Genomic DNA, 283923 nt, shown 5'->3' with positions numbered 1-283923 from the left:
TCTCCTAACAGGGGGTTAGTCACTCTTTGTAAGAGAAAGATTGTTTGTCCTATAAAGTGCAGCTGTAACCTAAATGCACTCGATTTGCAAATTCATCCACAGGAGGCGGCAGAGACAGAAGCAACACATGTACATGGTGCATTTGTGTCTCCTGCGGCCCCCCGCCCCCCGCGAGAACAGAGGTCTCCCGTGAGTCCTGGTTGGGAGGCGCAAATCTGTGCTCCCTCCACCCTCTCAGCCCAGACGCCCCTCCGGCTGGGAGCACTGGTCATCCCGGGTCCTCTGAAGCTTAAATTCATCTATTTCTTCAGCCCTGTGAAAGGAAATAAATACAAGCCAGCGGCTTCATTCTCGGCTTCCCATAGGTACAGACACTCATTTGGAGGGAAATGGGAAAAGCTGGTTTGCATCTTCTGGAGCCCGGAAGAATGGACTATCTAATGCAAAGGCTTTTTTTTGTTTTCTTTTCCCTCTGAAAATGGTCACAGCTGGCAAGCTCCCCACACCGAGCACATACCCCAGATGACGTGTTCAGTGCCCAGCCTACAACTTTGCTCAATGTAGCAAACATCTCCTGAGCCCTTCCTCAGCCCGGTCCCAAGTGTGGATGTGAAGCCTGGGCACGAGGGGCAGGTGAGCCTTCACCTGGTGGCGGGTTGCTACCCAGCCTGGCCCTAGGAATACTGTAGTTGAGAGGTCTCAAACAGGCAGCCTTCGGGCCAAGTCTGGCTGGTCAGCAGCACATGCTATTTTTATTTTTTATTTTTTAAATGTTATTAAAATATAGTTGATTTTACATTGCTGTGCCATTCTCTGCTGTACAGCAAAGTGACCCAGTCATACATATAGAGAGAGCTCATGATATGTGTTTTAAAATTTTTTTTTTGCTTTTTAGAGCCACTCCCGTGGCATATGGAGGTTCCCAGGCTAGGGGTCTAATCAAAGCTACAGCCGCCAGCCACAGCCACAGCAACACCAGATCCGAGCTGCCTCTGTGACCCACACCACAGCTCATAGCAATGCCAGATCCTTAACCCACTGAGCCAGGCTGGCAATCAAACCCACATCCTCATGGATACTGGTAGGATTTGTTTCTCTGAGCCACAATGGGAACTCCATGTTGTTGTTGTTGTTGTTGTTTTAATTTTTTAAAATTTTTGCTATTTTTTAAATGGCTACACCCATAGCACATGGAAGTTCCCAGGCTAGGGGTGGAATTGGAGCCGCAGCTTCTGGCCAATGCCACAGCCACAGCAATGCCAGCTCCCAGCCGTGTCTGCGACCTATACCACAGCTCACGGCAATGCCAGATCCTTAACCTACTGAGCAAGGCCAGGGATCAAGCTCACATCTTCATGGATCCTAGTAGGGTTCATTTCTACTGCGCCACAGCGGGAACTCGCGTGTGTTTAGACATTTGAACTGGAATGTTCATAGGCAGGGCACGTCCCCCCATTTTCATCCCATTCCTCTGCCCCCCACCCTAGGATCGGCTGCTTCTCGCACATGAGCTTCCTGCCGGCTCCGGGTCCTGATCAGGACTGACTGCCCTGAGAAGGGACTGAGTCCCAGCGAGAAGCGGGCCCCACAGGAGGTCGGGGCTGGAGCCCAGGTCTCCCAACTCCCAGGCGGGGGCAGGACTGTTTCCCTTTCCATTTTGCAGCTGCCCCCCTCCACCCCCCAGCTGTGGAGAAGAGAGTCCTACCGGCTCAGGGGGGCACAGGTGAGACGTTATCCACCTGGCAGTGTCACCGTGGGAAGCCTCCCCAGCAGGTGAAGTGAAGACCTGGGCTGACACTGCCCTGGGCTCTCATCGGGTGGAAATTCAAGGATTATATCCTGATCCAGCTCTTCATAGACCTTTGCCCTGTTCCTTCACTTACATTTACTGCTTGGAATTGTTGCTTTGCTTAAACACACACACACACACACACAGTTCCCTTTGTTTCTATGAGGATGTTTTTTGGTGTAAAGGGATCTCATGAGAGCCCATTGTTAAATTTTAGGAATTTTGAGATTATCGAATGCAATAAAAATTAAGTTTATAGGCTTATAATTACATTACAAGGTTGGTGACAAACACTCAAAATATCATTTTCTGGAGTTCCTGTCGTGGCGCAGTGGTTAACGAATCCGACTAGGAACCATGAGGTTGCGGGTTCAGTCCCTGCCCTTGCTCAGTGGGTTAACGATCCGGCGTTGCCGTGAGCTGTGGTGTAGGTTGCAGACGCAGCTCGGATCCCGCGTTGCTGTGGCTCTGGCGTAGGCCGGTGGCTACAGCTCTAATTCGACCCCTAGCCTGGGAACCTCCATATGCCACGGAAGCAGCCCAAAGAAATAGCAAAAAGACAAAAAAAATATATATCATTTTTCTGATTACGTCACATATTTTGCAATGCTCTTGGGCTTGTTTAGTTTATTGTCTCTGTATGGTGAGGTTATTATAACAGGCGTGCTCCTCACATATCTTCCAACTTCCAATTCAGTAAAGTCGCTCCTATTCGTAGCTGGACAGCATCACTGTGGGAGCGTTCACACCATGGCCGTCAGCAAGTGCTAACAACGAGGGTGGAAATTATTGCTTTGTTGATGATCTAGACTAAAGAGAGGGACGGAGAGAAGGTTAAGAATAAAGATTGTTCCATGACGATTTTCCCAAAAAGTTAGACTATTGACTCTCATCCAGATACAAAATAAAAACAAGCCGGGAGTTCCCGTTGTGGCTCAGCGGAAAAGAATCCAACTAGCATCCACGAGGACACAGGTTTGATCCCTGGCCTCGTTCAGTGGGTTAAGGATCCAGCGTCATGGTGAGCTGTGGTGCAGGTCGTAGATACGGCTCCGATCTGGCGTTGCTGTGGCTGCGGTGGAGGCCTGCACCTGCAGCTCTGATTCGACCCCTGGGCCGGGAACCTCCATATGCCACAGATGTGGCCCTAAAAAAAAAAGCAAAATAAAATAAAAAACAAGTCAAAGATTTTACCTAATGCATCAATTAGTGAAGAAGCAGTAAGTTACGATTACTGGTTCAAATGAAGATTTGCCTGATAGTGACTCATATTTTCTACCTGATAAAATTTATTTCCGTAGCCATGGACCTAAAACATTTGCATTACTACCCTTTTTCTACACGTTAACATATCCGCTGACTTGTAAAAGACAAAGACACACAAAGGCACACACCTCTGCGTGATGAGACAATCCTGAATGGTACAGAATTCCATTAAAAGCATATGCAGGAGTTCCCGCTTTGGCTCAGCGGGTTAAGAACTCCACACAGTGTCTGTGACGATGGAGGTGTGATCCCTGGCCTCACTCAGCGGGTTAAGGATTGCGTGGTGCCACAAGCTGGGGCATAGGTTGCAGATGTGGTTGTGGCTGTGGCACAGGCTGACAGCTGCAGCTCCAGATCAACCCCCAGCGTGGGAACCTCCACGTGCCGCAGGTGCCGCCCTAAAGAAAGAAAAAGCAAAAAGAATGTCCAGTCATCTCTTTCCCCATTTAAAAACCTTCCACAATTTTTCCTTAACAGGATTAAATTTAAAAGCATGTTTCACTGGTAGCTAGCAGTGGCATTGCGAACAACAGAGAAAAATTGAGAAGGTGTCCTGGAATCGGAAAACCATCGTCCATGTTCGCCGCAGGCTTACACCACCGACGAATGCGTAGAGTTCTGATGCATCGTCATTGTTTCGTTTCTGTCTCACTAATTAAGGTAAATGAAACTATCAACCAACATTCCTGTCGGAACTCTGCCATTGATGATGTGAGCCCCTTCTTTGCTGAACCGGACAGCAACCAAACCCTTGTTTATGATCTGTTTGGTCCATCAAGACCGAAAGGCAACTGCAGGTTGGTTACAGATACAAAAGTTCAGCCAACACGAACAAAAATATTCCATGGGAATCCACTGGCTGCATGGAATTTACGATAAAGAGTATTATATATTTTCTTATGTGTAAATTGTGTGCTACGCATCCTTTGTATCAGTAAAATGTAAAATACTTGTGTAGGTAAAAATGTAGGAATACTCTTTTTCTTAGAAAGCCAGTTGTTACAAATTTACCAGCATCCTGCTGATGGAGGTCCTCCAGACTTCCATCCAGATGATAGAGTTTTCATTTTACTTAAAACTTATGTACGTAAGTAAGATTCTTTTTTTTTTTTTGATTTTTGCCATTTCCTGGGCCGCTCTTGTGGCATATGGAGGTTCCCAGACTAGGGGTGTAATCGGAGCTGTAGCCACCAGCCTATGCCAGAGCCACAGCTACTTGGGATCCGAGCCGCATCTGCAACCTACACCACAGCTCAAGGCCACACCGGATCCTTAAGGCCAGGGATTGAACCTGCAACCTCATGGTTCCTAGTCAGATTCGTTAACCACTGAGCCATGACGGGAACTCCAGTATGAATATTTTATAGCAGGAACCAACACACACACAGAGTCACACCTAAAACAGCTTATTCTATTCTAATCCATTCCATTACTCACCTCTAGCTCCATCCCCTCCTAATTTCTTTCTTGTTCCCAAATTACGCGCGCGTGCACACACACACACACACACACACACACACATATGCTTGCTTGAATTTTTTTACCCCCTATGGCCACACACCTGCGGCATATGGAAGTTCCCAGAGCTGCAGCTGCCAGCCAACACCACAGCCAAGGCAGTGCTAGAGCTGAGCTGTATCTGTGACCTATGACACACGGCAAGGCCTGATCCTTAACCCAATGAGCAAGGCCAGGGATCGAACCCACATCCTCATGGACCCTATGTTGGGTCCTTAACCTGCTGAGCCACAGCAGGAACTCTGACATCTACTTGAATTTTAAGACCCATCTCTGATGCCTTATTCTCCATCCCTGTTCAGCCTGACTTCTAAGTGATTCGTTTTCTCACCTCCAGTGAGAAAGTTTTCTCACCACCTTCTACCTAAGGGACCATCATGATATTGCACAGGGCTGCAATTCCACGCTCCCCTGTGTCTGGCCCTCCTAACTTAAACTACACAAAGACACAACACCCTCCAACGCACCTTTGGAGCTTCAGCGCCCTGCAAGGAAGAGGCACCTAAGAGCGTGTATAAGGAAGGAAGTATTGGATGAATGACAGGGTCAGGGCAGTCACGTGCTCACCATCCCATCCCACAGAGACGTGTGGAAAGCAGCCAGAAGGATCAGGCCCGTTTTACTGGACCAAAAACCTGAGGCACCGTGGAGGACGGTGACTTGGAAGAGAACATACAGGCAGCCTCATATGGGCGATCCCTTCAGCAGAAGAGAAAGGAAAAAGAGCGATTATGATTATTTTGCAGAAGAAACCAGCAAACTCCTTCCACGCCGGCTGGAAAAGGAAAGAAAGCGGACGGCTGCTTTGTAGCCGTTGGAAATCAAAATGGATCACTTGTAGTGGGATTCTAGAAAGTAGTAAGGTTGAAAGACAAACAAAATAACACACATGCACACACACATTTTGGTTCTTAGGTGAAGGTACCAATAAAACAGATGCTAATCCAAATCACATCTATTATTTCTGCTTCTAACTACCCTGAAGAAAAAGTCCAGCCCACAACGTCCCACGCAGTTGATTAAGCTGACATGGCTCTGGTTGTGGTGCAAATGCTGTTAGATACGGTCGTTTGTATTTTATCCTTATGTGCACTTGCATTTTATTTTATCATCAATAACAAACTATTACTTATTGAGGATCGGCTGTTGTATGGTCTTTGGTAAATCTCGCATCGCCTGTATGAGACGGTTACTTGTGCCTGTTTTCCAGACGAGGAAGCTGGATTCAAAGAGATCATTCAGGGGAGTTCCTATTGTGGCTCAGTGGGTTACACGCTCAACTAGTACCCATGAGAACGTGGGTTCTATCCCCGGCCTCGCTCAGTGGGTTAAAGATCCAGTGTTGCCGTGAGCTGTGCTGTAGGCTGGTGGCTGCAGCTCTGATTCCACCTCTAGCCCGGGAACTTCCATATGCTGCAGGTGCAGCCATAAAAGGAAAAAAGAGATAAAGGTCCTTCTGCAAGAAAGTGGAAAGCTGGGATGTGAAGCCAGTGTTCCCAAACCATGGTTTCTTCCAGGACACAAGCCCTAGAGCAGCAACATGCCTGCTGAACTTAGCAGGAAACGTCCGAGGGGAGTATAGGCAGGAGTTCGCAGTGGCTGCCCCGCCCCACGTGCGCGTACAGAGGTCAAGGGGCAGTACAGTCCCTTGACCTGACCTTCTGCCCACTGTCTGCCCACTAGGATCCCAGGTGGTCAGAATCGAGGGCAGCCCGCCCTGTGGGTGGTGTGATGGGAAAAGCACAGGCTTTGAACGCAAAGAGAACTGGGTCTGAATCCTGACTGTATCATTCACCAGTTATGCAACCTTCAACCTGAGATGGCCTCTCCCTAAACTGCACAGCCCTCTTTATAAAGCTTAAGTCAATGAGACATTCAGTTCAGGTCTATTAGGAGATTAAATGAGACACGATGGGGGAGGGGAGGACAAAGGTGAGGCTGGCGGCCTTCCATACCCCAGCCCGGGCGAGGGGGTCAGCACACAGCGTGGCCCTCCTCCTCAAGACAGAGGACAAGCTGCACAGAGGTCGTCACAGGTGTGTGGTGACGAGGGACCGGGGCTTTCACCTGCCCCGCGCTGCCAGATTTTCATCCCATCTCATCACCCCAAAGGGGACAGGTCACCCTGCCCCTTTGCCTACGAGGAAGCTGAGCCTCCGGCTGTAGGACGAGCATCACACCACCCCTGCCACCTCCCTGGACACGCCACCTCCCTGGACACTCCGTGTGCCACTGTTAACTAAAGACTTTCCTTTAAGTCGACTTGGTGAGTTAACTAAAACTCATCTTCAGAGGAACCTTTACTGCTGTGAAGAGACTTCAGCCATAACAAAGCACCTAAGGACAGGAAGCCCAGCTTATTGTCTTTCAGCCGGATGAGGCCTCGCCTGACGATGGCTCTGGACTTGGGGCCTGTTTGGTCGGGATCTTCACCCAGAGGGAGAGAAGCAAAGGTCAAAGAAGAATTCGGGACAGAGCAGCACCAAGCAGAGACCGTCCTTGTCTCACCCAGAGCTTTGAAAGTGGCCTCAAAAAGGCAACGTTTTGTTTTGTTTTGTTTCTCTGCAGCATGCAGAAGTTCCGGGGCCAGGGGTGGAACTCACACCTGCCTCCGCAGTGACCTGAGCCACCGTGGCGACAACACCGAATGCTTCCCCCACTGCACCATCAAAGAACTCTAGAGAAAAGCTAGTTCATGCTGCGGTCTGGTGTTATTTGAAGCGACAGACAATTCCTGTGCCATCAACATCACCTCCAGGCTTCCAGGATCAGCCCACACTGTGGGAACCACTGACAGATGTGGTGCTACTTCGGACCCGGGATGTTGAGCATCCTGCCAGCGGCGCACAGCAGGGGGGCAGAGAAGCAGCGTACGTGGCCGGCCTCCGAGACGAAGCCCAACTGCTACACACAGGGTCCAGAAACGGGACCAGGGAGGGACGCTCGCCCAGGCATCCTGTTTCTGGTTGTGGCAGATGCAAATTTTCTCTCCCGGCTTCTCCCAGAAGTGGGGGCGATCCAGAGCACTGACCAGCTGAGTCGCTCCTGGCTACTAATTTAGACCAGGGTTTCTCAGCTTCCGCACTGCAGGCATTTGAGACCAGATGGCTCTTTGTTGTTGGGAGGCGGTCTTGGGCACCGCAGGCTGTATAACCGCACCCATGGTCTCACCGGATGCCAGTGGCCTCCCTCCAATTGGGACAGCAGTAAATGCCTCCCACCCCCTTTGAAACACTGCTTTTGGTTGAATGAATTATGGTTTTTCGTTCCTGGGGGGAAATTCCAACATTTAGTGGGATTTTTAAAAAACTATTTAGACGAAGGGTAAGACAGCTGCAAGTAATATTTACTTTTTTAAAATTATTTTTTAAATGGCCGCACCCGCAGCATATGGAGGTTCCCAGGCTAGGGGTCCAATCAGAGCTGTAGCTGTCGGCCTACGCCAGAGCCACAGCAACACAGGATCAGAGCTGCATCTGTGACCTGCACCACAGCTCACGGCAATGCTGGATCCTTAACCCACCGAGCGAGGCCAGGGATTGAACCCACATCCTCATGGATATTAGCAGGGCTCACTACCGCTGAGCCACAAGGGGAACTCCAATATTTACTACAATTTGAAAAATAATTTGCCTAAAGACTGATAAGCACGGGGATGGGGTGGGGGAGGGGAGCTGTTTCTCATTTATGTTGTTGAGGCAAACTTAGAGCTAAGAGGATGGACCAGAGGATAGAGGAGCGAGGGAGGGGACAAGGAGGGAAGGAAAAGAATGAGCTTTTATGGAGCATGGACGGCAAGGCAGGGGCTTGACACACCAGGTCTCCTTTACCTGTGGCGAGAATCCTGCGGGGGGCGGGGGGGATGAGGAAAGGAGATGGGAAGGGTGGGGCAGGTGAGGTGCCAGGCTGGGGGTTCTGGGCAGCCACATTCCTTCCCTGAGTGCAGAGAGGAGAGCATCAGTCTTGGGACTTGGAGGGACTTGGAGGGACTCGGAGCCTGGCTAGTCCGACTTCCCCCAGCTCAGGGCAGTGACAGGACCTCCTGGGAACCATGGGCTGATGTGACCAAAACCCATCCTGTCATCGAGAAATCAGAGAGGGGAGCTCCCATCGTGGCTCAGTGGAAACAAATCTAATATCCACGGGGAAACAGATGGGATGCGCTTGGAACGAGGACACTGGAAGCCAAAACCACTGGATCCCTCGTCTTCTCTCCTGACCCCTTTCAACTCAGCAGCTCACTGGAGCTACAGCTGCCAGCCTACACAGCAACGTGGGATCTGAGTCGCATCTGTGACCTACACCACAGCTCACGGCAACACCAGATCCTTAACCCACTGCGCAAGGCCAGGGATCGACCTTGCGTCCTCTAGCATGCTAGTTGGGTTTGTCACTGCTGAGCCGTGGTGGGAAGGCCAAGATGGCGCTTTGAGACAGGAGTCCACCCTCTTTTTGGTCTGCTGGCTTTCTGAATAAAGTGGATTTTCCTTGCCCCAGAAATCTGTCTCTCCATTTACTGGCCTGTCACATGACCAGCTTGGACTCAGTAATGTCTGCTACATAGTCAGAAAGTCATGGGCATGTTTCAAAAGATAGCTCAGCTAATGGGTGCCAGTTTCTCTCTATTTTGTTCTCGAGAGAAGAGATGTTAGCGTTTTGAACGGAGGTGAACCAAGAAAGGCAGTCCTTGGCAGGATGTCTCTCCTCTGGCTGACACAAAAGGATTCACCCGGGCAAGGGACCAGCTCAGGAAGAACTTTGTGAGCCACTCCTTATCCAGAAGGATCTGTCTAGTGGCCGGTGGAGGTGCCAGCCTGGCCCGGGGCACTCCTTCAGGGGCACTAGCTGTGCCAAGGTGGCAGGGTGCCACCTCCAACTCTGCAGACTGTCCAGTAGGGGGCACGGAGGCCTCCACACTGGCAGAGTTCAAACACCTGCCAGTAGTGTGCGCCTTGCCCCAGGCACTGCCCAGGAGCGGAGGCCCGTCTCCAGCCCTACAGCAGGCTCCGGGAGCTGGTGCTTGCTGCCCGCCCAGGCCAGGCAGCCCTGTGACAACTCCCCCCTGTGTCCTCAGGGATGCCAGCAGTAATCATCATTACAACCGCTGTGTGCTGAGCACCTACTGTATGCAGATACTTTTACTGTGTTACCTCATCCAAACTCCACAGGAAGCTTCTGGATAAGGTCTAATTAGGCCCATTTTGCAGATACAAAAGGCAAGGCTCAGAGGCTACACGGTCAATGAGCAGCAGAACTGGGGTTCTCTCTATCCCAGGTCTGGACTCCCATCCTGTCCTTCCAGCCTGCTTGCCTCTCTCCTGGGGTCCAGGCTTTCCTTGACTGGCTAGGGCGGCCAGTATGCCTTCAACAGTGCCCCCAAATGGAGTCATTTGGATTCTGGGCCCCGGTTGAGAGAGACCTGGTTCTCAGTGGCAGCACAATCTCGGGCAAGTCATGCCCCATCTCTGACTGAGCTTCAAACCTCCTTCTGCAAAAATCATCTCCAAGGGTTTTTGGGAGACCGGGGGGATGGTGTCTAGAAGCCTGGAGGTGGGGCTGGAACTTAGCCTGGAGCATCCCAGCAGCTTCCTGGAGGGGTGATGCCTTACCTGGGACCTCGGGACCCCTTAGGGTCTGGACTGGAGAAGCCACTTGGGGAAGGCCTAAAGAATTTGTTCCTCGTGTGAATGTGTATTGAATAGTTTCCCATCTGAAGATGACATCTCTGTAACCTTGCCACCTGCGGTCCCCGGCAGGGCGTTGGGCACAGGTAGATGCTGTCTTGTCCCCACCTGCTCGGACAGGCAAAGGACAGAGCACCTTCTGCTTTGAGGAATATCTGGCCCTGTCTGGGAACATTCTTGCTTGTCACAAATGGCAGGAGCCAGGGGTGCACAGGGCATCTAGTGCATGGACCTCCTACAAGATGCCTACAAATTCCTGCAAAGCACAGGACAGCCCCCGCCACAGAGAATGTCCTGGCCTTTGTACTTGAACTAAAATGCCCTTCATGCTGAGGGGGAGAAGCCCATTCTAGTCCAGCTCTTCTGTCTCCTAACATTTTTTTTTTTGGTCTTTTTGCCATTTCTTGGGCCACTCCTGTGGCATATGGAGGTTCCCAGGCTAGGGGTCAAATCGGAGCTGTAGCCACCGGCCTACGCCAGAGCCACAGCAACACAGGATCTGAGGCACCACAGCTCACGGCAACACTGAGCAAGGGCAGGGATCAAACCCGCAACCTCATGGTTCCTAGTCAGATTCGTTAACCGCTGCGCCACGATGGGAACTCCTATTTTTTTTTTAATTTTTAAAATTATAGTTGATTTACGATGTTCTGTCATTTTCTGCCATACAGCAAAGTGACCCAGTTATACGTATATGTATAAATACACATTCTTTTTCTTACATTATCTCCTACCATATTCTATCACAAGTGATTGAATAGAGTTCCCTGTGCTATACAGCAGGACTTCATTGCAGTCATATATCATATATACATTCTTTTTCTCACGTTATCCTCCACCATGTTCCATCTCAAGTGACTAGATATAGTTCCCTGGGCTATACAGCAGGAACTCATGGCTTATCTACCGACCAATGCATCTGTTACCCAGACTCCCAGTCCCTTCCACTCCCTCCCCCCGCCCTTGGCAACCACAAGTCTGTTCTCCAAGTCCATGAGTTTCTTTTCTGTGGAGAGTTTCATTTGTGTCATATATTAGATTCCAGATATACATGATATTATGTAGTATTCATCTTTCTCTTTCTGACTTACTTCACTTAGTATGAGAGTCTCTCCATCCATGTTGCTGCAAATGGCATTACTTTGTTATTTTTTATGGCTGAGTAGTATTCCGTTGTGTATATATATCACATCGTCTTCATCCATTCATCTGTTAATGGACATTTAGGTTGTTTCCATATCTTGGCTATTGTGAAGAGTGCTACAGTGAACACAGGGGTGCATGCGTCTTTTTGAATGAAAGTTTTGTCTGGATGCCCAGGAGTGAGATTGCTGAATCATGTGCTAGTTCTATATTCAGTTTTCTGAGGAACCTCCATACAGTTTTCCACCTAACATTTTACCATTGGGGACACTCAAGTCCAGAGGGGGAGATGCCGACCCAGCTACGTTGAGGCCCACATATGCCACAGTTCCGAGGGTCCCCATGGGATCCAGGCAATAGCAATGACAAAACCATGACCAGGCACCCACATGCTTGCCCTGTATATGGGCTGGGCATGTATTACCTCATTTAATCTTCACAAGCAGCTTGCGAGGTAGGTAATATTAGAAACCAAGCACAGAGAGGTTAGACAACTGCCCAGGGTCACACAGCCAGAGCAAACATGGTCAGGATTTGAGCCTAGGAGTGTTGGGATCCAAAGCCTGCATTCTTTCCATCACCTGCCCCAGCTCCCATTCGAAATACAGCAACCGCGTTTTCCAGAACAAACCCAAGGATCCTTCCAGAATCTTCATCATCCTTGCTCCTAGGGTCATCATCACTGCACTCCTGTTGTTGGGGGACTTTCTGGTCCTTCTGAGGATCAGCCACCCTCATGTGGCCTTGGTCAAGCACTGTGGCCTCGCTGAGCCTCAAGTCCCCCAATGAAAACAGATGCCAAGGCCACTGCACTGCAGATCGGGCTCATGGAATCAGATCGCACAGCGTGGTCCTGCCCCCGGCAGAGGCCTGGCCCGCATCTGTCCCCTCTTTCCAGCCCTCCTTCTCCTTGGTAGGCAATTCTGGTTCTGGTTCTGGGGTGACGGGGTAGGTTTCTTTCCACGGCCAGAGTTCGGGAGGCTTTGCATATTTATGTGGGCGGCCACGGCGTTTTCTCCTCAACAAAGAATCCTCACTGAACGACCCTCTCCACCCGCCTCCAGGGTCCTCGGAGCCAGCTCAATGGGGCGCTTGTGGCAGTGCCAGCCGCATTGTGTATTGTCCCAGGTCAGACGCAGTCGCTGAGGGTCTGAGATCAAGGTCACGCCTGGGGCGGGCAGTGTGTGCAAAGTGCAGGCTGGCTCTGCCGCAGCCTCTACCACGGCCTCCACCACGGCCTCCGCCGCAGCCTCGTGACCCCATGGATTGGCCCCAGGCCCTGGGCCGTGGGGACTTCCACAAAGAAAGGCCCCTTTCCACCCCTAATTGAGGCACCCACGGCTGGCTGGCTGCTCTCAGACCTTAGAGAGCAGCCCTGCCCGGGCTCAGGCAAAACCCCACATTCCTTACCGGAGCCTTGAACTGAAATGACCCTGGAGCCCAAAGCGGAATGAGCCCCCAGCTGAGGCCAAATGTTCGTTTTTCACTGAGCTGGAACAGCGCTTGTGCGCACTCCAGAGCCATTCACTCGGAACATCCCTGTATTTGTTTATCCATCAAATAAACACTTACTGGCCATTGTCTTGTGGGTCAGACACCGTTCGAGGCACTGCGGATACATAAGGGCGGAATAAGGCATGACGTCTGCCTCCAGCCGTCATAGCAGCCTAAACAGACAGATGGCATAGTTCAAGACATGGTGGCCACATCCACACTCAGTGCAGGGGGGTAGCCCTGGTACCTGGAGGGACTCGGTGTGTTCCATGGAGAAAAGCAGGTGGAGGATGCTGGGAGAAAGAAACAGACAGAGGCTGACCAGGGGCTAGAGGAACAGAAAGCAGAGGCCCACTCCCAGTCCTGGCAATCTCAGTCTCAAGCAAACCCGCACTTCACCTTCCTGAACTGCAAGAAACCACATAATACAAGAATAATAAGAGAGGTAATTGAGTTTCCAAAGGTCCAGAAAGTATCCTGAACAGAATGCCAGAGGGTTCATTACGTCATCCGTGAATTCACCCATCCTTCTTTCATTCAACCAGTGTTTAGGGAGCACCCACCCTAAGCCAATATCTGGTGAGTCTTAATTCCAAGTCTTAACCCTTTCAGTTTCCATAGCAACACAAAAGCATCTCCTAGGGAAGCCATTCAGACATGGAGGCTCACAGAGCTGGGTTCAAATCTCCCAGCAAGCGACTGGAAGAGGAAACGTAATTGATCTGAGCTTGTTTCCTCACTTGCCTGCCTCACAGCAGGATTGAGAGAGTGCCGTATAAGAAGAACTTGGATCTAGGACTTTCAAGTTTGGCCTGGCACGGTTCCCAAGCTTCGCGATGTTGCCCGGAGATTCCAAGGACTGGTATTTCCAAAGTGATGAGTGAGTCCCATCTGACATCTGGGAGAGACTGAAGATCAAACAGCAAGCACCTGTTAGGTATTTGGGGTGTGTTGTTTCCCAGGGAATGTTCTAGGGGACCACCCTGTGAGATAGATCTTGTTTTCCGAAGATGGTCACAACAGTATCTCCCATTCCACATGCTCTTTTTTTTTTTTTTTCTGGTCTTTTTTTTTTTTTTTTTTTTGCTCTTTCTTTGGGCCACTCCTGAAGCATATGGATGCTCCCAGGCTAGGGGTCGAATCGAAGCTGTAGCCACTGGCCTACGCCAGAGCCACAGCAACGCAGGATCCGAGCCACATCTGCAACCTACACCACAGCTCACAGCAACGCCGGATCCTTAACCCACTGAGCAAGGCCAGGGACCGAACCCGCAACCTCATGGTTCCTAGTTGGATTCATTAACCACTGTGCCACGACGGGAACTCCTCAACATGCTCTTATGTAGTGCAACTTTTCCACTTTTCCATCAGGATATGGAGTCTACTTCCCCTCTCCTTGATTCTAGCCTGGCCTTACCGACTTGCTCAATCAGTGGAATGTGGCTGGGATTTAGGTCATAAGAAGCCATGCAGTATCCACTGGGGTCTCTTGGATTGATCTGGCAATGATCTGTGTCAAGACCCAGCCACCAGGCTGGAAGAAGTCCCCGCAGGAGGAACCCATTTTGGAGTCCCCTCGCTGCTCTCCCAGCTGACAACCAGCATATCATCATGCTGTGAAAGCCATTTTGGACATCTGTGAGGTAAGGTCTGTAGATAACCCCAACCCCAGCCAAATGTGGATATGCAAACAGCATGAAAGGCCCTAAGAAGAACCAACCAGCTGAGCCCAGTCAGATCACCAAATCATGCATCAATATTTTCATCTGCAAAGCTGAGGATGGTTTTTTTATACATAGCAATGGATAACTGGAACACCCAGAGCTGGCTTTCAGGGCTCTTTGCCTAAAGAGAACCAAAGATAAGAAATTAATCAGGGCCCCTCTCCCAGAGCCCCCAGTGGGATCACCATTGGAGCATCCTGAATCCAAGTAATTTGTTTACTTGTCTCTCTCATTAGACTGAGATCCTGGAAGGCAGGCAAGATGTGAGGGTTCTGGGGTTGCTAACAATCGAAATGGATGCTGGCTTCCTTGTACCAAAACAGAGCTGATCAGGAGAATTCGGGAGAGCTTGAAGAATCCCAGTGAAAATCTAAGGCTGGATTCAGAAGGGAGTGAGGACACTCTGGGGAGCAGGGACATATAGAGAGTCTTTTAAGGTGCCAGGGTCATAAATGAACAACAACCCTTTGTCATTGTCACGTTGCTCTGCTCAGTATGCAAATTCCTGGGGAAAACTCTTGGGTCCCAGAAGGACAGCCACGCCAAGGCTATATCTTTGGATAGGTCTATTTCCTAAACAAAAGAAAGATGAGTGGGTACCGGGCAGGCAAAACTGGGTCATCCCATTCACCTTAGCAACCCCAGTGAGTGGCTCAATGTCTGGCACATAATAGGTGAGCGAGAAATACTTGTTTAGTGAGTGAAGCAAAAATTGAATGAATAAATGTCCGTGAATGAATGAATGAAGAAATAAATGAGTGAACCCCTAGATGTGAGTGGGCAGTGTGCCAGCCTTTGAAGACATCTGCCAGGTATTAGAACGTTTGAACTCTTTTCCACCCAGCCAGCCTCTTCTCTTCTCAAGAGAGTTCCCAAGCCTGGATTCAAGAATGCAAAAGATTTGGGATTTCCCGTCATGGCTCAGCAGAAACAAATCTAACTAGCATCCATGACGATGCAGGTGTGATCCCTGGCCTTGTTCAGTGGGTTAAGAATCCAGCATTACTGTGAGCTTTGGTGTAGGTCGCAGATGCGGCTTGGATCCCGGCTTGGATCCCGTGTTGCTGTGGCTTTGGCGTAGGCTGTGAGGGCTGGAAGCTACAGCTCTGATTCAACTCCTAGTCTGGGAACTTCCAATGCCATGGGTGCGGCCCTAAAAACACACACAAAAAACTAGGATATATAGGATTTTAATCCTTTTATCCTATCAGTTTAAGAACATTATGTACTTTGAACAGAGTCTGTAGTAATTCCTGAAAACACTCCAGGAGCAACAACTCCTTAGCCCTGCTTGATTTTCAGTTTAGTTTCCAGGGGAAGGGCGGTGAAGGAGACAGATGTGAGGAAGAGTCAGCTGGGAGGCTGGAAGCTGGGAAGTCTGATGTTTCTTTTGCTGAATCAACCAGCTGGAGGCCACACCTCACCTAGTGCAGGTAAATCATCCACATACGGCCCCAAAGCTGCCCGTAAATCCTGTCAGATCTATTTTATTTTGTTTGGTTTTTTCTATTCTGTTCTATTCTACCCTATTCTATTCCCACAGGTGCATATATGGAACTTCCCAGACCAGGGACTGAATCCAAGCCACAGCTATGACCTGCACTACATCTGTGGCAATACTAGACTAGATCTTTAAACCCTTGCACAGGGCCAGGGATCAACCCTGCACCTCTGCAGCCACCTGAGCTGCTGCAGTTGGATTCTTAACCCCTGGACCATGGTGGGAACTCCGACCCTGCTGCTTCTTTTATTTGGTACTCTCTCAGACACTCATCCTCAGTGTACAATACAAGGTGGACACACAGGGATGATTGTTTGCAGTTCTGCATAGAATCTTTGATGGCTTCAAAAAGTAAATTGGATCAGTATGTATTAATACGTAGAAACATCCTAATTTATTACCTAGAGGTACCTTACACTGACAGCTGTTCTCTACATAAGAGAAAGGTGGATTATAACAGAATACTACTCAGCAATAAAAAGGAATGAATGTGAACACTTGTGATAGGATAGATGAAGTGCAAAATAGTTACACTCTAAGGAAAAATCCAGAAAGGAAAAAAAAAATGCATGCTGCACAATTCCAATATACAAAATTCTAAAAAATTTGAACTCATCTATAGTGACCGAAAGCAGATCAGTAGCTGCCTGGGGATGAAGAGTGAGACTAGGGGATAGATTTCAAAGAAGCATAAAGAGTTTTGGTGGTAATGGGTAAATCCATTATCTTAACTGTGGTGATTTTTTTATGGTGTTACATATGTCAAATCTTCATCAACGTTTACACTTTAAATATGTGTAATTGACTGTATGTCCATTATACATTAGTAAAAATTTATTGAATGAGCTTAAAATGGGATGGACACAGACAAAGAAATGACTGGTGAACTTAAAGAAAACATATTGTTTCTATTAAAGAAACAATAGAAATCATCCAAACTGAGAAACTAACATTGGATAAGCAATGACAAGAGCACCAATGATCAGTGGACAGATCCAGCAGGTTAACATATGTTCAAATAGAGTCTCATAAGAGGAGAGAGATAAGGGGGCAGAAAAAAAAAATTGCTAGAAGAGATAACGGCCACATTTTTTTCTTTCCAAATGTGCAACAAACAGGAGATCCAAAAAAGCTCAACAAACCTCAAGCAGGAAGAACACGCAGAAATCCACATCATGGTCAAACGTCTAAAACCGAAGATGAAGAGGACATCTTAACAGCATGTAGAATAAAAAAGGATACATTCAGCCCAGGGAAATAGCAACAGGAATGACAGATACTTTCTCAGTAGAAACAAGAGGATGGAAAACAATGGGATTACAGCTTTAAAAGTGCAGGAAAAAAATAACTGCCAACCTAGAATTCTATACCCAGTAAAAACTTTATTCAAAAATACAAGGAACTAGGGAGTTCCCTTGGTGGCTCAGAGGTTAACGACCTGACTAGGATCCATGAGGATGAGGATTCGATCTCTGGCCTCACTCAGTGGGTTAAGGAGCTGGCATTGCTGTGACTGTGGTGTAGGTCAGCAGCTGCAGTTCTGATTCAACCCCTAGCCTGGGAACTTCCATAGGCTGTGGGCGTGCCCTTAAAAAGCAAAAAGACAAGGAAATAAAGACTTCTTTTTTTGGGGGGGGGCTATACCTGGGGCATATGGAGGTTCCCAGGCTAGGGGTCTAATTGGAGCTGCAGCCACTGGCCTACACCACAGCCATGGCAACAAAAACACTTCTTATGGGAAAATGCACATCTTTAAATGCTTACATTGTAAAAAAAATAAAAATTTAAAAATCATTGACCTATGTTTTGCGGTTCACAATCTAGGGGGCAAAAGAGCAAATTAAGTTTTAGCTAACAGGAATTTAATTCTAAATATGAGTCAAAACCAATGAAATAGACAGCAAATAAATACTAAAAATCTGCAAAGTCAAAAGTTGTTTCTTTGGAGTTCCTGTCGTGGCTCAGCAGTTAATAAATCTGACTAGCATCTAGGAGGACTCAGGGTTGATCCCTGACCTTACTCAGTGGGTTAAGGATCCAGTGTTGCTGTGAGCCCTGGTGTGAGTCACAGATGCAGATTGGATCCTGCACTGCTGTGGCCCTGGTGTAGGCTGGAAGCCAAAAGTTGTTTCTTTGAAAAAATAATGAAACGTATAAATCCCTAGCTCAATCGATAGAGAAAAGAGAGGAAAAAAACCCATGATTTATCACTATTGAGAATGAAAAGGGAGCATTGTTATAGATGTTACAGATGGGAGTTCCCGTCGTGATGCAGTGGAAATGAGTCCAACTAGGAACCATGAGGTTGGGGGTTTGATCCCTGGCCTCGCTCAGTGGGTTAAGGATCCGGTGTTGCCATGGGCTGTGGTGTAGGTCGAAGACTCGCGGCTCGGATCCTGCAATGCTGTGGCTGTGGCGTAGGCCGGTGGCTACAGCTCTGACTGGACCCCTAGCCTGGGAACCTCCATATGCCGCAGGTGCCACCCTAAAAAGACAAAAGACAAAACAAAAAAACAAACAAAAATGTTAAATGGATAATCATGAATAACTTTATGCTGGTAAATTTGACAACTTAGACGAAATGAATAATTGCTCAAAAAGTGCAACCTATTAGAACTGATCAATAAGAAATAGAAAATCTGAAATTACTTGATTCTGCTCTCACACATAGCTCCCTTTCTCTCTGGCTAACAGGCTTCAGATAACTTCTCCAGACTCTGCACATCTTTTGTCTCTGGGGTCCCTGGCCCCCAGTCCCTCTCTGAGGGATATAGTAGATTAATGTCATTATTGATTACCATGTTTGATTTTATAGCTGTCATCCAGTATAAATTTACTTCCTTACTAATTCAGCAATTCAGCATCTACTGTTAGGCACTATGCTAGCTATTGGAGATACCACAGCTAATTACATTAATTAGTAGTTAACTGAATATGACTATTCATTCTTCTTCTTCTTCTTCTTTTTTGCTTTTTAGAGCTGCACTCGCAGCATATAGAGGTTCCCAAGCTAGGGGTCAAATCAGAGCTACAGCTGCCAGCCTAGACTGCAGCCACAGCAACGCCAGATCCGAGCTGAGTCTGCAACCTACACCACACTCATGGCCACACCGGATCCTTAACCCACTGAGCAAGGCCAGGGATTGAACACCCAACCTCATGCTTCCTAGTTGGATTCATTTCCACTGCGCCATGATGGGAACTCCTCATTCTTCTTTCAACTGCTGCACCTGTGGCATATGGAAGTTCCTGACCAGGGGTCGAATTGGAGCTGCAGCTTCGACCTGCACAGCAGCTTGCAGGAACGCCAAATCCTTAACCCACTGAGCGAGACCAGGGATCAAACCTGCATCTTTGAGGACACTATGTCAGGTTCTTACCTGCTAAGCCACAATGGGAACTCCTGTTCATTCTTATTAAAAGTGAGCCTTGGATCCTTTGTGAGGGACATAGCCCATCATTATGATATCGTGCCTATGAAGAGATCAAATTCAGTTGATGTTATTTCAATGCAGTATCTGCAGTGGAAGTGAAGTTTATTATAAACTCGAGGATTGTCTGTATTCCACTGAGGCAGTAGAGGTGCGTGTGATAGGATTTAGAAAGCTTTTTAACCCAAAAGACTTATAAGGTGGTTTAGGTTTTAAAGGAACTGTCAGTTGTCTGATATAAATACCGGTAGAGGCTGATTCTCGAACAAGATGCTTCTGGATTGCCAGCATCATGGGTCCACTTGCTGGGGTGGTATCCCTGACATCGGGGGCGGGGGGGTGTGAGTGCTGTTGATGCTGGAAAAGTGAGGGTAGAGGAAGGAGCCGGGACCCAAAAGGGTGCGGAATGGAAATCTCTGCTCGGCTACTTAGCAACTGCAAGTGTCTGATCATTCCCCGTGTGTCACCTGCCCCGGGGGGGGGGGGAGGGATGGAGGGAGCTGAAGGTCTCAGCACCACACACAGGGACACCGGTCAGATCAGCCCTGAGCATGGCTCATGCTGACCCAGCCACATCTCTCCCCTGGCCCCTGGGGACCAGGACAGCTAGCCAGGAGGGTCCCAAGAACACCTCCCTCCTTTGCTCTGGTCCCACACCCACATCTGGTGCAGGACCCAGCCACAAACCTGAGAGCCACCATCAACTCTTACGAGGAAGGGACTCCTCCATTTGGAATAATGTCCACATCTTTACTCCACGTGCTCCTCCCCACGAGGAAAGCCCTTCCACCCATCTTCACAACCATCTCCTAAGACCCCGGGGTGAGAACTGCATGCCCACTTCACAGAACGAAAACTGCTTGCTACAGGGAAGTAGACACTTGTCCAAGGACCCACAGGAATGTGCACCACTGGGACTCCAGACCTGCCCCAGTCTTTGTCCCCCAGTCTGGGCGCCTGATGTGCAGGACTGTGGCACATGCCGGAGGCTTAGCTGGGGCTTTGGGCCAAATAAAGGATACTTGTAAATATCCCTGGAGCCAGGTGGGGCCAGTAAAATGTTAAACAAATGAGGGCTATCTCTTGGAATCTATAGGTCATTTCCTGGAGTCCCAGCCAAGCAGGCGTGATGGAGGGGCGGGGTTCCCCCTTCTGCTGTAAAGGAGCACCCAGCAGCCCTCGGGGTGGTGAGCTTCTAGGGATGGGCCTTTCGTTTCCTCTTCAAACCTGTGTAAACATCTAAAGGATGACCTAGGGCAAGAGCGGTGTTTCTCAGGAGGATGCAGCGAGACCAAGAAGGAGCTGGAAGGCAGCTTGTTCCTTGAGGGGGGGATGGTGCTGATGAGAAGCGGGGGTGCTGAGTAGAAGCTCTGAGCCGAGGTTTTCCCACTGTCTCTCCAGTTCCTGCCCCCCGCCCCCTGTTTCCCAGGGGCTCCTGTTGCTAGATGCCTCCTTAATTTCGCTGCTTTTTTTTTTTTCCTCTGAGATTTGATGTTTTCTCATTTTCTCTGCACCTGCATGAAACTTGTTTCTTTTCTGAAAGAGAAATCTGGGCATCTTCCTGCAATCTCTCTTCTCTCCAACCCCACTCCAAGGTAAATTTCCGAGCTTTGTCATCTCCTGAATTCCTCCTAGCACCCCCCCCACACCCCCCGCCCATCCCAAGTGTAAGGTCAGAGTAGCCAGACCCACCCCAGGACGGTGCTCTGCCCTGGGTTTCACCAAGTGGGAGCCCAGAGCCGGCTTTTTGGGGGGCTTTCATTATCTCTACCCCCAGTGGCTACAGGCCTCCTCCCTCCCAAGCCACTCTGCATAGACATCAATCCAGGAGGAAAACGGCCTGCTTATCATGGGAGCAGCTCCAGTACAAGTGTCTCCTCTCTTCCCGTTGCCTAGAGACCCGGCTGTCTGTCTTATATTGAAATCCTGGAGCTGCCACAAGCCCCACCCACCCCCAAACCTCCAATCTCTCCTCTCAAGACCCTGGCACCTCGGCTTCCTCATCTGTAAAATAAGAGTAGGTCCTGCCTCATTGGACATGAAAGGCCTGTAACTGTGCCGTCCCAAGGTCGTAGGTGAAATGACTAAGCGACCCCATCACACCTTCTACAGCCTCCTTCCAACCTGTTCGTGGGGGACTCGTTGCTGCCACTGGATGGAATCTTGGCCAGTTCTCTCGGCTATCTGCTCACTCCTGGATAACAGTCTTGTGATCTCAGTGATCTCCTGGTCTTATTTTGGTAAATATCAAGATCCTTCAGTATAATAATCAAAATTAACTGGAGGAGTTCCCATCGTGGCTCAGTGGGAACCAGACTAGGAACCATGAGGATGTGGGTTCGATCCCTGGCCTCACTCAGTGGGTTAAGGATCTGGCATTGCTATGAGCTGTGGTGTAGGTCACAGATGTGGCTCAGATTTGGCATTGCTGTGGCTGTGGTGTTGGCCAGCAGCTGTAGCTCTGATTTGACCCCTAGCCTGGGAACCTCCATATGCCCTGGGTGGGGCCCTAAAAGGCACACACACAAAAACCCCAAAACTTTTAACTGTATTCAAAGTAAAAGACTCTCCCTCCCTTGGTGAGGGCTGGGGGCATTGTGGTCTCCGGAAAACACCTCTGCATCCTTTGTCCCATAATCAACCCAAGTGCGGTTCTACTGTCCCCTCTTCTGCTGCCAAAGCCACTTCAAGCCGGCTCTCAAAACCCTTGAGATTTTGTAAGGGCGAGTCACACACCAGACCTCTGTGTCTACAACACGCACGCCCGGCTCTCTGAGCGCTCCCTAAAGCCCCGCCCAACGGATGTCAGATGAGAGAAAAGCACCACCTACGCCTCTCTGATTGGAGGAGGGACCAGGAGTGCGGAGGTGGGAGGGGCCTGAGTGCGGAGGTGGGAGGGGGCTCGGTGCCCAGGGACCACCTCCCTGGAGAACTCCTCCCCGCCGGAGTTTTCCTCTTTGTTCTGGGAGCGGAGGAGCATCCAGAGCTCAGAAAATCAGCAGTGGTGGGCTACCTCCTTGGCAAGTTCCTCCTGGGTGGTCTGAAAGCCACTCTAGAACGTGGGAGTCTCTTCACTGGAACCATTATTTCAGGCCCTTGATAAAAACAGAGAATCAAATAGTTCCGCCTAAACACTGCTGGGTACAGTGTTCGCTCCATTCAAAAGCGCTTAGCACACAGCAGTCACCAATAAGTGTTGTTGTTTGACTAAGTGAGTAAGTGGTAGCCAGTATTGTTATTATCAGGAACTCTCGTTACCCGGCCGGGCCCAGTTCTTGCGAGGCTTCTCTCCATCTATGGTCAGAGAGTTCCAAATGCCTTGCAGTTTCTTGCCTGTTCCTATGCTGATGCATCTCCCCCATCCCTCCCTTCCCACTCTGTGTCAGAAGGATTAATCTCTTCCTCCAAGCCCTTGTCCACCCATGGCCACATGGCAGCCTGTTGAACCTCCCCAGAGGAAGCGGCCCCTCTCATTCTTTGTCTTTTTGTTTGGTTTTTGTTTTTGACTTCACCCACGGCATGTGGAAGTTCCCGAGGCCAGGGATGGAAGCCACACCACAGCTGTGGAACCAAGCTATGGCAGTGACAAGGCTGGGTCCTTAACCTGCAGAGCTACCAGGGCATTTTCAGCTCCCATCTCATTCTGATGCATCTTATCTGCTTCCATCCTGCACTAATCCCACCACTGTGTGCCCTCACCTGCTTTCATGGCCCCCATGTGTACACACACACACGGGATTTTGAATCATGACTACTGCATTTACATAGCTCTAGGGGGCCTGTACTAAGCAAGGACTGTCAAATGAATGAGTGATGAGTGAACATAGAGCACTCAATATAGGATACAGGATATATCTACAATATGGAATATAGGATACATCAGGGAATGAAAACCCAACCCATCCATCCATCAGTCAGTGTGCTAGGAGAAGTGAAATTGTCCTCAGTGAATTTCGCCCTAAGTTACCACCCCTACTGAGCATTAGAGTGAGGACTTGGTAGCTAAAATAAAGCTTGGGGATTTTCTCTGCATAAAATTGCTTCTAGATTTCACTACTCATTTACCTAGAAATATAGACCAGATGTGGGAGCAAGAGTGTGGTTCTCTTCAGGTCTTCAAGTGGAGCAGCCCAGTGCCCTGACACTGGCAAGTCTGGGGGTTCTGAGGCTATTCGTTGGTGCTTTAAGTGGTGATGGTTGTTCCTTTACTTTTCATTACAATCTCTAGTTTCAGGATTCGAGAGGCAAGAAGGACCCACTCCCTGTGGAGTACTAGTAGCTGCTTATGAATCCTTATGATTAAGCACATTCATGTACCCAGGCTCACTCAGATCCCAGTCTGCCAAATCCAAGGGTTGATTTTCACCCCCATCTTCCTGGCAGTGTTGAATAAGTTTGATCATGATTTCCTCCTCCTCCAAACGCTTTCTCCCTTCACTTTCTGGGACATCACACTTCCCTGGTTTTCCTCCTACTAAACTGACCTCTCATTCCAGAGTCTGTCCTCCTCTAGTCCTCTCCCTTCTCTCCCCCCCACTTCCCCTCCTCCCCCCTCTTCCCCTTCCCTCTCCTTTCTTCTCTCCGCTCTTTTCCTCTCCTCTTCTTATAACCACTCCCTTAGTGACCTTGTCCATTCTCAAGGCATTAAATAGCTTTTTACAAGGATGACTCTGAAATATTTATCTCCAGCCCTGTCCTCTCTTCTGAGCTTCACAAAGCCAACTGCCCACTTGACATCTCTTTACCTTGGATGTCTCAAGCTTGGACTTTTTTTTTTTTTAACTTTTTTCCCACTTTTTAAACTTTAAAAAAATTAAAGTGTAGTTGGTTTACAGTGTTGTGCCAATTTCTGCTATATAGCAAAGTGACCCAGTTATACATATATATGCATTATTTTTCTCATATGACCACCCATCATGTTCTATTCCAAGAGATTGGACACCGTTCCCTTTGTATACAGCAGGACCCCATTGCCCATCCAGTCTAAATGTAATGGCCAGACTTTCGACTCTTGATTACCACTGCTCTTCTAACCATGTTAAGTCTCCCTAGCCTTGCTCATCTCGGTCAGTGACAGCATTGTTTATCCAAATGTGCAAGCCAAGAACGTACATAGTCACTCTTAGTTTTTTCTTCCTCCTTATACCCACGTTGGCAAATTCTATTGGCGATGTCTTTAAAATATCTCTGACCACTGGTCTCCTGCCTGTTCCAGCCCTGGTCCATGTCACTATCATCTCATGCTGGATTATTGCAAGAGTTTCCTAACTGTCCCCCTTGCTGTCACACACGGCCCTGTTTGTTCTCCACACAGCAGTCAGAGTGCTCTTTCAAAACAATAAATCATATCATGCTTAAACTCTCAGGTGGATGCCCTGGCCAATGCAATAAAGCAAGAAAAAAATAAAGATTTTAAAAGAAGAAGCAAAATCGAGATAGAGTCTGATCGTGAGAAACCTCATGTTGCATTTTGTTGTCATTTCTTTTCAGTCTCCTCTGATCTTAAATGGGTTATTATTCTTTCCTATCTTTCACATCCTCAAGCATTTTGTGGGCTGACTCTCAACCTGGGGCCATCCTATGTGCTTATTGATAGGATATATTATATGTTCAGTCTTAGTAGAAACTGACAAAAAGTTTTCTAAAGTGGTTGCATTTAATATGCATTCCCACCAACAGTTTGCTGCAAGTCCTCATAAACACTTGGTATTTTCTGTTTTAATTTTAGTCATTCTGATGGATGTGTAGTGGAATCTCAGATAGTTTGAATTGACATTTCCCTGATGATTAATGATGTTAAACACCTTTTCATGTGTTTACTGATCATTTGGAAGCCCTCTTTTGTCAAGGTCCTATACAGTAATGTTAATCATTTTAAAAATAGGTTTGTTTGTCTTTTTCTTATTGATTTGTGTGAGTTCATTAAATATTTTCAGTACATTTTAAAAGTTGAAAATAAAACAATAAAGTTTCTAGAAGAAAACATAGAATAACTTTATGATCTTTGTGCAGGCAAAATTTTATCTAAATTGTTTAGGCAAAGTGGTCTTTAAATTAATATATAAAGCACTAACCATAAAGGAAATTGATAATTGGAATTACATTAAACCAAGAACTTCCATTCACTGAAAGATATTTTTGGAAGTCTAATGGCAATTCATAAAATAAAAGAATATACTTGTAATACATATGTCCAATAATGAGTTTTGGCCGTATCTACTATAGTTGATCATACGTATATACATATGAACATACCTAACAGAAATGCTTATTTATGTGTGTCAAAAAAATGAACAAAAATATTATTAGCAGTATTTTTTTTTCTTTTTGGGGCCACACCCACAGCATATGGAGGTTCCCAGGCTAGGGGTCAAATCGGAGCTGTAGCTGCTGGCCTACACCACAGCCACAGTAATGCCAGATCCAAGCTGCATCTGTGACCTACAACCACAGCTCATGACACCACTGGATCCTTAACCAACTGGGTGAGGCCAGGGATTGAACTTGCATCCTCATGGACACTAGTTGGTTTCGTTAACTGCTGAGCCATGACAGGAACTCTGGCAGGATTATTTTTAATAGCTCCAAACTGGAAGCTACCCAAGTGATTAGCAACAATAGAATGGATAAATAAATTAAGGTATAGTTATATAATGGAGAAATATGTGGTTATAGGGGAAGGATTTAATTACTACATGTATGGATGTGGATAAATCTTATAGACATGTTGGTCAAAAGAAGATAGGCACAAAGAAATATGTAATGTATATTTCCATTTATATGAAGTTTAAAAATAGGCAAATCCACCTTTCACTTTATTAAAAAAAAAACTTATCACTACTGTGTATTCTTAACATATGTATACTTCATAGTATATGATATACTTTGATTAAAATTAGAAGAAAACCATCCTCTAGTGACTTCCAATCATGCTCAGAACTCCAAAGTCTTATCAAGGCTGTATATGATGGGCCAGACCGAGGTCACCGACCTCAAATTCTTCCTCTCTCCACCTCATTCACTTCACTCTAGCCATACTGACCTGGTGGCTGATACTCAAACTCACAAAGCTAGTTCCCACTAGTGGTAAATGGCATTACTGTTCCCAATTCTTCACCCTCTCTCTATCCATGCCCTTTGCCATGTGACTTCGCAGTTGCTTCCACTAGAGATAAAGTAGATTTAGTATGTTTCTCTGCCTTGTTGACGTTAACCTTGACCATGCATGTGATGTACTTTGGTCATGGAATATGGGTAGAAGCCACAGTGTGCCAGTTTCAAGCCTTAACCCTAAGAGAACTCACCTCTTCCCACTTGCCCTATTGCTCTCCTGCCTCCAATTTGAGAACATGTCCTCCTTAGCCTCCTGCTCTAAAGAAGATGAGAGACACAGATAGGTGCCTTGGAGCCAAGTTGAGCTGAGGCCACCCTAGATCAGCCAGCTACTAGTTGATCTGCAGAGGTATCATCCAGAATAGATAACTGACTAAGCCACTGAGTCTGGGGATGTTTGTTAGGCAGCCTCATTGTAGCACTAGATGACTAATACAATATTTCAAGGTTATTACCTTCTGCCAGAAAACTTGTTCCCCAAATACTCACATTGTTCACATCCTTATTCTGGTCTTTGTTCAAATGCCATTCTTTCAGAGAAGACTTCCATAACCACTCTACCTAAAATAAACCACTCCATCCCCTCATTCCTCTCCAGCCTCTTGCCCTGCTTCATATTTCTTCCTAGCATTTATTGTTATCCAAAAATTGTTTTCTTTTTAGGGACACACCTGCGGCATACCAAAGTTGCTAGGTTGGGGGTCGAGTCAGAGCTGTAGCTGCCGGCTAGCCCACAGCCACAGCAATGCCAAATCCAAGCTACATCTGCTACCTACACCACAGCTCATGGCAACCCTGGATCCTTACCCCACTGAGCAAGGCCAGGGATCATACCCACATCCTCATGGATACTAGTTGGGTTCGTAACCTGCTGAGCTACAGTGGGAACTCCAGCCCCTCAACATTTTATGAACTGCTTATGCATTTGTTCCTTCAGCCTTCCATAAAAGACTGTAAGTTCCATGAGGACAGCATCTTCATCCCATTCGTTGCTATGTCCCCAGGACCTGGAACCGTGTTCAACTCTTAGTAGGAACTCCGTCAATACGTGTAGCTGGAGCAGAGGAATCTGTGCGCTTTCCCTTATTCCCACCCACAGTGTTTCTAGCATATGGAGAAACTGACTGACCCAAATGCCACTTTCTTTCCTCCACTTACCAAGGGCTGGCACAGACATGCAAAGTGACCAGCCATCAGATTAGGGGAAGAAAAAAAAACTGAAGCAAATATATATATATATATATATATATATATATATATCTTCAAAGTCTGCCCGCTGTCACATCAGCCCTTGGGAAAACTGTTCCATCATGATGGTGATTGTGTGTGAGTGCCCAGAAGACTCCACACTCTCAGCCCATCCTTCCTGGAGCCTGGCCAGGGGACTCGCTGCAAGAGAACACGCCCCAGGCAGGAAACAGAAACTCATCAGTGCAGCATTGTGCATTTCCAAACATCACCCACACACCTGATCTTTCCAGGGTCCAACCACAGGCCACAAAGTGGATCGAGTGCCAACCCTGTGTCCGGCAATGGGCTTTATGACCTAACCCTCCTCAGAACTCATTGGGTACTCATCATTGTGGTTTCTATTGACCAAGGAAACCATAGCCGGGGGGTTAAAAAGCTGGTCCAAGGAAACTGGCCGAACCAGGATTTGAAACCCAGCCCTGCTGAGGCCGAAGCTCATGTGGTTTCCATCGCTGTATCCAGAGCAGGCGGGACTGGATGAGCTCCTAGTTTCACAGCCAGCCCTTTGATTCTCACCTCCTGGTCCTGAGTCTGGGAATTCAATTTTGTGGGAGCATCACCTTGAACTTGCCCTGCTCCCTGGGAATTATTTTTGAGGTCTTAGTTGGCTAATCAGACAATTCTCACTTGTAGCTTCAGATTCCAACCTCCTCTTGAAATGCTTAAGTAAAGGTGGGGGCAGAGCACACGCATACGGCTATAAACGTAGGTGGAGACATAGTTATAAAAATGTACATTTGCAACAAAGACACGAGGAAGTGGCCGTACAAATACTTAGAGGGATTTGACATTGAAGGAAAAGAGAGAATAAAAATTACCTTGGCTTTTACAGGAAACCAGCACTGCAGTTTGCAGAGTTATGTAGGCAGAAGCCCGCAGCAAGAGGAAAAGAAAGATGCAAAAAGTTTCTCGACAAATAACTTTCCCAACTGCAGGGCAAAGGTCTCTGGGTGTGTGCCCAGCACACCTTAACCCGGAGGGCAACAGTGGGCAATGGCGGGGGCGGGGGTGGGGGAAGGACAAACTCATGAGAACAGGGGGTTCAGGTCGTGCTCACCAGCCTGGAAAATGAAGAGGCAGTGAAGAAAGAAATCCTCACATGACCTCTTTGTGGCTCTTCAAGCCTCTCAGGTTGGTGGCTCAGTGTGGGGGCTGAGAATTGGTGCAGGTATGCATTATTGCAGGTAAATAAGAGTTGTCCTTGTGCCGCTCCCAAAGACTCTTCCTGTTTGCCTACGGTTCATTATCTGTCTACCCCGATGGAACATAGGCTGCTTGAGGGTGGAGTGTGAGAAGGTTGAGCCTTGTGCTGTGAGCCGAGAACCTGTCCAGTGCCAGCACATGCGGAAATGCACGAAAGCTTTGGGGACGTGCATATGTGTACTCACACAAGCTGGGGCAGACCCTGTGATGGGATCCACCCTTGTTGGCCACTCTCCAACATGCCGCCCCGAGGGCTCTGCTATCTGCAAGTCATAGCCCCTCGACGGCACCAGAGATAGATTCAGGGTTCAAGGCTTAGCACCAATGACATCTCCTCCAGGAAGGCTCCCCATCCCCACCCCAGCCAGTCCCCCGGCCCCGTGCTTCCAAGGCTTGTGCTGTGGCCATTGTCACTCCCCTGATGGTGGCACTCCTCTTTCATAGATGCCAGGTGTTATGTCAACGACCTCCATGAACCTCCCCCTGGCGGAATGTGGAGCCACAGGACTGTTGGAGCAGAGCACACGGACATCTGAATGAGGTCTTAACCGGATCCATCCAGCTGCCGGGCTGAGCCTAGTCTGCAGCGGGGGAACTAGGACAGATGCGCAGAGGCTGGTCCGGAAGCAGTTGCAATAATCTCAGGGTGAGATGATGGAAGCAGTGAATGTGGGGAGAAATGGTTGGATGATGGAATTTTTTTTTTTTTCCTCTAGGTAGCACCGACAAGGGGTCCTAGGCGCTACCCAGATAGTAACATCTGGAAGGCTGTGGGGGAACCAGTTTGGGAAGAAAAATAAGGAAGTCAGCTTGGGACGTGTGGAGTGTGAGATGGCTGTTAAGCATCAAATGGAAACATCAGGAAGGCAGTTGGATCTATGAGACATAAATGGGGGTGTTTTCAGGGTAGAGTTGATATATTAAAGCCAGGAGCCTACACGAGATCACAGAGAAGAGAGTGTGATGGAAAAAAGAAAACCAGGAGTTGATCCCAGGGCTTGGCGACACTAAGCTGAGCCCAGCTCTGTAAGAGTGGGCGAGTGGGCAGCGGGGGGCGGGGGGGGGGGGCATGGATTTGAATGAGGCCCAGTTTCTGTTCTTAGGGAGCTCATAGCGTGACAGAGCTTACAGACCTAAGGAGCTGTGCAACACGTGGGAAAGAAGTCCAGCTCCAGGCAAACCTGGGCTGGAGCCTCTTCTGGCACCATCCCACCCCCACCTGCCATGTCTCTGTGCTGCTCTACAACTGTTTCCTCCCTACAACTCAGGGATAATTATGAATTCTGGCAGAAAAGATGCTGAGAGATTTAGAGAAAAGAGAGGTGCTGGCACAAGGAGTACTCAGCAACTGTGTTTTTATGATTTACTAGAACATTCTACCCCCAGCCCTAGGCTCTGGAGTCCCGTCTTTGCACATAATATCAGTGGAGTTTCCAGAGGGCCCAGCCCCCAGGAATGGCCCCAGGGACTCCTCTTGCCCACTGCCCCACCTCCTTCCATGGCTGCTGCTGCCTGGGGCAGGCTGGGGACGTCTGGTGGCAAAGTCAAGGCCACACTGCCCCTTGGAATAATTGAAGATGACAATGGTATTTTGTGTCTCATGGAGACTGGTAGAGATCAAAGGCAGCACAGAGGAGCTGCAGCGACAGGCAGGAATTCCCTGGCAAATGCCACCAATTACCCCAAATTGGCTGCAGTTATGGCTATTACAATTAAGGGGCTGCCTGGCTTCCCCCAGACTGATGCTGAAGTGCATTTCTGACAGTGTGAGAGTGTCCCAGCAGGACTGGAGGGAGGGGAGAGAGAATCCCAAGGGCACCCACCTACCACAACTCAGGCTTCCACACAGATTACTGGCCCAGAGACAAGCACAGGGGAGTCTAGAATGTTCTCTGGGCACATAGGAAGTGGGGGGTCCTGGAAAAAGACACAGGGAGAGAAGCTGAGCTCTAATGACTAGCAAAGAAGATAACCATGGGCTCCAGGTTCTGTCTCCATTGCTGTGCCTGCCCCTTGGCAGGGAGGTGGGCATCAGCTCTCTGCCCTCCGGGTCCTGACCAGAGGGTATAGCTGTAAAAGTGGTGCCTGAGGAAGGCCTCGCTTTGGCCTTGAGAACAAAGCAAAGGGGACCTTGACAATGTCCAGGAGCCTGAACAAACTACAGGGCTCTGCTGGTGTCACACAGCGCCCCCCGCCTCCCCGCCCCCTGCCTTCTGATCTTGGCAGTGGCTTTGGGGAGAAGGCCCTGAGGAAGATGGGCAGCCAGAGAGTGACCTCTGGAGTGGGTGGGGTGCCTTTCAGAGTTCCAGAAGGTACCAGGGATGGTGACATAGAACAAGGGCAATTATTCTTTCATGGCTAGATGTAACAGAAAGATCATCATTCTAGCCACGAAACCTCCCTGATCTGACCTCTGCCTCTAAGACTACGAGCTGCCTGGCCTTAAACAAGTTCCCTGTCCTCTCTGGGGCTTGGATTTCATATCTGAGAAGTGATCAAAATAATGCGGAGATCAGAATCATACAAGACGATGCTATAATATGAGTCATGAAATTGTCACCGCTGCCCATAAAAGGTCCAGGCTCACTGCTGCTTTGTGATCTGAGAGGAGTCCTTAGTCTTCAGTGTCAACACAAAACACATACACTTCTGTTTCTTGTGCTATCAGTCAGCTGGGCAATGGAGGTTGAATGCATCACCGTGAGAGTCAAAAATAAAATGGCTTTGTTAGGCTGCTTTGGGCTGCAAGTAACAAGATGACTAAAAACAGTGCAGGTTATTGTTGACAGTGGCTAAAACAATGAAAATGATTGTCGGTTTAACAGCTCAACCAGGATGTTAGTTTCACAGCTCAGCACATCAAGAATCCAGGTCCTTTCTCTCCTTCGTCTCTGCTGCCTCCAAGCTTCAGTCTGAGCCAGTGTCAGCTACATAGTTCGTGGGTTCCAGGACAATGAAAATGCAGGGCTTATTATTTTAAAATCAGAAAAAAAAACCTACTGTAAAAGGTACCAAAATATAAAACATTTTCCTTTCTTCCATACCCTTTTTCATGACCTGTCACGATGTTTTTATTTACTGTTTCATACCTTGCTTTCTCATGAGGGCCCACAGGTGGCAGGGGATCCTGCCGTACAATGGGGCATGCTGGTGGCGGGGTTCCTTTCCTCTGTGGACTGACATTTGGTGACCCAGCTGGGACCCGAAGCAGCAAGAGGTAGGGAGCAGGGAAGGCACTAGGTAGCAAACCAAGGCTCTAACCAAGGCCTCCAGTATATGCTCCATTGTCCTATCAGACTTCACTTACAAGGCACAAACTCAAATATAAAATTATTCAGAATTTTAAGGTCGCAACAAGCGCATGAGACCCCAAGCATGGGGGTCTTTCAGAGTGACAGCACCAAATATAGAATTTGGAAGGCAGCCTTGGCCTGGGCTTTGCCCCTAGCATCTTCACATGATGACACCCACAGCTAAGAAGAAAAGGATTTTTACCCACAGCTTTGCATCTTTTTTTCTGGGAAATAAATATTTCCCTGAAGCCCCCCAGGAGCCAATGAGAAGAAAGAGAGACTTCTGTCATCCCATTGGCCAATCTGGGTCTTGTGACCACTGATAGCTGCAAAGGAGTCTGGAAAAAGGAGTACCTAGAATTTCCAGCTGCTGGAGGAGGAGGTGGGCAAGGAAGAAAAAGGCTGGTGACAGCTGCAGGGTAGACAATCCGCAGTGGAAGCCACAGGCGGGTATGGGGAGCTCCTGTGACCTCCATCTGCCTCAGGCTGGTGGATACATCAGCTGGAAGGAGTTCAGCTTCACCAACCAAAGGGTGGGGCACAGGGGACGGAATGGGCGTCAAGCAAACACCGCAGGTCAGGTTCCTGGGTCCCAGGCATCATTCTCACCCCACTCTACAGGAAGGGAGGTGTGAGTCTCCCTTTCTGCACATCAGAGAGCCGAGACTCACAGCTTCAAGTCAACTGTCTGGCGTCACACAGCAAGCGAATGAAGTGAAAGGGTGAGAATGTGAACATGAATTTCTCTGATTCGGAAGCCTCTGCCACAGCCCTTGGCTGGTCTGCTACATGCGGAGGAAGAGAGGGATGGGCGGGCAGGGCGGGACTCCCAACCTGGAGGCCCGGGAGGGGACATTCTTCAGAATGTCACAGCCTAGTCAATATTGGCCCGCTGTTAAGGAAGGAAACCTGTCTCGGGAAGGTGTCCACGTTTGCTTTGGAAAATACGTAATGACTCAAGGACTTGAATAGCAAACTAGTTTGCTGAGGGGAGCAATAAAGATATTCCATGGAAAAGCAGCAAAAGAGGGTGTGTGGCCACACCACGCATGTGGGGACGGGAGCTTTCGGCCTTCCCAAGTCTGCCTCCACTGGATGTCTTCAATGCTCTGCTTCATCACGTTTCCTCCATGTGGCTCCGTGACAGTGAGGCCATGTGTGCTAAGGTCACCAGCCTTTGCTGACGCTGTTCCACCCACCCCCACTCCCCTCCTCAGGGTCCCCTGAAGGTCAGCCATGGGGCAGAGTGGAAAAAGCACTCGCCTGGCAGCCTGGTGATGTGGGCCCTTGTCTTAACTCTGCCACTCATCCACCACAGGACCCTGGGGAGTCACTTCCTGTGTGAGCCAGAGTTCAGGGGATGCAGGCAACAGAAACCCATGTGGCTAACTCGTGCAGAAAAGGGCAGGCCCAAGAGGGTTTCGGTATTAAAAGGAAAGCGAAGGACCACTCTCTGAAGGCAGGTAAAGGCTGCCCGGGGTCGGGATGGACCTGGGTGGGGCTCTGAGCATCAGGAACCAACGAGAGGGTCTCCTTAGCATTGCCTCACTCTCCTCCCCCAGCCTCAGCAGCCTCAGCCATTTTCGGTGCTTGAGATAGAAACTCCAGGGATTGTGAGAGAGAGAGAGCGTGACTTTGATGGGCTGAGCTGAGCCCTAGACCCACTCCTTGGCCAGAGGATTGGCCACCTTGATTGATGACCTGCCAGCCAGTCCGCCATGGGGTGGAGGCAGTTGCTCCAAGAGAAGTCAGGCTCCCATTATCAGGAGGAGTGGGCAGCGATGTTGGTCAGAGAACAATCCACATGGGCCTGCTACACTCCCCCCTTCTGGAGGCTCAGCTTCCTCATCTGTGAAATGGAGACATTGGTACCCCTCTAGCCAGAAGGCGGTGCTGATTCAGGGTAGCTGAGTGTGCCCTGCGCAGGGTAACCAGCAGCTCTTCGTACCATAGACCCCCGGGGGATGGCAAGATTCGGAGACCCTGACTCATGTGATTCCCAGTTGGATGGGATGGGCTAAGGGCTAGATGGTCACGGCTGCTCCTTAGAGTCCTTCCAGATTTTTCCTTCCAGGAGGAAAGGGGTGAGCCATACAGATATGCCTTCCCATGTAATCCTCAGAGCTGGCCCATTTTCCAGATGGGAACTGAGTCTCAGAGACACCAAATACCTCCCTTGTGGGTGGCCACTGCTGGATCCAACTCAGGTCTGGGTGGCTCCAAAGTGTCAGAGGCTTCGTGGCCCCTCCGGATGGAGGGGCCTGACTCAGGGGCACCTCCCGAAGCCACCACATCCCCCAGGAGGGCCTCGGGTGGAGCTCCTCAATGAGTTTGAGGTCCCTGGGCCCTACAGATGGTTCTGCTCAGCCTCTGAAAGGGTGTTACATGGAGTCACTTGAAGTCATTCTGAAGGTGAACAAGCTTCCAGATGCTGGCATGCGACCGCCCCCTCCCCCTTCCCTGCCAGGTATGAAGCTTGAATTTCGGTTTTTCTTAAAATAATAAGAGCAATAATGGTTCTGGGGGCAAGAGGACACATAAAATCAAAAGGAAATTATAGGCTATGGGCAGACAACTCTCAGTTTCCAGATGCAAGTCAACCAACCACAGGAAACAGGCCCTCCTCAGAGGCAGGGGCTGCCGGAAACCCTTTCCGGCTGCGGAGCCTCGCAGGGGAGAATCAGCAAGAACTCTGCCTTCCCACCGGGCCGTCTCTGTGCTCAGCAGCATTTAGGAAACAATCGCCCCGTCACTGCTGATCTAGTCGGATATCAATTCGAATGCAAAGGTGTGACCACAGTTTGGCCACGTGCTGGCAACATCACCCTCTCCCTCGGGGGTCTCCCCAGTCCTTCCCTTCCCCAAGTGAGGCACAGGTGTGTGGGAAGGAGTCCCATGAAGTGACAGTGGCAGCCTCTGTCACTTCACGGGACCTGCCAGCTTCTTGACAAAGCTACCCAGTGGCCAGAAGGGCCTATTCATCTGTGAAGGGCTGTGGACCGGGAGTGGGGTGACCGACGTGTCTGGTCCTGAGCTGTCCCCTAGAGACTTTGAGAAGTATGATCACCCCTCTGCCAGCCGCTGGGCTCCGCCCTGGGACATTCCCTCAGGAGCTGTTGGCCAATCGTGTGCGTTTCTAATGATCCAATTCCTTAGGGGGCAGGCGAATGGCAACTCGTGCAATGAAAGCGATGTTGGCCATTCGAATGGAGGCCCAGTCCTCTTGGGCTGTAAGGTCTCTGCCGATCTCTTTACCAAAGATTTGCTGAGGCCCGGGGAAGGCGTGGAAGGGTGTTTAGCAAGCGAGGAACGGACAAAGAGAATGGCCTCACCGTGCCCATCAGGCCTGTTTGAGGCCCGTGCAAGGCTTCGCTCACGTGGATCAGATGCACTGGTTATCTTGTCGTGTTTTACAAATGCACAGAGATTTGCTAAGAGTCATTCTATATGCACACGGGATCGCCCATGCTAGTCACGGGGCCAAGGCCTGAGGGTGGATACAGAAATAAGACGCATGCAGGAGATGAGCCTGGATTCATTTCTTCAATCACTCATTCATTCGCTCATCACTGTCACCCATTAGTTGCCCTAACCCCGCTTTTTTTTTTTTTTTTCCGGTGCACGTGGAAGTTCCCAGGCCAGAGATGGAACCCTTGCCACAAGAGTGACCCAAACCACAGTGACAACACCACATCCTTAACCGGCTGAGCCACCAAAGAACTCCCCCACCCAGCTTCTTCTGTTTCTTTTCTGGCTGCCCTGCAGCATATGGAGTTCCCGGGCCCAGGGTCAGATTGGAGCTGCGGTTGCTGTCTATGACAGGCCTGTGGCTGCGCCAGACCCCTTAACCCACTGTGTTGGCTGGGGATGGATGCTGCCTGCTGGTGCTGCAGAGATGCCTCCCATCCCCCTGCGCCACAGCGGGAACTCATCCCCCAAGCAGTTTTAACCTGCCAAGTGCCAGGCAGCATTCTAAGCAGTGGAATCCAGTGATGAACAAGTTAGATGGGATCCCCGCCTGCACCTCCGGGGGTGTGGCACCAGGGGCGCAGAGGAGAGAGAAGGTGAACATACGCAGGAAAATCATGCCAGCTCGTGAGAAGCGCAAACAAAGACCCAGAGCAGTGAGACGGTAATGGGTTTCTTTCTTTTTTGCTTTTTTCTTTTTTTTTAAGGACTGCCCCCACGGCATATGGAAGTTCCCAGGCCAGGGGTCGAATCAGACCTACAGCTGCCGGCCTTCTCCACAGTCACAGCAACACCAGATCCAAGCCGTGTCTGCGACCTACTCCACAGCTCACGGCAACGCTGGATCCTTAACCCACTGAGCAAGGCCAGAGGTGGAACCGGCATCCTCCTGGATGCTAGTCAGGGTCATTACTGCTGAGCCCCAAGGGGAGCTCCAGGAGCAGTTTTCTTATTGCAGGTTAATGCCTGTGGATGTTGCAAGTACAGAGATACATGTGCATAGAGTCCAATTCTTCCAGGGAAATGGGGCAGGACAAGCTTCCTAAAAATAAGTACCATTTTTGGAATACCTATTATGTAGCCAAAGCTATGTCGGGTGTTTGATGTGGGTTTTCTCTGACCCACACAATGACCATGAGGTGAGCATCATTGTCCTACTTTGTAGATTAAAAAACAAACAAACAAAAACAACAACAACAACAAAAACCCCTGAGGTTCAGAGAAGTTAGATCATTTGCCCAAGGTCACACAGCAAAGGGAGGCAAAGCGAGGGAAGACCCCTGGCCAGCCTGTCGCAAAGAGCACAGGCTATCTAGTCTCACTGTTTTGGCGGAGGTAGGGTGGCCTGAGCTAGTATTAACCTACTGGGCTGTGGCTGTGGCTGCTGGGCGGGAGGGCTGCAGAGGGCGAGTCAGGTGAGCAAAGATGATGGATAGAAAAGTGGCTGTTGTGGTCCAGGGAGCAAGCCTGTGAGCTGGGGGGGGGGACGGGAGGAAGGACGGTGAGCCTGGTAAGAGCAGGAGCTGGTCTTCAGCACCAGAGCCATGGGGGGTACGAAGCCAGGGAGGGACACTGGTCTTTTCCAGTCTCAGCCACTTAAGCCTGCGTTTCCATGGGCCTTAGGTTCCCAGCTGGAGGAAGGAGGCTGCCCCAGTGTCATGGTCTGCAGCTCAGGCTGGGCAGATAGACAGCACAGCCAGGGTTCAAATCCCAGCTCCATCCCCTCCTGACTGTGAGCCTTGGGGAAGGGTCTTACCCACTCGTGTCTTGACTTCTTCCTTTGTGACACGGGGAGGGGGTCATAGATCATAGTGAATTGTAGTTTTTAAGAAGACTTTTTTTTTTTTTTTTTGCTTTTTAGGGCCGCATCTATGGCATATGAATTTCCCAAGCCAGGAGTTGAATTGGAGCTGCAGCCACCGGCCTACACCACAGCCAGAGCCAAAGCAACGCAGGATCCAAGCTGCGTCTGCAACCTACACCACAGCTCTGGGCAACACTGGATCCTTAACCCACTGAGTGAGGCCAGGGCTTGAACCCACATCCTCATGGATACTATTCAGATTCCTTTCCACTGAGCCACAACGGGAACTCCTGACTGTATTACTTTTCTTTTTTTTTAAAGCAGTTCTAGATTCCCAGCTAAACAGAGCAGAAAGAACAAAGATTTCCCGTTTGCTTCCTGCCCACCCCTCGGCCCCCCCCATGATCAACAGCCCTCCCCCCAGAGTGGGGTCATTGTTGTAATCAATGAACCCACACGGACCCATCATCATCATCCGAAGAGACTACTTTATATTAGGATTTGCTCTTGGTGTTGCACGTTCTATGGGTTTGCACTGCTGTATAATGGCACGCTTCCATTAGTGCAGTCCTTACAAAGTATTTTGCAGGCCCTAAAAATCTCCTTTGCTCCATCCATGTATCTCTCCCTCTCCCCAGCCCTTGGCAACCACTCTTCTTCCTACGGATTCCATCACCGGCTTTTTCAGAATGTCACCTAGTTGGAATCCCACAGTATGAAGCTGTCTCAGAGGGGCTTCTTTCACTTAGTAATATGCATTTACGTTTCCCCATGTCTATTCACGGCATGATGGTTCATTTCTCAGCGCTGAGTATCATTCCATTGTCTGGATGTACCATGCCTTATTCACTCGCCATGGTGAGTCCCCAACAAAGTAACACAGAAAGCATGGAGAACTGTTCCTGGTACTTCATACGCGCAGAGCGAGGACCACCTGCTGTCCTTTGGGGCATCTGATGAGCCCCCTACAGAGCAGAGTGCCCTTAAGGTAAGTCTGACCCTCTTCTGAAGGCTGGACCCTGAGGGAAGGTGGGGTCCGAGGTTGCCAGTGATCTGAGTTCCCATGCAGCAGGTGATGCGCTCCTCTGAAACTGTCAGGCCCCTGGGCTCACAGGATCCTTGAACTTGGTTCATGCAGAGAGGAAGGGGCCTGTGCTGTGTTGGATCGCCAAACAAATTCCTCGCATACTGATAATTGAGAAAGTGTTTGCAACCCATCCTCTTCTAATTAGCCAAATCCTCTGGTACCAATTCAGCAAACTGTATTGGAGGCTTGCTGTGCAGGGGAGCACGATTCCTCGCTATGGTAATTTGCAGGCTTGTCTCCGGGGTGTAGGGTAAAGTTCGCCAGTGCACCCACACTCATCGACAGGTAGTTTATACCAAAACTCTCTTCTGAAGATGGTCACAGATAGGCAGCAAAAGCTGATGGAATCCATCCCTGGCAATGTCCCTCCACCACTGTCCTCCCTCCTGGGCCTGGGGACCCGGCCCTCTCAGCAAGGGTGCAAACCTGGTGGGTTCGGAGGTGGCTGAGAAGGCAGTCGCAGCTACGGCTCAAATTCGATCCCAGGCCCAGGAACTTCCAAATGCCATGAGTGCAGCCAGAAAAGAAAAAGACTAATAATACCCCCCTCAAAGGGTTGTTAAGAAGATTAAAAGAGAGCCTGCAAGGCGCTCATTCCAATCCTCGGAGAAGAGCGAGTTCGTGGTAAACATTCGCTGCATCGCAGACATGAGATGGACAATCCATTTCTGGAAGTCGATTCGCCTGTTCAGGGACTGTCGGTTCCAGAGGGGCTGGCCCAGGATTGTATTTGCATCAAGTCTGGCCTTTGAAACCCCCCTTCCTGGGACGATCATCAACCAAGTTTGCTTTTGGTTCCAAAATGTTAAAAAAAACCAAGTTTGCTGTATTTCTGCAATGCTGTTGCAAACACCTCATCTGGGGTGCTTATTGGCCCTCACAGCATCCTGTCTCCCCCCACACTTCACATCGCCAGCATCTCACACTTCATGGGGGGGAAAGCTTTTATCATTGGCTTTACTGGAAAATGCATACGCCTTAAATAGCGTTCTAATGCCTGCAAAAAAAAAAAAAAAAATTTAGCAGAGCTGTCTCCAGGGAAGCAGGCTTTGATTATTCAAACCTGGAAGAAATGAGGGGTTTTATTTGTGGAAATTGGGACATCCGGGGCTGTCTACTAAGGGAAGCGGGATTTTTTTTTTTAAACTATCCATCAACACCTCCACATACCAAAAAGTCATAAAATTCCAGAGAATACATTAATATTTTACATTATGGGTAATCTCCCAAACTCAGGGGCAATTTTTCTTCTGAGTGCAGTTCATTTTTATGCCAGAGAAACGATGTGACTCTTACTGACGTATCTCTTCTCTGGAGGCATATCTTTGATCTCACCGCAGTCCTGCCAGGGAGGGACTCCGGGCCCCATTTTACAGATGAAATCCCACAGCCCAGAGAGGTTAAGAACTTGCCCAAGGTCACACAGTAGGAACTTCCACTGTCTGCCCATTGTCCACTACACCACACCTCGTCTGTCCTTTGGCTTGAAGCTGAATTCCTTCTGCTTCTCCGCATCTCTCTCTGGCCACCAGCCTTGGCACCATCTCCTGCAGTTTCCTAGAGGCAGGTGGCAATTAACCGGGAAAATTTAGCAGGAAAAAAATGAGGAGACAGGCAGACACCTGGCATTCCTAAGATATGAAAGGGATCCTGGCTCTCTTGAGGAGTCCAGGGCTCAAAGAGTTTTTAGAGTTACTGTTTGGTGAAGTTAAAGACAATTGATTTATTCATACACACGACTAAGCTTTACTGAGCACCTACTATGTGCCCAGCATGGTATTGGGCTTTGGTGATCCAAAGATAAATTAGGCAGCCCTTCTTGATTGGCATTCTTGAGAAATTCGCAGTAAGGTGGGTTTAAGAGACATGCACAAGTTCGAGAGCAGAAGCACATGGACAGGTGCTGCAAAATCACTCATCGCTCAGCCAGCACCAGGTTTTGTCAATTCCGCTCTATGAACAGCTGCAGAATCCATCTTCGTGGCAGCTGCTCTGGTGTGGGCGGCCCCATCTCACACCTGTGTCACCACGACCAGAAGGGTCTTCCGAGTTCTGATCCCGTCCCACATATAACTAAAGGGACAATCTGACCCATTTTTATCCTGCAAAATCTCCTCTCTGAGCTTATGACAAAGTCAGAACTCCTGAGCCTGGATGCCTCCTCGCAGGTAGATCCTTGGTCTTTTCAGCTGTTGCATCCTCCTACCAAGCCAGGCCATGGGTGGGTATTCAATCCATGTTTGTTAAATGAATGAATGAGGGAGGGAGTTCCCATTGTGGCTCAGTGGGTTAAGAAGCCAACCAGTGTCCATGAGGATGTGAGTTCGATCCCTGGCTTCGCTCAGTGGGTTAAGGACCTGTTGCCGTGAGCTGTGTGGTGTAGGTCACAGATATGGCTCGGATCTGGTGTTGCTGTGGTTGTGGCATAGGCTGGCAGGTACAACTCCAATTCAACCCCTAGCCCGGGAACTTCCCTATGCCACAGAAGCGGCCCCCAAAGAAAGAAAGATAGAATAAAATAAATGAGGGAGTTCCTGCTGTGGTGCAGTGGGTTAAGAATCCAACTATAGCAGCTCGGGTCACTGTGGAGACACGGGTTCGATCCCCAGTCCTGTGCAGTGGGTTAAAGGATTCCGCATTGCTGCAGCTGTGCAGCTATGACTCTGCTTCAGTCCCTCCTGGGACCTTCCATAGGACATGGGTACACCCATTAAAAAAAAAAAAAAAAGAATAACTGAGGTCAGGGGATTTATACCTGGCACAGGGTGTAGGTATATAACCTATATTTATGACATCATAATGCAGATCCCCCTGCCCTGGAGATATTCTTGGTCTATTCTTGGTTAATTCAGCTTGAATCCATCCCAACCTCTTAATTGGACTTAATATGAAATTCCTAACAGTTTTTATATGCTGATGAACGCTATGATTTTAGTGGAGCTAAGATTTTGTAAACGTTATATAAACATGACGATGCACAGGTATCTGGGACTGATGTGGGTGGGCAGTGAGGGCTCTAGGACGAAGTCTGGTTTTGCCTTACTCTGATTTGGGACAGGTTACTAAGCAGTTCTCAGCCTCATCTAAAAAGGATCCTGTCTAGTTGGCCTAACGAGGTCACCGTGAAGTCCAGACCAGCTCCGGCTGAAAAAGGACTGTCCAGACCCTAAAGGGCTGCCACACATACGAGGCCATGGCAGGGACCAGAGGACACAGCTTCCCACCACGGCAAGCCCCCACCACCTGCCTCTCCTGGAAGTGGATGGGAGGGCACTCTGCGGTCATCTTTGTGGCTCCTCTTCGTGGCTCGTGTTCTTTCCCAGTTGGGGGTGGGGGTGGGGGAGGTAACCCATCCTTCCAGATTTTCTGCCTGAAATCATCAATTCCCATAAGCAGAGGCAGGAAGATCCCTGCGCCAGATGTTTCACAGACCTTATGTGGGGAGGGCTCTTGGGTTTGATGACCTCTGAGGTTCAGACCAGGGCTGCTCTGCAATTCTTTTCCTTTCCTTTGGCAGCTCTTTTAAACAGTGACAAGGATTCTAGCAGAATTGGGTAATTTCTAAAAAATCAGTTTCTGGAAACTCCCCGGAAGTCAAGCCTTCGGGCAGAGTATCTTTCCTTCCTAAAAATAAAATGCAAAAGAAAAATAGTACGGGTAATTCATGCAAGAGGGCAGATAACCTAATCCCCCAGGAGGTCACATGTCCCTGCTCCCAGCCAGGACTCTAGATCTGGGAGGCTGGACAGGCCCAAGGAAAGAAGGCACATTCCACAGCTTGGCACTCACCCGGTGCCCAGCAGCATTGCTAATATGGAAACATTTTTTGATTGGCTCCCTAGAAGTTTACTTGGGCCCATTTGGTCCCTGCTTTGTGAGTTCAGGCCTATAATAAGAGGCATTTATTTATCTATCTACTTAATACTGAGATCTGTCTCTGAGCCGGACACTGTGCCGAGTACCCAGATAGAGAGATGAGTGAGACGGCCTTGTTCTCAGGTAGTTCACAGTTAATGGGGGAAGGATCCATCAGCAAACTTATAACGCAACGTGGAAACAGGAGAGCAGATTTCTCGGGCTGTCATGACTCTGTCCTGAATCTGATGCAATTGTATAAGACGGGCACTCAGCTGGGCCTGCGGGTGTTGGAGAAGGTTCTCTTGAAGTGGACATGATGGGGCAGGAGTAAGGCAGGTAAAGGCGAGGGCGGGGAGCAGGGGAGGGAAAGGACTCTTCAAAGGGAACAGAATGAACAAAGGCCTGGAGGTGATGGGTGGGCGTGACCACGACCTGCAGCAGTTTATTCTCACTTGAGCAAAAAGTGTAAAACCGGGAAGGATGGCAGTGGCACAGGGGTCAATCAGGGAGGGCCAGAGCCCAGAGCCCCTGAAGGAAAGAGGGGTGATATCGATACTTAAGTTCAATGAATATTCAAGCACTTTAAAGGCCAGCCCAATGCCTGTGCTGGCTCAGTTTCTTACTCCCTTTTAAAAACCACCTAAAATCCTCTTTCCACTCTGATGCAGAAAGAAGATCTTTGGGCTGGCGATCCAACTTCTGGTAGATGGTTAGTGCTCCATCCACGGGGACTGAGGCTCCTCTCTGCCAGGGAGTTGTCACTGCCTAGGCTGTGGTCCCCAAAGACGCAGCGTCCCAGTCACAGGAACAGATATCTTTGAATCATGAAAAGCAGTCCGTCTCTGCAGCTAACATCCACACTCTTGTTTAAAGCCTTCTATTCCCTGAGATCTTTGTGTGTGTGTGTCTTTTTGTCTCTTCTAGGGCCGCACCTGTAGCATATGGAAGTTCCCAGGCTAGGGGTCTAATCAGAGCTGCAGCTGCCGGCCTACGCCAGAGCCATAGCAAAGCCAGATCCGAGCTGTGTCTGGGACCTACACCACAGCTCACTGCAATGCCGGATCCTGAACCCACTGAGCAAGGCCAGGGATCGAACCCACAACCTCATGGTTCCTAGTAGGATTCATTAACCACTGAGCCACGATGGAAACTCCCTATTCCCTGAGATCTTGATGGAAAAGAAGGCTGATTCTCTGGGCTCTTTGCTTTGGAAAGAAAATGACTTTCACCCCATAAAGATTATGAAAAATAAATTGAAGTGTAAAAACGGGAGCTGACTAGCAGATGGGGCAACATTAGGTGATGCCTGGCTTCTAGCAACCCTGCTTTGCAGGACACAGAAGCAGACCCTGCTCCCTGGAGTGTGAAATGACTGGGCTCTTTCAAATCACATCAGGGAGAAGGCAGCACCAGCCTCAGCCTGGGGGGCACAAGTCAGGACACCCATGCCCCCACCCCCCATGGAGACCTGCAGTCGAGGAGAACTGGGGCAACTCCTGGAAAGGGCCTCAGAGGTTAAAAAAAGAGATTGTTGGTTTTCCGACTGATTGTAAAAATATGTGCTCATGGTGGGAAACTTGGCAAAAGGAGAACAAAGAGAAAGAAAAAGCAAGCTCGCACCCCGCACCCCGAACCCCACAGGTAAATCCCGTCCATCCTCTTCATAAACTTCCCCGAGGCAGTGAGAGCCCACAGGGCAGCCACACCCTGTCCCTGGCTGTGCCACGGGGCCGTCTCCACTGACCTCCCCCCACCCCAACTGCTGTCCCAACGCTGATTCCTTCATCTTCCAGCCTCAGCTCCAAGGTCAGTCTTCAGAGACCTCCCCCATCCCTGTCCGCATCCCAGTTTCTTCCTTTTCTTTGTTTTTGTTTTTGCTTTTTAGGGCTGTACCCGTGGCATATGATGGAGGGTCCCCCGGGCTAGGAGTCACATGGGAGCTGCAGCTGCCCGCCTACACCACAGCCACAAAGGATCTGAGCTGCCTCTGTGACCTACACCACAGCTCATAGCAATGCCTGATCCCTGACCCACGGAGCGAGGCCAGGGATTGAACCGGCATCCTCAAGGATACTAGTTGGATTCGTTTCCACCGTGTCACAACAGGAACTCCCCCCTTTCCAGTTTCTTACCCCAAGGGGACTTTCTCCTCGAACTCACTTCTGTTTGTAACTGTCTTATGTCCTTGTTTGTGGGCTGTCCCCAGTGCCCAGGAATTTACCTGAGCCTAGACTCACCTTAGGGCCCCGCTTCAAGGGCGTAGGGTCTGTCCACCAGTGGGGGCCCTACTGTTAACTGTTAACTAGGGAGCAGCCCATCTGGGTTTCTAGTATTTTAGTTCCATGAACATGGCAACAATCAACATGACCCACATGTACAAATGCTTACTGAGCCCTGCCTGTTTTTTTCTTTCTTAGAATATCTCATATAGGAGTTCCCATCGTGGCGCAGTGGTTAACGAATCCGACTAGGAACCATGAGGTTGCGGGTTTGGTCCCTGCCCTTGCTCAGTGGGTTAACGATCCGGCGTTGCCGTGAGCTGTGGTGTAGGTCGCAGACGTGGCTCGGATCCTGTGTTGCTGTGGTTCTGGCGTAGGCCGGTGGCTACAGCTCCAATTTGACCCCTAGCCTGGGAACCTCCATATGCCGCGACAGCGGCCCAAGAAATAGCAAAAAGACAAAAAAAAAAAAATCTCATATATAAGCCATTTTCCTGCCTGTCTGTGTGTGTGTGTGTGTGTGTGTGTGTGTGTGTGTTGGCCGGACAGGGTCAGAGTACTGAGCTGGGGGCTGGGACCTCAATGGCCCTAACTCATTCCTCAGCCTTGGGCACATTCCAGAACTCCAAAGCCTCCCTTTTCCCGTGTTTGAAAAACCAAGCAAGAACTCTGCCTAAGGTTTGAGTCGTGGGCCCCACACAAGATAAGATCCTGGAACTCTCAAGAGTCAAAAGAAACAATAAACATACACACACACACACAACCTGAAAGGCCCATACTCATCTTTCATTTCCAGTAAAGCCCCAGAGAGAGTCACTTGGAGTTTTGGGGGCCCAGCTGACTCCCCCAGGGTGTCAGCTGCTTTTTCTCTCCTCCCCAGAACTGGGGGTCATCTCCGGACTGGGTCCCCGCCGAACAGGTTCCCAATATCCAAACCCAGGAAAGAAATCTTTCTTGCCATGGGCCCCCAATCTGGAGACAGATAAGAGAAAGCCCCCGACTCCACACATATTAGCTCCCTACCCAGGCCCTCTCCCTTAGGTGTCCTGGGGACTGAAGGACACCGCGGGCCCCTCCCCCTCCGCAGCGGGGTGCCTTCCCCCAGCTGTGCGAACTGTGCGGGGAGAGAGGACCTGGGGTAGAGGGTGTGGTGTGTCTGTCCCATCTGGGACGGGGAGGGGGGCACGGAAGCGCTGGGAGTAAAGGCTGGGAGAGGGCCGGTCCTCTGGGACCAGGTACGGGGGACCCGCGGGCTCAGCCCGGGTTGCGTCACCCGCCCCACCGCCCCCTGAGACATCACAATCTGGGACCTCGCGCCTCATCACCCACCCGCTTGCAACCAAACAATCCAAGCAACAAACACCCCGGAAAAAAAAAAAAAGAAAGCAAAGAAACCGGCCGGAGCCCAGCCTCCCGCCCCGCCCCTCCCCTCCCCTCCCCTCCCCTCGCCCCCCGGGGCCCCCGCCCCCGGATGGGGGAGTGAGCGCGAGCCGGGCGCCCCGCACCCGCCGCCCCGCGCTCTCCCGCTGCCCGCCCGCGGCGGGGGCGGCCCGCCCGCGCGCCCGCCCCGCCCGCGCCCCGCCCGCGCCCGCGCTGCTCCGGCTCCGCGGCGCCCTCGCCGGGTGCGTGCCGCTCGCACGCCCGCCCGCCCGGCTCTCCGCGCCCGCCGCCCGCGCCCGGCCCCGGCGCTCCGGCCCTCCCGCCCGCGCTTCATGGCTGCGCCCGAATGGGACTGGTTCCAGCGCGAGGAGCTCATCGGACAGATCAGCGACATCCGCGTCCAGAACCTGCAAGGTAAGGCGCCCCAGCCTCCCGGGAGAGGAGCGCGGCTCGGGGGGCGCCCGGGGGTCCCCCCCGAGGGCCGCTCCCCCTCCCCCACCGGGCAGCTCCGACCCGCGCCGCCCCCTGCCCGGTCCTGACCCCGTCCTGTCACTTACACGGGGAAGGGGGGGTCGAGACACCCGCCTCCAAACCCGGCGTTGCCGCCCGGGCCGGAGGAACAGTGGCCCAGGGGGTGGGGCGGCACGTGTGTGTGTGTGTGTGTGTGTGTGTGTGTGTGTTGTGGGGGAGGTGAGGGGCGTCCCATTTGCCCTGGGGGGAGGGATCGTCCCGACTCCCCCTCCAGCCACAGCTGCAAGTTTGGAGAAGTTTGTATTTGGACTCTTGGGGGCGGTGGCCCAGGTCAGGGAGGAGAAAGTGCGATTGCGTGTGTGTGTGTGTGTGTGTGTGTGTGTGTGTGTGTGTTCGCACACTTCCTAAGTACCCCTGGGGGCCAGGGGAATTGAATGGGGGGCGGCGCCTCGGGGCGAACGGGGTCAGAGGTGCGGCTCGGGGGTGGGGGGCAGGTGCCAGGCGGCCACTTTGTTCTGGGAGCTGCCCCTGCCCCGGCCCGGGGCTCTCGGGGGGCTGGGGGGCGGGGAGGGCGATAGCCCCGCCCGCCTGGCGCCCATCCGGGACCTGCGTCTACCTTGGGTCAAGGTGAAAGAGAAACTTGGGAGCCAGCACGTCTGGCAAGGGCTGAGGGGGCTCCCACCACTGATGAAGTGCATTCACCTTTCCGAAGAGTTCGTTTATTGTGGAAACTGAGCAAGCACAAAAGTAAAGGAGAAAATTCACCCGCAATCTCCCCATAACCCATGCACCTACCCACCCAAAGAAAGCTACTTTTCGTGGCTGTGTACTTCCAGCCTCTCTCTTTTCATCTGCGGGCAGAAGTGCACAGAGTCCACCTCCACCCTCTCTTCACCCACAGAGACTGGCAGGGACATTTCTTCAGCTGCTTCCCCTGCAGGCTTGGGTTTCTAGAGGTTCCAGGTGGGGGGTGGGCAGCTTAGAGAGAGCTGGGAGGCCTGGACAGAGAGGTGACGGGGCTGTAAGGTCCCCCCTTTCTTCCCAAGCAGGTGCCGTGGCTTCACTTCTGGAGGGCAGCGGGCCCCAGGGGGCAGGGGGCAGTCTTGGGGGATGACCAGGCAGTCCAGTCTAAACTTTACGCCTGATAAAATGTTTCCTGGGAGTCCACATGGCCAGCTCCACCCCTAGGTTGGGCAAGGACAGCGCAGGCAGAGGTGGCATGTGGTGGGGAGGAGGGGGAGCCCAGTGCCCTGGACACAAGAAATGGAGCTTGCGCTGGGCTTGCCTGAACTTTTCTGCTGTGATTTGTGTAAAAAGAAAAGATTGAGCTGGCAATGTTGAAAATGGTCTTTTTGAACTAAGTCTGGAGCCTGGGTCCTATTGCCAGCGAACTGACATCCTCTTTGGGGGCGGGGGGCGTTAGTATCTTTGCTGAGATGGCATCTGGTTTGGGTTGTCAGGGTGTGTGTATGTGTGTGTGTGTGTTTATCGTAGGCAACCATGGGTGTTTAAGAAGCACACACGCACCAATTCTTGGTGCAACAATTTCCTGCACCCCTCAACTCTCAGCGTAAAGATCATCAACTTTTGCGAAGGGCTGTTCAACAATATGAGCAGTTAGTTACACCTGGCACAGTGAGAGACGCCTTCACCAAATAGGGACAATTTGAAATGGGCCTTGAGGGTTGGGTAGAAGTTCACAGAGTGGGTGCTCCCTCAGCTCCCAGTGAACTGTCCTCAATTTTAGGCCATTGCCAATTACAATTTGAGCATTAGTGCGCTTTGCCAATGAAACAATACTTTTAACTTTGTGTATATTATTTATGATTATGTGTATGTATATAAAATGTACAAACCCAGTATATTTACATATGGATACACCTGTGTAACCCCCGCCTAGTACCCACTTTGGATGCCCTGCCTCCTTTCCCACTCACCCCCTTGCAACAAGGCAGCTACTATTTTTATCTCTATTGCTACATTTTGCCTCTAGAAGTCATATAAAATTAAATAGGTATAAGAGTGTGTTTACTCTTTGGAACTGACCTTTTTTTTTGCTCCACATCCTCTTGGCACGAGTCACCCGTGTTCTTGCTTGTGTCAGTAGTTCTTTTTGTTTGTTTGTTTTGCTAAAACCACTTTATTGACATATATTTACATATCATAAAGTTCACCTGTTTTAAGTTTATGACTCAGTCTCTTTTCGTCAATCTGGGGAGTTGGGCCAGCATCCCGACAACGCGGTTGGGCATGCTTTCGCTACCTGGTAAAGCTCCCTAGTCCCTGGCATCTGTGTGTGTCTCGGCTCCCAGCCCTGGATCCAGGCAGTCGGTAGCTCCTTGTTTTCGCCCAGGACTCTGCCATCGTATGGATACACGCGGTTTGTTGATCTGATCTTCAGTGAGGGCCATTGGGTTGTCTGCAGTCCAGGGCTGTTGCAAGTGTTCGGAGCTGTTAGTCCCGGGCGTGGGGGAGAGGCGTGCGGGGGGGGGGGGGTGCACTGTGGACTTGTTGGTTGGTGGCTGTACTGCTGTGCCCAGCATCACTGAGAAGCTGGGAGATGGGAGAGGAGGTGGGGACAGGAATCCAGCTCGTCTCTGCATCTTTCTCTCAGCATCCCTGTCTCCAGGGCTGCCCCATAGACATTTTTCTCGCCTTGTCTCTGTGGGACTCAGGAAGTCCAAGCCAAGGGCCGGGTCCGGAAGGCAGCCTTTGCTTCTATTAGAGCATCTGCCTGAACGAGCTGGTGGGTGTCAGCCAGCCCTGGATGCGTCTGGATGACACACAAGCGGGGGGCCTCATTCATCTGACCTCCGCACAGGGGTAGTCAAGGGAGGCAGGAGTCCAGGCAGAGGGGTTGTTTTCCAAGCTCTGTGCTTCCTTCAGCACCAGGAGGAGCAGTTGTGGTGGTGATGGGACGCCCGGTACAGTGGGATTTCACAAATCTGCCATTACAGGGACAGACGAGGACGCCCAGCCTCCATCAGGCTTTTGTCTGTGGCCCTGAACTGTGGAATTCTGGAATCCATGCAAATGTAATTGTGATGTCACCATCAAATTAACTGTGATGTCTCCAGGCCGAACCCTGGGGAATGTTGGCATGCAGCTTTCCTGACCTGTCCCTGGAGGTCGGGACAAGCTGGGCAGAAAGCACGGCCTCGCTCAGGGGAGGCTGTGACAACTCCCTGTACCTGACACATGGATGCACCAAGTCCTCTAGCTACGCTCATAAAAAGGCTTGTAAATGAAGGACTCTGGCGGAGAGCATGGCTGTCCCTCTGGGCAAAGCTGCCTCTGCCACCCTCACAGGGTCCTTTTGGCAAGGAAACGGGGGCGGCCCAAGCTGCTGACCTTTGCGGAGAGCAGTTGGAATTGCAGGATGTTGGCAGCTGCCACCTGGTGGCCTCTGCATCCTTGGAGCTGCATGGGCTAGAGTTGAGGCTGGAGGCGGCTGGTTAAGGTCTGTGCCCTAGTGCTCTGCCAGCCTGTGGGCAGCAAGGGCACCGGTGCCCTTCCGATGACAAGGCTGCTTTGGCCGCCCCCTCTCCCTCTTGGATGTGACCTCAGGGTCCAGCCAAACGCTCCACCGGCTCTGGGGTCACTCGGACCAATCTGGGGTCACTTGACTCTTGGTCCAGGCATTGGGCCAGGATTTGGAAGATGCTCCCATTTACGTAGGAAGCCTCCGCCGCCCCCAAGCTTCACAGCCCCTATTGTTCAGTTTAGCAGACGTGTGCCAGGCGTAGGGCCTTGTGCAGGCAGCAGGGAATGAAGAGTTGGTTCTTGTCCCTGCCTTTAAGGAGCATGAAGCCATCATGGCACTCAGCCAGATCCTGGCTCGAATTTTCTGCTTCTGGCCGCACAGACGCCCATTCGGGTCGGGGCCATCTCCTGTTGCTCTGGCGCCGGTTGGGTCTGATTCTGTGATCCTTGACGACATTGTTCCGGAGCGACTCGGCTAAGACCTGGCACCCAGAGCTGGAGGTGGATGGAGTTAGGTGAGGCTAGGGAGACATAGGCTTTCTCACTGCACCTCTGGGGGAGCACTGGTGTCCAGTGCTGCCAGCTGGGCCCTGCAGGCTGGGGGTCCCTGAGCAGCACCTGGCCACCCCCCCTGCCCCACCGCCCCCCAGCGTCTCCCTCGTCTCCCTCAGTCAGTCAGCATTTGCTAGGAAGCAGTACTGCCCAGGCTTAGCAGTCAGAACTGCGATTTGGGACCTGACTGTCAAACCCAGGTAGTGACAGCCCAGCTCAGAGCAGCCTGCAGGGCAGGCACAGCGCAAACCTCTTCCCTCAGGGCTTTCCACAAGCCTTTGAGGCTACTTCAGAGGTGGAGAGCTGGAATGACTTGCCCAAGGTCATGGGCTTGTAAATGGAACTGGGATTTGAACCCCACCGAGTCAGACTCAGCCACATTTCCCATTGCGCTGGCTCTGTAAATCTTGGGCCAAGGCTGAACAGGTCAAGGAGCTGAGAGCAGGGAGGGCCTCTGTTGGTAGGGGGCCGGGGCGGGGTGGGGGGAAAGCATTGGAACCAGACCTTGAGAACAGAGCAGAAACTTGACTGCGTGAATTCTGTGTCACACAGCATTGAAGACCCGAAGTCGCCGTCACGGCCTGAAGGCAGGCTGGGGCAGGACTGTGCCCGCGTGGCCCTCCAGATCAGCCTTGCCAGCCAGCCACTTAACTCCTTCCTGCCTCCGGCCCCAGTCCGGGCCTCCGCATGCTTGCCGAGACTCCATAGTGACCTGTTTATGGCTCTGGGCCTTGCATCACCTCCCCAAGCCACCCGTCACCCAGCCATCCGCCACCCGTCCCTGCTGATGCTTTCAGCAGGTCTCCACAGCCAAGCTGTGGGTGCAGGGCAGCTCCGTCCACCCCAGGACACTCAGCATCACGGTCCACGAATGCTGGGATCTGGGGAAGGTTGGGCTGCACCGGCTTACAGGGTCAAGTCCAAGCCCCCTGGCCTGGCGGTGAGCCCTCTGCGGTGGATGCCACACCAGCCTCCCCTCCACTCCTGGTGGCAAGCACCCTCCCCTCTGGTCCTTAGGTTCTTAGCGCCAAACCTCTAGACCCCCTGGAATCAGGGACATGACCTTGGCCAAAGTTCTCCAGCACCCAGAGAAGTCAGGGAACTGAGAGGGACTCTTCCCTGCTTCTGCCTTCTTCCTGCCCTCGGCTCCTGGAGGACACAGCAAGTGTGCTGGGGGTTTCTGCAGAAAAACCAAAGAAAATCAAACTCAGAGGTGTCACATCCTCCCGGAACTTGCTGCCGCAAGGGCCCTGCTCCAGGGCTGTGGGCTTGGCTCTGAAGGATGAGTCAGCCCTCAGAACATTTCTTTCGGCTTCGGGGTAACTCTGGATTTTGCCCACAAAGGGCAGTGTTCCAGCCCGGGCTAAATCCCTCCCTCTGGGTGTGGACCCTTCTCGGAGGGGCCCCTCCAGGCAGAGCATTTGTGTGGCTGGGGAAGCTGCAGCCAGGACCAGGCAGCCAAAGGCCTGCATCTGGGTCCTGGCTGTGTTGCTCACTTACTGTGGGATCCTAGGAAATTTCTTCCCCTACCTGGGCCTCAGTTTCTTCCTCTGCAAAAGGGGAGGATTGAACTCTCAGGGGCTCACGTGGGCACCCCCCCTGCCCCCGCAGGTAGTGTGAGGCGTCGGGGGCCTGGACAGAGCATGCCCACATCAGGCCGTCCCAGTTCTGGGCACACATGGGTGGGTGGCCATTGTGCAGCTCTGGGCGCTGCTGGGCACAGCTGGCTGCGATCCTGAATTCCCTTTCGCTGTCAGGGGCAAGAGACTCATTCCCACTGAGGGTCCCGTGTAGAAAAGTCGTAGCTGGTAAGCTCTGCTGTAAAAGCACGTGTGGGTGGGTGGTGTACATTCTGGGCTTATTCTTTTTTTTTTTTTTTTCCGTTTTGTCTTGTTATGGCTGCACTTGAGGCATGTGGAGGTTCCCAGGCTAGGGATCGAATCAGAGCTACAGCTTCGCCACAGCCCCAGCCACGCCGGATCCGAGCCGCATCTACCACCTACACCGCATCTACCACCTACACCGCAGCTCCCGGCAGCGCCGGATCCTTAACCTACGGAGCAAGGCCAGGGATCAAACCCACATCCTCATGGATACTAGTCGCGTTTGTTAACATGAGCCACAGCGGGAACTCCCACCCAGGCACTTCTGTTCCAAGGCACGGGGGGCGGGGGCGGTGTTCGGGGCCAGGTGAAACCGAAGCCCATCGCAGAGGCGATTGTCAGCAGTGAGCGGGAAGCCCTCTGTCCATTCCAGTTGGCTGCAGACCCAGGAAGAGGTTCCCCCCCGGAATCCTTTGTTCGTGGCCATCGTTGGTGGCGGTTGGCCTTGACTCCATCAGAGCAGTCCTGGGGGTGGGGTGGGGCCTCTGACCCAGATCCAGCGCTCTGGGGAAGCAGCCCTTTGCCCAAGAGGCCTGGATTACATGAGCTGCCCTCCCGGACCCAGGGGCCACTCTGGCATTTCATTTTTGACGGGAACAGCTGAGGCACTGGGCCGAGGCCCGCCCGACAGGCCATAGGTCACGCCTGCCCGGCTTCAGAGGGGCCCGGAGAAAAATGCAGTGATTGTCTTTGTGGTGGTTGAACGGTTTAAAAGTAAACTCCCGGTTCCCATAGAAACCTTTTCTTACTCCCCCCGCCCCCCGCACCTCTTATTTTTTTAAACAGTGGTGGATTGTGTCAGTCACAGAAGGAATTAGAGGCAGCATCAAAAATCCCAAGTGTGGCTTTAAAGAGTCTTCGGCAGTGTTTTCCCTTACTGGTCTGTCTGCTTTTCTTCTATCGATTTTTTTTCTTTTCAGACAGGGATAGACAAGCTATGGTCTGGAGGCCAGATCCAGCCGGCTGCCTGTTTGGGGCAATAGAGTTTTATTGGGACACAGCTGTGCCCGTGTGTATTGTCCATGACTGCTTTTGCCCTTACGGTGGCAGTTGAGGAGTTGTGACAGAGAGGTACCCACAAAACCAAACGTCTTTCCTTTCTGGCCCATTCAGAGTGTGGGATCCTAGAGGGCTTCCCGTGGGGTGGCTGGGGCCTTGTTTTCTAAACCCAGACTCAGGGCACAGAAGAAAGAGATGCTTGCGAAAGGCCGCAGCATGGCTCAGGCCCAGCCTTATCTGCAGAGGGCCGGCGCGCCTGGGGTGGGTCCTGTACCGGCTTTAGAAATGGACCTCTGGAGTTCCCGGGTGGCTCAGTTGGGCTAAGGATCTGGCATTGTCACTGCTGTGGCTCGGGTTGCTGCTGTGGTGCAGGTTCGATCCCTGGCCGGGGAACTTCTGCAGGCCATGGGTGTGGCCAAAAAAAATGGACCCCCCCCCCCGCCCCGGGAAGCTCAGCCATTGGTTTGAGTAGTAGTTACTGAGTCTTCCTGAAATGCTGGGAGCTGGGACAGAGGGATGAACAGGACACTCTGGGAGTCCCAGTATACAAGGGACATGGGCATCATGGGGCTGAGCATTTTAGGACTGAGGGGGTTAGGGTGGGTGCTGCCAGGACTTTGGGGGGGGCCTGATCCAGCCTTAAGCGTGGGAGCCTGGGTTGGGGGGACGGGAAACATCCGTCTTCCCAAAGGCAGGCAGTGTGGACCAGGGAGTAGGGGAGTATAGCGGGAGGTGGGGGGTGGGCTCTCTGGTGGGATTACAGCCGGAGGGTGGGGGGGCCAGTGCAGGAAGGTGGGTCCCAGAGGTAGCTCTTCCTCTTGCCCTTCCTGAGCACCGTGATCCGTTGCTGCTCGGAGGTTATGGGCCAAAACCCAAGGGTGAGGAAAAGCCAGGCAGGATCTGGGGAATTCACAGAGGCCCAGGAGCCCTTCTGGGGTCTCCCAGCAGGACCTGCCATGCCTGCAGCACCGGGGATCTAATTGGAAGGATTTAGGGCTCTGATGACGTCACGCCCCACCCCTGCTTCCCCCTCCTGGGGGGCCCTCCACATAGGCAGGAGCTTTTGCGACACTTATATCCCTTTTTATATCTCTTTTCAACTATTTTTAATCTTCTACAGTATGACATACTTAAAAAGCAGCGATCTGAGGCTGTGTAGCTGGAACTGGGGCGGTGGGGGGGGCATGGACTTGACCTGACGCGTTGGTCCTCCGCGGGCCCCGCCCTGGCCCCTCAGTCCGCCCAGCGCCTGCCTCATCCCCACCTTGCCTTTCTTGCCTGTACTTGGAACTCTTCCTGCCAGGTGCCAGGACCACTGTTTTTCTGCCTCCAGCCCCTCTGGCCCCACTTCCGCCCTGCAGTCCAGAGGTGCTTCCCTCCCACGTTCACCCTCCACCAGGACTCCCCTTTGCCCTTGGGAGGGGACCCTGCTTTGTGCCCGGGGCCCCTCACTTCTGTCCTTTTTGGAATGGACCACTGCACCCGGACATCGTCCTGTTTCTCCCACAGGCCATCTTTTCTGGTCCCTGTGCCTTTGTCGGCATGGCTCCTTCTGCCGGGGATGGCCAGAGCTCATCTAGAGCAGCCTCCCTGAGCTGTGCCTGCCCTGGGGGGGATTCAGAGCTGCCTCGCCCAGACTCCTTGCCACCCTGAGTAGGTCCTCAGAGGAGCATGGGCATCTTTGTCTCACCAGCCCCTTTCTCAGAGTAGGTCCACAGAACTGTTTGCCAGACTGTTGTAGGCTGAAAGATGGACCCCCCCCCATAGGCCCCCCAAACGTGTCCACATCCTAATCCCCAGAACCTGGGAATGTGTTACCTTACCTGGCACAAGGGACTTGGCAGATCTAAGTGCAGGATCTTGCGGAGGTGCGGAGCCGAGCCTGGATTGTCCAGGTGCGTCCAGTTGATCACAGGCATCCTTCTAAGAGGGCACCGGGGGGGTTAGAGGGGAGATGGGTCCATGGATGCCGAGGTCGTGGTGGTGCCGCTGCAGGAAGGGGCCGTGGGCCGAGGATGCAGGCAGCCTCTGGAGCTGGAGAAGAGCGGGAACTGGGTTCCTCCCTGGGGTCTCCAGCAGGAACACAGCCCCGCTGATAACTTAGATGTCAGCCTGTCAAACCCACTGCAGACCTCTGGCCTCCAGAACTGTAAGATAATGAATTTGCGTTGTTTTTAAGCCTCTGAGGATGTGGCAGTTTGTTACAGAAGCAACAGGAAACTCATACACAAATGGGTTACGTGTGGCTTTCCAGGAGTTCCGGCTGTGGTGCCGTGGGTTAAGAACCTGATTGCAGCAGCTCAGGTCGCTGCTGTGGTGTGGGTTTGATCCCAGCCAGGGATCTTCCATGGGCTGAGGGTGTAGCCATTAAAAAACACAAACAAGTGGCTCCCAGGCCTTCCCCTCTTTCCTGGAATAGATGCATCCTGGGCCGTTTGCGCACCTGAATTACCCTGCAGGCTCCGTGGATGTGTGATGGCCCCCAGGGTGGTGGCGCCGAGCCTGAGCTGGGAGCGTGGAGAATGGGGCTCTGGCCACAGGGCTGCCGCCACTTGGCTGTGGCCAAGGGCAGCAGGGCAGGACTTGAGGGGACAGAAGAGGGGACCTGCCTGGGCCTGCTGAGATTCTTTGTCCAAAAGTCTGAATGCAGTGTTGGTGTGATCAGAGATCCATGCAGCACTGTGAATAGCAAGGAGATGATGCCATGGGCCAGCCAGGCCAATGCCCTGTGATCCTGGCTGTGTGGCTGACACAGGCCTCTGGGTACATGCCCTGCTGTGTGGACCCTGGGATTCAGCGGGCTCTGGCAGCAGTGACAGCTCTGTTCTAATCCTTGCGGTCTTATTTTAAATGTAATTTATTTATTATTTTATCGTTACTTTTTAATCTTTTTAGGGCCACATCCTTGGCATGTGGAGGTTCCCAGGCTAGGGTCGAATCGGAGCTATAGCTGCTGGCCTACACCACAACTACAGCAACACCGGGTCCAAGCCGCATCTGTGACCTACACCACAGCTCACGGCAGCGCCGGATCCTTAACCCACTGAGTGAGGAGGCCAGGGATCGAACCTGATCCTTATGGATGCCAGTCAGATGGGTTTGTGCTGAGCCAGGATGGGAACTTGCCTTTAACTTTTATTTTTATTAGCATATAGTTGATTTACAGTGTTGTGTCAATTCCTGCCGTACAGCATAGCTGAATGGTCATAGCTGTGTATCCATTCTTTTTCTCACACTGTCTTCCATCACCTTCTACCCCAAGAGACTGCGTGGAGTCTTCCCTGTGCTGTACAGGGGGACCTCACTGCTTATCCGTTCTAAATGTATAAGCCTTGTGTTCTTGGAGTTCCCGTCATGGCGCAGTGGTTAACGAATCCGACTAGGAACGATGAGGTTGTGGGTTCGATCCCTGGCCTTGCTCAGTGGGTTAAGGATCCGGCGTTGCTGTGAGCTGTGGTGTAGGTCGCAGACGCGGCTTGGATCTGGCATTGCTGTGGCTGTAGTGTAGGCCGGCATCTACAGCTCCCATTTGACCCCTACCCTGTGAACCTCCATATGCCTCGGGAGCAGCCCAAGAAATGGCAAAAAAAAAAAAAAAAAAAAATCCTTGTGTTCTTTTCGAGTTGAGCTGTATGAACTCTGGAAATGCCGATAACCTGAGAGAGTCAAGTCTTGGATATCTTGGATAAACCTTCTTCTCTTTCATGTGAAACAGCAAAGTCTATGTAGAAAAACGGGAGTGCACCATTAGCGGGCTGGCTGGTATGCGTGTCCTGGTTTGGGGCTGTGTTCCATCAAGAAGTCCAAGCCTAAACGTACAATTATGAGGAACAGTAATTAATCCAGAGACGGAGGAAAACTGCTCGTGGTGCCTCACTGTGGAAGCGTGACTGAGTGTCAGCATCCTGGGCTTGATATCATTTCACCTGTTTTCCTGAACTTGCCCGCTCCGCTTGCTTGAAGGTCAACCTGTAACCTGCATTGCTCTGGCTCCACCCTCCCCACTGGGTTAAGTTTATGAAGCCAACAGTGATCACTGATCACAACACTTTCATGTTTTCACAACACTTCTGCTTTTTTTTGGGGGGGGGGGCCCACACTCGAGGTACATGGAAGTTCCCAGGCTAAGGGTCGAATCAGAGCTGTAGCCGCCGGCCTACACCACAGCCACAACCACAGGGGACCCGTGCCACGTCTGCGACCTACACTGCCGCTCATGGCAACGCTGGATCCTTAACCCACTGAGTGAGGCCAGGGATTGAACCCGCAACCTCATGGTTCCTAGTTGGATTTGTTAACCACTGTGCCACAACGGGAACTCCTTCTCTTTATTTTTATAAAAGAAGGATGAATTGCAATCGCATGGTCTAGTAATTTCCCAGACCTTTGGAACCGTGAAGATGGCAGTGGAGCTGAAAAGGCTCCCCTGCGCTGTAGCTTGGCCCCTTCCTTGCCAGGCCGACTTAGCCAAGACCCAGCTTGAGGGACAGAAGCTAATGTGGGGCACGGTTATGGTGAAATGTGTAAGATGGAGTGCAAGCTTTATAAAAATCAGTGAGGTCAGGAGTTGTCTTTATTTATTTATTTTATTTATTTATTTATTTTTATTTTTTGTCTTTTTTGCTATTTCTTGGGCCGCTCCCGTGGCATATGGAGGTTCCCAGGCTAGGGGTCCAGTCGGAGCTGTAGCCACCAGCCTACGCCAGAGCCACAGCAACGCGGGATCCGAGCCGCGTCTGCAACCTACACCACAGCTCACGGCAACGCCGGATCCTTAACCCACTGAGCAAGGGCAGGGACCGAACCCGCAACCTCATGGTTCCTAGTCGAATTCGTTAACCACTGCGCCACGACGGGAACTCCCAGGAGTTGTCTTCATCCGTTAGAAGGCGCTGATGTTGTGATCCTGGGGGACGGGGGGCATGGGGGCTGGACCGCTTGCTGGTCCAAATGCCCTTCCAAATGCCCTTCATGGTGGGCATTAGTAGCTACTCCCCCCCCCAACTAAGGCTGAGCAAGGGTGTCACAGATACCAAGCTATTGGGCTAATAAGTAGTGGAACCAGGAACAGGATCAAGTCTGGGAAGCTGGAATACGTTGGCGGAAGTGGTGAAAAAGGGGAGCCTGATGGGACTTGAACTTGAAGGAGGGGGAGAGGCTTGGTGAGCCCTGGCTCAAGGCCCTGCTGGCTGTGGAGGGGGCAGGTGGTCTAGAACCGAGGAAAGAAGCCGGACCAGGCTGAGGGCTGTTGGGCAGCTGTTAGCCAGCCCTGGGTATTGCTTCTTATCAGAGTGACTCAGCTGTTTAGAGTCACCTCCGTCCCAGCCTCGTCACACTGGGACACAATTAAGTCTAAATTCCTAACCGGTGAATCCTGACTCGTGCTTCCCAGGGGCAGCTCTGAGAGAGTGGGGACCGGATCCCCTTTCCAGAGGCTGGCAAGATGAAATCCCTGTGACCTTGAAGTCTGGCGGGAGTGACTGGAGGCAGCCACGGGAAGCCAGCCTGTCATCCTCGGCCTTGGTTGTCTCATGACGGTGGCAGATGCTGAAGCACAGTTATCTCTCTGATGTCGTGTTAATTCTCCTGGAACCCTCTGAGGCTGGTGTTGTAGCCCCACTCTAGGGATGCAGCCACTGAGGCCCAGAGGAGTTTAGCAGCCTCACCTGGCCCCCTAGCTCATGAGCAGACGTCTGAGATTGACCCTGGCCCTCTGTACCCACCAGTGCTTGCTGTACCCGGTCTGTGCAAGGGGTGCAGTTTCCCTCCATGTGCGGGGGGACTATGTGTGTGTGTGTGCCGCTCTTCCTTGGAGAACTGGTCCAACCTTTGAGCTTGACTCTGACCTAAAACAAAGGAAAAAGTGATAACTTCCAAATCAGAGCTGAGGGCCTTGGACCTGGGTGGCAGTGTGTTGGCAGGCCTGGGTCATGGCCTGTTGAGTTCACGGAAGTATGGTGGCAGGTGCTACATAGTGCCATGTGATGGCTCACTTGGGCGGGGGTGGAGCTGGGGGGACAAGGTGCCATGATCTGCAGGACCCATGCTGGGCCGGCAGGGGGGGAGGCTAAAAGTCAGTCAGACAAGTGCTACCCTTGATAGATTGTGACGGCACAAGGTGGGCACAGCTGCACTTGAATTTGTTGTTGGTGGTGGCTTTTCAACCGTTGGTTTGTCTTGGTAGACCAGAAAGCTCACTGGGTCAGTTCCTGGGGCCTGTCCTGCCCACCACTGGGTCCCAGAGTCTAGCCTCCTGTCCCAGGCTCAGTGTGTACTCACTTCCTGTTTACTGAATGTATGAATGGAGACTCTAAAGGAAAGTGTAGATTCCAGGGTTGTTTTTTGGGTTTTTTTGGTCTTTTTTTGTCTTTTTAGGGCCGCACCTGCAGCATATGGAGGTTCCCAGGCTAGGAGTCGAATCGGAGCTGCAGCCACTGGCCTACACCACAGCCACAGCCACAGCCACAGCCACATCAGATCCGAGCCGCATCTGCGACCTACCACACAGCTCATGGCAACGCTGGATCCTTAACCCACCGAGCGAGCCAGGGATCGAACCTGTGTCCTCGTGGATGCTAGTCGGGTTCATTTCTGCTGAGCCGCAATGGGAACTCCTGGAAGAACTGGGTTTTAAGTTTTAGCCTCTTCTTAGTACTGACTAGCCGTAGACGTCTCTGCCTGACCATATCTTTTTGGCAAAAAGGGCGCTCACCCCAGCTTCTCTTAGTTGTTAGAATATTCAGTGGGTTCGCCTGTCTTTATCAATGTCTGTTTCCCTTTCCATTGTTTTTTCAAGTCGTTTGAAACGGACGTCTCCGAGGTTTATATGAAAAACAGTGGTTTCCCTCTCACTGCCCCCTTCCCCAGAGGCACTTGCATGCAAACCCTTCCAGCTGGTGCTTTTGACGTTTTCTTCACGTCTGTGGAGTCCCTCAGCTTGATTTTTCAGCTCTGACTTCTCACTGTGGAAGGTAAGGATGTAGGTCTTCTCTTTATGTCTTTTCAACCTCAGCTCTTTCCTGTGCTGCCAGCTGCCCAGTGTCTTTTCATCCTACTTCTGGCAAGATCAGGAATTGGGCTTTACACTCACTGTTCCTACGAGGTCCGCACGCTGCAGAACGTGGTCGTGGGGTAAATCACGACCAGCTGCCCTTTGCTGCTGTCCTGGCTGGTTTCCTGGGAGTGAGCAGTTGTCTTTTGTCGTGGGCGTGCGTGTTTCCTCATGCCCCCTCAGACGCTCTGCTCGTGTTCTAGACAGGCCCTCGTGTTGTTGGGAGGCATCGGGAAAATTCTCCCGGCTCCCCCTTCTCGAGCCCTGCAAAGTCCTCCGACCCGTCTCCAGTCTGGACTCACTGCCCTCCATACCTGGGACCTGGCTGCCCCCTGGGCCCTCTGTCCCTTCACCTGTGGTTCCCCTCACCTCTCTCCTGGAACACATCTGCCTCCTGTGGCTTTGTCCCTTGAATACAGGCAGACAGCCTTCCTGAGAAAGAGGGCCTGGGTGGTGAGTTTTCTGCGAACTTGCCCGTGGGAAACTGAGTTTATTCTTCTTGAATTCGTTTTTTTTTTTTTTTAATCGAGGTGTAGTTGATTTATAATATTACGATAGTTCCAGGTATGCAGCAAAGTGATTCACTTATACATACGTACATGTATATTCATATTCGTCTTCAGATGCTTTTCCATTAGAAGTTAGGGCAAGATACTGAATATTGGAGTTACCGTTGTGACTCAGCGGGATAAGAACCCGACCAGTATCCACGAGGATGCAGGTTTGATCCCTGGCCTCGCTCAGGGGGTTAAGGATCTGGCATTACTGTGAGCTATGGTGTAGGTTGTAGATGCCGCTCAGATCTGGCCGTGCTGTGGCTGTGGTGTAGGCTCACAGCTGCAGCTCCGATTTGACCCCTAGCCTGGAAACTTCCATATGCTGCGGGTGTGGCCCTAAAAAAAAGAAAAAAAGTAAAGAAAATGTACTGAATATCATACCCTGTGCTATACTGTCATCTATGTGTTTTATCTATAGTGGTGTTTATCTGTTCATTCCAACCTCCTACTCTATCCCTCCCCACCCTTTCCTCTTTGGTAAACATATGTTTGTTCTCTATGCCTGTGAGTCTGTTTCTGATTTGTAAATGAGTTCATTTGTATCATCTTTTGAGATTCCACATATAAGTGATATCATATGATATATATCTCTGTCTGACTTACTTCACTTAATATGATCATCTCTAGGTCCATCCATGTTGCTGCAAATGGCATTCTTTCATTCTTTTTTATGGCCGAGTAGTATTCCACTGTATATATGTACCACATCTTCTTTTTCCAGCCCTCTGTCAATGGACATTTTGGTTGCTTCCATGTCTTGGCTGTAATAAATAGTGCAGCCGTGAACGCTGGGGTGCAGGTATCTTATCAAATTAGAGTTTTCATCTTTTTCAGATATATGCTCAGCAGTGGGATTGCTGGATCATATGGTAACTCTATTTTTAGGTTTTTTTTTTTTTTTTTTTAATTTGCTTTTTAAGGGCTGCACCTGTGGCATATGGAAGGCCCCAGGCTAGGGGTCGAATTGGAGTTGTGGCTGCCGGCCTACACCACAGCCACAGCAACAGGGGATCTGAGCCTCCTCTGTGACCTACACCACATCTTGGGATCGAACCTGGGAGAAATGGCAGAGGGATTTCTGCCACCTGATGCCTGTTCTCCCAGCCACACGCTGTGGTTCCCTGGGGCTGGAGACTCGAGGTCCCGGGCGTCAGGGATCTGGGCGGGCTGCCTCTGTAGAGGCAGGAGGACTTCCTCCCGTGAACCTGCCACCAAGGTCCTCCCAGCCCTCAAAACCCCAAGCAGTTTGAGGTTTGGGCTGAAAGTTCCTCTCAGCTCAGCAGGTGGGCTTTTAACTGCCCCCCCCCCAGCCCCACCCCGCGCCCAGCACTCACCTTTCTGGGCTTGTTTTCGCTGCCCTTGTTTTCAAGCCACAGCCTCTGCTGCCCAGGGGTCGCTTTGGCTCCTTGGGAGAGAAAAACGAAACCGCTGAAGGGACGGGTTGTTTGGTTTCTACATTGTTTTGATGTTGGAACCCTGCCTGCTTTTATAAAACCTTCCCAAGCCCAAAGCCACAGGCCACCCGGGGGAGGATGGGCTGGTGCCAAGCTTTGAAAGTAAAGCTATTCTTCACGGAGAGATGAAAGATTATCCTGCCTGAGCCTCCATCAGACGCTGCCAGGCTGACTTTACCTGATCGTCTCGATTTTTGAGGGGGTGGGGTGACCCGGGAGGACGAGCTCTGGGGAAACACCCCCTTTGGAGAATCCAGTTAAGACCGAATCAATACACGACCCTGCAAAACCCCTGCAATGATACCTCTTTATCCTGCAGCCTTTATCGCGTAAACACAGTTGATCGATAAGAACAAACCCGAGAAAGAAGAGCCTGCTTGGTCTACCGCAGAAGGAGACGTTGCTTGAAATCAGGGGGGGAACTTGAATCTTGAGTCCTCTGCTTTGAGCTGTAGAATGTCAGCTGCATTCCCTGTCCCCGTGGAGTTTGGATCTCTTCTACCTCTAAGGTGACTTTAATCTTAGCCACGCCCTCCTGGGGTTTGTCTGGAGGCTACTGTGAAGTTTCGAATGCTGAGTTCCCAGTACTCATCGGACGTTTTGAATACGTGTTTCTTTGTTTGTTGAAAGTACAAGAGGAACCGTGTTGGAGTGGTGGTTGATGTCTTGGTAGGGGTTCAACCAAATGGCAGGAGGGGTTCGATCACTCGGTCAGTATTTGGAGGTCAGGTTTGGTGTCTGTTCTCAAGGGTCACGTAGTGGAGACCCCAGGGTGGTAACTGACGAGCAGGAAGTGCGTTGTCTAGCTGGAGGCCTGGCATCCCTTGGAGATGGGTCAGCTGATTGGAGCTGAGCCATTCGGCAAGATGCTGTTGTGTCGCAGACCTTGTATGGGGTGGGATTGAGGATGGTTTGGTGGAGGTTGACAGGTTGGCCTTCCAGGTGAGTGCAGAGGTTGGTACAAGTCAAAGGGAGAGGCAGGAACGTGCTGGAGGGTCCAGAAGGTGACTGGTCCACCCTGGGTGGGAAAAGGGCAGAAAGGGGGCTGTATTAGTGAATCCTCATTGGTAACCAAGTGACTTCTTGGACCCACTTTCCCCTTGCTGCCGTCTCCCCCTGGGGACAGGGCCTGGGCTGGCTTGTAGCCAGCACTCTGCAGTGTGTGATATTGGGGGAATCCTGTTGGGTTTTGGAGCAGGGGGTCCTCCATGGGTGGGATGCTTCCTGAGTTACAGGAAGTTTAGCATCCTTGGTTGAATCCAGAGAATGGTTATCCTGTGACCATCAAAGTCTCCTTCCACATTTCTACCTCCAGGGAGTGGTACCACCCATTTGAGAACTAGGGCACCGGAGTTCCCGTCATGGCTCAGTGGTTAGTGAATCCAACTAGGAACCATGGGGCTGCAGGTTCGATCCCTGACCTCGCTCAGTGGGTTAAGGATCCGGCGTTGCCATGAGCTGTGGTGTAGGTCGCAGATGTGGCTTGGATCTGGGGTTGCTGTGGCTGTAGTGTAGGCCGGCGGCTACAGCTCCCGTTTGACCCCTAGCCTGGGAGCCTCCATATGCCACGGGTGGGGCCCTAGAAAAGACAAAAACACAAAAGACAAAAAAAAAGGAAAAAAAAAAAAGAACTAGGGCACCATGTATGCCCATGAACGGGTAAGGCCGTGCTTTTCTAAAGAGCCATCTCCACTCTTGTACACAGAGGAGTTGTGGTGACCGCCTGTGCCCATCACTCAAAAGACTCTTTGAGACGAAGCTCCAGCTTTGAGGTTCTTGGAAAATCAATAGTTGATGTAATGGTCATTCTGTGAATTGTGTCCATTATAACCGAGTCCTCTCCAGTTCTTGGAAGAGCCCAGCAAAGTGATGCAATAACGCGTGACCTTTGATTATTCCATGGACAGTTACTTAATGCATCAGGTGCAGATGCTACCACTTCTGTTTTCCAAGATACTGCCTTTTTTTTTCTCTCCATGTCAAACCAACCAGAGCCCTTCTGGTGGTTAACTCCGTGTGACTGCAGCTTGCAACAGATCATTGTTGAGTGTCTGCTTGCTGCCAGATGCCCTCCCGGGCACCAGGGAGATATAGCCCTCGTCTCTGGTCCATGGCAGGGAGTCAGTCCCCAAGGTCCCATCAGGATATAATGACAACTGTAATGGCAGACAGTAGTGAGAGCGTCTAACAAAGGCTCCCTGACGCAGGTGGCATGAAGGACTTTCAGACAAGGTGACATTTATGTGGGAATGAGAAGGATAAATGGGAATTAGCCAGATGGAAGGGGAGAGGAATATTCTTTGCAGAGAGGACAACTCACTCGGAGGCTGAGGTGGGCAGCAACATGGCCCATGAACACAGCTCTGCTGACTGCAGGGGACAGAGGTTGCATTGGTGGCTGTATTTCATCTGGAGCACCTCATACATGGAGCCCTGAGCCCTGCCCTGGGTGAAGATGGGCATATCTTTGGAGTTGGCAGGCAGAGCTTCTGGACGTTTCCATCCAGTAAAGCAATAGATCAGAGCGCTGGCCCATTATCAGAGGGACCAAGAGATCTTTGATTCTCTTCCTTTGAAATAGTCCGCTCTGAAGAGGCGCTCCTCGCCGCTAATAGAACACAGAGTGGCTCTGACACTGGTCCCCAGAGTTGGGGTGCCCTGGGCACAGCAGGTACTGTGGTTCTGGGGTCCAGCAGGTGTGTCCTGTCCTCTCCCCACTCCCATCTCTGTCATTTCCTTTTACTGCGCTGTTCTGGTCCAGGCAGATCTGCCCTCAAGACAGAAAAGGCTGCTCCCTTCAAGCATCATTTTTCTGGGTCGGGGATGGTGAACCTAGATGATAGTGGCAGTGTATTCACCACCTGTACCACCATCATGCCCCTCTATTAAATACCTACTGTGCGCCAAGAACTCTGTTGGGTATTTTATATTTAAGTCTCACTACTCACTGTTGGATCAGGGGAATTATCTCATTTTTCATATGGGGAATTGAGGTTCAGAGAGGTCAAGGGCGAGGTTCATGGTCACACAGCTGGTTAGTGGTTGGGTCAGAATGTGGCTTTGCGTATTTCTTGCTCCCAAACCTGTGCTCCTTCTGCAGAGTTGCTCTTATTCTCAAACTGAGTCGGGCACTATGATTAACAGGCCGGTGGCTCTGGCGTTACTGGACCCCACCAACCACAGTATAGACCCAGGGGTGACCTCTGTGCTGACCCTTGCAGTAGCTACCAGTGCCCTGTGCCTATTGAGGGCATGTCTCGAACAATTCGAGAGGTGCTGTATGTGTAAAATGTCACAAAATTTGAAGGCTTTTGGGAAAAGAACCTAAAACATTAATAGTTTTTAAAATATTTTGCTTCCAGGGCTCCCATTGTGGCTCAGCGGAAAGGAATCTGACTAGCATACATGAGGACTAAGGTTCGATCCCTGGCCTCACTCATTGGGTTAAGGATCCGGCATTCCCGTGCGCTGTGGTGTAGGTTGCAGACGCGGCTTGGATCCCACATTGCTGTGGCTGTGGTGTAGGCCGGCAGCTGCAGCTCTGATTCGACCCCTAGCCTGGGAACCTCCATATGCCAGAGGGGCAGCCCTAAGACACAAAAAATAAAAAATTGCTTTCATGTTGAAATGAAAATACTTGGATATAGTAGGTTAAATAAAGTATATTATTATAGTGAATTTCCCTGTGTCATTGGACTTGCTACAGTATGGCTGCTACTTCCATTCATCAGGACTAGGTTAGACTATGAATCCAGGGGGGCATTTTAATGCTTAAATTGGCAGACTCGGGTGCTTGTGCCTCTCTCATTCCTGTGCAGTCTTTGAGCCCCAAGCCCCCTCTGACTTCCTTGCCCCCTGGTTGTCATGGAGACTCTCCAGGGGGGGGGGCCTTACCCTTGACTCCTGCCTCCCTTCTGACTTCATCGCAGGAAAGAAATTCACCTGCCGCAGTGTCACCTGCCGCCCTGGACAAGTTGCTTCACCTTCCTGAGTCTGTAATGCCTCATCTGTCAAATGTGGGTGAATCTTGCCTTCCTCACAGGGCTGTTCTGACAGAGGATGTCTGGAAAGCCCCACACCTAGTGGGGTACCTGTCCCCTATTCAGCCTTTTGTAGCAGACACTTGTCACTCTTGCAACAGAGAGCAGCTGTGGTTGGCATTGTCCCCACCACACCTGAGCTCATTTCTTTAGCAAACGTGTTGGTGATGCTAAATGAGCCACCCTTGCAGGTTTGCTGGTGCTGAGGCAGAGAGGGTGGTGCTGCCCTGCCCAGCACCCTTGAGGCAGGGGTGCAGCTTGGAGTCCAGCTTTAACCTTGCACCTGGTGCAGAGAACTGAGAGGCCTCTGAGCAAATAGGTCAAGTCGCACCTGGAATAATCCTCTCTCCAGTGAGCCTGTAGATGCCACACTGGGCCATTTGTCTGGGCTTCAGGGGACCTAGATCTAGAAGCTCTGGGGTTAAAGAGTTAAAATGGGGAGCTCCCATTGTGGTTCAGCAGGTTAAGGACCCGACATTGTCTCATTGAGGTTTGATCCCACCAGCGAGGGCCTGGAGGCGGGGCGGGGTGGGATGAAGATTTCCCGGCCCAGAGCCGGTCAGCCTGTGCGGAATCCTGGCTCTGCCTCTCAGAGGCCGGGCGTCCTCCAACCTCGAAACCTGTATCCTCGTCAGCAAAATGGTGCTGCTTTAAGAAGTGAGGCCTGGCCTCCAGCCGCTGACCCCACCAATGGAGGGGGTTATTGTTACTAAAACCAATTCCCCTGTGAGCTCCCAGAGGGGAGGAGTCGGCGTGGTGCTCTGGGGAACAGAGGTTCTTAAACTTTAGGTGGGTGGATCTCAGTGTGGGGTGATTCGGCCCCTGGGGGACGTTTGGCAACGTCTGAGACCTTTCCGGGCACAGCTGCAAGGATGCTCTTGGCATCTCGTGAGTGGAGTTCAGAGATGCTGCTTGGCATCCCACAACGCACAGGGCAGCTGGCACCACAGAGAACCAAGCAGCCGAGTGTCCACTGCGCAGGCTGAGGAGCCCCCCTGAGCTCATCAGCATCTTCCAGGGGATTTGTTGAACCACAGCTGTTGGGCTCCGCCTCCGCAGGTGGAAAATTTGCATACCCAGCAGGTCCCCAGGTGCTGCTGGTCCCCTGAGGAGAGGGATCAGTGAGTGAGCCAGGCGCACAGGCACCCCTTGGATTCCTCCTGGCTGACGCCCTTTCAGGCGCTTGCAAGGGGCCAGGCACTGAGTGAGGGGATTGCCCATGAGCTGCAGTGTAGGTTTGCAGACACAGCTTGAATTCCTTGTTGCAATGGCTGTGGTGCAGGCTGGCAGTTGCAGCTCTGATTCGATCCCTAGCCTGCTGTGGGTGCAGCCCTGAAAAGCAAAAAAAGAAAAAAGAAAAAGAAACGGCTGGCCTGCCTTCCTCACAGAGCGGTGGTAGGAAGGTCTGATGAAGCCTGGATGAGAGATGCCCCTCCCCCCATTCCCCACCTGTCTGCTTTTGCCACTCACCACCACCAGGCAGCCTTCCTTGATTTCCCCTCATCTCTCTCTCTCTCTCTCTCTCTCTCTCTCTCTCTCTCTCTTTTAGGGTCACACCCACAGCATATAGAGGTTCCCAGGCTAGGGGTCCAATTGGAGCTGTAGCCGCCAGCCTACACCACAGCCACTGAGCAAGGCCAGGGATCGAACCTGCCACCTCCCGGTTCCTAGTCAGATTCATTTCCACTGCGCCATGATGGGAGCTCTGATTTCCCCTCATCTTGCTTCCACTGCCCCAGCAGAGCCCACTGCCCGCTAGCGGGTGTTGCTGGCTCTCCCTTTGGCATTATGAATCCTCATGGGGCAGGGGCTCTGCTGCGGTCCTCCCGGGTCCCCAGTGTCTGGCACAGAACCAGTGCCCAGCAGACACTGGAATGACTGTGGAAGGGCAGGATGAGGGCCTGGCGCCTGCGCCTTCCTCCAGAGCCCCTCCCCTCCTGATGTGGATCCCCGTGTGGGCTGGGCACGGAGGAGCCCGAATGTTCTCTGTGGGCTCTGTGTTGCCCCCCTGCCCTCCTGACTTGTATGAGCCTCCCTGGGTTGGGAGAAGGACCTGGGGAGCCACAGGGAGGACCTGGGCAGCCTGTCTCCTCACCCCCTCCTGCTGGCTGCTTAGACGGGAAGTACGACAAGGGCAGGATTTTATCTGAGTCATTCGCTAATGGGTCCCGAGTGTCAGGAACAGTGTCTGGCACAGAGAGGTCACTCAGTCAACATTTGCATGAATGAATGCTGCAAAGCACTGGAAGTGGTTTTCTATGGGGCATCGAAATACCTGGAACCTGACAGTAACATAGGAGCTTTTTTTTTTTTTTTTTGCCTTTTTGCCATTTTGCCTTTTCTAGGGCCATTCCTGTGGCACATGGAGGTTCCCAGGCTAGGGGTCTAATCGGAGCTGTAGCTGCCAGCTTAACGCCACAGCCACAGCAACGCGGGATCCGAGCCGCGCCTGTGACCTATATCACAGCTCACGTCAACGCCGGATCCTTAACCCACTGAGCAAGGCCAGGGATCGAACCCACAACCTCTTGGTTCCTAGTCAGATTCGTTAACCACTGAGCCACGACGGGGACTCCCATAGGAGCTTTTAAAATAAGTTTCTTTCCATTGGCTCAACATTATAAATCAACTCTACTTCAATTTTTTAAAAAATTAACAGTAAAATAACTTTTCTTCCAAAGATACCTTGGAGTCAGGAAAACCCGGATGGAATCCCATATTGGCCACTCGGGCTGTGTGACCTGAACAGGTGATGGTGCATCTCTGAGCTTCCGTTGCTCTTCAGTAGAGTGAGAAGGACATACCCAAACCCCCAGGGGGTAGGTTAGACATGCTTGTTGACGTGCAGCCATCTCCATCTTATGTTTGCTTCTCCCAACTCTGCTGCCCCTCTTTTTGCGAGTATAGACATACCTTCTTGAGCAGAAGTGTATGCTCCGCTGTTAAGGGCCCTCCTGGCTTTCACTCGAGCCAGCGTTTAAGCCTAGGATTTCCTAGCCTGGTGGAAAGCGTCTCTCTTCCTCACAGATCGTGTGTGTTGGGAGAGGGCAGGTGGTGCCAGCAGGACGGGAGTCACGTTCCCATCACCAGAGTTACCATCTCACCAGAGTTACCATCTCTTGGCACAACTGACCCCCCTGTCTTGGGGGTCCCTGGATTGGTGACTCTGTGGCTGCTTGAACAGTCTCTGTTGTCTTGCCCCCGTTTGTCTCCAAGGGTGGCACACTGGCCTAGAAAAGGGTGTGATGGCTGAAGGGGAGCAGTGGTGGGTGACCCAGGGCAGGCCAAGCAGAATCCAGCATTTTACCCCAGGCAGATCTTTCCATGCATAGTGACATGAGGGGACACAGGCTCCTCGGGGTGCCTTGTGATTAACCGGGGTGCAAAACTTGTTGGGTGGAGGGGAGTTCCCATCGTGGCGCAGTGGTTAACGAATCCGACTAGGAACCATGAGGTTGCGGGTTCGGTCCCTGCCCTTGATCAGTGGGTTAACGATCCGGCGTTGCCGTGAGCTGTGGTGTAGGTTGCAGACGAGGCTCGGATCCCGCGTTGCTGTGGCTCTGGCATAGGCCGGTGGCTACAGCTCCGATTCAACCCCTAGCCTGGGAACTCCATGTGCCGCGGGAGCGGCCCAAGAAATAGCAACAACAACAACAGACAAAAGACAAAAAGACCAAAAAAAAAAAAAAACTTGTTGGGTGGAAAGTGGGAGAGGAGAGGGGCTGCATCTGGAGCCAGTGGGGAGCCAGATGGGATGGCAGTGGCCAGATGGGCTGGGGCTGGGCGACGAGCGGCTTGAGATGCAGCACTGTCTGGAACGCCGTGCCTGGTCAGCAGTCCTCTGCAAGCGCTGGCCAGGCCGTGGAGCAGCCTGCATGCTCCTGCCCTGTTGGTGGAAATGCAACATGGCACAGCCAGAGTGTGGTAGCTTCTTGTAAAGTGAAACATGCACTCCCCTTCCACCCAGCAACTCCCCTCCTTGGTATTCACCTAGAGAAATGGAAACATATCCCTGCCCACAGCAATGTAGGAATATGTGTAGCACCTTTCTTGCAAGCGCCAAATATATGTAGCAGCTTTCTTGCAAGAGCCAAACACTGGACACAGTGCACATGTCCCCGGGTGGGTGAATGGATGTAGGGGATGGTGCCTCCCGACAGTGGAACGCTGCTCAGCCACGAGAGAGAACGAGCCCCTGGGACATGGGACACGGCCAGATCTCCAAAACACGCTAAGAGAAGGAAAACGCATTCCAAGTGCTCTGCATGTGATTCCATGTAAATGCCGTTCTGGAAAAGACAAACTCAGCATAATTTTAAAATGGAACTGTGGTTGCAGTCCCTGGGTGTCTCAGTGGGTTAAGCATGCAGCGTTGTCACTGCTGTGGCTTGGATACTGCTGTGCTGAGGGTTTGATCCCTGGCCAGGGAACTTCCACAGGATGGGGGTGTGGCCAAAAAAAATGGACCTGTGGATATCACAGGCCAAGCATGGGGGGAATAGGGTTCATTCTAATGGGACACAGAGGAACTTTGGGGGGGGGTGATAGAATACTCTATCTTGAATGTGGGGGTTACATGGTTTTATTCATCAAAACTCACATATGGCACATGAGAAAGGGTGCATTTTACTATATGTAAATTATACTTAAGGAGTTCCCGTTGTGGCTCAGTGGGTTAAGAACCTGACTAGTATCCGTGAGGATGTGGGTTCAATCCTTGGCCTCGTTCCGTGGGTTAAGGATCCGGTGTTGCTGTGAGCTGTGGTGTAGGTCCCAGATACGCCTCAGATCCTGTGTTGCTGTGGCTGTGGTGTGGGCCGGGAGCTGCAGCTCTGATTTGACCCTTAGCCTGGGAACTTCCATATGCTGCAGGTGCAGCCCTATAAAAGAAAAACAATTATCCTTCAATAAATCTGACTTTAAAAAGAGACAGAGAGATCATGGCAACGTAATAATCTCATCACAGTTTTTTTTTTTTTTCATGATTCTGGTGGGTCCATTTAAACAGGGCAGCACAAAAGTGCCCTTTTTTGGTCCTGTAACCATTGATAGAAGTAAGCACTTTCTAAACCAGTCTTCGAAATCTCTTCCTCATAAAAACCACAGGAACCCCACTGAGCCCCGGGCATAGATTCACCTTGTAAATGAGACTTTACAGACATCTTTCAAGCCTAGTAAAGTGAGAGCTCCTGGTAGGGGTCTGAAAGCCACTCTTCCACTCTGGGCCCCACAAGCACCGAGCCCAGAGCCCTCCCTGGGAGCACACTAGCTGGCCTGCCTTTGCTTTCTCTGCCTCCAGGAGAGATAGACCTGGGGGTGTCTCTGGATTTGTCTTGATTAGACTTGGCTGCGAGTTACAGAAAACTGCAAATAACCGTGTGGTAGACAGATACACACTTCTAGGAAGGCAGTCAAAAGCTGTCATGGCAACTGTGAGCCACAAAATCTGGGGGACCCGGGCTCCCTCTAGCTTATCACACTGTCATCCCCCTGTGTAGCTCTTGACCTCATGATCTAAGATGGCTACTAGAGCTCCAGCCATCACATTAGTGTTTCCAGCAGCAGGATAGAGAAAGGGATAGTAAAGAAGGGTCCAGGGGTGAATTCTAGCTCTCTATTAATGGACGTTTCAAGAACCCATCTCTTGGCGTTTCTGCTTATATCTCACTGGCCACCACTTGCTCACATGGTTGTAATTAACTGCCGGGGAGCCTGGGAAATAGAGTCTGCGGTGCCCACCTAAGAACAGGAGGTCTGTTTTTATGAAAGAAAGAGAGAAGGGACATTTGAGGTGGGGGGTGACCAGTGGTCTCACCACAGCTCTGAGTTTTGCTGTGTCTTTGGAGTGGGGCTTTTGGACCAATCTCTAACCTCCTTAGGTCTTAGTTTTTCCATCTGTAAAATGAGCACAATAATTCCTTCTTCCCTTCTTGTTTTGGAAATTAAGCAAGATTTTATATATATAAAATCCTGGGGTACGGTTTCATTGTGGTAACCCTTTTATTACTCCCACTGTGGGTTCTAGAAATGGTTTCTGGTTATTAACATCTGGGCTGAGCGGGCACAGCGGAGAACACCACGAAGAGAGGACCCACTTTGCAGAATCCCATCTTTCAACCGTGAACCTCAGCAGTTCACTCTGATTGGACCAGGCTGCTGGTAAACTGGTGTCACCAGTAACCTCACTCTGTAGGGACCTGCAAGAATGCTCTTGCCATGTTGGGAGTGGGGAGAGCCTGACGCACTGAGAGTCTTGGGGACTTGGCTAAAGTCACAGGGCCAGCGAGAGGCGGAGGAATTTGAGCCCAGGCAGTGTGCCCACGGCTTTATGCAGGGACAGACCGCACATGGGGCAGGTGGGCGGAGCAAGGTGGGCAGGCGTGTTACCCTGGGCTGTGGAAACTCTGAGAATGATGCCCCTTGGAAGAAAAGCAGCCGGGTAGAGGGAAGGTGCAGGTGGAGGGCACACTAGGTGGAGGGTGAGGATGGCGATGATGGCGAGAGTGGGTGTGGGTTGGATGACGTCATGGTGGCTATGCCACTTTCCATTGAACTGTTTGTCTTCAGAATAATTGCTGCTTGTCAGGGCGTGTCATTGACAACACGTTTACCAGGGGCGTGAATCCCAGCCCTGCCACTTGCCAGCCGTGTACCTCGCTGAACTTCTGATTTGGTCCCCTCCTTCCCCATCATATCATGAACCTAACACCACACCTGGTTGAGAGGACTGGGCGTATCCATGTGGGAGGCGCCTGGCATCTCTTGGCAGCAGCCTGTCCTCCCCTGGACCCGTCCTGGTCATGGCCTCCACCGGCTCCGTAGCCTCCACTGCATTCAGGCTGGGGGTCTGCTCTGCGGACGAGCCCCCTTGCATGTCAGGATCCGCGGTGCCCTTTGCCCTGGGTCCAGAGCAAGACCTTTATCCCGCCTCTGGGCAGGACCCCTGCACCCAGGTGGTCAGCCAGGTCCTCAAGGTGAGACCAGGGGCTTAGCCCCCTCATTGCCGCACCAGTGACAGTCACATTGCTATCGGTTCCTTTTGGGGAGGAGCTGTTTGCTGCATTTAATAGACCCCGGATGGACCCCAGGCTGCTGAGCCTTCAGTGGGCATCTGATCTTTTTCTCTTTCCACTTATGTGTGTTCCTTAATTTCTCTACAAACGATATGTTGGGTTTTACTAATAAGAAAAGCAAAGTTGTTGCAGAATGAGCTTCCGGCCTTCTGCCTGATGCGTGGGAGACACTCAAACGTTCTTGCCAGCCCTGCCTTCCCACAGACTCATCCACCCAACTGGAGTTTCTGTCTCCATTTTAACCCACTAGATGGAACCGAAACATATTAAAGCTCATGAATACTTCACATTACAAAAGGGGAGTTGGCTTTACAGCAATCTGCTTTCAGAGTTCATTGTTTGACAAAGGCTGCCTAGAAAAGTTTAGCCAGAGAGAGGAGCTACTCACTCTGCAAAGTTGTGGGTAGATAAGTCTCTTCCTGGGTCTGTTTTTCCTCACCCCAAACACAAAGGGTTGGATTTTGCTGCCTCTTCTGATCCACTGGTCGTGCCTGCCTAGGTAAGGCTTGGGGCCAAGGCTGGGCTCTGTGGAGTGGCATGCTGGGTTTGATTAGCAATGTCTGCTTGGATGCTGGATTGGGAGTATTTACCATGCGTGAAGGATGTACTGTCCCAGGACTGGATTATCTCAGAAATCTCTGATGGTCCATGTGTCTCTGAACTGTACCCAGGGCCAGCCATGTAACTGGTGGAGTCCAATGTGAAGCAAAGATTGGGCTCTTGCTGAAAGTGTCCAGGAGGCCGCTGCCCCAGGCCCTCAGACAGGAGTTCCCTCTAGTCCAGATGGGGCCAGGACCCTGCTTCCTGCTGGCTGCGGGCCACTCCTTCTGTGTCACAGATGCCCAGGCTCCCAGCGTCTGGGCTCCAGACTTGTGATGCCTCCCCCCTACCCCGTTCCCTCCACTGGTGGGCCTGGTACCCTCTTGTCCTTGGCACCTGCCCTCTCTACCCACCTGGGTCCTGTCCTGTCTCACCCGGAGGGCTGCTCAGACACTGACCCTGGGCCTGAGCTGCCAGCTTCTTCTGCCCAGTGACCCCTGGCTCTGAACCCATCTCCAGTTGCACAGTAACTTGTTCTAGGACCGTGAACTTGGCAGCTCCCTGAGGAGGCTGGACTCAGTGCCTGAGGCTTTCAAAACTGCTGCCTCCCAGGGGCAGAGGCAGGGACAGGGTGGAAGGCTTGGCCACCTTACTCGCCTGTCCTCCCTCCCTCCTTCCCCCCCCTCCTCCCCTCCTTCCCCCAGCACGTCTTTATTGAGCATCTGCTGTGTGCCAGACACTGTTCTAGGTCCTGGGAACACAAGGTGGGTAAGACAGACAAGATCCCACTCCTCTGGAGCTTCAGACATCCGAGTAGGGGAGAAAAACTACAAACAAATGCACAAATAATCAAAATCCAGATGTTATCTTCGAGGAAAGTCAAGGTAGAGGGAAGAGAATGAGGGCTAGGGGAGAGGGGAGTGTGGAAGCCAAAATATTGCCCCCCCCACCCCCAAAGAGGTCCACGTTCTCACCCCTGGAACCTGCAAATACGAGCCTTCATGTGACAAAAAGGCCTTTGCAGATGCGATTAAGTAAAGGATCTGAGGTGGGAGGTCATCCTGGATTATTTGGGTGGGCCCAGTGTAATCACAAATAAAAGGGAGGTGGGAGCGAAGCAGCTTGAGGAGGACTGGACCAGCTCCTGCTGGCTTTGACCTTGAGAGGCAGCCCCAAGCCGGGGAAGGTGGGTGGCCTCCACTAGCTGGAAGAAGACGATGGATTTTCCCCTAGAACCTCGGGAAAGAATAGAACCTTGATTCTGGCCCAGTGAGACTCATTTCAGACCTCTGTCCTCCAGAACTATTAGACAAATGCATGTTGTTTTAAGCCAGCACATTGGTGGTGATTTGTTAGCAGCCAGGGGATTTGGGGTCAGGGGAAGCCTCTGAGGAGGTGAACAATGAGAAGTAGCAGCTGTGCAAAGATTTGAGTGGAAAGAACTTTGGGCAGAGGACACAGCAAGTGCAAAGGTCCTGGGGTAGGATTTGTGTGCGGGTCACTCTTCTCTTTCAGTGATCTGGTCCTCTCCTGGCTCAGTGGTCGTGAGAACTCTGACCTTTGCCCCACCAGGTCTCTCCTATCTCCTTGTCTTTGCTTACGTTTTTCCCTCTGCCCTGCAAGCTCTTTCAGCCGGTGAACTCCTACACATCCAAAGAGGCCCAACCTCTAAGAAGGCTCTCCTGACACCACCGGGGGCAGAGTAACAGTTTCCCTGTTTGCAGTCCCAGGCTTTTATCATCCTTGTTCTGTTCTCTGTGCACCAGTCCCTCGTGGGTACATCTGATCCCCTCCACTGGGCCCTTCCCCAGGAGGAAACGCTGTCTCTTATGCTCCTATCTTTAGTACCGGGCACACTGCCTGGCATGGGAGGTGAAACCTTTGTTGAAGGGGGCGATAGCTCTGACCTGCGGACTGATTTTTCTGAAGCCTTCTGCTCCCTTTCCAGCTCCCCACCTCTCGGATTAGCCTGAACTAACCAGCTTGTGGGCGTTGCAGGCTGAGCACATTTCCCCAGGGACAGCGTCCTCCACCCTGTAATCAGGGCCAAAATGCATTGAGCTTATCAGGGACCTTATCAGCCGGGAGCCCAGCAGGAAACTCACAGGGGAGAGCCTGCAGGGTTTGGCGAAGGATTGTTTACAGGGGTGTTGGGGGCAGGAGAAGGGCAGGGAGGTGCAGTGGGAGGGGTTCCAGGCCAGGAGATGGGGTGGAGCTGTGGGAACCCCCAAAAGCCGTGGAGGTGAGGCGTCCCCAAGGGGAGCTGTGGGCTCAGGAGGATGAATGCAGCGGGGGCTGAAACCACAGCTGGGGAGGGGAGGGTGAGCGCAGGGGGGCTGGGATGTCGAACCCCTCCCCACCCCCTAAACTTGTTCTGCCATCATCTTCCAGGGGTTAAACCCAGCAGGTGGCCGGAGGACAGGGGTGCCCAGTGCAGCAGCCTATGGAGGGGTCAGCCTCCCAAGACGGCCATGAATTTGGGGGCAGGGCGCGGGGCGGGGGGGCGGGGGGCAAATGGAAACTAAAACAGCACAGCACAGGGACTTAGATTCTAATCTTCAATCAGACAGTTTAACCTAAGTGTCCTTTTCTGCATGTTCTGTAGATCTGGATGGCACTGCTGGGAAGGGACAGGCGAGGGAGGAGCTGGAATGTGGATGCGGGGCTTTCTGCTTTCTGCTCCACCTGATCCTTGTGCCCAGATGCCGGGGGCCGTGGGGCCCTGAGCACCGACTCTGTGCAAGGTGCGTCCCAGACCAGCATCCCAGCCCTCTCCTTCCAGAGGCATCCCGGGGTTCTATCTCCTGGCAACAGTCACTGTTGGGGATTCCATGCCTGTGTTTCCTTGATTAATGCCTGTCCCCCAGGGCAAGCAGGGCCCGGGCATCTAGCTCATCACTGTGCCCTCAGGTAGTGCCTGGCACATAGTAGATGCTTAGCAAATACCTCCAGAAATAGGAGTGACTCCTACCTGTTCATTGTAGGTTCTTCAGCTTGGGGTGAAATGGGTGGGGGGGTTGTTGCCTGGAGACGGGGGTGGGGGGGACACAGCCCTTCAGGGACAGACTCTTGTCTGTCCTCCCCCTCTTCTCCTCCCCTTCCTCCTCCTCCCCTGCCCCTTCTTCCTCCTCCCTCTCCCCGCCTCCTCCTCCTCCTCAGCATCCCATTGGTCTGTTCGCAGAGGGTGTGGACAGCATCTGCATCCCTGCCCACTGGCCTCCCACAAGCTCTGGCTGAAGTCTTAGATGAGAGACTCGTGGGAAGGATTTTTTTTCCTCTTCCTTCCTTTATGCCGCCTCCTTCCTCTCCCTTGGGAGCAGCAGGCCTGGTTCTAGAGACTCCTGGTTCATCTGATGGCCCCGAGGAGGGAGGAAAGGAGCCCAGGCCCCCTTCTAAACCTTGCAGGGACGGCTCAGCCCCGGATGTGTCCTCAACTCAGATTTCTTTGTTCATTTCACAAACCAGAGAGGGCTTCCTGGGAGCAGCGCACCAGCTTGGCTCTCCCCTGCTGTGCTGGCAGGGAGGTGGGGTGTGGCTCCCTCCCGCAGGGCCTGGCACGTAGCAGCTCCCATTCCTGGTCATGATCCAGAGGGAACCGTGCAGCCCAGAGCTTGGAGGACGTCCCAGAGGGCTTTAAAAATATAGATGTTGATTTGATTTGATTTAAAAATAAATTAGAGAAAGCTTAGAAAATACAGAGGAGGAGTTCCCGTCGTGGCGCAGTGGTTAACGAATCTGACTAGGAACCATGAGGTTGTGGGTTCGGTCCCTGCCCTTGCTCAGTGGGTTAACGATCCGGCGTTGCCGTGAGCTGTGGTGTAGGTTGCAGATGCGGCTCGGATCCCGCGTTGCTGTGGCTCTGGCGTAGGCCGGTGGCTACAGCTCCGATTGGACCCCTAGCCTGGGAACCTCCATATGCCGCGGGAGTGGCCCAAAGAAATAGCAACAACAACAACAACAAAAAAAGAAAGAAAAAGAAAATACAGAGGAAAAGAAAGAAAAGCATCTTCACACCCCTTTAATCTGACATAATTATTGTCATTTTTATGGTTTTTTCAATTTCTAATTATCTAATGTCTATCTAATGTATTAAATACATTTTTATTTGTTCTCACGGCCGTGAAAGGCCGTGTGCAAAATCGCGTTCTGCCCTGTCACTTACCAACTTCTTTGCCTGGTCCTTGGTTGCCTCCATCTGATCATATTTGGTGGCTGGTTGGGTGTCCTGGGATTGAATTAGCCATGTCCTTGGAGATGCACAGGCTTGGGGCCTCCTGTCCCCAAGCCCCCATGGGTGTCCTTTACCTCTCCGCACCTTATCTTGCCCTCCCAAGCTCGTCTGGGTGAGCCTTGATGACTTTTCTCCAGCTCCCAGCAGAGCCTGGCTCCTTGGAAAGCTGGTGGTTTTCCCAGGGTGGGGGTGGGACGCGGGTGAGGACACTGCCACCAGCTTGGGAACCCAGAGGGTCCGTCTCTGCCCCCTGAGTGTGCGCAAGGGCAGCCATTCTCAGGTTCTCAGGCTTTGACCTGAAGCTTTTTATTTTATTTATTTGTTTAAATATTTATTTTTTGCAATTTCTTGGGCCACTCCTATGGCTTATGGAGGTTCCCAGGCTAGGGGTCGAATCAGAGCTGTAGCCACTGGCCTACGCCAGAGCCACAGCAACGCGAGATCCGAGCCGGTCTGCGACCTACACCACAGCTCACGGCAATGCCAGATCCTTAACCCACTGAGCAAGGGCAGGGATCAAACCTGCAACCTCATGGTTCCTAGTCGGATTTGTTAACCACTGAGCCACGATGGGATCTCCGACCTGAGCTTTTTAAAGTCGAGGGCATCATCATCTCCTGGGAAGGAAAATGATGTGTCAGACCCTAAGGCTCTCACCCATACGCAGAGGGGGAGGGGGTCCTGGGAGAGCAGGTCGCATTACTGGTCTTCATTTGTATTGTTGTTTAAACCATTCTAGGCGAGGTTATGAACTCTCTGGAGGCTTTTAAAAATAGCAGAGTTTCTGGTTTTAAAAGTAGCCCAGGTCCACTGCATAAAATTTGGAAGAGACCCAAAATAGAAGAAAATAAAAATCATTTCAGATGGTACCACCCAGAAATGACTCCAATTAACATTTCAATACCAGGGAGTTGCCGTGTGGCTCAGCAGTAACGAATGTGACTAGGATTCATGAGGAATCGGGTTCGATCCCTGGCCCCACTCAGTGGGTTAAGGATCCGGTGTGGCCGTGAGCTGTGGTGTAGGTTGCCGATGTGGTTCAGATCCCGAGTTGCTGTGGCTGTGGTGTAGGCCGGCAGCTGCAGCTCCAATTAGACCCCCCAGCCTGGGAACTTCCATATGCCACAATTTTGGCCTTAAAAAGCAAAAAAAAAAAAAAAGGAAAAAAATTCGATACTTTTGCTTTTTCGGCCTTTTTTCCTGTAAATGTGTTGATGGTTTTTGCATAAATGGTTTAGCACACAGTCTGTTGGACTTGCATCCTGGTCTTAGTGCACTGCCTGCAGGCCGAATAATGACTGAACTGGAGACTTACTCTCTTCTGTGATTCTCTGTCTTTTCTGTGGGAAAAGAATCTGAGAGAGAATGGCTGTGTGCTACATATGACTGGTCACTTTGTTGTGCAGCAGAAATTATCACGACTTTATAAATTAATTCTACTTCAATAAAACTTAAAACAGAAAAAACGTTTTCTCTCCATGCCTCAATCCCTTCATCTGTGAAATGGGCCTGAGGTCAGACCTCACACTCCACAGCACCAGGCACACAGTAGGTGCTGGTGAAGTCCTTGTTATCGCCTTTGGCAAGTCCAGGCACACAGTAGGTGCTGGCAAAGTCCTTGTTATCGCCATTGGCAAGTCCAGGCACACAGTAGGTGCTGGCGAAGTCCTTGTTATCGCCATTGGCAAGTCCAGCCAAGCATATACACACTGCTGGACCCTCTTCTTTTCCATTTTGTATAAGGATTTCAGAATTTTCCCATGTCTTAAAAGTTGGCTAAACATCATTTCTGTGGCTGTGGAGTTCTCCCTATAATTTCTTCAGCCCCTGTTTCCCTTCAGGGCTTCTCCAGCTTCTCACTGGTTTGGATGCATCCTGCCGTGATGAAGCTCATTCAGTCTCTCAGTTTCTAAGCATCTTTAGGACAAAGACCGAGATGCAGACATATTGGGTCACGGGCTACAGGAATTTCTTTCCGGGGCGGAGATGTCCCGAGAGGACGTGAGAGCGATGACTTTGCAGGAGAGGGACAGCGCTTTGCCCTCCCCGGACGGGTCTGCCAGGACCAGCCTCCCCTCCGCTACCAGACCAGCGTACTGGACGGGTTGCTGTTTGTTTGCAGAAGTGACCTTCCCCGGCTGTGCCTGTAACCAGGGGGTTCCATCTCTGGGGCTGAGAGGCAGCCGCTCTGGCCAATGACATTTCCAGGGAGGATGCAGAGGCCTGGTTTTGTTTTTGTTTTTGTTTTTGGCATCGGCAGTTTGCAGCCCCAGTTATTAGCTCCAAGAAGGGCAGGAGCTGTGGGAAGCGGAGGATGCAGATGGGCATGGGCGGGAGGAGGGCTCTGTTTACAGAGCCATCACCAGGCAGCTTGGCTCCCATTTCACGCCCGCAACAGGTGCTTTCCTGGATGGCGTGCCAAGTCCCGCCGCGTCCCAGACGGTCAGGAGGCAGCGCGCCTCCCGCTCCTCTAGTGCGTGTTGTCGTCAGTTACCAGGGACACGGTCGCAGCCCCATTTCCGCTCCAGTCAGCTAAAGCCTTTTCCAAGGTAGTTTCGTGTTTCTTTTTTCATTCTTTTTCTTCATTCCTTCCTCCCTCCCTCTCTTTCTCTCTCTCCTCCTTCCTTCCTTTCTTTTTTGCTTTTTAGGGCCACATCCCTGGCACACGGAGGTTCCCAGGCTAGGGGTTGAATTGGAGCTGCAGCTACCGGCCTACACCACGGCCAGAGCAACACGGGATCCGAGCCACATCTGCGACCTACACCACAGCTCACGGCAATGCTGGATCCTTAACTCACCCTGAGTGAGGCCAGGGATCAAACCTGCGTCCTCACGGATGCGAGTTACGTTCATTATTGCTGAGCCACAGTGGGAGCTCCTCTGAGATGGTTTCTTTTTTCAATGTATTCCTGTTGTTTTTTTTTCCCCCATATTAGAAAATTTTATTGAAGTAGAGTTGATTTATAAATTGTGATCATTTCTGCTGTACAACAAAGTGATTCAGTTACACATATACACACATCCATTCTTTTTCAGATTCTTTTCCCATATAGATTATCACAGAATATTGATTGCATAGAGTTCCCTGTGCTGACAGCAGGTCCCCACTGGCCAGGCATTCAATATACAGTGTACACGTGCCAATCTCAAATCCCCAGTTCACCCTTTCCCCACCCCACCTGTCTCCTCTGGTCACCATAAGTTTGTTTAAAGTCTGTGAGTCTGTTCTGCAATAAATTCATTTTTATCTTTTTTTTTTAGATTCCACATATAAGTGATGTCATGTGATGTTTGGTTTTCACTGTCTAACTTCACTTAGTATCTCTAGGTCCCAGCCATGTTGCTGCAAATGGCATTATTTTATTCCTTTTTATGGCTGAGTAATATTCCATTGTGGGTGTGCTTGGGTACCACATTCTTTATACAGCATACATACGGGTCTTGTTTTTGTATCCGTTCAGCCAGCCTATGTCATTTGGTTGGAGCATTTAGTCCATTTACATTTAAGGTAGTTATTGATATGTATGTTCTTATTGCCTTTGGTTAATTATTGTGGATTTGTTTTTGTCGATTTTCTCTGGCCCTTTATCTCTTGGCCTTTTTTCCTCCCTTTTGTTCTCTTGTGGTTTGATGACTATCTTCAGTGTTGTGTTTGAACTGCATCTATTGTAGATTTTTGGTTTTTGGTAACCATGAGGTTTTTGATGTAGGAGTCTGTATGTACACACAAGATTGCTTTAAGTTGCTGGTCTCTTAATTGCAAGTGTTCCTATTGTTTTGGAGATGAAGAATTCGACACAAGAGCTTGGTCAGGTCGGAGCCCCGCAGATAGCTGGGGGGATATGAATAAGGATAATAAGTATAGCTAACATTTCAGACAGCTACGGCTTTTCCAAGCTGGTTTTTTTTTTTCCCCTATAATCTCTCTGCAGCCGAATGGACTGCGTGCCCTTAATAGTCGTGGCTTTTGTGCCTCATTATTCCTGGATTGCCAGCGCTCATTGGTCCTGTACTGAACACAGCCCCCACCCTGAGCGCTTAGCGTCAGAGCGATACCGACAACACAAAACAAACACAGAAGAAACAAACCCTGTTGGATGCCTGGGGCTCTCAGAGGTTAGCTGGGTCGAGCTCCCCCAGCTAAGAAGGATCTTACCCGGGTTAAGATCTATGCTTCTCACCTTCACCGTAGATGCCGTTCACACCACTGGTGTTGGTGGAACACCTGCCGCCATCCCCCTGGATGGGGCTGGGACGTTGTGAGACCCGCAAAGCCCATCCGACATTCAGGACCTCCCAGCCTCGTAAGGAGGCGTGTGGGTTTCCTAAGGCCACTGTTCAAACGACCACACACTTCGTGGTTTCAAAGAACACAGCTTTATCATCTGACATTCTGGTGGTCAGACATCTGATGCGGCCTCACTGCCCAGGGACTTACAGCGCTCTCTTCCTTCTAGAGGCTCCAGGAGAAAATCTGTTGTCTGGCGTTTTTCAGCTTCTAGAAGCCCCTATGCTTCTTGGCTCCTGGTCCCTTCCTTCGTTCTCAAAGCCTGCAGCATCTCGGAGTTCCCACTGTGGCTCAGCAGGTTAAGAACCAGACATAGTGTCCGTGAGGAGGCGTTTCGATCCCTGGTCTTGCTCAGTGGGTTAAGGGTCCGGTGTTGCCCCAAGCTACGGCGTAGGTCACAGAGGCAACTCAAATCCTGGGTGGCTGTGGCTGTGGCTGTGGTGTAGGCCAGCAGCTGCAGCTCTGATTTGACCCCTAGCCTGGAAACTTCTATATATGCCACCAATGCAGCCCTAAAAGGGAAAAAAGAAAAAGAAAAGAGAAGAAAAGAAAAAAGCTGGCAGCATCTCATCTTCTGTCCCTGGCTCTGCTTCCATCAGTGGCCTTCTCTCCTGCCTTCAGGGTCAGATGTTTGTCTGCCCACCCCCCTCCTTAGAAGGACCTTTGTAATGAGACCCTGGGCCCATCCAGAGAACCCAGGAACTCCATCTCAGGATCTTTAACACAATCTTTTTGTGCAAAGTCCCTTTGGCCACGTAGAGGTGACATTCACAGCTTCTGGGGATTCGGCTCTGGTTGTCTTGGAGGGGGGAGCTACACCGTGTGAGAGGGTCAACGTATGATCAGCCAAAGGACACCAGCAAAGTGGGCTGCCCTCTGGTCCCCAAGAGGGACACGCACTGCCCTGTGTTACACACGAGATGCTCTGCCGCCGTGAGGGGCTCTACGGTTGTTAGGGAGAAAGTCTCCATAGTGAAGCTGGTTCCTAGTGATGGCTCAGGACACTGAGCGTGGGGGTGGGGGTGTACCTGAGGACCTGGAATGTTCCGAGGACACCCCGGGCCAGCACCAGCCCATCCACCCGGAGCCCTTGGCCGCCCAGCAGACCCCGCTCAGTGGCGTTTTCGAGACCCCACGAGTCCAAGTAGAACAGCCTTGCATTGGAGGCAACTTCCCTTTAATAAGCGGACAGGTAGCTCTTCTTTTCTGAAGAAGGTGTTATTTTGAAGCCCTAAAGACGCCTTGGAAGATGTCCCCTAAAGAATGCAAGCTCTGCCTTGAACTTCATAGACCTCAGCTGTTGGGTTCCGTTTCTTCCACACCCAGAGACGTTTATTCCGTGAGGGTTGCGCGTGAGGACGTGAAATAACCGTGCCCAGGCCCGACCGCGGTAGAATGGCATCCCTCTGGTTTTACTGTGGTGCCGCCACCCCTGGGCAGTTTCTCCTGTGGGTGGGACTGGCCGGTTGGCTGTGGCCCGATGGGGTCTCAGCAGGGGACGGCTGGCTTCTCAGAGGATGAGGACTGGGTGAAAGGAGAGGGGGCAGCAGCAGCACAGAGGTCTAGATGGTGGGGGAATCCCAACATTGGGATCGGGGTGGGGGGCTTGGTGGGGGGCGCATCTGGGGCGGGGTTCCTCCCATTTTGACTACTTCCTTCCCCTCGTTTGAACCCTTGAATGGCTCCCCACTGCCTTCACCATGAACCCCAACCCTCTTATTTTTAACATTAAAAAAATCAAGGTCCAGGAGTGTCCGTCGTGGCTCAGCGGAAACAAATGTCTGGTATTAGTGTCCATGAGGACGCAGGTTCAATCCCTGGCCTCGCTCAGTGGGTTAAGGATCTGGCATTGCCGTGAGCTGTGGTGTAGGTCACAGATGTGGCTTGGATCCTGTGTTGCTATGGCTGTGGCGTAGGCCAGAGGCTATAGCTCTGATTCAGCCCCTAGCCTGGGAACCTCCATATGCCACAGGTATGGCACGAAAAAGACAACAACAAAAAAAAAGGCGGGGTATATATATATAGTAAGTATATCATTTGATTTTCGTTTGTTTGTTTTTTTGCTGCACCTACTGCTCATGGAAGTTCCTGGGCCAGAGAGTGAATCCAGCCCAGCTGTGACCTATGCCACAGCTATAGCAACACGGGATCCTTAACCCATTGTGTTGGGCCCGGGATGAAACCCACGCCTCAACAGTGACCCCAGCCGTTGCAGAGACAATGAGGGCTCCTTAACCTGCTGAGCCACAGTGGGGACTCCGATTGGTTTTTTATTGAGTGTAACATACCTGTAGCGAGCTGTCCAGGGCACCTGTGTCTTAAGCCTATGTCACCACCACCAGATCCAGATGTAGGGAACTTCTGGAGTCCCAGCAGCTTCCCTCCTGCCCCTTCCCAGTAAATACCCGCCTCCAGCAGTGGCCTCTGTTCCAAGTCCTGTCACCACGATGAGTATTGCTTGTTCTTGAACTTCATGTAAGTGCAGTGGTGCAGTCGTGTGTTCTTTGTGTAGCTGGCATTTTGCCGGGTATTCTGTCTGCGGATCCACTCAGGCCGTGGGAAGCAGTCCTTCCTTCTTTTTCCTGGCTGCGAGTGTTTGGATGAAAGTACTGCAGTTTCTCTGTTTTCCTCCAGATGGAAGATTCGGTTGTTTCTAGGGTGGGCCCTTAGGGTTGGTGCTGCCAAGAACGTTCCTGGGCAGGTCTCTTGGTGGATGGAGGTGCTTGTTTCTTCTGAGATGGACTCAGAGATGGACTTTCTAAATCCAAAGGTTTGACATGTTTCTGCGGATGAGCCCAAACAGCTTTCAGAGCAGTACTGTTTTCGCTCCCGACGCGATGGAGAAGATGAGCTCGGACTCAGCGTGTGTCTCTAAGACCCTTGAGCGCAGAGTCTGCCTCTCTCTTTGGCCTTGTCCTTTGCCACCTGGCAGAACTTAGGCTCCACCTGCTCTGGCTTCCGTTGTTCAAACACACCTGCTCTCTCTTACCTCTAAGCTTTTGTATTTACTATTCCCTCTGCCTAGAACACTGTTCTCTCCAGCCCTGCTGTTTCATTCTGGCTAATTTCCTTTAGTCTTTTCTTTTCTTTTCTTTTCTTTTCTTTTTTTTTGCTTTTTAGGGCAGCTTCTGTGGCATAGGGAAATTCCTGGGCTAGGAGTCCAATCAGAGCTGCAGCTACCAGCCTACACAACAGCCACAGCAACGCAGGATCCGAGTTGCGTCTGCAACCTGCACCACAGCTCATGGCAGTGCTGGATCCTTAACCCACTGAGCAAGGCCAGGAATTGAACCCACATCCTCATGGATACTAGTCAGGTTCCTTACCGCTGAGCCGCAACAGGAACCTCCTAGTCTTATCTTTTTCAAGAAGACTCCTTGGATCCCCAAACCTCATTTAATGCTCTTCATGGGTCCCTTTGCTCCCTGAACCAGCCGGGTTATAGCTGTGGCCACTCTTGGGGTGGGGGGGTGGGGGGCTTGTGTGACTGAGTCCCTTGTCTTAGAATTCAGGGCCTCTGTCGGGGACACTGCTGTGGTGGTGTTGAAATCCCACAGGGCTTAGAGCCAGAGGGTGGGGTCTCTCTTGGGCTTCAGGGTTCTTTAGGTGTGAGATCTTAGGCTAGTCACTGCCTTCCCAGGGCTGTGTTCTCTGCTGCAAAAGCGGCATCAAAGCTGTCATGAGTCACAGTCTGAAAGGACCTGCGAACCTGTGAACTCACGGACAGGGAAGACTTAAGAACTAGTGGGTGGTACCTAAGCGTGAACTGAGAATCTTCTTTTTTTTCTTTTTTTTTTTTTTTTTGCTTTTTAGGGCAGCACCTGTGGCATATGGAAGTTCCCAGGCTGAGGTGGAATTGGAGCTACAGTCTCCAGCCTACACCACAGCCACAGCAACGTGGGAGCTGGGCCATGTCTGCGACCTACACCACATGGCCCATGGCAGTGCTGGATCCTTAACCCACTGAGTGAGGCCAGGGATCAAACCCACATTCTCATGGTTACTAGTCAAATTCTTTTCTACTGAGCCATAGCGGGAGCTCCAAAACTGAGAATCTTGGTGTTCTCGAACTATGGGTTGATGGAGACAGGAAAATACAGAGGGCTGGCTGGGAGCCCTTCTGTCCCCGCAGAGCAGGCCAGGGAGAAGGGTGAGGGCAGGTGATGTGTGCTCCGGGATGCCATGAAAGACCCCGAATCCCGGGGTTTCTCAGGGGCTCGAGTATTGCTGGAGTGTTATAGAAATCTCACCTGCTGAGCCCTTGAAGCAGTGGGTCTCCAAGTGTGCTTCCTGGGCAGCAGCTTCGCTTTGCTGGGAACTCGTTGGAAACGCAGGTTCTCAAGCCCCACCTGGGACTGCCGCCTCTGCAACCCAGTGGCCCGAGTGTGGACCGCCTCCGGCTGACTCAGGCGCACGCTCAGGGCTGACCATTCCAACCCCTGGAGCGGGGGCTCTCACAGACCCCTCCTCTCAATCGCTCTCCGAATCATGGAAAAATGTGGACCCAGCTACTGCTTGTTGATGCATCTGGCTCCCCGGAGATGCCCAGAGCCCCGACCTGTGCTAAGGAGGGCGGGCAGGTTGAGGCAGGTCCGGCATACCTGGGCCACTGGCTTGCGCTCTGGGCTTCGGTGGAGGCTGACCACAGGGCTGGGCTCGGAGGTTACAGAGTCACTGCCTGTCAGACAGAGGGTTTGTGGACAGAGAGGGCTGGCATGGGCAGACAGGTTTTTATGTATTTGTAGAGACGCAGACATGATGCTCAAACCCACGGGACTGTCCTGGTTTGCAAAGTCAGCCCGTCGGAATAGCTGCTCATGGCTTCTGCAGATGCCCAGGCGAGGAGTGTCGGAGGGGAGGTGCAAGGAGCTGGCTTAGGAGGGGACTAGGATTCCGGGACGAGTGATGGAGGAGCCCCCCCGGGGACTTGACCCTGGAGGCGGCTTACGTGGGCCCACTGGCCTGTTTTTGCTAATTGCTGACTCTTCCTCCCAAATTAGAGATGCACCTTGTAAGTTGCAGGTGTGCCTCCAAAATCATGTGCAGACTTTCTGTGAGGTCACCTGGCAAGCGGAGCCTGGTACACAGTGGGTGCTGACTGAGTCCCCAGCCATCCCAAATGATCTGCCCTGAGCCTTCGGACTTGCTGCTCCCTCTTCCTTGACGCTGCAGCTTCACGTGTTTAACTCCTGGGTCTTGTATTTTATCACCATTTTTTTATTTGGAAATGCAGCCTTTTTATTTTGGAGGATAATTTTTTTTTTTTAACTAAAGTGCCTGAAATTAACCGTTTTAAAGCTCACGATTCAATGGCATTTAGTATGTTGACAGCGTTGTCCAGCCGTCTGTCTTGTTTCAAAACACCTTCATCACTTGAAAAGGAGACCCTGTACCCGTTATCCCCTTAGCAGTTACTCCCCGCCCCCGCCCCCACCTCCTGGCAGCCACTAATCTACTTTCTGTCTCCATGGATTTGACTGTTCTGGAAATTTCATATAAATAGAAGCAGACACGTGGCCTTTTTGTGTCGGGCTTCTTTCCTTTTGCACTCTGTTGTCTGTGTGCGTGTCAGTAGGTCATTCGTTATGACAGGCCAATGACCTTCTGCGGTGTGGACGGTCCCTCTCCCCTCCCCGACCCCCCGCCTCGCTCTCTGGGACTTACTGTTTGAGAGAGAAATCTCAGACGTGGTGCCATTTCACCCATAAATATTTTAGTATGTTTCTTGAGAAGCAAAGGGCTCTTAAAGTGTGGCCGGAAAATCATGGTCACACCTAAAACAATCCATGATCAAGTAGCCAGAGGAAGACATTTCTCAGCCTGGCATTTGGCACCGAGGGTGCCTCATCTCCTCTTCTCTTCCTCCCACAGACAGATCTCACATGGACTTTATCATGTGTGTTCCATGTGGACCACTTGTCAGTGGCTGCCTGAGGGCCCAGTGCAGAAGGATCGTGAGGTCAGGTCTGGGATTGGTGGGGAAAATTGCGGTGGTTGATTAGTGATGTCTGCCACAGGCAGGGATGGAGGTTGTGTCAGTGCCACGGACCCTGAACCTCAGCCACGTATCCCAGAGATTCTCTCTGCCTTAATCCAGTCACCTGTACACGCTTCCCGACGTTCCACCAGCCCTTCCACCATCTCTCTGTGTTTAATACCCAGCTCAAAGGCCACCCTCTGAAAGGCCTTCCCAGGTCGTCAGTTAATCTTGGAGTTCCTGTTGTGGCACAGTGGAAACAAATCCAACTAGGAACCATGAGGTTGTGGGTTCGATCCCTGGCCTCGCTCAGTGGGTTAAGGATCTGCCATTGCCGTGAGCTGTGGTGTAGGTCGCAGATGCAGCTCAGATCCTGAGTTGCTGTGGCTGTGGTGTAGGCTGGAGACTGTAGCTCCAGTTCGACCCCAGCCTGGGAATTTCCACATGCTGCAGGTGCTGCCCTAAAAAGCCAAAAAAAAAAAAAGATTCTTAGTTCACGTTCAGTGGAAATGAATTTGACTAGTAACCATGAGGATGCGGGTTCGATCCCCGGCCTCGCTCAGTGGGTTGAGGATCCAGCATTGCCGTGAGCTATGGTGTAGCTCGAAGATATGGCTCGGCTCCCACGTTGCTGTGGCTGTGGTGTAGCCTGGAGACTGTAGCTACTGTTGGCCGGTGGCTAAGCTCTGATTCAACCCCTAGCCTGGGAACCTCCATATGCTGCGGATGCAGCCCTAAAAAGACAAAATAATAATAACAATGATAATTCATCTTTAACTTTGTTGGTCTTTGTGGGTCTTATCCTGTGTCTTCAGAGGAGGAAGCTGGCTTGTACCGTTCAGTCCACCCAGTTCTGTGTCAGCTGCACGAAAGAAGCTATCACTGTTACCTAGAAGCCCCAATAATCAGACGTGGGCCGTGCTTTCTGGGCTCAGCTTCATATTCTCTCTCTCTCTCTCAGCTCTCTCTCTCACACACACACCCTGCGCACCCTCGAATTTCATGCTCTTTTCCTGGAGAGAATTCATTGACCCGTAGGGGTGTTTCTAATGGGATCATATCAGGCCCCAGCTAAGGATGGGTGGTTGAGGGTTAATTTTTTATCCTCAAAATCAAATTCTGAATGCCAGCGTTGTCCAGCAGCAGAAGACAACCCTGGAGCTGAAGCCCCTAGAATTGCTCCGACCCCAGGCTCTGCTCTGTTGACCTTGGGTGGGTCACCCCCACCCCCTCGTCCTCTGTTCTCTGTGCATGAAAAGGGCGTGGGCTCCCTGATCCGAGGACTTTCAGCTTAAAAGGAAGCAGAGAAGTTGTTAGAAATCACCGGTTTTCCCTGCCAGCCCTCTGTCCTGGCCTTCTATACGGCTGGCTGCCCTTGACCAGGAGGAATGTAAAAAATTCCAGGGTCAAGGCAGAAACTGCCTTGGGAATCAGATTGCTTAGCTCTGGCCCTCGTACTGGACTCAGCTGCCTACCCCACCCCCATCCCTGTAGCCTCAGGGGCAACTCTAAACAAATCATGGGGTCTTTCCTCAGATTTGACCCTTCCGACCCACCCCCAGCTCCTGCTCTTGTCCAAAGCCCCCATCATGCGGGCCTGGACTAGTACAGCTTCCTAACTGGCTTCTTGACTTTTTTTTTCCCCCCAGAACCAGCCTCTTCTCCATATGCTGTCAAAGTGATGCTCTTACCAATTAAGTCTGACTCGGCCATTCCCCAGGGTCCTGTAGAAGTCCCATTCTTAGGGCAAGGAAAACCATTCACAATCTGGCATTTGCCTTCTGCCCAGCCTCTGCCCCTGCAAAACCCTACTGCCCATGCTTTTTGCACACACCGTTCCCTGGATATTCTCTTCTCCAGCACCTGTACCCAGTGAACTCCTATGCATCCTTCAGAACCCGGTTCACATATTCTCACCTCCTCATGCAGCTGGGGGGGAGAATTGCTACCCAGGACCAGGGACCCGCAACCAAGTTCAGATGGTGTGGCCCATGGCAGACAAGGGTGGAACAGTTCTCTGGCAGATTGGGAGCTGCAGGAGCATATGCTTACCCGTTTCCCCCCCTCCCTTGATCTGCCAGTGTTGGAGTAGCCCATCTCTGTGTAAGAAAAACCATGTGTTGTCACAGAAGGTCATCAAGAATCGGAAGTCAGAATTTCTAAAACTTGCTTCCAAATGTCTATATGTGGGTAGAAAGATTTCAGCTTAGAATGAAATTGAATGGGGCCATCTTATTTTCAAGCCAAGATTTGTGGTCAAAGCAGATTATAAGAAATCTCAGGAGTTCCCATTGAGGCTCAGCAGTAATGAACCTAACTAGTACCCATGAGGACGCAGGTGCGATCCCTGGCCCCGCTCAGTGGGTTAAGGATCTGGTGTTGCTGTGAGCTGCAGTGCAGGTTTCAGACACGGCTTGGATCTGGTGTTACTATGGCTGTGGTGTGGGCTGGCTGCTATAGCTCCGATTCAAACCCTAGCCCAGGAACTTCCCTATGTTGTGGGTGCAGCCCTAAAAAAAAAAAAAAAAGAAAGAAAGAAAGAAAGAAAAAGAAATCTCAGAAATGTTTCCCAGTGATAGTCTTAATTCTGGTTCCACTTAGTGGATTGCTGGTGTGTGAGCATGAAATACCTGCCACCTGCTTCCCATGGGTCTTAATGGAGCATCTCTAAGCCGAGAGACTGCTTCATCTTCGCAAGACCAAGGGATTTCTGCATCAGAGGGTCTGCGGATGCTGGTAGTTTCAGACTGACTCGGAGCTCTGCCCAGATACTGCCCAAGTATCCTTTAAAGCTTAGCTCCGCCAGGCGATACCTCCTCAGGGAACCTTCCTTGGTTTCCCCCAGTCAAGGCGGTGCGGAGGTGCTAGTTTGGACTTACTGGCTTTTAGACCATGTGCTCCTGGAGGGCAGGGATGACGCGTGTTCATCTTGTCATTTCCTGTCTCTACCACAGTGCTGGGCACATGGAGTTATGCTTAGGGTGTCCCCGCATTCATGGCACTGGGAAATTCCAGGTCAGGACCCTGGGCTAGATTCCCTCCCCCACTTTGGCCAGAAAGCGAATGATGAGATTGACTTGCCCAAAACGTTTTCATAGAGTCACTATTTATTTTAACCCCAATGAATTTAAAATTGTAATTATAGAATACTTCGAGCATTCACCAAAGGAGAAAGAGCAGGTCAGTGTACCCTCTACCCTCTGTAGCTTTGACAGTCGTCAAGCTGTGACCGCTTGTGTGTCACCTGTGCCCGCAGCTCACCTCCCCCACCTGCCGCACCTGCCCTGGTTTTTGTTTTTGAAGCAAATCCGAAACTTCGGCTGATTTTATCCACAGATATTTTAGGATAGAACTCTAAAAGCAGCACTTTTTAGATATAACTACAGCAGCAGCATCACGCCCGAAAAGTCAAACAAAAATCCTCTAACGTCTTCAGCGAGCATCAGCGTTCACCTCGCCCCAGGTCTCTCAATGAATGGCTTCGCTTTTGCTTTCTGTCGTCGTCGTTCAAGTCGGGATTCACACAGGGGCCCCCATGGCACCTGGTTGCTCTATCTCCCAGGTCTTTTTATTTTTATTTTATTTAATTTATTTTTTTGTCTATTTCCTATTTCTTGGGCCGCTCCCGCGGCATATGGAGGTTCCCAGGCTAGGGGTCGAATCGGAACTGTAGCCGCCGGCCTACACCAGAGTCACAGCAACGCGGGATCCGAGCCGCGTCTGCAACCTACACCACAGCTCACGGCAACGCCGGATCGTCAACCCACTGATCAAGGGCAGGGACCGAACCCGCAACCTCATGGTTCCTAGTCGGATTCGTTAACCACTGCGCCACGACGGGAACTCCTCCCAGGTCTTTTTAAATCAGAGGTGCTTTAAGGCAGGGATGGGGACATTCTTGGCGGGTGTAGAAGGATCCGTGCCCCTCCTGTCCCGCTGGCCACAGCCTCTGTCCCACCAGTCACACCTCGGCCCCAGCGTGAGCCCCCGCACCTCTACTGCACTGGTGGACTCTGCTGCCACCCGTCCTTCCACCTCCCACAACAAGTACCTTCTTATTCCTGCCTTTATTTCACTGTGTCTAAACATCCCACAGGCGTCAGTGATACTGAACTTGACACAGGAATAATACTGACGAATCTCACCGAAAAGATAGACACAGCGCGCCCGACCTCCGTCAGGATCTGTGCTCACGGACGTGTGCGTGGGATCACACCTGTTTCCTTCGGGTCTTTACTCAAATGTCACCCTTTCCGTAAGGCTTCCCTAGCCAGGGTTTCTCAACTGTGGACACGTTGGGACGGATGATTCTATGTCACGAGGGGCTGTGCTGTGCATTAGAGGATGTCTGGTGTCTGCCTGCCAGATGCTGGTTGCATCTCCCCCCAGTTGTGAGGATCAAAAAAGTGTCTAGGAATTGCCAGATGTCGCCTGGGGGGCAAAATTGTGCCAGATTGAGACCTATGGATTTAAATGTTAATTGGGGAGTTCCCACTGTGGTTTAGTGAGTTAAGGACCCAGTGTTGTCTCTATGAGGATGTGCGTTTGATCCCTGGTTGCTTGGTGGGTTAAGGATCCGGCATGGCCTCAAGCTTCGGCAAAGGTCACAGATGCAGCTTGGATCTGGCGTTGCTGTGGCTGTGGTGCGGGCCACAGCGGCAGCTCCGATTCAGCCCCTAGGCTGGGAACTTCCGTGTGCCTTAGGGGTGGCAGTGAAAAGAAAAAAAAATCAATCAGTTTTAATTGGGAGAAGTAAAATACCGCCACTTTCTACCCATTCACCCTCATCCACAGTCTCCACCCCCTTCTGCTCTTATGTTTCGTTTTTCCCTTTGGCCCTTACGCCCAGCTATCAGACTAGACATTTTGCACATGTATCCTGTAGACTGTTGGCCTCTCCAGACCAGACTGGGAGTGTCACGTGTCAGGGACTTCATCGTTTGCAAGATACCCACCTATACCGTTTCCCTAAGGCCTAGACTACTGTCTGGTCCATAGAGGGAACAGTAATGGTTTGTTGAATGAACAAGTGACTGTATTACTACAATACTGTGAGACACACCCAGGAGGAAGAAGGCGGGCAGGGTCTCCCCCAAAAGGAGCCACACAAGGTTTGGGACATCCTTCTGAGGCAGCGGCTCAGGACGAGGCTCCCTCCTGACCACTGGCCGGGGCCCTGGGCCCAGGTATCCAGGAATCTGATCGGAAATGACATCTGGCAGCCGCTACTGAGCAGAGACGGGGCCGGAGATGCAGGGAGCTCCCCAGGGGGTATATCTGCTGATGTGATGGCGTGATGACAGCTAATCACGGCCTGTGACGGCCAAGCTTGGGCAGGGGCGGCAATTAAAATACCGGCTGATTTCATGGTCCTGGATGCCACATAGCCTGGAGAAGTTTATAAGGGGTGGTTAGTGCAGTGCGGGTCTGATGGAGGAAGAAGAAAGAAAACAGGCGTTTCCCAGCAGAGCAGTGGGGGCAAGAAGAGGCCAGAGGAGGGGGAGAGGGCTGGGGGAGGGCAGAGACCTGAGAGCTCTGCGTGTCCGGGGGGGAGCAAGCTGGAGCCAAAAACCAGGGGCAGGGACTGCCCTGCAAAGGCGGGAAGAAAAATAATCTCTGGGACCTCAAAGGATGGCAGTCAAGGGTGGCGTGAAGCTGGCCCCTGAGCCGGAGCCCAGATCACGAGGCGGAAGGTCACAGGCACACCTCGTCCTTGTCCTCCTCAGCCACGAACACACTCAGAGACAAGGAGGTCAAACGACTCCTGAATGACGCGGGTTCTCTCTTGACCGCCCGGGGGGCCGTGAAGGGTTCACAACGGGACAGCCGAGCTGAGCGCCCCGTGAGCTCTTCCGAGTGTGGACTTGATGGCGTGGAAGATGCTTCTGTGGGGGAAGGGGTTCCGAGGGTGGCATGCAGTCCTTTTATTGCAGGGGTGGCTCTGCCAAACCAAGAGATCCGTAGCTGCTAGAATCTTGATTATCGGCCCGAGGGCTGTAGTCAGGAGCAGAGACCCAGGTAGGCGAGGGCAGTAGTTATACACCCAAGGGTCAAATGTCCCCTCGCACTTACCCACCCTGCCCTGGTGACAGGCTCAGATAGTCAAGGTTATTGACTTTCCTGGACGCAGCCGTGGGCGTCCGGAGTGCAGGCGAGCACGTGCTTGTCGCCGGTTGGTCACAGACACCACTGAGCCTTTCCAGGCTGGAGTATGATTTATTTAGGGGTGAGCCAACTTCAGCTTGGAGATGCTGGGCCCTAGCAGGTGACAGAGCTGGCCGTGTCCAGCTCCCAGGTAGACGTGAACTGCCGTCTGGTAAACCGCCCCCTCCTCCTCCTCCTGGCTGGTAAGGACGAGGCCCCGGTGAGGAGCCTTCCCGATGAGTTCTCTGTGCCACCTCTGATGGGAGGGCGTCCCCTGGGAATGTCCTCAGAGCAGTCCCTGGACACACGCCCACGCCGTCCTGTCTGCACCTTGGAGCCTTCTGAGTGGCCCAGGGGCCTTTTCACACGCTGGCCCCTCTTTCTGGAACCTTCTCCCACCATGCTGCAGGGCTCTGTGGAACACCGCTTGGAAGTGGGATGTTACATGTGCTTTGTGTCTGAAGGGCTGAAATACGTCTGGAAGACATCACACACACCGCCAAATAAATCATTTGCTTTAGAGGAGGGAAATTGGCTGGAGAGAGGGATGGGAGGCTTCCCTTTTATTATTTTATTATTATTCACTTTTATTACACTTGGTGAATTTTGAACCAGGCGAGTGTCTATTCGAACTCACGTTGGAACAAGCGAGGGAGGATTTTCACCCCCTCGACCTCAGTCTTTTCCCTTCGGAGCACTTGTAATAGCTTACAGTTGTTTTATCCGTTAGTCTGCCTTGGCCTCTGATCATGAACTTCACGCAGCCAGGGCCCAGGTCGACCTGGTTGCTTGGTATTTGGCCCGGGGCTGGTCACCCAGCCTGACTTGACTGGTAAATTAAGAAAGAACAAAGTAACTCAGGACGCGCGGCTGGCGTGTTGTCGTACTGAGCTTGAATGGACAGTCACCAGACTGCACACGTTAAAGGCTGCCGCAGACATCAAGGAGCTCACAAGTGGCCAGTGAGCGTCCTGCTAAAATAGCCAAGAGGCCCGGCCCCCGAGCCCAGGGCCTGGCACCTAGCAGGTGGCCAGGAGGGATGTGTTGAGAGTGCGGCTGGGTGATGACTGCGGGCATTCTGGAGCCTCCTCCCACCCTGTTCTGTTCCCCCCTGGAGGTTGGGTATTGGCGGTAACAGCAGCGAGCCTTACTCTTACACCCCCGCATCCTCGTCTTCCTGGCCTGCCCTCGGCTCGCCTTCCCCAGCAGCTCCACCGTCTCCCCTTTGCAGACAGCTCTGGCCCCTGCCCTTCCTTCCTGTCTTCCTCCTGCTGCCACGGGCTGTGTCCCTCCTTCTCCCTGAGGACGTTCCCCGTTTTCACATTTTGGCCTTTTTCGTGCCACACTTTTCTCCATTCACATACTTATGTTTTTCTTTACAAGAAGACAGGATGGAGAGTTCCCGTTGTGGCACAGTGGAAACGAATCCGACTAGTACCCATTCGGATGTGGGTTCGATTCCCAGCCTCATTCCATGGGTTAAAGGATCCAGCATTGCCGTGAGCTGTAGTATAGGCCGGCAGCTACAGCTCTGATTCAACCCCTAGCCTGGGAACTTCTGGGAACTTCCATGTGCCGAGGGTGCAGCCCTAAAAAGCAAAACAGAAACAAAAACAAAAGCAAATTAACTAAGTAAATACAGAATGAATGTCCATTAACAAGAGAGCAGACCCGTGTTGTGCAGTAGTCACACATGGAATAATAGACAGCAGTAGAGATAATAGAAGATCAGACTGTTGACATAATAGTCTGCGCATAATCACAGGAGTGGGTCTTGAAACCCTTAGCAGGAGACAGACGTGAAAGATCGTGCTGTGTGATTCCGTGTTCGTGAAGTTTATCTGCGGGGACGAGACTCAACATAGAGCCCCCACCCCTGGCCAGGGCAGTGTGGAGAGGGATTGGGAAGGAGCAGAGAGAACTTTCTGGGGTTGACTATTGTATGCTCTTGATCTGGGCGGTGGTGGGACAGGTGTATAGCCAGGTGAAAACTCACGCAGCTGCACACTTACCTTGTGTTGGTTTTATTGTATTAAAATACGCTTCCATTGGGGGAAATAGAAGGACATTTGTGCTCGATGTGCCGCCCTCCTTCCTGACACTTGCACCACGTTTCTTTGACTTTGTGTGGATCTGCATCATCATGTTCGTGGCTGCATAGTATTTCATTGCGTGGATGTCCTTTGTGTCTTCGGAATGATTTCGTGCCCAGGTCGAAAATCCTTCTGAAATGACGTAAGAGGAGAATGAAAACCCGATATCTTTGGCATCATCTTTGTGCTTCCCAGGGATATGGTCTTGGCACACGGGCCAGGAGAGTATGGCTGCTATTGTGGGCTCGGATCGTTCAGAATATTTTGGTTCATCGGGAATGCCTTAGGAAAATGAGTCAGGTTCATCAACATTAAGAACATTATGCAGGTGTTCCCTTTGTGGCTCGGCAGTGACGAACTTGACTGGTATCCATGAGGGTGCGGGTTCCATCCCTGGCCTCTCTCAATGGGTTAAGGATCCGGTGTTGCCATGAGCTGTCGGGAAGGTTACAGACGAGGCTTGGATCTGGTGTTGCTGTGACTGTGGTATACACTGACAACTATAGCTCGGATTCAACCCCTAGCCTGAGGACTTACTTATGCCACAGGTGTGGCCCTAAAAAGCAAAAAAAAACCTTATGCTTCAAAGGACACTATCAACAAAGTAAAGGGAAAAAAATGCAGAATGGGAAAAAAATATTTGCAACTTGTGTATCTCATAAGCGACTTGGCTTTCAGAATGTATAAAGAACTCTTGTGTCTCGATAATGAAAAGACAACCCAATTTAAAAAATGGGCAAAGGATTGGAATAGACATTTCTCCAAAGAAGAGATGCAAGTGGCCAAGAAGCACATGAAAAGATGCTCCATATTAGTCATCATTAGGGAAATGAAATGGAAGTTGCAGCAAAATACCACTTCATGCCTGCTAGATGGCTAAAATCAAAGAGACAATAACAAGTGATGACAAGCACGTGGAGAAATTGAAACCTTTGTACACTGCTGGGGGGAATGTAAAATGGTGCAGCTCCTTTAGAAAACAGTCTGGCAGTCCCTCAAAATTTCAAGCAGTTTCCATATAATCCAGCAATTCCACTCATAGATATATACCCCAGAGAAATGAAAACATATATCCACACAAAAACCTGTCCATGAATATTCATAGCAGAATTATTCAAAATTGGACACAACCCAAGATGAATCGGTAAACAAAATGTGTATCTGTACTGTGGAATATTATTCAGCAATGAAAAGGAATGACTGTGTATATGTATCACTGAATCACTTTGCTCTACACCTAAACTAACATTGTACATTTTTTAAAGTTGTGTTGAAGTAGAGTTGACTGACATTGTTGGGATAATCAAACCGTTTTAAATTAGCTCTACCTCGGTGCTCAATGGTTAACAAGAAAAAAGGAATGAAGCACTGAGTCACGCTACAGCATGGAGGAACCTTAAAAACATCATGCTGAGGGAGAGAAGCAAGTCACAAAAGGCCACATAGTAAATGAGTCTCTCTCCCTGAACTGTCCCAAACGAAGGGAAACAAAGTATATTAGAGACGGCCTGGGGCTGGGGGAGAGGGAGGGGAATGAAAATGCCTTCTGATGGGTACAGGAGTTTATTTGAGCAAAGTGTTTTGAAATTAGATCATGGTGACATTTACACAGCTCTCTACACACCCTAAAAACCACTGACCTGTGCTTTTAAGTAGATATACAGTATCTAAATTATATCTTAAAAAAAGGAGTGAGGCATTTGACACATAAGGGAGAATTAATTATAGATGATGAGAGGGGCGTGGTCCACAAAGACAGTGTTAGCTGGATGTGATTTGGCAAAGGGATGCGGCATGTCATCGAGGGAGGGTTCCCCACTGACCCCCTAAGTCCTGGCCACGTCCTCCTGGCCAACTGTTCAACCCCGGCCAAGTCATCCTACTCCTTGGGTTTTGTTTCTTCTTCATCAGATAGAAACCCGTGTTAGGGGAACAGCAGCTGCTGTAGCAGATAAGCCTGTCCGTTGCAGTGGTTTACTGTAGCAGCAGTTAATTTAGTTCCTTTCTCACTCCTGGAAAGTCATACTGCCCTCCAGCTGGTAGGTGGGGTGGGAGAGGAGAAGGTGGGAGCCCATGGGAGGGCGGGTGGCCAGGCCGGAAGTGACACACGTTCCCACCCGCATCCATTGGCCAGAATCTGTCATGTGACCCCAGCGGGACATGCAGTCGCCTCCCAAGAATGTCTCCACGCTTTGAAGGGGAAGCCTGAAACCTTGGTGGGTAGGCAGCTGGAACCGGGGGATGCGAGGGATGCTCTTAGGAGCCAAGAGGCCACGTGGTCCAGCAAGACCATGCGCACAAGCTCTGTGGCAAGTTGAAAGGCCATATGATCACTAAGGGCTATATTTTTTTTGTTGTTTTTTTTCAGCTGAGCCTGTGGCATGCGGCAGTTCCCAGGCCAGGAACCGAACCCAAGCCACAGCAGTGACAATGCCGGATCCTTAACTGCCAGGCCACCAGGGAACGCCACAAAGTGCGCCAGCTTTTATCATGAGTCACAGGCCGAGATAAAGCCCTTTCAGTTCTGACATGGCTCAGGTCATCTGACCACCTTTGGGGAGATCTGCCAGTTGGAGGGGGGGCATCCCCTAGGAACTAACTCGATCCCCTAGGAACTAACTCCCAAATCAAAAGACTCTAGTATTGCTCACTTACTCTGCTTCATCCAGACCCAGAGCCAAAGACGTGCCCGTCCCATGCACGGCTCTGCTGTCTCCGGTGTTGGTGGCAGCATCTCCCCAGGCCTGTGCGGGAGATGAGTTTCACCGGGAGATGGCTTGCAGCTGCCAAGAGAACTGTGCTGTGGGGCTGTTGCTATAGAGAAAATCTGATTATATTCAAACTCAACTATTTTTCCTTAAGGCTGGAGAGTGTCACAGGGTGGCCCCCCTCCTTCTGCCTGCTTCCGGCTACTGGACGGCAGATGTTCAGCAGTGCCATGTCTGAGCATGAAAAGGATGACCTGTTCCTTCTGATCCCAGCCAGCTGCTCGAGATAGGATTTGCTGGAAGCGAAAATGAGAAATTGACATGGCTGAGGCGACTGTGAACGTCTGCCGTCAGGAGGTCTGATCACAGGAAGGGCCTCTCTCCTCTGTCCCGCACTCACATGGGCCACAGCTCGGACATGTGAGTCTTCGTCAGGGTTCCCAGAAAAACCGAACCAACAGGGTGCTTAACCATGGAGAGAGAGGTTTATTTTAACGGTTTGACTCACATGGTTATGGAGGCTTCCAAGTCCAAAATCTGCAGGGTGGGCCATCAGGCTGAAGACCCAGGAAGAGTCACAGTTCAAGTCCAAAGGCTGGCAGACTCCCTTCTTACTCAGGGAAGCTCAATTTGTGTTCTGAGCCTTCAACTGATTAGATGTGGCTCACCCACGTTATGGAGGAGAGCAATGGGCTTTATTCAAAGTCTACTGATTTATGTTTCTCTCATCCCAAAAACACCTTCCTAAAAACATCCTGAATGATTTTTGGCTCAATATATGGGTGCATGGCTTAGTCAAGTCAACACATACTATTAACCATCACACTGGGTTTATTTCAGTGTGTTCACCAACATGCTGGGCTGACCTGTAACGTGCCTGGATGCCGGAAGCCTAGGTGTGAATCCTCCCTCCCGAATTTTCTAGGGGTGTAACTTTAACCTCTCTGAGCCTCCGTGGTCTCGTAAAAGTACTGGCCATTTATCGAGCCCCTCCTCTGGTCAAGGACGGTGGATTCAGGATTCTCTCCAGGTTTAAAGACAGTGTGTTCAGCGGACCGACCCAAGGGTTGTACAACTGCTTAATGAAGGGTGGAGCCTGGAGTCCCAGTCTGGCCTCCCAGCTCACAGTTTCCCACTGCTGCACACCAGGCTCAGGGAAGGATGCATTAAAATAAGGTGCAGGTGCATCAACAGCCACATACAAAGCTTCCAACGGCCTGGCCGGCGCTCGGTCAGTCACAGGCTTCTGTTTCAAAAGGCCCCTTTGGGGACAATAGTGTTCAGTGTGGACGTGGAGCATCCAAGGCCATAATGATGACGGTGACAAGGACGACGGTGGCAACCTTCTTCCTGGATGTTTGCTGGGCCAGCCATCCGTGTTCCTCACAGACACTAACTCATTCGGGCCTCCCGAGGGGCTGTGGCCGTGATCCCTGCCCTCCAGGAAATCAGGGCTTAGCTTCTGTGACCCGGCCAAGTCTCTTTTCTTTGCCCGGCCCCCTACTTTATCACAGACACCTGCTCTGGGCTCTGCCAAGCTCGTCTCTCTCAGTCTGTTCGGGCTGCTGTAACAAAGTACCATAGTTCGGAGGCCGGAAGCCCGAGATCAGGGTGCCAGCAGGGTTGGGTTCTGGTGAGACCCCTCTTCTGGGTCCTAGACTGCCATCTTTTCATTGTGTTCTCACATGGTGGAAGGGGGGAAAGAGAGCTCTCTGGGTCCCTTTTATAAGGGCACTAACCTCACTCATGAGGGCCCCACCCTCATGACCTACTTACTTCCTCAAGGCCCCACCTCCTAACCCCATCACATGGGTGTTAGGGTCTTAGCATGGGAAGTGGGGTGGGGGGACACAAACATCTAGTCCATACCACTGTCCCCCTCTTTTCCAAGGTAAATAGCCAATTATCCTACATGTGTCTTCACATTTCAAATACATTTGTTTCTGGCTTCATTGCTAAAAGTCCGCATTTGGGATGAAGTGAGCAGATCACGCTCCTCCTGGGCGTCCCCTTTCCCTGGATGGCTACAGCTGCAGCTGCGCTCTTGTCTCATCAACATCTGGGTCATTCAGGCCTCCTAGGTACCGGGCCCCAGGGACCCTCGCCGCCACGGGGCAGTTGGTTGAGCCCACCTAGATGTGTTGGTTAAGGGCTGGACTCTAGACCCAGCCCCAGCCTTCCATCCTGCCTCCCAGAAGGACAAGCTGTGTGGCCTGGGGCACCTCTCCTGACCCCCTAAGCCTGCCTTCCTCATCCGGAAAACAACAAGAAAATCTGGAAAATAGCCTCCACCTCAAGTTTAGTGAGACCAAGGTAACAGCTCTAAAGCACACAGCCCAGTGCCTGCCTGGCCGACAGCAAGCACTCAAGAAATGGTTTTCTATTTTTATTAGGCATTTAATAAGTGGGTCTTTCTTGGCTGATTCCCTGCTTATTCTAGATTATTTCTCAGGTCATAGCTTGCGGAGCTGTCCGCTGGTCACCAGAATGGATTTGTCCTTTTGGGATGGGGGGAGGGTTGCTCTTCTGGTGAGAACAGCTGGAGAGAAGCTACCTGTTTGGTAGCTGGACTAAAAACTGGGTCAGCCACGGGCCGGATCCAGGGAAAAATGTCCCCTTCAAGAGAGTCCCTGGATCCCGGCTCTGAGGTTGGCTTTAATGATTTTGAACAGGCGACGACACCTGATGACTGAACACACCTTGGGAGGTGGGGAGCCATGTGGCGAGTTTCCACTGATTTCCTGGAATGTCGGGGGACCCAGGCACGGACGCTGGCCCAGCCCCAGCCCCTGTCACCCAGGCTTTTGATGCCACTTCTCCTGGGCCCAGAGCCGAGCTGCTGCTCAGAGGAGAAATTCCCGAACAAGGCCACCGGATGAGGGAAAGACTCACAGGTTGTCAGGATTCATTCGTTATCAGAAGGAGGCTGATGGATGCTTCCAGAGGCCCGGGCAGTGAGAGGACGGTCATGGCCTTCAGGGTCTTGCTGCGGATGGGAGATGGGCCGTGGGGTCCCAGCGTCACCTGGGGGTGCGCGCCTTCCTTGCGGGGGAGGGATGGGGGCGCCAGCCCACCTGCAGGCAGCCTAGACGGCCAAGGGTGGAAGAGCCACCCTGCGCAACCGCAGTTATGTGCTTTGCTGGATCCCACTGCAAAGCCCCTGGCAACCCTCAAACGTGGGAGGGGGAAAGGGATGCTCTAACACTCCACGCTCGTTATTCACAGATTCCGTATTTGTCATTCGCCTACTCGCTATCCATGTGCGGCCCCCAAATCAACGCTCGTGGTGCTTGTATGGTTATTTGCAGACATGTACAGAGTGGCAAAAAGTTGAATATCTACTTTAGGGTTAGGGTTCGCACGCTTGTGCTTTTTGTTGCTAATGTCTCTGGGGTCCCCACACATACTCCTGAAGGTCAAGAAGGTCATCATGTGACATCTGACAGAGAGCACAACAGGGAAACTGTGTGCAGGCGTGAGTTATAGCTCTCTTGGCCGCGAGTCCATGGTTAACGAGTCAGCAACACTAACTACGGTGTCTGTAGACAGAAACTCACATAAGTATTGATTGACTGACCAAACTGTGACCAGAAGTTCGCAGGAACCTAAACTCATATCTCACCGAGGAGGGATAATTTAATCTTGGCTCATTGCGTGTTCGTAGTGACTTTCTAGAACATAATGAGAATGAACTGTATTTATTACCTTTCGTTAATAGAAATAAACTGACTTCTGTAGTCGGTCGAGACCTAACGCAAAGCCACCTCTTCCAGGAAGTCTCTGATGATTTCTCCAGCCTCCAAAGTTCTTTCCGCTACCCCTTATTCCCCCCACAATGTGTATTACATTCACCATTGATTTGATGCATGACATTGCCTGCAAGATATTAGTTATTCCAGATGTTTATCTTACTGAGTGACAATCGCACGAACTCCTTGCAAGCTGGGGATGCGTCTGTGATCATTCTTTGGGCCCTCCTCATAGCAGCGTGTGTTTGATTCCTTCCGCAAATATTTGATGCATCAATTTGGCCTGTGTGTTGGCAAGAAGGAAGGGAAGGAGGGCTCAGTGAGTGCTGGGCAGTCATGGGAGGCAGTGAGGCCGGAATGATGAGGGAGGCACAAGACATAGAATCCTGGGTGCCACAGTCATGGGGAGCAGAGAGGAGGCACCTCCTCATCCCGGGACAGGGGAAGGTGCTGAGTAGGTGGAGAAGGAAAGGAAGCGGGTGCCAGGAAGCACAAACAGCAAGTGCAAAGGCCCGGAGGCACGCTGAGCAGGCGTGATAGGGAGCTACAAAGATGTGCAGCAGCCAGGGGATAGCAGGACAGGGTGAGGGGGAAAAGGACAGGTGGCTCGGCCGGGTCCTCAAGGCTGCTTGTCTGCCTATCGAGGGGTCTTGAGTTAGGAAGGACCTTTGGGGGTTCAGGCACTCAGTGGATTGTGGTCAGATGTGGTGCTTTCATCTTTAATTAGCTCAGCCACACATGCACGTAGTTCAGGACAGGTGTCTGCCATGAGCTGGCTGGTGGGGGCTCAGAGGAGCAAGGCGTCCCCAGGGCCACAGGAAGCTCGTGCCCGGAGCAGGTGAAATGCTCACAGGTGAACTCCTTTCCCAGCCCCACCAGCTGGGCCTAAAAATAGGATCCCTGAGGTGGGCAAGATCGTGGTTTTCTGACCTGCTCCCAGCAGCTCTGTGGGAACCTCAACCCTCTTGTTTTCCCCTAAATGCTTCTCGAAACCCCAGGAGGGCCCAGGCAGAGGTGGGAGGGGGGGTGTCCTCTGGTGTCACGTTCTGCACCCGCCAGGCGTGTCCCCAAGTACCTTCTTCCTGCTGTGAGGTCAAGCCTGGGGTGCGGGGAGCCAGGGAGGCAGGGTCCCGCCCGCGCCCAGGTTCTCCAGCCTGTGTTACAACCACACACACACACACACACACCACTCCCCCCATACACACACCACACACACACACCACACACAAATACACACGCTATAACAGACATCTCCAAACATCACTCACATACCCTCCTGGACACGGCAAACACACCACACACACTGTGTACACGCACGCACACACGTCGCATGTACCACGCACACCACACACACACAACACCCTCACAGGGCCCGTCCCCTCCACACCCACCACATGTATACTGCACACAGCACCCCCCCCCACACACACCCGTGCTGCACAGATACACGCATACACCATACACACGCACGGCACACGCATCACCACCTTCCCACACCGCATACTACACACCCAGCACACACACAAATATACACGCTATATACAAACCCACACACATCCCGTAACCCCCGCACCTGTCCATACACACACTGGGTACTCACATACCACACAGCCCTTGCACACATCATGCCCCCACACAGACGCACATGCCTCTACACCACACACACAGCCACACGCAAATACACACACACTCTGTACACACACACACACACACACACACACGCACAACGCTCTCTGTTACCCGGGCTGTGGTGCCTGCTCGCTGGCGCTGCCTGTCTGCTGCTCAGAGCTGTTTGCTGCCAGCACTGTTCACCTTTTGGTGTCCTTTGCACAGGCCCCCAGGCCAGCAGCTCCGGCCAGCACCTGCTAAAGCTGGCCCCACGGGTACCATGTGCCCCCCCCGCACCCCTCCCCACTGACATCACCTCCTCCCTCCATCCTGGCCTCTTGGGGGCGTCCAGTGAGCCCCGCATGCCCCCTTCCCTCTGCTCCGGGGATGGGCCCAGGCCTGGAAGCTTCTTCATCCCAGGTACATAGAGACCCTCTGCTGTTCAGGAAAGGTGGGACCCTTCGCCCCTGCTCTGGCGCTGTGGCCAAGGAAACAGCAGGCTTCCTTCTGCTCCCTCATCAGCCTCCATATCCATCGCGCCCCGGGCCCTCCTTTCAACAGGCTTCCTTGAAGGCCCAGCAGAGGACCGAGAAACTTCTTCGGCGGCTCTTGGGGCAGTGTGGCTCTTCGAACATTTAGAAGAGCCCCCATCAGGGAATTCCCTTCGCAGCTCAGCAGTTAACGAACCTGACTAGGATCCATGGGGATGCAGGTTCGATCCCTGGGCTCACTCATTGGGAAGGGATCCATCGGTGTAGGCTGGCAGCTATAGCTCCCATTTGATCCCTAGCCTGGGAACCTCCATATGCCACGGGTGCAGCCCTAAAAAGCAAAAAAAAAAAAAAAAAAAAACCAGAAGAGCCACCATTGGAGGCTCGCCAGTGGCACTGTTGCCTGGGTGCCTGCTTGTTAATTCTTGTCACAGTATGCCTCAAACCCTGGGCCACAGGTTGTGCCCACAGGATGGGGGTGGGGCGGCGGTGAGAGAATGATTCTCAAAGTCCCTATGTGCTTGTTAGTGCTGGTGATGGGGTACCACAGATTGGCGCTTGAACAGCAGAAGTGTTTTGCTCACAGTTCTGGGACCGGAAGTCCAAGATCAAGGTCCCCTCGTCCAGGTTGGTTCCTCCCGAGGGCTCTGAGGGAGGGATCGGTTGCAGGCCACCCTCTCTTTGTGTCGTCACATGGTCCTCGCTCTGTGGGTGTGTGGGGACAGCCATCCTGTTGGGTTAAGGCCCATCCTGATGACCTCGTTTTTACCTCCATTCTCTCTGCAAAGAACCCATCTCTGGACAGTCAGCTCTGCCATCCAGAGGGGTTAGGGCTTCCACATACGAATTTTTGAGGGATTACAATTCAGCCCATCGCAGAGAGGTTAACAAAATCCTCTTGACCACGTCGCTGGGTGGTGGAACTAAGAAAGAAGCCAGCATCTCCCGTAGCCAAGGCCATGCGGGGCCAGAGCAGCCCCCAGCAGCGGGCTCTTTGGAGAAGGCTGTGTCCTGGGCCCTGCGGGGGAGGCTGGGGGGGGGTTGATGCCAAGGATGGAGCAGAACGGACCCTTCTCAACCCTGCAGAGGCTTCACTCCGGCGCGCCCTGCCTGTCACCCAGAGCGACCCATGGGTCAGGCACGAAGGCAGTTCTTCTTTTTCCTCTTCTTGCTCCCCACCTTTTTCCTATTTTATTTTATTATGTTCTGTTTTTTAATACATTTTATTGGAGTCTAGGTGACTTACAGTGTTGTGATCGTTTCAGGGGTACAGCAGAGGGAGTCAGCCATACACACGTGTGCACGAGGCTGTTCTTTCTCTTGTGTGTACCCAGTGCTACGTGGAACAAAGAAAGAGCTTTGGGGGGGGGGTGGGTCAGATTCTAGTTCTGAGACTCACGCAAGCCCCCAAGCCTCATTTTCATCTTGGTGAGGCATGATAATAATGCCTGCCTGTGAGGACCCCGGGTGGCGAGTGACAGAAAGCTAAGCAGAACCAACCTGAGCACGAAAGGGAATGGACCTGCATATGGATTTCAAGGAAAAGGAACCGGACAAGCCACAGGCAGGGTGAGGATGAGGCCAAGCCCCGGGAGTACAGGAATCAGGACTGAGCCACCACCAAAGGTCTCATTCCTTCTGCATTTTAACTAGTTCTTTTTTTTTTTTTGTCTTTCTGTCTTTTTAGGGCTGCACCCTTGGCATATGGAGGTTCCCAGGCTAGGGGTCCGATTGGCGCTATAGCTGCTGGCCAACACCACAGTCACAGCAACACGGAATCTGAGCCGCATCTGCGACCTACACCACAGCTCACGGCAACGCTGGATCCTTAACCCACCGAGGGAAGCCAGGGGTCGAACCCGCGTCCTCATGGATGGGAGTCGAGTTTGTTAACCACTGAGTCACGACGGGAACTCCTTAACTAGTTCTCTCTCATTCTCTAGACCAGCTTTCTCCACGGAGCAAGACATGTGGCCTTCATGAGCCCATGGCTTCAGTGTGGACTTGACACACCGATGCCCTCTGTAGCCCCAAGTTCAGAGGCCCCAGGGCAGAAAGTAGCTCCTTGGCTCGGCTGGCTCCCGTGGCCTCGAAGCCATCTGTGACTGAGGGGCAGGGGTCTGCGACGTGGCAGGATTAGAACTGGGTGGCTCTGTGCCCCTCATAGTCATGTGGCCGGGGCAGGGAGCCAGGGGCAGTGTCGCAAAGACAGAGTTTGAATCGGCCGTCTCCACCCTTGCGAAGGTTAGACGAGACGGTGTTTGCGAGCCGTCTTAACCGCCGCCCGGCTGCCGAAACGTTAGCTGCCTTCTCTCCGCCCACTCAGTAAGTGACACCAGTTAATTGGAAGAGATTAATTTGAATTAATGAGGTGCCGTTCCTATATTTTAAACACTTAAGCACATAGTTATTCTATTAGCAAAATATTTTCAGTGGCTCCTGCTGGGTCTTTGTTAATGAATAGACGACACCTGCAATTGCAGTTGCCTCCGTCCCATCCAAGAGAATGACTTCACATCTGTCGCTTGTCAAAGATAAGGGGAACGTGACTAAAACCAGGAACAAACCGCTCCCGTCTAGACACAGCTGGCAGCTGCTCCTCGCCCATGGTTTAATTGGAGGAACGAAGTATAAATCGTCTGTTTGACTCGGGCCTCTGCCTCGGCGTATTTCTCAAGTTCAAGTGCATAGTGACTGCAGCCCAGGATGCAGGATCACATGTTCTGATTCAAGGAATCCATATGAATAAGGGCCTCCTTGTATCTTTGGCCCAAAGGAGCCCTTTGGGTGGCATTCAAGGCTCTCGCACCAAGCGCCCCTCCCTCCCCTCCTGTTTTGGCTCCGCCTCTCCCTGCCAAGGAGCTGGGGGCTGACAGGTCCAGAACCTGCTTTTAGTTGTGGGTCACACTCCAGGCCCCTGCAGGGGGTTCCTCCCCTCCCCCTTCCCTCTCTGTGGACCCTGGACCTTCAAGTTCCTGCTCTAACTCAGTCCTGGCCTGGGAGTTCCCTGGGTGGTGCTTCCATCCAGCACTAGAGCCCTCCTCCTGGCACTGAGGTTTCCTGGGCCTGTGTGCCTGGTGGGGTGCTGGCTGCCCCCTTATTCTGCAGTTTTTCTCTCCTACTGCATCCAGTGCACAGTTGTTTCACTTTTTTTTTTCTTTTTCCTGCTATACCCGCAGCCTATGGAAGTTCCTGGGCTGGGGATCAAATCTGAGCCAGAGCAACAACTTCCACCTCGGCTGCAGCAGCACCAGGTCCTTAACCCACTGTGCCACAGCAAGAACTCCAAGTTTCCCTTTTAAATGAGTAAATGGAGGCATGTCAAGGCAGGGGCCACCTGGTCATTTCTATCTTGAGGGAATATTTAAAAGATGGTCAAGGAGTTCCCTAGTGGCTCAGTGGGTTAAGGGTCAGGTGTTTTCACTGCTATGGCTGTGGTTACTGCAGGGGCGCAGGTTTGATCCCTGGCCCATGCCATGGGCCTGCCCCCCCCCCGCCCCCAAAAGAGATGGTGGGGAAGAGAGGTGTTGGGGCCTCATTGGGTACTCAGCGAGCGCATGGCAGGTGCCTCTTGTGGGCACAGCAGGCGGGGGGTTGGGGGCGTGGGGGAGGTGTTCTAGGAGGCCAGCCTCTCCCAGGGAGCAACTGAGCTCATAAAGCATCTTCTAAGTGCTAAGCTGGGCAATTATCTGCTGAATCACAAAACCACTTGTGGCAGATTCCTCGGGCAAGATTCATTGTTGTGACGACACAGGAACCAAATCAGATTGTGCTCTTTTGTTAATAGAATTGGGTTAAAAGTGATGAGGGAGCTTCATGAAGTCCTGACCAAGTGCAGAGGCGAGGGTGGCGGGGGCTCCGTGGTGGGGACTCGGTGGGGGAGGGTCTGGGGACGTTGTTCCCCTTGTGTCACTCCTGTAACCACCATCTATCCTGTGATCCGGGACCTGGGCTCTGGAGCCTGACCACCTGGGCAGTTGTGCCCTCTCCCGGCTGCAGGACTCAAGCAAGCTACGTACCCTTCCTGTGCCTCAGTTTCCTCATTTATAAAATGGGGATAATCGTAGTGTCTGCCCTCCAAGGTTAAAAGAATTCAGCTTAAAACAGTTCATTTAAGTGAAGCACTTTGAATAGTACAGTTTTTGGTTGTGGTTTGTTGGTTTGTTTTATGGCTATACTCTTGGCATAAGAAAATTCCCGGGCCAGGGATCGAATCTGAGCTTCGACTGGGGCAACTCCAGATCCTTTAACCCTTTGCGAAGGGCCAGGGATCAAACCCACGCCTCCACAGCCACCCGAGCCAACTCTAGTCAGACTCTTAACCCACTGTGCCACAGCAGGAACGCCAGTGCCATCAGTTCTGCTATAACGTGGCATACGTGCCCCTAAAAATCCTCACAGTAATAAAAAAAATGGGGTCAGGGAAAATAGGGCTCGCGGCAGGTGTTAGTAAGCGCGGGCTGCCAGGACAGAATGCCGCAGACTGGGTGGCTTGTAAACCACAGAGATTTATTTCTCACCAGTCTGGAGGCTGGACTTCTGAGATCCGGGTACCTTCTGAGAGCCTCGGTCTGGTGAGGCCTCTTCCTGCTCCGTCCTCCCAGGGTCTCTCCCCTCCGCACCCCCCGTGCCCGTGCTGCCCTGGTCCCTGTGTGTTCGAACCGCCCGTTCTTATCAGGACAGCAGTCAGCTGGGATCAGGGCCCACCCTACTGGCCTCTTTGAATCACCTCTTGAAGGACCCTGTCTCCAAATACACTCCCCTTCTGAAGTACTGGGAGCTGGGACTCCCACATATGGATTTGGGGGGAGACACAAGTCAGCCCAGAGCAGGTTTTAGCCTTTGAGGTGCATGGGTGCGGCTGTCATACACGCCGCAGCTCAGGGTGGCTGGTGGATGTGTAGGTGTGCAGACACTCAAATGTGTGCGTGTGTGTGTGTGTGTGTGTGTGTGTTTTGTGTAATCCTGTGGAGCTCCGTTTAGCTCCGATTGGCTGGGTGCAGCTTTGTGTTATACATCTAGGGTTTGTGGAGGTTCCCAGGCTGGGGGTTGAATCAGAGCTACAGCTGCCGGCTTACACCACAGCTACAGCAACCTAAACCTGCGTCTGCCACCTACACCACAGCTCCTGGCAACACCGGATCCTTCATCCACTGAGCCGGGCCAGGGATTGAACCCGCAACCTCATGGTTCCTAATTGGATTAATTTGTGCTGCGCCATGACAGGAACTCCCATCTAGGGTTTCTTGAAGGTGAAATTGTGCAGCACCAAGTGCACATTTATGCCGTGCTCGGATTGTTTCCGACACATCCATTGCATCGGCATTAATTTGTGTTTTCTAACAAGCGTTGTAGCAGGACCGGCTCTTCTGCCGCATGGTGTCTGGTATGGGCTGCTCCTCTCCTGGGGTGGCTGTGGCTCCCGGTCCCGGTACCAGGCCCACCCCAAGCCTGGCATCCTCACAGCTGTACCTTGAGGGGGAAAGGACAGCTGTGACCACCATCCGCACTGCCAGGATGGGAAAACTGGGCACCGGCGACGTGGCCAGCAGCCGTGGGGTCCGTGGCGGAACCCCAGGCCCTTGCCATCTCGATGGCCGTTCTCACATCTGCCCCCCTGAGCACTTCAGCCCGCAGTGGATGTCACACATGCAGATGCCCAGGCTCCTCCATCGGCCGTGGGGGCCTGTCCGTCAGGGCCTGGGCGGTGTCAACCAGAATCACGGGTTACTGTGACAGGTCCAGGCAAGTCAGACGACACTGCCCTCCATCTCCCAGCGTGTAGGCAAGCCCGGATCCGTATTTGTGATTGGGATGGGAAAAAAAAATGGACACAGTGACATTTGCCGTGTGAGGGGGACCTCCTTCTGGAGGTGGGCCTGGCTCATCCCCACAGAGGCCTCCGCCCCCGAGAGGCTGCGTGGCTGAGTGCCCAGCGCTTAGGCGGTGGAGCTGAAGCCTGTGTTCTTGGCTCACTTTGCGGATGTGTGAACCCAGATGCCCGTGCGATTGTATCCAAAACACACTCCTCCTGGTCGTTTCCAGTTTGGGTGGCCGGGGGGTCACGGTGGATCTGAAATACCACCCAGAGTTTGGGTCGGGGCTGTGGCCTGGAGTTCACCTTCATTTCTGGCACTGCCTGCCAGTTCCAGCGGTTTCCCCCAGCCACTCTCAGGTTTGGTAAAGCATTAGAAAGACCTGAGGGGTTCCCTGAAAGGAGGGATCCTCGTGTCACCCTCCTGGCCCTGCTGTGTGACCGCGGGCAGACATTACTCGCCGCGGAAGCTCGAGTGAGCTTCTGTGCCTGGAGGTTTTATTGTTTTGGTGTGTTGCGTTTCCCTTTTTAAAGTTTTCTTGAAGTCGAGTTGATTTACAACGTTGTGATAATCCCTGCTGGACAGCAAAGGGATTCAGTCATATTGCATGGACACACGGCCATTCTCTTTCAGATTCTTTTTCAACACAGTTATCACAAAATATTGGGTAGAGGTCTCTGTGCTATATAGCAGGTCCCCATTTATGCCTGGAGTTTTTACTGGGGCTTTGCTATGTAGGCATGATTCGATCGATCAAGCCATCAGTTGATCCCACAGGCCCTACCCCAAGTCCCACTGTGGATCTCTCTGGCACGGCCAGCTCCACACTCAGATTGGGCATGGTCAGCCCCTGCCCTAAACAAAGACACGCCTACTGGATGGCATAGGTCCCCTCCCAGAAGCCAAGGGCAAAAGGCAGGCGTCTCTTTGGCCAAGGCCAGATTCTGTGCTACTCAGAAATGATGGCAGGAACTGGCTTGGACTGGCCTGATGAGCGTACAGGCGCAGGGCTGGGGCCGTCCCATCTGCCGTCACGGCCACGTGTCACGTTCTAAGCATCCTGCAAATGCCAGATCACACTGCCTCTTCACGCCGGCCCCACAGTGCTGTGGATTGTCCCCTCCCTTTACAGGTGGGGACAGGGAGAGGACGAGCCCTGTCCAGCAGCGCAGAACTGGCACGGGGTGGAACCAGAAGGCCTCGGGCCCTTCCTGTTGGCTGCGTTCACTTTTAAACTTCTGAAAACCGTGTATACATTGCTGCCCGACTTTGGAGGCCTGCTCAGCACCCCTCTGTTGTCCTTTGGAAACGTCTGGCCCCTTGGAGAAGGAAGGACCACCCTGAGTCCACCGGTCTTGGGGCCAGATGCAGCCAGGGCTGGAAGGAAGAGGCGCAAAGCCAGAAAGCAGCCTGCAGGGAAGTTATTTTTCAATCAAGTTGGACTTTGCCTGCTAATCCTTTCCCTGGGCGGGGGGCCGAGGGCGTGAAGAGCCTCAAGGGGTGGCCTCGGCCCCTGGACCTGAGTTTAGAACCTGGCCTGCAGCTTTGAGAATAAGCAAGAGTAAAAGAATGTGTCCTCCCGGAGGCGTTCCAGCAGCTCCTTATGAAAGAAGCAATTGAACAGAGGGAGGAGGGGCTGCTCACCAACCGAGACCCCACGATTCTTTTGGCTGACACCGCTCCCTCCAGGAGTTGGAGCACATTTGCTTCAGAGTTTAGAATCCCCCTTTTCCCCCGGGTGACCCTGAACACAACGTCCCCTCGCCTCTGCGAGCCTCAGTTTCCTTATCTGTGAAATAGAGATACTCTTGACGCCCCTCGCACGTGCCCAGCAGGGAGCCCAGAACTTAATCAACGCAGGTTCGTAGTTTTCACAGTCAAGGGTAAGAGATGACCTTTGTGATTTTTGACACCAAGAGGCCAAATCCCTGTTCTCTCATACGCGAGTTCTATTCACAAAACTGAAGACATTCCAGATTGGATACGAAGGCATCCAACAGCGCTTGCCTGGGAGATGAGTCTCTCACTACATCTCTGCTTTTATAGGGGCAGCCAGTGAGAATACAGGGGTCGCTTTACAGCCAGAATAATTGGACGCCATCCACAAAACTCACGTCAGGGGCAGGGGCACCGAGCTTTCCAGAACGCACGATGGCGGGTGGTGGTTTTATCCTCACCATCCGAGAACTAAGAAGATGTCTTTGGCCCCTCAGGGCTCCCCGCCACCCACCTGTGACCGCCACATCTGCATGAGGATATGGGGGATAGAAAGTGCCCCAGGGAACATAGAGGTTAGAGGGGGTGATGTCTGACTCCAGGTGGTCCCTGGAGCAGGTTTCCTAAACTGTCGTTAAGAACCAGCCCTCTCCTAATGCCTTTTCAAGATGGCACAGTCTTCGCCACCTCTCCTAATGCCTTCCCAACCTCCCGCTGCCCCTCCAGGCCGCCTCAACACAGGCAAACGCTGGCCGTCATCTCTGAGGCTCTCGTCCAGTCCCCCAGTGGGGTCCAGGTGCCCCAAGCAGCATCGGGTCTTCGCGAGCCCTCGCGCATGCCTTCATCCTATGCTGTCGTTCCTTCTTTGCACCCTGTGGTTAGAGACAGAATTCCTGGCTTCACAGGGTCACCTCCGGTAGGACTGATCTGCAGGGATTTGGAACCCAGACAGCGCGTCCCTCGCACATCACGATTTGTGATTGTTTCTCCTTTCTCGCTTGGACGCAGCAGCCGCTAGTGACTGAAGCTGGCTGGCTTTTTGAACAGACCTTAAGAGGTTGGGCGGGAACCTCAAGGAGAGAGAAGACATTATAGAGAACCCGTTGCCTTTAATGGGGCCCCTGAGCCATCCTATCTTGAATCATTTTCCCCTGGCTTCATGAGAGAATGGAGGTGAAAGAGTTTTGCAGGTTGTCAAGTGCTGTCGAAATGTGAGGGCCCACGGGCACTTGTGCATAAGTGTGCTTAGTACTGAAGTATTTAGAGGAGCCAAAAAAAATAAGAACTAGCCCAGCTATCCACCAATAGGGATGTGGTTGAGCAATAAGCAGTGGAGAGCTTATGGCTCGTATGATACAGGAGGGCGTGTATTGTATCGGTTAGGATGTGCTGAGCTGTAAGTGACAGAAACCCAACTTACAGCGTCTTCATCAGATAGGATTTATCTCATGCAGTGAAGCTTGGAGATAAGCACCTAGGAGCCAGTTCTGAGACCCAGTGGAACCGTCAAGGAACCAGTGACTTCTACTTCCATCGTTCTTAGCAATGGATGTTGTGTTTTCCAGCTTCCCAGCTTCATGACTGGAAGCCAGAGGATGAAAGGAAAAGAAAGCACAGCCGCTCCTGCTCCCTTTCTCGGAGCACTCCTGGAAGCCCCACCCCCTGACTTCCTCGTCCACCTCATTGGCCCAGCCTTGTCACGTGACTCCCCCTGACCGCAAGGAGCCTGGGAAGTGAGGATATTTAAACCAGGCCGATTGCTGACTCAAACTTAGGATCCCATTAGTTGAGTAGCAGAGAAGGATGGATATTGGGGAGCCCCCGGCAGTGTCTGCTGCAGTCCACTCCTTAGCTACCCACCATCCACAGTATCTTCCTTCCGCATCAGACCTCGTGGATATTCAGCATCAGAACAATCCCCAGGAAAAGGCAGAAAGTTTCCCTCTGAGCCAGGGCTCAAAATCCAGGATCATGAAGAGCTCTGCCAGTTACCCATCAGGTCTGGGTGTGTCTGTCTGGTTCCTTGTACGTATAAACTAAAAGACTAGTTATTCGGACAGCTCATATACAGTGATGGAGGAGCAAGATTGATAATAATAATAGTGGGAGCTCCCATTGTGGCTCAGTGGTTAACGAATCTGACTTGGATCCATGAGGATGCAGGTTCAATCCCTGGCCTCGCTCAGTGGGTAAAGGAGCTGGCGTTGCCATGAGCCGTGGTGTCAGTCACAGATGTGGCTCAGATCCTGTGTGGCTGTGGCTGTGGTGGAGGCCGGCAGCTGTGGCTCTGATTCTGCCCCTCGCCTGGGAACCTCCATATGCTGCGGGTGTGGCCCTGAAAAACAAAATAAATAAACAAATAATAGTAGTAGTAGTACTAATAAAATAATAGTTGCTACTACTACCATTCAGGAAATACGAGAAAAGATATTGTGCAAGCAGCCAGAGGTGCCCACCGCATAGAATACCACATTGCATATAAAATATGGTCCAAATTATGTTAAAACAAGCAAATTTCAAAAAAAAAGCACATGTAGAGGAAGAATGCAAGGAAATAAGCTTGTCTTGAAATAATTAAATCCACGTGACTTTTTCTGTTGCCCTGACTTTCTATAGGTATCGTCATTTTACAAACAGAAAGTTCTTTTGTCAGATGCAACGTTTGCAAATATTTCTCCCGGCGGCATTAAGGACACAAGATTTTAAAAGATTGCACCATGCACAAAGCTGAGGACCTCGCGCATTTTTTTAAGTAAAGCTTAAAATTTCAGTCGCAGGCACGGGCCTGCTTTTAGAAGTTAGATACACAGACAAGCTCGTGATCAAAGTCGTGGTCCCCTTCCCACGTTCTCTCCACTTCCAGGCCTGCTTCCCCACTGAAGCCCTGTTAGGGGTTTTAGACATTGAGGAGAGGGCTCTTCCCCGGCAGAAGCTGTGATTTAATTGGGAGAAGTGGCGGGTGTGAAATCGCTAATAGCACAAGCTGGGAAAGTAGGCACCCCTGTGCGGAGGGACCCACCAAGGTGGCACACAGCGGGGCAGGAGGGAGTGACCTAAATTGGAAGGACTTAGAATAGTTCTGCTAATGAGTCCGTCCTGGTTTTCTCCAAAGCCTGCGAGTGGCAGTGGCATCTGGCGTCCCGGTCAGGGTTGCAGTGGGGAGGCAGCACGGTGTCCTGGGTAGGACGCAGGCTCTGGGGCCAAGCCTGGGTGTGAAGCCCGCCTCTGTTACTTATCACGGAAGTAGCCAGACTTCCCTGCCTTGGTCACTGCATCGGTAAGACAGGGATCGGGAATGTTCGAGTTAAAGATTGTTTATTCTTGTTTTATAGCGTATTGATTTCTTTACATTCTCTATTTCTTCTTGCCCTAATTTTGGCACTTTGTAATTTTCTAATAATTTTTTTAGTTATGTTTCTGAACTTTCACACACAATTGTAGTCTGTTTTCTTTTCTTTTGGGGCACACCTACAGTCTGCAGAAGTTCCTGGGCCAGGGATCGAACCTGCAGCACAGCAGCAACCTGAGCCACAGCAGTGCTAACACTGGGATCCTTAAGCTGCTGAGCCACTAGGGAATTCCCCAGCCTTTCTTCATCTGTAGGTTTCCCTTCATCTCTCTCTTTGATTTTGCAGTTTGTTTGTTGAAGAAATTAATGAGGATGCTTTTAATTGCAACCAAGAGAAACCCCCAAGAGCATGATTGCTTTTGCTCTGGGAAAAGTACGGGGGTCCCACCGAATCCAAAGGCCAGGGGCGTGTAGCAGGGCCTCGGGAGGAGGCCGGCCCAGAAGTCTCCTTTGCACGTTTCCCCCTCCATCTTTCCCACCCCATCTCTCAAGTCTGTGTCTCTCTTTCTTCCTGGTTAACCTGTCTGCTCCCCAGTCCAAGTGGCAGCACACGGCCCCTGTGCCACCGGCTCCATTCCAGGAACGAGTCAGATGGAGGCTGGACTCAGACCTATTCTGAATTCTCTAGAAGGTACTCAGGTCTGACCCTGATCCAGTGGCCATGTCATTGGCTCCTAGGGACCCATTGCCTTTGCTACCTGGATCAACGGCCAGGGAGGGGCATCGTCATGCCAGGGGGTACCCCACATGTGCACACAACCATGACACGACCTGTCCCGTAGGGTCGAATTTCAAAGAAAAGAGATGGAATTCCCCTGTGGCTCAGTGTGTTAAGTATCTGGTGTTGTCACTTCTGTGGGGCAGGTTCGATCCCTACCCTGGGAACTTCCTTGTGCCATGGTCACATCCCCTCCCCCAAAAGTATATGAAGGATGTGTGTAGATTATGTGCAGATATTACACTGTTTTATATAAGGAACTTGAGCATATGGATTTTGTTATTCGTGGGATCAACTCCCTGCAGATACCAAGGGACAACTGTAATATTTTTGTAAAAATTGAAGTCTAGGGGACTATTAGTATCCAGATATGTGGGTCACAGTTCCACTCATTTGTAAAACTTAGCCTTCGGTTTCAATGAAAAATTTCCTGGCAGCAAAGTGAAAAAGGAAATTGAACTGGATATAAGATTCCTGTTGGCCCCAAAGAGGAAAACCTGAATATTTGCAGTGGCCCCTGCCCCTTTGTGTGAGACCCTGTACAAGAATCTATTAATGGTAGGATGTGTCCCTTCTTTTAGTGGATATGTTTTCATCTCCTGCATAAATGCACAGGTTCATTTTCAAATAAAAATTCACTGCTAACTAACCTACGACAGGAACTTGTTTTCATGGTGTATCTGGATGGAGCAATTACGGTAGTTTTCATAAGTAGCAAAACCTTCTTCCAGCTCATGAAATTTTCTGGCAGCCTGAAAACCATTTACCAGGGCTTTCTAGCCAGAATCTCAGAATATCTGTGTGTGTGTGTAGTTTTTCTCTAAAATGTTAAGATTGGAGGAGCTAGACATGTTTGGCCTCTCCAGGTATCCCGTCCCTCTGTCAGTCAGCTCTGACGGCTGAGCTTCCTGATATCAAACTGAAATCTGTTCTCCCCCAGCTCCTAACCCACTGAATTTGCCCCCTTTCCGCAAGACAAGCTCTAAGATCATGGAAACCTGATTTTAGAGAGGTACTGAGCGCCTCATCCTGGGAGGCACTCAGATAGACCCTCGATGACTGCCTCGATGGCAATGTTGGGTAAGAAGCTACCCTCCATATTTAAAGGTCTCTCCAAGCAGAACGCTGGACTGCCAAGTGCTCTGATGGACAGAAGAATTCTGGGTTCCTTGTGACCCTGAGAAAATGAAAGAGAAGATGACTCTCCTTGAACAAAATTTAACCGACTAAGAAATTGTACCTACAAGGAGCTCTGTTTGACTTTTTTCTTTTACCTATTTCCGTTTAAACTTTACAAAAGGAGGAGTTCCCGTGTGGTGCAGTGGTCACGAACCCGACTAGCATCCATGAGGACGTGGGTTCGATCCCTGGCCTTGCTTGGTGGGTTAAGGATCCCTCATTGCTTTGAGCTGTGGTGTAGGTCACAGATGCGGCTCAGATCCCACGTTGCTGTGGCTGTGATGTAGGCCGGCAGCTGCAGCTCCTACTCAACCCCTAGTCTGGGAACCTCCATTTGGCGCAGGTGCACCCTAAAAAAAGCAAAAAAAGAGAAAAAAAACTATACAAGAGGAGAAGGAAAAAAATGTTGGTTGTGTGGGGTTGTTTGTACTCTTCACACATCCTTGGGTTCCTCAGAGTGGACATTTAGCAGGAGATGAGGAGGGAGAGGCTGGGTAACACGACTTGATTTGAAAACGGCCAGCTGCCAAAGGAGGAAAACAAAAGCAAGACTCACTTAAAAGTCTAGTTGCTCAGATGTGGTTTTTCTTACTGCTTCTGGTGACGAGAGGAGAAAATCCAAGTGGATCTCTCTGCTTTGCAGGACCAAACACTCAGCTTTTCCGCTGCTTTTATTTCCTACACACCTTCCACCCATCCACCCCACCACTGCTGTTTGCTTTTCTCATAACAGCAAACAGAATGCAAACAGCCCCATACTCCTGAAGCCCCAAACTGACTTTTTTAAAAGTTGGGCCATGAGGGGGGCCACCAGCAAGGTCTCAAATGGCCGCTTAAATCAGGCCATGAGGCTGTGAAGTCTAGAGCAGGGGCTTGGCAGACTGCAGCCCACCGCCTGTTCTTACAAATAAAGTTTTATTGGGACACAGCCCTGCCCATTTCTGTATCCCCTTGGCCGCCGTCCACCACAGTCAGAGAGTTGACTAGCTGCCAGAGACCACGCGGGCTGCAAAATCAGAAACATTTACTATCTGGCCCTTGACAAGAAAAATTTACCAGCTCTCGGCTGAGAGCGGTGGTTCTTAGCCCTGGCTCAGTGTCAGGATCACCTAGGGAGATTTAAAAATGCAGATGCCCAGGCTTCCCCCCCCCTCCCCCCCCCCCGCCACACACACATACACCCCGCCCCGGGATTCAGACTCGATTAGTCTGGAGTGGAGCCCAGGCATGTTGAGTTTTTAAAGTCTCCCCAGGTGACTGTCCCATGCAAGCCAGCGTTGAGACCTAGTCTTAGTAAGGTTACAGAGCTGGAATTTGCCTTTCTACGGGGTTTCTACCCCGTGGCAAAGATCTAACCTTGACCCTAGTCCTTGAGGTCTGAGCCACGGTGGCTGTGGCACGAGGGAGACCTTGCAATGACAAGAATCCCTTTGATGACCCTGAGAACTAAAAGTCCCTGAAGAAGGTCAAAGGTGAACCACATTCCCTTGGGGGATGTGTTGTGTGTGTGTGTGTGTGCACACTCAGGGGTGCACGCACACCTGGACATGCCCAAGTGTGTACATTTGGAAGGTTTGTTTATGCGGATACCGTCTGTCTGCTTTTGAACAAATGCATTTCCAAACGCGGCCCATGGTGTGGGAAGCATTTCTGTTTGTCACCTTGGCAGCCTCTCAGCTCTCCGGCTGATAATTCACAGGAAGTGCTGGTGAGGCTTCCGGCTCCAGGAGCACTTTAACACCTCTTTCCCCATCATAGTTTCCAGTGTTATCTCTCCTACCGAGGACAGGAATTTCAGTTCACGCTGCTGTCACTGTTGGTTAGCAGGGAAGTGTTGTAAATGGAAATTTCAGGGTTTATCCTGTCCTTGGCTTTTTTTTTTTTTTTCTTTTTAGGGCTGCACCTGTGGCATATGGAGGTTCCCAGGCCAGGGGCTGAATCGGAGCCGCAGCTGCTGGTCTCTGCCGCCGTCACAGCAGTGCAGATCCGAGCCATGTCTGCAACCTACACCACAGCTCACGGCAACACCAGATCCCTCACCCGCTTAGCGGGGCCAGGGATCGAACCTGCGACCTCAGGGCTACTAGTTGGATTTGGTACTGCTGACCACGATGGGAACTCCCTGTCTCTGGCATTTAAAGCAGATACTGACCACCTCGTGTTGCGCTGGCTTTTAACTCCCATGGGGCTGCCAGCCCCTTCTGCCCCCTCCGAGTGCTTTCTGGGACAAGGTGCCGTGTCTGCTGCCTTGAATGACTCATTCAGCCTGGTTTCCCAGACTGAGCACTGGAGGCTTGTGTCCAGAGACCCCCCCTCAGTCCAGGGCAAACCAGGACAGTCGGGCCAGCCTAATCCTAAAGAAGCCGGCAGCTGATTGGCCTTTGCATGTCCCTAAAAACATCGGTATTTGAAGGGTCAGTGTGGGGCTTTATTAAAGGCAGATGTGCTTTGATATGCAGATCAAGGTCATTTGTATGCAGCTGAGTGTTTTAATCGCCTTTTAAAAAAATTGCTGGGCCCAAGAAGTCAAGCTAATTCTTATCAAGTCTGTTGAGCTCGCTCTGGGGACAGAATGTCAGGTCAGCCTGTATTCTGCAGTGGAGCTCACTGGGTGTAAGACAGATTCTTGGTGAAGGCTCTTCAAGAAAATGTTTGCTTTGAAAGGTTCCAGCTGCCCAGCCTGGTGCTGTGCGAGGGTCCTGGCTCACAGCCACCAGGCTAGACGCTTCCCTCCGCTGTGCGGCCAGGCTCCGGGCAGCTCGCCTCCCCCGCGGAGCCTTGGTCTCATGTGTCCTGGGAGCACCACTGCTTGTCTCTCTAGGATGCTGTGAGGATTCAGTGGCGGATGCAGAACGCGGCCCATTGTGCCTGGAAGAGGCTGCAGGAATATTGGCTTTTCCCAGGACCCCTTCCTCCCTCGCATGGGGGGTCGGGGTGGGGGCTGCTTCTCACTTCAGAGAGGTATAAGCTGGGATAGGCAGCCGCTGTAACAACCACCCCCAAACTGTGGCTTAACTCAGTGAAGGTGTATTTCTTGGAGTTCCCATTGCGCCTCAGTGGGTTAAGAATCCGATGTAGTGTCTGTGAAGATTCGGGTTCGATCCCTGGCCTCACTCCGTGGGTTAAGGTTCCAGCATTGCCGCCAGCTGAGGCAGGATCTGGCATGGCTGTGGCTGTGGCATAGGCTGCAGCTGCAGCTTGAATCTGTTGGGTGTCGGAAAATGAGACACATGAACAAGGGGAGATCTTGGCAAGGCTCTTTCCTTCTGCAGAGGGGCGCGGGTGCTCCAAAAGCGCAAAGAAGGAAAGACCCTCCCAATTTATTCCTAGCACAGGTGATGTACCTGTCCCCTTCCCATGGGTCAGGGCAGGACACACATTCTTCTTGGTTGGCTGATTTGAAACAAATTGTTACTGGGAGAAGAGGGAGGGGTGGAAGGGGGTCGCGGGAAGGCGTTTCAGCCGAAACCGGAGCAAAATGGAGTCACCAAGATTTCCTTTGATCAAAAAGACATCATGTTACTTTCCACAGATCCCACCCCTAGCCTGGGCACTTCCAGATGCTGCAGGTGAAGCCCTAAAAAAGAAAAAAAAAAATTACAGAAAAAAAAGGTGGATTTCTCACTCAACAGTCCCACAGGGTATCTGTTGCTCACAGGACAGCTCAGTAGAGTGATCCTTTATCCCAGGGGGGACGCTGGAGTCCAGACTCCTTCCCTCCTGGGGCTCCGACCTCCTCCACATCTTTGGTGTCACCCCTGTGGAGTGGTCACGAGCATGAAGGATTGTCCTGGTTTAGTCTGAGCGAGGCGAGCTTGCACCCACCCACATGCCATTGGCCAGAATGCAGCCAGGAGGCCCCCACCACCCGCAAGGGAGGCTGGGAAGTGTAGTTTGGCTACATGCCCATGAGGGAAAGGAAACGGGGCTTGGCCAGCACGAGGTGGTCTCTGTCACAGGAAGGGTGGCTGCCTAATTCCAGGGCTGTGAGGACCCAGGGAGACATCCACCATCCATGCAGGTGGTCTTTGTATTTCCAAAGCAGATTTCGACAAGGAAGTTGTGATCAGTTCTACACTGAAAAGGGGTCTGGCTTCAAACGAATGTGGCCGAGGCCTAGGCCAAGTTAAAGGCATTTCTTTCTCGCAGGACTTATCAGAGCCTTGAAAATACCAACCATCAATATTCACGAGAGGAATCAGAGGACACACTATTTTCCAGATTTATTGGACTCCTCTTAGAACTAGCATTCTGCAGAATGTGGGTTTGGAAGTACCCAAGTTAGTATTCAGAAGCCAGGATATTATCACGAAAACACTGGTATAGAAGTAAGAGAATCACCAAAATTTGTGGTCCACAACAGAGACTTCAGTCCCCCAGGAATCACGGTCTCCAGAGCGTGGGACAAGGATATGTCTATCTTGCTCCCCTTCCTCCCTCTCCCTCCCCCACCCTCCTCCTCCCCCTCTCTCCATCCTTCCGTGTGGAACCTGGCAAAGGGAGCCCCGGAGAACGGGTCCGCGTCTTCTTTGCCGAGGTTGAGTGTGACCATTCCCCCCACCCCCCGCGTCCTGGACGGGTGTGTGAATGTCCCCCACCCCTTAAACCCTCGTCTCCATGTCAGCCCCCGCGTCCGGGCAGACTGCCTGGCTTGGTCCTGTCACCGGGTCTGCCCGGCTGAGTGGATGTTGAAAATCCCCTTTCGGACGCTTGGTGTTTCTGGCTGCCTGGCGTCATCTGTTGTAAATCAAGGCAGACAGACGCAGGCTGAGCCCTGACGTTGGACAGAATCACTCGCAGCCAAAAACAGAGTGGGTTTTCTTCTTTATTTCAGTTGCAGGCACCGGCTCTGTGTGTGTATATGCAAAGAGCTTAAAACTTAATTTGGTGTGTAATTGGGACGAGCTCTTCGGAGCCCTGGGTTATGTGTGTTGGAGCAGCTGAGGAGCCGGGGCAGGGCAGGGCAGGATGTGGTATGTTAATTGGTGGCCTCTGGGACCTGTGAGGGAATTGGATTTAAGTCCCCAGTTCGAATGAGCTTGGCGGTTTTCATGGACTCTGCGGGCGCAGAGTGGGGAGACCACCGGTTTGTACCGGCTGGAGCGGGTCTTGGTCCCGATGGCCACGGGTGCTTCCCTGGCCCCCCCCCGAGGGACAAAGGAGAGACTCTATAGGCAGCAGAGGAGCCGGCGAGAGGGTGAGGGGCCCTGCCACTTCCCTGCACCCTGATTTGCTGCGGAGCTGCACGCTGTGCAGCCTGTGGTCCCAAGGAGGGTTTTGCATTTTATTACCAAAGTCTGGATTAAAGGGACTTGGGTCAGAGCAAACATGGGGAGAGGAAAAACAAAGGAAATGAAATGCAGAATCACCGCGGGTGCAAACCACACGGAGGCCTCGGCTTCAATACCGCGCCGCCAATGGGGGAAGTGGCCCCCAGGAGTCGGAACCGAGGGCCGCTGGCCTGGTGTTCCTGAAGCCTGGCTCCTCTCTGGTTTAAAAAGAAATTGCCGTTTAATTTGTTTCTGAGTTTTATTTCTCAAGTGAACCAGCATGGGGCCATGTAATGAGGTTGTGTTTCTGGGAGGTGTTGAAAGACAGGAAAGGACTGAAACCACGGTGGGGGCGGAGGGGGCTCGAGGGGGTCCTGCAGCTTTGAGGGCTGCGGGTGGGGGTGAGGGGGGGGCAGGCAGGGGCCACCCCAGGGCCGGCTGGCTCTCTGCACGCTGTCCATGGGGCAACGAGTGCCCTTGCGTGGCCTGATGACCATGATCCAACTGAGAGCAAGTTGTGTTGGCATCCCAGCTGATGCAGTCAGGTGGGACAGCTGCAGGGAGCCAAGAAGGACACTTAGAACGATGAATGATGAGCGGGGCGGGGGTCTGAGCTTTGGAGGGGAAGAAGGCTGTTGGACAAGGAGGAGAGTGGGTTTCCCAGACAGCGGAAAAGACGTCCGCTCAGACCAAGAATGGCAAAGCGGACGTAAGCATCTCAGGATGCTGCATGTCCAAGGTTGGGCAGGAGGATCTCAGAGGAACCCCTCGAGACTGTCTCCAGTGGGGACCGTGGCTTCCCCTGGAGCAAAGATGACCCTCTGCATAGAGCTGAGCTTTGCAGCAAACAGTGCCTGGGGCATGGGAGCCCAAGTGGGTCAAGGGCTGCCCCCACCCCCCCTTACCTCCTGGCACGAAACAAGGAGTAAAGCTTGAAACGTGCAGGCCCTCCCACCACCCTGCCTGCCCCACCCCCTTGGACAGAGAAGGGTTGGCAGGGGCCTTCGGTGACCTTCCCACTGAGGACGGGGAGGGTCCCCCAGCTGTCACCAGGGTAACCATACTCCATCCCTCCGGAAAGCCGTCTGTGGGGCCCCTGGATATGTCTCTTGGGTGTTATGAATTGTGAGAAAGGATGAGTGTTTCCTGGGCTTCTCTGTGTCCTGCATACGCACAGGTAGCATCATCTCATTTGGTGGGAGAGGCGTTGTCTCTGTTGTACAGAAAAGAAAGCCAACTTCAGAAAAGCCCTCCAGCTCGTCAGAGGTTTGCAGTAACAACACAGCTGCGTTGGTTCAGCACTTACACAGCGCCCAGCCCTGGGCTAGTCTTTGAGCCGCAGTTCTGCCCGGCCGGCCGCCCAGGCAGTGCCCCTGCAGCTTAGAAGCAAGGGCTCCAGCTGCTCCCATCTGGACGGCCCAGCAAAGGATGAGGCTACCCTGGGCGAACTCTGCTCCTGGGCAAGCTCCAGCTCATCTCTCTGGAGCATGAATTCAGGGACAAGAGCTTTAGCAGGGAGACCCCTTCTCTTTTTGTAGTTTTTAAAGTTTTATCAAAGTGTGGTTGATATACAGTGCTTCATCCTTTCCGCTGTACTGCAGTGATTCCGTTACACACAGTCACGCGTCCATTCCTTTCCAGATTCTTTCCCATATAGGTTATCACAGAACATCGGGTAGGTGGAGGTCCCCGTGTCACACAGCAGGTCCCTACTGACTGTCCATTCTATGCCCATCCCAACCCCCCAGTCCTTCCTCCCCCCTCCCCCCTTCCTCCTTTGGCTGCCATAAGTTTCTTTTATGTCTGTGAGTCTGCTTCTGTTTTGTAAATAAGTTCATTTGTGTCATTTTTAAAATAGACTCCATGTATAAGTGATATCATATGATATTTGTCTTTCTCTTAGTTCACTTAGGAGAACAATCTCTAGGTCCATCCATGTTGCTGCAAATGGCATTCTTTCATTCTTTTTTATGGCTGAGTAATATTCCACTGTATATATGTGCCACATCTTCTTTATGCATTCTTCTGTTGATGGATGTTTGAGTTGGTTCCGTGTCTTGGCTGTTGTAAGTAGCGCTGCCATGAACACTGCGGTGAGGAAGAGCCCTTCTGGCAAAGCCGGAGAAGAAAGGACTTTTTGTGGCTGGTGCCAGTAAACAATATTGCAGTCAATGGCCATAGCCAGCCCGGGAGCCCTGTGCATGTCCCCATGGCATAGCTCTTTCTCCTGTGCCAGGTGACAGCCCATTGCTGTCTCTACTCTGCCCGAAGATGACCAAGGAATTGTGCCATTCGTCTCTTCCCAGTAAGACCTGGGTTCTCCAGTCGTGCACAGTCATCACCCCCAAGCTGGTTCAATTCATATTCCCAGGCCCCAACCCCAGAGATTCCCAGGCTGGGGTCCAATCGGAGCTACAGCTGCCGGCCTCCACCACAGCCACAGCAACGCAGGATCTGAGCTGCGTCTGCAACCTACACCACCGCTCACGGTAACGCCGGATCCTTAACCCACTGCATGAGGCCGGGGATCGAACCCGTGTCCTCATGGATACAAGTTGGGTTCGTTCACCACTGCGCCACGACGGGAACTCCAGGACTTAGGATTTTCATTGTCAACCCAGAAGCTCTTGATCTTAGGGAAGATCTTGATCTCGGGCTGTGCTTTGACAAATACTAAGTTGTTAGGTAATAACGTTGCAGTTGTGATGTGAACCCCTACATGCATTAACTGTGCACTCACACACGATCGTGTGTGTGTGTGTGTGTGTGTGTGTGTGTGTGTGTAGTTCTAAGAGGGTGGTCATTAACCTGTCAATAGTGGTGATCTCTGGGTGTAGGGAGAATGCAAGAGACTTGAGACCTATTTCTCTTTGCTTTCCTATATTTGCAGTTTTTATAATGTGCATATAATTTGAATCAAGAGTTAAAGCCCTCGAGCCTTTCCCCCGGGCGAGGGAGAGCAGACGCCTCACAGAGGAAACGGTAAATAGAAACTAGGCTTGATGTGACTGTGGACAAACGGCCAGAAGGCCACACGTGGAAATGAATCTGTTTTAACTCCCCAGAACCAGGGTGGCTCGTTCTGTGGCTTCCAGCTTCTGAGCCTGCCGAGGGCAAGGAAGGAATGTCACACCTCCCATGTTCAAGCTGTCTGTTCCTGGCAGAACTAGGGCCAAGGTCATGCCTGCGAATTTGGGGTGCTAGGGGAGGACCGGAGGGCTGGGCCTGCTTTTCTGTCCCTGTCCCTGTCCCCGGAGCTCCAGGCCTGGCAGGCCCCTCCTCCTCCACCCTGCCCGGGACGGCGGTTTTATGATGCTGTTATTACTCTATTGTTGCCCAGTAAACCCGCCCCGGGCCCCACAAACACTCCTTGAGAAGGCCAGACCCTTCCCGAGAAATGGTTTCCTACACCTTTACAACGTGATAGGTGCCGTGGAAAAAAGGGGCCGTGGGATTTATGGAAACTATATAAAGTTTATAGAGTCTTGGCAGGCCAGAGGTAGAGACGGCCTGCGGGGGGGCCGGGCATTTGGAAATGGAGCAGGCCCAGGACGGGCGCAGACAGCCAGACAGACTGCCCCCAGGGCTGGCGGTGTGCCCGTGCGGGCTGGCCTGGGGACGGTGGCCCTCCTGCAACAGCGGTTGGGGACACCTTTCCAGTGGATCCCATTTGATCGTCGAAGCGTTCCTGTGAGGGGGTTGCTGTTGTCCTCATCCTGCAGAGGGGAGACAGAGGCCGAGGGATTTTGAAAGTTCTGACCTCATCCAAGGTCCCACCGCGAGTGGCCCTCGGGTGGGCGTTCTGGGCCAGGCTGCCTTCTCCACTCTCTCCTGTGTACTGAGCGACCTGTCCCAGTTTCAGATCCAGGCTAGACGGCCTCCATACCCTGTTTCATTTTGGGACTCTTCTGCTATTGGTGACTTAGTCTCCTGATCCCCTGGTGGTCTCAGACATCGTGGGGCCCTCGCATGGCGCCGCTTTGCTCTCAAAGCTGATCTGGGCCCACATTCACCCTCTGGCCTTGGCTGGAATGGAAGTGAAGCCACCCAGAGGCTGGCCATGGGTCCGGGTGGGACGCCAATGCTGGCTTTGCCTTTCAGGACCCCCTCCATGTCCCACTTTTACTGGGGGGCTCCTCTTGGGACCCTCAGAGGAGTCCCCCATGGAGTCTGAAATCACCTCCTCCCACCTCATCTGCCCTTGAAATGTTTATTTTTTTATTTTTTTATTTTTTGGCTGCACCCTCAGCACGTAGAAGTTCCCAGGCCAGGGATCTAACCTGCACCACAGCAGTGACAAACCTGGGTCCTTAACCCACCGAGCCACCAGCGAACTCCTGCCCTTGAAATTTCTAATTCATGTCTCCTTGCTTATGCGCCTTGTGGCATCTGTGTTTTCTCTCTCCTACTTGGCTGTGAATTTTGGAGTGCAGATTCCATGAATGCTAAATTCTTCATCTCTGATTTTGCCTGCAGGGTGGAACATAGTTCCCGGCAAGTCGTAATCACTTAATAAGTATCAGCTGGGAGGATGGACGGATGGATGGATAGATGATTGGATGGACGGATGAGTGGGTGGTGGGTGGATGGATGGATGGATGGATGGATGGATGGACTGATGCGGGGGTAGGTGGATGGTTGAGTGGTTGGATAGAGTGGTGGCTGTGTGGGCAGATAAATGAGGCATATATAGACTTAACAGACACCCACTTCCTCATTTGCACCCTTCCGCACAGTTAAACTAACAGCCTGAGCCTGGTTCTCTTAGGCTTCCACTGAATGCACTTCTGTTTCAGGAGACAGACCTTACTCTCTCTGAAGCCATATGGAGAAAGCAGCCTGGGTGTTTGAATGTGTGTGTAAATACTTTATAGGCCCCATAAACTTGTTTAAAGACGGGTGGGGGTGAAAGTACAACCTGGGGCAGCCTTTGGGGAGGGCGTTTTGGAAGTAGCTATTAAATGTTTAAATGTGCCTACTGCTAAGATCCAGCAGTTCCACTTGTGGTCATCAAGTGTGAGAAATAGATTCACACGTTTGTGCACAGAGACCCACACCAGGATGCTGGTTGCTGCGCTGCTCAACACGGGGACAAGCTGGAAGTAGCCCAGGCGTCCATCAGGGGTGGGACAGACACTAAACTCTGGAAGACCCAGAGTGTGGGAAAAGCTGCAGCGGCCGAAGGGTCTCTCCCACCTTCTGGAAAGTTCTGAGGCCCTGTAACTCCTGGCCCGCAGCAAGTGCCCCACTCCTGGCCTCATTTCCATGAGTCTCTTTTCCTCTCTCCCTAACTCTTTCCACCCCCGAAACCCAGTTGATTGGAATGAGATCTTTAATCCGTATGCCTATGAGCCAGTGGCTTCCCCTTACAGAGGAACAAAGAGGAAAAATGAGAGAGGAGCCGTTGTGTGCGTAATTAGTGACTGCTGGCTCTTCAATTAAAAAGATTGAAAGGCGCAATATTAAAATTTGATTTATGGGCACTACTATCTGCCTAATAATGAGACTGAGAGGGAAAAAGAACCACAGTCGTTATAGAAAACTGTGGCCTTTTTTTCTCCGCCAGGAGATAAATTGCCTCTCATTTTCTTATTGCTAAAGAAATGTGAAATGGTTATAAGCGGATGTGATAGGTTCTTCCAATATGTTGAAATCCAGAACTCAGTAATTTAGGAGTCACCTGGCTCCGACATTTCAAGGAAGCTTCTAGAGAGGCGTGGCGACGTGAGTTGCGGGGGCTGCTGCCGCGGTCCACGGGGCGCCTGGGCTCAGGTACTAGCATCCCCACGCATCTTGAAACTCCAGGCCCCAGGGCACCAAGCCAGCAGATGCCACAGAGCCCACGAGGGAGTGAGAAGAACCCAGAATCTCGGTCCAACTCCCAGTTCTGTGACTTAACGGGCTCTTCGATCCTCAGTTTCTTGATCTGTAAAATAGGAGCAATGAATACCCTTACTAACTGCATGATGCTGGGCCGGTGCCCCAGTTTTCCCATCTGAAGATAAAATAGACCCTCCCTCCGGGGGCTGGAGTAAGGATTAAATGAGTGAAAACAGGTGACGTGCCTAGATGGGTACCTGCCGCGTAGTAAGTGCTCACTCAAGGTTTTCAAAATCATTATCATTAGGACTGCCCATGTCTTTGTATTTCTGGAAGAGCTGGCATTCAAACCCAAGCCTTCCAGGTCCGGGGGGCTGGCTGAGGAGGGCGGACAGACCTGGGGTTGTCCTTCTGTCTTTCTCCGGCTGATGCCCAGGGCAAGTGTGGGTACCTCTCTGAGCTCCATTTGGCTCATCTGTCAATGAGAGTTTCTGCTTGGCGGCCGGTGTTTAAAGATGATGGAAACGAGGTGTCCAGGACACAGTGAGCACTGGGCAGACAGACGGCAGTCACCCTTGCAAAGATCTTTCCTCCTAAGAAACCTGTTTGGGAAATGCTGTCCCCTGGGAGAGGGGATCTGGCTCGGGTTGGTGTCCTCCCTGCCCACTGGGGCTCTGCAGATCTCTCCCCTCCTGAAGGATGCAGAGTATTCCCTGGCTTTAAAAATAATAGCGACAAAGAAAAAAAAAAGAAAGAAAAAAAAAGAAAGAAAAGAGCAGCCATTGTGCCAGGAATCGTGTTACTTGACCTGCAGGATCGCAGGTATCTTACGGCAGCCTGGAGATGAGCTGCTCCTCATTGTCATGGTCATGGGGCAGATCAGACATGGGGACAGACAACTGCCTCAAGGACACAAAGCTGGGAGATGACCGGGCTGAGAGTCCAAGCCAGGACTGTCCCATTCCTTCCACCGCGCGTTCCCAGGTCCCAGTCACTGACCTGCCCCTGCCTCCCCTGACCCATCCCTGCTCCCCTGACCCATCCCCACTTGTGCTTTAAATTTGCATCTTCCCACCAGTGTCTCTTAAGCTGGGGAGTCAAATGCCCAGATGCCCACATTAGCTTCTGTAGAACATTTTGTCCTGTGTGTCTGAATTCATGGGCATTTAATCTATTTAAGATGCTCAAAGCTGAGCTGGAGAAAATGGATTCTAGGTGCCCCCAGCCCCTTGCCATCCCCTTCTGGGAAAGGCTTCCCCCGGGTATGGACCCCCCTGGGCTCCCCATCCTACGCGGAGTCCATAGCCTCTCCCCTTGGGAAGAGGAGGGCGGGGTTGTGCACGGACTTCCTGGCACCCGGCTAATGGCATTTCTTTGTTTTCAGTTGAGAGGGAGAATGTGCAGAAGCGGACTTTTACTCGATGGGTGAATCTGCACCTGGAGAAGGTAAGCTGGCCCCTCAGCGTGTTCAGTAATAGAGGCCCGCATAGCCGAGGGCACAGTTCACTGGAGCGGGGTCGGGGAGGGGAGGCCCGGGCTTCTGTCAGGTTGCTGTTTTTCATTCATTCACTTAAGCATCTACTGAGGGCCTTCTTCCTGCCCGGCGTCAAGCTCAGGGAGCACAGAGGTAAGACAGACACGGTTCTGCCCCCGTGGGGTTGTCAAGTCTACCTGGGAGGGGGGAGGGTCCACCTGTAAATAGGAATCGATGAACAAACGTTAGAAAACATGGATTGTTAACCCAAACACAGGGCGGGGAGAGGGGACCTTCTAGGAGGTTGGGGAGGCTCACTGCCACCCCCCCAACCACCCCACCCCACCCCCGCCCCTGCCCCAAGCCCACTTGCAAATCCAGAGGAAGCAGAAGCTTGGAGATGCTGAATGGTTTCCTTACAATGCCGCCACCAAGAAGGAAGCTTCTCCAGCATATCCAACTTAGTGGCCCCTTTGACTTTTTCTTACATTCTCTGGCCAAGCAATTTTGAGGCGCGTTTTGTCTGCCTGCTTCTCAGGCGGATGAAGCATAAAACAAAAGTGGCAGAACCAGCCGCTCCTGAGCAGACACAGGAGGAGCAGCAGAGGCGAGGCAGGACGGAAGTGGATAAAGAAACGGCTCCCAGGGGCAGAAATCCCAACCCTCTTCAGCATTAGGGTAGCTCTCTCCTCCCACCCCAGAACATTCTAGAGGCCCCAGGGCTCGGGGAGGAGAGACTATTTTTTCCTTATAAGAAAGCTGATTGGGAGTTCCTATTGTGGCTCAGCAGGTTACAAACCCAACTTGTATCCATGAGAATGTGGGTTCAATCCCTGTCCCCGCTCAGTGGGTTGAGGATCCGGTGTTGCCGTGACCTGTGGTATAGGTCGCAGATGTGGCTTGGATCTGGCGTTGCTGTGGCTGCAGTGTCGGCTGGCAGCTGCAGCTCCACTTTGACCCCTAGCCAGGGAACCTCCCCATGCCCTTAAAAAAAAAAAAAGGAAAGAAAGCAAGCTGATTTATCAGGATTTATTTTACTCCCTTTGGGTCTTCTTAAATTCCACCACTGGGTTCTCCACATAGACTCAGCCAGGCGTCGTCACGCCCTTTAAAGCTGGTAGGTTCAAGCACCGCACGTCAGGGAGTTTCAATACGTGGGTCTTCTTCTGTCCTCATAAGAGGTACAAGAGTCACTACTGACTGCCCCTCGAGTTAACCCCAAAGAAAGATTCCTAGAGGAAATCATTGAAATGATTAGAAAGCAGAGAAAATAAATGTGGTTTTTAGGAAGTGGAGCTCTTGACCAAAATTCTAATTCCCACCGTGTAAACTCTAGGCTCTAACATTTCCCCAGGCAGACACTTAACCGCCTGCCCCTCTATCCCCACCTGTAGAATGGGTTCCCCTCGACCCAGGAGGGTCTCGAATCTTCAGGGAAAGAATCTCTATATCACGGATGAAGCTTTATAAATCATTTGCCAGTTGTTTTGACTATTGGTACATTTTCGGCAGGGCTCATAAAGTGAAGTGTTATTTTTGGAAAAAAAAAGGAAAACTGTTCCCGAAACCTGAGTTCACAGAACTCCTAAATTAATGCCTGATGTGTGTCAGGGTGGCTGGAAATTCCTCCTGATGAACGGAGTTTAGCCAGAGCGTATTGCTTTCTTTCTTTCTTTTTTTTTCTTTCTTTTTGAATTAAAAGATAAATACAGAAAAGTACAGAGGGTAATAGAGCAAATACCCACATGCACACACACACACACACACACACACACACACACCCGTGGAGCCCTCTGTGAGCATTGATCACCTCCAGAATTTTCTCCGTGGCCATACCTCTGCCGCTTTTGCAGGGCAGGTGGGTAGCACCCACTCGAAGGATAAATCAGATAGCACCTGAAACTGATGCCTAATAAACAGGGCAAAATTAACAGCCATGTTTCCAACCTTGAGACTTTCAAGAACAACCTTTCATGTAAAGGAAACCCAGGAACTCCTTGGGGAAGTGGGCTTAACTGCAATTTGAAGGCTGTCAGAAATATTTACTAAGGCTCTGGCTTCTGGAAAAATTCCTTAATTTACCGAAGGAGTTAGATCATGAAGAAACCCCTGGGGGTGCTGTTTACTCGGCCATACCAATCGCATGAAGCCCACGGAACGTCTGGGGCCCCGAGGAGTGTTTGCCCTGGAGCCGGTTCAATTTCCCGTCCTGCCATCTCGCAGGATGGACGCCGGCCAAGGCCCCGCCGGCTGCCGCTGGGCCGAGGCCCTTGCAGACACTGTCAATGGGAATTATTCTCCAGCTTCGACGCAGAAAGCAAGGCTCGGCCACGGGTCGGGGCTGCTACCTGGAAATCTTGGGAGCCCATCTATCAGGGGCTGTTTGGTTGGGGTCCTGCGTCTCCGCCCCGCGTTAACAGGAATAACATTTCCGTAAGAGTCTCCGAAACCTGATGCCGTCCTGCTCCGTGTGGAATGTTCCCGAGGAGCCGCGGGGAGTTTGCAAAGAAAACAGTTTGCCTTTGGGTTCAAAGCCGCCGTTGCCCTTGAAGCAGAGCTCTGTTTTGGTGCACCTGTGGGTGGACTCACCCTGTATTTTGACTCACTGGGGGTCAGGGGGCTCGTAGAAGAGCTAAGGAAATGCCACCTTCCTTAATAAAAAAAAGAAAACAGGGACCCTCCAAGGCTTTCGCTTACAGGAGACCTTCCCCGAAGAGAAGGGTGCTTGGGCCGCAGCTCGAGGATTTCCAAGGTTTTTCTGGCTCTGACCGCTGCTGCCACCCCCACCCCCCATTAATCGTGTGTCCTCTGTGGACACCCCCCTTCGTTGAACCAACAGCGGAGAGAGTACGCAGCCTAACTCTTCTAACGCTTCCAAGATTCAGCAAGTCCTAATCGTACTGCATCAAAGGAGTTTTTATCAAGCTTGTTTCGTCAACAGAAACCTTTCTTTAGAGCTCCCACTGTGGCTCAGCGGTAATGAACCTGACTAGTTCAATCCCTGGCGCTGCTCGGTGGATTAAGGATCTGGCATTGCCCTGAGCTGTGGTGTGGGTTGCATATGGGGCTCTGATCCTGCATTGCTGTGGCTCTGGCTGTGGCTGGCAGCTATAGCTCTGATTTGATCCCTAGCCTGGGAGCTTTCCTATGCCTCAGATGTGGCCCTAAGAAGCAAAAAACCCCCTGAATCTTTCTTTAAGTACAATCTTACATGGAACCCTAAAAAAAAGGCCAATAGGAGCATCTCTGATTGAAGGAAGTACGGTGGATTGGCCTCCTCCTCGACCCCCCCACTCCCCCTCCAGGGCTCCCCGAAGCTGCTCTCCTGAAGCCTAGGGTTCTGGGAAGCCCAGTTTCTATCCCTGTGTTGGAATATCTGGCTGAGTCCCTGCCAGTCCCTCGGACCTCGGGCCAGGCCCAGCCAAACTTTTGATGGACATGATGCAGTGTGGGTTCACCTAGATCTCGGACCTCCACAGGTCAGAGAGGAGAGCAACGGGCTTCTGGCTTTTTCCACCCAAGCCCCCTGCACACTCCACGCCTTTTCTCCCGGGGAGAGGGCAGAGCCTGGGGGGACCCAGAAAGAGAAGCCAGCGCGACACAGAAGGGGCTGGTTCAAGGGCTCTGCCCTGTGGAGGGACAGGAGCTGAGGACAACTCCGTCTCACCCTCATAGCCTGGGTGAGATGCCCCAAGACTCTGCAGGAAGGAAGCCACTTATCGTAAGCTGTGCCACCGAGGCCATTAGGTGGGGATGGCAGGTGCTGTGCATGATCTTATTCCATTTTAGTCCCTGTCCTCTGAGACCTTCCAGAAAAGGACATCAGGCCCAGGGAGGTTAAGGAAGCTTCCCAAGGCCAAGTCTCTATAAAGAAAAGAGCCTGGATTTGAACTCAAGTGTGTCTAATCCCCTCGCTTCTTAATGGAACGGGTGAAAGGTGCATCTGAGATAATTTTGGTTTATCTCAGGAAGCCTGGATGTTGTGGAGGAGTAGGAGGCGTGGCATTCAGCTTTTTTTTTTGGGGGGGGGAACTTTTGTATATAATTTTTTTTTGTCTTTTTGCTGTTTCTTTGGGCCGCTCCCGCGGCATATGGAGGTTCCCAGGCTAGGGGTCGAATCGGAGCTGTAGCCACTGGCCTACGCCAGAGCCACAGCAACTCGGGATCCGAGCCGCGTCTGCAACCTACACCACAGCTCATGGCAATGCCGGATCGTTAACCCGCTGACCAAGGGCAGGGACCGAACCCGCAACCTCGTAGTTCCTAGTCGGATTCGTTAACCACTGCGCCACGACGGGAACTCCAAATTTTTTTTTTAAGGGCCACATTCCAAGGCACATGGAAGCTCCCAGGCTAGGGATCAAATCAGAGCTACAGCCGCCGGCCTACGTCACAGCCACAGCAACGCAGGATCTGAGCCGAATCTGCGACCTATACCACAGCTCAGAGCAACACCAGATCCCCGACCCACTGTGCGAGGCCAGGGATCAAACCTGCGTCCTCAGCACGTATTACTCTCAGAGCTAAACATATAAATATGCATGAACATATACATATAAATCAACTTTGGGTTCTCTCTCTCTTTTTTTTTTTGTCTTTTGTTCTTTTAGGGCTGCATCTGTGGCATGAAGGTTCCCAAGCTAAGGGTCTTATCGGAGCTGCTAGCCTATGTCAGAGCCACAGCAATGCCAGATCCGAGCCACATCTACGACCTACACACCACAGCCCATGGCAATGCCGGATCCTTAACCCACTGAGTGAGGCCAGGGATCGAACCCACAACCTCATGGTTCCTAGTCGGATTCATTTCTGCTGCACCACGACGGGAACTCCAACTTTGGGTTCTTAACAGAGCTGCAAAGTTGGCAGTGGAAGACAAGATTACCCCCGACCCCCTGCCCCCTGCAGCCATTCCACCTGGTCGCTGGGTCCATCCACCTTCTGCTCCCTCCCGACCACGTCGCACAGAGCAGCCGTCTGCCTGGCTTCCTGTGCCAGGGGTCCCACCACCTCCAGTCCAGGACTGAGTGCTGATGAAGGGACAAAGGGCCTCTCAGACAGGCGCACATACAGAGGCTGAGAGGTGCTGGAGGTGAGCGATAGGGGCCGGACACCTGGACTGAGGCCCAGAGGGTCCCTGACCCAGGGTCGTGTCATCGCGGTGTGGATCCAAGCCGCACGTGTGGCCGGCCAGTGTGTCCTGGTGCGGAAACAGGACAGTACCAAAGAGCTGACTTGACCAAACACCAGCCATGTCCCCGAGCCTCCCTGTCCCCACACGTGAGGTGAAAGGCTTACATTAGATAATATCATGTGAGCTCTGCTTTCTAGAATTATTTTATTCTCTGGGAGCCTAGAATGAAGACCTGCCATTTCTTTCTCTCCTTGGTGGATATGTGGACAGAACCTAATATCAGGGTCTGAGGTCTCCGAACGGTCCCCAAGGGTCACAGGATAGATCAGCCCCCCACCCAACCCACGCCCCTGATGCTGGGTCTCCTCCAGGGCTCCCCAGCGCCCCTGCTGTGCACGCGCCACCTCCAGGGGGACAGGCTCGCTACCTCCTTGGCTGGGCCCGGCTGCCTGCCGGCAGGTCCCCATGCCCCAGGATTTCTCTCCAGTGAAACCTACGGTTCTGCAATCGTTCTGTGGTTTATGCAGATCACTCATCGGCACCTTTCTTTCCCCTCTTCCACAGTGCAACCCACCTCTCGAAGTTAAAGATTTATTCGTTGATATACAAGATGGCAAAATCCTAATGGCTTTGTTAGAAGTCCTGTCTGGGCGAAATCTGGTACGTATGTCCCTGAAGGGTCAAGAAGAAGTAAAGATGCAAAGGGAAACTTCTGGGAGGTCCATTTCTGCATCGATATGAATGCATGTACACACGCCTGGCCGTCCCTGAGGCCTGTGACAGGAAACTTGGGAGGGTGACATTCCTTTGTCAGTGACTAAGACCCACATAGTCATGTGTCGCTAAGCAGATTTACTGTAGCCGGTGAATAAGTCAAGGCCCCGTGTTTCCTGTGAGTCTGAGGCCAGAGCTCAGAACTAGATCATGACAGTTTCGCTGGCCAGCCATCCTGTTCCCTAGAATGAGAGCCAGGAGTCAGGAAGGTGAAGAAGAAAGGCATCAGCCACATTCTATAATCCGCCCCGAGGCTAAAACCAGAGACCCAGAATTCTAGAACTTTCCTGCGAGTATGGCCGAAATGGAGTTGAACCAGCTGACCTTGAGGGTCACTCCGCTTTGGCTCTTTGCCAGAGCTCTCCCCCTTGCCAGTCCTCTGTGTGCAGGTCAGACCTCTCTCCCCAATTCACAGAGCAGGGTTTGATCGAGCCCGCACTGTTGGCATTTCCGGTGGGATAATTTTTTGTCGTGAGGGGCCGACCTGGGCATTGCAGGATGTGTAACAGCATCCGTGGTCTCTGCCCCCTGGAGGCCAGTAGCTTCCCCAGGTGTGACAACCGAAAATGTCCCCAGACATTTGGAACTGCCCCATAGTTCCTTGCCAGGGGGTACAACGATCTGGCCAAACTGCCAGTGGGGTTGATTTTGAGAAAGCTGCTCTAGAGTCAAGTGTTGGATTTGGCCCAAGTGACTCGTGGTGGCTGATGCAGAAGAGACGCCTCCATGGTGCCGTGATGGGGTCACAGCTCTAGGAAACCATAGCTCCGCGCATGGGCCCCTCCCTGGATTTGTTCTAAACTCCAGATTCCAGGTTAGGAGCTACTCTGTTCTCAGCTCGAATGTCACTGGGGTCTTAGCACACCCCTAACCCTTTCTTGCCTTTTCTATCCCAGTAGCTGCCCCTCAAGGGGGCTGCGCAAAGCGACATCGTGAATTCTAATGATGGGTGAACCCATTACGGTAAACACATGCGGGTCTCACCGTGGGCCGCCAGCAGAGTCCCCCGAAGGCTTCCTGCAAAAGCATCTTCTAGCCCATCATTCTGGGTTCCCAGCATTGCAGGCTCCCGCTTTGTTGCTGGAGCACTGGTCAGGAGCGGCCAATTCCTTGGGGGGCCTCTGTTGGGTGTCTTTGATGCTGGAGTGCAGCCAAGAACAGCCCAGACCTCGCCCATGAGCCGGCCTGGCAGTTCACACCAGGTGGAAGTGATCCCCCCTGGGTGGCCCGATAGAGGAAGCCACCCGCCGTGGTTTGGGATGGGCTTCAGTTCAACACGGCTGTGTGCTGCTGGGGCTCCCAGTGCGTACAGCCAGCGCTGTCAGTGCTTTCGCTTCTGCAGGCACCTCTGCGTGTGTGTGTTTCTCTGTCTCCCGCTGTGCCGGTCCCTGTCTCTCTTGTCTCTGACTGTCTCTCTGTGTCTGTCTCTGTCTCCATCTCTCTCTCTGACCCGGGATACATGTCCACAGAAAACAGAAACATCTGCTGCCACCAGGGAGGGATTGCCGATGATTTAGCAGCTGTGGGTGACGCTCTCAGGTGACGCGCTCTGCCCTGACAAAAACCATCAGTGCAGCAAGAACCTGTCACTGCCGTCTCTGGAGGAGGGGCGGGGGGTATCCGAAGCCAGGAGCTGGGTCGGAGAGGAACGTGTGACACATCTGGCCCTTGTTTAACCCCTGGCTTCCCCCCACTCACCAACTCGAGTGAGTTTGGTCTCGGGAATCATAAATAAGGCGACCTTGAGGGGGCGGGCTGAGCCTGCAGTTGCGGGTCCCTGGGCCCCATGTTCGGGTTTGGATGCGGTCCACGCACGGGCTCTGCTGTGAGCCCCAGTCTTCCCTCGAGAGTCCGTGAAAGAGGTACAGAAAAAGACAAGCACATCCTAGGGCCCCCCTGGGGCCTGAGTGCCCCTCTCGCTGAACCGCTGGTTTTCTTCTGTTTTGTGTCACAGCTGCACGAGTACAAATCCTCATCCCATCGTATTTTTCGGCTGAACAACATAGCGAAAGCACTCAAGTTTTTGGAAGATAGCAATGTGAGTATCTGAAGCACGTCTTGATCACACAGCCTCTCCTGGGACGAAAAGGACATCATTTTGACGCCTGCAAAGGGGGACCCGGCCGAGAGGGTCAGAGGAAACTAGGTTTAAATATAATATATAGGAGACACACCGCTCATCCATCAGTCGGAGATGCGGTCCCCGACTCCCTGCCCGCCCTTCCGTCTCCCTAGGGGTGAAGAGGCCGACGCACGTCCAGGCGCGGGACAGGGGAAGGGCGGAAATGCTGAGCAGCTCTCCAATGTCCCGAATTCGATTGACACTTTCCTTTACCTTTTGGGGGCTAAGAGTCAAGTGAGCATGTCAGAATGTACAACTTTTTCTTAGGACTTGGAATGTGGGAGAAACAAGGAGGAAAAGGGGGGCTAAAAGAGCCAGGAGAGAATTCTGTCCTCTTTGATAGAACTTGCCAGTCTTAAGTTCGTTTTTGCTGTGTGTTGAACTCTCTGCTTCATGTCTTTCAAAAATGGGAAGGAATGGCCCTAGGGGGTGAAATTGCCAAAGTTCCTCTTTCATTAAGTTTTACCAGTTAGGAGTTCCCGCTCTAGTGCAGCATGTTAAGGATCTGGTGGTGTCTCTGCAGTGGCACCAGTTCAGTCCCCGGCCTGGCCCACTGGGTTAAGGATCCATCCCTGGCACAGAACTTCCATGTGCTCCAGGTGCGGCCAAAAAAAAAGAAAAGAAAAGTTTCACCAGTTAATCCCCTCAGCGTGCACACTGTAGCTTTGCATGCCCAGGAAAACGACATCCCTAAGTGTGATTCATTTGGGCTTCCTGATGCCAAGCCTGGAGCTCCTGGGCTGATTTAAGCAGAAAAGGAATTTGTGGAAGGAGGCTGGGTTGTCACAGAATAACTCGAAAATCTGGAGAATCAGAGATGGTCCCTTTTAAGGGCCGGGACCACGGCAGAGCCCCTCCCACTCCCAATGCAAAGACCCACGTGGGCACAGCTGCCACTGCACTGTCCACCTGACCCCACCCCAGCCCCTGGATCTCAGTGTCACACATCCAGCTTCAAAGGCCTGGGCTGACAAGTCTGGCTCCCCACCCATGTCCTAGCTGCCAAGGGCAGAGAAGAGCGCTTTTGGCTTTTGAAGAGGGAAGTGGACTCTCTTCCCAGACTAGGGGCGAAGCCCCAGCCCCAGGAGGGATCTCTGGTGGTGGCAGCCAAAAAGCACAGCAGAGTTCATAGTGGTGTCAGATGTCCATCCTGGGACAAATGGGTGAACAAAATGTGGTCTGTCCATGCAATGGCATATCACTCTGCCATGAAAAAGAATGAAATGCTGATACACAAGCCACTGGGTGGGTGGACTTTAACATTATGAAAGATGCAGGACAAAGAGAACCACTTTTATGAATCTATTCCTGTGAAACATCCAGCACAGGGAAAGCTCTCATCAGAAAATAGATTAATGATTGGTTGCTCAGGGTTGAGAGGGGATTAAGAGAGTGACAATCAAAGGGCATAGGGTTTCTTTTTGAGCATAGGATTTCTTTTGATCCCGGGAACTCCAGGAATCATATACTTTAAATGGGTGCCTTGGATGGGATGTGAATTGTATCTCTCCATAAAGCTGTGTTTAAAAAGCGCATCCTGGAATTCCCATTGTGGCTCAGTGGGTTACCGACCCAACGAGTATCCATGAGGATGTGGGTTTGATTTCTGGCCCTGCTTAGTGTAAGGATCCGGTGTCACAGTGAGCTGTGGTGTAGGCTGCAGACGCAGCTTGGATCCCGAGTTGCAGTGGCTGTGTCTTAGGCCAGCAGCTGCACCTCTGATTGGACCCCTGGTCTGGGAACTTACATAGATTGCAGGTGCGGCCCTTACAAAAAAAATTGTTTTTTTTAAAAAAAGCCCATCCTATGTCCATGAAAATGCTGGCCTCTCTGCAGAGTCAGTGCCACCCTCAGTCTCGAGCTCATGGTGGATGCAGAGCACAGCTGCCACGGGTCCCATCCTGGAAAATTATGTAGACCTCTCCCAGCCTCCGTTTCCACCTCTGTTACACAGACGTGGTGAGAGCCACCCCTGTTTCAGAGAGTTGTTGAGGAGGGAAGGGGCCCATCCGGGTGGTGTTTAGCCAAGTGCAGGCATGTGGCGCGGCCGAGGGCTCCTCCTTGCACCTCTGTCCTCTGCTGGGGAAGGGAGCTTTGGGGCGGGCCCTTCGGAGCAGGGCCCCGCCCCTGAATTCCAAAGGGGCGTGGCTTTTGTGAGAACCGCTGCCTGGGCTGTTCACCGCTCTTCCTTCCTTCCGGCTTGTGGACCCCTTTGAAATTTGCTGCTTTGCCGGCAGCCTTGTGTCGATGGGTCTGTCATGTAGGCAGAACTGACCCCCTGCACTTGTCAGAATAGCCCGAGTAGGGCGTGGGTTCCCCTCCAACCATCCTTCGAGGCATTTACAGAGTGTCTTCTGCGGCCCCGGGGCTGTACTCAGTGTTGGGCACATAAAGCTGTCATCAGAGCAGTATGTGCCCTCCAGGAGCTTAGAGTCGCACAGAGAGCAAGCGGGCCGCTCATCGTACCAGGGGCCCGAGGAGGAGCAGTAATCCTGCAGAAGCCGAAAAACAGCCTGGGAGCCAGGGGTTGGGGGTTGGAAAGGACTAGCCGGGACCCGGGCTGTGGACGCGTGGTCCATGATCGCCGAGGTCAGCGTTCTGTGTTTGTCCAAAGACGCGTCGTATTTGTCAGTGTGGCGGTGTCGGGGGAGCATGTAGACAAACCGTGGGCACTTACCATCTGTTCTGAGAAAGACGGACAGAGCTTCCTGGCTGTGTGTCCTGGGCACATACAGTATGATCGCTGGCATTCCTCACCTGAAATGCAGCGATAGTGGCGGAGCCTAGTTTGTGGGGTTGTTCTCAGGACAGACTGAGCTGATACTTGTAAGGCGCTCAGAATAGCGCCTGTGCAGGGTCAGTACTGTGTAGGTGTTTATTAAACACACCTTTGCATACTGAGGTCCCTGAGAGGTGGCCTAGGGCAGCCCTAAACAGCATGGGTGATTAAGAGAAACAGGCCCACGAGGGCATCAGATACTAACCTGTTGCAAACTATATGCCACCTCTTTGTTAAGCGGGTAACTTGCTTCTCTCCAGGTAAAACTCGTTAGCATCGACGCGGCAGAGATAGCAGATGGCAACCCCTCTTTGGTTCTCGGGCTCATTTGGAACATAATCCTCTTCTTCCAGGTAAAATCATTTCCTTTCCGTAACACATGGTAACATTCTCCACCAACACAAGAGGGGGGCCAGATGGAGGGAGCCAGATTTCGTGTCTGACAGATTTTGACTTTTCTATTTCCTGTCAAAGAACTGGGGGGATCTGAAGATTTTGAGTCCCTGGGATTTTAAAAGTGATATGATCTCTGTTCTCTTCTTGGGACGTGAAGAGCGAAATATTTACTTTGAAAAATAATTCTGTGCTGGAGTTCCCACCGTGGTGCCATGGTGGGTTAAAAATCTGACTGCAGGGGCTCGGGTTACTGCAAAGGTGCAGGTTTGATCCCCGGTCTGGGAACTTCCACCTGCCACGGGCATGGCAAAAAAAATTAATGTTTGGTTTTTTTAAAAGGAAAAACAATTTCATTTGAAAGTGTCACAAGAACCAAGGAAATACTTCCAACCAATAATTGAACTTGGCAGAGTTACTTTCCTAAAATGACTCGTGTTTATCTGAGATGGTTAAAGAGCCTGTACCAAAGATAGTTCTAGGGAGGAGTTCCCTGGTGGCCTATCAGTTAAAGGACCTAGCATCATCATGGCTGTGGTATGGGTTCGATCTGGGGAACTGCCTGGGAATTTCTGCATGCTGTGGGCATGGCCAGAAAAAAAAAAAAAAAAGATAGCTCTAGAAAGAAGCCCAAGTGACAGGTGAAACCTCATTTTCCCATCCTTAGTACTTTCAGCCTCTAACTGGAAATGCTAGTTTTACAGAGGAAGGTCAGGGTCAGTGGCTGGCATATGAAGGTGATATTGGAAATTGTGCTCAGTTTCTTTTCTGTGACTAGGAGGGAGCTAAAATTTCATCTTCTAAAATCCCCCTCTTTTGAAATAGAAAATCATGCCTTATTATTTAATGGCCCTCCCAAGAGTAAAAAAAAATTTGCACAGAGGCCCAGTGCTCGTATTTTAGAGAAGAATGGACTCAAACAAGGCTTGGAGACAACAGAGCCTGTTCTGTGTGAGCCCTAAACTTAAATAACCAAAGGCTCTCTCTCTCTCTCCCTGAGCCTCACTTTCCACATCTGTGAAATGGTAGCAGTGGTCAGATCATGTGGTCAGCAGCAAGATGCTACGTGAGAAAGCCCTCTGTCAGTTATACAGTGTACATGTGCAGGCTTCCGTTACTGAGGTTCGTTCTTAAACTCCCTGATAGGTGATGGAAATATCCTGAAAAGTGTAAAAAGTTCTTAACTCTACCCCAGATTGTCATTCATTTATTTAGCCAATGTCTGCTGAGTTTCTCCTATGTGTCCGGTTCTGGGCATGCAAAGTCCTGTTCTCATGACCTTCTGGGATCACAAACAAGTCAGTCCCATATTATAGAATTCTCTGGTGCAGGCCACGATCAGGGTGTGAGCAGTGTTTTAAGAGCTCCAAGCTGGGCAACTATCTCAGGGGGGCAGGGTTAGTGAGGAAAACTTCCTGGAGACCATGATGCCAGAATGGGGTTTTGAAGGATGAGTAGGAGTGCGCTGGACTGGTGCTTCTCAGACTTTCCTGTGCGTACCAATTGCCTGAGGGTGGTATTGAAATGCAGAATCTGATTCTGTAGGTCTGGGGCAGGGTCTGGGGCTCTGCATTTCTCACAAGCCCCCCGAGAAAGGAGCACATTCGAGTAGCTAGGAGTTGAGTGTTGGAGGGCAGGGGCGCCCAGGCGGCGGGACCTGGGGGACCATAGGCAGGGGGGCTTGAGACAGCCTGACACACTCCGAAGGTGACAGGCCCTGAGAGGACAGAGGTAGGCGGAGTCAGGTCAGGAGGACGTTGTCGTGGTCGGCAGCCTCTGGCCGAGACCAGAGAGACTCCCGGAAGAGGCGTTTGTCCTGCAGAGCGTCCCTGCCGGCCCCACCAGCTGCCAGGAGAGCCAGGCCATCGCGAGGACGAGGACTGCCCCCGACACGCAGCCATCGGGAGAGTCCACAAGGGTCTCTGCCGGCTCTGAAATGCCCTTTTCCTTCCAGATTAAGGAGCTCACGGGCAACCTCAGCAGAAACTCTCCATCTTCCAGCCTGTCACCCGGCTCCGGGGGCACAGACTCAGACTCTTCCTTCCCACCCACGCCCACTGCAGAGAGGAGCACGGCAATAGCGGTGAAGGACCAGAGGAAAGCCATCAGGACACTGCTGGCATGGGTGCAGAGGAAAACCAGGAAGTAAGCCGCCCGCCCCGGTGCCCAGCACCCCGTGCTGCTGCTGCCAGGCCAAGGGAGGGGGCCCTTGCCATGGGCGGGTGAAGGAGAGGGACATCACCGTTTGCTCAGTTACGTGCCTGATTTGATTTGATTTTTGATTTGATTTTTTGCTTTTTAGGGCCACACCCATGGCCTCTGGAAGTTCCCAAGCTGGGGGTCAAATCAGAGCAGGAGCTGCCTGCCTACACCACAGCCACAGCAACACCAGATCTGAGCCACATCTTCACCCTACACTGCAGCTCACAGCAACGCCAGGGTCCTTAATCTACTGAGCCAGGGATCTGTTTTTTGGGGGTTTTTTTGTTGTTTTTTTTTTAAGAGAGTTGAGTGACCACATTTGGGAGATTGGCTTGGGTCCCAAGGGATGGATTCTAAAGGCAGTTAGTGCCTGGCAGGATTATCTATCTCTGTCACTTTCGAAGTTATTTTATTTGTATTAATCGTGATATCGGCTGTCCCTTCGAGAGTGGCTCCGTGTGCCACCTGCATTACACGTTCAGTTGACCTCGTGACTTGGCCGTTCTTGGGGGTTCAGCCTAATGCTTCCCCGTCACAGCCACCCTGTTTTATCAGTGAGTTTGAGGCTTAGAAGGTATGTGACCTGGCTGGGGTCACAGCACTGGAAGCACAGAGGGGCAGCCGGGGGTAGGGGACCTGGGTCAGAGTTGCCGGCAATCCTCTTGCACCGCAGCAGGAACGTCTTCCGGCTCCATGTTTATTGCACACTCGTGTTTGCTGCATTTCACGTATCATGGAGAAAAGGGAGGCTGTGTTACTTTGGTCCTTTATCTATCTGGGAATTGGGAAAGAGAAGGTCCCAATTTGTCCCCTTGTGCGACCTACACCTTCTTATTTTGTCTGTCTGGAAATGGACTTAGGGGTGGTTCGGTGGGGCTGTCCCGATGCCCAGGGCATCCCACTGGGAGGCCAGCGAGGCATCACTGAGTCTGTTTACTGCTGCCGCCGCCGCTTTTCCTCAGGTACGGCGTGGCGGTGCAGGACTTTGCAGGCAGCTGGAGGAGTGGGCTGGCTTTCCTGGCTGTGATCAAGGCCATCGACCCCAGCCTGGTTGACATGAAGCAGGCGCTGGAAGATTCCATGCGGGAAAATCTGGAGAAGGCTTTCAGCATCGCTCAGGAGGCCCTTCACATTCCCAGGCTCCTGGAGCCTGAAGGTAGCAGCGGGTCTCTTTCTTTCTCTTTCTTTCTTGGTAATAACTTTTGTTTTTGTTTTTCTTTTTGTTTTTAGGGCTTCATCCGTGGCATACGGAGGTTCCCAGGCTAGGGGTCGAATCAGAACTGTAGCTGCCCGCCTACACCACAGCCACAGCTACATGGGAACCAAGCCGCATCTGCGACTTACACCACAGATCGTGGCAATGACAGATCCTTAACCTACTGAGTGAGGCCAGGGATGGAACCTGCATCCTCAGGGATGCTAGTCAGATTCGTTCCCACTGACCCATGACGGAAACTCTGTAACTTTTTTTTATTACGTAAGTAACACTTGCTGTCCATGTAGAAAATCTAATAAAGTCATTTGCGTGTCTCCTATATTCCTACCACCGAGATCATTTTCCCACTATTTTGCTATACATGTAATTACATAGTTGAAACTTAATTAGGATCATTCAGGGTATGTATAGTTTTATATCTTAGTTTTTTTAACCTATCATTATAATTGCGACATAAGTATTTTGCATGCTGCTAGGATGTCTTCATTTTATATATATAAAATGGGTCAAGGTTAAGCTGTGGCTTAGACCGGCAGGTGCAGCTCCAATTCCAATTCGATCCCTAGCCCAGAAACTTCCATAGGCCGCAGGTGCACCCTAAAAAAAAATTTTTTTTAATAAATAAAATAAAAACCACGTGTTTCTGTGTCCTTCTAACTCCTGTGTCTCTCTCAACAGACATCATGGTTGACACGCCGGACGAACAGTCCATCGTGACTTACGTGGCTCAGTTTCTAGAACATTTCCCGGAGTTGGAAGCGGTATGTCTGCTTTCCTTACCTTTAATTCAGAAGCCATATGTTTCCACCCACTGGCCATCAGACGAAGCTGGGGCTCAGGCTGTGTTGTTCTCTCTGAGGAGCTGTAATCATCACAGACCCATCTCAAGTCTCATGAGCGTTGCCTCGCCACATTTTCATTTCAAAATCATATGTACTCTGTAACATTTAAAAGCAGAATGGGAAGTCAGCCATGCCTCTCTTCGCAGCCCAAACTTTGTGACGACTATAAGAGATGCCTGCTTATAACGTGGATCCGCACCTCGGTGTTTTGGTTGTCAGATGGAACATTTTAGCAGTCTACCCGATTTTATCTGAGTGTGAAAAATTATAAAAGACAGTTCCCTGGTGGCCTAATATTAAGAATTCAACCTTCTCACTGCTGTGACTCAGGCTTGATCCCTGGCCTGGGAACTTCCACCTGCTGAGGGTATAACCAAAAAAAAAAAAAAAATTTATAAAAAAATTTATATATATAAAAGACAATGACCATTCAGGAGCACACCTTTTAATTTTCAGAATCTGAGTGTACTTGGTGACAGATTTTTTTTGGAGTAGAAGTAGACCTTTTAGAACGTTTTGTGGCCCCATCGAACTCCTACCCAACCAACACACAAGCCTGCAATAATAATGATAACAACCGCAACAATAACAGCAGGTTACTGAACACCTACTGCTGGCTCTGGGGAGAACTTAGCAAGAAGCTGGATGGATGAGGTCTCTGACCTGGTGTAGCTTTGTTCTCTTAGAGAAAACGGTTAACAAGTCGGCATGCACGTTGCATTTCAGGTAGTTAGAAGTACTAGACCCCCCTCCCCCCCAAAAAATGCATAACGAGCTAGTACTCAGAGCTGGAGACTTTTCAGGTAGCTACTGTCTTGTGTGTCTCTGGACTGACTGCTGCTCCTGCTGGCATAGCTCAGTATCCTTATTTTATAGATGAGAAAACGGACACTCAGAGAGGCCGAAAGACCTCTCCAGGGTACAGCTACCAGCACAGAGCTGGGCTATGAGCCCAGTTTTCTTTGGTTCCAGAGTTCAGGCTCTTAGACCCCTTATGATGTATGGCTGATGCGGAGTCCCCACTTGGCCCTCAGAAGACCCAGGCTGAGTTCGCACCTTTGTCCATACCCAGACCAGGCAGCAGCCCGCAGGTATGAAGTCGCTGGCAGTCTATACTCACGTAGAAGGAGCTCGTCCTCCTCCGAAGTTCAGTTCATTGAGATGTCTTTGCACCCAGAGCTTTCAAACAACACATCCTTTTAAACGCATCTGATGGTTTCCCATTTTAGCAGGAACATTAGTCACTGGCCCATCTGCGTCTTCATCAGAACACTACTATTAGTTCTGAAGTGCTTTTTCCGCTGTGGTTTTTGTTTTTGGAAAGGCCCCTCTGCTGATTCCATGTTCCCTTGTGTTTCTTTGCAGGAGGACTTTATGGATTCAGACAGAGAAGCCCCTATTGAATCCACTTTCGTTCGCATCAGAGAAACCCCTTCTGAGCAGGAGAGCGCCCTCCTCCTTCTGACTGAGAATGAGGAGCGAGCCTATACCGTCAACCACGAAGCCAGCCACCCGCCACCCTCCAAAGTCTTCGTCTGCGACAAGCCTGAGGACGTGGTGGAACGCTGCCTGGGCAGCGTTTCCAGCCAGGAGCCGCCAGACAGCTCCTCTGAGTCCATGCACCCGATCATTGAGCAGGTTCTCCAAGGGGTCCCTCGGAAGATCAGCACCCCCAGTGAGCCAGCTCCGGAATCTTCCATCTTGTCATCCAGAAAGGACACCCGGAGAGCCAACTCCCTGCCGGGCAAGAAAACGGTGCACTTTGATGCCGACACCTACAGAGACGCCTCCTGCAGTCAGGACCCCTTCTACAGCCAAGACCCTCACTTCGAAGGGAGCCCGAGAGGTTCAAAGGAGGGGTCCAAGCAGGACGGCCACGTCTCGGCAGGTGAGGTGGCGGGGGAAAGCCCGAAACAGGAAGCGCCGAGGGTCCCGGCAGCAGCCCCGGACGAGGCCCCGGGCGAGGCGTCTTTGGTGGATGGTAAGATCGAGCATCCTCCGCCTTTCCAGCCCTCCCCCTCCTGGAACGGGGCTTCGGAGCGGGCGGCCAGCCCTGGGGAAGAGGGTCACCCCCTCTCCCCCCTGGGAGGGATCCCCGTCATGGCCAATTCCTTGGAGATCAAGGTGAAGCTGCTGACCGTCAAAGCTATGGAGCGGGAAGACTATTTCGAAGGCGTACCCTTAAAAGCCTCTAGATTTAACAGTGACCTCGTAGAGTTTGCCTCCACCAGCCAGGCGTTCAGCGAGGCCCCTTCTGCTCATAAGAAAACACCTGCCGAGAAGGAGCAGGTGCCGGAGGATCCCACTGAGAACCTGGGGAAAAGGAGGGACAGCTCTGCCCACAAGCAGACGGATGGGGATGAGTCCCCAGGGAACCCCGACCCGCATGCACCTCCCCAGGACGCCGGGCCCAAAGAACCAGGTTATTCCTTGGCCCCCGAGGGGACACCAGTGGACAAAAAGCCTGAAGTGTATGAAAAGGCCAAGCGGAAGTCCCCGCGGCGCCGTCGGGGGGAGGATGAGGGGGAAGCGGGGGATCCCCCGGGGCTGGGGCTAGAGTGGCCTTCCACCCTGGCAAGCAGCAGCACCAGCCTGGAGACCCTCCACAGTGCCAGCGAGGAAGGCCTGGATTTCAAGCCGTCTCCACCGCTGTCCAAGATTTCTGTCATCCCCCACGACCTCTTCTACTACCCGCATTACGAGGTTCCCCTGGCTGCGGTTTTAGAGGCTTATGCAGAAGGCCCCGAGGATTTGAAAAGCCAAGAAATGGACCTCGAGGAACCAGAGGGCTATCCGCCGGGCCTGGGGGCTCGGGAGGACGAGAACAAGGATGAGGAGGCCGAGCCCTCCCAGAGCAGCTGCAGCTTCCTGGGGTTGGGTGAGGACCGTCCCCTGGCCAGCATCGCAGAGGATGCCAGGCGGGCCTCGGTACCCGCTCCCCCAACCCGGCAAGAGGATGACCAGCCAAGAGAGCCTGCAGAGAATGTCCCTGTGCCAGACCAGCAGGTACTGGACCGTGGGTTTGGGAACCCCGCTTGCAGAGTTCTGTGCTTCTCCAAAGCTCAGCTCCTACCTCCATAAAATAGAGAAAAGCAATTTCCCTCGCAGGTGTCCCAGGTCCAGAACTTAAGGAGCTACTCACTCAAGCTTCAAGCAAGGACAGGGTTGGCACCCGAGACGAACATTCATCCAGTTTTGCATCTTGGTGCCTCAGCCTCCCCCTAGTCCCACTCCCGGGCTGCCAAAAAGATCAGATGAGGTCATGTTTGAGGGTCCAGCATAATAGTAGCTGCAGGTATCATTTTACGGAGGAACTGTAGCTAAACCCAGCACGCACTTAGGGACCTGGTGACTCCACCTCTTCCAGCTGCGAGACCTCATGTTAGACTCCAGCCTTGGTTTGTCAAAGCCTTTTGCCTGGTCAGCACTCTTGTTTGGCTCCTGTGGTTAGAAGGGAGACATGCAGGAGTTCCTGCTGTGGGGCAGTGGGTTAAGAATCTGACCACAGGGAGTTCCCCATTTGACGCAGCAGAAAGGAATCCGACTAGTATCCGTGAAGATGCAGGTTCGATCCCTGGCCTCTCTCAGCAGGTCGGGGATCCGGCGTTGCCATGATCTGTGGTGTAGGTCGCAGGCGAGGCTCTGATCCCCAGTTGCTGTGGCTGTGTTGTAGGCCGGCAGCTGCAGCTCCAATTCGACCCCTAGCTTGGGGACTTAAATATGCCGTGGAATGACCCTAAAAAGTAAAAAAAAACAAAAAACCAACACATTCAGGACTTCGATGGGCTGGAAGTGGTGGCGTCATTTATGGGGAGTAACTGCCCAAGCGCTGGCGATGCAGAGTGCTCCAGCACCAACAGCCTAGAGGCCGTGAGTGGCAGGACCGATCCTCTGGGACTAGGCCACCCACTGTGTGCCAGTCTTTGGCTGGAGAAGAGGGCTGGGTGGCTCCACAGGTGCCAGTGACCTGCCTGTCACCTTCCCCTTCCACCCCAGGGAGAGGGACCCAGTCCTGCCCGCAACCCCCCCACCGGCCACCTGCTGTCAGAGATGCCGCTCGGTGACTTGAGGCCTCGGGGTGCCCGGGTTGGGGATAACAGCAACTGGGGTGATGCTCAGGGTGGCTGCAGCCAGAAAAGTCTTTGAGGGCCTGAGGTGCCAATCTGCTGTCTGCTTGACTTAAAATAGCTCTGGAGCAACTCAGTTCCCCTCCGTGGGTCTTGACAGTGGCCTGTGGGAAGGCCCAGGGGGGCACTTCATTAAAGCGAGCTCTGCACTGCATGTGCACAGGTGATTGGCAATGGGGTTGAAAGCACCCCTGGTTTGGGAAGCGCATCAGGAGACCTAGGTTTGAATCCATCCTCCGCTGAGCTGGGGGACGAGCTTGGGGAGCGCTTGCATTTCTCGGGTCCGCTCTCGATCCTGGTGCCGCCTGCTTCTCTTGCCTCTAATCCTCTCCCTCTGCCTCTCACCTACCCAAGGAGCAGGAGCCCACTGCTCCCAAGCACACCTTGCACTTGGCTCCCTAGTGTCACCCTGGCCTCGATCCCTATGAGTTGGGGGGCGTACAGTCTGGGGTGACAGGCGAGGCTGGTGAGTCTTGCCGCCTAACGAGATGAGATGGAGCGTGTCTCTGATCCCCGGGGGACTTAAATATGCCACGGAATGACCCTAAAAAGTAAAAAAAAAAAACAAAAAACCAACACATTCAGGACTTCGTTAAAAAGGAAAGAAACAAGTATCCTCCACAGGGACTAGAAAATCCTTTAAACAAATAAGTTCTCCCTTCATTGCACCTTTCAGAGAAGGTAACATTTGGTCAGTGGTGTTGGAAGAGGAACTGGCGTTTGAGACTGCCTGAGAGCGGTTTTAATTCGGCAGGGAGCTTTGTTCTCCTGGACTGCACTCTAATCCTCTTACTCCGACACCTGTTGAGCAGGTTTTTCCAGCCCCCGGAGGAATTCATGAGAGGTGGCGCCAGCAATTCCCAGGCTTCTTGATTTCACAAGGGAGCATTGCTGGTGGGTTTCGGAGTACCTGGTAGGGCTGGTGGACAGAGAAACTTCCTTAACACATAAATGCAACAAATACTGCACTACCCGCCACCTTCCGCTGAGAGTACAGTGAAGACATCAGCCCTCCGGGCTGGGGGCAACTTCACAGCCTTTGGCCCACGTGGCCTCCAGGATTCTTTCCTCTGTTGAAGTGGATGACGGCTGTGTGAAGGGTCCAACCTTTGCCCTCGGTGAGGAACAGCCTTTATAGGAAGCACCGTGGTGTAGTGGGAAGAGGGTGATAATTCTTACACCCATTTGACAGACAAGGAAACTGAGGATCAGAGACAAAGTCAGTTGCTCAAGGTCAGATAGCTGACTTAGCCGGGATTCGAAACGAGGTCTTACTGACTGTAAAACCCATGATGTTTTCACTCCTTCAGTCCATGGAGCATTTGGAACTGCACAGGTAGCAGGAGTTCAGGTGGGCTTCTCCTCCACGGGGAGGTGAGGGCGAGGCTGTGCCAGAAGGAACTCACGGGAGAGGCAGGATTGGGAGGGGGCGCCCTAGCTGGGCCTTGGAATTAAGTGTGGAGCAGAGCTGTGCTGGGTTTGTGTCGCTTACACAGCATTTCTGCAAAAAAAAAAAAAAAAAAATGCTGACTTGTATTCGGTTCTCTTGTCCTTAAGTCCCAGGAATTTGCAAACTCGGAAAACTTAGCAAACCCTTTAGAAGAAAAGGTAAAGGAAGAATCGATCAGCAGTAAAAAAAAGGAAAAAAGGAAACATGTGGACCACGTAGAAAGTTCAGTATTTATAGCACCCGGAACTGTTCGATCCTCAGATGACCTGGAGGAAGACACCAGCGACCACAGAGTCATTTCCAGGTATTTTATTAACTTCTTCCCACCCCAGAGCCCAAGCTGGGGAGCGCCTCTCTGAACGCATTCTATTTCTAGTATCTGATTGGTTGAGGAAGGCAGGGGCGGGTTCTGAACGGATGCCGTTTCTGGTTTCTGATTGGATGGAGGACGCAGGGGCAGGGCTGGACCGCCGGGGAAACCGATGTGGACAAAGTCCTCATTCAAACGTGGGCTCCTCCACCGACCTCACCAGTGTCATCAGACTTGTTCATAAGAGTCAAAAAACTGGACGGATCTGAACCTTGCCTTCTCTCCTTACTGCGAGTAGCTTGGAGTGGAAATCGGCAGTGAGCAAAGAGGTGGCTGAACCGTAGGTGGGGGGAGTCTGAAAAGTAATAGACTTGAAGACTCTGCTGGCCACTCTTGGCGCCTAATAACTGCTGGTCCAGCTAGGTAGAGAGCAGGCTTAGCCGTTTACAAGCATCTCACGGCATCGGAAGGGATGCAGTGCAGGTGCGCAGAGGTGACTGTTTATCACTGTCATGTGGAAGCTGGACGTTAACATGATGGCTTCACCCACGAGTTCGGGTCCAAAGAAGTGAGGATGGTCGATTTCCCTCCGGAGGAGGAAGCAGGAAGTTTAATGAGCTTTAACTGATAGGAAGCTTGTAGCACACATCTTGCCATGTCACTCCAAGGCCCACTGGATGATCCAGATTTGTCCCAGGGAAAGTATTTAACTGCTGAAAGTCAGAAGACCCTGCTCTCTCCCCATTGTCCCTTGTCATCACAACAGTCACCATTTACCAGCCCTTATGTGTTCAGGCATTCCCGTACATTTCTCATGGGCACTCCGATAGGCAGGTGGTCAGGACTGTGCATCATTGGGGGCACCTCCCAGCTTGGCAGATGGCAGAGCTGGAGTCTCGGACCCAGACCTGTCAGATTCCCCAGTCCGTGTTTTTTCCAGCCCATTTCCTGTGCTGGGTGAGCCACACTGGCTACAGAAGGGAGTCACTGAGATGAGCACTGGGGAGTGAGTTGGGAGAACCCCTTCAGGGAGGGCTGGAGGAGGGGCTGGCCAGTGCCCTGCTTCCCACCACCCCTCTGCTTGTCTCCCCTGCTGGGCTGTGGGGACAAAGGAAGAGCAGACGGGAGCCCGAGGGAGGCGGCGCAAGGCAGAATGGAAGGCTGCTACCAAGCTAGCCCGTGACTCCCAGAGTCCCTCTTCCTGCCCCTGGCCATGCCTGTCCAGCAGATGTCTGTGTCTTACGTGAAGCTGGACCCCGATCTAAGTGCCGATAGCCCTGCGGGACAACTGGCTGTCATCTACTTCACCACAACTCAGGAGGGTCGCTGGTCGTTTGCCAGCCTGCCCTGCTTTCCCTAAGCAGGTCAATGCTCAATAGTCTTGGTGATGGAGTCCGCTAGGCTTGGGGACCTGGGCAGAGGTCAGCCAGGGCTCCGTCCTCTGGGAGCTCAGAGTTGGAGGGAGATGAGACATGCTCCCTCTTGCTGCCGGGACTGGGCGGTTTCACCTTGACCTCTCAGAGGCAGGCAGGGAGGGTCAGGGCTGCCTGGGGGCTGAGATGTTTGAATTCAGCATTGAGGGTGGAGTGGGATTTGGGTTTGGGAGAGAGAGACTTGCCAGGTGGAAGAAACAGCCTGAGCAACAGCTGGCACTTAGCAGGCACCTCCGTAAATATTTATCGAATGCTGGGGAGGTGGGGCGCAGGAAGAGAAACAAGGGGGCGTTGGGGGAAAGCGAGCATCTCGAATTTGTGCTTTGTGGGAAGGACCAGCAAACCTCACCCGCAGTGAAGATAAGACCGCGGGGGATGGACATTGAAAAGTGAATTGTTATTTCAAAGTAAACCTGGTTGATCTCAATGCCAAGGTTTTACTTTGATCTCTCGGGCATAGGGTACACGCAGCGCAGGCAGCCGGTCCCCTCCCATCTCACCTCAAGCAAAGATGTAACTATTATCAAGCCTTTTGGCCGGGGTGGAAGCGACACCCAAATGTAAGCGGATGGTGTGGAGGGGGCACTCGTGCATGTGAGTGAACACGGACCCTGGAGCCCCTCCTGTGTACAGAGCCATCCCACCTGCCAGCCCCCCTCCCCTTACACTTGAGTACACTGAGTTCAGAGAGGTCAGGACCTGGTCCACGCTATGGAGTGGGTTAGACCCTGGGCATCTCTCTTCCCAGGCACAGGAGGTTTTCCTGGCTCTTGGTCACCCCTGTGGCTTCCCATTGATCTCAGCAGAAAGGCCATTGGTCCAGAGCCTTCAGTACCCTTCATGGCCTCTCTCCCCAGCCTCATCCTCATCTACCTTCGGTCACCCTCTCCCTCATTCCCGGTGCACCAAGCACCCTGGCTTTAGTTGAGGTCCTGGAATGCTCCCCACCCCCTGCAAGCTTCTTCACCTTGGAGGACCCTCTGGCCCCTACCCATCTCCTGCCTTGCTCCCTTGGGTCTCAGCTCCAGTACCATTTCCTCCGAGCAGCCTTCTTGGATTCCTCCAGGCCATTTTTGATCCCCGTTTTTATGTCCTCATAGCCACTATTCTTTTCCTTCTTAGCATTTATCAAAATGAATTTCCGTAATCTGTGGAAGGACGTATTTATCACCTGCTCTCCCCCTAGACGGCGAGCCAGCTCCCTGCAGGCCGGGAGGCTATGCCAGCCTAGCCTCCTGCGTTTAGCATGGCACTGGGCTTGCGGTGGGCATTCAAGGAATAGAAGTCCTTTGAGGGGATGCTAAGTGAATGGGTGGGCTCTCTTAGCCCATGGTGGGGCCCTGGAGGAGCTGGCCCTCTGCAACTAGCCCAGGGCCTGGCATACTGGAGGCTCCTGACCATGCTTGCTGAAGGAATGGAGGTCAAGGTGCAAACATGAATATATCATACTGGTTTTACTATAACACGAAAGCCATCTGTGAGAAAGCGTGCTCAAAAAGGGGCAGAGGAGAGGGAAGAAGGACGGTCCGCCCTACTGGGGGTGCAATTTTTTCCACTAGAATACAGCACAAGTATGGGGGGCAGGGTGGAGAGTGGCCCTGCGTTTTCGGGGCTTCAGCTTATCGAGTCTAATCTTACGGGCACTTCTGGGTTCTAAGCACCAGTGCCTCTCTCTTCTTGGTTAGGTGCACCTTGTTTCATTTCCGGGCTGTGATGCCAGTCAGGAGAAACTGGCACAGGCTTTGGATTGAGGACAGGGACTGGTTTCCCTAGGCCTAACCCCACACCTGGCACACAGTAGGTGCTCAATACCTGTTATCTAGAAACGTGCCCCAAGGAGAGAAGAGCTCAGTGACTTTGGAAGGACAGCAATTGGCAGGAACACCAAGGCCGCTAGTAACGAGAGCTCTGGGAATAAGCTCGTGGGTCAGGTGCCTTTTTCCTGGACCTCAGAATGCCACCCAGTAGGTCTGCCTCGAGGAAACCGACATGGCCGTCTCTGTACCAGGCGCATCCACATCTAACACCTCCTTCTGTAGAGCAGCAAGCCAGGGCCGCTTTGTTTTGTTTTTCCCATGTATTCTATTTTTTATATTACTCAATGAATTTATTACATTTATAGTTGTACAATGATCATCACAACCCAGTTTTATCAGCGTTCCATCCCAAACCCCCAGCGCATCCCCCCACCCCACAACTTGTCTCCTTTGGAAACCATAAGTTTTTCAAAGTCTGTGAGTCAGTATCTGTTCTGCAAAGAAGTTCACTGTGTCCTTTTTTCAGATTCCACATGTCAGTGAAAGCATTTGATGTTGGTGTCTCATTGTCTGACTTCACTTAGCATGATAATTTCTAGGTCCATCCATGTTGCTAAAAATGCCTTTATTTCTTTCCTTTTAACGGCTGAGTAATATTCCATTATGTATATGTACCACATCTTCTTGATCCACTCCTCTGTCGATGGACATTTAGGTTGTTTCCATGTCTTGGCTATTGCAAATAGTGCTGCAATGAACACTGGGGTACATGTGTCTTTGCGAGTCGTGGTTTTCTCTGCATGGATGCCCAGGAGTGGGATTGCTGGGTCAAATGGTAGTTTATTTTTAGTTTTCCATACTGTTTTCCACCAATTTACAATCCCACCAACAGTGTAATCAGGTTCCCTTTTCTCCACACCCTCTCCAGCACTTATTGTTTGTAGACTTTTTGATGATGGCCATTCTGGCTGGTGTAAGGTGGTACCTCACAGTGGTTTTGATTTGCATTTCTCTAATGATGAGTGACGCTGAACATCTTTTCGTGTGTTTTTGGCCACCCATAAGACGGGGCCGCTTCGACCTCCAGTACGTTCATGTCACCACCAGCTCCATGAAGTTGGTGGGGCGGGAATGGCAATCCATTTCTCAGATGAGGAAGACTGATCCAGAGGGTGCATATTTGGCTAAGGTTGCTAGTTAATCAACCAGGAGCCAGGATGACAGCCCAGACCTCTGGCTGGGTGTCTTTTTGCCTCAGCCCTGAGCAAGCCAGCCTTATTAGAAAATCAGAGATGTATGCCCCATCAGGCTCAAAGATCTAGTTAGAAAATTAGCCTCCTCGTGAATGAAAGGAAAAGAAGTGGTCCGCCCGGGAGCTAGACAGTGAGCATCGTGCATAGCAGGGAACACTGCAAAGGGAGCCCACATCCCAGGTCTCAGCCCCGGGCTGATCTTCCCTTGCAGAGGGTATTTGGTGCATCCCAAGACCTCAGGACGCTTAGAAAAAGAGATCCCTTCCTGCCTCACGATTCTGTGATTTCTAAGAAGAGTTCACCCGCTTTCTATTTGAAATTCTTTCCCACCGTTTGTGGTCACTGCTGTTGCTGCTTTCTTGTCCACGAGGGCTCAATCTGCCTCTTTCATATCATCCTACTAGTTGTAAGCGTGCTCCCCCCGACTGGGCATATTGGATAAAATGTCTCATTTCCGTCGTGAGGTCTGAGGTGCTTGCCTAAATCCGCCTGTGGTGGCCCCGGGATGGGGGCGATGAGGAAGTTTTGGGGGCACCCATTCAAAAACGTGTGTTTATTTTTCAGGACGAGTCACAGTGACTCCAGCATTTACATTCGACGACATACGAATAGGTCTTTGGAATCGGTTAGTATGTGAATTTCTTCTTCCTTCCTCCGGCCCCTGCTAATCCATTCCTTTCCGTCCTTCCTCCTCCCCAGCCCAGAGCTTGGAGATTACTGATGTGCAACAGCTGTGCTTTTGGACAGACGACAAGCACATTGGAACCTTGTCTTTAAGCCCAGTCCAATCAGATGTCCGCTTTGGGCAATAGGGATGTAAATAAAGTGATGATTTTAAAGCCCTAAGGCCTCTTTGTCATAACAAATGCCTCCAAGACCTTCACCTTGACCCCCAACACACCCTCAGAAAGATTACATTCAAAGCCAAGTGCGGGCGAGAGCAGAGGGCTGTGTGTCTTTGCACCTGCTCAGCTCTGGATGTGGTAGGACCCAGAGCCTGGGATCCGAAGCTTGCCCTGATTCGGGGTGCGGGGGTCGGGGTCCCCACTCACCTGTGGGACTAACATAGACTTAGTAGTTTGACTTTGGAACTAAATGTTTGCAATGTGAAGAAACGCATCGCATGCTCGGCTTTGTGTGTTTAAAATCATTTTATTTTCTGTTTCAGAGATTTCATCTTTACTAATTGGGTTGCGGGGCTTTTGTTTATAAATTTCACTGTAGGATCAGGTTAGCTATGTTCAGTTGAGGAATGCAGCAGATCTGGATGACAGAAGGAACCGAACATTAACCAGGTTAGTGGCTGGCCTCCCAGCTGCGGGGGGTTGAAAGAAATTTTTTTTTTTCCTTTTTTAAACGATGCAGCCTACCTCTGGGGATGGCTGTTCTCCAACGATGCTTTGTGGATAACAGTATTAACAGTCTGGGATCATGCAGGCTAATACCTGTTCCAGAGAAAATGACTGTAAAAGGAACAGGAGAGGGAGGGTGAGGAGACAGGCACTCACGTGGTCGGGCAGGGCGTGGTTCAGAAACTGACTCGGTTTAGAGACAGGTCTGAGTCAGGAGCGGGGGCTGCACGTAGATAACGCAGTGGCATAAGCCAAGCTCCCTGGGGTAGGGGCTGGGTGGCGGGTCTGCTCTGAAGGCTCTCGTCCCCGACACCTGTGTCCATTCTCTGTCACCACTGCAGGTACAATACTCAGAAGCTCACTGAGCTGATTTTACAGTTTTATGGCATCAGCGCAGACATGAAGAGGGGATGCAGACATGCCAGGATGCCTATGAAAGTATTGCTTACTGTCGCAGAACCAGATGGCCTAGCCTAAGGGTGCCGGATGGCTGGAACACTGCCTGTTTAGAACATAGGCAGGCAGAGAATTCGAGAACTCTGACAGTTCTGAGATGGCCCCATCCCTGTTAAAGTTATTGAATCACTTAATTTTACCGATTAAAATACATATTTGCCAGAGTTCCCATGGGGGCTCAGTGGGTTAAGAACCTGACTAGTGTCCATGAGGATGCAAGTCTGATCCCTGGCCTCGATCAGCAGGTTAAAGGATCCAGGGTTGCCGTGAGCTGCAGTGTAGGTCACAGACGGGGCTTGGATCTGGTGTTGCTGTGGCTGTGGTATAGGCCGGCAGCTGTGGCTCCGATTTGACCCCTAGCCTGGGAACCTCCATATGCTGTGGGTGTGGCCATAAAAAGAAAAACAAAATTTCCACAGATTTGAATTGGCTCCGAAGGACTTAGATTATTGGAATAGACAGACTCTGAAAATTGCCCAATGCCCAGGGGTGTAATCCTTAGAAGTTTATTTCTCTGGCTTCTAAGAAAGAGGCAAGGCTTGTTTCCTTCCCCTGCCGTAAAACGGAAATATTAATTCACGTTTTCCACGAGGCACACTCCTAGGAAAATAATACTTTGAGTTTTTATGAGATAGAGTCTTTGAAAACGGAACCTGCGACATTGAAAAGGGCATTCATGTTTTTTCCATGTTTTTGAGCATTTATTGCCTTTGCGATAAAAAAATATAGCTTAAATTTTCTCTCAAAACAGTTTTAAGGAGGAGAAGGAAACTGTCCTGTGTTATCTCTGTGGGAATCGCTCAACTTCTAGACCGAGGCAGAGGTTTAACCCCCCACCCCCCAGGCTGGCTTCTCACCGTATTAGGAGACGGTTCAGGGAGCAGGTGCTTTTGCTTCCCATGAGCTCCATCCTCTGCCCCAAGTGACGCTGAGAAGCGTACCCTCTGGGCTTCCATAAACGCAGCTGCAAGCAGAGGCCCCCCCACCCCGATTCCGATCAGGTGATGGCCCCTGACCCTTTCCTGTCACCACCACACAGCCCCGTCCGGGCTTTCTCCAGCAGGCGAGAGTAAAATGTGACTTTAGCACTACCTTCTGTAAAATAAAAGAAGAAAGGTACATCTGAGCAAAGCCAAATCTGCTCCTTACCTTCCAGGTTAGATTCTAAAGCCAGAAGCACACACCTGCTGGTAGAGGGATGTGTCTGTTTCTGGTGGCTGTTTTTAAATGATCTGTAAGAACCCCGATTCTCTCTTTAGATTTAGATTAGGAAGCCCCCTCTGTTTCCCAGTAACCCAGAGCCATCAGCCTCTAACCTGCCCTAGGGCGCTTGAGTGTCAAGGAAGGCGTGTGGCCTTGAGCCAGCTATGCCCCCATGGCGCTCAGGTTGCCCACCTGCAGAATGGGGCTCGCAGCTTGTCCTTCTTGGCATTGCAGAGACAACTGCATGGGTGTGACAGCTGCAGGCGCCCTCGAACCCAGGCCTCCACCCGGGCTCTGCCCCCGGCCTTCTTGACCGCCTCGCTGCGAAGCCCTCTGCTCTCGTGTTGGGCAGCGAGGTTGCAGGACAGGGAGGGAGAGGGGTCCGCTGGGCCGGGGACCCCCTGTAACTGCCTTGGTGTGTCTCCCCTCCTGCAGGAAGGCCAACAACTCTGGCGAGGCGGGGCTGCAGGAGGGCCGCGGCCCGCAGAGCGACTCGCTGGCGCAGCTGGTCCAGCAGCCGGACGTGATGTACTTTCTGCTCTTCCTCTGGCTCCTGGTTTACTGCCTGCTGCTCTTCCCGCAGCTGGACGTCAACAGGCTCTGACGGCGCGGCCGCATAATAAACAGGATAGGACCCTGACGGGCCACGGGCTCCTACTCCCTTCTGTTCCCCCTGCTGGATGGGGCGCTTCTGCTGACATCTGCGGACCTCGGGGGGGAAACCTAGCCCCTCTCCCCCCTTTTTTTTCTTGTTTCCGTTCCCTCCTCTAAGTCCTCAGCATGCTTTTCTCTTGGGCTGTGTGCTCAGCGTCTGGGTGTGTGGCTGGATCCTCGGGCAGGGTCTGTTCGCAGGCCTGGCTCTGACAGGTCTTGGACTTGGTACTGGTACCGGCCGCAACCGAGTCTTAGCTCGCCCCCCACCCCTGCCGCACGTTCTTAAGGTCCCAGGCGGACTCGCGCTTCTCACCTCCTGATGAGAAAGAAGACAGTGCCCCAGGCAGAGACCCCACTGGGAAGAAAACTGCCAGTGGAGGGGCTGGGGGTCCAGGCACCTGTTGTGGTCTGGCCGTTGTCATGTTCTTTGAGTGGAGGGTTGGGTCTGAGCAGCACAAAGCTGCCAGTTCCAGGAAAGTGCTCCCGTGATGGGCAGAAGCCAAGGAAAGTGAAGGCAGAGTCCAGAGCTGCTCTGCCCTCTTGTTCACCCTGGTTTGGGGGGAAGGGGCGGAGGAGCATGCATTTTAAATTCACTTTTGCATTGTCTGAATTGGGATAAAGATGTGATTTTCAGGAATTCCTGTTGCAGCACAGTAGAAATGAATCCCACTAGTATCCATGAGGATGCGGGTTCAAACCCTGGCCTCGCTCAGTGGCTTGAGGATCTGGCATTGCTATGAGCTGTGGTGTAGGTCACAGGTGCGGCTCAGATCCCGCATTGCTGTGACTGTGGTGTAGGCTGGTGGCTATGACTCCGATTCGACCCCTAGTCTGGGAACCATATGCTGCAGGTGCAGCCCTAAAAAAAAAAAAAAGATGTGATTTTCAAGCCTTTTCCGTCAATGGAACCCTCCTTTCAAGTGAATTCTCGGGGGCCAGTCTGGTAGATACATTAAAAGCAGAGCTTTGGCTGACACAGGGCGAGGCCTGGGATCCCTCTCATTGTTGGCAGCACCCGCCCCCAACAGCTTCCATCCAAGGCTGCTGAGGTATCCGTGCCGCTACTCAAGACCCCGCAAGGCACTGTTAAAAAAAAAAAAAAAAAAAAAAGCCCCCAGAAGCCAGGAGGAGGAGCGCAGAGGTGGCCTGGCTGAGAATGAGCCCAGCTGATGTTGGCACAGGAGAGGTCCAGCCGCTTCCCGCTCCCAGAGAGCCTCTGTGCTCACCTGCGAGTCTCCAGATGTGAATGCTTGTGCGAGTCTCAGCACAAGCACAAGCATCCTTTGTGGTCGGTCATAATGGGTTCCTTGAAAAGGCTAAGGGTTTCCAGAAAGCACCCTAAGAAGCAACCAGCACAGGCTTGGTGAGGGGACACAGGCATCCCCCTGCCCTTTCGTCTCCTTCCGCCCTGAGCTGCTTCTACTCCATTTGCTGCCAAGACGCAGGCCTTGGCGACCCTGGGAATGGCCTCCTCCTCCCCCTTGTCCTCCCGCTCAGAAAGCGTGTGCCGGCTGAGCCTGTAAAGCCACAGACTCTTCAGTCAGGAGGGTCCCTCCGACAGCATCTCCTCTGCTGAACCCAGAGACGCAGGGCCAGTTGCCCAAGATCACACAGCCAACCAGGAGTCGGCCTGCAAGGGTTCTCAGGCCCCCTGATGTCCAGGCCAGAGCTGTCCCCTCTTTGAGGATACTTCCATTGCGTCCATGAAATGTCCTGAAAAAGATTAAATGAATAGATAAGAATGTTCACCTTTAAATGAAACCAAAAATGTCAGGTCAACTGCCAACCTTTGTTTTTTCCTCGACTTTTTCCCACGAGGAAGTTTTGTTCACTTTCAGGGTCATTGTCTCTGCCTTCTGGAATCCCCTTGACAGCTCTAAGAGCCTTGGCAGCTGAGTACCAGCATGGTCCTTCCTCCAGGAATCACGATTCCCTCTCAGCGAGCCAGGGGCTTGCTCATTTCAAGCAGTGGGTTTCACGTCCCCAGAATTCCAGCCTGGCCCAAAGAATGTCCCTAGCACGTTTGAGTCGATGACAGCCCAAATGTGGCCTGTAACCCACTCTGATTATAGCCCACCTTCTCTCCACGGATGAACCCTAAGCCTTTCGAGCTGAAAGCTGTCGGGAGCTTGGAAGGAGTCCACCTCGAGGGCTGAGTGTCCCATGGAAAATGAGCTAATTACTGAGCTCCCTGGCATCCCTGCACGCTGAGGGGCATAGGTTGTATGTGTGTGATACTTTATGCCCCTGGACACCAGGCCGTCCTCAATAAATCGGGTGCTTGAAGAGCCAGGGAAGAGCTGACCCGAACATTAATTATTTCAGCTTACGGGTCTAGACCTCCTTTGGAAAAGTCTCTGCGGGCTTCTTCTCTCACCCAGTGCGACGTGTAATATGTTTAAAAGCGTCTACTGGCAAGATGCCTGAGAGTCATTTGGTTCAAGTTGGCAGCAAACTGACTTTTTTGTTTAAGGAAAAAAAATTCTCCCTTGAGTAGAGGCTTGTTTGGAAGAAGCCAGATATAGGAGGAGGATAAGAAGCCCCCAGGAGAAGCCACCCTGTGGCTTGCATTTTTTTTGTTTTTTTTTTTAAGAATTTACTGTGCATTCTTATCCACGTAAGACATATTCATAGTTTAAAAAGAAACAAATACTGTAAGGCTTTTCATGAAAACTAGCAATCCCCCGTGTCTTGCTCTGGAGAAGGAACACTTTCAACTCTCTTAGCTGTTTTCTTCTAATATTTACCTTTGCATTTCTGCAGAACCTGCTTATACTTTTTATTTTTTAAATTAATAGAAACACCTATTGGCTGGTTACCTCGGTGGAGAAGGATCTGGCTCTTACCACATCCTGCCTCGTTTTTCCCGGAGAGTAAAGGTGATGTTGTTGGCGAGTGTGTGTTCAGTGTGGCCGTGGGAGGACTGTTGCCTTCTGAGCCAGGTAGTGTGCTGTAGTTACCTGTCCTTCCTCACCAAGTCTCCCCCCCCTTGCCGATGCTGATCACTGTTTTGGTGTGGCACATTCCTTAGTAACTGCCTGAGAAAAAGGAACGTGGGAAGTAAATACTATAATTACTTTTGAGATTTTGCATAACTGGTAATGTCTTTACGTTGCCCTTAGCCAGGCGTAGCTGGATATAGAAGTGTGAGTGGAAAGTAATATCCTCGTACTGCCCGCTCCCCCAGTGTAGTTGTCGAGATTTCTGGTGCCATTCTGATTCCCAGGCCTTTAGCTGTGACTTGGGTCCCCGCCCCAGAAACACTTCAGAGCCCTTCATTCTTAGTGTCCTGAGCCGTCCTGATGGTGTGGTGCCCTTAACCATCTACTCCTTATAATTGGTTCCTATTCTTTCTTTCTGGACTGCCTGTTGTTCCAATGTTGGGCCTCCCAGGCTAACCCGTCAATACTTCCTCTCTTTTCTGTTTCTCCTCTTTTAATCTTTTGATCTGCTTTCGAGGGAGAGTTATTTAGCTTTATCTTTTCAATATGCCCCATGAATATTTAATTAATTCTTACTTTTCAAAATATTTTATGTTTTTTTTTCTGTTTCATAGTGTCCTGTTCTTGTTTCATGGGTGCAGAACTTCTCTCTCTGTGGATGTTCATTGATGGTGGGGTTTGGGGGAAGTTTTTTCTGCTGTTTGTCATCATTTCCTCTAAATTTACTTTTTCTTGGTTAGTGTCCATCTCTTGTCTTTCATGGTACGGGTCTTGTTCAGATATCTGGTGACCCTGTGGATCTGTTCGTGTGTAAGAATGATACATCCAAAAATGGATAGGAAGCTCTATGTTTCAACTGGTGGATTTCTCTGTAGGGTCACCAGGTGGGCACCTGGACCCTTCGCAGGAGGACCACACGTAGCCATATTTGCAGGTCTTTTCTCTAGGGCTTGTGTTTCTTTAGAGATATTTCCACTCTCTCCTGCCTGAGAAAAAGGGACATACATGGGCTGCTACTGGCCTGTGCAGTTTCGAAAAAGGAATTCCCCCTGGGTGGCAGACTTAGAAATAGATGCCCCTCTGGGCAGAAGCCACCCATGGGCACTTGACCAAACTGGCAGGAGGCATCTTTTGCCTCTTTTCTCCAAGGAGGGGCTTGAGGAGCAGAGCAAGGGCTAGATTTTAACTCTCAATTGCCCCTGGAGCCAAGTGCCTTTGTGCAGTGCATAGAATGTAGGACAGTGGCCAGGGATCTGGGCGCACACCCGAGTGCCTGCATCCTGGCCTTTGAGCAGGCTTCTCATCACAGTCAGTATGTAGACTCGCTGAATTGCTCTCGCCTCGTGAGGCCAGTTGTCCCTGGCTTAGAGCCCCTCTGCTCCCCCCTCCCCCCCAGGGGGGGAGGTAGGCTTGCTGCTGGGTGGCTCTGGGTCCCGCCTCTCCTCTGCAGGTGCCCAGTGTTAGGAGTCCTCCTGGCCCTCAGCTTCGCCCCGGCCTTGAATGAGTTGGCATCTCTTGGCTGCTGTCGGCTCTTCTCCATCCCTTTGTCTTCACGATGCCATGGCATCCATTCCTTTGCTCTTATTTCCGTGAGGTTCCACCAGGGGAGAAATGAGCCGCTGTGCTCCAGGCGCCGTCTGGAACCGCAGATCCCATGGATGCTTTCTCTCTGCCTGTCAGGTAGCTCGCTGCCCTGCAGACAGGCCGAGCCTGCTGAGCTATGGTCCGCCAGCGCCTTCATATGGCACTGGGCCACGTGCGGAGAGGGGGCCAGCACCGAGCTCCCCTGGACACCACAGCGTTCCCCCTTCACCTCCTGCCCCCACAGAACTTAGCTCTCCCGCCCCCACAGGCTCCCGCAGTCAGGCACCCTCTGGGTTTTCCTTGCCACCCTCACCTCGCTTGGAAACAAGTCGTCCGCACCGGTGTCTGGCAGCCAGCAAACCGGCTGCTCCCTCTGTTGGGTGACTATTCGGAACCCGGCCAGCAGGTCCTCCTGGTCAGACCCAGCCTCTTGTGGGGCAGACCCCCGGCCCCAGGACAGCCACCCCTGGACGCGGGCTGCGGCTTCCTCTCTGGAGCTCAGCAGAGCTCCCCCCACTCTCCTCTCTCGCCTGTGCAATGCTAGCCTGCTCTTTGTGAGGGTCAGACTCGCAGGCGGTGGCCGAAGATTTGGAGGCTGCCTGAATAAATTATAGATTGTTTGATAGCCTTAGGGTCACAGAAGGGTCTAGCACCTCGGCTAAGGAATGAGAACCCTGAAGATCTAGGAGGAGAAATGACTAGTCACGCTGCTAGTTAGTCCCCTCGAAGGGACAGTCGGTGCCCTCGGGAGGGGCGTCTTGATTCCCAAGTAGGTTTTCTACAAACCTCCAGCCTCCAGCCACTGATGCCAAGCTGGGCCTCCCTCCTCACTGCGCACTCGGGACATCACGGAGCTAATCTCAGACACGAGCCAGCGTAAACAGGGAGAGCGCACCTCGCCAAGCAGCAGAAGCCATCGACGCTTCTTGGTTAAGAAGGACTCCCGTGGCCCTGTCGCTGGAGCGCAGGCCTGAGGCGCAGACGCATGCAAGCGCGGTGTCTCTGAGCCCCCGAGGGCCTCCAGGAGGCCGCCTGCAGTTTGGGGCTGTGGCCTCTCTCTGCCTGGAGACCTGCCCAGCCAGCTCGGCCGAATCCCCCGCCTGTGTTCAGCTTCGCATCCTGAAGCCCCTGAGATGGGCAGTGTGGGCGTTTCAAGCCCGCGTGGCTCCTCAGAACCTGCCCAGTGACGCGCTTACCAGGACACCAGAACCCCCGACATGCTTCTGGTCCGGATGTGCTGGGGCTCTTGCCCCGACGTTGCATCAGCTCCGCGGAAACCATCTTTGGGGGAGGTTTAACTTCTTGGGCTGCAGCTGCCATCTGGGGTCCCCCTGGAACCACAGGCTCTTCCTCTGGCCCATCCAGCTGCTGAGCGGGGCGTTCTCAGGACCCAGGGGGAGCAGCTGAAGGCTGCGAGCTGGCGTGAGTGCGGTCACGCTCCTCGGCTAGAAATTTGCTGTGGAGTTTGTCTCCTCGGAGCCATGAAATCAGATGAGGCTTCTTTCCTGGACATTGAGTCCCACAGATCTTTTGGGCTCTGCTTCTTGTCAGGCATTTGGTTGAGCCTGATGTGGGTGCAGCGTGCGCTTGGCCTGCGTTGGCCCCGAATCTTCCATGCCCACCGCATGCAGATTCTGTGTCCTCAGGCTCTAGGTGAGCCCCAGGCCTCCTCGCTCTGATGTGTGACAGTGCCAAGGTGACCTGCAGGCCTTGAAAGGTACCCCCCCCAACCCCTACCCCGTGGTGCAACCAGCTTGGGGTGGATTTGGCCCAGTAAAGGGCAGAGGCCTGCAGACTCGGAGCCCCTGCTTCCCCAGGAGTCCTGGGCCCCTCTGAATCTTCTGAAATCACCAGACCCCGCAGCACCGGGAAGGCCCACTTAAGTGTTTTTAACTTATTTATGCATATTTAATTTAACCAGGCAGGTTGTCCCCTGCCCAGGACTGTAGCACCGACAAGTGAGAAAACAGCCTCATTTTTTGAGAAAAAGACAGTATTTTGTGCTGTTGGACCACATGGTTTTAAATACACACACAACTCAACAATCTAGGCTCCTCATCCCACTGCGGACTTTAAAATCCCCGACACTCCGACACTCCGGTGTCAAGGCTGCCTTTCATCCAGCAGGAAGCTCTTTAACAGAGGTCCCCTCCCCCCGCCCCCCGCCCAACGCCTTTTTTTTTTTTTTTTAAAATCACTCCCTCCCTCTTTCCCAGGAGGTTTTCTGGGATAAGGGAAGAGGGCTGCTTTGGGCATCAGCCAGAGCTGGGTGCAAGCCCTGGCTCCGTCTCCAGAGAGCTGATGAGCTGGGCCACATTCCTGCTCTGAGCGTCTTCTGCGCAGAGCAGACTCTCCGGACATAATTGTCGAATGAGCATTAGCTTCACAGCGAGCTTGCTAGGAGGTCGTAGAGGGCCCGGGGGCTCCTCGTGTGCAGGGCCCTCTCCAGGCTCTGATGTTCCCCCTTTGCCCTGTGTTCAGTTCTCCACAGCCTCTCCCAGCCTCTCCCCACTGCGCTGCCATCTCGCCAGCCGCCCCGTCTCAAATCTAAACCATGCCTTTTGCAAGAGGAAGCCGAAGCCGGCGTCTCCCCATGAGCTCACTGGGCCCTCGTGACAATCACGGGAGGTGGGTCTTTCCGAGAGGAAAGTAAAGCACAGGAAGGAAGCCCTCGAGCGGGCAAGTGGCAGAACCACGGCCATAGGACTCTTACTTGCAAACGTTCATTTCCACCCTGGACGTCATGCTTAGAAAATGAGTCACGCCCTGGTGAGATGCTGAGTCTTGGTGACTTTGGCCTCGTTGGCAAGCGAGGGTGGAAATCGGCGTTGGGAAAATGACACAGTTTATTAGTCCCATGGCAGCCCCACTTTGTATTTCCCTCTTCCCAGGTCTCTGCACACTTTGACCCTCCCCCCCCCCATATCAACACTGCTTAAATATCTCCTTCATCCTCAGTCACAAATGTGACAGAGTAATCTTAGACATCAACTATACTTCAATTAAACATAAATGAAAGATTTTTTTTAATGACTGGGGATGCCCCAAGTTCAGGTATTAGCTTAGGGTTGCAAATTTGCCACCAAAATGACTGTGCATAAAGTTTAGCAGCACTTTAGCAGCATAACCTCAGTGTCCAGCAGCCAAGACTTAAGGGACTTTAATTAACTTCCCCCGCCCTTGACTCTCCACTTGCAGCACCCGATTTTCAGAGTAAGAAGTGAGGCTCTGTTCTTGGAAAGCAGATCTCACTGCGCCCGGCAGAGACGACAAACAGGGGTGAAGAGCCTCCATCACCTCGACAAAGTCCTAACTGCTTGGTCTGTGAGACAGGAATCATCCGTTTTCCTTTGTTTTGAATTTGAAAGTTGTGATCATTGCATTTTTGCAAAAACGAAGAGAAAACATATCGTTTGCTAGGTTTCTGCCATTTGCACCAACTACTGATTCTTTTAGCGGCAGCAGAAGTCAGGAAGGGCGTTTTCTCTCTAAGACTGTGGTATGAGGACAGCCACAGTGTGCCAGTATTGCTAAATATCATGCAAGGATGGAAAGCCTTTTTTTTTTTTTTTTTTTTTTTAAGGACGGCACCCATGGCATATGGAGGTTCCCAGGCTAGGGGTCTAATTGGAGCCGTAGCCGCCGGCCTACACCACAGCCACAGCAACGTGGGATCCGAGCTGTCTGCAGCCTACATCACTGAGCGAAGCCAGTGGCAATGCCGGATCCTTAACCCACTGAGTGAGGCCAGGGATCAAACCTGCATCTTCGTGGATGCCAGTCAGATTCGTTTCTGCTGAGCCACAAGGGGAACTCTGATTGAAAGACTTTTAAAAAGGAAACTCAGTGTTTGTCACCTAAAGAGCTGACATTGTCCCAAAGTAGGACAGTACTGGCCTGGGCATCGAGAAGCCTCACCTCAGCTCCAGCTCACCTGCTGTGACACCTTGAATAATTCATTTACCTCTCTGGGTCGGAAGTTGGAAAATCTCTTTAAAAGTTCTTCCTGGGTTTAAAAATCCGGAAGTCTAGCAAGTTAGTTTTTCAGGGTTTTTTTTTGGTTGTTGTTGTTGTTTCTGCTTGTTTTTAACCTCAGTAAGTGACCTATTTGCTTAAATAAATGCACCTCTGTATCTGTAAGTGAATTCCAAAGCTTAGAGCTGTGCTTCTGGCTTTAGTATCGGGGAAAGGTGCCTGGGGGAGGGGGGTGGAACAATGAAAGGTAGTCTGTTGAAGGCATGGGGTTGAACACTGGGGGTGGGACGTGAGGATCTGCTTCTGAACTGGTCTGATCTGATCTGAACTGGCCGCCCTGAATTAAGTCACCGTCCGAGGCCGTTTCCCAGGGGACGTTCTTTCAGATTCACGAGCTCAGCTGAAGGGCTGGATAACCATGGACAACAGACCTTCCCGTTCTTTCCCGCTATTCCCCCTTCCTCTCGAAGACTCGAGATACGTAGGCATAGAAAGTCCCCTTGGAGACAGAGGCCGCTTGCATTCTAGCACGGGGTCCCTTAAGCCAAAGACTGGCATGTTTGTGTAGACTGTCCCTAGGGTGGGTGTGGTACTGCAGGGAGGGTGTCCCAGGAAGCAGATCCCTTTGCCTTGAAATTGCACCATAAGTTAGCTGCCTGCATCACTTGCAGTGGTGTTGGTAGCATCAGCCAAAGACAGAGTAAACGTGGAAGAATGGTGGTTCTTTACTGTACGTGGTCGGGAGAAGTTCTTAAACCTGACGAGCTCCCGCTGTGGCACAGCGGGTGAAGGATCCAGTTGCAGCTGGGGCGTAGGTCACAGCTGCGGCTCTGATGCAGTCCCTGGCCTGGCCACCTTCATATGCCACGGGTGTATTAACTCTGGAAATAGGAGTTTGTTTAAAACATGCTGTGTTTTCCTTTCCTGAGGAGGATCGGTGTTTATTTTTTCAAGGTCGGCAGTATGTTTAACAGATTTAATGCTACAGTTTCTTTTAATGTCATGGCAGGACTTGATTGATAATGTCTGAAAATTTTTACCGAGAGCTCTAGAGAACTATTGAAAAAAACGAAATGTTATTTTGTAGTACGAGAATTATTTTGTCTATTTAGTTATATACGTAGCTGTAGCTTTGTAAAAAAGTATCTTTGTACAAAAAATTATATGAACGTGCCCTCTTATTTATTGATTATTGTAAATGAAGATATAAATGACTATTTGCATAATTTATACCTGCGGGAAATTAACTGGAGTCTTTGTTATTTGACTGTTTTCTATAAAGGAATATTGGGCTTGGTGCTATGATGAATGGTCTTGTAAAATTACATGTATTCTTAAGAAAAATTTTGAGTATAAATTTCATGGATTGACCAGCTCATTGATAATTCTCATTTCTATGTGTGTGTGTGCCTTTGCCAACCAGAAACTCCACTATCTTTCTTTTGTGCCAACAAAGAGGACTGTTGCCAGGGTGACAGTGAAGCCAGTAGAGCTTGTCGGGAACTTACCTACCCTCTTTCACTCTCAACTTGCCCTGAGCCTTTGCAGGTGAAGCTCCAGGAAGAAATAATAATGGCAGAAGTCGTAGCGGTTGTCGCAGTAGTGACGGTGGCTCTTTGGCTCTGCAGACTCCCTGCCTGGGTTTGCATCCTGGGTCTGTCCCTTACCAGCTGCATGCTCTGTAACCAGTTGCTATAGTAGCTTGGCTCTCCCAGGAAACAGAGCCTGAGTCAAAGCTTATGTGCTTGGGCATCACGGGCAGGTGGTGCAGTCCCAGGGCAGCCAGACCGAAGCCAGGAAGGGGCGAAAGCAGAGAAAAAGGCGGTGCAGCTGGTCTTTATTGCACACCCACAAGGCATCAGGCAAACCATCTGGTTGCTGAGAAGACAGTAATACTTTTTTTTTGGACTTTTTGTCTTTTTAAGGCTGCACCCGGAGCATATGGAGGTTCTCAGGCTAGGGGTCGAATTAGAGCTGTAGCCGCCGGCCTACGTCACAGCCACGGCAACGCTGGACCCAGGCTGTGTCTGTGACCTACACCACAGCTCACGGCAACGCCAGATCCTTAACCCGCTGATCGAGGCTAGGGATCGAACCCGCAACCTCATGGTTCCTAGTCGTATTGTTAACCACTGAGCCATGACGGGAACTCCAAGAAGAGAGTAATAAATGAAACCAAAGTCCTGTACTTATAGAGCTTACGTGCTAGCAGAGGAGATAGACATAGATAAAATAGGTAAAATACATAGTATGTTACATGCCTATCGACAAGTGCTATGAGAACAATCAGGGCTGGAGCAGCAGATTGGAGGCGGATGTGGCAGTGATACGATGTTAATAGTTAGGAAAGGCCTCTGAGAAAAAGACACTCAACAAAGTCTTGAAGGAGATGCAGGGACAGGTCAATCAAGTATCTGGGGAAGAGCTTTCCAGGCAAAGAGAGGAGCAGGTGCAAAGGCACTGAGGCGAGATCATGGCTGGTGTTTTTAGGGAACCGTGAAGAGCCTGGTGTGGCTAAAAGTGGGAGGATAAGCAGGAAAGGAGTTTCCTGGGGGAGGACAGAGAGGGCTGTGTGGGATGGTAGAAAGAGTCTGGCCTTCCCCCTGAGTGAGCTGGGTTCCCTGGAGGGTTTTGAGCACGTGCTGACTTGGGTTTTAGCAGGCCAGCCCTGGCTGCTCTGATGAGAATAGGCTTGAGAACAAGGCCAGAGCGCCGAGGCCAGCTAGGAGGCCACTGCAACAGCGCAGGAAGGAGATGACAGTGGTACAGCCCGGGGTGGGAGCAGATGAGGGCGACTGGCTTTGGATGTCGTATGGGAGCAGACCCCCTGGATTTGCTAATGGGTTGGATGTGGGTGTGAGAGAAAGCAAGGCTCCCAGGTTTGGCCGAAGTAGCTGGAAGGCTGGAGGTGCCCTGGGCCGATAAGTGGAGACAGGGAGTGTGAATTTGAGCACACTCAATTCACACGCCTGGGAGCTGGCCCGGTGCCCGAGCCCTGGAGGAATGCCCTGGGGGTGACGGCTCACCTGCCAACCCTGAGATGGCCCCGCCCCCACAGCCCTGAGCTGCTCTGCTGCTGTGGCACGTATGATGCTTGGGAGTCTCTGGTGGGTTTAGGAAGCCCAGGTCCCCAGAGTACCGTGAGGCCATAACCATGTGTCCCCCAGACAGGTTGCTCTGTCACTGCTTCCACCTTTGCACCCACCCCAAGGTGGGCCTTCCCGCCCCTCCCCCTGCCGTCTTCACACGTTTCCTGTTCCGAGCACAGATGCCGGCAGGCCCTCCGCAAACCTGCCTTGATGTGCCGAACCTGCTTCCTCCAGAATGGAGAAAATACAGGGTGAAAAACACATCACACTATCTGACCATGTTGAGAAGGGGGCGGGAGGGTAACACGATCGGAAGAGAGACCTTGCACTTGGACCGCGGAAGCCTGTCACCAGCTGTGCATAATGATGTTTCATTTTGGGGGCCTGAGTCTTAGTGTGGACACGATGGCAATACCATCAAAAGCTCAAAGGAAGGTGGGGTGACGTGCTGCTTTCTGCTAATTGCCTTAACACTGGGGATGAGTTTCAGCTGCATCGGACAGAAAACCCACAAGAGCAATGGCTTAAACGTGGCAGTTTTACTTTAGAGGCCATCACTCCGGGTTGGGTGGGCAGCTTCATGTCCCTCCTGCATCCACAGTGTTCTTCTGGCTGCATCATCCCTGGAACACTGTCCTTGTCCTTGTGGCCCAAGATGGTGTCTGTCCATCCAGACCACAGGTTCATGCTCTGCACTGCAGAGTAGAAGACGGGGCAGACACGGGCCGCCCCTGCCCATGAGGCTTCCTGGACGAACCACACGGCAGCCTTCATCCCGTTGCCCGGGCGCAGTCACTCCCCAAGCCACTAGGGAGGCAGGGGGATGGGTGTCCTTTGGCTGAACACTCTGCTAAATGAATTGTTGACAGGCAGAGGGAGGGAAGTTGGGACAGCGACTGGTAGCTTTGGTGGCACTTGGCTAAGTCCTGGCTGTTGGGTTGGGCAGTTTCTTCCCACTCGTACAGAAGCCCACTGGGTCCATGGAGCTAGTGTCTGTGATGAAGACGGGAAGAGAGAAAGTCCCTGCTCTGAAGGAGCTTGCTGAGTGGGAGAACGATGAGGAAAGCGACGCCTGGAGCACAGCTGCCGGTTCCTGAGCGCTGTCCCAGGTGCTGGACTAGGAACCCATTGCATGATTGTAAAACCCCTGAAACATCGCACAGGGCGGGTGGCCGCGTCCTGCCCGTGAGAAGGCGGAGGGTGGGGAAGAGATGAATTCATTCACATGCTTCCCCAACGAGTTAGAGTAAGAACCTGGGCCCGTCAGGCTTTTGCCGTCACTCAGCCTGCCTTCTGCACCCCGAGAAGCGGCCTCCTGGAGAGCGTGACCTGAGGCACAGGGTCCGCGGCTGCACCCGGAGACTGGGGAGGAGAAGGCGACCGGCAGCTCCGGCCTGAGTTCCACATGCTGGGGTGTCAAGGAAAGCGACACCCCTAGGGACCTCCTGTAAATCTCAACCTGGCCAGGCCTTGGTACCTTCAAATGGGAAATCGAGGCAGTAATAGCCCCGAAGTCAGGATTGAAATGAGCTACAGCCTGTGAAAGAGCCAAGAAATAACCCAAAGACAAATGTGCACTTTGTTATTAGAAGAGCACCCTTATTCCTTTCTCTCCCAAACAGCAGCCCTAGAACTCAACCCCTAAGCTACCCGAGATTCATCATTGGCAGATTTTGTTGCGCCATTGCTGTGATCTTTGAAGTGTCCTGACAGCCTCCCACGTTCTAGATAGACGTTGGCATTTCTGCACTACAGTTCTCTCTGGCCCTGGGCAGCAATGTCCCAACTACCGAGATCTGGCGTGAAGGGGCGGAATTAATTCACGGCGGGCACACCAGCACTGCCGACAGGGTGAGAATCCTTGTGGTATGTCATCAGCCCTCCTCGGTTGTAGTGGCCTGTCTGTAGTGCTCACAAAAAACCATGAAAGACAGTGTTGTTTTAAATCCAATCCTTGTAGGGCGATTGTCTTTTGGGGGGTAGGGGTGAGTAAGGATAGCTTTCAAATCACATAGGTTTTATGGGCAATTGCTCACTAAGGAGTGTTAGCTTAGACCCTGGAGATCCTGGGAGGATTCCAAATGATACCTGGTGCAGGAAGGTACTCCCAAAGATGGGCTGGAGCCTGCCCGTCTGAGGACAGAGTTCCCTAAAATCAGAATCTATGGGAAGACTAAACAGGCCTTCCCAAACTACCCGGATGAAGGACACTTTTTCAATGTATTTATTTCCAGCCTATGGCAGACTGGCTTTTGTAAAATATAATACAAATTAAGTATCCCCAAAAGGATATTTTAAAACGATATAAAGGATACAAGTCCTATTTTATTTTATTTTATTTTAGGGCCTACCCCACGGCATATGGAAGTTCCAAGGCTAGGGAATCTATTTGGAGTATAGCTGCCGGCCTACACCACAGCCACAGCAACGCCAGATCTGAGCCACATCTGCAACCTGCACCACAGCCCGCAGCAACACCGGATCCCCAACCCACTGAGTGAGGCCAGGGATCCAACCCGCATCCTCACGAACATTAGTCAGATTTGTTTCTGCTGGGCCACAACGGGAACTTCCCACAAGTCCTAATTTTTATGATTTGATTCAATAGACATAAAATTATCCTGTCACATCTCTGGACGATGATTTAACGCTCTGTTTCTGAACTGACCTCGTAGAGGTCTGGCGACCGGCAGCATTGCCTGAAACACCTGTACCTCCTACCTTCTAAAGGGAAATTATCATCTTTGGTTTTGTCTTACTGCAATGTTTTCATTAATAGCCACTACTTATCTAAACTACTATGTCACCGCTGATGGGCTTATTTTCTAATAATTTTGAATTCGCTTGCGGAGAGTACAAGGTGCTTGCAGATATGTGGTCTAATTTTGTTTGGATGGTCATCCTCTAAGTTTCACAAAGCATGGGGTATTTCTCCTTCGACTGATGGTACAGCCGGACTGAGAAAGGCCATTGGATTTGATGGGGGGGTGCAGCCCCACTGCTGCACATGCTTCAGGTCGCCAACACCAGAACAAGCCCATCCTCACCAGGGCTGCCCGGAAGCCCTGGGCTGGCGAAAGAATCCTAGGTGTGTTATCCCAACAAGCCTCGACCTGTTCAGCTCTGAGCTTCCCCAGCTCTGGCAAGTAAGCCATTCCACCACTAGAATTCCTCCTGCCGGGGCAAGGCACGGTCTGGTGTCTGTGGCTACCGGAGACGCAGGAGATCTCCTCCAGCAGGTCCGGGTAAATGCCCGGCTTCAGTCAAGCCCGCATCCCTCAGCATCATTAACGGCAGGTGCAAGTAGAGAAGCAGGGGGCACAGAGTATATGGGAAGTCTCTACTTCCCAATTTTTTCCTAACCCGAACACTGCTCTGCAAAAGAGAGTTTACAGAGTTCCTGCTGTGGTGCGGTGGGTTAATAATCTGGCTTGTCTCTGTAGAGGCACTGGTTCAATTCCAGGCCCAGCTCAGTGGGTTAAGTAAGGCTCCAGCATTGCTGCAGCTGAGTCGTAGGCCACAGATGCAGCTCAGATTCCCTCCCTGGCCTGGGAACTTCCATGCGTGCAGCACCCCCCCCCCAAAAAAAAAGCTTACTAATTGTTTTTAAAGTTTAATTTTAAAAAGAGATGAGGGACAGACATGATGTGATTATAACAGGGAGTTACTACGGAATTACCTACATGGGTTAGAGGGGTGCCTAGTGGGAGGATCTGAGTGATCAAGTCACTTAGGAGGAGGCATGAATTGTAAAGAAATACGTGGAAAATGGCAATCAAAGCAATGTGAGTTCCAGGCACCACTCTAAGCATGTTAAATTAACATGTAAATAAAGGCACAATTTTACACCTGCGACATTTACGTAACATTTCAAATGCCCCCTGGTGTTTCACGAAGCTGTGAGGAATGTGACAGAATAATACCCACTGGTGGCTGCATTCTGGAGAAACACTTCCACTTGTCAGTGTGGGGAGTCAGGGCCACACAAATGCTCAAGCCCTTGGACTAGAAAATTCTAGAAATTTATTCTAAAGAATGTTTCCTGAGGCTCTAACTCAACAGAAGTTGAAAACCCCTTGTGGGGGAGTTCCAGCAGCTGCAGCTCCAATTTGACCCCGAGCCTGGGAACTTATGCCTCAAGTTCGGCCCTAAAAAAAACACAAAACAAAAAATTGTTGTGGGATATTACTGTTCAGGAAAAAACGGACTTGTCTCTCTAATAAACTGATGCTTAAAAAGCAGGCATTGAGGAGATGTTACAGGACAAGGAGACTTTTTTTTTTCTTTTTTTTATCTTTTTAGGGCCACACCCATGGCATACCTACACCGCAGCTCAAGGCAACACTGGATCCTTAACCCACTGAGCGAGGCCAGGGATGGAGCCTGCATCTTCATGGAGCTACTCAGATTTGTTCCCACTGAGCCACAACAGGAACTCCCAAGGAGACTTGATGTAACAACCAAATGTAATGTAAGCACTTTGTCTGGACTCTGATTTGAATGAACAACTATAAAAAAGTCTGGTGGGTTTTTTGTTTGTTTGTTTATTTTTTTATATCTGGGGAAATGTTAATATGGACTGGAAATTAGCCAGTATTAAAAAATTATTGGAGTTCCCATCATGGCTCAGTGGTTAACGAATCCGACTAGGAACCATGAGGTTGTGGGTTCGATCCCTGGCCTCCCTCAGTGGGTTAAGGATCCGGCATTGCTGTGAACTGTGGTGTGGGTCGCAGTTGCGGCTCGGGTTCCCCCCGTTGCTGTGGCTGTGGTGTAGGCCAGTGGCTACAGCTCCAATTGGACCCTAGCCTGGGAACCTCTATATGCCACGGGTGCAGCCCTAGAAAAGACTAAAAAATAAAAAATAATTAATATTGCATTGTTATGTATAAATGACATATGATTATATTTTTTAAAAGTCGTTATCAGAGAGGCATTGTGAAGTATTTATGGGTAAGATGTCATGCTAAAAATAATCCAACATTTAGGTATGTACACAGTTGGCCCTCTGTATCTTCATGTTCAGCCACCTGCAGGCTGAATTCTGTCTGCAGTTGGTATCTGCAGATGCAGAACCCATAGATTAAAAAGGGCCACGGAACTATGCCATTTTCTACAAGGGACTTGCACATCTGTGGGTTTTGAGTTCATGGGGGTCCTGGAACCAATTCCCAGCAGATCAACTTTTTTTAAATCCAGGAAAAAAACATAGGCGTCAAGCAAGGTTGGCAAATGTTGATAATGGTTGAAGATTTAGGATGAGTATGTGGACATTCATTATACATTTTTTACATGCTCGAAATTTTCCATAGTAAAACATTTTTAAATATCCTATTGTGGCAGACTACTAACAGTACCTTGCTGTCTGTGGTAGCGATTTAGCTTGGCACCTGGCCACCTGGTAAAGACGATTTCCCGGCCTCCCTTGCAGCAAGGTGCAGCCACGTGACTAAGTCCTGAGCAACAAGATATAAGTAAAAACACCGCCGCCCGTGTGCTGTGGGTCCTGCCCTTGAAATAACTGTACTTGTGATGCCCTAGTCTTTGCCCTTTTCCACATCTATCCTGCTGCGGTCAGAAATACTGGAAACGGAAAAAGGGAGCCCTGATACCTCTGTGGCCCCCGATCGGGGCTTCTCCTTCACTACATAGCGATGAGACTGGAAGATGCTTCATCTCTTTGGGGCTATTTGAGGACCAATTCCTATGACTCCCTCCAGGGGACCTGCATTCAAAAGTCACTCATTGAACACCCCATCGCGCAAAGACTCCCGCCGGCTCCGTTTAGGTCCCGTCAATCAGGAGGGAACCCGTGAACATCATAGACATAAGCTGGGAACTTTCCTAAACAGTTTGTTTAGGAATTTTCTGAGCCACTTGGTCACTGAATAGAGATTAAGGAAAATTTGCACTCAGCAGCTACTATGTGTCAAGCACTGAAAAACAGATGAATATGAATAAGGTATTATTTTTCCTTCCTTTAAAGAGCTTGTAGCCTGGGGATTTAATTTATATACAGACTGAAGGCAGAAATCTGTGCCCTGTTGATGGAATACAGCAAATATTTCTCAAGACCAAGCAAAAGGTTATTTCTGATCAGATGTGAAATGCCGAATCCACACATTTCTACCTGCGTTGATCTAGCAGTACAAGGATGGAATAACAATTCAGAATATTTTAACTGCAAAACATGATAACAACAAAAATATTTTAGAGACAATTCCACTGCTCACCATTTTAATTTTTCCATTTACTTCAGTCCTTGTATTATATAAGTGTATCATTTTTATAGAGCCTAACTAGAGCATAGATATAAGAACATATTCTGAAATGTTTGCTCCAACTCTCATCTCACTAAGGCCTTTTTCATATCTTTGTATAGACGCTACTCATATTTTAATGGCTGCAGAATATTCCATCATTCTAATATCACATTTTGCTTAGTCTCTTAATATTTGTTATTTAGGTTTTCTGAATGTCTCACTATGATAAAAGTGCAATCATAACATCTTCATAAATTTAACTTTTCCTGTTTGGATTATTTCTTAGCCAAAGTACCCAGGGTATAATCACTAGTTCAAAAGAGTGATTATTAAAAAAAAAAAAACACATAAAAACAGGGTGATTATTTTTATGTTCCCTGCCAAGTTGACTTTCAAGAGTTCTACCAATTATTATGAATGTAACAGTTTTAACAGAACCTTACCAGCTGTGGGCATTTATCCTTACATTTTTGGTGAACTTAGAGAAGATATTTTAGAAACTAACTCTCTTGCTCTCTCTCTTCTTTCCTTTTTAGGGCCACACCTGCCGCATATGGAAGTTCCTGGACTAGGGGATTGAATAGGAGCTCAGTGGGCAGCCTATATACACCAAGCCACAGCAACGCTGGATCCGAGCCGCATCTTCAAACTACACTGCAGTGTGTGTCAATGCTGGATCCTTAACCCACTGAGAGAGGCCAGGGATTGAATCCACGATCTCAAAGAGAGCGTCAGGTTCTTCACTCGCTGAACCACAATAGGAACTCCGTCTTCCTTCCTTCCTTGCTTCCTTGTTTTTTTAAAAAGATTACAAGTGGGGCTGATCCTTTATTTGCTAGTTGACTGTCCTTATGTGAAATGCGAATGACTTGGCACATTTTCTCTGCTGGGGTCTTGAAGATATCATTGTATCTCTGGACTGTTTTTAAAGTCTTTATTTTTTTAGAGCAGTTTCCGCTCACAGCAAAATTGAAAGTACAGAGTTTCCAATGTACTTTCCACCCCTACACAGGCGCGGCTATCAACATCCTACACCAGATGGTCCATTTGTTACAGCAAAGAACCTACGCTGGCACATCAAAATCACCCAGAGTCCAGAGACGGCATTAGGGTTTATAATCTCTGCCTTTAATTATGTCTATTACCTGTCCCAATTGACTTAATCACTATACAAGTTTCAGGAAAACTCTTTAATAACATTTTCTAAGCATTTACAGCTAACAAGGACAAACAGGGCAAGTGAGTCCCCGTGGCTTTTAATTTATTTAGTCAGAGAAGTATGAACGGATTGGTAACTATCGAAATGTGCATAATTTCACACCATACAGGCCATCCAGATAGATCACAGTGAAATACACAGCTCCATCTACTGTAAATATTTTGAATTGGATGTCTCTGGGTTTTGTACCATATGGACCTTAGTTTTACTTCACCCTGAATTGAATTTAGGAGTTTGTAAGTGATGGCATGCTCAGAGCATTCTGCACGCCTCTGTGAGAGGGGAACGGAATTAACACGAAGATGCTGCCTCAGGATCACAGGACAGTGCAACAGTTTGGAGCAGCCTCCAGCCCAGGGGGGCATTTGCTGCTCTGCTAACCCCTGTGCTGCCTCAGAAGGACTGAGGTTTGAGGATATGATCGGAGTTACTCTGCTTCCCCTAAAGCCACAGTCGCTGACGTGGGATGACATTAAGTGACGAGCGGGGAAAGGACTTCGGGAGGCTGTTGGAGGGGGAGTAGAGAACGCAAGTCCAGGGCGAGGGTAAGGACAGGCCGTGGTGTCTCACTTTTCCCCGCCGACCAGCATTTCAGGGCCATGAAAGGACAGGGTCAGAGGTGACGGTTCTCCTCGGGACCAGGTCCTTCATTTACAGCAGTTATGCCAAGCGCAGGCCAGACAGCACGCCGTGAACTTGGAGAAGGGGCAAGCAGCTACTGTCCAGTAGACAAGATACTCACGCACTACGCTTTGCAACAAGTGCTAGAATAAAAGTATATGTGAAATGCCTTGAAAGGAGAAAGAAAAACCTTTGCTCTGACGCAGGAAGTAGGAGCTGGAGCAGAGAGGCATCAGGTCTCAGAGTAGGATGACCTCGCAGGGAAGGAGATGGTTGAGATAAACTCTGAAGAACGGTAGGATTTCCAAGGGCACAGAAAGAGAGGAAGGGCATTTCAGGCTAGGGGAACAGCATGAACTACTGCACAGAGGTGTGAAATTTCACCATGTATTTAGGAAACAAGGGCAGCTAAGCTCAGCAAGCTTGGTAGGATGGTGGGGCGAGAAGTTCTATAAGCAGAGTCCAGTTTCTGCAGGACCTTGACTGCCAGGGTGAAACGCTGGCAAACACTGGGGAGCTTTGAGAGCTTTGTAGCAGGGCAGAGACAAGAGAGCAATCAATCATCTGGAAGCGCAACGGAGGGTTTAGGACCAGAGGTCAGAGAGGCCAGTTAGGGAGCTATTATAACAAGGTCAGGAGAGAAATGGATGATCAGAACCAGAGCAGTGACAGAATACAGAGGACAAAACAGAATCACAGAGGGAGTTCAAAGCTACCTCTGGAATGGACAGCACTGGGCCAGTAACTGGACATGGGTGACATCTTAAACAGGACAGGATATTCGGAGAAGGATCATTTGGTTATGATCCACCTGTTGGCACAGCAAATGGCACATAGAAAGTATTCTATCCATGTAATCTACTGTAATCTATTATTCTTACCACTATTATCACTATTCTTTTTTTCTTTTCTTTCTTTATCTTTTTTTCTTTTTTAGGGCCGCACCCACAGCATATGGAGGTTCCCAGGCTAGGGGTGGAATGAGAGCTGTAGCTGCCAGCCTGCACCAGAGCCACAGCAACGCGGGATCTGAGCCACATCTGCAACCTACACCACAGCTCATGGCAACGCCGGATCCTTAACCCAGTGAGTGGGGCCAGGGATCGAACCTGCATCCTCATGGATAGTAGTTGGATTTGTTTCTGCTGAGCCATGACAGGAACTCTTTGCTATTCTTTTTTAATCTCAAAACTAACTCATCTTTTGCTGATTTTTTTTTCAGATACTGTCATAGATAACTTTAGGAAAGTTATGTATTTGGATTTCTTCATATTAAGCAAAACATCACTGGAATCGCAAATGTCACTAGAAAACCTGTCTCATTGCATAAAGATCATTAAACCTTAAATCAGAACCTTTGTAGCTTATTCAGTGTTGGTCCACACAGCAACCGCAGAGACTGGAATATTACTACACCTGGTTTACTTTCATCCCCCACCTTCACACTGGACTGAGAAGTTCCCAAAGTTAGACACCGGGACTTATTTGCCATTATACCCCCAGTCTTTAGGGGAATCTTACAATATGGCCTGTGCTCCAGAGACCTCTGTTGAAGAGTGAATGAAAAAAATGAATGGATAGATGGATGGAACAATAAAAAAATTAAATTCTTGGGAAAAAAAATCAACCTAAATGTTTATTGACAGATGAATGGATTAAGATGATGTGGTACACCTACACAATGGAATACTACTCAGCCATAAAAAAGAATGAAATAATCCCATTTGCGGCAACGTGGATAGAACTAGAGACTCTCATACTAAGTGAAGTAAGTCAGAAAGAGAAAGACAAATACCATATGATATCACTTATATGTGGAATCTAAAATGTGGCACAGATGAGCCTATCTACAGAACAGAAACTGACTCACAGACATAGAAAACAGACCGGTGGTTGCCAAGGGGGAAGGGGAGGGAGTAGGATGCGTGTGGAGTTTAAGGTTAGTAGATGCAAACTGTTCCACTGAGGATGGATAAGCAATGAGGTCTTACTCTATAATGCAGGGAATTATATCCAACCTCTTGGGATAGAACATGATAGAAGATAATATGAGAAAAAGAATGTACATATATGTAGGACTGGGTCACTTTACAGCAGAAATTGATACAACACTGTAAATCAACTATACTTTAATCAACAATTATTTTTAAAAATTCTTGAAAAAAAATCCCTTCTTTTGGATTAAATATAAAGTGAATCATCCTTGGAAACTGGTCACACTATCCAGCCAAAGGGTGAGAAGAATGAACCCTTGGCAGATACTCAGGCACATGAATCCACAGAGAACAAGGGCCAGTCAGCTGCCCACCCAGGAGCAGCTGACGAGAAGCCGCCCACGCTGCCCTTTTTCAGAGAAGTTTGCTCAGCCACCTTGATTTAGCAGAGAGGGTAGGTTTCAGCTCAAATAATTTGGATTTGGTTTTTAATATTGTTCAGATTTTCTACAGACCTCACAGACTTTTTGTATTAAAATACTGTTTCATCTCCCAGAACAAACCCCAAAAGACCAGTGATATAAACAAGATGCAAGATCACACTTCTCACCTAAGTTTAGGCTCCTATGGGGGCTTCAAGATCCTGGGATTCCAAATTCTTTCTATCTTGTAGCTCTGTCATCTTCAACATGCAGCTTTTATCACCTCATCTAAAATGACAGATCTGGGGAGTTCCTGCTATGGAGCAACGGGATCAGCAGCATCTTAGGAGCACTGGGATGCAGGTTCAATCCCAGGCCCAGCACAGTGGGTTAAAGATCCAGCATTGCTGCAGCTGAAGCTTAGGGTGAGACTGTGGCTTGGATCTGCTCCCTGGCTCAGGAACTCCATATGTTGTGGGCTGGCCAAAAAAGGAAATAATAAAATAAAATAAAATAAAATAAAATAATAGAATAGAATAGAATAGAATAGAATAGAATAGAATAGAATAGAATAAAATAGAATAAAATAGAATAAAATAGAATAAAATAAAATAAAATAAAATAAAATAAAATAATAAAATAAAATAATAAAATAAAATAAAATAATAAAATAAAATAAAATAAAATAAAATAAATAAAATAAAATAAATAAAATAAAATAACAGATTTGTTTTTCTAGTCCCCACTCTATTCCCCACCCTATTCTAGCCCCAAGGAAAGGGAGAAAAGAGGAGGTCCCATCTTAAAATTATTTCTGTTCACATCTCATTAACCTAAACCTGGTCACATGGCCACACCAGCTACCAGGGATGCTGGGAAATTTAGCATTTAGTTGGCTCTGCATATGCCTCCCTAACACCTCTACTATCACAGTGCAGGAGTCCTTAATCTTTCTTACGCCACGGACCCTTTGTCAATCTGGCAAAACTGCTTCACAGAATTCTCAAATTTTTTAATGAAAAAAACTTAAAAATAATTGCATTAAAAATCATTGTGAAATATTGCAATAGTGTTTCATGCTATTGCATTAATAGCAACTATGGCGGCCAGTCTAATAACTACTATAACTTCAAAGTCATAATGAGCATCGGTGAAATTTCAAAGTATCTGAAATTGTAATGGGATTAAAATATCTGCGATTCCTTCTAGCGACAAAGTCACAGGTAGTATTAATCCTGCTGTGATTATCACCTACATTCATAATTGACAGAAATGCTAAATTTCAGTTAGTGGGTAGTGGGCAATGCGATTGTCTTTCCTCATCCTGGCGCGTGGATACCCTGACTTCTCCTCAAAGAATATCTGGGGTCTGTGAACCTAGTTTCAGGACCCCACCACTAACAGAGTGAGAGAATGGCGACTGCGTGGCACTAACAGTGCTTGGCCACGTGCCCCATTGCAGTATATGCCCAGGCTCTGGGGGTCAAACATTCTGAATTAATCAGGGTCCAATGAGAAGACAGAAACCACAGGGAAGTTGGAAAGGGGAAACGTTAATATAAAGAATTATTAACCGTTAACAGGGATTGGTGTCATGAGCGATTGACGAGTCAGAAGAGAACGCTGAAGGATAGGGCGGGTGTAATAAGGGCTGAGAGCTGATATTTGGAAATTGTCAGAGGGCAGGGCAGGCTTACCGGATGGCAGAGCAGTTGTGATGTCACCCTGGTGGAACTTGCTGGAAATCCATCCTCTGGGTGCTTGGGAAAGCCATTTACGGAGAGGTACCTCCTTGGAGGCACTATGAAATCACCAGCGGAAGATGCTGGGTGCTAGGTGCTAGGTGCTGCTGACCACTGTGTCCTGCAGAAGCCAGGTTCTGGGGAAGCCACTTACCCTGCGAAGGAAACCAGAACATGTGACCACAAAATATGCCACTTTGGCAGACTGATTATTTTGAATTAAAGGCACTTAAGAAACAGCAGCTATGAAGGACATGCTGACCCTCCTTCTTCTTCCTAAAAGCAGGAGATAAAACTCCCCTGAGAAAGGTACCCTCCCTGGATGAGGAGGAAAGAGATACTTTTATCAGCCCAGAGGTAGTGCCAGAGGTTCGTGCAAACAAACCTCAGTCTATTAGTTTCCTCTCATGTATTTTCCTGCCCACCTGCCAGGTGTGCCTGCCTTGGAAGCCTGAAACTGCTTTCCTTTGTCCTGTCATTTCTCAACAAGCTTATCATTTTTATTGAAGATGCCGGATCACTGGAATTCTAAGTCACCATTTTGAGTGACTTGGGGTTTAGGCTTCTCCCACATGATGTGCGCTGCCATTTTTAACAAACTATTTGCTCTTCCAAGTTCCCTTATGATGCAGCAGGTTAAGGATCCAGTGTTGTCACTTCAGTGGCTCTGGTCACAGCTGTGCCCAGAGAACTTCCATATACGCTGCAGGCTTGGCCAAAAAGGAAAAAAAAAAAAACTTGCTTTTTTCTTGCTAATCTATCTTTTATTATGAGGGCCTTAACTAAGAACTCGGAAGGTAGAAAGAAAATTATTTTTCCTTCCCTGCAACCTCAAGGCTGGGCGCTGGGGAAGTTGGGCACTGGGGGTTGGGAGGCCTACCCCGGCCGCCGTAACCAGTGATGCTCTAAGCTTGGTGGCTGGTCAGTAGCCTCTGTTTGATGACCATTTTGAAAATTTCCTCCATATTCCAGCCTTGTCTGCCCCCCATCTATGGTTCTGGGCTTCTGCCCAAGTTCTTGGTTTGCCTCCTACTTCTTCAGGCAAAGAAAGGTTCAAGGACAGCCCTGAGTCCTGTCAACTGGGCTAGATCTTGGATAGTTTGCTCAGCCCTTTCTCTCTCATTCCTTGGAACCCCAAGCTATTTTCCAAATATCCTCATTTTCCAGTTGGAATCGAATCACAAACTAGAAAATTGTGTGAAGTCATGATGCTGAGAACCTCATCTGCTGCTGGGCTCCAAGCCTCAGACCAAGCCCTCCTGGATCAAGCCCACACCTGTCAACATCTTTTAGATCCTGGGAACCTTGCTGACTCCAGTTTACAGGTGCCCTACTTTTGTAAGCCCCCCACCACCACCACCTCCGGTTCCTACTTTCTGCCCTTTCCCACTGGTCCACTGCTGAGATCCAGGAGGACTTGCAGTTAAGGGCATCAGAGTCAACAGTGCAGGTGAGAAGATGTAAGATGAGCCGTAGGGGAGGCAGAGGTGGTTTCTTTGTTGCGTTTTTTAATGAGATGTACAGAAACACCTCTACCTAAATTATCCTTTTCTTCTACTGTTCCCCTGTGTCTTCATCTCCCTACTCCAAACATTCACCATACCCCCAGGCTCTCTCAGTGGCGGAAACACTACCATTTGTGCTTCTTCCTTTTGGAATTAAAATCATCGTGATTCTAGAAATATCTTTCAGGATACTAATACATACCCCAGAGAAGGATGATAAGCCACCACTATCTATTAACACTTCACAGGGTCCTGTTTTCTCTTTGCTTGAATCAATAAACTGCCTACAAATGGGGCCTGAGGAGCTAAGTCTCAGAACACATAGTGGGTTGACTATACTTCTTGCTCGCCTAGGACAGTGCCAGTTGATGTGTGTTGTTCTGATGTTATTTTTAATAGTGTCCCATTTCAGGAGTTCCCGTCGTGGCACAGTGGTTAACGAATCCGACTAGGAACCATGAGGTTGGGGGTTCGATCCCTGGCCTTGTTCAGTGGGTGAAGGATCCGGGGTTGCCATGCGCAGTGGTGTAGTTTGCAGACGCGGCTTGGATCCTGCGTTGCTATGGCTCTGGTGTAGGCCGGTGGCTACAGCTCCAATTAGACCCCTAGCCTGGGAACCTCCATATGCCGCGGGAGTGGCTCAAGAAAAGGCAAAAAGACAAAAAAAAAATAGTGTCCCATTTCACTACTGCCCAAATTTTGACAATACATTCGATAGTCACCCTAACTGAGTGGGCTGAGTCTGGAGCATATGTTTTTACTTGGGGAAGCAAACTCTGGAGGAAGGACTGAATTTTCCAAGGAGCAGCGGGGCGTACTGAGAAAAGGGTTTCCGAGAGGAGAAAGCCCCATTAAGAGTGCTGAAGACAGCTTTGCCCACTTTAGAACTTGCTTGAGAATTTTCCCCAGTGTCTATGTGGCAGCCCCACATGTCAGCGAACCTGGATGTGTTATGGGTTGGCTTTGGGAGAGCACAGCCTAGGGATAAAATTCTAGTGACTCTGGCCTTGAGGTCAGTCAGTCTGTGGCAAGGAGCCACAGCCTAGCCTGTATCCTTTGGTATCCGTTCAAGAGCCAGTTAAGTGACAGTCACTTTAAAAGGACAGATGTCTTTTCCTTTGTGGTTCATTCACCCAGCAGACTTGTACTGAGCTACTGCTTTGTGCCTGAAGTGGTGCAAAGTGCAAGAGGTACAACAAGGAACGTGGCACATTTCTAGCTCCCGAGGGGCTGTGGGCTTAGGTGGACGAACATAGTGCTAGGGGAGTACTAAGTGCCAGGGCTGCAGTAGCACGGAGTCTACCTGGGGACTTTGGGACAGCTGCCTGCAAGTGACATCTCAGCTGCACTCTGAACTTTGAATGTAGTCACCCAGGCACAGAAGGGGGTAGGGTGAGGGCATGCCAGTCAGAGGAAGGAGCGTTCTCAAAGCTACCCACCCAGAGACCACATCCATTGAGTAGCCAGCTTTGGCGTTTATTTTTTTTTTTAATTGCCACACCCCTCCCCCCAGACTGATCCATTCAAACAAGCTGTGATGAACAATCAACTAAGAAGTAGCTTCTCTGCCATGAGCCACTGGACTGCAGTCTTTTCTGGCAGCACCCTCTTACGTCACGAAAATACAACTATAAGCTATATACACACTTTTTTTTTGGTCTTTTGAGGGCTGCACCCAATGCATACAGAAGTTCCCAGGCTAGGGGTTGAATCAGAGCCAGCCTATACCACAGCCACAGCAATGCCGGATCCAAGCCAGGTCTTTGACCTACACCACAGCTCACAGCAATGCTGGATCCTTAACCCACTGAGCGAGGCCAGGGATCAAACCCAAATCCTCATGGATCCTAGTCAGGTTCGTTACCGCTGCGCCACAGCAGGAACTCCTAAGCCATGTACAAACTTGATGAAGCATCTGTTACATGCCAGGTACTGTGGCCAGTACCCCAGAAAACAAAGTTGAGTTTAAATGAGATGGTTCTCGAGTTCCCGTCGTGGCTCAGTGGTTAGCAAATCCTACTAGGAACCATGAGGTTGTGGGTTCGATCCCTGGCCTTGCTCAGTGGGTTAAGGATCTGGTGTTGCCATGAGCTGTGGTGTAGGTTGCAGATGCGGTTCAGATCCGGCATTGCTGTGGCTGTGGTGTAGGCTAGCAGCTACAGCTCCGATTCGACCCCCAGCCTGGGAACCTCCATATGCCGCAGGAGCGGCACTTAGAAGTGGCAAAAAGGCAGGGGGCAAAGGGCAAACACAGATCTGGAGGGGCAAGGACTGTGAGCCCTTGCAGGTGCCAGGGGCAGGAGAGCGAATGGCTTCCCCGACTGGGATCCCCAGCAGACCACCTGCATCAGAACTCCTGGGGCGTCATACACCCTCAGGGTCCCAGGCCCTACCCCAGCCCTACTCAGAGTCTCTAGGACTTGCCCTGGGCTTCTTCACTCTGAACATTCTGGAATCACAAAAGACTCATGCTTGACACCCAACTTTCCCACTTACTGGTTGTCTAAACTTGGGCAAATTAAAAAGTGCTCCCTAGATTTCAAATACCTCATTTGTGGAGCAGGAATAGTAATGCTTTCATTTCTTTTTTCTTTCCTTTCTTTCTCTTTTTTTTCGCTTTTTAGGGCCACATTTGTGGCATATGGAAGTTCCCAGGCTAGGGGTCTAATTGGAGCTGTAGCCGCCGGCCTACACCACAGCTCACAGAAACGCTGGATCCTTAACCTGCTGAGCGAGGCCAGGGATTGAACCCACATCCTCATGGGCCCATTACTGCTGAGCCACGACAGGAACTTCTAGTAATGCCTTCATTTCTTTCAGATACATACCGAGAACGGGGGCGGTGGGGTCACACGGTCATGCTCCGCCCAACTTTCTGAGGAAGCACCACACCAATTCCCACAGTGGCTGCACCGTTTCGCATGCCCACCAACCATGCCTGGGAGTTCCAGGTTCTCCACAGCCTTGCCAACATTTATAATTTTCCTTTTTGATCAAAGTTATCCTAACAAATGTGAAGTGCTGTCTTGCTGTGGTTGTGGTTTGCATGTCCCTAATGTCCAACTCCTTAACTTTATGACGTTGCTGGAAATTCAAGTCCCTACTCTTCTCCACCTCTGCAAACTCCACTTGTGGTTTAAAATCTGTCAACCTCTTTCTCTGATGCTGAAGCAAACTTTCTTCTCTTAAATTCCTATTTAAGAGGTCCTGTTGTGGCTCAGTGGGTTAAAAACCCAACTGGTATCCATGAGGTTTTGTGTGATCCCTGGCCTTGATCATTGGGTTAAGGATCTGGTGTTGCTGCAAGCTTCAGGGCAGATCACTGATGCGGCTCAGATCTCGCATTGCTGTGGCTGTGGCGTAGGCCATCAGCTGCAGCTCCGATTTGACCCCTAGCCTAGGAACTTCCATATGCCACAGGCGCAACCCTAAAAAGCAAAAAAAAAAAAAAATCTGATGTATAGTCCTTCTTTAGCAGATAATCTTGGTCTACCTTGGGATGTCTTATATATTTTGAAAATCCTTCAGAGGGGGCTGTAAGCCTCATGGGTGCATGGACCACGTGCAAGTCTCACAATTCCCAGAGCACGCGGCACATGGTTAAAGGGGAGAGAATCCCTATACTTAAAAGGTGCTCGAGTATTTGTTGCTACTCTCTTTTTATTTCAATTTTTCCTGCTACGTGCCTCTAGTATTAATAATAACTGCAACTTATGGAATGTTGATTATGGGCTAACCACTTTACATACATTATTTCATCGAATTCTCTCAACCCTGTATCATGGATACTATTATTATTCCCACTTTATAAAGGAGGAAACAAAAGCTTAGTCTACTAAGGGATGGAGCTGGATTCCAATCTAGATTATCTGTCTACAGACCCTGGCCTCTTTCCTATTATTCCATGGCCACGATTTCTGGAAAACTTACCAAGAATCAATGGAAACTCAAGCTTATCATTATTCATAATCATTTTACTTGCAAGGGCAGAGATGCAATTTAAATTGCTTAAAAAACAATGGGGACAGGAAGAGATGAAGCCAGCTTTGGGATACCTTGAGCCAGAGATTTAAGATGACTTGGTTAGGCTCAATCGCTCTCTTTCTCCTTCCTCCTCCATTCCCTGCCTCCATCTCTCATTTCTGCTTTTGTTTTCTTGGCTTTGCTTCTCCTGGAATGGGCTCTCTCCATACAAAGGGAACACACTTCCGGGATCACACACAACAGCCTGACCCGGGAGGCAGAGGGAGTCATCTTCACTAATTCTGGGGAGAAAAATCTCAGGGAAGGCTTCTGATTGGCCAGGCTGGGGTCATGTGGCCAGGAGCAGGTGAAGAGTGACTTCACAGGCCCAGCTTCAAGGCGAGGGGTAAGATCTGTGCCTGGAACTGCATAAACTACACTGTCGGAGGTGGGTCATGGGGAAGAGAATCCCCTTACCAACGAGTACGCTGGTCCGGGACAGACAAAGCAATGTGTGGGGTTTCGCTCTGACGTGGGCCCCTGCCTTCCGGGGTACTTAGTGTACTGTGCAACCTGCCTTGAAACTGCACGATGAAAGGTGCTTTTAACTAAGCTTTAAACGGAGGGTGATATCTTCACAATAATGGTGTGATGTGTGAATATGTGTTTAAGTCCCAGAGAATTGAATTCTGTTCTCTTTCCCTCCCTCCCTTTCTTTTTTACCTTGGCTGTGTGTTGTCTCTGGAGATGGAGAGATGAGTAAGAGAGTAACACCACCATCTGTGCCCTTGAGGAGCTCTGCCTAGTCGGGACGTGGGCTGGGGACGTGGGCTGGGAGGGGAGGAGGGGAGGGGAGGAGACAGAGAGAAGACGCAGCGTGGTCGGGCCCACTCTTGGGGCTGACGGGACTGTGAAAAGACCAAGGAGGGTGCATTAACTCGCTTTGGGGGAGAGGAGTCTTGGAAGCGACCTGATGAGGTGGTGTTCAAAGGTTCTCAAGGACAAGGAGTTTTGCAGAGACAAGGGGAGAAGGTTTTCCAACAACTACAGAGAAAAAACCATGACAATGAGTTAAAACACAGGGACCCAAACGTCCTGCCTCTGGAAGGAGTGTTTTCACAGCAGCACAAGGAGGTCAGTCTTGCCGGGACACCAGGAACAGGAGATCAGGGAGCAGGATGTGAGGGCAGAGACCCAGAGGGGAACTGGTCACGGGGGCCTTGAGTGCAATGCTCACAAGTGTGGACCAGGGTGAAGTTGAAGATTTTGAGCAGTGGAATGATCTGGTCAGATCTGCGTGTTAGGAAAACTGGTCTAGAAGCAATGGACAGAGGTGCACCTAGGTCTGGAAAGAGATGAGCTTCAAGGTTAGAGAGATTTCAGGGACTTCAGGCCTAAGAGCCTCTCTTTTTGCTCTGAATTATTAGGTAAGAGGGAAAGTGATAATGGGATACCCAACAGGCAAGGGAGGTGGCTGCCACCAGTGTTCTTACTAGGATGGCACTCTGGGGGTCGGTCCCATGCATCCTGAGAGCCTATAGATGGCAGAAGTATTATGGGCTGCATCATGTCCCTACAAAATTCACATGTTGGGAGTTCTCATTGTGGCTCAGGGCAAATGAACCTGATTAGGATCCATGAGGATATGGGTTAAATTCCTGGCCCTGCTCAGTGGCTTGAGGATCCGGTGTTGCTGTGAGCTGTGATGTAGGTTGCAGATGTGGCTCGGTTCCTGTGTGGCTGTGGCTGTGGCGTAGGCCAGTAGCTGCAGCTCTGATTTGACTCCAGCTTGGAGACTTCCGTATCTTCCACATGCCGAGGGTGCAGCCCGAAAAAGCAAAAAAAAAAAAAAATGAGGAATAAGAAAACAAACCAACCCTCCCCAAAGTAAACCTCATGTTGAGAACCGAAGCCCACGTCCCTCAGGGGAAGGCTGTATTGAAGGCAATGGGGTCTTTAAGGAGGTGACTCAGGAAAACCGGGGGAAGAGTGCTGGGCCCGCATCCAATAGGACAGTGACACCACAAGAAGGGGAAACCGGACAGACAAAAAGAAACACCCAGGGCGCAGGCACACAGAGGAAAGCCCGTGTGAGGTCAAGCAGAAGGCAGCCCTCTGCAAGCCAAGCAGGGAGCACTCAGAAGCAATCAGACCTTCTGACAGCTGGATCTTGGATTTCCAGCCTCCAGAACTGTGGGAATAACTTTCTGTGGGTTAAGCCCCCCAGTCTGAAGTATCTGCTTATGGCAACACTAGCAAGCGAATACATCCAGCCTGTCCACGTGCTCCCAGGCACTGGGGGGACACAGGAGAGTCTTAGTCTGTTCGGGCTGCTGTAACAAAAGTACCACAGCCTCATATTTATGACAGAAATCAATTCCCTCCCTTCTGGAGACTGGACATCAACAAAGCCATGGCGTTAGCTTGCCTGGGTTCCAGAAGACGCTGTCTTGTGGGCGGCAGATTGCAAATTTCTCAGTGTCCTCAGATGCTGGAAGGAAGGGACAAGCAAACTCTCTGGGGCCTTTTTTTATTTTTTGGCTGTACTTACCGCATGCAGAAGTTCCCAGGATGGGGACTGAACCTGTACCCCAGAAGTGACCTGAGCCTGAGCAGTGGCAGCACCAGATCCTTAATCACTAGACCACCAGGGAACTCCTAGGGCTCCTTTTATAGACGGACTCCACCTTCGTGACCTAATCACCTCTAAAGGCCCGCTTCCTAAATACCATCACCTTGGGATTTCAACATGTACATCTGCGGAGACACTAACATTGAGATCACAGCAAGGGGCGACCCTGGTAGTTACCTTATTCTGCTTTGCTTGACTGGTATCACGTGGGGAAGTCAGAGAACTGCACGGAAGAAAGTCTGAGTGTGAGAACTAAGAGGAAAGACAAGGACCGATTTGTCTATTAGGCAAACGGGTTGCTGAGTGGTAGTGAAGAGAGAAGGAATGAACGAGAACGTTATTTCAAATCCGTTTTGAAGTCTATAGCTCTGTTAAACTGCATTAAAAGAAGCATGGGCAAACTTGGTTCTGTAATTCAAAGCCCCTTTAGAAATCAGACTATCAGAAGTCCTAATGCTGTGTGGACGCTGTTTCCTAAGGGACAATTCAATCCAGTAGAAATTAAGATGACGTTATTTTCTTCCCAAATGAAAAAGAGCTGATGCTAAGATATGGGAAACTGTTTTGCTCCAGCTGGGGGAGGGGGAGTCAATTGAATACTGTGGTAACTGACTGATAGGAGGGCCACAGGGCTGTGATCTTTTGGCTGCATTTTCCCCTGAAGGCGTGGAAAGGCACTGACACTCCAGAGGCAAGCTATTCAGGGTACCGGGAAAAGCAGGGTATCGTTTTCGATAAGTTCCCAGGAAGAGACGGCAAACGCTAAAGGTCAAAGTCCTTCAGTTCTACAACAAGCTTCAGGGACTCGGCACTGATAGGAGGGCAAGAGACAGACTGAAGTAAAAGTCACCCCAGAAAAGGAAATGCCATGAAATACTGAGCTCATTTCACTTAAATCTGAAGAGAGGCATGATCTAATTATGACCTGGGACCGTGGAAAAGGGCGGGAACTTGCGCAGCTGGTGTATTTCCCCAAAAATAACAACCAAAGTACAACCCTAGGGCAAAGACGGCTGATCTTAACCACAGTTAACAAGGCCCTTTTGTCAGAACGAAAAGCTCTAATACCTGGCAGTGTTCTGAGCTAAGTGCACCTTCAACTTTCTGAAAAATAGAACCTCCATGATCTTGAAGCCACACCTACAAAGTGGAGAGTAAAACACTCCCATTTTTACGTCCCAAATATCTCAATGCAGCTCAATCTCTCTCTCATTAAGTCCAACCTCATCAGAGGCACCACAGCTCTTATGGTCTCGCAAATGTGTTAAGTCTTCGATTTTGCTCTTCTCCCATTTTCTACACTGGCTGAAGTTAACTTTTAAAAACATGTATCTGATCATATCACCTTTGGCTTGAAATCCTTTTTCTGGCTTCTCTGAGTAGTAAGTCCCTTTTTCTTTTTGGTTTTTTAGGGCCACCCCCTTGGTATGTGGAAGTTCCCAGGCTAGGGGTTGAATCACGGCTGCAGCTGCCGGCCTGCACCCCAGCCACAGCAACACGGGATCTGAGCCTCGTCTGTAACCTGCACCACAGCTCACGGCAACACCGGATCCCTAACCCACTGAGCAAGGCCAGAGATCGAATCTGTGTCCTCATGGATCCCAGTCGGGTTCATTAACCACTGAGCCACGAAGGGAGCTTCTGAGTAGAAAATCCTCAACAGGACACACACGTTCCTTGGGCTCTGGTGCCAGCCTGCTATCTGTCGTCTCTGTCCTCTGGGTCAGTACTGGATTTCTTTCAGTTCCCTGAATGAGACCCACTTCCTTGCCTCTGGGCCTTGGGCATCTGGTCCCTTGGCCTGAGTACTCCCATCCTCTGTCTGGTGTCCCTTTCTAGCTAATCCCCTTCCCCTCATGTTTTGCCCCTAGCAACTGCAGATCTGATTTCTTTCCCTAAAGTTTTGCCTTTTCTAGAATGCCATATAAACGGAGTCCTATGGGGTGTAAGCTTTTGTGTCTGGCTTCTTTTCACTTGGCATGATGCTTTCGAGGTTTGACGGTGGTGTTGCACGTACCAGTAGTTCATTCCTTGTTACGGGTGTGTAGTATTTCAGTCTCTGGATGAAGCACACTTTGCTTCTCTCTTCACCAATTCAGACATTTGGGTTGTTTCCAGTTTGGGGCTACTGTGAATAAAGCTGCCATAAACATTCACATATAGGTCTTTCTGTGGACATCTGCTTTCATTTCTTTAAGGTAAATATCCAGGGGAGAGACTGCTAGGTTACGTAGAAAGTATGTATTTACCTTTGTAAGACACTGTCAAGCTATTTTCCGAAGTGGTAATTTGCATTCCCAGCAGTAACGGTAACGTATGGGGAGTTTTAATTGTTTTATATTCTGATCCATCCTTTTGGCCGTAAGGTCAGGTTTTGTAGCCATTTTCATAAGTACGCAATGTAGATTTGTTTGTTGTTGTTTGTTTTTTTTTTTCATTTTATGATGGCACCCATGGCACATGGAAGTTTCCAGGCCAGGGTCTGAGCCATAGCTGTGATCTAGGCCTATGACACAGCTGTGGTAATGCTGGATCCTTTAACCCACTGCACCAGGCCAGGGATCGAACCCGTGCCTCTGCAGTGATCCAAGCCGGATTCCCAAGAGTAGGATTCTTAACCTGCTGTGTCACAGTGGGAACGCCTAGTTTTAATTTGCATTTTTCTAATGACTCCTGATGTCAAGGATTGTTTTATATGTTTTTTACTATCCGTGTATTTTTCAGGTAATGTTTCTGTTCAAATCTTTTGCCTTTTTTTTTTTTTTTTTGGTAGCTGGGTTGTCTTTTTTATTATTGAGTTGTAAGAGTTCTTTATATATTCTGGAAATAAATAATTTATCAGATATAGATTTTAAAATATCTTTCCCAGTCTGTGCTTGTCTTTCATTTTCTCAGCAGTGTCTTCCAAAGAGCAGAAGTTTAAAATTTTTGAGAAGTCCAATTTATCAATTTGAAAAATTTCCTGGTTCATAGTTTTTTCCTATCAAAGAAACTTTTTCCTAACCCAAAGTTTAAAAGATGTTCTCCCAAAGTTTCTTCTTAAAGTCTTAGACTTCTAGGTTTTTCACTTAAGCTTATGATGCATTTGGGCTCCCCCTTCCCTCTCCCCCTCTCTCTCCTTCTTCGTCTTTCAATGTCTAATTATCCCAGCACTATTTGTTAAAAAGGCTATCCTTTCTCCATTGAGTTGCCTTGTCATCTTTGGCAAAAATCAACTGGTTTTCTTGATGTTCTATTATTTGCCATTGATCCAGATGTTTGTCTTTATATCAAAACCATACCACCTGATTACTGCAGCTTTACAGTAAGTCTTGAAGTAGATGCACTCTCCAACCAGTCAACTTATTATTACTATTTTTGCTTTTTAGCGCCAAACCTGAGGCACATGGAAGCTTCCAGGCAAGGGGTCTAATTGGAACTCCAGCTGCTGGCCTGCACCACAGCCACAGCAACGTGGGATCCTTAACCCACTGAGTGAGGCCAGGGATTGAACCGGCGTCCTCATGGATACCAGTCAGGTTCATTTCTGCCAAGGCACGACAGGAATGCCCAACCTGTCAACTTATAAACTTCTATCCCAAAAATGGCTGATGGGATTTTGACTGGAATCTATGGATCAATTTGGGTAGAACTGACATTTTTATGATACTGAATCTTTGTTCCATAGTATCTCTATTTATTTAGGTCTTCGTTGCTTTCTCTCAGCAATGTTCTGTACTTTTCTTCTTTTTTTCATGGCTGTGCCTGTGGCATGCAGAACTCCCTGAACCAGGGACTGAACCCAAGCCACAGTGGTGACAATGCTGCGTCTTTAACTGCTAGGCCACCAGGGAACTCCTGTTCTGTACTTTCCAATGTAAAAATCTTGTGCATATTTTTAGATTTATCCTTGACTACTTCATGTTTTTGGTACCACTGTGATATTTAAAATTTTCAATTTCTATTTCTTATGGATACTATTTACAAATATACATAACATTTTTGCATATGAACCTTGTGTCCAGTGAGCCTGACCCTGGTGAACTCATGAGCTAGTTCTAGAGGGTCTTTTGCAAAGTCTTCAGAATTTTCTACCATTTTGTTTTTTCTTAATTTTAACTTTTAGTTTTTATTTGAAAATAATTCCACACATAAAAGGCACAGGGAATCTGTGATGGTTAATTTTATGTGTCAACCGGACTGGTGGAAGGGATACCCAGTAGCTGGTAAAACATTATTTCTGGGTGTGTCTGTGAGGTGTTTCAGGAAGAGATTGGCCTTTGATTCAGTAGACTGAGTGAAGAGACCCCTCACTCTCACCAAGGTAGAGAGAGATGACCCAAGCTGTTGGGGGCCCGGAAGTCACCAGGAGGCAAAGAAAGGGCAAATTCTCTCTCTTTTCCTGAGCTGGGACAGCCGTCATCACCTGCCCGGGGAACACGGCACTCCTGGCTTGTTGGCCTTTGTGCTCTGGAACTTTCACAAAGAGCCCCCTGGTTTTCAGGCCTTTGGGACCAGACTGAATCGTGCCCCTCACTTTCTTGGTCCCCCAGCTTCAGACAGCTGACTGTGGGAGGGTTCCACCACCACAACTGCATTCGGAAGCCGATTCCTCTAATAAATCTCCTCTTGTCTTCCTTCCTCCCTCCCTCCATCCCATTGGTTCTCTCTGGGGAACCCTCACTAAGACATAAGTACAGAGAACTCTCATACGCCCTTCACCCAGAGATTCCATCCGCTTTTCACAGGTTATACCAATAACATCTTTGAGGAGTTCTCATTGAGGCTCTGCGGTAACAAACCCGGCTAGGATCCATGAGGATGCAGGTTTGATCCATGGCCTCGCCCAGTGAGTTAAGGACTGGCGTTGCTGTGGGCTGTGGTGTAGGTCACAGACCGGGCTCAGATCTGGTGTTGCTGTGGCTGTGGTGTAGGCCGGCAAGTGCAGCTCTGATTCGACTCCTAGCCTGGGAACCTCCATATGCTGCGGGTGTGACCCTAAAAAGACAAAAACAAAAAACACCCCAAAACACAACACTTTGAGGGCAAAAAGAGCCAAATATGGGCTATACACTGTACATTGCACTTACATGTCATGTATCTTCAGTTTCCTTCATTCTAAAACTGCTTTTTAGTCCCTCTTTGACCATCATAATCTGAAATTTGTGAAGATTATATAGGCCAGTGATTTTGTAGACTCTCTCTCAGTCTGAGTTTGTCTGACGTTTCCTATTAAGATTCAAGATTGCGCTTCTGGCAGAAATATTGCAGAAGTGATGTTATGGCACCAAGGTTGATTTGTCCCTTCCCTTCTGACAATAATGCACAGAGACAAACCTGGATGGGCCTGGAGGCTGGCTTCTGTCCCTCTCTGCATAGCAGAGGTGCGAGCTGGCTAAGCTGCACTGAGCAGGTTGGTGGGGAGACGAGATCTTGGGCAGAGTGGGCACAGCTACACTCAGGATCCTCGGGGCACATCTTGGCCCTTGGTGTGTCCATTTCCTAGCACTGTACATGGGCTTTCCCTTGATGTGGTTCTTACCATTTAGAGAAACTAGGAACTCCCTACGCCCAGTTAGGCCAGCATATAAATATTAATGCAGCATGGGGGAGGGGCAAACTGTCGGTCTTGGCTCCGTCTCTGTTTGTACATCGAGCTGTTGGCTGAAGCAGGCCTTGTCCTGCTGGAACTGCAGCCTGGAAACTTGACCGTGGTACATACGCAATAGCCATGCCTGGCCTGTGCTGTGCAATCATGAAAGTTCTGGGGACAGGGTGCCTTCTGCCACCTTTCTGCATGTAAGTTCCCCCCAATAATAATAATGCAGTCGAGCCTCATGGCTCCAGTGAGGTGTGTGTGTGACCCCCTGCATGACATTTGACTCTGAATACTTCATAAGGCGGTCTCTGCTAGATCCTCTTCTGGAAACTGCGCACCTTTTTTTTTTTTTTTAACGAGAAGAAGAATTTTATGGGGAGATGCTTTGAACCTATGTAAATATCTCATTCTTTGTTCAACTTTTACCTGCTAGGTTTAGCAAACATTCATATTTCTGGTCTGATGATGGCCAAATGGCAATTTTCTAATTCCATTATTCCTTTTACATCTATTAATTGCATGCTACTCTAAGTTGGAATTGTCTCTTTCTCCTGTTTACATATTTATTTAAAAAATACGGTGTGGATTCGTTTAGTCTATTTTATTCCATGCAAGAGAATCTCCTACCATCATAGTTTTTTGTTGTTCTCTTGGGCCCCGCCCACAGCATGGCCAGGGATTCCCCAGGCCAGGGATTAAACCCCAACCACCGCAGTGACCTGAGCCACAGCAGGGACAATGCCGGATCCTCAACCCCCTGTGCCTCTAGGGGAACACCCTATCGTCATTTATTTTGATGCTCAAATTGTCCCATATTTGGCCAATGGGAGCCCCTTCAAGCTGACTGTTTTGTCCCTTTTAAGTGTCTCTGTCATTCCTTGAGCGTTTTCATACCCTCCAGCCCAGTAAGGTGTTCCAGACTTATCGATATGATACTTTCACATTTATATTTATTTTTATATCGACACATATTGCAAACGTCGTATTCACATCGATAATTCCAATTCCAATGCAATCCCTCAAGCCTTCTTGCTGTTCCCTTTCCTGTATTTTAAGAATGAGAAATCTGGCTCCCATTATCCTTGACATAGTGTTTCTTTGTGTAGTCCTCCTGTCTTTGATTAGTCACCTGACTCTGCAGGAACGCCTCCCTACCCTCCTTGTTTGGGCTCTGACGCCCACACTGAGCTGACTTCCTAGCTGAATGTGGAGGTGGCTGTATTCTCCTGTGTAGGTGGAAAAGCAGAGAGAACCAGTCAGTAGAGAGAGAGAGAGATGCACAAAGAGGCAGACACCCAGAAAATAATCACAGAAGGAGGATTACAGAGAGTACCTTTTGGGCTCCTGGAAGTTTTCCAACTCCTGGTTCTAGTCTTTTGCTAGGAGGTAGCTGTTTTCCCGCTCTGGGCATTTGTAAGAAGTTCCTACATCCTTATGATAAATTCTTCCCTTTTGGTTAAGCCGTTTCAGGTTGGTTTCCGTTACATGCAAACAGAGAGTCTCAAACAAAGGTATATTTATATTCTGGCTTTTTCTACAAAAAAAATAAAACAAATTGTGGAAATAATCAGGGCAAAGGGAAAATAAAAATTAGCCCACAGAAAATGCATACCACATGGTACTGAACCGTTGCTTCACACGGGCTGAAATATTAGCTCTAAGATTTCAAGTGATCCAAACAAAGTGTGAAACACTATCCCTCACAAGATTTTATGTCTCTGAATTTAAAACAAACCAGCAACTGGAGCATGAATAGATAGGCCATTGGAACAAAACAGTCTAGAAGTGAACTCTTCAACAAATGGTCAAGAAACGGCAAACTATGTAGCCATCTGGCAAAAAAAAATTTGGATTCATACCTCACCCCATATACTGAATCAGTTCCAAATGGATCAATGCTTAATTGCAAAAGACTGGCTGTCTAAATGTCTGTCAATAGAGAACTGCTTAAATAAATTATGGGCACATCCCTGCAATAAAATATGGGGACAGAATAAAACAGCAAGTTTTGTATATATTGCCACAGACACATATTCTCGACGTATTAAGTTAAAAAAAGCAAGGTATAGTAAATACGTATGGCAGCCTATCCTATTTGTAAACGAGGACTGTCTTGGCTTGTATTGCATAAAAAATTCTCTAGGGGAATGAGCAAGAAACAGTGGTTACCTGTTTGGAGCATGGGCACAGGTGTAGGGCATTCTTTTTACAGTACACCTTTCTATGATTTCTGACTAACAAACCATATGTATGTACGACTTACTTTAAAAATTCAAAACACCCTGATGAAAATCAGACAAACTTGCTGATGGAGAAGCTCAGCTAGTCTTGACAGACTGAGAGGATAGCAGGAGGGCTGAGAATTTTACCTGCCCACCCACTTGCGCTGCTAGTGACCTCCAGTTACCTATTCCCATCCTCGGCTGTCATCCTTCTCATAAAAGATCTCTCCAAAAAGCCTTTACTTAACATTACTAGGCAGGTCTGTTGCCCCCAGTGCAATATAAGTGCTTGATATATAAAAACATGTTATTTTTACGGAGGTCTGCCCAGAACATTCTGACTACTGCCTAATTTTACCCACAAACATGCTTTTATGTGAAAATTTCTAGCCAATTCACAGTAACGACGTGATCAAAAAGTGAGCACTGCAGTGACTGAATACACCAGCCCTGAAGCCAGACTGCCTGGGTTCAAACCTCAGTTGTTCACTTAATAGAGGCTTCCTTGCTGGAGGTTATCCACTTTCTTCTTCTGTTCAAACGGGGGGCATTTACAGCATAAAAATCACATAAAAATCGAACTTTACAACAGCCTGCCCAACAGCAATATAGTGCGAGTCACATAGGACTTTAAACACTATTTCTAGTACATACACCAAAAAAATAAAAGCAAACGAAACCATTATTTATCCCCATATACCAAAAACATTATCACTTCAACTTGTCATCAATATCATACCCGTTAGGGAGAGGTCCTGCATTCTTTTTTTGGGTAAAGAATACATACATCTGAGTATCAGCTATCATATCTCCATTGGGACTAGCCATACTTTTAAGTGCTCAATATAGCAGGTGCTAAGTGCTAATTCTTAGAAGCGTGGCTGCCGTTACCATACCTCATCTGGAGTAAGCCACTGTACCACGTGAGTCATCTGGAAGACAGGCCTACATTTTGGGATAAAGTCATAGGATTTGCCTTTAGCCAGTCACTTCCTGGACCTCCACGTTTTAACTCACAGCCACAAAACACACGGTTCCGATCTAAGCAAATGAACAGTTCACATAAATGGGGCCGCTGCCCCCTCTCGTGTGCCGGTTATCCCAGTTGCGAGATGGGGGTGAGGGTGGGATGAGTCGTCACCCCAAATGCGGGGGGGCCCAGCACCACTAACCCGGGGGGAAAAGCAGGCGAATGGGAAAGTCCTTTAAAAAGGGGAAGGGCTGGTAAAAGGAGCGCCGAGCCCTTCGGAGAACAATTACGGCCGTGGGGCAGGGCCACGTTCCGGGGATGTGGGTGCCAGAAGGGGCAACAATGGAGGCGGGCGAATTCCGCGAGCCAGCAGATTCTGCCGAGCCAAGCGAGCGTCCGCAGCCCCGGCCCGCGCGGGCCCTTGCAGAGCCGCGAAAGTGCCGAGCCGCAGGCGGTGGAACGTCCGGGTTGGGTCTGGGCCGCAAACGCCGCCTGGGCCTCCACCGCGCGAGTCCACTGTCTCCCGGCTCCTGAGTGGCTGGGGGGCCGGGGTTAACCTTTCACCGCCGCGCTCTGTCCAATCACAGGCGCGCTCTCATGCCGGCGCGGGGCGAGCGGAGCGTGGGGGCGCGGAGGGGGCGGTGCGGGCGCGGGTGGGATTCTCCAAGCTGCTGTGCGCCGTTGCCGCGGGCCTTGCGCGGGCTGCGGGCGAGCCGGCCGCTGCGCAGTCTCCGCAGGCGCCGGCGGGAGGGGTCGAGGCGGAGGCGCGGCGCGGCGCAGGCTGCTCCAGGCCCAGGTGAATGGAGTAACCTGACAGCGGGGACGAGGCGACGGCGAGCGGGAGGAAATGGCGGCGGCGGCGGCGGCGCCGGGCGGCACCGGGAGGCCTGGGTTGTGACGCGCGCGCCGAAGCGGGGTCCGATGGTTCTCGAAGGCCCGCGGCGCCCCGTGCTGCAGGTGAGGCGTGCTCCCGCGGAGCCGCTTTGTGTCCAGGGCGGGGAGCGGCTCCGCCCGGCCCCGTGCCCGCCTCTGCGCGGAGGCCCGCGTGGGCGCCCGGGCCTGGGCCCCGCGGTGGGGGGACCGGCGCGGGCAGATGGCGCGGCCTCGCCTGGTTCTGGACGGCGCGGCCTGCGGGGCTGGCGTCCACCCCGCCGGGCTCTGCGCCTCCCCGACCCTGGCGCCCGTCCCGAGTCGGCGGTTCGGAGGGACTTTGTGCGGTCGCCCAGGCACCGGATAGGGACGCGGGCGCCTCCGCTGCGGGCGTGGGGCCGGTCCTCGCCGCTCGCCCCGGGCCCGTGGAGAGCAGGGCTTTGACAGGTCCTGTTAACGCACGCGACGGTGGTGCGGGATGAGCAGCCCCGTCCCGGGAGCATCCTCGGGACCCGGTGGTGGCGGTGGCTGCGCTGGGCCTCCTCGATGGACACCTTCGAGGGGGCCAGGAGGGAAGGAAGCCGGGCCGTCTGTGCTGGCAGGGAAGTGCGAGCCTCTGGGGCGCGCCCTTCGAGAATTGTTCGTGTTTACTGGCAGGTGACCAGATCTGGGTCCCCAGGGGCCGGTGACCGAGGCCATCTTTCCCCCCACCCTCCTCTCCAGTGTTTTTGTGCCAGATCGCCTGGACCCTGCAAAGGAGCCTTTCTTAAGGGTTTTTTAATCTTCTTTGGGAAATCAGTGTATGTTTTAAGTTAGCATAGTAGATTTTTTTGTAGATTGTCCAGAAGAGCTGAGCTGCCTGGTGGCTTTGCCCGCGGTACAGAGCTAACTAACCACTTAATGTATCTTTAATAGCTTGAAGATTTGCAAAAACCGAGACGAGCAGAGAGTCCTTGCTGTAGAGTTCAGCCTGTGCTATTGGGAGGAAAAGTCCTGCTGAAAGGGGCACATTACTGACTCATCTAAGTCTGAAGTATTGTGACTATCACGATTTAAAAGCGTTCATCTGATTCAACAGTATTACTCTGGAGTCTGTGCTTCTTGCGGTGCTTTGGCCTTTGACTTTTCTGAGTCGTCACAATCCTGATTTTCAGTTGTCTTCTTGTTGCTTGTTTTTTCAAGTGCAGCACAGTGAGTGGAAAAGGGCACAAGTCAGGAGTTAAGTTAACTTGGAAATTATTTTTTTTAATGTGCTTTAAATAAAAGGCTAACCACATTGAAAGAGTATTGGCATAAACATTAAATTTTCTAAATAAAAATACCCATCTTTGCCAAGAGCTCCAATAATTTGTTAGAGGATGAATGACGGGACAAGATTCTGAAAGTGCTGCTAGCGAATAGTAATTTTAGTATTAGTATCTTTGGGAAGTAGGTTCTGGAATAATCAGTTTATTTTGCAAAGCATTGTCTTTAAAGCTTGCTATCTCTCTGGGGCATATGTATATTGTAAGTAATATATGAAACATATATGGTTACTTCAGGACTTCCTTTCAGGACATATTTTATAAAACTATAGGTTAGAAACACTGCAGAGGTTGCCCTTAATATGGTCACCATGGATACTTAAATGGCAATGAGGGATTTATTCAAGGCATCAAAATGCTGTTTTAAGAAAAGATGTCCACGTTTAATTTGGGGAGCAAAGCCCTCCTTTTTCTGCAGTAAGGGCTTGCTTTCCTTTTTATGCTGTCTTCTCATCATTAAAGGCTAGTTCCGTTTCTTGTATTATGCCTGTGGGTCTGTGTGTGAGTTGTATGTGAAGTGGTTTTGCCATTGCTGAATTGTATTGTCTTGGTTTTAGAAGACATTTTTATCTTGATGTGGCCCATGATCCTAATTTGACAGTGATTTTGTGGTGGTGTGCAGTGGGTAATACTTTTAAAGTACTCCTGTCTTCAAGAAGGCTGACCTTTAAGGCACTAAGATATTTATTCCCTGCCACTCTGGGACAGATGGATGAGATACTTGTTTCATTTGAGAAAGTAGGTATTTCGTGGACATTCAACTTAATGTTGTCTTATTTTACATGCAAGGAAGCTAAGACTTAGAGGGTTATGACTCTAGAAGTGGCAGAGCCAGGATTGGATCCTGCTCTGATTTCACAGTCTTTATGTGTGGGCGCTTTTCCTTGCGTTGCATTGCATCGCTGTTGCAAGTGGACTTGAGGTGAAAAACCTGCATAAGTTGCACGTAAGTCCTTAGTTAATACTTGCTGAATGAATTGAAACTGTCTCACCTTAAGTGTCCAGGTGACCTTTGATTATCTGAATTACTTAACATTTGCCTCCTTTTTTGTGGTAAAATACAACAAAAGGTACTATCTTAACCGTTTTTAAGTGTTAATAATGCAGTGCTGTGGCATTAAGTGCATTCACATTGTTCTGCAGCCATCATCACCATTCATCTTCCTCAACTGAGACTGTCCCCGCTCAGCGTTAACTCCCCATTCCACCATCCTCCCCAGCCCAGGCCACCATCGTTCTGTTCTCTGTCTCTATGAATCTGGCTGCTCTTGGAACCTAACGTAAGCAGAATCAAAACAACATTGTCCTTTTGTGACTTAACATTGCATCTTCCAGAATCATGCATCTTGTAGCCTGTGTCAGAATTTCCTGCTTTTTCAAGGCTGAGTAATATTTCATCATACATGGATGCACCCCATTTTGCTTCTCCATTCATTCTTCGATGGATACTTGTGTTGCTTGTGCGTTTTGGCTTTGTAAATAGTGCTGCTGTGAACAGAGGTGTACAGATTATCTGTTTGAATCCCAGCTTTCACTTCTTGGGGATTTGTTTCTTGATCATCAAAGCAAGAAGTGGTCAGATTGTTTCTTAATCGCCAGAACACTAGAATAGACTCCGAATTTATTGCAATATGAGTTTTCTCAGGGTAGTTCCGGATAGTTCTACTTTCCCACAAATAGCAACTATTTGTTAATAGAAGACTTTAATCTTTTTGAGGCCAAAGACTCAGCTGTTTTTAATGATCTCTGTTTCCATCCGTATTAGCAAGTAGCTGAATTCATTCAGTTGATCCATCGTGGCGCCCTGGTTGTGCTCTGTTGGATGCCAGAGGGAGGTACTGGTCAGGTCTGTGTTTAACTTGTGTAAAGAGTAAGTTGGAGCCGAGTGGTTTCCCCTTGTGCTCTGGCACGTTCGTGAGTGCAGCACGCTCTCAAAGCCCCGTGGATGTATGTGTTTGATTGGCTACTCTGAGGATGGGTTCAAGAGGGCCTTCTAACAGACAGGTGTTTGAGAGGACTATGAGCCTGAGGGACGGAGTGTGGAGAGAGCTGGGGGGATTCGATGAGAGGCTTTGAACAGGGATCATTAGCATCTCCATGTAGCTAAAGTTTGTTATTTTTTCAGTGTTTTATTAGTCAAAGCAAAAGAGGAAGCAGGACTAATTAGAGTTGGCATTGATTAATGAAAGGAAGTGTACCAATTCATCAGAAGCAGACTCTTGTGTGAAGAATGAGCATTTGGATTCTTAGGTAAAAAAATGGCATTAGCAATGTGTGGAGAAAACGTTTTACTTTTTACAAATGATAGAGAAATTTTTCACATGCTGCTTTGGAGAAACTGGATAGGGCCTCAGGCAGAATGGAGAAGCTTTAGCAGCGCAGGTGTACGTCATACTGGTGATTTGAGTCATTGGCAACTAGTTAATTTGTCTTTCCAGGTGATTTCCCTCACATAGCATTTTTCTCTACAGGCTTTTGACAGATGCCGAATAACAGTCCATTCACACATGGACTCTTTTCTCGAGAGCATAGGCAGGCAGGATTTTCCACATTCTCTCTGCTGTTGGGTGATGGTATAGATTGGATGGATGAATACGGAGAGAAACACAGTCTTGAGATCTAGTGGATGAAAGTGAAATTTTCAGACATGTAAGAAGGCCTTTGTTAAAGTGAATTGTGGGTACCAAGTAGCTTTTGGACTTATCTAAAATTGTCAGTGAATTTTTGGTTCTCCTTCACTATGCAGAGTTGCTATCCATTTTAAATAGGTGACTAAGAAGATGCCACAAGAAAATATTGTCTGAGGATGTCTGCAAGACATCTAGGGAATAAGACGTGAAAGACTTCAATTTTGGCCTTAGTGGAGTTCCCATCATGGCTCAGCGGAAACAAATCTGACTAGCATCCATGAGGATGCAGGTTCGATCCCCGGCCTTGCTCAGTGGGTTAAGGATCTGGTGTTGCTGTGAGCTGTGGTGTTGGTCACTGATGTGGTTCGGATCCTGCATTGCTGTGGTGGCTGTGGTGTAGGCTAGCAGCTGCAGCTCTGATTCAGCCCCTAGCCTGGGAATCTCCATATGCCGCCGATTCAGCCCTGGAAAAGCCAAAAAAAAAAATTTTTTTTGGCCTTGGCGTTCTGAGTTTTGAAGCTCACAGTGACACTGACGGTCATGCTGTGTTAAGGTTTACAGGTTCGTAGGGGTAGTAAAGATAGCATTGAACAGTGCTTATGTATAGAAGGTGCTTGGATTTGTTGAGTGGATCAATTAGTTGATATTACTTTTCAAAGGCCTTAGAAGCCAAAGCAGTTTTATGGAAAATAATATTGCTTGTCTATTAAGTCCTTTGAAAAGATGATTACTATTCTGATTTTGGACAGATCTGTGCCTGGTCCTTCATGAGTGAGGTGCATATGACTAGTGCATGGAAACATTGTCTACGGAGAAAAGGGTTAATTTCCTAGAAGAGAATTGCCGTCAAATGGGGAGTTTTACTGGTATTGTAGGCTTTCCCATTGCTGAAGCTGGCGAATGCTGTTAGTTATTGTGGTTGTTCTTTTTTAGGTGACAACTCAAACATCTGCAATGAGATAGGAATTTAGAAAACATTTTTTGAAATTCTTTGGGGGATTAGAACGTGCCAGCAAACCAGTTCAGAATTTTAAAAATAATGTATCGAAAGAACTCATATAATGAGAGAAGGAGCTGATTTTAAGAACCAATCTTTGACATGATGTAAAGAGGTTCTTTGATTAGATCAGTGACCCTATTTGAAGGGAAAGAGAAAGGCAGTAGACCTAGGTAAGACTTTCTGAGATTCTGAGATATTTTGAGATTCCAGGATTTCTGTTTTCCTTCCATTGGTGACAGTCGAGGAGGGCGGGTTGGACGGGATGAACCCAGAGCTTTGAACAGCGTCTCCTCTCGCACACCCTGCTGCACACCCATCGCTGGCAGTAGCTCTGATTAGTGGTATTTTGAGCTTTTCCTCTTTTTGCAAAATTCAGCATTACTATTTTATCAGAGCATTTTAAGGATGTTTAAGAGCAGGTCTGGGTCAGAGAAACCACAGGGTTCAAATTCTGATGCCTTCAGTTGATAGCTGAGGAGCACGGGGCGTCTGGCAGCCTTTCTGAGTCAGCTGCCCCATCTCTCCACTGGTCGTAATCAACGTATCTGCTTCTTGAGGTTGTGAGGAGAGAAAGTGAGTTTTTTTAAAACGCCTAGCCCAGTTCTAGCACCTGATTTACCATTTGATAACATTTAGCTGATATTTTGCTTCAAGTAGAGGCGATTTTGCTCTAAAAGTTGATTTGATCCTGTTGTGATTCCCACCCCCCCAAATTATGCATGGTGAGGTGTACGTTCAGCTTTATAATGGAAGATGAAAAAGGGAAGAGGGTTGGAGAAGCGTATTTCGTATTTCACAGCACGCGTTCTCTGTGAGGACTGTCTGTACTCATTCAAATGGTCCTCTCTCTTAGTTGGGTCTCTGAGGAACGATACCGAGCATAATAGTGCCTTAAATGTTGCTCAGTTTCCCTCAGGAGCCATCCTTCTTCTCTTATGTATAAGTGAATGCATTGTCCTTGAGTCTCTTTGAACCACCATAAACTTTTTATGTATGTGTCGTACGTATTTGATGTCATCCAGCGGTTCCTGTTCTTTGGAGATTCCTGATGTAACAAAAGATAGGACTCTTCTGCCCAGAAAAATGTGCATGTGCGTATTCATAATTTTATATACGGTTATGGGAGGTCCGGGACCCCTGCCGGACCCCGTCCATAGGGTATAGCTACTCAAATAAGGTCAAGTGATAGATTAACTAAGGAATAACAGAAATTCAGATGATTGAGGCAGACATGGTTGGTGGAATGAACGAACAGTGTAAAATGGTGGTGGTGAAGTCTGTTCTGGAGTTCCCTAGTGGCCTAGTGGTTAAGGATTTGGTGTTGTCACTGCTCTGGCTCCTGTTTGATCCTTGGCCCTGGAACTTCTGCATGTGGGGGCTCCCCCACTCCCCCGATGAAAAACACAAAGAAACCTGTTTGGTGTTTTGGTTTGGTATTCTCCTATGTTTTTTCTAATAATTTTGTCGTTTTACTTTGTACATTTTGATATCCAGCTGACATTGATTTTTGTATATGATGTGAGGCAGTAATCAAGATTCACTTTTTCTACCTGGATACATAATTAACATAGTTTTTATTTGAAAAGGCCATCTTTTTTCCCTATTATGCAACAGTATTTTTTTTGACATTAAATAGCCTTATATGTGTGGATCTGTTTTTATTTTTATTTTTTTCTGTAATAATTTTTTTTTTCCCATCTAGCCTAGTTTAGTGTTGTGTCAGTTTTCTACTGGACAGCGTGGTGACCTAGTTACACATCCATGAACACATTCTCTTTTCTCACATTATCTTGCTCCATCGTAAGTGACTAGACATAGTTCCCAGTGTATAGGTGTGGGTCTGTTTTTATATTCTGTTCTGTTGCATTGTCTCTTCTTGTGCCAGTACCCACATGGTCTTAATTATTGTAAAACTTTATCCTGTTTTAATACACTAACTGGTTTTTAAGCCATCCTTGCCTTCCTGTGATAAACCACAACTGATAATGATGCATTATCCTTTTTATATATTTCTGGATTCAATTTGTTGATATTTTGTTTAGGTTTTTTTTTTTTTTCTGTTTGGTCTTTGTCCTTTCAGGGCCACACACATGTGACATATGGAGGTTCCCAGGCTAGGGGTCAAATCAGAGCTGTAGCTGCCAGCCTACACCACAGCTACATCAACTCAGGATCCGAGCTGCGTTTGTGACCTACACCACAGCTCACGGCAACACTGGATCCTTAACTCACCGAGAAGAGCCAGAGATCGAACCCATGTCCTCATGGTTGCTAGTTTGGTTCGTTAACCACTGAGCCATGACAGGAACGCCTTTAGTATTTTTACATTTTTTTGTTTGAGAGATAGGATTATAATTTTACTTGCCTGTAATAGCTTTTTCAGGTTTTGGTGTCGAGTTTATAATGGTCTCATGGAAAGAGCTGGGAAATATTCCCTCTTATCTCTGTCCCCATGAAGTTTGATTTTAGCATTGGGGTTATTCTTTAAATGTTTAGAAGAATTTTACTAATCATGACATCTGGGCTTGGCGTATTTAATAATTTTAATAATCCAATTTCTTTTCTTTTCTTTTTTTTTTGTCTTTTCCAGGGCTGAACCTGTGGCACATGGAAGTTCCCAGGCTAGGGGTCCAATTGGAGCTGTAGCCGCCAGCCTACACCACAGCCACTCGGGATCCAAGCCTCGTCTGCGACCTACACCACAGCTTAGGGCAATGCCGGATCCTTAACCCACTGAGCAAGGCCAGGGATTGAATCCTCAACCTCATGGTTCCTAGTTGGATTTGTTAACCACTGAGGCATGACGGGAACTCCTTTTTTTTTTTTTGTCTTTAATAATCCAATTTCTTTAAAAGCTGTAGACTTCTTCACATTTTCTGTTTCTTTAGTTGTTAATTTTGGTAAATTTTATTTTTCAAGGAATTTGTCCAATTCATCCAAAGTATTCTCTGGAAATAATTGATATTAAAAATAAAAGTAACCAGATAAAACTTTGGAAAAATTACAACTTTTTAAAAAGAGAGTCATTAAATGATTTAATAGAAAAAAATACTCTTTGTTGTAGTGTATGGAAAAATAGAAGTGTTTAGGAGTTCCCATTGTGGCTCAGTGGTTAATGAATCTGACTAGGAATCATGAGGTTGTAGGTTCGATCCTTGGCCTCACTCAGTGGGTTAAGGATCCTGTGTTGCTGTGAGCTTTGGGGTAGGTTGCAGACATGGCTCTGATCTGGCATTGCTGTGGCTCTGGCGTAGGCCAGCAGCTACAGCTCCAACCAGACCCCTAGCCTGGGAACCTCCATATGCCGAGGGTACAGCCCAAGAAAAAGACAAAAAAGAAAAATAGAAGTGTTTGATGCCACCTATGTTAAGTTTTTTTGTTTGTTTTTTAGGGCCGCACCTGCAGCATATAGATGTTCCCAGGCTAGGGGTCAAATCAGAGCTATAGCTGCCATCCTAAGCCACAGCCACAGCAGTGCCAGCCTGGAGCCACGTGTGTGACCCACACCACGGCTCACAGCAACGCCACATCCTTAACCCATTGAGCGAGGCCAGGGATGGAACTGGCAACCTCATGGTGCCTGGTTGGATTTGTTTCCGATGTGCCATGACGGGAACTCCGGAAGCTAAATTTTTCATCTTTGACCAGAGTTCACTCTGGATAAATTTGACCACTGATTTATAATTTAACACATTCTTCGTTGTGCTTTGAAGGATTGTTTCTGAGTGATCGTAAAGGTAAAAGTAGTTAAGGTGTGAAGTAGTCGTATCTTAAAAACACTCTGGGAGGGGGGCAGGCAGGATTCAGGTGACGTCCTCTGCCTCAGGGCGGCCTGTCTTTGCTTATTCCCGTAGAGCCTGCTTGTGCCTGGCACCTGGATTGGTTCTGGGTATACGGATTTACTGTCTTTTAATTGAAACTATTGACTGAAAAAGTGACCCTGGAGCTGAGACCTGAAGATTGAGGAACAGATGGCCAGGGCTGGTGTGTGAGAGGTAGGAAGGAGCTTGGTGGGGCCGGGGGAGAGGGAGACGCAGCCCGGCTTCGGGAGCAGTGGATCAGGGTTTTGGAGTGCATCCTACACCCACGGACGGTTTGGAGCGGTCGTGCTGTACTGCCCCATTCATAACATGGCTGGTACTCTGAGCTCCATTAATATTTGTTTTTAATCCCTTTGTTTTTTTTTCCTGGGACTGATGCTCATGGGTAGTCCTTGGCAAGATGCTGAGTCTGGTAAATGACAGATCCTTCTTCTGCTCTCAGTTTCCTATACTGCGTGTCAGCCGTGTTCATTTGCCATTCAGACAGTTTACCTACTGCGTAGCCCCTTAGAGACGCCAGAGTTGCCTCTGCAGTCATGTGTAAGCAGATGTAGAGAATTCTCAGATACATTGTCGGTGTCCTAGTGGCTTGGCTTCTGTTCAGGCAACATAGGATTAAACGTGCTCGCTGCAGGGTATGGTAGCTGCCAGTTTTGTCCTTTGTCCAAAATGGGTACCTGCCTCTTTTTTTTTAAGAAAGCCGTAAAGATTCTGAAAGGATGAGGGTGGTCGTAGTTTTGGTTCTTGCTCCTCTTCCACTCTTTGTGGTCTTAAGATTTGTTAATCCCTTGGTGTACTCTTTTTTTTGTTTGTTTTGTTTTGTTATTTCTTGGGCACTCCCGCGGCATATGGAGTTTCCCAGGCTAGGGGTCGAATCGGAGCTGTAGCCACCGGCCTACGCCAGAGCCACAGCAACGCAGGATCCGAGCCGCGTCTGCAACCTACACCACAGCTCACGGCAACGCCGGATTGTTAACCCACTGAGCAAGGGCAGGGACCGAACCCGCAACCTCATGGTTCCTAGTCGGATTCGTTAACCACTGCGCCACGACGGGAACTCCCATGGCGTACTCTTAACCGACCTTCCAGGAGAGCTTCTCCGAGTCTTCCGAGGCTCTGCCATCTCTCACCTCCCCTCTCCAGTATGTGTGGTTCTTTTTTCCACACCAAACAGCTTATTTTGTTTTTTAGTGATTTGCATGGGTGGTTTAGCTAATGAGTTGTCTGTCTGTGTTGCACGTTGTGTAGGGAGAAAGAGGAGCCCAGGGGCTGAGGTCCCCGCAGGCCCCACGTAGAAATGAGGCTGAGACGAGAGGCGAGCTCATTTGCCCCAGAGCCGACAGATAGCCCGTGGGATCACTCACCCTCTGCTTTGGCGCCTGTTTCCTTGCCGCTCTTACCTGGGCTCTTTCAGTAATTTATGTATATCAAGTTTAATTGTAACGTAGCTGAGCAAAATAAGAGTTGTTACCTGGAGACTTCATTTATTCTGATACTGCTTCTCTTTCTTGGAACATCTCTGGAATTCCTGTGATGGAGGTCGTTTGTGGGGTGGTTTTTAAAAATCGTATCTAGCAGTAGCAGATCTTCACCTTTCTTTTTAGATTAATTGGGTTTTTGGAATAGCCCCAAGTTTCCTTGATGGCAGAATGTGGCTCTCCAAGTGGAAATGGGCCACAGGCAGGGAAGGACAGTGAACTGGAGCTGGAGGGAGGGTGCCCAGCCGTCCTGGTCTCGCATGGGGGAGCTGAGGGGGTCAGCGCACCAAGAGGGACCGCTGGGGGGCAGAGTGATGTGAGTAGAGGCAGCGATTGCAACGGGGACAAGAGGAAGTTCCCTTTAAAGGAGAGAGTCAAGGTCCAGAGTCTCTTTCTTTGTTGTGTGGAGGTGTTCTTGTCTGTGGGTCTCGACAGAGAGCAGGTCTTGGGCAAAGATGAAGTAGGCGCACACTGAGAATGGTGACGTAATCCCTGCAGAGCCCCGTTCCAGGCCCTTTGCCGTCTCCCTCCTGCTTACCTTGCCAGTTTCACGGTCTGGCATTCTCCCCGGGGACCAGCGCCGCAGCACACTGCTTGGGATGCCCTCGGCTGCACCTGCCCGGTTTCTGTTTAAATGCTTCTTCACCTGCTGACTCCTCTTCCCCACGATGTCCTGTGCTTTCTAACTAGTGCTGTTACTACACACTCCTCAAAACAGAACTCAGGTTCTCACATCCTCCAGAATCCAGGTGTGCATTAGGGATGTCTTGCTTCATAAAGATTTGTTGACTGAATGAACAAATAATTTAATAAGGGGCGGGAGGACGTGAGTCTTTTCAGTGGGGAAAAACTGCTTTAGGTATTACTTTTTATACTACTCTGAAGTAAAATTGGAGGTGTTCCATTTTTCTCTGTTCTGCTGGTAGCCATTTATATCAGCATTTGGCAGAGTATTGTTTTTAGGTTTGTGTTTTAAATTTTTTTCAAACTTCTGAGTTGTAGGAGTAAAGACTTTCCTTATTGTTACCTGCCTTTACCAAGAGTTCTCATTTTGCCACAGTTGCATGTTCTCTCCCTGCATATACCGTTTTTATTTTCCCGAAGCTTTTGAGAATAAGTTGCAGGCGTTGTGCTCTTCACTGCTAAATATTCAAGGCATATTTTCTAAGAACAAGAACTTTCTCTTACATAAATACAGCATAGTTATAAAATTCAAGGAATTTACTATTGATAATATTTAAATTTTACCACTGTCCCTGAGGAGAAGGAAAAAACCTTTTCCTCTGTGCTTCTTAACTTCATTGCATGGGGTCTGTGAATTAAACTGAAAAAGGACAGATTCACAAGAGAGAAGATTTATTTCGCCTGTGCAAAGGCGATGCGCAGGAAGCAGGGGTTGGGCTTGAGGAGGAGTGGCAGGACAGAGGAAATAGAGGTGGGGCGGAGAGCAGCCGCGAGTCGTGGGAAGGTGCATCGCGAGGGCAGCTGATGGCAGGGGAGGGTTATTGGGTTAAGGAGTGTGGATGCACATTCAACCGGTGGTAAGCATCGTCTCCGCCTAGCAGTACTGGAGAGGGGCAGGGGAGCACCTTTGCAAAGGGAAGTTCGTGCCTTACTCTGAGGGGCAGGAGAATCCCCCGTGTCTGTCTATTCTCTCTCACTTCAGCAGCCCTCGTGCCCAAGTGGCCTGTTTTCAGGTGGCGTATTCTGATCCCGCTTCAGTCGATAATGTCCATTATAGCCGTTTTCCTTCCCTGACACAGGTCAGTCCAGGAATGTGCACTGCTTGTGGTTGTCATGCCTCTTCCCTCTTTTACTCTGGAATCGTTTCCCAGCTCGGTGATACTGACCTTTTTGAAGGGCACAAGCCAGTTGTTATGGACGGTGAATCTCATGTGGTTTCTGCATATCCTCAGGATTAGCTTGAGACTTCTCACTTGGGACACAGATGATATTTCTTTCTCAGTTCATCGTATCAGGAGGTGCATGTTGTCATTTTGTCCCAGTATCGGTGGTGGTAACTTTGTCACTTGAGTTATCGTGGTACTTGTCAGGTTTTCCAGTATAAATTATCAATTTTCATTTGAGTTTGTAGGAATCTGTACAGAGAGACTTTGAGACCTTCACCCAGGAGTTTCAGCATCCATCAATGATTCTTGTCTCAATTGCTGATGTCAGGGTTGAAAACGGGTAATTTTTTTGGAGTTCTTGTTGTGGTTCAGGGGTAATGAACCCCCTACTAGTATTCATGAGGAGGCGGGTTTGACCCCTGCTCTCGCTCAGTGAGTTAAGGATCCAGTGTTGCCATGAGATGTGGTGTAGGTTGCAAATGAGGCTCGGATTGTGCGATGCTGTGGCTGTGGTGTAGGCCGGCAGCTGCAGCTCCGATTCGACCCCTAGCTGGAACTTCCATATGTCGCAGGTACAGCCCTAAAAAAAAATGGTAATTTTTTTCTGTCATCTTTTTCTAAGTTTATTGGTTGACATTGAATAGTTTTTTATGTGGATTTTATAAACCTAATAAAATAGTTTCTAAAAATGAAAAATTAATGAGAGGTATTATTTGAGTCTTTGGGTTTTTCCAGTTAAACTTGTAACTTTAGAACTTTAAATTGTTACTGAAACGTTTTCAGGGTTAGTATCAGATCAGACTGCATTAAAGCGGAGGAGAAATTTGTAGGTTGGGAGTTCCCCAAAAAGGACTAGGGTGGTAGGATGGGTATGATTGGATGATGTCAAAATTATTATTGTATGAATTGATGCTTCTCTAGCTTTCATAGTTTCAGGTCATCCTGAACTAGTCCTTGTGGGGGGAGGGGGCGAGGATGGGAGTATTAAACTTGTTAAAATAGTTTGTGTTGTTTAAAGCTGTAAGTATCTAAACTGAATTTTTTATTTGATCCGCAAAAAGATACAAGCTAATTTTAGGTTAGGTCAATAAGGTTTATTCTCAACATAGAATTAATTAATGAAAAATATTTATGTATATTTCCAGCTTTCTTCTGTGCAGGTCAAGTGTGAAATTGTTTTTCTCTTCAAAGATCTTACAATTTGGAGGGGGATAGCAATGGCAGTAACATCTAATATTGAGCAGAAGATGCAATTAATCCCTGATTTGGGTGGCAGAGATAGCCAGCCTCGTGCTCTGGATGAGAGGAGAGTCCAGTGATAGAGGTTGTTAGGGGAAGCTCGAGGGTGGGTGGAGGGCTGGCAGCTCCAGAAGCAGAGCGCATTTGGGGAGGCTGTGATGCTCTGGTCATGGAGTTACGGGGAGGGCAGATAGCATGTGGTTGCTCAGAGCTGCAATGAGGGCTTTGCCTCTTGCCTGGAACTTTTAGTATGTTTGCTTCCTGACTCAACATGGATTAAGCATCCAGCATACTCAGCAGTTTCTTAGGCCCACTTCGTCTCAGAACTGACCTCTCTTTAGTATTAAAATGTTCACATTATAATATCTATCTTAAAGCAACTTAGCATAGAAAATTGTGGGCCTGTTTTCCTCATGGGTGTTCTTAGGTGGTGTAAAAGGCAGGCAGAATTGAATAAAATTCTAGTGCTTGATGAGCAATATTTTTATTGGGTAAAGTACAGAAACTTGGAATCAAACATTATCTTAAGACTCACCTTGAAAGCTAGTGATGTGTTAAGGATTTACCTCTCTTAAAACAAACTTGAAGAGGCCTTTGTGGGGTGTTGGCTATGTTGTCTTTTTAAGAAGTATTCCAAGTAAGTGGACCATTGGCTGGCAGCCTCGAGTTACTTTCTATGTGAGATTCTGGTGGATGGAATTTGGTAAAAGGGTATTTGACCCGTCTTCAACTTCAGTTTAGGACAAGTCTAATTTTAGGCATAATTATGTTGAACATAATATGTTTATATTTCTGGTTTTAGAGAAACCCAGAAATTTGTTTGGTACCTGGAGTAGTGCAGGAAAAGAAGGCCAGGGAACTGAGTGGTTTTAAGTTATAGAAACAGGGGTGAATTTTACCACATTTAATGGTTTAAGAAGGGAGCCTCTCCCCCCCCCACGGAATCATATATCTTTATTATCTTCATCCTCAGTCTGAGAGCTTAACTCTAAAAGTAATGAAGAGTTCACATTGTAGGGAATTTTAAAATCCAAAATTTTTTAAGGAAACAGAAATTACTTATGATAATCCCATCCTCAATTTGAGGTGGATTGTTTTCCTTCTGTTCCTCCATTCATTCCTCTCTTCTTTAGTTTTTAACTTGAGGACGTAATCAGATCTTCCCATACATAAAAAAATGTTCTGTGTTTTTTTGTTTTTTTTGGGGGGGGGTTGAATCTCGTAACATAAGCACTTTGGTTTATTATCAACTGTCATCATTTTCAATAGCTCCATTGAGATGCATCTTGGAAAGTGAGCCATCCATGGTTTACCAAACCCATTCCTCATTCATTGCTAGACATTTAGAGTCTTTTTGAGGGGTGGAAGGGGCATTTTTGCTGTTATAAATGGTAATGCTGAAGGGAGCATTGCTGACTGTAGTTCGTGTTATTGTTGCAGGCCAGATTAATATGCAGGGATTCCTAATTAATAATATGACACTGAAGAGTGAAATGGAAATATTTCTCTTATGCTTATGTCTCTTATCTAACCATCTAAAGACTAAAAATTCCAGTGTTTAAATTCTTAAAATTGTTATCCCTTTTTTCTTTGGTCTCTGTCTTCGGTTTGACCTTAGTCTTTTCAGGATCTATATGCACCAAATAATAGTTGCAAAATCCCTGAAATATTTATTTTAGGTCTCTTATGTGGGTATTTTGGATATTCCCTGCCTTTTTGTTTTCTCTTGTATTTTGTATTTTGGACATTTGTGCATTTGATGACGATGACGCTGATTTGCCCAGCTGTGCACCATTTCATTGCCTGAGAAGCAGTTAAGTGAAGTAGTGTTTTCAGTGATGTCTGGGGAGCCAAAGAGAAGTGGCATGTCGTGTTTTTGGTTTTTGCTTTTAAAGAGAACTCGTAGATACGAATCTGTTTAATTTTATTTTACATTCTATACCATGTTTTGTGGTTTAAATTTGATTTTTATTTGACTGTCAATTCATAAGGACTAGGTAGTTTGGAGCTTGGCTTTTCAGGTTCATCTGATTAAAATGACTGTGTAGGGAGTTCCTGTGTGGTTCAGCAGGTTAAGGACCTGGTGTCACTGCAGTGGCTCGGGTCGCTGCAGTGATGTGGGTTCGAACCCTTACCCGGGAACTTCCGCAAGCTGTGGGCATGGCCAAAAAAAAAGAAAGGATAAAGAAATACTATGAAGTCTCGTATAGTGCTTTTTTAACTTTGTATGAGAATACGTTTTTTAAATACTGTATTTTAGGATTAATGAAACATTTTAGGTTCTTTAGGGAGTTCCTTAAAGTCTTAAGGATTGTTCGAGAACGTTCTAAATAGAGATGGTGGTGTGGTTTCTTAAAAACTACCATTTATCGAATATTTTCTGTGCAGGCTCTTTTTCTCTACTCAGGTTAATACAAGTTTAATGATTGAATCCTCGTAATAGTCAGGTGCTCTGTTTTACAGACGAGGAAACAACCTTAGAGAGAGGTGGTGGAGTCCCCCAAGTCTTGGTGTTCCTGACACTGGACTCGCTGGCATTCAGATGATTTTAAATGAAAGATACTTAAGAAAGAAAGGACTACTTTCTGTAACCCCAGTGGCCTTACCCACTGTCCCTCCCACATCAGTGGGCCGCCGTGAACCGTGAGCAGGGAGGGACTGTACGTTCCAGAGTATTAAGAGGTGAGAGACTTGACTTGTGAATTAGCTGCAAACAGCTGACACTTTCTCCTCTAATTTAGGAAAGGGAGATTGGTTTAAAATCATCTAAGTGATTTATAAACAACTCAGATCCTTCCTTTTCTTTTTTATTTTAAATTTATTTTTATATTTATTTATTTATTTATTTTTTGTCTTTCTGCCTTTTCTAGGGCCGCTCCCTCAGCATATGGAGGTTCCCAGATTAGGAGTCTAATCGGAGCTGTGGCCACCGGTCTACGCCAGAGCCACAGCAATGCGGGATCCAAGCCACGTCTGCGACCTACACCACAGCTCACGGCAATTCTGTATCCTTAACCCACTGAGCAAGGCCAGGGATCGAACCTGCAATCTCAAGGTTCCTAGGCGGATTCGTTAACCACTGTGCCACGACGGGAACTCCTCCTTTTCTTTTCTTTTTCAATTTATTGAAGTATAATTGATTCACAGTGTTTAAAAAAATTTTTTTTAATGGTAGTTGACTTCCAATGGTGGATTCCTCTTTAATAGAAGGACGTGTTTGCCCATTTAAGATCTATCTTCATTTTTTAAAACTGCTCTCTCCAGTGCAGTTGGGCAGAATATTTTAGGATTTCTGTAGTCTTTAAGTTTCAAGACATGGATTTTGTTGTTTGGCATGAATACTTTTTGAGAATTGGACCTTATTTTTTTAAAGCTAATGTTGGGGAAATATAATTGAAAACAAGGTCTCCCAGCCCAGAATCTCTCTCCAGAAAGGTAGAAGGGAAGAAAACACTTTACTGAGTAAGCATGACACCGGAAAGTGATTGAGTCTCTGGCTGAGCGCTAAAGAAAGAGACTGCGGACCCAGAAGTCGTCTTCTGTACAGCTAAGTGGTACCTCCGCGTGTGGGGATGCAGTTGCTAACTTTCTCCTATCTTTATGACTGGAGGTAGGCTTTGCAGTTTGGAGCTGACAAGTTGACAAGTCACAGGCCATGCTAGGAATTGCGCATTATCTTTCTTGCTGATTGCATATCTTAGGAAACATTCCTCAGAAGTGAGACTGACTAGATAGAGGCTTATTTAGCTTTTAAGAAGATTCAAGTACTTTAGAAAAGGCTGAAAAAGAAGTTCTGAACAAAAAAGAGGGGGAAAAAGTCTCTTTATTTTCCAATGGGAGAATTAAGCAGCTTTTTTTTTTAATTTGCCCTTATATCAACAGCCTTATAAACCTATTACTTTACATCCGTGGTCAAGGATGTTCTTAGCCTTTCGGCTTGGTTGGAATTAAATTTAATGTCTTATTTGTTACTAGGAACTAAAAGCTCTAGTCCCATAGCATATTGTTGCTAGGGACTAAAAGCTCTTAAAACAATTTTTGGTTTTACCTGTTATCTTAGAGAAGTGTTTCGGGCAGTGTTTTAATCTCTCAGTGTTGATATGGTATTTGTGTGTTTCTTTTGTTGACTGTGGTAGTTGTGCTTTTTTGGCTTCATGAGAGTAGGAATGAAATCTGGACAGTCGTATTTGTAAAGGTAATGATATCAGCATGTGACACATAGTACAATGAATGAGTTGGAAGTTTTCTGTTAACCAGTTTTGAAAATACCAGGAAGCTCTGGATACCGTTAGACCTCAGACTTGGGAGGTTAGCTGTCTGTTGTTACAAGCCTTTGAAAGGGTATAGCCATGTGCTGGATTTAGACCCTGAATAGGTTAAGTTTGTTAGTTTATGCTAAAACCTGATGAGCATCTGCTATGTGGCTTGTCTTATTCAGAGTTATCTTAAAGGGGCCTATCAAACATGAGTTTGCATGTGTGCGATTTAAATCATGGTCATCAATTAAAATTTAAAAACTTGACCTATTGATTCTATAGTATGAACATAAATAGTCATTGTACTTGGCATGTTAACTTTCTAATGTATCTCTATACATAATTCTCTAAAGAAGTAATTTACCTCAGCAGTAATTTTGTAATAGTGGAGTTGCATTGAATTTTAAAGGATTGTCAGCTCATTTTTTTGGCTGCAGTGTCTCTAGGAAAGAAGTGAATATGAATTGCAAAGACGCAGAGTGTGACGCATCAGGCCACGTTGGTGTATCGAAGTTGCATCATACTATGTGGCAGCATAGAGTGGAATTAAAAGTCAAAGCATGAGGTAGTTTTAGAAAACGCAGACTGACTCCTCAGGAGGGGGGTTGTATGTTCATGTAAAGTGCGATACTGACTTACGGTAGTGTTTTTCTAAGATCTCTCCTTCAGTATTTTTTTTTTTTTGTCTCTTTGCTATTTCATGGGCCGCTCTCGCGGCATATGGAGGTTCCCAGGCTAGGGGTCTAGTCGGAGCTGTAGCTGCCAGCCTATGCCAGAGCCACAGCAACGCAGGATCCGAGCCGCATCTGCGACCTACACCACAGCTCACGGCAACGCCGGATCGTTAACCCACTGAGCAAGGGCAGGGACGGAACCGCAACCTCATGGTTCCTAGTCGGCTTCGTTAACCACTGCGCCACGACGGGAACTCCTCTTTCAGTATTTTTAAAGCCACATTTTACTGGGGGAAAATGTTGGTCCCTTCCAAGAATTCACTCTTACGGTCTAGTTGAATTATACTGACAGTTGTATAAGAACATGACGCTGCTTTTAAAGGCCAGCGCTACCACACATACACTGTTTTCTTGACTCCCAATAGTCAAAAAAGTAAAGTTTTACCAGAGATCTTCCTCTGATAAGTTTTGAAAAATTTGTCAAGTAGGAAATTTCTTAAAGTTTTTTTTAAAAATGAGTTGTATGTTCTAAAATATTCTCTCTGATTGCTTTTAGGTTACCTAGGGTATGAATTAATACAGACTTGGAAACTGAAAGAACTTAGAATCAGCATTTTGAGGTAAATATGTACCTACTGAACTAGTGCTAAGGTTGCCCTCTTCTTCTTTAACTTATCAGCAAAGCCAACTTGTGTGTGAAACGAGAAAGTTTAACCTCCAGCTGAACGTCCTTTAAACCACTATAGACTAGGCTAGACTGGACCAGACACCACACTAGTGGAAAGAGACCACGGCAGTGTGTTTTTCCTGAGCTTGTGGTGGTAGAGGCATTGCACTTAAGGGGCGGAAATGAAATCATGGTATCAATCAAAGAAAAGCAACATCTGATGATTAAAGTAACTTTTCATTACAATACTTTATGCTTCCTTAGTTTTTGAGTTATAATCTCTTCTAGGGTTATTTAAGGCCACCCCTAAACTTAAGTTTCTCCAAAGCATTAACATTTTTTTTTTTTTTTGGTCTTTTCCAAGGCTGCTTCCTGTGGCATATGGAGGTTCCCAGACTAGGGGTCTACTCGGAGCTGTAGCTGCCAGCCTACGCCAGAGCCACAGCAACGCGGGGTCCAAGCCGCCTCTGCGACCTACACCACAGCTCACGGCAACGCTGGATCCTTAACCCACTGAGCAAGGCCAGGGATCGAACCCGCAACCTCATGGTTCCTAGTCGGATTCCTTAACCACTGCGCCACGACGGGAACTCCCAACATTGTTGAACTGTGTTCCTGAATTCTTTTATTAGTAAGTGAATTTTATGGGAGAGTTTGTAGTTAAATTGACTTGTTCTTTGCGTTTGGGCTTTATTTAATTTAATCAGGCAATTTGGATTTCTCAGCCAAGTGCTTTCCTAGTGACCTTCTTTATTTCTTTTGTATATACGAATTTAGGAAAATAATACATCTGTATTCTTTTATTTATTTACTTTTTCCATTTTCCACCATCTTTAGAATTTATGTGCCTTATTTGGTTTCCTTGTTTTCATTTTGAAGTCTTTCCTTGAACTTTTCTCCAACCTCTTCTCCTCCCAGCCCCTAGCATCTTTGGGAGTTAGGCCTGCTGTCGTTACAGCTCATTCTCTTGTTCTTTGTTTTAGAATAAGACTTAGTATCCTAAGATAACCAAATGTCTTTTTTTAAAATACTGGCCTCCGATTCAACTTTTCACATCAATAGGGCTTCTTGTAGATGTGTTTGTATTCAACCTAAGTACAGGAATCTTAAACTTGGCTATTTTTGCATTTATTTTTAGAGCAGAAGCTTGGGTATGCTGTGATTTTCCAATAAACTGCTCTCGCAATGTCACAGTGCAGTTCAGACAACAGCAACGCGGGGATCTCAAGCATTAAGACGGTAAATCTGGGCTTCATCCTGCGTGGAGAGACGAGGAGCGTGTACTCCTGTGTTTCCCTAAAAGCTGCCTCTAAATGAAGCCGCAACTGCACCACTTTCATGAGTGTGAATTGTTTGACCAGGAATTTAAAACCTGTGATTGAAAAATAGTCCTGTGGATTAATTGCTCTGTTGGCTCTGCTAAAACAGTTAACCGTAGTCAGTCAGTCTATGAAACTGGAGAACTTTTACTTACCAGCAGGCGTTCAGAGCTCTTCATTAAGGCCAAGTTAAGAAAGAAAAATCTTTTTAAACATGCCAGAGAAAGTAAAAATTGGCAAAATTGTAGGTTTTTCTGTTTTCACATTATTGGATTACTTATTGAATCTTTAATTAAACGTTAAAGTTGGATGTGCTTTCTCCAAAGTAGAAAGTGTATTACTGTGGCCAGCCACTGTGTCCTAAATGCATAAACATGTATGAAATGAATTAATTTTAATTTCATTAATATTACTTTAAATATTGTGTTCTAATGGAAATATAATGGGGCAAGTTCAGTTGCCGTCCCCCCATGTCCTTGCACATTCTCTGTCCTGGATCCACCCATCAGGGCCGGTAGGAGTGGGCTGGGTGCGGATGTCCGAACCCAGGCCTGCGGATGTGCAGGCCTCTTTTGAACTGTCTGTACTTCTGTTCTGCATGTTACTGTGTAGACATCCATGAAATCTGATTCAGTTCATCAAATATTTACTAAACTGCCTGTATGGTCCATTGTACCAGGAGGTGTAAGAGCTGCAAAGAATGATACACACATCTTCTCACAGAGCATGTGTGCCAGTAAAAGAATACGTCGTGGATGTGTGTGCGTCTGTGAATCTACGCAGTGCAATTTACATTGGGAAAGGCACAGCGAGGCTCTCGGAGGTTTTCTTGTCACTCACGTGGCCACTGTTTCATTCTGCAAACCTGCACTGTTTGTTTGCCGTACCTGGAGGGCGGTTAGTTCAGCCAGTGGTGGAAGGATGTGTGAGATAAAGCGCTCCTGTCCTCAAGGGAACCCTAGTCCAATTGGCCATGTTTTTTCTTTTCTTTTTATGGCCGCACCTGTGGCACATGGACGTGCCCGGGCCAGAGCCTGAATCCGAGTGGCAGCTGTCGCCTGCGTCACGGCTGTGACAGCGCCCCCTTTAGCCCACTGCGTCGGGCTGGGGCTGCAAAGTGGCACCTCTGCAGCCACCTGAGCCGCTGCGGCCATGTTCTTCACCTGCTGGGCCGCGGTGGGAACTCCTGAGTTGGCTATGTTCATTTACTTTTTAAAAAAACTCTTCATTTGGAAATAATTTCAGACTTTTACAGCAAAGAAAAATAAGATTAAGACAAAGGTATGTGCTTTACCCGTCTTGCCCTGTTTGCATCATCAGTTGCGCCCATTCTCTCTCTGTATATCCACAGGTAGTTTCTTTTTTTGGAACCACTTGAGAATGAGTTACATACGTCATGGCCCTTATGCTCCGAGAATCAGGATACTCCTCTTAACTCCTCGGCACGGTCTTGGTGGAGCTGTCCACTCAGGGAGTGTGGCAGTGCCTCGTCTGCAGCCAGATGTGTAATGGAGTGGGCGGTTCTGCAGGAAAGGGTCCGGTTTGAGATCAGTTACTGCATTTAGTTCTCATGTGTTTATAGTCTTCTTTAATCTGGAATATTTTCACAGTTTTTCTTTGTGTTTTATTTTACCGGTAACTTTAAAGACTATAGTCCCCCCCTTAAAATAAGAACACTAAAACATTTTTTAGACTATTCTAAAAAGAGACTTTTTTTAGATTATTGCTGTATAGTTATAGTCTATTTGTAATAAATTTTAAAATAAGTATATAAACATTTATAAGTAGGCTAATTTTAAGGCTATTTTTATACTATTCTAAACGTAGAACATTCATTTTTTTTTTTAGACTGTTTTCTGGGGCATTATTATTACGCATGTCGTCTATGGGAGAAGACATGGTCACAGTGGTAAGAAGGAGGCTCCTGGCTGTAGAGAGTTTCTGGAGGTGGAGGAAGTGTGTTTGGAGATTTACGTTGCTGTCCTCTTTTCTCCTTCTAATATTTCTATCCACCACCGGGATTTGGGCTTCTCTCGGGATCCCTTTTACCATGTGTTTGTTTGGTCTGTTATTAGCGTTTGGCTCGGGTGAAAAGTGAGGGGTCAGGTTGAAGAAGAAGAGTCAGTAGCCTGTAGCGATGGAGAAGTACAGTTGTCCCTCGGGGTCCGCGGGACTGGCTCCAGCACCCCTGCAGATACCAAACTGCAGGGATGCTCTAAAACAACAGAGCACACCTGGCCTTCCATATCTGGGGGTTCATTGGACCCGCGGACGTGGAACCCTCAGATACAGAGGGACCGGAGTGCAGTGTCCCGAGAGTGGGAGCCAGGAGGGAAGTGCCTGCAGATCTCAGCCTTGAGCCTTCAGCATGACCTGCTGAGTCTCAGGAAATGAGGTAAAGCAGACTAATGCTTCAGGTTCTCTGCAGCTGTGTTGAGTAAAAAGCTTGAATGATCCACCTGAGGGTGTTTATGCTGTGGGCCTGTGACACTGAGAGACGTGAATGCCGAGTGTCAGAGGGTTAGGTGGAGTGGCTGTCGGAACTTTGGTTCAGTAGAGAATGAGGACATTATTTCTCATGAAAAACATAGCTCTGTTTTATCCAGGCAAAATAACGACTTGATAGTTTTCCCTAATGGGCTCTGGAATGCTTCGCTTGCCTGAGACGGTAAGGAGAATGGGGATGCTGTCGGGCCACGGACACGCCTGCCTGGCTGAGGTCCTCGGCCCCTGCAGCGTCGGCCCCTGTGCTTTGAGATCTTCCTCGTGATAGCTGGATGTCAAATTCTTGTCAAATGAATTAATCTATGAAATCAGAGTCGGGTCTTAGGCCTACGCATAAAAGAGACTCTACTCTTGAGACTTCTTGGATTCGATGCAACCGTTGAAGTCGCTGTGTTGTACATGGTTGTAAATTTCACATGTCAGGAGATTCAGAGGTTTTGTTGTCGGGGAACAAAGAGCAGGGATTCTCTCTTTCCGGTCTCGTAGAGTGAGGACAGTGCACGCTGCAAAGCTGTGCAGGGGAGAGAGTTCCCTACTCCAAGACAAGTAAATTCTGCTGATAGTCCGGGAAGCTGAGGATGGACCTTTATTTAGAGAGTCGAAACCCTAACGCTCTATTTGCTGGTTAGACATTTTTAAAAGACTGAGTTTTTATTTTCTCATTTTACATAATCAAATTTGTCTTTGGGAAAGAATATATGAATTACAGAAGAGTGCTTAGATACCAGGAAGTAACTGAATCCACAGAACTGTGTTGCTTTGTTTTAATGAGTCTAGAACATGCTTAATCTTAAAATACGCGTTTCAGTAGTTGGTCAGCTGTGCAATTGAAATAGGTTGTCATCTGAGAAAAAGACTTCCTGTGTTTATAGTCCTTTGATAAAATGACCAAATGTTGGCAGGATTTTCATCTTTCCTGTGTGCAGACACACTATGACATCCCTTCCATACAGTTTTCTGATTATTTTATCAATAATAGCATCATCATGTTTGCAAAGAATGTTCGAAATATATTTATATGTGTGTTTATGTGTTACATATATATATTTTTAAAGGCATCAGACTATGCATTTTTTTAAAGGTGTATTATGGACCTAGTTCTGTGTCAGTAAATACAGATATGTATTATCTTTATGGATTCAGAGTATTCCATTTTAAGACTAGACCATTGTTTACTTAGCTAATTTTTAAATGCATTTTAAGGTTATTATTCTTAAGTAATAAGGCAGCAATAAATATTCATGTATTTATGTTTTTGTGCAGCTGCCTAATTCTTCTAGACACGTTTCTAAGTGTAGAGTTGGTGGGTTGGAGAGTATAGAATGCTTGACTTTTGAAGCGATCCTCTTAGATCAAGAAAAGGCTAAAACAATGCTAAACAGAGTTTGAAAAGGCCCATAGGAATGATATCCTGATGTTTCTCTTGTTTCTGTGCTTTCTTTTGTTTTTAACCCTGCATGGTTGTGTAATGGTATTCTTTTTCCCTTTTGTAGTAAGCTGTGCTAGAACAAAAATGCAATGAAAGAAACACTGGATGAATGAAAAGCCCTGCTTTGCAACCCCTCAGCATGGCAGGCCTGCAGCTCATGACCCCTGCTTCCTCACCAATGGGTCCTTTCTTTGGACTGCCATGGCAACAAGAAGCAATTCATGATAACATTTATACGCCAAGAAAATATCAGGTACTAATGAGAACACTAATACTGGAGCATTTTCACTAAAATGGAATAAATGAGCGTATAGTTGACCCAACTTATATAAAACTCCTTTACCTTTTCAAGTTTTCCTCTTCTGATTAATTTTATCATTCCAAATACTTTTGTTCTTAAAAGTCCTTTTCTTTTCTAACATCTGCCGGGTAATTGATTTGATAGTTTTCTTGATGAAATTTCTTCTTTTTCCCCCTGTGAAACCCGCACTGTTCCTTTGTATCTATTTGGGGGTGTCTGTCCTCGTGATCTGGGTAGGAATTGAGATTGGGTTGCACACCCATGGACTGGGACTGGCAGAACCACAGTTACAGTCGCTGAGGTTGTTCATAGTATTCCAGAGGAGTATTCTGTGAAGGTAACTCCTAACGAAATGGTAAATGCCATTTCAACACGTTTACTCAGCACAGCTGTGTGTAACCAGCATTTCAACGCCTCTGATTATTTTTCTTATATAAAGATATAGAAAGTAAGTTTTTTGAAGGGCAGATTTATTGGAGGAAGATTTTTAGAAAACACTGAAATTGCCTGAATTAAAAGAAAAGCCAATTTTCTAGATTTTGTGCTAGATAAGAGGTGTATAATCTCTTTTTCCCACTGTATTTCTAGGTTGAACTGCTTGAAGCAGCTCTGGATCATAATACCATAGTCTGTTTAAACACTGGCTCAGGGAAGACGTTTATTGCAGTACTACTCACTAAAGAGCTGTCCTATCAGATCAGGGGAGACTTCAACAGAAATGGCAAAAGGACGGTGTTCTTGGTCAACTCTGGTAATAAAAAATTATTTTATGAAATTGTGTGGAGCAACTTGGATAAGATTTTATGGTTAAGCAGATTTTCTCCATAGGTATTAAGTTAAATTCTTAAAAATGTAGGGAGTTTGACAGATAATATGCTTGTTGAAGATCCGATAGCAGAAATATAATTTTGTGTTATTTCTTTATAGTGTTTCTCATAAAGGTTTTGTATCATTTTATTTCACAGATGTTAAACTTCAGCTCTTAAATGTAAATAGCATTTAATTTTGATTTTGCATTTCTTTTGAATAGATGACTTTTGGAATATCATCTGATCTGAGTTGTTAGTTTTGTTTTGTTTTTCCCCTAATGGCTGTACCCATGGCATATGGAAGTTCCCCAGCCAGGGACTGAATCTGAGCTACAGCTGTGGCAACGCCAGATCCTTTAACCCACCGTGCCAGGTGAGGATGAACCCACGCCACTGCAGTGACCAGAGCTGCGGCAGACGGAGTCTTAGCCTACTGTGCCCCAGCGAGAACTACAGTTGTTATTTTTTGGTTTTGATGTTTTAGCTTCACAAAGTATATCAAAAGGTGCTTGATTATGAAATAGGTAACTTTTTGATTTATGATTGTGTGATACTGGTTATAGAAAGTAAGTTAGATGCTTCTTAAAAGTTGGCTATTCAGTAAGAGTTTAAAGCACTGGTTTTTATCTTAAAATTGTATATTAAAATAAAAAGTAGAAAATGTGAACATAAACTGCTAGGGTGCTAGTATAACTATGTCCTTCCCCTCTTTTTTTTCTTTCTTTCCTTTTTTTTAAAGATTATCAGCATGTGATGGTCTCATGTGCTTTTTATATTAGTCTGTCTTATTTCTTGGTGATACAATCTGATTTTATTGAAGAAAACAGGAGGGGTGGATCAGAAGTAGTTGCTGATCCAGCCTAGACATTATATTCTCAGGTTGGGGAAAGTTGTCTTTAAAGAAGGAAATTGGTGTAAGACTCTCTGAAGAGAATGGCAGGAGGCAGGGTGGTGAGTCTAACAAGTGTGTTTTGGAAGATAACCTTGGAAATAGGATTTTAAATTGGCTGTCTGAAAAATTGGTGGTTTGGAGTTCCTGTTGTGGCTCAGCGGGTTAAGAGCCCCACAGTGTCCATGAGGATATGGGTTTGATCCCTGGCCTTGTTCAATGGGTTAAGGATCCAGCATTGCTGCAGGCTGCAGTGTAGACCACAGATGTGGCTCAGATCTGGCATTGCTGTGGCTGTGGCTTAGGCCTGCAGCTCCAGCTCTGATTGGACCCCTAGCTCGGGAGCTTCCATATGCCATGGGAGCGGCCCTAAAAAGACAAAAAAAATTGATGGTTAGGTGTAATATATAATAATGAGGATTTCCTTAACTGTTGTGTTACTAGTAGTCCAGAGAGCCATTTAGTGAAGATTTCTCGTATTTACATGGCGTATTGTATTTGTAATCAGCAAACCAGGTTGCTCAACAAGTGTCAGCTGTCAGGACTCACTCGGATCTCAAGGTTGGGGAATACTCGAACCTAGAAGTAAATGCATCTTGGACAAAAGAGAAATGGAACCAAGAGTTTACTAAGCACCAGGTAAGACTTGGACTCCCTATAAGTCCTTGGTTTATAAGACCACCTGCAGCCTTGGTTGTCTGAATTACAGTTGAAAACTAATTGAAACTAAGTACTATCTTGCATTTTGTCAGCCTAGAAACTAGTCCTTATGCTTTTTCCCACATGGTCTAACTTGTGTTGCTCTGACTCCATAGAAAGGGTATGACTACAGTATGATTTACCTGCTTGAAAAACACAAAGTCCTACAACCTCTGTCCATCTTGCAGACAACTTGCTTTCAGAAAGTTTACTCTTGAGTTAAATTTGTTGAAATTGGACACATTTCTTGGTTGAGATCTTAGCGTCTCTGATGGAGACGTTCTTAGAGAAACTTATCCGCAGAGCCTGCTTTTGTCGAGGGCCTCTTGTATGTTGGTGTTGGTCGATCTAAGGTGATTAAGAGATGCTTCCTAACTAACTTGAGATGGTCCCCAGCCTGCTAGTATGTCTTACATATTGGATTAAGCCCTCATTAATAAAATACTTAAAATCCACAGAATGATAAGCTAGAAAAAGAATTAAGTAGGCCGTGTCTCCTTCCAGAAAACCTTGTCAGTTCTTGGAAAAAAATGAAAGGAAAAAACTGTGTTAATTATTTTTCGATCTGATAAAACTGACAGTTTTCATCAGTCAAATTATGGCTAAAAACCTGAAGTAGATTGATAGTAGATTTATCCTAAAAACGTGGTCTCCGTTATCACTGTCTCTTTCCGTGTTTTCCTGATTTTACTTCTTGGTTCCAAAGTATGAGCTTCCATACGTGTAGAATTTTTGTTTTCATTTGGACTGTTGAATTTCTTAATCTTCACCTAAAGTACAGTGGTTCTGTAATCTGATTTCTTATAAGTGCATCCAGGCAGGTGAATGGCATAAACAATGTCAATTTTATTTTAGGTTCTTGTTATGACTTGCTCTGTCGCCTTGAATGTTTTGAAAAATGGTTACTTAGCACTGTCAGACATTAACCTTTTGGTGTTTGATGAGTGTCATCTTGCAATCCTAGATCACCCCTACCGAGAGATTATGAAGGTAAGTTTTTAGATTTTATCAGTCTTTTTTTTTTTTGGTCTTTTTAGGGCCGCACCCATGGCATATGGAGGTTCCCAGGCTAGGGGTTGAATTGGCGCTATCGCCACTGGCCTGCACCACAGCCACAGCAACATCAGATCCAAGCCTTGTCTGAGACTCATGCCACAGCTCACGGCAACACCAGATCCTTAACCTACTGAGCAAGGCCAGGGATTGAACCTGCGTCCTCATGAATGCTAGACAGACTCGTTTCCGCTGAGCCACAACGGGAACTCCTAGATTTTATCAGTCTTATTCAGGTCAGATTACCGAGTATAAGCGTTGTTTTTATATACCGAAAGCAATATTAGTTACCACTTTGGGAAATTTGGTTCCAGGGGATGAGTGAATGAATGAATATTAAATCATTGTTCATTTAAATCTATAATCTGTAGTATTAAACTATAATAAATTTATAACCTAAATCTGTAATAAAATTTAGCATCATATAAATCAGTAAATTATACGATCTATCATAAATGACCTATGTAACCTATGATAACATCTTTAAATGTTCTTTTTTGATAAATAGGTCTTTTAAACAAGCTACAGTAATTCCATGAGTAATATTTTTGGTATTCGTTAGATCTTTTTAACATATTTTATTATGGTGCTGTCTCTTGTTAGACAAAATGAATTCCTCACTGTCAGTATCTTCTGTTTTGTTAGCTCTGTGAAAATTGTCCATCATGTCCTCGTATTTTGGGGCTAACTGCTTCCATTTTAAATGGGAAATGTGATCCAGAGGAATTGGAAGAAAAGATACAGAAACTGGAGAAAATTCTTAAGAGTAATGCTGAAACTGCAACTGACTTGGTGGTCTTAGACAGGTATGCACGTAGGATTGACTTGGCTCTAGTGAGACCAGCTGTAAAAGACTTAAGGCTTCAGTATCATAGTGCCTTGCAGGTCAGATCTGTTCAAGTGAACAAATGGCTGTTAAAAGGAATGAGCAAGACTAAGAATTCTTATCCACACAGTCATCTTCCAATGCAAGCACCTAACCTCATTTACACAGAGCAGCAAGTGGAGGTGTTTCTGCCCGAGGAGGAAATACTGCATGAGCACGGGCCCATCCTCTTTGCCGATGCTGACGAGGCCCGAGAACTCGCACAGGAGAAAGTCGGAGTCCTCTTCCGTCAGATGTGTGCCTTGTTGTTCTGACTTAACCATCCCACATGATGCGTTGAAAGGGCAGTGATTTATTTACAGAATTCATTATTTTAATCTGCTTTAAAATAACAAGAGGAAGTTCCCTTCGTGGTTCAGCAGTTAACGAACCCGACTAGGAACCATGAGGATGCAGGTTCAATCCTTGGCCTTGCTCAGTGAGTTAAGGATCCAGCATTGCCACGAGCTCTGGTGTAGGTCAAAGATGCGGCTCGGATCCTGCGTTGCTATGGCTGTGGGGTAGGCTGGCAGCTGTAGCTCCAATTTGCTCCCTAGCCTGGGAACTTCCATATGCCGTGGCTGTGGCCCTAAAAAGCAAAAAAAAAAAAAGAAAAAGAAAAAAGAAAAAAGAGAAACTCCCTCTAGTTTTGAAGATGGGTGTGAATTTCTGAGAGGTTGCTGCTTAGGGTTTCTAGGTTTGTCACCTTTTGAAGAGGTTGCTATTTTTAAGTTTCATTAGAACATGCTGTGTTTCATGAAACAGCTTTTTTGATTTAAGTTAGTGGAAAGGAGCCTGTATAAATTGGGTTTTTAAATAAATGTAATTAAGTCAATTCATATTAAGATGTCCTTATACCCTCATTAGGTAAAGTCTTCAACACGGTTAAAGATTACCAAGTGGTGGTTCTTGGAATAGTTATAATAGAGAAGATTTAATTCTCAGGTTAGAAGTTAAGTCGCACATGGATTTTGAATACTGGCCCCACTAGCTGTCACCTGTGCGACTTCAACTGAGTCATTTCTTGCCCCTGAACCTGTAAAATGGCATCACAGTGGTTTCGGGGGACTTGCTGAGGATCAGTTACACTGACTTGGGAAACGCCATGCAGTGTGCCTGTCGTTTAGCCGGAATTTGGAAGGAGCTCTCTCTGTAGAATGAGAGGAGAAGGTAACATTTAAATTCATTGGACTTAGGAATTCAGCATGATATCAAATCTGAATCTCGTGGCCTTTCGGACCTGCTATTTCCGATTTCCCTGAGCTAAAACAGTCTGTGACGTCGACGTGAAAGGCTACATGTTTGCTTTCTGTGGCTGGAGTGAGATTGGTGGGCCTGTCCAACTTGCGGCCTGCAGGAGGAGGGATGAGAGCATTTAGCTAAAACTGTTAAGTAATCCGTTGAGTTTGGTATTACCTCTTTCTCTAAGCGTGACTCTTGGAAATTCTGGTTGAGAATAATGAAAACGGTAGTATTTAAGTATGTTTTTCTTCTCTTTTTTCATAAATTAATTGTCGTATGTGCTTTTAGAATTTTAGGTGTTGTTCTGGTCATCATTTTATAACAGGCATGAAAGATCCAAGCAATGATACTGTAATTGATGGAAATTTGGAGGAGCTTTTCCCTGAGGATGTGTTAAAAATACATTAAGAAAAAACTTTTCAAATAGTATGGAAATGGGTACATTGGATAACACTTCTTCCCTCTGATTGACCCCCTCTTCCCTGTAATCAGAAATTACTTCTGAGAAGCAGTCATTGTGGAGTTTCTTAAATATTTTGACTCACGTTATTTTTCATTCTGGCTGATGGCTAAGGTGGTGAAAGATGAAAGCCTAAACCTAAAAAAACAAAACAAAAACCCTGGGATGATAATGAAATCACAAATTCTTTGACTGTTAGCCTTACGCATTTATTCCTTGAGACCTGGCAGGCAGACAGCATAGATGCCATTGAATGCCACTTTAGAAAGGCTTGCCGTGAGCCTGCCTGTGATTCCAGATGCTTGTAGCACTGAAAAGAGGATGTTTCTTTTTTGGTTTCAAAATGTAATGGATTGTAACGCTCTAGTCAGTTTATTGTGCTAATGACAACTTTTGTTTCTAACGTTAAAGATATACTTCTCAGCCATGTGAGATTGTGGTAGACTGTGGACCATTTACTGACAGAAGTGGGCTTTATGAAAGACTGCTGATGGAATTAGAAGAAGCTCTCAATTTTATCAATGACTGTAACATAGCTGTACATTCAAAAGAAAGAGATTCTACTTTAATTTCCAAACAGGTAAGCATATGGAGTAAGTATAGGGAGTATAATAAAAGGCTTCTATTTATTTTTGATATTGAAATGAAAATATGCTTCTGATGAGGCTGTTTTCTATACATTTTGGTTTAAGGCCTTAGCTTCTTATCTCTTTGGACGTTTTCCATTGAATGTACTGGGTTGAGTTTACTATGGCCTGACAGACATTTATATTTATAGGTATGTGTGTGTGTGTGTGTGTATATATTTTTTAGGGCTGCATATGGAGGTTCCCAGACTAGGTGTCTAATCGGAGCTGTTGCTGCTGGCGTTCACCACAGCCACAGCAACTCAGGATCCGAGCTGCGTCTGTGACCTACACCACAGCTCACGGCAATGCCAGATCCTTAACCCACTGATCGAGGCCAGGGATTGAACCTGCAACCTCGTGGTTCCTAGTCAGATTCATTTCCATTGCACCATGACGGGAGTTCCAACATTTATATTATTGAGCATAGACATCCCTGGTTTACAGAGATGCCATGATTTTTTAAGTATAAGAGGTGAGTCCAGTTTTTTTTCCTTGGGCAGATGGATTAGTTCCTGCTCAACCCTTGGGTTAAACGAACTCTTTTGCTGTTTCTTTGTATGTAACTGGATATGAGCCTGTTGTCCTTGAGAAGTGCAGCTTTGAGAAGTGATTCCTTAGGATAGTGCTGTTCCAGGTGTGGACGCAGAGCAGCCTCCAGATCCCTCTGGAACTTTTTAGACATGCAGATGACGGGCCCCAGCCTTGACCTGCCCCATCTAAAGCTCTGGGGGTGGGGTCCAGCTGTCTGAGATTTGACAAGCCCTTCAGTTATCCTGATGCCATTGAAATTTGAAAACCACTATCCCAGGACTTTGTGTCCGTTGTGACTGTTAACACTGTATTGGTTCTAAGTCTTTTAAAAATTTTTCTTTCTTTATTTTTTGGTTGCTCCTGCAGCATGCAAAAGTTCCTGAGCCAGGGATCAAACCTGTGCCATAGCAGCGACCCAGGCTGCTGCACTGAAAATGCTGGGTCCTTAAACCATTGCTCTACAAGGGAACTCCCTTGAATCTAAGTCTGAATTCTCTCCTGATGATTTTTTTCTGGAACAGCAATGCACAGATTCTTTTCAGTCCTTGAATTCTCATTAAGTCCGTGCTCAACCCAGTATGTCTTGTACATGCCTATAGAACTGGCAATTCCTGTTTTAGCCTCAGTATGCATTTACAGTCTGCTTCGAGCGAGTTATAAGATGTGGCACTCTGGGCAGTTCAGGGAGAATTGTCTTGCTCTTTTTTGATATCTAAAGTAAAATTACGTGCTCTGCTACATATGTGTATGCATATACATATACACACATAAAACACACACACATATGTATATGTGTTTGTACTTTGCTCCATACCTCTTTGCATATTTTTATCTGGAAGTGAAACTAATCACAGATCTAAAATTAAGTCTCATACAATTGCATCTTTCAATTTCTGTCATTTGATTATTTTCGCTGGGGAAAACCAAAGAGTGGTTCTGGGCATATGTGTGAAAAAGTAGAGCTTGAAAAGACTACGGGCCTTTCACCCAGCCTTGGAGAGTGAACCTCAGTGTTTGTGTTTATTAGTAGGGTCGATTGGTTTTGAGGGGCAGATTGATGACACCTTAAATCCCGGTTGAACTCCGTATGAAAATGCTAAGTGATTGTTGTTTAGCATTTGGGTCTTTACATTTTTTTGTAGATACTATCAGACTGTCGTGCAGTATTGGTAGTTCTGGGACCTTGGTGTGCAGATAAAGTAGCTGGAATGATGGTAAGAGAACTACAGAAATATATCAAACATGAACAAGAGGAGCTGCACAGGAAATTTCTATTGTTTACAGACACTTTCCTGAGGAAAGTACACGCGCTGTGTGAAGGGCACTTCTCCCCTGCCGCGCTTGACCTGAGATTTGTAACTCCTAAAGTCATAAAACTGCTCGAAATCTTACGCAAATACAAACCCTACGAGCGACAGCAGTTTGAAAGCGTTGAGTGGTATAATAATAGGAATCAGGATAATTACGTGTCTTGGAGTGATTCTGAGGATGATGAGGAGGACGAAGAAATTGAAGAAAAAGAAAAGCCGGAGACGAATTTTCCTTCTCCATTTACCAACATTTTATGTGGAATTATTTTTGTGGAAAGAAGATACACGGCAGTTGTCTTAAACAGGTAAATCTCTAAGATTTAACATTTTTTTCCTTAGTAGAACAGGCAGCTTTTTGTTTTGTGAAGTGATATGTTGCAATAGCGTTAAGAGCTAGCAGGAGGCTTCTGTAAGTGGCTTTGCTTGGCTCCATCAAGACGCACGGGTAATGTTCTCGCTACGGGGATTGGCAGAGAGGATGTTTATATTTATATATACAGTAGCTTTCCCCAGAGGCTAGATTTGGTATCACTGAGGGTTTTTTCCCTAAAGGATGCTAATCTATTCTAATCCATCTAAAATAGAGTGCAGGTATAGGGAGCTTACAAATATAGTTACGTTAAAATACAGTGTTCCTTGTTTTGTGTGCAGTTGTTAGATTTAGTTCAGATGTTTGTTCATCTCTGACTGTGATATGTTAGGCACTGTGTTAGTAAGCATTTCACATCAAGCTTTTTTTTTTTTTTTTTTTGAGGGCTGCACCTGCGGCATATGGAGGTTCCCAGGCTAGGCGTCTAATCTGAGCTACAGCTGCCAGCCTACACCACAGCCACACCAGATCCAAGCTGAATCTGCTATCTACACCACAGCTCATGGCAACGCCAGATCCTTAACCCACTGAGCGAGGCCAGGAATCGAGCCTGCAACCTCACGGTTCCTAGTCGGATTCGTTTCCGCTGTGCCACGACGGGAACTCCTCACACCAAGCTTTCTTATTTATGTATTCCCGTGGCTAATTTTTCTCTGTGAGCTTTTTTACCTTAACAGATGTTGATTCAGGCCTGCAAGTTTGTGGTGAAAATGTGTATAACAACTGAACTTGAAATTTGGATTGGTTCGTAGAATACATATTAAAGTTTTCGGAACCAGGAGAGAGTAAAAATGTTAGGAGGGAATTCAGAGAATATCGGAATGATATTGACAGTGATCGCTGATTAGGGTGTAGGTTCCTACCCTGCCTCCTTCAATAATAGAAGTGTGTTTTTCGGGAGTCCCCACCGTGGCTCAGTGGTAGTGAACCTGACTAGTATCCATGAGGATGCGGGTTCGACCCCTGGCCTCGCTTGGTGGGTTGAGGATGGCGTTGCTCTGAGCTGTGGTGTAGGTCGCAGACGCAGCTTGGACCCGGCATTGCTGTGGCTCTGGCTTAGGCTGGCAGCTGCAGCTCCCGTTTGACCCCTAGCCTGGGAACTTCCATGTGCTGAGGGGTGCGGCCCTAAAAAGATTAAAAAGAAAAAAAAAGTGTGTTTTTCCCAAACAAGGACCCAGCCAGGGAGCTACCCTTCACGTTTGTGTCAAACGGTCTGTTAGTGTAGGTTCTTTGGATTTGCGGATGGATGCTCGTTGTATTTACAAAGGCCAAAGAGCGTCCCGACCGTGTACTTGGGTCCCCTTTCCTGTGAGCTCCGGTAACTGGCCAGAGCTGATCCCTAAGAGCCTTTTCTGCAGGTACTGATCTCTGAGGAGAAATTAAGCTTTGTTTCCTGAGGTAATTTTGTTTTTTTTTTTTTTAAACTGCTTCTGACTGTTTTGGGGCTTTGAGAACTTACTTGAGTAACGAGAAATTGGACTCTCGGGTAGTGATCTGGTGGTTCTCAGTCTGGTAATTTTCATAGTCATTGGGCCTGATCCTTATGATGAATACAAACAAAATAACTTTAGGGAGTGAATTACATTGGAATCCGAAGTTTAAAGTTGGAGGGGGACTTCCCTGACTATCTAATCCAGCCCACTTACTTTTATTAAAAACGAAAAGAGGCCTCGGGAGGAAAAGTGATTTGCTCTGAGTTAAACTGCAAGTCAGTGGCAGAGATAATTCTAGAATCCTGATATTCTAGCTCTTAAGTTTCCAGTTCTTTGTATAATCACAGTGCCCTTGGGTATCGCAGAACACCGAAAACCAGTGCTTTACAGTGGGAAGGCTGCCAGGAGACGGTGCAGGGAGGGCGTGACTGTTTGGGTTATTTCTTAGAATGGGGGAGAGGCATTGCAGAGGTCAAAAAAGTTTCATATTGGCACGGTTCTAAGCCGAGTTGTACACACACGCCCTGCCCTCCTCCAGGCTGGTTTAAGAATTAAATAAATAACTTTCTGGGGCTTGGAGAGAAGAAGTGGGGGCTTCGTGTCTTCCTTTCCCCTCTTCTCCACGTGTGTTTTTAAACATAGCGATAGGCCAGTTTTCACTGCAGGAGTACGCGCCTAAAAGTATGAGAATTCAGTGCTACTTCCTGTTGACTTTGAGGATCAGATTAATTGTGATCAACTTCCATAAAATGTGGCTGGAATTTAGTGATGAATCAAGAGCGGATTGAGGGTTGACTTTATGGGCAGCTAATTAAATATACAATAGAGGTCTTGTTCCAGTAAGCTTTTTAATAAGCTTAGAAAAACTTCCTGAAATCCAGATTCTTTCCTTCCATCAATTTAATGGGAGGAAAAACCCTTCTTCACTGGGCAGTATAAGCTATTGTACTACACAGGCACTTTTCTCCTCTGATTTAAAAAAGTCGCAGCTACTTCTACATGGATTTTAGTGCATGTTCAGTCTTATGTTTGTAGGTTTCCTTTTGTCTTAGGTATATAGGGTATTATTGCTTATAATGCACCTTTACATATTTTTTAAAACCTCACAACACTTCTTGAGAGATCGAGGTAGATGTTTTTACTGTATCATAGGAGAGGAAAATAACACTCTTTTTTTTTTTTTGTCTTTTTAGGGCCACACCCGTGGCATATGGAGGTTCCCAGGCTAGGGGTCCAGTCGGAGCTGTAGCCACTGGCCTACGCCAGAGCCACAGCAACGCGGGATCCGAGCCGCGTCTGCGACCTACACCACAGCTCACGGCAAAGCCAGATCCTTGCCCACTGAGCGAGGCCAGGGATGGAACCTGCGTCCTCATGAACACTGGACAGATTCGTTTCCACTGCACCACGATGGGAACTCCAACACTCGGCTCGTGACCTCCAAATAACACAGATAGTGAGTGGCAGAAAGTGGCTAATACACTCCAAGTCTGGAGCTCTTCACTGTGTCAACTCCTGGTCTTGTGTGACTTTAGCACTGGACAGATGGGGTTCCCCTCCTCTCTGTACCCTGCACCCTCCATCGCCCCAGCACCTTTTGTTTACAGTTGCCGAGATGGCTCCGCGTTTCCTGTATCCCCCCGGTTTCTGCCGTCTCTTGTGTGGGCAGCATCTTGCCTTGTGAGGTCCATTGGTTGCAACCGAGGACCTATCCCTGGGGTATCCCTGTCAGCTAAACGCCCGACTCTGTGTGCCCGGCCCCGGTTTTCCGTCTCGGCCCTCCTTTGATGCGCGGTGTGCCGGGGTTCTTCAGCTGTTAGGTCTCCCTGTCTGCTGTGCCCTCAGAGCTTAGCCTTGGTCTCTGTTTCGATGACCGTGCCCGCCGTGGGGCGCGCGGCTGGGGTGCTTTGTAGACCGCCGTCTTCTCAGGGCTCGGCTGGGTTCGAGGATTTGGAGGCGCACAGAAACGAAGGGCTCCTCTCGTCCCTGAGCCTCGGGAGGCTTCCTGGTGGCGCCACCCAGCGTCCCTGTGATGGGAGCGCTGTCACGTGACCACAATCGCGTCGCCCGAGTTCTCCGCGTGGCGTTACTCTTTCTGCCTCTTCCTACTTTACTCCTTGGAAGCAAGTCGCCAAATCCAGCTATTCGTGGGGAGGGAGGGAGGGATTCGGCTTCCTTTCTGGAGAAGGGCTTGTCTGTGGATGTTCCCGGGGTTCCTCTGTGAGGAGAACGTGTCTCTTTTACCCTGTTTGTCTGTGTTTGTTAAATCGCTGTGAACGCATGTTGGTTTATTTTATACTCTGTTGTCATCTGATGCTAGGGTATGTCTTTCTTTCTTTCTTTCTTTATTAAACGCATTTTTTTGGTACAGGTTTTTCCACCTTGGGCCGCTGGGGTCTCTTTGAGGTACCCCGCCCCCGTGACATGCCCTCAGGCTTTTGGGTTTTGAGCGCTTCTCTACTTCTGCTACCACGTTATGTTTTTTAAATTTTTCTTACTCCAGCCACAGAATCAGCCATTTCTCCAAGGAGCCCTGGTTCTTTTGATGTCTACTCACTTTTTTTTTTTTTTTGTCCTTTTGCCATTTCTTGGGCCGCTCCTGCGGCACATGGAGGTTTCCAGGCTAGGGGTCGAATGGGAGCTGTAGCCACCGGCCTACACCAGAGCCACAGCAACGCAGGATCCGAGCCGCGTCTGCAACCTACACCACAGCTCACGGCAACGCCGGATCGTTAACCCACTGAGCAAGGGCAGGGACCGAACCTACAACCTCATGGTTCCTAGTTGGATTCGTTAACCACTGTGCCACGACGGGAACTCCTGATGTCTACTCACTTTTTGGATGTGTATTTTGTGCAAGTTATTTAACTTTCCAAAGCCTCAGCCTCTTCATCTGTGGGATAGTGATAGATAGCGCCTTTTCCTCCTGGGTTGTTAAGAAGAGACAGTGTGTGTAGCAGTGGCTGTCTCACACCTGACTCACGTGGGTGCGGGTTCCCCCTGCTGCTTGTGCGCTGTGTTTGGGGGATGCACTGTCTGAATACTGTACCTGTCACACGGGGCGGGGGGGGGGGGGGTTGTAACTGAGGGACTGCATTTGATTTTCTCACATAGACAGCATGCGACAGGCATTGTCAATAACACAGTTCAGTATCTGGCAGCCATTTCAAGTGATCCGTGTGTATTTTTGAGTTTCTCCCCTTACGGTTGTCTGCGTAAATTAGCTTGTTTAGTCAAATCACAGTTTTCAGTAGTACAGCTACTAGTTTTCTGAATCTAGCATAGGTGTTTCCTATTTGAGGCTGTGCTGTTTCCCTTGTGCCCACGTGGGAATGCCGTGTGCACATGCATGCGTGTATACACACACACACACGCACACAGTGTAGCCTGTGCGCCTTTGCCAGTAGCAGCAGGATGAGGGTAAGCATCTAGTAGTTTTTTTTTTTTTAAATTTTTTATTATAGTTGATTTATAGTGCGTCTAGTAGTTTAATAGTAAGTTATGTCTGCTGAATATAATTCAATTGTATTCATAAGCTCTTAGTTTTAACAGTATGTCTGCTGAGTATAATACAACTGGCAGTTGAATTTTAATGTTTTTTTTAGTTTCCTTTTCTTTGTAGTTGATTCTTATGGAATTAAAAAAATCGTGGTTTCTGGTGAATTTGAAATTGGGAAGAAAAATCAGTTCTTTGCTGTAGATTGTTTTAGAAGCTCTGTGCACAAGAGAATAGCATCAAACAGTTTGCTTATGGAACAACTCACTAAACTCAGTATAAAATTTAAAAGAACAAACAAGACTTTGTCCTAGCAGTTCTGTGGTACCATGAAATCTCTAGGCAGTGTGCGTTACCAGGTTACAAGTTTCCTGACAATAGTAGTCCTTGTTTTGTTTCTCTGGAAGCCTATAGCCTTGTCTATAGGGATTCCTTAAATTTATCTGATAGAGACATTTTTCTCTGTTTAAATGTTACTAGGATGGTATGTAGAGTTTAATTATTGCTTGCAAGAGATTTTATTTTTTAATGTGCGTCTCTTCTGTCCCCTGCTGAATTGGTGAGCGTTTCGTTAAGGAGAAATACATTTACTCTTAGCGCTTCCACTTCTCAGCTGATTGAAATCTGCCAGGTTTATCATTTCAGGCAAATGAAAGTACATTCTTGGCCTAGTTAAGAGTAGCTTGAACTGTATTTTTTAACTTCTTGTTATGTTCACAATGATGCATATTTACATAAACTAAAATTTGGAAGTACGTATTATTTCTAAGATAACTAATTTTAGGTTTAGATTTTGGGGCATGCTCTTTGCACATAACACTGCATTATTTTATGTTGACATCATAAGTTTCATAAACAAATTTTGGGACATATTAGAGAAGTTTCTGGTTCTGAACATTTTAAGTACTTGAACTATAGAGCAGACTTTCAGACTGACTTAGACAGGCAAGTGTTTTAATGATTTGGAGGCAGGGAGATATTCTAGATGGCCACTCAAGGTTTCTTCCAGGGCTTTGATATAGGTCTGCTTCATGTACTTTAAAAAAATAATAATAATAAAAAAAAGGGTTGACTTAAAAATGCAGTTTTCTATTAGGAACTTATACTGTATGCTGTGTGACTTCAGAAGAACCATGTGGAATCACTTAGGTCAGGTGTGGAGCCATTTATCCTGTGTGCTGAGCTTTTGAATGTGGATATTTCCAGAATAGCTGTAATGGCCATCCTACCTGTACCTTCTGTACCCATGTAACGCGACCCCATCCTGCGGCTCTTTGCCATTTCTTCGTTAGAGGGCCTGCTTTCGGTGACCACCTTCTGGGCTGATCCAGAGGAGCAGGTGCAGAGGGGGATGAGCTCAGGAGTGTGTTCTCCTTCCTGACAGAATGGGATGGGAACTCCCTCTGGGCACTGCCCACCCTCAGCAGTCTTTTGTGCAGAATTGTGGCCAGCCACCTGCCCGGGGACACGAAGTGTTGGGGCCAGATTCACCTGTCCGTGGGTGGAGGCGGTTCCTTCCCTGGAGCTCTTTTTCCAGCGGTGCGAGAAATAATGGGCTTCCTTTCCCATCACCTGCAGCTCTCTTGCTACACGCGGAGGGGACTCGCGTCTCCTCTGCCCTAATGGTACTCCCGTTGGTGTCTGGACCTTTGGTTCTTGGAGGCCAGGGCACGGTTGCTGCTGCAGGTGGTGCGAGCGCTTCGGGACGGGCACCCGGCTTTTGTACGGAGTGTGTGTGGCTCTTTTGTTGTGAGTCTGGGCCTGAAGTCAAGATGAGGAATCTGGTTTTTTTCTCTGCCTGGTCTGTCCCCTCCTGGGCCACATTGCTATGTGAGTCGTCATTGCCACATTAAACGTTGGAGGTACTGTGACCATTTCATTCATCCCTCCAAATCCCCCCTGTGTTTGGTGTTACAAGTTTTGGTCCTCAGATCTACGCAGAGAGGAGTAGCAGTGAATTCTATTTAAGGTGGTTGGAATAAACACCAAGACTGTTTCATTAGGTATGTTAGCAAAAAATACATGCATTTCCATCTTAAGAGAGACTTCACAAACAAGTTTTTTTTTCCCTCAGCAGTGCTTAACTTCCAAATGTATATAATTTTCTTAGATTGATAAAGGAAGCTGGCAAACAAGATCCAGAGCTGGCTTACATCAGCAGCAATTTTATAACTGGACATGGCATTGGAAAGAATCAGCCTCGTAACAAACAGATGGAAGCAGAATTCAGAAAACAGGAAGAGGTAACTTAAAATAATTGTACAGTACCAACTCTCGGAACACAGACACTCTCGGCCTGTAGGGCCGCCCTTTCCTTACTGCCCCTCTGCATTGCTTTCTGTTATACAGAGCACCTGTTCATTTGGAGTCTCGCCGTCTCCTGTGAGGTGGCTGTACAGTAATTCATAGGTTCAGGGTTAGAATAGCTGTCTGGTAAATCACTTTTGCGTCTTAATTGCCGACAGCCGTTTTGTTTTCTTTTATTGGGCTGATGGCACACAGCTACGTTGTATAGAAAAAGAGAGCTTGTGTAAACGTAACTCCTGCTAATAACTCCATGTGACTCTGAAGCAACAAGCTGAAACTTTTCCCTGGGAAGTGCTTTGTTTTGTCTTCCATTTAAAGCCTTGCCTTGGTCAAATACTTTAAAAATAACAGTGTATTTTAAAGATTTGGGTTTAATGTCTTCATGCTTTTTAAGGTTTTGATATAGGAAATAGCGTTGTACAAATGGTAAAACTTAATATAGTGCTCTGGCTTGCAAATAAAGCTTTTTATTTAGAATTTGTAATTTAACTTAAAAGAAAGCAGAATAATTCATGTTGAAGTCATTTTCTACACGATAGTTCTTTGAGGGTGTTCCAAGTTTGCAGAGTCCAATAGCCAGAGACTGACAGATCTGTCCAAAGCCCAACCTACTTTCTCATTTAACTTATCCCGGACTGGGGAATGAGTTCCCGTGAATCTGGTGTGAAAGAAGTCATCACTTTATTTTTTAATCAGTTCTGATCCCCTAAACTGAAAATATCCCACAGTACCAGAAAATAAGTAATGCTTTGCTTGTAATTTTTAATTCCAAGTGATTTAGGGATTTTAGCGGAAGAGTTTTGACGCCTCTGGAGGGATGCTGGCACAGACGTAAGATCCCGTTCGGGAGGCTGGAGTGTCAGCAGGACTCCGGAAGTGGGTTTCTTTGGTCACTTCGTTGGTCATTAAAGGACCCAGCCCCTTCAGCCTGAAGGCCGTGATCTGTCCTCGGGTGCTCTGTAAAGTATAAAGGCACTTTGATTTTTCAGTTTTATTCAAGTGAAGGTCACTGAGTCAGAGTTTCTTTGCCCACGTGTTCATGGGTCTTGCGTCTGGCACCGTCACCCTCAGTCCCCAGGGTGCTTTGTGTGGTGCTGACGTCATCTTCAGCCTGGCCTTAGATCGAGCTCCTTCAGAGCACTGTCAGAAATGACAGTCAGCACGCACTTTACCGCAGTCGTTTCTTTGGAAATTGCCTTAGGATTGCTTTTCTTGGTGGGTTTTTTTCAGGTACTTAGGAAATTTCGAGCTCACGAAACCAACCTGCTGATTGCCACGAGCATTGTGGAAGAGGGTGTTGATATACCAAAATGCAACCTGGTGGTTCGTTTCGATCTGCCCACAGAGTATCGATCCTACGTTCAGTCTAAGGGAAGAGCAAGGGCGCCAATCTCTAATTACGTCATGTTAGCAGATACGGACAAAATAAAGAGTTTTGAAGAAGACCTTAAAACATACAAAGCTATTGAAAAGGTAAGAACTGAAAAACTCACAGGTATGGTTTCTTCAGGTAATTTTATATGTGTAAAAATAGACAAAAACAGTCTCTCTACAGAGAATAGTCTCAACTGGGGTATGCAGTGTGTGTCTTACAAGAAAGTTGAGAATAATTAATTACAATGAGCAGCGATATCTTAAAATAAAGTAGCAGTGAAAATGGTCCTAGCGATTACCGGGGAAACGCCCGGCAAGTGCACTTTCGTGTGGACAGTGTAGTGACAAGTTGATGGTGTGAGTTGTGGAGTGGTTTGAGAGTGACGACATAGCCCCTGTACTGATGCAAGACTGGTGATCACACTGGGTGGGGGTGCGGGTGGGGGGGTGCAGGGGTGTACAGCGCCTTGTAAGCCTCGTTGCCGTTTGGAGGATGTCTGCACATGATGGCCACTGGGAAGGCTGCCCTGGGAGAAGTTTTCTGCCTCGGGTGACTGTGGAGTACTGGTGTGTTTCAGGGAAAGGGCTATTTCATGTCAAGAGAGGTTTTTCTGTAGGTCTAGAGCCAGACAACTAGTGGCAAAAAAAAAAAAAGCATTTGTTCTTATCAGACACTTTGTTTTTAAAATGTCCAGATCTTGAGAAACAAATGTTCCAAGTCTGTTGAGAGTGGGGAGACCGACCTTGAGCCCGTGGTGGATGACGACGACATTTTCCCCCCCTACGTGCTGCGGCCCGACGATGGCGGTCCTCGGGTCACCATCAACACGGCCATTGGACACATCAACAGGTATGGCCTCAGGTCGTCTCTGTGGGGCACTGTGATACTGCAAGATTTAGATCAAACCTGTGTTTGGTTGTTTACCTTTTGCAAACAATCGCCAGTCTTTCCATTTGTGGCTTGTAGTATTGGGAGGAGAGAAAGAAAGGAAGCTGCTTTTTTCCATTCGTTATTATTATTATTATTATTATTTTTTGTCAGAGGGCAGAAACAGTATTGTGCAGTAGTAAATGTTTGGTTCCCGTTGGCAAAGCTGACATAATGAAGGCATGTACTTATTTTAATTAAACTGAAAGTGATTTTGCAGTGCTCACTGTTTTCTTTCTAAATCTTGAAATTGTTTTGGGCCATGAATGTTGAATTTTCCATTAGCAGTGATGGGAGATTATGATAAATAAACTTTAAAAAAAAAATGCTCTGTTTTACCTTGTCCTGAGTTGGTGACAACATTTCAAAGAACGAAGAAAAGCAGATATGTAGTTAGATTATATACCAGGATGAATTTCATGCAGAGGTAAAATAAAGGAGCAGCAAACAAAATTTTCTTTTTAACTTTTTATTTTGAAACAGCTTTTTTTGAACTTTAAAACATTGCAACAAGACAGTGAAGGACTCCCTCGACCCTTGAAAGCGACCCATTCGAGTTTCCCTTGGAAGTGAAAGAATCCAGTCCAGGACCATGAGTTGTGCTCATTTTTCACGTCTCTCTAGTCTCCTTCAACCTGGAACCATTCTTCAGTTTTTCCTTGACTTTAGTGACTTTTAAACTTTGGAAGATGCTAGGCCAGTCGTTTTGTAATGTGTCTCTCAGTTTGGGTTCATTTGACATTTTCTCAGGATTAGAGCCAGGTTGCGCATTTGGGGCCAGCACGTCAGGGAAGTGATGCCGCGTTCCTCCTGTTCTGTCTAATCAGCTGGCTCGGAGCTGGTTTGTCCTTTTACTCTGGGGGTGGCTTTGATCACTCACCTAAGGTCTGCCAGCTTTCCTTCGGAGAGTTGCCTTTTTCCCCTTTGTAATTATTGAGTATTTCACGGGGAGATGTTTTGAGATGATATACAATTTACTCTTCTTCCCGGTTCCCCCATTAGGGTAAGTACCTGAATTATTTCTGTGATGTCTACAAAATGGTAATTTTCCAATTCCATTATTCTTTCTGCATTTGTTAGTTGTCGTCTTTCCTATTAGAAAGCGCTTTCGCTTTTCTCTGTTCAGTTTTTCCTTGATGTTTTTATCCAGTGTGAATGAATGGACTCTTGTTTTATTCAGTAGGTTGTAGTCTTCCTCTTGTTCATTATTGATTTTCAGTTAAAACTATCTAAACTCTGACTGGTGGGGCCCCTCCAGTCTAGCTTCTGTGTCTTTTTAACATGTTACCATTATTCTTTGGACATGTCCTTATTTTATGGCACACTCAGACGTTTCTAGATTCATATTTTCCCCGCCCCAGCCTAGATACTAGCTGTTTGTCTAGAAGGTCCTGATTCCTTTCAGTGGAGAGTGAGTGGCGTTTAGGAACCAAGGTCTGTGCACGAAGTGTGTTCGTCAGCTCTGCAGCACAGCTGTTACCGGGCTTCTTGTGGATGGGCTGAAAATGCATTTATATATTCACATACGTCTTCATATTTATTTCTGTATCTGACTACCCATCTGTTGTTAGTAGCTTTATTTTTAGTATGACACCAGAGGGTTTATCCTAGCTTTCCTCTTTTTCATGTTTGTTCCTGACTTTTTTTAATAGTGAGAACTCTGACTCCCACTGTCCTCCACGTAGTCCCCTGGATGTCGTCTCCCTGCCTGGAGCCAGGCTCCTTCTCTGCCGGGCTGCTGCTCTGCCGGGCTGCCCCGTGATCAGTGCTCTCCTCGCACAGGCCCCGACTTGCAGCCTTGCTGCCCATCCCTCCGCCCTCCCTGCCTGTGTCCTGCCCCCACGGGGTTGCCTTCCTGCCCCAGCACCCGTCGTACTCGGGCTGCAGCTTCCCCTAGGCCAGCTTCTGGCCACTCCTGCCGCTGCTGCCGGGTGGTCTGCGTGCTCTGCCGCCCTCCTGTGTGTGAGCGCCGGGCTCCCGCTGCTGGTGCCTCCGTTGCACAGGCCCCACGAGTTGTTGGCGAATGCAAGATTAGCTTGTTCCCTGTCTGCCCTTGCCACAGGTCACTGCCCAGCGGCTGCCCTGTGGGAGCGCAGGCTCCACAGCATCACCGTGGGGGGTCCTCTCAGACCGCACTGTTCCGTCTTAGTTTGAAGCCGTGAAGCTCCAACTCCACATAAAAACGCGGATCCAGTAGAGGGAAAGCGGGACGTAAAACACAAAAACTTCAGAATGCGAGCGTCACTACACGTTTTTTCTTCTGTTTCTCAGTGGTAGACTCAGCATCAGTTTCTTTTTCTTCACAGATACTGTGCTAGATTACCCAGTGACCCGTTTACTCATCTGGCTCCTAAGTGTAGAACCCGAGAGTTGCCTGATGGTACATTTTATTCAACTCTTTATCTGCCAATTAATTCACCTCTTCGAGCCTCCATTGTTGTAAGTTTAGAAAAAGAAATGATTGTCCCTTTTTAAAGTGTGTCATTAACGGATTTGTTTTCAGTTTCTCTAAGACTGTACACGCTATAGGTAAATTGGCTTCAAATCTACTTTAAAAAGTAAATGTATTAATCTCTTTTGTGGTCAACCACATAATCAGATCTTCAGGAGACTTCGTAATTTATAGACTCTCAGAGTTTGACTAGGTGACCTCTGAAGCTTCCCCTAAGAGCTTATGGACATTTCTGAAGAGTCACTCAGCTGTGGCTGAGATACTTAGAGGGACATAGAATTCTCTATGTCCCTTAGAGGGACATAGAATTCTCTAGAGCAGTTGGACTGCTCTAGTTATTTTGTGGTTGACTTGAAACCCTTTTAAAATCCTATTTTAAATTTTAAGGGAATCCTGAATTCCTTTTACAATTCGTACTGAAATTTAGATTCCTCAAGATTGTAAACTCAGTTATGACTTATTTAGGTTTTACTTAGATGACTATTCCGATACGGAGATTAGGATTTTTTCAAAAACTTCTTGACAGTTTTCAAAATGAAGACGTCTATCTTGGTAAATTTCAGCATTAAAGTTATGAGGGGGGAGGTTCTGCCTGTGTTTTATGTGCTAATAAGAGAGCTCCAAGCAGGTAACAGTGGGCGTGTTTTTCGTTACTTTCAGGGCCCCCCAATGAGCTGTATACGATTGGCTGAAAGAGTCGTAGCTCTCATTTGCTGTGAAAAACTGCACAAAATTGGTAAGAATGTTTGAAGAACACATGCAAGTAAAGATAAAGGGAGAAACAGTGTGAAACAACAGCGTGTCCAGGGCTCCCGGGTCGGCCTCGGAGGGTCTCGTGGGCTCTGGTCTTGGTGTGCTCTGGTGAGGACACACGGGAGCGTGTGAGGAGACGGTGCCGTGAGAGGGAGGTGCTGTGGTTTCCATGCTTAACAGCTGTACTTTATTTGCTCCCATTTCCTGGCCCCTCGTAAATACGTAAATACACAGAGGTCTCCTAGGAAGTGTTGACTCGTCAGCATTTTTGTTTTGTGTTTTCATGTATCAGTCTCTCAGATTAGTCTGTATTCGTGTACAAATTAAAACTTGTTTTTAATGGGAAGGCTCATTTTCCAATGGCATCTGTCAGGTGATAATACGTGCTGTTTTCCTGTTTAGATGGGTTCTTTTTTGCGTTTTTTTTTTTTCTTTCTTCAGGGCCGCACTCGAGGTACATGGAAGTTCCTAGGCTAGGTGTTGAATTGGAGCTGCAGCTGCTGGCCTACACCACAGCCACAGCAACACGGGATCTGAACCACGTCTGCGACCTACACCACAGCTCATGGCAGTGCTGGATCCTCAACACACTGGGCGAGGCCAGGGATCGAACCCACATCCTCGTGGATACTAGTTGTTTCCACTGCGCCACAACGGGAACTCCCTAGGTGTTTTATTTTTGCACCTCAGAATATAATTTGCAGTCCCGATCATATTAAATGTATGAGTGCCAAAACAGACTTTACCTTAAGTGTCACATCTGGTTACCTTTCTGTTATTACAGGCGCAGGTGCTGCAGTTTTCATTCCTTTCCCAGCTGCTTCTTGGCATAGTGCTGTTTTGGATCACTCACTGGTTAACTAGGCGAAGTCAGGGTCATGTTCTCGTTCACTTTCGTAGGTGAACTGGATGACCATTTGATGCCGGTTGGGAAAGAGACGGTTAAGTACGAAGAGGAGCTTGATTTACATGATGAGGAGGAGACCAGTGTTCCAGGAAGACCCGGCTCCACAAAACGAAGACAGTGCTACCCAAAAGCGGTTAGTACTGGTTGGAACCGGTTGAAACTCCAGCCTTTCTGACTTGTTATTTCCTGCTCTAAGGCCAGATTCCTTTCCCAGACCCTCAGAGTTAAGCCCTTAGAGCTCAGCCCACTCTTGATCTCAGCTCGGTCCCGTCCTGCCTGGTCCCCGCTTCTCTCGGATCAGCCCCGTCGCTCTCACACGGGCCCTGTGGTCTGTCTCACTTGTTTCTCTTCTCAAAAGCATTCTTGGACGCATCTATCAGATTCTCTCCAGAATGAGTTAATTTCATTTAAAGAGACGTTCTTTTTTTTCTTTCACTTTAGTGGTAAGATTCTTGCTTCACCTTTTGTTTGGTGCTAAGACCAAAGAAGGTTTGTATGATAGAAAAGGCGAGTGCCCATCCACGATGAGGGGTACACATACCTGTCAGGAGTTAGGACGCGGCCTGACTGCAGTCAGAACTGGTGTTTTCAGGGTATCGGGTGTAGCTGGATCTGCGGCATCCTGACGGGATTCACGCATTGAGCGCATCTCTGAGTCTGACTTCCAGCTGTAGCCATACTGGGTTGAAGTTACTTATTTAACACATAGTTGTTAATATTTTCACCTTATAAAAACCCCAAACAAAAGCGAAAAATCTGCTCTGTGCTTTCATCTTAGCTTAAGTGTGTGATTTTTTTTTTTTTCCGGTCTTCTTAGGGCCACACCTGAGGCCTATGGAGGTTTCCAGGCTAGGGGTCAGATTGGAGCTACCCTGCCGGCCACAGCAACAGCAACTCAGGATTCAAGCCACATCTGCTACCTATAGCACAGCTCACAGCAAAGTCAGATCCTTGACCCACTGTGCAAGGCCAGGGATCGAACCTGCATCCTCATGGATGCTAGTCAGGTTTGTTACTGCTGAGCCAGGATGGGAGCTCCTGATTCTCTTGTTTTATTTTTGTGATTTTATCGTTCTCACTTTTAAAAAGTTTGCACCCAGCTAAGCATTTTCGAGATTTGAAATCATGTCAGTTTTTCAAAAGTCGTGAATTAAGCTATCCAATTTTCTGAAATGCGTATTTCCTTCGTGTCCAATTTTCCTGCTATAACATTTACCCCAGAGATTACTGGACTCGTTGCCTATGATAAATTTTATCAGTAAGTGTTTTGAGAAGCAAAGTACTGTCTTGTATCCTGTTTAATTAGTAGGTGCATTGAGTGTTACCTAATATTCCATTAACTGTAACTATCTCTTGGCCAGCATTTTTTTTACCTTTTAACTATAGATATGTTATTGAGCCTCAGAAGCTGCAAGACTGTTGGGTGGGGTTGTATGAGTATAGAAAGTTTAGGAACAATTTTAGGTTAATTAAGTTATGGTTTACTCCCTTAATAGCCATCGAAAATGCTACTGATTTGTATTGTCGCTGAAAGCTGTTCTCACTGTAGTACCTGGAGATAAAGAGAAGGTTATGACAATTTTTGTTTTGTGATTCTGTTTGTAATGAAAAATATGTATGTGTACATGTTTATATAGATTTATTCTGGGATGTATGCGTTTATTCCAGAAGAGGCTTGGGGGATGAGGGAGTGTATCACAGCGTCAATACAGGTTGCCTTTGAGTTTCAGGATCACATGGGATTTTTAAAAATGTGGCCACCTTTATTTTCTGAGATTCTACAGTGAATAAAGACTAGGAAACGCAAGGAAGAAGAGTTTGTGCTCTAGTCAAAAGAAATAGATCCAAAGAATAGTATTTTTTTTAAAAAGACCCTGTAGCATTTGATTGTTTTATGTAAATCCGCTGCCAAGAGCTGAGCCGTGCCGGCTCCAGTGGGGTGAAGTGATTAGGAGGTCTCCTGACTTGGGTATTTTCTTAGTTTTTTTCTCATCATCCCCCCAGCCGCCCCCCGGCCGTACAGCATGGGGACCAGGTTACACATACATGTATACATACTTTTTCCTCCCATTGTTGTCATCAGCTTTTACCAAAGTCAGGAACAGGTTTATTTCCTTGCCAACATCTGGAAAAGAGGTTAATGCACTTGAGCTTGATGCTTAATGTTTCTTTCTCATCCCAGATTCCAGAATGTTTGCGGGACAGCTACCCCAAGCCCGATCAGCCCTGTTACCTGTATGTGATAGGAATGGTTCTGACAACACCTCTCCCCGATGAACTCAACTTTAGAAGGCGGAAGCTCTATCCCCCCGAGGACACCACAAGATGCTTCGGAATACTGACAGCCAAACCCATACCTCAGGTAGACAGCTGGTTGTGTTGAAAGAGCTCGCTTTTTTAAAAAAGAAAAGCTACTTCAAAGTAGCTGTCTTTTGTTACCCCAGAATGTCCAGTACTTAAAAAGTTGACACATCTCTTCCGTTTTCCTAACGGAAAGCATCATTCCTCTTCTGAACTTAAATGTATACACTGGACTGAAATATCTGTAACCGCAGGGGTGCTTTCTTTTCTTTTTGCTAAGATTCCTCACTTTCCTGTGTACACACGCTCTGGAGAGGTTACCATTTCCATTGAGTTGAAGAAGTCTGGTTTCACGCTATCTCTGCAAATGCTTGAGCTGATTACAAGACTTCACCAGTATATATTTTCACATATTCTTCGGCTTGAGAAACCTGCACTAGAGTTTAAACCCACCGACGCTGACTCAGCATACTGTGTTCTACCTCTTAATGTCGGTAAGACGGGCCCAGCCCCTGCGGTGTTTCCGTATACTAGCTAAATAGTGAACGTTTTGCTTAACAGTAAGCTTAGTGTGTGTACTACAGAAATCTCTGGTAACTCTGAGGTAGATAACCTGCAGTGAATGTATAGACGGAGTAAGGATTGTACCTGAATTACTGTGTTTTAACCGAAGCTAAAGGGTCTTCTTCTTCCCGAAGTTAATGACTCCAGCACTTTGGACATTGACTTTAAATTCATGGAAGACATCGAGAAATCAGAAGCTCGCATAGGCATTCCCAGTACAAAGTATTCAAAAGAAACACCTTTTGTTTTTAAATTAGAAGATTACCAAGATGCAGTTATCATTCCAAGGTAGGTTTTTAAGTGGGAAGCAAGGTGGCAGTGGGACTTTGTTTCAGAAGATTCACTTATTTAAGTAGAGAATGGAAGTGGACTGTGGCTCCGGCATTGACGTTACTAATAGAAAATTTAGCTATCTCTTCATGGTAGGTCTGTTTCTTTACTTTAAAAATAAAACCTCAGGGAGTTCCCATCGTGGCGCAGTGGTTAACGAATCCGACTAGGAACCATGAGGTTGCGGGTTCGGTCCCTGCCCTTGCTCAGTGGGTTAACGAGCTGTGGTGTAGGTTGCAGACGCAGCTCGGATCCCACGTTGTTGTGGCTCTGGCGTAGGCCGGGGGCTACAGCTCCGATTGGACCCCTAGCCTGGGAACCTCCATATGCCGCGGGAGCGGCCCAAGAAATAGCAACAACAACAACAACAACAACAAAAAGACAAAAAATAAAATAAAAATAAAAAAATAAAACCTCAGGCATTCCCATCATGGCACAGCGGAAACAATCCGACCAGGAATCGTGAGGTTGCGGGTTCGATGCCTGGCCCCGCTCAGTGGGTTATGGATCTGGCGCTGCTGTGGCTGTGGCGTAGGCCAGCAGCTGTGGCTCGATTAGACCCCTCACCTGGGAATCTCCATATGCCATGGGTGCGGCCCTAAAGAGCCAAAAATAAATAAATCAATGAAACCTCAAACACTGTTGGTGAAGGGATTTTGCTTTGTGAAGGTCAGGTCATCTAAATAATGTTGAAAGGCTCTCTTCTTAAAGCCTCCATCCTTTTAATCCCCAGAGTCTTACAGAGTTTGGTTGTAAATAATAGTTTATTAAAATTGTTACGAAGAATGATATTATTAAGTGCAATGAAAACAGTAAATTATAATGCTTTGTTTCTTTGTAAAACATTTAGGGGATGGAGTTTTGGAGCAATAAAATTAAACAAAGTACTTTTCAGAGAATTAGAGTACTGAAATAATAATTGTTACTGGATACTGATTAAAGAATTAGAGTATCCAGTCTTTGGTTCTCATTTGTTTTTCTTTTTTCTGTTTGTACCTTAAAGCTGTATTTTTTTTTTGTCTTTTTTTGCTATTTCTTGGGCCGCTCCCGTGACATATGGAGGTTCCCAGGCTAGGGGTCGAATCGGAGCTGTCGCTGCTGGCCTACACCATAGCCACAGCAACACAGGATCCGAGCCGCATCTGCAACCTACACCACAGCTCCCGGCAACGCCGGATCGTTAACCCACTGAGCAAGGGCAGGGATCGAACCCGCAACCTCATGGTTCCTAGTCGGATTCGTTAACCACTGCGCCACGATGGGAACTCCCTTAAAGCTGTATTTTAAGTGTTAGCCAGCACAGCTGGTCAATATCATAAATGTGGAGTAAAGACAGTTTATGTGGCAAGTGTCTTTCATGTGTAGCATTAGTAATGTGAGAAGTATTTACTCGGTTGTTTGGGTATTGAAAGTTTTCTGTAGTGTTTATTTGATGAAATTAAGAGATATTTAAAAATGCCATTTTCGCTTTCATGTGTTATCAGAGCATAGACCGTAGTGTCAAGTAGAGAGCGTGGAAAGTCGGTGTTTACTTGATGTATAGTTTTAGTCTTAAATCCGCTTGAACTATATTATTTAGAATTGCAGTTTCGTTAATGTTATTTATTTTGAACTCTTACTTTAAAGTCATAATTTGCATTTCCATATTAAAAACAGTTGTGTTTTGAGAAAGGATGATTTAAACCGGAAAGTCACTGGTACTTTTTCTTTTTTTAGGTATCGCAATTTTGATCAGCCTCATCGATTTTATGTAGCTGATGTGTACACTGATCTTACCCCACTGAGTAAATTTCCTTCCCCTGAGTATGAAACTTTTGCAGAATATTATAAAACGAAGTATAACCTTGACCTGACCAATCTCAACCAGCCGCTGCTGGATGTGGACCACACATCTTCAAGGTAGGGAGCTTTAGCAGTGACGTTTTGATTTTATGTGCGGCACTGTGTCCAGCGGTCAGTAGGCAGATGTGGAGGTTCCTGGTCCCCGCTGCCCACTTGTAGACCCTGAACTCGGGAGGTCACTGGTCCACAAAATTGCCCAGAGCGTGGCCCCGGAGTCTCCTGTTTAAAGGAGCTCCGCAGGTGACATGTGGGCACACTGAAGTTATGGGACCACTGTGAGGGGGTACTTGTTTTTTTGTCTGTTTGATACAATTATTTTGAAATTTTTATAGACTTAATCTTTTGACACCTCGCCATTTGAATCAGAAGGGGAAAGCTCTTCCTCTGAGCAGCGCTGAAAAGAGGAAAGCCAAATGGGAGAGTCTGCAGAACAAACAGGTAGTGAGTTAATTAGCAGCAGCATAACTTAATGTTTTGAAAGATAAGTTTGAATTTGATATAATCAAGCGAATCGAGTGCCTTCTGAGTATTTCGGAAATTGCCCAACCCTTAGACTTTGTTTTGTTTTGATTAATGTGCCGTATTGACTTGGATTTGAAGGTCCATGTGGTAAGTATGAGAGGTTTGGCTTCTGTACTTGGTCCACTGACGGCAATTGTATCATGAAATCATCCTTATAAAATCCTAGGATGAATCTCATTTTCTTTAAAAGGTGATTTTTAAAAATACTTTTAAAAATAAGATTTGCTAGTGTGTGCTTTTTGACTTATTTATTAGTCTTACGTTTTATTTTTTATTCCTCGTGCATCTGCTTTATATTTATATGTCCACAATTTGTGTTTATCCACATTTTTGCTTTGCTCAAAGATCCTGGTTCCAGAACTCTGTGCTATCCATCCAATTCCAGCATCACTGTGGAGAAAAGCAGTCTGTCTCCCCAGCATCCTTTATCGCCTTCACTGCCTTTTGACCGCGGAGGAGCTAAGAGCCCAGACGGCCAGCGATGCTGGTGTGGGAGTCAGATCACTTCCCGTGGATTTTAGGTATGCCTGTGCTATGGGCCAGAAAGAACACAGCTTGTGAAATCCTGTTTGCAGGAGAACTAAATTAAGGCCACATTTTAATTTTATGTAAAATGATTTTGGAAAGATTAGAAAGAAAAAGTGGATGTCTGCTTAATACATGAAAATAACGCATCATTTGGCTCCTAAGTGAAAATCTGTACATTGGGCCATTGGGTCTAATGTTCTTGGAAAGGGAGGGAGAGGTGAGCCTTAGGTCAGAAATAATCATTCCTCCTTCAGTGATGGCAGTTAAAGTGAGAATGAAAACAGCTGTTACGTGCTGACATTTTAAGACTCTTCCTCTTTTATAAAATCAAATATATACGAAAGAGCAGTTGCCTCAATGTGTTCTTTCTCTTCCTTATTTCCTTCTCATAGTCAAGTCTCTGCACTTGAAGGGAATTACTGGCTTAATCACCCCGATTTTTTTTTTTTTTTCTCTTTAGGGCTGCACCTGCAGCCCATGAAGTTCCCAGGCTAGGGGTCGAATCGGAGCTGCAGCTTCTGGCCTACACCACATTCACGGCAACGCTGGGTCCTTAACGCACTGAGCAGGGCCAGGGATCGAACCTGCAACCTCATGGATACTAGTTGGGTTTGTAAAACCACTCAGCTGCGACGGAAGCTCCTGAGTCACTGGAATTGATTTTGGTTATCCATCCAGTTGGCAAGACCAAGATGGTTCAGGAATTGAGGAACTTTATAATATCAATAGTCACAGCCACATTTATTTATTGAGTAATTACAATGGTGTTACATCATGGTTTAAATGCTCTAGTTCATGTTAGATCAGGTAATCATTAGGGCAACCCCGTGGGATAGGAATTGATGGTTTCTCCTGCATGTGTGGAAGCCAAGGCACAGAGGAGTTAAGTCAGTTGCCTGAAGTTACCCAGATAGTTAACAGGCTGGCCTGGGGTGCCAGCTCACGCAGTCTGTGGCTCCAGGTGCCACAGGCCGCCGCAGGCTTCATGATCTACGCGGCACACCGTGCTGTGGGGTGGGGAGTAGAGCGGGGCAGTGAGCCACATCTCACCGGATCCGTCACGTGAAACTTACTTCTCTGCTCAAGCAGGACCATTGTTTATTGGGATCTTTGTTTATCTGCTGTTTATTTAAATTGCTCTTGCTCTCAGCCGAGCCCTTTTGAAGGATCTGATGAAAAATCGTAAAACTGTCTTTGCAGATACCCCAACTTAGACTTCGGGTGGAAAAAATCCATCGACAGCAAATCTTTCATCTCAGTTGCTAACTCCTCTTCAGCTGAAAACGAGAACTACTGTAAGCACAGCCCCCTCGTCCCTGAACATGCTGCACATCGAGGTGCTAACCGACCCTCCGCTCTCGAAAATCACGACCACACGTCTGTGAACTGCCGAGCGCTCCTCAGCGAGTCACCTGCTAAGCTCCCGATCGACGTTGCAACAGATCTGACAGCAGTGAACGGTCTTTCGTACAATAAAAATCTTGCCAATGGCAGTTGCGACTTAGCTAACAGAGACTTTTGCCAAGGAAATCATCTGAGTTACTACAAGCAGGAAATACCTGTACAACCAACTACCTCATATCCCATTCAGAATTTATACAGTTATGAGAACCAGCCCCAGCCCAGCGATGAATGTACTCTACTGAGTAATAAATACCTTGATGGAAATGCTAACAAATCTACCTCAGATGGACGTCCCACGATGCCTGGTACTACAGAGGCTGGTAAGGCGCTTTCGGAAAGGATGGCTTCTGAGCAGAGCCCTGCTCCGGGCTACTCCCCGAGGACTCTTGGCCCAAACCCTGGACTCATCCTTCAGGCTCTGACCCTTTCAAACGCTAGTGACGGATTTAACCTGGAGCGGCTCGAAATGCTCGGCGACTCCTTCTTAAAGCACGCCATCACCACGTATCTCTTTTGCACTTACCCTGATGCTCACGAGGGCCGCCTTTCGTATATGAGAAGCAAAAAGGTGAGCGACCGTCCTTTTCTTTCCAGTGCTTAGAGGAATTAGGCAGTGTGCCTAAGAGCTTCCAGGGGTTGGATGACTTCCCAGGGTGAGGAGAGTTGCCGGCAGGGATTGCCACGCCTGGCAGGGCGGCGGACATGGTAGCTGAAGCTTCAGGTGCACCTGCAAGGGAGGGACTCGGGTCTGTGCCTTCTGATGGAGCCCTTGGGTGTGGGAGGCTCGCTGCTCTGCGGGCCTCATTCGGTGATAGACCCTCGTCGGCTCTAATAACTGCTTGTGAGAGGGTGTGCCTGCCGGATCCTGAGGGAGCATAAAGACATGGGCCACGTGGTGGTTGCAGCAGCTTGTGCTTTAACCTCGTTGGGTTCAGAACTTATTTGGGGGGCGGTACTGCCGTGGGCACCAGGCATAGGAACGCGGAGGAGACCCAGTCTGTCGTGGAGGAGCTTGTCTTGGCAGTTTGGAGAGTCGGGGAAGGGGAGGGTCGTGTCCAGTGTGAGGAGAGGGATGCGGGTGCTGAGGGCGTGATGCCCCCACCCCGAAGAAGGGCTGTGCTCTCCTCCTTCCCATGGGGTTGAGGTGCAGGAAGGAAAGAACGAAGATACAGTGCTTCAGTGACGAGAAAAGAGATGTCACAAGGCACCAGTACCTGCTCGACAGGTGATACAAAGCTGCAAAGCCCGCAGAGGAAGGAACAGCCCTTGGGGTCAGGGAAGGCGTTGCTGGGAGGGGTGTGTTTCTAGTGTGCAAGCATCGAACAGATGGCAGAGCCTGCCAGCACCCGGCGAATCAACTGGCAGAGGTAAACGTGTGGACGTGCCCGAGAAAAGACTAAAAAGGCAGGCGAGCTGAAGCTGTCTGTCCAAGACCTTCGGCACTGAAGCATCTGCGCCTGTTTTGAAGTGTCGTGGGCGTTGTTGCGTGTCGAGGGCACTTGGTGTGTGAGGGGTCAGGAAGGGTGGGAAGGTCGTGGTTGTACGTGGTCCCTCTGGTAGCAGGACGCAGCGGCGTTGAGAGGCACCGCCAAACCGAGCCACGTGATCCTTCGGGCCTTCGAGGAGGTCCAAGCTGACCCAGGAAACGAGGGAGATGCGGAGTGCAGCAGAGAGGAGGGTGCTGCGGGCAGCGGGAGCTCAGAGGAAGTAGCCATTTCAGCAGATGCTTCCACGGTGCTTGCTCTAGGCAGACACTGCCCTTGTCTCCTATAGCTGTTACCTAATTCTACATGCTTTTGTTATTTGTGGTCTCATTGATAATTGCGTGTACTTTCATTATCCCCGTTTTATGGCTGAGGCTGCCGAGGCAGGAGAGGTGAGCTTGGCAGGTTTGTGGCAGAGCCTGGCCAGTCTGGCTTTAGGGACTGTGCTCTGACCCTGACACTGACCCGCCCTGGAATATGGAGCGTCTGCAGCCCTTCTCTCGTCCCATCTTCTCAACGAGCCCCTGAGAGGTGGCCCATGTGTCCCCTTTTGGCACGTGGGAAGCTCCTGCCTGGAGAGTTTTGTTGGCTCATGTGCGGGCATGCAGCTGGCATGGGATAGTGGGGCGCATGTTTGTAGCCAAGCCCACGCGCACCCCGCTCTTGCCGGCAGCCTCGTGGGAGACAGCGCTGCAGGCCGTGGGCACCGCGGGGCCGGGCAGGCGGCCGCGGAGGGCGAGCGTGGACTAGGGAGTGGATAATCAGGAATTGGGGACTGGGATGCAGTGGGGGAGGTGGTTGCAGGTGGGAAAACTCAGAGCCTGGGTGTAAAGTGTATGCTGGATGCTTTCAGGTAGGAGAGTGAGCATTTTCCTTTTCCAAAGCTCACCCACCTAACTTGCTGCAGAAACACTGTCTCCGTGTGCCCACCCCCCAGCTGCTCCTCCGGGGACCCCCATGCACCTGCTGTCGGGCCTTGTCCACTGCGTGTCCCCTCTCCACACCGGGCCTGCCTGTCCTGTGTCGCGTGCCTCGTGTGGGTCCTTCCTCCGCGCTCTCCCTTTTCCCTCCTGCCCACCGCATCTCGTTTCTGATGTGGATTCCATCCCTTTCAAGTCCCTGTTGCACCTTCTCCCCTCGCTGGCCTCACGATCGTGGGTTCTTAGAGTGCGGAGAAGGAAACTTGCATCTCTTTTGGTTGTGCAGGCGGCTCGGGGAAGCACGTTGGCCTCAAGTGAGGTCGTGGGTGGACTCCCCTCCCGGCGTGCAGGCTTGGGGACCGAGCCTCTGTCTGCTGCTTCTCTCACGTGTATGCCTGTCCCCGGGTATTAGTTACATGGAAAGAGGGGCTCATGAAGTACTTAAATGAAAAGGAACCCAGTTTGTTTCTCTTCTTTTTTTTTTTTTTTTTTGGCTTTTTAGGGCCACTCCCACAGTATTTGGAGGTACCCAGGCTAGGGAAGCTATAGCTGCCAGCCTGTGCCACAGCAATGCAGGACCTACACCATAGCTTATGGCAACGCCAGATCCTTAACCCATTGAGCGAAGCCAGGGGTCGAACCCGCAACCTCATGGTTCCTAGTTGGATTCGTTTCCGCTGCACCACAACGGGAACTCTGGAACCCAGTTTTTAGAAAACAAAAAGCAAGATTGACAGTTCTAGACCTTGGTTCCCAAGTAAAAAATTAGATAGAAGTACTGTGATTTGAGTAAAGTAAAGACGAGATGGAGGCCTTAGGAAAGATAGTAACACTGTTTTATTGAGGCAGATGAACATGGAATTATTGATTCTTTGTTACCTTTTGCTCTGTTTAAAAATGGTTGAACAGAATGCCTTAAAATGCCATCCAAAACAAAGGATTCATATTTTAGAAAGTGTTGCAGTTGAAATCATATTTTAGCTTAGGTTCCAGGACTGTAAAATTATTTTAGCTCTGCTCAGTGCCAATTTTCACCATATAGTTAGAGTTTGTGGTATTTCCTCTTTTCTGATTTCACTGAGAATATTGCGACATCTTGGACTCACGTGAATTTGGATTCATTTCTGTGTCAATGGTCCCGATTAGCAATTTCCGTTGTATACCATCAGATTACTCAAGAGTTGAATGTTTCCTAGCATGAATAGGTAGAAAAATCTACTCAATCCATATAAATGACAACCGGTTCCAGAATGTGAAGAATATTGAGCTCAAATACGTTAATGCCTTATATGAACTTCAGCAGCAATCATTTATAGATAAGTGTCTTATAAACTTTTCTGCTGAAGGTCAGCAACTGTAACCTGTATCGGCTTGGGAAGAAGAAGGGCCTGCCCAGCCGCATGGTGGTGTCGATATTTGATCCCCCTGTGAACTGGCTTCCTCCTGGTTATGTAGTAAATCAAGACAAAAGTAACACAGACAAATGGGAAAAAGATGAAATGGTAAGTTTTTGGTCACTGGAGGGATTTATTTTCTGGTGAGGGGCAGAGTTTTGTTCTATGCATATTTTGTTTCTTTTCCTGCTTGTATTTACCATAGAATAGAAGTTTGATACCTTGAATTAATGTCTTTTCTTTGAATTGAGAGCCGTGTGGTAATTGCGATAGAGAGCAGTGTCTGTTGTCTTCCTCTTCCGGAGGCAGGAGAGTCTCTGATGATGTCAGCCCCCCTAGGGAAAGCACAACCCCGTGACACTTCACTGTGCCGTTACCTACATGGATCCTTAGCTCTGTTCAGGGGAGAGGCTTTCAGTGCCCTGTGGCATCCAGTCTGTCTGTGAAATAACTAATTTCAGTACAATCTTGCTTTTGCAGTTGATGATTTTCTCAGGACAATTCTCCTCTTGTGACCTTGAAAAAAAATACATAAAGACTGTAGTTTGCTGGCAGTACTTTAAGTCTGGCCACTGACTCACAGGAATCTCACTGTTCACTGCCGCTGCTTCATCTTGTCTTGTCCCGAAGGCCACCAGAGGGCGTCCCCAGGGCCTCGGAGCCGAGCGCAGTCCGTCCGTCCCGTGTGGTTGGCCCGGAGGCCATCTCGCAGGCGGTTTCATTTTTTAGACATTTGTTTTACATTCATGATAAACTGGCTCATTACTTCATCTTTACTTGAGGCCAACAATGAGAATAGCATTTCTTTCACGGGTGATGTTTTCTAAATATATGGGCCTCCTCTTTCATGTCTTTCTGCCTGTACCTCCTAGATAAAATGTCTTAAGTATTTCTAGGTAGCATGCTCTGTACCTCTCTTTTGAGTTTTGCCTATTCATTGAGTATATTTTTAATTTGTACAGTATTTGACTTCTTACAGAAATTGAATTCATCTGGAAAAGCAATGAGAATATTTTATGCAAGTTGGATTAGAAAAAATGACATGTTATTAATTTAGAAATAGAACCTTGGAAGAAAATGTGTCAGTTTTGAGAACTTTAGAGGAAACTTTGTATTTCTATGAAGACCATTCCAGGAACACTTAGCTTGCCTTATAAATACAGTTTCCTAATATCATTGGCGCTTTAAAAAAATTTTAGTATGAAAGGGACATTAGCATGTCCTTTTAATGAAAAAAAAATTTTTTTTGAAGATACGATGCAAAGTTCTTATTTTATTTCCCTTAGCACTTTAAATGACCTGGTGCTTTGGTTCTTGGAATACATTAAAATACCGTTTATATTTTCGTTTAATAATTTCTGCTTCTTGAAAAAGACCATCGCGTGATGATGGAGAGCATATGCTCGATCCGTTCCTGTTGACCTGCCTCGCCCCTCAGCAAATAGGTTTAAGGGAGCCCTTTACTTAATAAATGCTGAAGGTGGGAATAATTCAGGTAGAAAGGTAACTAACCATAAGAGAACAAGAGTTTCATGCTTGTGGTTTGTTTTTGGTTTTGTTTTCATTAAGAGCTTGAAATGCTCTTGGAAACCATTTAGTGAGGTAGGATCCCACTATTTCGCAGATAAAGAAAGCGAAACCCAGAGGCATTAAAGAACTCTGCCCAGGTAGCATCTTTCTAAAGATACGTAAGGATTTTTTTGAATTAAAAATATTACTCAGTCAATGTTTTAAAATTGAAATTTGGCCCTTTTTCCTTAAGGACCAAATCATAGTCAAAAATATTTTATGTTACCTTGGGAAGGTAGAGGGTCTTTGTCAGGAAATAGTTCCCAGAGGTCCACCATTGTAGATTTCTTTTGATGTTCTTCCTTAGTCTTGAAAATGTTTTATCAACTTTTTTATTTAAAAAAAGAAAAGATCATTATAGATATTTAGCGTGGCTCCCTGCAGTTATTTCTCTGCAGACAAATACACTGCTTGTATCTCTCTTGAGCCTGGCTTAAAATGAGAATATTGGCAGTATTTAAAAAATTCTTGACAGAAAGTTTGAAAACTTTTTTGTTGGAATACTCTGCAAAGTTGCCGTGATTGAAGTTGAGGCACACCCTGAAGCCTTTCCCCCAAAGCACAGTCTTGTTTATTTATTTTTTTTATGGCACAACAGAAATTTGGCATCTTTTGAGCTTTGCAAAAAAAGTTGTATCATTACTGAGTCCTGGCCCACTATTAAGGTTGTCATTCTCAAATAAGCTTTTGCCAAAGAAATTGGAATTAGCAAAGATCTTCTGAGAAAATTGGATTGTTGTGTTTCATGTTAGTCCACGTTTTCGTCTCTTTTTGTCAGTTTCGCTATAATCTGTTACCCTGATGAGCGCAGGGGAAGGGAAAAGCCTGATTTCTCAAATTCGTAGCTTTACTTCCCTGATAACGTGTAGTTTTCAAGCAAAGCAGTTTGGTTTTTTTTGCATTATAGCAGATGTGCTTTGACTTGAGGTTGGAATCGGGGACAAAAACTCGATCACGAAACCCTGTTGTACATTTTTAGTGTTGTCAAGAAATTTTATCTGTGTATCTCTTACACTCCTACGCAGTTACCAGGATAATTTTGCTTTCTCTTCATCTGGAATTTCATTTTATTAATTCGAAAATCTTTTAAAAACATCTTAAAACTTCGTCAGCGAGATTGCAGATCCTGTGATCGGCGCATGAGTGCTTTCATTGTGTGTCCTGCCGGAGCTGGAGTTCTCAGCTGAAGTTTTGCCTCGTGGACAGTAATTTTAAACTTTATATCCATGTATAAAATCCTTCACGTAAAGCTTCATACTGGATAAAGGTCATTTTATAACTTCGAAAATGAACATTCAAAGAACATGTTTTACTTTGTTTATATGATTAAATAACTTATTTTATGTTAATTGAAAACAAATGGCCGTGATTTTAAAGTTGCCTTTTAGTATTTGTGGTTGTCATTTGAAATTATCCATAACCCTCGCTTTTATTGAGTCTCCGAGCCTTTTAAAAACAGCAGTGTCTCCCCCCTGCCCCTTCCCCGCCTTTCAGACAAAAGACTGCGTGCTGGCTAACGGCAGACTGGACGCCGACCTGGAGGAGGAGGACGCCGCCGCGCTGGTGTGGAGGCCGCCCAGGGAGGAGGCCGACGACGACGAGGACCTCCTGGAGTACGACCAGGAGCACATCCGGTTCATAGACAGCATGCTGATGGGGTCAGGAGCTTTCGTCAAGAAGATCGCGCTTTCTCCCTTCTCGGCCGCTGATTCTGCCTATGAGTGGAAGATGCCCAAAAAGGCCCCCCTGGGTAGCATGCCCTTTTCCGCAGATTTCGAGGACTTTGACTACAGCTCGTGGGATGCCATGTGCTATCTGGACCCCAGCAAAGCCGTTGAAGAGGATGACTTTGTGGTGGGCTTCTGGAATCCATCCGAAGAGAACTGTGGTGTGGACACAGGCAAACAGTCCATTTCTTACGACTTGCACACGGAGCAGTGCATCGCTGACAAAAGCATCGCCGACTGTGTGGAAGCCCTGCTGGGCTGCTACTTAACCAGCTGTGGCGAGCGGGCCGCTCAGCTCTTCCTCTGCTCGCTGGGCCTGAAGGTGCTCCCGGTGGTGAAGAGGACCGATCGGGCAAAGGCCGTGTGCCCGGCCAGGGAGAGCTTCACCAGCCAACAAAAGACCCTTGCCGGGGGCCGGCCTGCCGCCTCCGCCGCCGGCTCCCGCTCTTCCGGGTTGAAAGACTTGGAGTACGGTTGTTTGAAGATCCCACCGAGATGTATGTTTGATCACCCAGACGCAGACAGGACACTCAGTCACCTCATCTCGGGCTTCGAAAACTTCGAAAGGAAGATCAACTACAGCTTCAAGAATAAGGCTTACCTTCTGCAGGCCTTCACCCACGCCTCCTACCACTACAACACCATCACCGGTAAGCCCTCTGCTCTGGGGAATCGCCTGGGCCTTGTAAAAAGAGGGGCCTCTGCCTGTCCACACTTAGAGCTTAAGACGCAGGGCCGGGGGAGGAAGCGCAAGAACGTGAAAGACGCCTTTGTCTTGCTCGTCCTTTGGGGCACGCGCCCTGCTCCTTAATTCCGGTAGCCGGGAGCAGAACTGTCGTGCCCTTCACCTGTCTGGCGTTTGATATGCAGCCTAACGAGATAGATTCGAGCCTCGGTACTTGGGCGCGCCGGGCAGTTTTATCCTACCCCGGTGTCTTTCTGATGCCCGGTCACTGCTGCTTTTGGGTCTTGAATAATTACTGATCGCATATTCTGGATGTATCTCCACCTCTTCTTGCTGTCCTTCCTAAACAAAAAGTCCCTGCTCTTAAGGTCTTTGTAAATCCGAAGATGCGAAAACAAAAAGTGATTCTTTCCCAGGAAGGTTTCGCTGTGTCGCTCCCCCGACTCTGCTGTCACCTTCTGCTCTGCACTGGGCTCCGTGTTTTTCTCCCTGCTCTGGGTAATGGGCTCCCAACCCACCAGCTTAGACAGGAGAGGAGGTGCCGAAAACAGAATCACCTTCAGGTTGGGCAACAGCTAAGGTCTGTATTTTTTTTCTGTGTCAGAGTCAGAAGTGTTTGAATTAGAACACCAAAGCCAAACATAACGTTTGTCTAAGAAAAACGGCGTAGGTTAAGATGATCAGGAAAATGTAAAACCAAGAACGAAAGATGATCTGACTCAGGACCCGGAAGACTGGGGAACTAAGGCCTGTTTTCCTTTGCGGAGAAGAGGTGAGGCCTGGTCCGAGCCACGCTCTGCTGGGGGGAGCCCCGGGCTCTAGTCCGTCGCAGCCCCTGGCCTCAGCTCACTGCATGTGCTGGGACAGGTCCCTCCATGTGTCCCCGCCTCAGTTTCCGCAGTTGAATGGCTTCCTTCTGGTCCCTCTGAGAAAACAGGTGCTGATTCGCGCTGATAACGTCTCACATTTGGGCCCCGCTGGTTTTGCTCGCGGTCTCTGCTCAGCCCACGACTCTTCCTTCTCGGTCTGTGGCTTGTGTCAAATTCAGCATATTTTAAACCCAAGCCGAGAAGAGGTCTTCTTGGACTGACTGCCGTCTCGGGCAGCAGGTGGAGCCCGGAGAGGTGTCCCCACCTTCCAGAGCGCAGGAGGACAGTGTGTGGTGGTGGCAGCAGAGCCTGGAGGGTGTGCGTGTGCGCGTCTGGCTCTGGCTCTGCCTCCACCGGGTGATGATGTGCCGTGGGGGCTGTAGAAGGATGCCCGACACCTGCCTGGCTGGCACGGTGCCAGAGGAGAAGGTGCGCCGCTAATGGGACCGCGTGGGAAATGCTTTGTTCTTCGCCAGAAGTAGTCTTTTGGCCCCTTAAAGATTTTATGACCCCGGTCTCTGTAAGAAATGTGCTTCATTTGCCAGTAGAGTTCAGTTTCCAGAGGCTTCAGTAGGGTGTGTCAGGTACTTTCGTCGCTGAGGAGCACCTGGAAAGGAACCCCGGTCACCCGTGACCCGGGCCTGGGGGATCGGTCCGTTCCGTGAGCTCCCGCTGGGAGGCGGTTACGCGGGCTGGTCAGAGCTCACGGCTCCGCTCCGCATCTGCCCGCAGATTGTTACCAGCGCCTGGAGTTCCTGGGAGATGCCATTCTGGACTACCTCATAACCAAGCACCTTTACGAAGACCCGCGGCAGCACTCCCCGGGGGTCCTGACCGACCTGCGCTCCGCTCTGGTCAACAACACCATCTTCGCCTCGCTGGCCGTCAAGTACGACTACCACAAGTACTTCAAGGCCGTGTCGCCCGAGCTCTTCCACGTCATCGACGATTTTGTGCAGTTTCAGCTTGAGAAGAACGAGATGCAAGGGATGGATTCTGAGGTGAGGGCCACTTTAAAACAGCGTGAATTCAGTGCTGAAAACCGACACTGGGCTTCTCAACTAGGGTTCTCCACGTAGCTGTCCGAGGAGCCAGCTGCAGGCCAGGGCTGGGGCCCCAGCCCGCCCTGCGCTCTCCTGGGAGGACTTGCAGTCCTCACGCAGGCCTCGGAGGCTGGACGGCTCACACTGAGCTCGCTCTGGTGAGGAGGAGGAGCCAGGGGCTTTCAGCTCTTTCTCCTTTCCCAAACCTGCCTTTGGGCTTCCAGGGTTCGGACCCGCCAGAGAAGCAACGCCCTCCGCCAGAGAAGCTTAATAACCTTAGTGACAGCTTGGCACAGTGGATTCTGCCTTTCTCTCTTTTTAAAACTGATCAGAAATATTTGCTCGTTATCTCAGCCATCACAAATGTGTATTCTGCTTCTGCTAGGAATGAGAAAATCTCATTTAAAAACCAAACGTCTAAATTTTTTTTTGTTTTTTTTGTCTTGTTAGGACCACACCCACAACATATGGAAGTTGCCAGGCCAGGGGTCAAATCAGAGCTACAGCTGCCGGCCTACACCACAGCCACAGCAATGCGGGATCCTTAACCCACTGGTCAAGGCCAGGGATCAAACCCCTGTCCTCATGCGTACTAGTCAAGTTCATTACTGCTGAGCCACAACGGGAACTCCCAAACTTCTAAATTTGTAAGCACTGGAATTTGAGAGGCTTCTGCTGTAAGTTCAGCCAGAGGTTCTCTGGCAATGGAGCTTTTTCTGTAGGAAAGGGTTTTGTAATTCCCAGTCTGCTCTGGTCGTTCAGCAGCATCCCTCCACACACCTGGGTACCCAGCAGAGCACTCCCCTGCCTTCCTCTCATTCTTATTTCTGCCTTGTTCTTTTTGTCGATTTCTTCTGAGAAGTCGGGGAATTCATTCATAACTCCAGGAGCCATTTTAATTGTTCTTTCTTTAATTTGCACCTTCCTGTAGCGAACATTTGTTAAGTGGTTTAATAAAAGGAGAGCTTGGAGGAAAATACCTTCCAACTAGAATTTCCCAGCCAGAAAACTGGCCGTTTATGCTCCCACAGCAGACCGCACCCTTGTTGGGGCTGCACTGACGCGTATTCTGCCTGCTCCTTGCCAGGCTGCCGGGGGAGGCCTGTGTTAGTGTGTAGTTCTTTGGAAATGAATGAATTTGAAAAGTTTTTTCATAAATCTATTGACTATTTCCAGTCTGTTACAGTTATTTTTACTTGGAAGTAATCTCCTTTCCTTTGTTGAGTGTAGGCTACTAAATGGGGAAGGGCTTTTTCTCTTTTTCTTGGGAAGTGTGAAAACCTTTTCTCGGTAAGATACCGTTTGTGAAGAACCTGTCACAGTGTTGTGGGCACGTCGTACATGTTCGATGGCGTTGCTCGTGTTGAAGACGTAGGAAAAGTCACATTCGAGGGAAGAAATGCTGCCTCTGTAAGACTGCCTTTAAAACAGCGCTTTTGCTCACAAGTCACTTTTCTCTCTGCAATAGCTTAGGAGATCTGAGGAGGATGAAGAGAAAGAAGAGGATATTGAAGTTCCGAAGGCCATGGGGGACATTTTTGAGTCGCTTGCTGGTGCCATTTACATGGATAGTGGAATGTCACTGGAGGTGGTTTGGCAGGTGTACTATCCGATGATGCGGCCGCTAATAGGTACGGTTGGCTCCCCTTCGAAAGAAGCAAAGTCAAAGTGGCAAACACCTTCTAGGATAGTATTCACATTATTCTTTCATTTTGATTACAGAAAAATTTTCTGCAAACGTGCCCCGTTCGCCCGTGCGAGAATTGCTTGAAATGGAACCAGAAACCGCCAAATTTAGGTAAGCAAAAATGTGCGTGGAAAAAATTAGCTTAGAAGCAAGGAGGAAATGTCCTCAGAGATGCCGTAAAACTCCTGATTTTGGGGAAGCGTTTACCCTGGGACGTGCTCTTCAGCAGTGGCCACCGGTGGTCTGTCAGGCTGCTCTCGGTTTTGGTGAAGCAGGGCCGAGCTGGAGGAGAAGGGCAGCCCTGTCTGCGGGCATGTGCGTCCGTCCCGTCCCCCTGGGCGTTTCCTTCATGCAGCTCGGACCCGGGACTCAGCCCGAGAGCGTGTTCTCAGGGCTGGCTGACGAAAGTCAATAAATGCTTCTGCCTTCTAATCCGGCTGTTGGGCTTTCTTACAGCCCGGCTGAGAGAACTTACGATGGCAAGGTCAGAGTCACCGTGGAAGTCGTAGGAAAGGGGAAATTCAAAGGTGTTGGCCGAAGTTACAGGATTGCCAAATCTGCAGCAGCACGACGAGCCCTGCGAAGCCTCAAAGCTAATCAACCTCAGGTTCCCAACAGCTGAAACCCCTTTTTAAAATAACGAAAAGAAGCAGAGTTAAGGTGGAAAATATTTAAGTGGAAAAGGATGATTTAAAATTGACAGTGAGTGGAATGAATTGAAGGCAGAATTTAAAGTTTGATAACAAGCTAGATTGCAGAATAAAACATTTAACATATGTATAAAACCTTTGGAACTAATTGTAGTTTTAGTTTTTTGCGCAAACACAATCTTGTCTTCTTTCCTCACTTCCGCTTTGTTTGAATCACAAGAGTGCTTTAATGATGACATTAGCAAGTGTTCAGAATACTTATGGACAGTTTCTGTTGTGTTGTGTTTGTTGTAGTTTAATTTCCTTCGGCTTTGCTTAGCGTTAGGAGGCCAGGGAGCTTCAACCCCAGAGCTTGGTGGCGCTCTCCCTGCCGGCCGGCCGTGATCGGGGCGGGCGTGGCGGTGCCAGCCCCGGTAGGTAGGGGGTGAGCCGAGGAGAGCCACGCGGTTTGCAAGCGGAGTGTGCCAGGCTTGTCTTTTCTTTCCGTGTTCCGCTGTGTGAGATGATGTTTCCCGGTCGCTATTGCACTAGACGGTAGGCACAGGTTTTCTGTGAACGTTGGCTGGCACGTTGGCAGATCACATTTTCATTTTCTCATGCCACGTACTCTTGCATTAAAAAAAAAAAGGTTCTTGCCTTAAAAGTAAAACCCTCACGGATATTCTTTCATTTCTGATCTTTTCGGAACAAACAGTTTTACATTCCCTGTTATTAGACGTTAGACCTTGAGACAGCGTGATACTTAAAACTCACTAGTATAGTTGTAACTTAACTTATTGCAGGATTATATTAGAATTTCTGTCATGTGTGTACTGAGGACATTTTAAAAACCAGAACATGTCGTCTATGGATTTTTTTTAAATACCATAATAAAAATAATCTTTGGCTAAATACCCAGTTTTACTAAAAACCTCCTGCTAGGTAGTTCCACTGATGGACATTGTTTGTGGCAAATAATTTTGCCCTGTAGGCTGTTGCTCTAACAAAATAAACTTTAGACATATCATACCTAAAATATGCTGCACATTTTATAATGGATTGGTATTTAAAGAAGCAAAACAGAGCACCTTAGCCCTAGTCTTCTCACGTGCATTTCTCTCTGCACCTCTCACAGTGTTGCATGCCTGTGTCACCTACCAAAGCTGTGCTGTCGATGCCATGAAAGTTTAACATTTGCGATAAACTGCCGGACTTTTGATACGCCTGTGATTTAGGCCATTAATTTAGATAAACTAGCTCATTATTTCCATCTTTGGAAAAGGAAGAAAAAAAAACATATTTAGGCATTTGCCTAAGTTTCTCTAATTAGACTAGTAGGCATTCTTCACTTAAATACCTCAGTTCTTTTCTTTTGCATGCATTTTTCCCCCCTGTTTGGTGCTATGTTTATGTATTATGCTTGAAATTTTATTTTATTTTTTTTTTTTGCACTGTAACTATAATACCTCTTAATTTACCTTTTTAAACGCTGTGGGTCAGTCTCGCACTCCCACCAACATACCAGTAGAGGTTTGCTGCAATTCGCCCTGTTAATTATGCTTGAAATTTAAGAAAGCTGAGCAGAGGTGTCTAATATTTTCCAGCACATCATTCTGAACGTGATGCTTCATGTAATGCTGCGTTTATGTTTTCAGTTGCAGCCGAATCCCGTACTTCTGGCTTTATCTACACCCCCTGCCCCCAGAGAAACACCTCTGCGTGTGTGCACAGGGAAAACTGTCAGCTTGGCTTTGTAAGGAGACTTGAGCGAAGGGGGGTGTTCAGCTTCTCCAGCGGGATTTGTTGTCTCCGATCTTAACTTAAGATCTAAATTGCTAAATGAGTTTTTGAGCAAATTAATTTGGTTGGACTCGTTTTTAAGATATTTAATTCTGATCTGGAACCTTAGATTTCTGTTTGATTTTTTAAGAAACCTTAATGTAAGCTCTCCTGGCAATTTCAAATCAAGCGATTCTTGAATTCTCTAACTGTAAATGTGTACCATTATTAACAAGGAAGGCCGGATATGAATTTTACTTGTGAGGGTGATTTGTGATAAAGTTGTATCACAAGTCTCTTGATAATTTATAAACTACCTGATGCCAGGAAGCTTGGGGCCTCGCATTGTGTCTAATGCACTAATCCCAGCATTGAGCGAGTCTCCGGCCTCCTGGCACCAAAATCAGCTGGTTTCACAGTTACAATTCCCATTGGGAGACAAATGCCTCAATATATTTTGTAACCTTAAGAAGAGTATTTTTCGTTAATACTAAAAAGTTCAGACTTGGATAAGATTAGGTCATACAGTCTCAGGGGTTCAGATTTCCTGCTACCAGTCAAAATGTTTTATCAACAGCAAACTTTAGCTTCTCTTTCTTTCTCTTTTCTTTTCTTTCTTTTTTTTTTTTTGTTGGAGAACAATAGCTGATTTTAATTTGTGACTCACACTTTGAAGCAATCTATGACCCCCTGGTTACTAAGTTAAAAAATACAGACTCTGAGTTGGACATGCGTGTGAAATGGTTGTGAACGCTTTTGTGCTGCTGATTTTTAATGCTGTAAACTCCCCCACCCCCCGCCCCGCCCCGGGTTAGCTTGTGGAAGTGTTCTGAATCCATTAAGGAAAAAGTCACTTTGTGCAGCCCCACTCCACCACCTTGTCTGTCGTGCTCTTGTTCCCGTGGTCGTGGTGTGAGACGAGGGTGGCCGAGGCCCGCGGGCTGCAGCGGGGGTGTGCGGCCAGCACCCGCCGGCAGGGCTGCTCGGCGGCTCGAAAGCAGCCGCGGAGATTCCCCACGACGACTGTGTGGAGGCGGGTTGGTGCGAACCCCGGTTGTAAATGTGTTCTGTTTCTTTTGTAATATACTTGGAGCAGTCCTGACGATGCTGCGTTTCGTCACAGCTTTCTTCTCGCCCTGTTCTGTTCCTGTAGCACAGACGAGCACTGCACTTGGTACCACGCTTTACCTCATTTCAAGGCAAATGTGCTTAACCGAGAGGAAAAAATGTGGTTTGGCCTTGCTGCTGTTTCGATTGACCGAATTTGAAAAAGATGGTGATAATGCCTGCAGTGTGTCGTGGACTCGCGCAACTGAAATAGGTCATTTTTGTCTGTGGCATTTTCACTGTTTGTGAGAGTATGACAAAGATTTGTTAACTCTTAATTTCGTTTTAAAGATGTTTGTTACATTTCCCCCCTTTTTTCCCTTGATGTCATGTGAAGTCATGAAATTTACAGTGACCTCTCACACTCCTGTCATTGTCAGTGAAAATACGGATATTTTGACTTTCTTCTTAATAGCTTGCCCTCAGAGAGATTCAGACGACCCTGCCTAAATAGCAAGGGACCGGAGGCTGCTTTGGCTCTGTTGGTTCAGTTCATAAATACAGTTATTCACCCAGCGGTTGGCCCCTTTCGTCTTCACCTGACATCGGACGGTGGCTGCGGAGACAGTGGAATCCCAGACCTGCCGCAGTTCAGTCTTCAGGCCCCTTTGATTTAAAACGTCCTATCTCGCTCCGTTAGGATATCTAATCCTTTGACACAAAATGTAAGCCACCACCCTGAGACCTTGATGTCTTCATTTACAACGCATCTGCAATTCTGTCAGCCCTGAATCCGTTTGTGTTAAGCTGCGGAGGAAAACCCATGTCTTGTTTATTACCTATACGGTTATTTTAATGACATTTAAATAGGTATATTTTTTCAACCACTGATTACTTTTCAGGAACGTAATTATTTCCAAATAAATTTCTTTATTTTATATTGTACATGAAAAGTTTTTAAGATATGTTTAAGACCAAGAATATTGAAATGATTTTAAAAGTTGTGGGAGACGCCAGTAGCAATATCTAGGGGGATTTGCATTGAGACTATTGTATTTTCCACTAGCAGTGAAAATGATCTTTCAAACCTAACTTGTAAATATATTTTAATCATTAATTGTTTTTTTTTTTCCCCTCTAGTCCATTTTTATTTGGACATCCACCACAATTTAAATTTTATCGATGCCCTCAGAATTCACTGCAGCAGCGGGATACGTAGCAAAAATGCAGAGGTGAACAGGAAATAAAATTTCTGGCTTTTCTGCTGTAAATAAACGGAAAGAAAATGACTAAAATCAAGTAAAACTAACACATATAATTTGATTGACAATAAACTATTTACCATCACATATGCTGCGCTGTTTTTAAGAAACATGATGTAATTCATTCACACGTTAATCGTGCTGCAGAAATTTGCAGTCTGCACCTTATGGGTCACGATTACCTTTAGTCTTTTTTTTTTTTTTTTTGTAATAATTGTAGCCAAGTAAATCTCCAATAAAGTTATGGTCTGTTCACTTGGTGTCCTTTTGTCTTTTTCTTCTCTCGTTTGGTTCCACTCAGTTTAAGTGATGATAACGCTTCATCAGTTGTAGCTAAAATCTTTCCCTTCCATGGTCATCTGAAACTGCATCCTTTAATGTGATTATATGTTATTTACCACATTCTGCTTCCCATCTACTGGTAGAGTTATCTGCTAGCAATTGCTTATTTCTTTTCAAGATTGAAATAATGCCGGTGGGTTTTTCTGAAATGCTGCCACGTTGGCGGATGCGTTCCAGGCCCTGGATTATCCACGACTCATTTGACACACTCCTTAAGTGGCTGTGGTTATTCTGAAGTCAGGTGGACAGAACGTTCGGCCTCCAGGTTTTTAGGACACACTTCCAACAGTGTCCGTTAAGAGAGAATTCTGTTATTTCAAACTTTGACCTGACCTTTTTGTAACTCAGTAAACCAAGCCCTAAGAGGAGTGACTTGGCCGGAGGAGCAAGATGGTAAGTATACGTTTCTTAGAATGAGAAAAAAGAATTTAGTTTTCCTTTGTAAGCATTTAAATGAATCGCTTCCCTTCCCTCTCTCTGCCGTCTCTGAACTAAAGGAGAAGTATTCTGATCCTGAGGAGGGTGGTTCAGCGCTGCGGGCCTGCACGTGTGCGTGTTCCTGCCCAGGATCCACGGGGCGGTTGGGCCGAGCCGCAGCCCGAGAGCCACCGCCCCTTCCCGCCACCTCGCCCTCCCCTCCCGCGGCCGGCGCAGAGAGCACGCGCGGGCCAAGCAGATCAGTCTGCAGGTGGAGATGCGTGGAAGGGAATCCAGGTGGAAGTGAACTTGTTTCTTTCTGCGGCTCCATGGTGATGGAGGATGTGTTAGCGGGAACCCTGGGTGCCGGTCGCTGGTCACAGTGGCTTAGTTGTGAACTGAGTTGTGATCCCTGCAAAGACACCAGGAGCGAGGGGGCGATAGATGCTGGCCAGGGGTGCGCTCCCAGCCTGTCTGCCAGGCAGTGTATGAATGGCTCTTCAATCTTTTTGCCCCTCTTTTTTTTTTTTTTAATTTTTGTCAAATACCCCCCTTTTTTTTCTATTAGTGGTAAATTATATATAACACGCACCATAGAGTCATTTTTTTTTTAGTGTAGCCATCTTATTGGCATTAAATACATTTGCATTGTTGAGCGACCACCGCCATGATCCAGTTCCAGAACTTTTCTTCACCCCAGGCTGAAACTCTGTCCCCGCTGAACACTCCTGCCCCCAGTCCTGGTAGTCAACCATTCTACTTGCTGTCCGGGAATTTGCCTCTCGGAGGTACTGCTGTGAACGTGGGATCAGACGGTACTTGTCCTTTGGCATCTGGCGTGTGTATTGCGGTCCGGCCATGCTGTAGCATGTGTCAGGGTATCCGTCCTTTCTCAGGCCAAGTAGTGTTTTGTGCTATGTTTATGTACCACGTTTTGGGTATCCACTCGTCTGCTGATGGATGTTGGGTCGCTTCTGCTCTTTGGCTGCTGTGAACGTGGCTGCGCACTTACCTGTTTCCGTCCCTGCTCTCAGCTCGGGAGTGTTTGTGCCAGAAGTGGGATCTCTAGACCCCACAGTAATTCCGCGTTTGATTTTTTTTGAGGCGCTGCCATACCGTTTTCCATAGCGCCACGACACACCACGTGCGCACCCCCAGCGCACAAGGGTTCCAGCTTCATCACGTCCTCACCCCCGCTTATTTTCACTTTGGGTAGGAGTTGTCCTAATGGGTGCGAAGTGGTATCTTAGTGTAGTTTTGTGCTTCCGGAGCCATTCGTGTATCTTTGGAGAAAAGTCTGTTCCGTTCCTTTGCCCATTTTTGATTGGATTGCTTTTTGTTGTTGTGTTTTCGGAGTTGTGGATGTATTCTGGATGTTAAACTTTTCTCAGCTTTGTGAGGTACACGTGCCTTCTCCCATTCCGTGGGTTGCCTTTTTACTTGCTTGAAGATTCTCTTTTGAAAACTTCTGAGTCGCACACTCCCTGCCTGGCTTCAAGGATTTCGGGCAAGGGCTGGCGGACCTCTGTTGGGTAAGAGCTGCAGGACGTGTCCTGGGCGCCTGGTCGGTAGGAAAGGTTTTACACGTGTGTACCCTTTCCTCCGCCCCCCGTTACAGGAGGACAGCTTTTGAGGGGAGGCAGGGCATAGAGCTTCACACTGAGGACCGGGGCCAGAATGCCTGGCTTCCAGCGTGTGTGCCTTCTGGTGCGTCCTTAAACCCCTCTTGGCCTCGTGTCCTCGGCTTTGCAGTGAGGAGCAGTCATTTGGATTTGCTGAGACTTCATGGGAAACACTGGGTGCTGTGCCCCACGATCCCAGTCCCGAAGTAAACGCTCGTTGTTGCCGTAATCCCTGTTTTACAGGGAAACGAGGCCTGGAGAAGGGAAGTGCCTTGCCTGGGGTCTCAGTGATTGATAGTCAGGGCCGGGCCTCGAACGTCCCTCTACAAAAATCAAAAGGAGTGTTGAACCATCATTCAGTAATGCTCTACTTTAATGTGGGTCTGGTAAGGTAATGGTGGAATTAAAACGTGTGTGTGTGTGTGTGCCACAGATTTTTCACATTGAGAAGAAAACCGGCCGGTGACTCATAACCGACATGGGCGGCGGCTGAGGGATCTGTTTGTTTTGTGTGTAACCTTAGTAGCTCCTGAGAAGATCCGGGGCCTTCATTAGCGGGCCAGAGTGAGAGCCCCCCCCACCCACCCCCCCCGTTCCTGGGTCACCCCACTCACGGCAGTCTGAAAGCCGGGGACACGCCCTGCTGCGTGTCAGGCAGCGGCCCCTGGTCTTGGTGAAGAGAAGCCATTGGTTCTGCCCTGGAAATAACACTCTTCCCGGTTGGACAAGAAGCAAGTGTCTATTCTAACCTCTATTTTTCTCTCCCGTTGGGCATTCCCTGTATTTTTAAAAGAAAGGAGGAGTTCTCATTGTGGCTTAAAGGGTTAAGAACCTGACATAGTGTCTGTGAGGATGCAGGTTTGATCCCTGCTCAGTGGGTTCAGGATCCGGCGTTGCCGTGAGCTGTGGTGTAGGTTGCAGATGCAGCTCGGATCCCGCATGGCTGTGGCTGTGGTGTAGGCTGGCAGCTGCAGCTCTGATTCGACCCCTAGCCTGGGAACCTCCATATGCTGCAGGCGCAGCCATAAAAAGCAAAGAAAGGAAAGCCCTTTTACTTCAGTGAAGCTACTCCTGTTACACCGTGAGGTGTGGTTATAACAGGGCCAAAAATGTGAGTGAGCAAAATCTGTGTTCTTTGCACACACACGGCCTCACAGCAGAAGCACGGCCCGTGGTGGCGCTTTCTCTGTGCAGAGTGAAGGGGATGTGTCCTAGCTTGGTGGCCTCCCCCCAGATTTCCTGGGGACAGGGTGCAGTGGATGGTATGTGCCTACCTGCGAATCTAGCTGGGACGTTAGCAGGTGTTAAAGCCCTGCTGGAGGGCTGTTTTGTACCTTGAAATTGTTGCCTGACATTTTTAAGGAATGAAGTGTGCTCCGCTGCTGACTCACGTCGAGTGTTCCTGGGTTTTCTGTTGTCGTTCTGAACATCGCCTTTCGTCTGTAAGACTCCCACCCGGCCCCGCTCTCCTGTCAGGGCCCGAATCTGCTTTCGAGGTGGAGGCTTAAGTGGATTCCAGGGATGTTAATAAATAAATGTGATATGGCAAAAGAAAGTCCCAGGGGCAGTTAGGGGTTAAACACAATTAACAGGATTCTCTGCAGGACTTCTCAGGTCCTTTGTTGTGCTGGCGTGCTTTGGGCCTCTCAGAAAGGGCTCCATTTCCCAAACTGACTAGACCACAGACGCCTTCACAATAGATCTTAGATATACCTGCATCTTGAGCAACATGCTTGAAGACATGCCAGAGGCCTGTGGGCATTTGGTGAACCACGTCTCTGATGGTGCCCGGGAACCCAGCCTGTGGTCTGTCAGCCACTTGGTCACACGCGAAGGTGACAGGCTGCCTCTATGGCTGGTGAACTGGAAGGGACCCTAAGGGTCTCGTCACTGGGTCCCTTGGACTCCACCTCATAGGTGAGTTCCGGTCCCGAGGTCCTAGCCCCACTTGACTTGCAGCTGGCAGTCACAGAGTGACCTCCTGCTGGATGTGGCTCTGTCCAGACTAGTTTTGCACGTCCGGGCCTGGATCCGCAACGGTCCTGGGGCAGGCCTTGCCTCAGGAAGTTGGCCTCCCCTGAGCACTGTGCCCCCGCGGTGTCCCAGGAAGGTGGACCGTGTCTTGGTAATTAATCCGCAGCTTTCAGGGAGGCCTTTCTGTGTGCCCTTGACGCCGCCTCCACCACTCCTGGCCCTCTCCCCAGTCTCACTCATCCAGTGCTACGCTTCCTTGCAGACAGAGCTGGGTACCTGGCCCCTGGGACATCTTCCTACACCCAGCCCAACCCTCAGCCTGGGTCTACACCACAGCCCCCTGCCCTTCTCAGCACGTCTCACCCGGTGCCCCATCCGCACAAGCTACAGGAACGAAAGGACCATGTCCTAACCCCCACCATGGTCCCAGATGCCGCCGGGCCACGGGAGGACCTCAGCTGACGCTGAGCTCAGCTCACTGCTGTCTGCCCTGTATCTGCAAGCTTTAACGATTCTTCAGGGGCCAGGCAAAGAGCAGGATCAGGAGGGAAATAGAGTGTTCGGGAGTGGTGGGGAGGGGGGCAGCAGAGTAGAGAGGGGGCAGTTCCTGCTTTGTACAGGGTCTTCGCCCAGGGGCATGGGGCCCGCGGGTCCTCCTGAATGTTGTGTTGTAGTCTTGGGTGAAGAGTGGGTCTCCTGGTCAGTCTGGAGCAGATGGTTCACCAAGAGCTAAAAACCTGCTTGAGAAATGTCTGGAAGAGCCTGTGCTTTTCCTGAAGAGGTGATTTGAATGAACTCTGGGAATCTTGTAGCTGATCTTTTTTCCTTTTTTGCTTGGACTGCTCGGCAACTCAGAACCAAATTTCCAGCAGGCCTCCAGTCCACCCCTTCACCTAAGTCTTCGTGGGGCACCCTCTTCTCTGGGGCACTGAGGGCAGAGCGGTGAGGAGCGTGGAGGCCTCGTCCTCCTCACAGGCTGTCATGTCGCAGTGGGGCCCCGAGGGCAAGACGGGCCGTGGCCAAACCAACGGGTAGTTACTTTCTGGGAATAAAACCCCATGTTTGCGTTAGTAGTTTCTGGTGTGTTTCTTCCCCCTCGTTGCCTTAACCCCATCCTATCCTCTTACAGCATCTCTGCAGTCATTGCCACAGATCTTGAGAAGAAGATGGGGTGTGACAAGTGTATTGCTCATTGGTCCAGAATATATGTATTAAGCAGCTGCTGAGTATTCGACAGGGGGCCGACCTGGGTGAGTGAGGTGATTCTTGACAAGGCAGGAAGCACAGTAGTCACAGCTTTGGGCCTTGAGCTGGTGTGGCTGCGAGGTCGCAGTGGGCCAGCGTGATAGATGGGCACAGCCATGGTCCACGTTCCGCCCTGTGAGGGCGACGGCCAGCCGTGCTCTCCTCACGACAGGGGGCATTGTGCTCTCAGACGTCTGCCTCGGAGAGCTCAGGCTCAAATGTGGCCAGACACAGGGGGACACAAGTTGCTTTTATGGGAAAGTGTGTTTGAGCTTTAAGTTCTCAGCCATGAGGCCACTTTGGGTTTTGTTTTGTGGTTAGTTATTTTTACTTATATTTACCTATTTTGGAATAAAGGGCTGAATCAGTCTTCTTTACAAGCCAGAATTCCAGTTTGAGGTTATGCATATAAATAGAAAATCCAGGCTTTCCAGAAGTAAAGCTCACTAAAACCAATTTTGTTGACAAAGGGGAGGTACTGTCAACTAGTGGTCTGAGCATTTCTAGGCATCTGGAATTCCTGAGTCCCTGACACGCCCCCGGGTGCTCCAGCTTTAACCCTCCTACACCAAGGATGCTGGAAGAGCCAGTGAGCCAGGGCCCAGGAGCCTGCACCCCGGCCAGGTCATTTGTCTCCCGTGGGCTCGGTCTCCTCCTCTGTACACAATAAAGGAGTTGGCCCCAGGGCTCGAACAGTTCGTAATACTCAGAGCCACAAAACGTTAACTTGTGAATGCAGAAGGAATAGAGATGTGGGCCATGGCTGGTCAAGGCTGTGAATTCCTAGAAACTGGGGTCGTGTGCCTGTTCTTTTACTCAACTCATCAGTTTCATCTTCATCCACAAATAGCGATTCACCATCGGCTGTCTCATCAAGCCCCTTCTGGGTGCTGCCCTGTCAGTGGGACTCAGTCAGGTGTGTCACAGAGACGCTTACCTTCCTTTGGGGTGAGATGGAGATGGGGGACAGACCTTCAAATTTAGAAACTTAGTTTTGGAGAAAACCTGCTAGGAAGACGATGAAACAAGGTAAGGTAATTGAATGGCAGGTGGAGTGCTGTGGCCAACGTTAGATAATAGTGACAAATAACATTGACTGAGTGTTACCATTCTAGGTACTTTCTTTTATATAAGAGTGTATACTACTCATTCCTTATTTGCCGTTGAGTAAAGCCCAATAAGTTTAATTCAGGCTCAGATTATGGTGGAGAAAATTGTGTACAACCAAATAATCAACCCAGCATCCCCTCTGATAATGGAATGACCAGGACACAGTGGAATAAAGCTGGAGCATTAATGGAACATTTACAGAAGGGGCAATATTTGAGCTGGGTTTTGAGGGATGAGTAGGAGTTCTTGCAGAAAGGCTCACTGTCATAGCTATTGGTCCGTGGTTCCGGGTATATTTGCAGGCTCTGTCATGGACCATGTAATTCTTTGGGATGATGGGTTCAGGGAGGCTTCTGAGACGCAGGTCATGTTGTTTGAGGAATTATTTAAGGTAAGTGCTCACTGTAAATCTTCAAAATTGACTCACACATTTTTACCCAGATTTACAATTTCAGTGTGGATAATGACATCCTTGCAGAGCATTCTGAGAGCAGGCTCTGTTTTTCTGGGCTGTATTTTCGAACCTTAATTCCTTAAGCAAATCTCTTCTCCTCACAGAGTCTTGAGTTCCTCAGGCATTAAGTAGGGTTTCAGCCAAACCAGTGAATCCGAGTAACACACTGAAATCAGGATGTCTGGGGTGAGGCCTAGGCATCTGCATTTTTTAAAAAAGTCGCCCAGATGATCCTAGTATGTAGCCAAGGCGAGGGGCTCGTGGCATGGAAGCGGGGTGCCCCCTGAGCTGCAGCAGCCTGATGAGGCCCCTGCTTCCTACCTCAACCAGAGCCGTTCCAGTTCTCTCTTCTATTTAATGAGCTTTTTTACAACGCTGTGTGGGGAGAAAGGGCCCTGCTGCCAGAAACGAATGCTTGAAACCCAGCGGGCCAGAAGCCTGCTCGGGCCCTCCGACCCTCCATCTGTGGTCATCTGGGGGATTTTCCCCATGGGCTGGATCTGGGTACCATTTCTGCGCCCTGTAAAGCAGCTGTCTTCTCCCCCAGACCTGGCTGCCTTTCCTGGATGGGTGAGCTAGTCCCCGAATGTGCCGGGGGCAGCCTTACAATGAGGGTTTTGATTGCCTGGTTATGAATTACGGCGGCATGCCCTGGTGAAGGGTCGAGGATATTTGAGATCCTTTGGGATCAAATGCGAGATATTACTAAAGCAAGACTCCACTTAATAGGTGATAAATCTTGACATCGTAAGTTTAATATAGTTTGATGGTTGTAAATCCAGTGAATCTACGGTAGGAATTTGGTGTGTGTTGCACTTATGAAATATTTAGTCAGGTGTTTTTAAAGGTACGATTTTTCTCATAAGGTACTAATTTTTATGGGCTTAACAAGAAAATTTCATATCGGTGTCAAGTATGCTGCTGTTTGCGGGCCTTTGAAATGAAAAAAAAAGAAAGTATTGTAGTTTTTTTTCTGTGTGTGTGTGTGTGTGTATCATAAGAAAGCTCTTAGATAACACTCACAGTAATAGCCAAATCAAGAAGTAGATTTTAGGACTTTTCACAATATATTTTAGGGTAAGAAGATGGCTGGTTAAGAGCAACTTAAAAGTGAAGCTTCTCTTTGATGTTTAGGCTATGAATGTGAGGAAGAGAATATATATGGAGCTGAAATAGGGCCACAGTGTGGATGCTGAGGCAGGTCCACTGGGGCAGTGGCCGGGAGGCCCCACGTTCATCACCAGCCATGATGTTTGGTTTCTCTTGCTGCATAACAAATAGCCATACATTCGATGGATCAGAACAACCTGCATTCATTAGCTCCCTGTTTCTGTGGGTCAGGAGTCCGGGCATAGCTTAGCTGGGTCGTCTGCCCAGGCTTCATGAGGCTGCAGTCAAGGCGTTGGCTGGGCTGAGGTCTCATCCGGGCCCAGGATGCTTCCAGGCTCCTGTGGTTGTCAGCGAAATTCATTTCCTTGCAGATGCAAAGCTCGTGGCAGCCTGCTTCTTCCAGGCCAGCAGGAGAAATTCTCTCCCACTTAGGTGCCTTTCCAAGGAAGTCTCGGATCCTCTTTTATTTCATTTATTTCTGTCTTTTTAGGGCCATACCCATAGCACATGGAAGTTCCCAGGCTCCGGGTCGAATTGGAGCTGCAGTTGCCAGCCTACGCCACAGCCACAGCAATGCTGGATGTGAATCACGTCTGTGACCTACACCACAACTCATGGTGACACCAGATCCTTAAGCCACTGGGCGAGGCCTGGGCTTGAACCCTCATCCTCATGGATACAAATTGGGTTCATTATGGCTGAGCCATGACGGGAACTCCTTGGACCCTCTTCTAAAGGGCTCATTCATTTGAGTCAGGGCCACTTAGGATACTGTCAACGGACTCGGAGTCAACTGATTAGAGGCCTTAATTACATCTGCAAAATCCTTCCACCTTTGCCACATCACATAAACCAGCCATGACAGTGACATGCTGTCGTACGCCCAGGTCTCACCCACACTCAAGATGAGGGTGTTACACAAGTTGTGTACGCCAAGGGGTGGGGGCATCTTAGAATTCTGCCGGGCACAGCGCAGATGGAACCTTCCACGGGTCTCTTAAGCTCTTTAGCGTCCCCTTTGATGGCTGTCACCTGCGATGGCCGTTCCTGCCTGCGTTGGAGGGACGTTGTCAGCATCCATGAGATAACGTGTAGGACGTCGGGATAAGCTGGGCGCGCCTGGCGCAGCGGGCTACATGCCTGAGTGCGAGAGCGAGGTGTAGGGAGTAGGTGGGGGCTTCGGGCTGCAGGTACCACTGAATACACTGAGCAAAGACCCCCACGGACGAATCTTCAATCCCCTTTCGTTTGACCAGCGATGGGCCCTGAAACTGCTTACAGTTCCCTCTTCAAAACCGTTGTCTTTCCGAATCCCCCCACTCTTGATAATGGCCACTGACATCTTTTTTGGATTAGGAATGGTCGCAGGGGCCAGTCGTTTACCTTGACTCCCTAATCTCCCCGCAGCCATTCATCAGCTTCCGAAAGATACCGTGATCAACAGCCCTGAGCTCTGCCGCTTGAGGGCCATTCAGTGGGACACGTTTCCCCTCCTGCCCACCTACCTACCCTCTGGCTTCCCGGTACCCCCTCCCCTAGACAGGCCCCGTCGATCACTCTCGATTTCACAGCTAATGTAGACCCCAACTGGAGACAGCTCGGGACAGAGGTTTTTACGCAGTTGCGGCAGGTCACTGGTAAGTTACAGGTCGAATCACTTTTGGAGCACAGATAGCTGCTTTTGCCATTGCAGCCTGGCTCTGCGCGGCCGTAATGACAAACGCAGGGAAGGGGAGGGAAAATCCATCTTATTTAAAAGTGTTTTAGTGTCAGCAAACACACTGCGATGCCATTAAGAAAGTTTTTGTTAAGGACACGCTCAACTTGAGGTTTTTAATTTGTTTGAAGTATTTTGCTAAAACAGAATTATGTTGGAGTTTACATAAAAGTGGAGAATGACATGAAAAGTTTTAACTTAAGCAGCAAAATATAAAGGCTAATCTTATTTAAAAGTAATATGTATGTCTTGATTGAGTGCCCAGATACGCTCAACTGGGACTTTTTAGTGGAATCGGGTCTAAGCAGTTACACTGAGTTATACTGAGAAGGTTTTCCTGAGCTTATGTTGCCAGACCTGAAATACTCTTGTGGCTGCATTTAATAAAGAAACGAAAGTCTTGAGTAAGGGGATATGATTTTTTATGACAGAAGGAATGCAAATAACTTTTAGTCTCATTGCCTTGACCGGGTTTGGTTTGATTTGATGGAGTTTAATAATGACTTATAACCTGTGCTGACAATATGCAGGCCCGCACAACGTCATTTAACTCATTTATTCTGCTTGCTGTAAAAACAAAGAGATGGCAAATAAATATATGGAACGTTCATTGTTTGTCAGAGGGCCCAAGCCAAGAGTTTTCAGTGACCTTTTAAAATATGGTCCCAGGCTAGTCCTAAAATGTCTGTCACTCAACACACACACTTGCACGCTTTGGCCTTTTAACCCACGCATCTTGTGTTTTTCTCTTTCAAATGGGCGTATGAATTTCCAATCAGCTGCAGCCATGTAGGCTTTTGCATCGGAGGATTACTGTAAATTGCAGCCTGACAATTACAATACACAGGGCACCGGCGAGTTATTAATGGGCTCGCCTACTGATGGCCTTTCAGCACAGCCTCGGACCTGCTGAGCCTCAGCCTAATTAGATCCAGGGGTAGAGGCCCCTGCGGATGAGGCGAGTTCGGGCCCGGGGAGGGGGGGCGGGGGGGCGCGGGGAGGGGGCTCCCCGAGACCCCGCCTCCAGCAGAGGAAGATATCCATTGATTTCGGATGGCTTCTGTCCGCGTGTCCCATCTCTAACTCACCTCCTCCTTAATGACTTGTATTGGCTTAAGGAGCTCTGCCTGATTTGACAGCGTCAAGTTCAGCTGACGAAGACCAGCAGGTGACTTTAATTGAGAACTTCTACGGCAAAGAGATTTTACGCAAGACAGAGCAACAGTTCAACAGACACAAAAGAGGGCTGTAAAAAAAAAAGAAAAAAAGAAAAAAAGAGAGAAAGAAAGAAAAAGAAAGCCTGCAGCCGTTGTGGAAGACTGGGACCAGACCTGGGGTTAGCTACTTGACTTGTGTTGAGTTTACACTTTTCTTCCCCCCTCCAGGGGTGGGATCAGGAAGGGAGACCCCCCTCGCCT

At 49.2% G+C, this 283923-nt stretch overlaps 2 protein-coding genes across 19 annotated transcripts; both read left to right on the top strand.

The window, feature by feature from the left end:
- The first annotated feature begins 46514 nt into the window (after window positions 1–46514).
- Window positions 46515–161091, top strand: CLMN (calmin). 3 transcript variants are annotated; one of them, XM_047795771.1, is made up of 14 exons: window positions 46515–46640; window positions 130871–130932; window positions 136659–136754; window positions 138823–138906; window positions 142030–142122; window positions 144117–144307; window positions 145327–145520; window positions 146259–146341; window positions 147788–149428; window positions 152107–152303; window positions 157317–157377; window positions 157977–158047; window positions 158446–158542; window positions 160203–161091. In XM_047795771.1, exons 1-14 carry the CDS (start codon window positions 46559–46561, stop codon window positions 160365–160367), a joined length of 3117 nt encoding a protein of 1038 aa, XP_047651727.1. In that variant the 5' UTR covers window positions 46515–46558; the 3' UTR covers window positions 160368–161091. The 3 variants fall into 3 exon arrangements, with proteins under 3 accessions (XP_047651727.1, XP_047651728.1, XP_047651729.1); XM_047795772.1 differs by lacking the exon at window positions 158446–158542 and having other exon boundaries at window positions 160199–161091; XM_047795773.1 differs by lacking the exons at window positions 157317–157377; window positions 157977–158047; window positions 158446–158542; window positions 160203–161091 and adding an exon at window positions 157452–157594.
- Window positions 161092–201773: 40682 nt separating this feature from the next.
- DICER1 (dicer 1, ribonuclease III) lies at window positions 201774–272769 on the top strand. 16 transcript variants are annotated; one of them, XM_047797209.1, is made up of 30 exons: window positions 201951–202035; window positions 217734–217952; window positions 220757–220820; window positions 222006–222106; window positions 226185–226373; window positions 227010–227172; window positions 228628–228758; window positions 229674–229808; window positions 230517–230677; window positions 232850–233018; window positions 234741–235213; window positions 242318–242450; window positions 243745–243987; window positions 244584–244738; window positions 247123–247255; window positions 247929–248004; window positions 248922–249061; window positions 251111–251290; window positions 251510–251723; window positions 251928–252081; window positions 253840–254022; window positions 254298–254403; window positions 254833–255008; window positions 256216–256987; window positions 260170–260325; window positions 263281–264163; window positions 265800–266068; window positions 267579–267741; window positions 267833–267908; window positions 268254–272769. In XM_047797209.1, exons 5-30 carry the CDS (start codon window positions 226230–226232, stop codon window positions 268417–268419), a joined length of 5754 nt encoding a protein of 1917 aa, XP_047653165.1. In that variant the 5' UTR covers window positions 201951–202035; window positions 217734–217952; window positions 220757–220820; window positions 222006–222106; window positions 226185–226229; the 3' UTR covers window positions 268420–272769. The 16 variants fall into 16 exon arrangements, 15 of the variants coding, with proteins under 15 accessions (XP_047653171.1, XP_047653166.1, XP_047653164.1 ...); XM_047797210.1 differs by lacking the exons at window positions 201951–202035; window positions 217734–217952 and adding an exon at window positions 201818–201874; XM_047797208.1 differs by lacking the exon at window positions 217734–217952 and having other exon boundaries at window positions 201899–202035.
- Window positions 272770–283923: the final 11154 nt, after the last annotated feature.

This window comes from Phacochoerus africanus, chromosome 9 (genome assembly GCF_016906955.1).
Source record: "Phacochoerus africanus isolate WHEZ1 chromosome 9, ROS_Pafr_v1, whole genome shotgun sequence".
Classification (NCBI taxonomy): Eukaryota; Metazoa; Chordata; class Mammalia; order Artiodactyla; family Suidae; genus Phacochoerus; species Phacochoerus africanus.
The sequence above is the reverse complement of the archived record's forward strand: the minus strand, read 5'-3'. Positions and strand labels throughout refer to the sequence as shown.

Excerpts from the sequence above, each read along its gene's own strand:
- CLMN (XM_047795771.1), top strand. The coding sequence starts at position 46,559 with ATGGCTGCGCCCGAATGGGACTGGTTCCAGCGCGAGGAGCTCATCGGA. Across the intron at positions 136,755-138,822 it reads TCCTGTCTGGGCGAAATCTG|CTGCACGAGTACAAATCCTC; the intron begins GTACGTATGTCC and ends TTTGTGTCACAG. Across the intron at positions 158,048-158,445 it reads AGGAACCGAACATTAACCAG|GTACAATACTCAGAAGCTCA; the intron begins GTTAGTGGCTGG and ends TCACCACTGCAG.
- DICER1 (XM_047797215.1), top strand. The coding sequence starts at position 226,230 with ATGAAAAGCCCTGCTTTGCAACCCCTCAGCATGGCAGGCCTGCAGCTC. Across the intron at positions 233,019-234,740 it reads CTACTTTAATTTCCAAACAG|ATACTATCAGACTGTCGTGC; the intron begins GTAAGCATATGG and ends ATTTTTTTGTAG. Across the intron at positions 247,256-247,928 it reads CTCTTCGAGCCTCCATTGTT|GGCCCCCCAATGAGCTGTAT; the intron begins GTAAGTTTAGAA and ends CGTTACTTTCAG.